This window comes from Felis catus, chromosome F1 (assembly GCF_018350175.1).
Source record: "Felis catus isolate Fca126 chromosome F1, F.catus_Fca126_mat1.0, whole genome shotgun sequence".
NCBI classification, from domain to species: domain Eukaryota; kingdom Metazoa; phylum Chordata; class Mammalia; order Carnivora; family Felidae; genus Felis; species Felis catus.
Genome location: NC_058384.1, coordinates 21,956,708 through 22,208,631, shown reverse-complemented (window position 1 = coordinate 22,208,631; position 251,924 = coordinate 21,956,708). Strand labels below are relative to the sequence as shown.

At 37.2% G+C, this 251,924-nt stretch overlaps 4 protein-coding genes across 8 annotated transcripts in view; 2 read left to right on the top strand and 2 right to left on the bottom strand.

Moving 5' to 3' along the window:
* The first annotated feature begins 110,559 nt into the window (after positions 1-110,559).
* On the top strand, positions 110,560-128,051 carry PRG4 (proteoglycan 4). The gene is made up of 14 exons (XM_045049138.1): positions 110,560-110,699; positions 111,276-111,374; positions 113,933-114,055; positions 115,311-115,430; positions 117,997-118,143; positions 118,656-118,778; positions 120,261-122,302; positions 122,599-123,676; positions 124,356-124,433; positions 125,267-125,403; positions 125,682-125,838; positions 126,311-126,508; positions 126,969-127,094; positions 127,851-128,051. The coding sequence occupies exons 2-14, from the start codon at positions 111,302-111,304 to the stop codon at positions 127,946-127,948; spliced, it is 4,500 nt and encodes a 1,499-aa protein (XP_044905073.1). The 5' UTR covers positions 110,560-110,699; positions 111,276-111,301; the 3' UTR covers positions 127,949-128,051.
* Positions 128,052-128,055: 4 nt separating this feature from the next.
* On the bottom strand, positions 128,056-193,568 carry TPR (translocated promoter region, nuclear basket protein). 2 transcript variants are annotated; one of them, XM_011291010.4, is made up of 52 exons: positions 193,409-193,568; positions 192,728-193,036; positions 190,870-190,974; positions 188,488-188,561; positions 186,892-186,988; positions 185,267-185,370; positions 184,740-184,904; positions 184,171-184,263; positions 183,454-183,534; positions 183,287-183,374; positions 182,447-182,587; positions 181,924-182,015; positions 181,454-181,651; positions 179,260-179,367; positions 177,895-178,121; positions 177,048-177,211; positions 176,263-176,396; positions 176,028-176,176; positions 174,617-174,779; positions 172,850-172,984; positions 172,235-172,375; positions 171,149-171,314; positions 170,005-170,171; positions 169,087-169,239; positions 168,514-168,630; positions 163,119-163,322; positions 162,615-162,799; positions 161,792-161,939; positions 157,797-157,934; positions 157,568-157,699; positions 156,401-156,531; positions 155,246-155,456; positions 153,980-154,123; positions 153,446-153,644; positions 152,341-152,546; positions 152,073-152,134; positions 148,972-149,180; positions 147,917-148,189; positions 146,905-147,053; positions 146,188-146,271; positions 143,015-143,212; positions 141,806-141,937; positions 141,524-141,614; positions 139,009-139,193; positions 137,512-137,580; positions 137,304-137,398; positions 135,344-135,450; positions 134,075-134,170; positions 133,792-133,948; positions 131,468-131,586; positions 128,815-128,910; positions 128,056-128,203 (listed from the first exon to the last, which is right to left on the bottom strand). In XM_011291010.4, exons 1-52 carry the CDS (start codon positions 193,476-193,478, stop codon positions 128,148-128,150), a joined length of 7,317 nt encoding a protein of 2,438 aa, XP_011289312.2. In that variant the 5' UTR covers positions 193,479-193,568; the 3' UTR covers positions 128,056-128,147. The 2 variants fall into 2 exon arrangements, with proteins under 2 accessions (XP_011289312.2, XP_019677279.1); XM_019821720.3 differs by lacking the exon at positions 193,409-193,568 and having other exon boundaries at positions 137,304-137,395; positions 192,728-193,133.
* Positions 193,569-193,661: 93 nt separating this feature from the next.
* On the top strand, positions 193,662-238,394 carry ODR4 (odr-4 GPCR localization factor homolog). 2 transcript variants are annotated; one of them, XR_006591994.1, is made up of 15 exons: positions 193,662-193,826; positions 196,507-196,627; positions 199,472-199,609; positions 203,087-203,182; positions 205,254-205,360; positions 206,429-206,465; positions 207,274-207,414; positions 208,407-208,502; positions 209,608-209,676; positions 212,271-212,399; positions 213,288-213,378; positions 216,621-216,806; positions 223,409-223,519; positions 226,275-226,471; positions 238,332-238,394. XR_006591994.1 is itself a non-coding variant. In XM_045049136.1 (14 exons), exons 2-14 carry the CDS (start codon positions 196,529-196,531, stop codon positions 226,340-226,342), a joined length of 1,368 nt encoding a protein of 455 aa, XP_044905071.1. In that variant the 5' UTR covers positions 193,662-193,826; positions 196,507-196,528; the 3' UTR covers positions 226,343-228,293. The 2 variants fall into 2 exon arrangements, 1 of the variants encoding a protein (XP_044905071.1); XM_045049136.1 differs by lacking the exon at positions 238,332-238,394 and having other exon boundaries at positions 226,275-228,293.
* A 5,071-nt stretch (positions 238,395-243,465) lies between these two features.
* PDC (phosducin) overlaps positions 243,466-251,924 on the bottom strand; it is a 17,414-nt gene continuing 8,955 nt past the window's right edge. For 2 of the 3 annotated variants that reach the window (XM_019821330.2, XM_019821331.2), the window contains exons 2-4: positions 250,552-250,636; positions 245,806-245,957; positions 243,466-244,370 (exon numbers count right to left, since the gene is read on the bottom strand). In XM_019821330.2, the coding sequence (XP_019676889.1) occupies positions 243,846-244,370; positions 245,806-245,957; positions 250,552-250,612 (738 nt within the window). In that variant the 5' untranslated portion in view covers positions 250,613-250,636 and the 3' untranslated portion in view covers positions 243,466-243,845. 3 annotated transcript variants of the gene reach the window in all.

Below are 251,924 nucleotides of genomic sequence, written 5' to 3'. Positions count from 1 at the left end.
GCCGGCTTGGTTTATGGACTAAAGAGCTACAAAGACTGACTTCTAGGGGAAAACGAAGCAATTTCAGTCCTATTTCAATCTGTTAGTAGGTTCATCTATTCAATTTTCTTTCTATCTTATTTTCTTTTTTCTTCTTTTGGTCTTTTACATTCTTTTCTTTTTCTTGAATACAGAAAAAGAAAAAATTCATTTTCATTTTCAATTTTTATTAAAAATATTTTTCTTTAATTTTTATGACTATTTTTTTTACTTTTGTGTAAATGTTTTCTAATTCTATTTTACTTCCATCATTTTATTTTAGACTACTACAGTGTATTCACCTTTTCAAATTTTCAAACAATTTCCTTTTTTTCTTTTTCTTCTTTTTTGTTTCTTTTCTTTTTCTTGAATGCAGAAAGAGAAAATTTTCATTTTTACTTTCAATTTCTATTAAAAATATTTTTATTTAATATTTATTACTATATTTTTTGCTTTTATGTAAATGTTTTCAAATTCTATTTTATTTCCATCATTTTATCATAGTCTACTAAAGTTTATTCACTTTTTCAAATTTTCAAATGATGTCCTTTCTTTTTCTTTTTTCCTTATTTTTCCTTTTATCTTTTTTCTTTTTTCATTTCTTTTCTTTTTTCTTGAATACATAAAAAGACAAATTTATATTTATTTTTAATTTTTATTAAAAATATTTTTCTTTAAATTATTTCTACTATATTCTTGACTTTTGTGTATATTTTTTCAAATTCTATTTTACCCCCATCATCTCATTTTAGTCTACTTCAGTGTATTCATTTCTTCAAATTCTCAAATGATTTTTTTTTCTTTTTCTTTCTTTTTTTTCCTCTCCCCCTTTTTTTCTCTAATCTGTCAAACCACTTTCAACACCCAGACCAAAACACACCTAGGATCTAGCATCATCTATTCAATTTGTGTGTGTGTGTGTTATTAATTTTTAATTTTAATATTTTTTAATTTTAATTTTTTTAATTTCAATTTTCTACCTCATTAATTCCTTTTCTCCCTTCAAACTGACAAAATGAAGGAATTCACCCCAAAAGAGCACGGAGAAACGACAGCCAGGGATTTAACCAACACAGATACAAGCAAGATGTCTGAACCAGAATTTAGAATCACGATAATAAGAATACTACCTGGAGTCGAAAATAGGCTAGAATCCCTTTCTGCACAGATAAAAGAAGTAAATATAGCCTGAATGAAATGAAAAATGCTATAACTGAGCTGCAATCACGGATGGATGCAGCGGCGGCAAGGATGGACGAGGCAGAACAGAGAATCAGCGATATAGAGGACAAACTTATAGAGAATAACGAAGCAGAGAAAAAGAGGGAGATTAAGGCAAAAGAGCTCAATTTAAGAATTAGAGAAAGCAGTGACTCATTAAAAGGGAACATCAGAATCATAGGGGTCGCAGAAGAGGAAGACAGAAAAATAGGGGTGGAAGGGTTATGCGAGCAAATCATAGGGGAAAACTTTCCTAACCTGGAGGAAGACACAGACATCAAAATCCAGGAAGCACAGAGGACCCCCATTGGATTCAACAAAAACTGACCATCAGCAAGGCATATCATAGTCAAATTCACAAAATACTCAGGCCAGGAGAGAATCATGAAAGCAGCAAGGGAGAAAAAGTCCCTAACATACAAGGGAAGACAGATCAGATTTGCAGCAGACCTATCCACAGAAACTTGGCAGGCCAGAAGGGAGTGGCGGGATATAGTCAGTGTGCTGAATCAGAAAAATATGCAGCCAAGAATTCTTTACCCAGCAAGGCCGTCATTCAAAATAGAAGGAGAAATAAAAAGTTTCCCAGACAAACAAACATTAAAGGAGTTTGGGACCACTAAACCAGCCCTGCAAGAAATTTGAAGGGGCACTCTGAGGGCAGAAAAGATGAAAATATACACATATAAATAAATAAATGCCAAAAGCAACAAAGATTAGAAAGGACCAGAGAACATCAACAGAAACTCCAACTCTACAAGCATCATAATGACAATAAATTCGTATCTTTCAGTACTCACTCTAAACATCAATGGACTCAATGCTCCAATCAAAAGACATAGGGTCACAGAATGGATAAGAAAACCAGATCCATCTATATGCTGTTTACAAGAGACCCACTTTAGACCTAAAGCCACCTTCAGATTGAAAGTAAGGGGATGGAGAACCACCTATCATGCTAATGGTCAACAAAAGAAAGCCGGAGTAGCCATACTTATATCAGACAATCTAGACTTTAAAATAAAGACAGTATCAAGAGATGCAGAAGGGCATTATATCATAATCAAGAGGTCTAGCCACCAAGAAGACCTAACAGTTGTAAACATTTACACGCCAAATGTGCCAGCACCCAAATATATAAATCAACTAATCGCAAACATAAAGAAACTCATCGATAGTAATACCATAATAGTAGGAGACTTCAACACCCCACTCACAGCAATGGCCTGATCATCTAATCAAAAAATCAACAAGGATTGGGGCTCCTGGGTGGCTCAGTCAGGTAAGTATCTGACTTCAGCTCATTCATGATCTCACGGTTCGTGAGTTCAAGCCCCATGTCGGGCGTGTGCTGACAGTGTGGAACCTGGAGCCTACTTTGGATTCTGCATCTCCTTCTCTCTCTGACCCTACCCCATTCCTTCTGTCTCTCAAAAATAAAGTAAACGTGAAAGAAAATTAAACAAAAAATCAACAAGGAAACAATGGCTTTGAACTGAACCAGATGGCCTTAACAGATATATTCAGAACATTTCATCCTAAAGCAGCAGAATATACATTCTTCTCCAGTGCACATGGAACATTCTCCAGAATAGACCATATACTGGGACACAAAGCAGCCCTAAATAAGTACAAAAAGATCAAGATTATACCGTGCATATTTTCAGACCACAATGCTTTGAAACTCGAAATCAACCACAAGAAAAAATTTGGAAAGGTCACAAAAACTCAGAAAGTGAAGAACATCCTACTAAAGAATGAATGGGGTAACCAAGCAGTTAAAGAGGAAATTAAAAAGTATATGGAAGTCAGTGAAAATGATAATACCACAACCCAAAATCTCTGTGATACAGCAAAGGTGGTCATAAGAGGAAAGTTTATAGAAATCCAGGCTTTCCTAAAGAAGGAAGAAAGATCTCAGATCTTTCAGGTTGTGTAACCTAACCTTCTGCCTTAAGGATCTGGAAAAAGAACAGCAAATAAAACCCAAAGCCAGCAGAAGACAGGAAATAACAAAGATTAGAACAGATATGAATGCTATTAAAACCAAAAAAACAGTAGTACAAATCAACAAAACCAGGAGCTTGTTCTTCGAAAGAATTAACAAAATTGATAAACCACTAGCCAGTTTGGTCAAAAAGAAAAAGGAAAGACCCAAATAAATAAAATCAAGAATGAAAGAGGAGAGATCACAACCAACACAACAGAAATAAAAACAATAATAAGACAATATTATGAGCAATTATATGCCAATAAAATGTGTAATCTGGAAGAAATGGACAAATTCCTAGAAACATATACACTACCAAAACTGAAACAGGAAGAAATAGAAAATTTGAGCAGACCCATTACCAGCAAGGAAATCGAATTAGTAATCAAAAATCTGCCAGAAAACAAGAATCCAGGGCCAGATGGATTTCCAGGGGAATTCTATCAAACATTTAAGGAAGAGTTAACACCTATTCTCTTGAAACTCTTCCAAAAAATAGAAATGGAAGGAAAACTTCCAAACTCTTTCAATGAAGCCAGCATTACCTTGATTCCAAAACCAGACAGAGACCCCACTAAAAAGGAGAACTATAGACCAATTTCCCTGATGGACATGGATGCAAAAATCCTCAACAAGATATTACCCAACCAGATCCAACAATACATTAAAAACATTATTCACCACGACCAAGCGGGATTATACCTGGGATGCAGGGCATCCGCAAAACAATCAATGTGATTCATCATATCAATAAAAGAAAGGACAAGAACCATATGATTCTCTCAATAGATGCAGAGAAAGCATTTGACAAAATACAGCATCATTTCGTGATAAAAACCCTCAAAATAGTAGGGATAGAAGGAGCATACCTCGAAATCATAAAAACCATATGTGAATGACCCAACGCTAATATCATTCTCAAGGGGGGAAAAACTGAGAGCTTTACCCCTAAGGTCAGGAACAAGACAGGGATGTCCACTCTCGCCACTGTTATTCAACATAGTATTGGAAATCTTAGCCTCTGCAATCAGGCAACACAAAGAAATAAAAGGCATCCAAATCGGCCAGGAGGAGGTCAAACTTTCACTCTTTGCAGATGACATGATACTCTATATGGAAAACCCAAAAGATTCCACCAAAAAACTTCTAGAATTGATTCATGAATTCAGCAAAATTGCAGGATATAAAATCAATGCACAAAAATCGGTTGCATTCCTATACACCAACAATGAAGCAACAGACATCAAGGAATCAATCCCATTTACAGTTGCACAAAAGACCATAAAATACCTAGGAGTAAATCTAACCAAAGAGGTGAAAAATCTATACACTGAAAACTATAGAAAGCTTTTAAAGACATTGAAGACAACACCAAAAAATGGAAAAAAGATTCCAAGCTCCTGGATAGGAAGAACAAATACTGTTAAAATGTCGATACTACCAAAAGCAATCTACATATTCTATGCAATCCCTATAAAAATAACACGAGCATTCTTCACAGAGCTAGAACAAATAATCCTAAAATTGGTATGGAACCAGAAAAGACCCCAAATAGCCAAAGCAAACTTGAAAAAGAAAACCAAAGCATGAGGCATCACAATCCCAGACTTCAAGCTGTACTACAAAGCTGCAATCATCAAGACATTATGGTACTGGCACAAGAACAGACACTCAGATCAATGGAAAAGAATAGAGAACCCAAAAATGGACCCACAAATGTATGGCCAGCTAATCTTTGACAAAGCAGAAAAGAATATCCAATGGAATAAAGACAATCTCTTCAGCAAGTGGTGCTGGGAAAACTGGACAGTGACATGCAGAAGAATGAACGTGGACCACTTTCTTACACCAGACACAAAAAATAAACTCAAAATGGATGAAAGACCTCAATGTAAGACAGGAAGCCATTAAAATCCTCGAGGAGAAAGCAGGCAAAAACCTCTTTGATCTTGGCCACAGCAACTTCTTATTCAACACGTCTCTGGAGCCAAGGGAAACAAAAGCAAAACGAACTACTGGGGCCTCATCAAAATAAAAAGCTTCTGCACAGCGAAGGAAACAATCAGCAAAACTGAAAGGCAACCGATTTGCAAACAACATATCAGATAAAGGGTTAGTAGCCAAAATGTATAAAGACCTTATCAAACTCAACACCCAAAAAACAAATAATCCAGTGAAGATATGGGCAAAAGACATGAATAGACACTTCCTCAAGGAAGACATCCAGATGGCCAACTGGAAAAAATGCTCCACATCACTCATCATCAGGGAAACACAAATCAAAACCATGATGAGATATCACCTTACACCTGTCAGAATGGCTAACATTAACAACTCAGGCAACAACAGATGTTGGCGAGGATGCGGAAATAGAGGATCTCTTTTGCATTGTTGGTGGCAATGCAAGCTGGTGCAGCCAGTCTGGAAAACAGTATGGAGGTTCCTCAAAAAACTAAAGATGGAACTACCCTACAACCCAACAAATGCACTACGAGGCATTTATCCAAGGGATACCGGTGTGCTTTTTTGAAGAGGCACATGCACCCCAATGTTTATAGCAGCACTATCAACAATAGCCAAAGTGTGGAAAGAGCCCAAATGTCCATTGATGGATGAATGGATAAAGAAGATGTGATATATATATATATATATACACACACATACATACACACACACAATGGAGTATTACTCGGCAATCGAAAAGAATGAAATCTTGCCATTTGCAACTATGTGGATGGACCTGGAGGGTATTATGCTGAGTGAAATTAGTCAGAGAAAGACAAAAAATCATATGACTTCACTCATATGAGGACTTTAAGAGACAAAACAGAGGAACATAAGGGAAGGGAAACAAAAATAATATAAAAACAGGAAGGGGGAGAAAACAGAAGAGACTAATAAATGTGGAGAACAAACTGAGGGTTACATGAGGGGGTATGGGAAGGGGGATGGGCTAAATGTGTAAGGGGCACTAAGGAATCTACTCCTGAAATCACTGTTGCACTATATGCTAACTAATTTGGATGTAAATTTTAAAAAATAAAAATAAAATTAAAAAAATACCAAAAAAATAAAGTAATAAAAACTTTAAAAAAAATTTTTTTAATGTTTATTTAGTTTTGAGAGAGACAGAGACAAAGCATGAGTGGAAGAGGGGCAGAGAGAGAGAGGGGAGACACAGAATCTGAAACAGGCTCCAGGCTCTGAGCTGTCAGCATACATGGGCTCAAACTCACAAACCGTGAGATCATGACCTGAGCTGAAGTTGGATGCCCAAACGACTGAGCCACCCAGGCTCCCCTAAAAAAAACTTTTTTAAAATAGAAGACAGCAGTAGCTTTGGATCTGAGTCATCTCTTCTCCTGTACTGCTCTTAGCATGGCATTATAACTAATATATGTCCCACACACCAATATTGTATTTTAAAGTTATCCATAGAAATCATTCATATATTTATTCATTCAATAAGTTATATATCAGTAAGCATTTGATATATAACTGGGATTACTGATAAACATGAGGAATACAAAAAACTAACTGATACATACAGCCCAGTGAAAATTCATATGTAAAAATGAACTATAATTCATTATTAAATTATAAGTCTGTTCAAAGAGCAATGGGCCCTAGACAACCAGTCATTTATTTTCTGTCTCTATATATTTGCCCTTTCCAGACCTTTATATAAATGGAGTTATATAATATGTGTATACATTATATAATGTACGTAATCTTCTTGAGTTTGATCCATATTATGGGTATTTCATTCCTTTTTATTGCTGAATAGTATTCCTTTGTGTGACTAAACCACTTTTATTTATTCCTCAGTTTCCAGTTTGGGGCTATTATGAACCATAACGGCCTTAAAATTTATGTGTACATCTCTGTGTGGACACAGGTTTTCATTTTCCTTGCTTTTAGGTACCTTGGATTCCCCAAAACCTAGCAATTTTACCCCTAGGTATCTATCTATTCAAGAGATGTTCATATAAAGACTTGGATGTAGGGGCACCTGAGTGGCCCAGTTGGTTAACTTCCCATCTCTTGATTTCAGCTCAGGTCATGATCTTGCCATTGTGAGATCAGTATGGAGTCCTGCATTGGGTTCCATGCTGGGCGTGGATCCTGCCTGGGATTATCTCTCTGCCTCTCGCTCTGCCTCTCCCCTGACTCTCTCTCTCAAATTAACTAAGAGTTAGTTAAATAAACTTAAAAAAAAGAATTCAACATAAATTTATGTTTAAATTTGAAAGAAATTGCCAGACTATTCTTCAAAACAGTTGTACCATTTATATTCTCATTAGTGATATGTGAGGATTCTAGTTTCTTCGTACCTTCAACACGTTATTATCTATTCTAGAGAGTGTTCTAATTTACATTTCTCTACTAATAATGTTGAGCATTTTTTTCTCATGGGTTAAGTGGCCATTTGGATATCTTCTTTGGCAAGATATCTATTCAAATATGTTACCCCCTTTGAATTGGGTTATTTGCCTTTTTATTATTGTGTTGTAAGAGTTTTTTAATATGTTCTAAATATAAGTTCTTTACCAGATATCTGATTTGCAAATATTTTTCCTAGTCTGTGGCTTATCCTTTCTTTTTTTACTAGTTTATTTTGAAATGCAAAAATTTTGATTTTTATTAAGTCCAATTTATCATTTTTAAATGGATTATGCATTTCGTGTTGTAGCTAAGAAGGCTTTGTCTACCTTAAGGTCACAAAGATTTTCTCCCATATTTTTCTAAAAGCTTTAGAGTTCTAGCTCCTCTATTTAGATTTATGATACATTGATTTAATTTTTGTGTACAAGAGAAGATAAAGGTCTAAATTTGTTGTGTTGCCTATGGATATAAAGTTGTCATAGCACCATTTTTGAAAAGGCTAACCTTTTGCATTGAATTGTCTTGCCATCATTGTCAAAAATCAATTGACTAAAAAATAATAACTGTAGTTTTATAGTGAGTTTTGTGAACAAAGACTAGAAGTCCTCTAATTTTTTTTTTCCTTTTTAAGAATATTTTGGCAATATTGGGTCCCTTACATTTCCACATAAATTTCAAGATCTGCTTGTCAATTCCTGCACAAGAGTCTGGAGATTTTGATAGAGATTATATTGAATCTGTAGATCAATTTGGGGACATAAAAAGTATTCCTGAATCATAGTAAAATGGTTGCAAACATAGATTCTGGACTCAGATGAACAACCCATTCCATTTCCTACAGCATTATATTGGGCAAATTAATCTCTCTCTCAACCTGTTTCCTCACCTTTAAAATGGGGGTGTTAACAATACCTGTTTCCATATATTCAGAATCAAAAGATGCATTCTCTATTAAGCCCTTAGCACAGTGCTTCTTGTTAGCTATTATTACCATATTGTCATTTCTTATTCTGTGAGGAACTGTGTAGGCACTAGAGATAAAAATAGTTACAAGTTGAAGAAATCTCTGAGACAGTGAGATTGCCCTAGGTTCTGTATTTTTGTTGCTTTGGGTGGGTAGGGGATAAGAAGGTAGATTTGGTGTTGATGGGGTGCAAGAAGGATTAATCTTAATAGGAAGACATGTGAAAGGGAAAAAATGTTAGCTCTACCAGCAGCATTTAAAAAATAAAAAATAAAAACTTCCCATTATTTTCCCATGATTCATTCAATCAGCACACATACCCCTTCTCACTATCCACTAGGAAAAATTGGTAAAGAAAGCCTTATTCTTTTCTCTTACTCTCCTGTTGGGACCTATTTTTCTCTTCCAAGCCTATGTCCATTTTTAATTGAATTCAAAAAGTCATGTGTCCAGTGTGTGTGTGTGTGTGTGTGTGTGTGTGTGTGTGTTTATGTGTATGTGTTAGAGGCACAAGTATTACATGACTCAAGCCCAAGGAGAAGACCTGCATTCTAGCTACCCTAAGAACATTCCTAATGACAATAATACACTTCGACCCAATGGGAAAAACAGAAAGTCTTTAGCTGCTACATGATTTTTCTGGTGCTAAGAGGCTGCCCTTGTGCACTGAGCCAGATTGTTGTCCTACTAGTTTTCAGGTTCCCAGCATGTCTGATTGTCAGTTTTGTAATCCACATCGTCCTGATGTTTCCAGTTTCCTCCACCTCCGAGTCAGACAGCAGGATAGAGACGAGCTCATCGTGCTCTGGCCCAGGCTCCCGAATAAAGTGATTCCATGTGTGGATGCAGTGCCTGACACATCCATCCCATTGGCCACAGGTTGTTCCAGCTCCATAGGGACACTGAAAGAATGTATCAAAAGACTTGCCCAGGTATCTAAAACACATTTTCAAAATATCAAGTGACCCTTGATGACCAGTCTGCTGATTAACTGCAGCGTCCCAGGGGTCCTTGGAGGGGACGAGCTGAGGCCAAGTTTTCAGTATGTAATCACTTCTCTCTGCACTGAGTCAGAAAGCTCACCGCCAAGCTGGAGCTGCAGTAGAACATGTAACTGGTCACAATGATTGTAGTTTCCCAATCATCATGTGCTGCCAACATTCTGTTTCAAATTCCCTATTCTCAGAGGAACTGCCTGGGAATTTGGAAGTTCTTCACAGTGGTTTCTGGATGAGCTCCTCCCTCCCCATTTGCACCACCTCAACCCTCACGCTGTCCATGTTACATCTTCTATCTTTGTCACTTCTCCCTCATTTCACGTCAGCCTGCACTTAGTGGCAGAATTATGTTCTATTAGGATTTGTCTGTATCTTGGGACCTGCAATAATATTGGGAGTGATCTAGACATGATATTAAGCTAGCAACCAAGATCCTCAACCAACTGTTTGCATCCAATCACAGTTGGTTTACAGAGAGATGAACGAAGTTAAGACAGCAAGATGGGCTGCTCTTGAGCTTGGACACCTTCTGTTTTCACTATGAGTAGGGCCAAGGACCTGACCAAAATCAGACTAAGGGATATGGTTGGCTTCTTTTTCCTGGGGCATCCATAGTTGCATGAGAGATGGATTATAGAATTCAAGAGAGGTTGTGAAACTCAAGGGAGAAAGCTCAAAGAAAGAAAGAGAACACACTAAATAGATTCCCAAGCTTCTAACCTTTCTGTTCATTCCATTAAGTGCTCTGCTCCTTAGCACCAACATGGAGGTTCAGAATAATCACTGGCAGTAAGACTGCTGTTTGCCATCAGACAGAAGAATCATCTTGACAATAAAGAACTTCCACAATGACAAATGAGATATTGTACGTTAAACAACTTTAATAAACATTCTGTAAAAAAAAAAAGAAATATTTACATGGACACCTGTGCCTCTTAATGTAGGTATCTTGGCCAGCTTCTCCACAAGCTTACCTAATTGTTTATACACTTTATACTTAATAAAGTACACATTTTTTAATGTTAAAAAAATTAACACCCTAGCTTCTCCATATGGTCCCCCTTCTGTGCACACATGCCCCTGGTATCTCTTCGTGTGTCCAAAATTCCTCTTCCTTTTTTTTTTAATGTTTATTTTTGAGAGAACATGGGAGGGGCAGAGAGAGTGAGACACAGAATCTGAAGCAGGCTCCAGGCTCCACGCTGTCTGCACAGGGCTCCATGTGGGGCTCTCGCCCATGAACCGCAAGATTATGACCTGAGCTGAAGTCAGACACTTAACCAACGGAGTTACCCAGGCGCCCTCAAGATTCCTCTTCTTACAAGAATACCAGTCATATTAGATTCAGGCCTGCCCTGATGATCTCATTTTAACTTAAACACCTTTTTAAAGGCCCTTTCTCCAAACACAGTCATGTTCTGAGGTATTGGGGTATTAGTGCTTCAATGGATGGGCTACAGGAGAGGACACAATTTATCCATAATAGTATGTGGTAATGATCTGTTTACATGAGTCTTCTTTTAGGTCCATACCAATGCATTTGTCAATATACTGCACTTAGCACAGAGCCTGGCATACGTTAGCATTGAATGAATGTTTGCGCATACACATATGTGTAACATAGTTGTGTTGGTGGGGAGAGTTATATTGCTGTGCCTTGCTTTAGGTGGAAGGAAAAAGCCTTCTATATTGAGTATTAACTCAAAGACACTTGCAAGTTTCTCAGAAGTTCTTCCTGATGGCATCTTTGTCTCCAAAATAAAGATCCCTGAAGTTATGAGTAATGGGAGTAAAACTGCCAATTTTCTGCCATGCTGTGTGATCTTCAGGCAATGCTTCATGCTCACTTGCTCGTGGACTGCAGTGTCAGAACTGTTAAAAGGGTTAACAGTTAAGTAGAACAAGGCAAAAGCTTGGGAGTGCAGAGTAAGACCACATGAAAAATTTAGTGAGAAGCAGAGAAGAGTGGTTACTAAATGGATCATCTGTTTTGATGTCAAGGAGACAAAATGAGATTAAAGAAATTGGGGACAATACATAGAAGCATCTGGATGGCAAATGAAAAATTCAATTTTCCCAGATGTTTGGTCTATACAAAACTTCATTCCCTGGTATCTGAAAGCATTCAGAAGACTGGCTAGATGCTTCATCTTTCTCCTGGGTTTCTCTTATGTGTTCAGGTGGTCAAGCTTCTCATATTCTTGACTCCCAGTAAGTTCAGGGCCTCAAACACAGTGACTTGCTAGTGCCAAATGATCATAGATGGGCAAGATTTTGTGTGTATCCTATGGCATTTCCAGGATGTAGACAATAGTATTAGAAGCAGTAGTAAAAGATGTGTGATGAGACATGTGTGCCTGTCTGTGCACTGCATACATCTGAATATTTATCACCACGTGTGAGGCAGAACTGGAAACAGACCTGCGACAGGGGCAGAACTCCATCATAATGGACTCCACAAGGCATCCTCCTTCAGTAGAGAGGGTACATGGTAGAAAGAATGTGTGATGTGCCAAAGGAAGGAAACAGCTCCCCGGACTCACCATCCTGAATTAGCTTGTGAAAAGAAGTTCTGTGGGCCCAGTAGGGAGAGAAGGGGTAGTTCACAGACATGGTTTTCATCTTATCTTCATTTGAAAACTGAACTTTTTAATGTGGTATCCTTGAGGGTTAGTGGCTTGGGAATTTAAGGGTCTTTCTTTGAGTGACTTGAATATTCAATATAGGAGAGAGTGAAAAGAGAAGAAGTCTAATGACTCTGTGGTGACACCATGAAATACCTATAAACAGGACTGTGGTGGCTCATCTCGGCATAGACTCATTTCCCATGTTACAACACTGCATTGTAAGTTTTGTGATAAAAGCAAGCACAAGGTACAACTAAGGCACAGACAGGGTCCCTAAACCAGGACCAAGAGATCCCCAAGGAATGTCACAGCTAAACTAAAATCTGAATCAGGGGCACCTGGGTGGCTCAGTTGGTTAAGCAACTCTTGACTTCCATTCAGGTCATGATCTCATGGTTTGTGAGATCGAGCCCCACGTCAGGATCCACGCTGATAGTGCAGGATTCTTTCTCTCTCCCTCTCTCACTGTCCTTCCCCTACTCACTCCCTCAAAAAAAAAAAAAATCTGAGTAACACTATTAGCTAACCCTTATTGAGCCAGACACAGTTTTACATGCTCTGTATATATTACCTACATTAGTTAACAATTCCCTGAGGGAGGCACTGTAATTTATCTCTAGCTTATAGTGAAGAAACAGAGGCATAAAAAGTGAGGTAACCTGCCCAGACCAAATAATAGTTAGTAAGTGGCAGAGCCAGGATGTAAAACCAGGTTACCTTTAGCTTCTCTGTGCTTCACTGTGCAATGGATGACCAAGAGTTACCCAGACAGCAATAAGGGAAAAGGACAGGGACAAAGAATCAGTAGGTACAGGCCATTCTCTACAGAGATCATCGGTTTTGTAGAAGCTTGGGGTGAGTTAGTAGTTCAGTGTGGCTAAGAGGCTGGAGAAATAAGCAGATGCCAAAATATGAACGGTCCTATAAATCTTTTTAAGGAGTTTTGACTTTATGTCCAGAGTAATGGGAAATAATTTGTTTTGAGGGACCCAGAAGAGCTAGACTTCATGAAAACAACCCTGGGAAGTTGGCCCTCATCCCAAACGGAGGAATGTGATAGGAAATTTAGGAATGGATTGCTTTGTAGTTGGCTAAAGTTCATTTATTTTTTTATAAAGCAAAATGAGTAAATGCTCTTATCTTAGGTGGCGAAGTTGAATGAGTTTTAGTCTCACCCCTTGTAAATAAGATCGTACCAGGGGGCACCTGGGTGGCTCAGTCAGTTAAACGACAGACTCTTGATTTCAGCTCAGGTCATGATCTCACAGTTCATGGGTTGTAGCCCCGCATTGAGCTCTGCATTCATAGCATGGAGCCGGCTTTGGAATCTCTGTCTCTCTCTCTTTGCCCCTCCCCCCATCTCTCAAAAATAAATAAAGCTAAAAATTCAGAAGAAAAGAAAAAAAAGAATGTACCAGACACTTGACAGAGTCTGGGAATTTAGAGGTGGACTTACTGGCATCAGAAAACCAGGACTGATTTTTCTGTCTCAGAAATGTGATTGCCTCAAAAATTTGAGGTTGCCAACCATTGCTTCCCTGGCAAAGCCTGAATCTTGCCACTAAAAGGCAAGCATCGCCCTTGTTTGCCACTCATACATGGGGTATTTTGTCTTCATGCTAATTTCCATTCCAGGTGTGAGGTCAAAGTTACCAGCTGTAGAAGAATTACAGAAGGGAAATAGAGGACATAGCAGCATTTGGAAAGCCATTACAATAGGTGACAAAACTTTCACAATAGGTGACAAAACTTGTTATCAAGCAAGATTAAATGCAAGGATAAAATTTACTAAACTGACATCATCAAGCCATCTTGTTTGCAATTTTTTATTTCACTTTGAAATAAACCCCACAATTCAAGTTATCTGATTGCACTCTAGGAAAATGTTTCTTTAAAAAAGAAATATATATATTAATATGTGATATGTAAAGGAAATACACACACACACACACACACACACACAGAACAAGCATGTGCTTTTCCCTAGGTAGCAGAAAAACTTGCTTTCTTTCATTCAAAGTAGATGAGAATGAATAAGAAGTAATGCTTCCTGTCTTCAGAGTATTATTCCACAGACTAAAGGTAAAAAAAAAAATTCAGACACTTCACTCGTCCTCACATCTCAGGAGCTTCATTCCCATAAACTGAATTTAGAGTACCAGTTGCTACATCTGGATTCTGAGCAAATGAAACGAAGCTCCCTCAGTCTCCAGTTAGAACAGACATATGCATCTGTCCTCAATTGACACACACCCAGCTAAAATGTTGCAGCATTGGCTGGCCTTTTGTCATTGCTCTCTTGACAGTAAAATAACTATCATCTGGTTCAGCTGGATCAAAGAAGGACACGCGTTTGATGTAGGGCTGTTCCTTCACAGCATAACACTTCGTCATGATTACCTCTTTGGCAACATGGTATGGAGATGAAAAATAGGCATCCTTTGATATGCAGTAGAAACAATGATCAGACCTACAGATTGCACTTGACCGTTTGCCTGGTAGCCTCTTTCAAACTGCCGCTTCCACTGTTCCTCTGTTCTTTAGAGGTTGCTTCAGCTGTTGGGTTTGAGGAAGCCTTGAAGTGTGAGCCAAAAGCAATGAGAGAGAGAGAGAGAGAGAGAGAGAGAGAGAGAGAGAGAGAGAGAGAAATTGTTGATATGTCTGCTCCAATAGAGAACTGACGATGCACCACAGTTTATTTGGAGACCCCTGTGTGCCAAACAGTAGGGTTGTTTTAGGCTGTCTTAATCTCCACCCCTAATCAAAGACCTCTGTTTCAGAAGTGTTGGCTACCCTAGTTTGTTCACATACATATTACTACTTTTCAAGCTGAGAAGTTTAAGGTCATTTTGCACATGAGGAAGCTGAGGTCCAGAAAGGATGAATGTTATGGGTAAGGTCAAACCAGGTGTTTAGGTCCCACCTTCGGTTGGATGCCACTCAACAGAGCATTTCACAATCTTTTGATTTCTGGTTACACTTAAAAATTTCAAATTTTACCTTGGTCACCTGTGTATGGATAATGTAAATAATCCTAATGAAAATAAATAAGAAAGAGTTTGGAGGTGGTGAGGGTTGTGGGTATGAACATATGGTGCAGAGTAGAATAAGGAACAGATTATAGAATATGGAACAGAATAAGATAATGACAGGATAAAGAAAAAGAAGAGGGTATTTGTTACAGGTTGAACTTTGTCTCCCAAAAGATGTGTTGAAGTCCTAGTCCCTAGTCTTTGTGAAAAAGACCTTATTTGAAAATAGGATCTTTGCAGACGCAACGAAGTTAAGATGAGGTCTTACAGTGGGTCAGTTTTTTGCCTGATATACACGAACTCTCTCCCTATATGGTGGGGTATCGGGGTATACTGTGTGTAGTATTGCTGGTCCACATAGTGCCTTACCTAGTCATCCCACATACACAGGTCAGAGTAAAGAGCACTCACCTTTTACCATCCTCCTGTCTGTGACACTGCATACGGCACAAGTGATACAAAGCAACCCGAAGGGCAAATGAGGGTTGAATTACTCTAAGTAACTGTATGCTCTGTCAATGGCTATACCCTGGCCACATTGTTCTGCTAAGGGTGCTTACTTTATTCTTTCTTACCTTATTTTTCTTCAAGGTAAGTAGTTGTTTCTTGTACATACTTTTACAATACATCTCTGTCACTTAAGAATGATTTCTAGAGGGCGCCTGGATGGCTCAGTTGGTTAAGCGCCCAACTTTGGCTCAGGTCATGATCTCACCGTTTATGGGCTTGAGCCCCGCATCAGGCTCTGTGCTGACAGCTCAAAACCTGGAGCCTGCTTCAGATTCTGTGTCTCCTCCTCTCTCTGCCCCTCCCCTGCTCGCACTCTGTCTCTCTTTCTCTCTCTCTCTCAAAAATAAATAAACATTAAAAAATTCTAAAAAAATAAAAGAATGATTTACAGAAGTGGAATTCCTGGATCAAAAATTGTAATAACTCCTGAGGTTTCTCAGATGTATCTCCAATTTGCTCTGAGAACAGGTTATATCAATTTGCACTCCCATGTACATAACATTGGATTTTTTTCAACTTCATACTACATTGTACTCATAAAATTACAAAATATGCACATTTTATTTTTAGCTCACCTATTTGTAAATCTATCTATAAACTATAAGCCAATCAAGGATCATTTTGAAGGTGCCATATTTCTTTAGTCTTTAAATGTGTTTATTTTGAGAGAGAGAGAGAGAGAGAGAGAGAGAGAGAGAGAGAGAGAGAGCGCGAGCAGGAGGGGCAGAGAGAGAGAGGGAGAGAGAGAATCCCAAGCAGGCTCCAAACTGTCAGCCCAGAGCCCAACACAGGGCTCAAACCCACAAACCACAAGATCATGACTTGAGCAGAAACCAAAAGTTAGATGCTTAAACCGACTGAGCCACCCAGGCACTCCTGTTTCTTTAATCTTATTAAAATTCTCTTCTAAAAACTTACAGGTTTTTTTTTATTTACCAGTGCACCTCAGCACCTATGTAACAAGTATGCACATAGGTGTGTGCATAATAAAATTTTAAATAAATGAATATGAATTAATGTCTGAATAAAAGATCAATTTGAATGAAAATCAATAACGTTGCAGAGAACATTATCAGTGTTTTTTTTTTTCAAAATAGAAATTTCCTTAGTCAGTAATAGGACAATTTAAACAAGAAAGAGTACAGTACCAAGATTTTGCCAAATATTATATTATTATTCTTTAATCTTTATTAACAAAGTACAACAAAATCACTACCATCAGATACAAAAGTGAAAAATTTCTTTCCCATTTCTGTGCCTGACTTGCCTACTTTCCTTCCAAGAGGCAACTACATTACAGCCAAACAACATTCTTAAATGATATTAATTCACTAAGAGGCAATTCCCCAAATCCCATCAATCAATGAACACCATTCCTATAGATAAAAGCATGCTTTGCAGAACATTCCACAATTCCTCTTTCTACCCTTGGATGAAGATACAGCATGGAGGGCTCCATGATGATGGGTGACATCTGGAGACCAGCATCACTTCCCACAGCCTGGAGAAAGAAACAAACATCTGTGGAGCGTCTGCCTTGCCTTTCCAAAGAGCTTCTGAGAGCACATTTGTGTGTTTGAAGAGTGACATCCACTGGTGTACAATCAAAACTGCATGTTTCAGGCCTTCTAAGATCCGCAAAGGAAAAATCCTTAACTTAAGCATTATACCAGGCATAGTGATTGTCAGACTTTCACCCATGCACTACTCCTGAATTGCTAAACATAATGGCCAGTCTTACCTACTTGGAATCTCAGAAAAGAAGATGTGATAAACACCGGGTCTGGATATGCAACATGCACAAAAAGCTGTGCCTCTGGACACATTCATTTGTAGCACAAATAAGACTGAGCATGAACTACATGCCAGTTACTGAGTGCCTCACACAGTACTAGGAACAATGATGAAAAAGACACAGCCATGCCTCCGGGGCATTTTCAAATAAAGAGATGAGGCATGTGCACTGACAACAATAGGACACTGAGCACTTGTTTGGTATTGATACATTGTTTCACTTAGCCCTCAGCCACAATTCCAGAAGAAGCAGAATCTTACATATAGCAAACCCAAGGCTCTGAGAGGTTAAGTGACCAGCCCAGTAACACAACAATGGATGCCTGCATACAATTTGGCTTGATTCCAAAGTCCAAGCTTCCAGCACCACCTAATGCACTCCATCAGCTTCACTCATAATATCAGAGGTGATGTATATTGTTTTCTAGCCTCCACTTCAAAAGGATATACCTATCACGGATTCAGGAAAGAATTTCCATCCCTGTAGAATTATTCCTCCATGCAACTACTATCAGACATAGTAAGATTATGAATATATAGGAGAAGAGATCTTGAAAGGCATCAAAATTGGTAAACCATTTTCTTCTTTACATTCAGATTCTTATTAAATTTCCTGCCAGCTCACCTATTAGTAGACTTGTTGCAACAATGTAGTTTCTTAGTTTGTAACTCCTTGGGACCTCAACTCTCCTAGGAAAAGAAATTCTGGCTTGCACACTCTTGGTCACCATAACAAACCCAAACGTATGGTGGTTTGATGACAGAAGCAAAACCACTAGGCAATTACATATGTAATAGGAAATTATTGTAGAGATTTGACCTCACACAACTGTGGGCGCTGATTCTGCTGTTATTCCACAGTTCTTCCTGGGCCTGTGGTCAGCAGGGCAGACAGACAGGAAGGAAAGATAGTAGTCAAGTGAAAAAATCAGAACCCATAGGAAAAGCTGGAGCCTGTGTAGGTCTTTTACAGATGCTTAGCTCCACAGTGAGGAGTGCCAGCTCCTCCTTTATGTTACCTGCACTTGGTCCAGAACTAGAAGCTGAAGGATGAGCCTAAGAATGAGACTGGCAGGAGCTGGAGATGTCCAGCTGTGGTCCCGTGTAGAGAAGATGAGCCAGAAGATCCAGAAACATAGGTGGAAGCTGCACCAATCATCTCAGTATAAAAACAACATGGCTGTTGCTTATTTCGATCTCCCAAATCATGTGCACAATGTCTCTGTGACCCACACTAGCCTGGAATATGCAGTGAAGGAAATTCTGGGAAGCACAATGCCAGCTTAGATAAGTTGGCATAAGATAAAGCAAAACATAATACATGAGCAGAATTATTTTGCTTAATATTTTATTTAAATATGAATTATTTCTTATTTTTTATTTGAGAGAGAGAGAGCATAGCATGCACACATGTGAGGGAGACAAACAAGGGGAGAGAGAGAGAGAGCAAGAGAGAGACAGAGAGAGAGAGAAACTTAGGTAGGCTCTATGCTCAGCATGAAGCTCAATGTGGCGCTAAATCCCACAACCCTGGGATCATGACCTGAGTCGCAATCATCAAGAGCTGGATGCTCAGCCAACTGAGCCACCAAGGTACCCCCAAATATTGGTTATTTCTATCTCTAAATCATTGCTAAGGCCAATCTTTGGCTCATTTAGCTAAATTAATATGTTAATTCCAATCTAATGCCAGATAATAACTAAGAAAATAGGCTCCCAGTCATGAGGAATTACAGAATGAACACTTTGTTTTACCTAGTGAAGGTATCTTGTAGGGAATAAGGGAAATGGGAAGTGAACACAAAGCCCTATATCTTCTGAGAAAACCCAGATCTCTCCAATAATCTCAAATCTACCTGACTTCCTTCTATGTTATTGTCCCAGGAAGCATGTGTCATTTAAGTTAGACCTGCTGGAGGCCTAGACTTTTTGTTTTTTTTTTTAAATGTTTATTTATTTTTTTGAGAGAGAGAGAGCGCATGGGGAAGGGGGGGGGGGGGAGGCGGACAGAGGATGTGAAGCAAGTTCCACGCTGACAGTAGAGAGCCCAATGCAATGCTTGAACCCACGAACAGAGAGATCATGATCTGAGCCAAAGTCGGATGCTCACCTGACTGAGCCACCCAGGCGCCCTGGCCTAGGCTTTTTGAATACAACCGTTTGCATATTGAGATTTCATCTGCTCCTGACTTTATGAAACTGGAATCTGAGGCCACACTGTCCAATTCTGCATAGCATGGCTCTGCACACACAATGGCCACCCACAGGGTTTTCCACCCCCCCTCTTTGGCATTACTGAGGTAACAACCAGAGCAAGTGATCCTGAAAACTTCAGAGGTTCTTCGAGGCGACGCTCCTCCAGAGTTTCATTTAGGACAGGACTCCAACAGCAATGGAATGTGTCTCTGGTTGTTACAATGCATTCTTTCACCTTCAACGGTTTCCAAAATCTCTTCGCAGATTTCATGGATCGAACAGCAATACTTGATTGATTAATCAAAAGCAGCTTAATTCTTATAAAAATAATCCCTGTACAACTTGAATGCAGTGCTAGCATAGAGTTAAGTACCGATTATAGTTTTCTGGTCTTTCAATAGACTTTTAAAATCTGAGTTTACCTCATTCTATTCTATGCTTTCAATTCTATTCCATTTGTAATGTCACCTTTCAGAATAAAGCACATGACAGAACAAAAAATACTGCCTCCATGTGACTATTTAAGGTAGCCAGATATCATACTTTTCAGTAGTCTATACTTTAGTGGATAGGAGACCTATGGGTAGCCAAGGAAAAACTCTACTAAATCTCATCATATACATTGAAACTTGCTATAAATACAAATCAAAACTGCATTGAGATACTGCCTCATGTTGGTCAGAGTGGCTAAAATGAACAAATCAGGAGACTATAGATGCCGGTGAGGATGTGGAGAAATGGGAACCCTCTTGTACTGTTAGTGGGAATGCAAACTGGAATGCCACCCTGGAAAACAGTATGGAGGTTCCTCAAAAATTAAAAATAGAACTACCATATGACCCAGCAATAGCACTGCTAGGAATTTACCCAAGGGATACAGGAATGCTGATGCATAGGGGCACTTGTACACCAATGTTTATAGCACCACTATCAACAATAGCCAAATTATGGGAAGAGCCTAAATGTCATCAACTAATGAATGGATAAAGAAGATGTGGTTTATATATACAATGGAATACTACTTGGCAATGAAAAAGAATGAAATCCTGCCATTTGCAGCAGCATGGATGGAAGTGGAAGGTATTATGCTGAGTGAAATAAGTCATACAGAGAAAGACAGATACCATATGTTTTCACTCATATGTGGATCCTGAGAAACTTAACAGAAGACCATGGGGGAGGGGAAGGAAAAAAAAAAAAGAAGGAGGGAGCCAAACCATAAGAGACTCTTAAAAACTGAGAATAAACTGAGGGTTGATGGGGGGTGGGAGGGAGGGGAAAGTGGGTGATGGGCATTGAGAAGGGCACCTGTTGTGATGAGCACTGGGTGTTGTATGGAAACCAATTTGACAATAAATTATATTCAATAAACAAAATAAAATAGAAATAAGTACAAAAAAAAAAAAAGAAACTTGCCATATGTTGGTGAATCACCATGATTTAATTAGGCTGAGGGCATAGTTGCTTTTTGCATACTCCAAGTTGAGACACTCTGGACATTCACTACTTATGAGCTAATTATGATTATTTTGGGATCTGATCCGAGTATTGAGTTTAAATTAATTTTAGACTACAAGTATAGGACGTATATACAATATAGGAGACTAAATAAATCAATATTTGCATTTCATAGTGAAAACCACTACTGGCAGAAAATGAATTCTTAAAAGTAAAATCATTATATAGCATAAGAAGTTGAGTATGAAGGGATTATTAAATACCAAAATGCTGATCATGAAACTAAAAGGCCTTGCTGCATTTGGCCAACAGAAATTTCTGTGCAGCAAGTCCGTGCTTGCGTGACAAACAAATAGAGCAGCCTTCCAACTGAAGTTAAGATAAAAAGAAACCATATTGCATGAATAATGCTAAAGCACCACTCAAAACTTATGTTTCCATGTCTAAAAGACATTAAAAATTCAGGGACTCAAAGAATCATAAAGGCCTAACACAAATGGGCATATAATCCCAAACACTGGGGGATTAGAGAAAGAAGCTGTGAGAGATTCCACATCAAGAAGTGTCGATGCATGTATGTTGCAGGTTCCTTGTGGATTCATTTGACTGGTGGGTACCTTAGTCTCCATGTGGGAGATTGAGTGCAAAATTGTTCACGAATGGCACAGATCTAAGAGGACCTTATTGCTTATCTCTGCTGAAAAAGATTTGCACCAACAGGACTTTCCTCTGACATGCTTAGTGGAACACAGCCATGTTCACATTTATTTAAACCATATTTCATATTCTTGAGAGAGGAAGGGAAATTCATATGTATTATGTGCCTAGTGTATGCCACACACTACATTGTGTATTTTTGTCACAAATCTCTTCAAACAGAGTTACTTTCTCAATTTTAACCATTATTTCTATTTACTTGTAAGCAAGTTGAAGTTTGTAGAGGTAAAATAGTATCTTAGAGGGATGAGTGGAAAAGCTGCCCTGGAATCCACCTCATTCAGACTCCAGATCCACACACTCCAGGCAGGGCGCCATTTTGTTGAATACTGTACTGCCCACTGGCCTCGACTTTGCTCAGGGGATTTTGGAATCCCTGGACCTCTGTCACCTTTTCCAGAGTCTTCTATTATTTTTTACTTTGTCCAAGGTGAGAGTGGGAGGGAACTTCTCACCAGCTTTTCCTCATAGACATTCCCTCAGTCCTCAAAGATGCCAGAATATGTCACAGAATCTCTTCTATGGGAGTTTGGAAAATGGAACTACATCGAGCCATGCCACAAACCTCTCCTGAAGCAAAGCAACCCAGAGCTACCTCCTCATCCAAATGGAGAAAAGGAAAAATACTAAAAATTTAAATATACTCCCAAAAAGTATACTACCACAAAAGTACTGAACATAGTGCAGTGACCCGCTTGGATTTGCTGTTTGGGACAGTTGCCCCAGGTGCTGTATGGAGAACAGAGTAGGGCAAAAATAAGTCTGAGGAGATCAGCGAGCAGGTCAGTGCATAATCCAGGCACTGGATAACGCCAGCACGTAGATGGCAATCAGTTATAAGGAGCAGTGGAGATGAAGAATAGCAAATATAACCAAAAAGTAAAATCAAGGACTAATTATGGCTCAGAGAAGGAAAGTGTCAGTAATACTCCTCTATATATGTGTGCCTAGATCTTGAGTTGTCACGGCAACCCTATTAAAGTAACTAAAGAATCTAGAGCATGTATCAGAGCGGTGTCCTAACAAGGCACCACATTGTGTGAGCTAATTCGTGTTTGACCAAAGCCCTTCCCCCCTTTTATTCTTTATTAAATAATGACACATCCAGACTCAGTAAGAAGAGACTTTAGACTCAGTCAGGAGAGAATTTATTTGAAAAGGATTATTGCAAGGGGGAGGGAGGACGGACCACTGCAAGGGGAAAGGAAGAATATTGCGAGAAGGAGCAAGCTGTGGCCACGAGGTCTGTAGACGTCTCAGGAGCCAGGCAGAGGGGGGCTTTCTTTTAGAGAGAGTCATAAACAGGGCTGGAAAGAACCAAGCGTGGGAACGTGGGGTGAAAGGGTGGCATGACCCAAGAGCAGATCGGAGAAAGGTTTCCCCAGAGCCCAGCTTATTCTTGGGAGGATACCAGGAGGGGCAAAGTGCAGGCACTTCGGGGAAGGAGAGGAGCGCAAAATCAGTTAGGCTAACAAGCATTTTGTTTCTGTTGATCAGTGGGAACAAGTGACCCAGCTAATTATTTATGAGGCAAAGAATGGGAATTTGGAGGTACTGTGACTGGCCTTATCACAGGTGAATAGGGGACATCCATGAGTCTTATCTAAGTCATATGAGAGAGGCTGGTTTTTGCCCTAAGCTGTTTTCCAGAACACAAAGGATAGGGGGCATTTCTCAACCTTCACTGTTTTCCAGGATCAGTTGAAATTCAACATTGTCATCTTGTGTGTGTTTAGTGTTGACACATCTGAGCCATTAGCCAGTGTGTAAAGACAAGGGTTAATATCCCTGCTCAAAAAACATCTGTTAGACACAGGCTCTGAACTGCTGGCCTTTGACAGTCATTCTACCGGGTTATGACATTTGCATTGCCTCTTAACGCCCCCTTTCAAGTGCACACATGCTTGGAAAACTATTGAATTAAAAACTCTTGGTACTCTTTAATGGGACAGCAGAAAGGAAAGAGCTAATATTTTCACAAGATCTCCTTGGAGCTAAGCACATTCATTGTATTCATTCATTTGTTCATTCATGCAACAATTTTTAATGACATCCCCCGTGTGCCAGGTGCTGTCCTCTGCCAGGGGGATTCAGCCATGAAAAACAACAGCAGCAATAAAAAAAACACCCTACCCTTGGAGATTCCAGCTAATGGGAGAGCTAGTCAAGTAATTATATGAATATATAAACTATGTAATTTATTTTCATGATGACAGTTATGAAGAAAATGAAATTAGGCTAAAGGAAGAGGCAGAGGTGAGTGAATGATCCCTATTTTATATAGTAAAGTCCAAGCAGGCAATTCCAAGGGGAAATTTTAACAAGAACTGCATGGTGGGGAAAAGGAAGCCATGCAAAGATGTGGAGAAGAATGCTCCAAAGTAGCAGGCATGTGTAAAGGCCCTGTGGCATCGATGGGTTGAGCAGTTTGAGGAAGAGCAGGAAGATCAGTGTGGGCCAGAGCAGAGAGAGAGAGGGAAATGGGGAAAGAGGGGGTAGATAAAACAAAAGTGTTTCTCTTTTCTTTTATTTCTGCTTTATTTTTATGTTAATCCTCATAATTATCCACTGTATGTTTGGGGAGAAACCTGAACAGAACTGATCCTTACCCTCTGGGTATCCAAACGTCCAATTCCCACATGTTAATTCTCTATTCAGCTATTACAGAGGTTTTATCATACTTACTTGTCAACTCAAGTGTTTGCTAAATTGTGAAAGAAAATTTAAGATATACCATCCTGGCGGGGCACCTGGATGGCTCAGTAGATTAAGCCTCTGACTCTTGATTTTGGTTCAGGTCATGATCCCAGGGTTGTGAGATCAAGCCCCGCATCTGGCTCGTTGCTGGGCATGGAGCCTGCTTAAGACCCTCTCCTTCTCCCTCTGCCCCTCCCTCACTCATTCTCTTTGTCTAAGATAAACAAACAAACAAAGCAAATACATAAATTAATAAAATAAACATTTCTAATTAAAAAAACATTTTTTTAAAGAAAAAAAATACCATACTGGCACTGACCTTCCAAAAGGGAACTCATAAAGACAGAAAATCCAAAATAGTGTTTCACTATCCTGTCTCTAAAATAAAGTCCTTTAGGAATAATTGACTGCAATCTGACCAATTTCTCCACCAAGAAGATTTATATAGAATACATGTTAGTAGTAACCACTCTTGCACCATTATTTCCCACTACTCACTACCTGTTCTGGTACAAACCTGGGCATGAGTCCCAGATTTGCCACTTTCTTGCTGTGTAACTTATGGGTAAGTTGCTCGATGTGTTAGCCCAGGTCCCCTGAGAAGATGATGTTAACATAGGACTAAATAATCAAAGATTATATCAGGAAAACATCTGTGAAAGAAACTGGGGGAGGGGAAGGCGCCTGGGTGTTTCAGTCAGTTAAACATCCAACTTAGCTCAGGTCATGATCTCACAGTTTGTGGGTTTGAGCCTCGCATCGGGCTCTGTGCTGACAGCTCTGAGCCTGGAGCCTGCTTCAGACTCTATGTCTCCCACTCTCTCTCCCTCCCCTGCTTTCTCTCTCTCTCTCTCTCTCTCTCTCTCTCTCTCTCTCTCAAACATGAATAAACATTTAAAAAAATTTTAAGAGAAAGAAAATGGAGAAGACTGGAAGAGCCATTAAGACCATGAGGCAAATCTGACCCTCACCAAACCTGACCAACAGAGGGAAGGGAGTGCAGAGAGTCTAAGGAAAGTTCAGCAAGGCCACCAAGCATCCTCAAGCCAAAGCTGCTGTCAGCAGAGCCCTGTGTCTTCCAGGAATGGGTGCATCTGTCTGAATATCCCTGCTGCACTCAGTGACAGCTGGGAGCAGCCGCTGACAAGCTCAGCCTCAGGGCAAGCAAGCACAGAAGCGGGTTTTAAAGCAAAGATGGAATTGGTTGGAGTTCTACAGCCACATCCTGATGACTTCCACACTGAACCTCACTTGATCTCAGTTTCCTCATCCTTAATGGGGGCAATGTAATACTGAAGTCACAGGCCAGTGAAATGCCAAGATATCTGCATTGCCTGTTAAAGATCATTCTACTATAATCACCATTTAGTTTTTACTTGTATAATGCTGCAAGAAAAAACATATTCTTCCTAAACCCAAGAGAATATGACAGACTTTTACACAGTTTAAGTACAAGACAATCAGTTGTTATTACAAAATTCAATAAGTAAATTCAGTGTTCTCTAACAAACAAACGATGAATGTAATTTCTTAATTAAAACAAGTATCATAGGGGCATCTGGGTGACTCAGTCAGTTAAGCATATGGTTCTTGATTTCGGCTCAGGTCATGATCTCACGGTTCGTGGGATTGAGCCCCACATTGGGCTCTGTGTGCTGACAGCATGGAGACTGCTTGGGATTCTGTCTCCCTCTGTCTCTCTGCCCCTCCCCCACTCATGCTGTGCACGCTCTCTCTCTCAAAATAAATATAAGAAACTTAAAAACAAAAGTATCATAGACTCAAAGGTGAGGGTTATTATAATAAGAGATGATTCCCACATGGAGCTTCTTATAAACAAACCACCCAATTTTATGTCAAACACAGAATTAGCATAGATTTGATAAGAAATTTTCTTCAGGCCCTGTGTTTACATATTTAAACTACCTGACTGGTCAATATTCTTGTCTTCTTTTTTAATAGTTATTATATGAAAATAAAAGAAGGTAAGATTACTTAGTGCTCTGTAATCTCCAAGCACCGTGTTAATAGCCCCAACATTCTAACACACTGGCCCCAGGTTCCTTCTGTTGCAGCCTGTGCCCTCTGGGTGCGTACTAATTTCAAACATGACTGAAACAAAGATATTTTGAGCCTATAAAAATGTATTGCCACAGTTTGTTTTCCTAATTACATGAAGTCATATATGTAATGTGCTTAGGGTAGTGCTCTATCTGACATAATACATGCTAGGTTGCTAGTTCTTATGTTATTGTGAATATATGGGTTGCCCTTTTCATCCAGCATTTTGCTTTTTTGCTGGTTCCTTTCCTGGACGCCATTAGGCTTCTTTTCTGCAAGTTCAAGTCCCACTTAAGACCAGCACAAACATGGCGGGCCACACGAAGCCCCTCCCTCTCTCTCCCACTGCACTTTAGCAGATTCTTATATTACATGGCTTTTTTCCTCCCTTACATTACAGCCCAGTCTTATATCTTTTCTTGAGCAGTAAGCAGTAAATGATTTGAGAGGAAGAACTTCACTTTGCTTGTTTTTAAATGTTTGTTTATTTTTGAGAGAGAGAGACATCACGCACGATCAGGGAGAGGCAGAGAGAAAGGGAGAGAGAAGGAATCCCAAGCAGGCTCTACACTGTCAGAGTGGAGCCCAATCAGGGCTTGAACCCACAAACTGTGAGATTATGACCTTAGCTGAAATCGAGAGCCAGATGCTTAACTGACTGAGCCTCCCAAGCTCATCTTATTTATTTTTATATTCTCCACAACACCTAGCTGAATGGTGGGGACAAAGGAGGACAATGAATGTTTGTTAATTCCTTATGATTGAAAGGCAAACAATCTGGAGGATAGCAAACAGGATCAGCATGTGAAAAGCAAGGAAGAGCAAGTGAATAGTTCAGTGATCGCTCACAAGGGAGAAGGCACTTTGAGAAAAAGAAAGAAGGTTCTGAGGAGCACCCGGGTGGCTCAGTCAGTTGGCGTCCAGCTCAGGTCATGATCTCACGGTTTGCAGTTTCAAATCCCACCAAGCCCCACATCTGGCTCTGCACTGACAGCGTGGGACCTGCTTGGGATTCTCTCTCTCTCCCTCTCTCTCTGCCCCTCCCCCACTCTTGCTCTCTTTCTCAAACTAAATAAATAAGCTTAAAAAAAAAGGAACTTCTGTGACTTTAGACATCGTCCTCCTTCTTCCCTTCCTTCTCTCCAAAAAAAAAAAAAAAAAAAAATCTGATTTAAGGAGGCTTCCTGCCCAATGCAGGGCTTGAACTCACAACCCTGAAATCAAGACCTGAGCTGAGATCTAGAGTTGGATGCTTAACTAAGTGAGCCACCCGGGAGCCCCCCAAATTGACTGAAAGCCTACTACATCCAAGGTGCTAAAGAGGAAAAAAGAAAAAAGTAACAATAGTAGCTACTGTTTATTGGGGTATGTTGTGCATACCAGGCACCTTATGCATCCTCATATTAGCATCCCAAGAAGAGTATTATTAAGCCGCAATTAAGAAATTGGAAGAGGGGCGCCTGGGTGGCTCAGTCAGTTAAGCATCCGACTTCAGCTTAGGTCATGATCTCACAGTTCGTTGAGTTCAAGCCCCACGTCGGGCTCTGTGCTGACAGCTCAGAGCCTGGAGCCTGCTTCGGATTCTGTGTCTCCCTCTCTCTCTGACCCTCCCCTGCTCATGTTCTGTCTCTGTCTCAAAAATAAATAAAACATTTAAAAAATTAAAAAAAAAAGAAATTGGAAGATTTGTGAAGGCCAATCATTTATCTGGGCTGACACTGCTAGGGAGGGACAGAGCTGGGACTGAATCCCAGCGTGCCTGGCCTCCGCCTGGTGCTATTTTCATGGTGACAGGATGCTGAAGTTCAACCTGCAGTCCCTCCCTGCCCCCAGATGATGCAGCTACTTAGAAAAGAAAACTGAAAGGCAAAAATGGAAAAGAAATCACTGAGTTTGTTTAAAAAACTCCATGCTGTTTCTGTTAAGTCATTTACATCTAAAGGATCCTCGCGTGTGCCAAGCTAGGAAATCAGTGCGCCTGGTTCTCTTTCTCTGGATTCTTCAACAGAAACCAGTGATTTTGAAACCTTCAACAAATAAAATATCCAACAATGATTTTGACACCCGTTGCCTCTTGATATTCTGTTATGAGGAGAAACATTGTCCCCAGGAGTCGTCTCTGGGAATCTAGACTGGGTTCATTTCTCTATAATAGCTTGTTTTTTTGTTTGTTTTTTTTTGTTTTTTTTTTTGTTGTTGGGTTTTTTTTTTTTTTTGACAAAGCAGATGTTAGGGAGCCCAGAGAAGATGAAAATCTTTGGGAGTTGGGTGTGTTCAGAAAAACATATTTGCAGCAGAGCGAGATTGTCTCAGTTTATGTCATTGGGTTGGGTCTGACCAAGAGCCAACGCCTCTCATGGCTCACTAGCATTTGGGATTTCCAATCCCTGAATGCCTCAGGACAGTGAAATCCTGGTGGAAAAAAAAAAAAAAAAAAAAGAAAAGAAAAGAAAAAAAAAGCCTCCTTGGAGCTTCCTATACAAAGAACAAAAGAAGAACATTAAGGAGAGCCAGAAATTCATGTCTCCTCCAGAGAAAACCAACATATGCCTCAACATTCAGAATGTTATTACCTCAGTACAATCTTCTGCTGAAACAGGTATTAAGCTACGTGGGGAAGGAGAGGATAGGCCACAAAGAGAATGGAAGACAAGGTGCTGTACTCTTCTAGAAAGGGACATAATGATCCTTGTTAAGTAAACACTATGTGGCTGTTTTCATGCAGCTGAAAGAAATTTGTAAGTGACCACCGGGACTTTCTCCCACGGAGGAGCAAAGAACAATTAAAACACCTCTAACTGGTGTTTCTTCGCTCCTTTTTATAGCTCTTAACACAACGTGTGACAACATACCAGAAGCATGGCACAGTGGATAAAAGTGGCTTGGGGTAAGAAGAAACCAGCAGCTAAATCTGACTCTAAGTTTGTCGCAGCCTGGAGAAGCAGGCTAATCTCTCTGCTGCTCAATTTCTGCTCCTGTAAACTGGTGAATGTAATACCTTCCTTGAAAAATAGGAGGACTAAAGAAAATAATGTCGGTAAGATTATCTAGCATAATACCTATGATATAGCAACTATCTAATAGAACTATATGTGGTCGTAATCAACGATAAAGCAAAAGCAAAGAACTATGTTTTTCTTTTTCTGACATCAAATGATATTTGACGCGTTTTCAACCAGCTGGGGAAATCGGTCCAGTTGACTCAAGTGATCAGATTGCTCAGTTGCTTTGGCACCATTCTGCCCCAGCTGCTATGGTCTGGACGTCTGGGTCCCACCCCAACCCCCAAATTCTTACATTGAAATCTTAGTCCCCAGTGTGATGCTATTAGGAAGAGGGGCCTGTGGGCCGTTGTGAGGGTGGAGCCCTCGTGAAGAGGAAGGGCCCTGGCCCCTTACACCGTGTGAGGACACAGTGAGAAGTCTGAGACCCAGAAGAGGGCCCTCACTCAGTCATGGTGACACCCTGATCTTGGGCTTGCAGACTCCTGAACGGTGAGAAATAAATAAATGTCTGTTGATTAGAAGCCACTCAGTCTGTGGTACTTTGTTACAGAAGCCCATATGGACTAAGTCACCAGCTAGTTTTAGTCACTTTATCCACATTCTTCTTTAAAGAAAAGGTTAAGCAAAAATAGGAGACTCACTCCTCAAATTTCCTTCCAGTCACATCCCTCTGCCTTCTAATGTCATAGCTTTGGCAACATCCAAAAGGGAGCTTCAGGGCATCTTTAAAATTATGTGTTCTCTATCATTCCTTCTCCCATCTCATCCCATCCATTGCCCCCATTAGAACTCAAGACACCCCTGTACCCTAGGAGACTTGGATTTCCTCACACTCAGCCCATGAGAATATGTTACTGCTGTACTAATACAGCTACTTCATAGAATCCTATCCTAGGGCTGACAGACACAACTAAGGGAAAATCTTGGAAAACTGGACATGACATATCACACAGGATACAAAAAGCTAGCCTGCGGTTGCCTGGGTGGCTCAGTCAGTTAAGCATCCAACTCTTGATGTCATGATCTCACAGTTTGTGGATTCGAGTCCTATGTCTGGTTCTGCACTGGCAGTGTGGGGCCTGCTTGGGATTCTTTCTCCCTTTCTCTCTGTCCCTCACCTACTTGTGCTCTTTCTCTCAAAATAAATAAATAAACTTAAAAAAAAAAAGCCTATTGTAGCCTTGACATCCATGAGTCTAGCATTATTGGAAAGCTGCTGTGGTAGGCAGGATAGTGGCCACAAACATGCCTATATCCTAAGCCCTAGAATTTGTGAATATATTGCCTAATATGGCAAAAGGAACTTCGCATCTGTGATTAATTTAAGGATCACAAAATGGGGAGATTATCCTGTATTATCCAGGTGAGTTCACTATAAATACAGAGTCTTCATAAGAGGAAGGCAGAAGAGTCAGAACTGGTTAGAGATGGGAACCTTGGTGACTTTGAAGGTGGAGCGAGTGCCTGAAAGCAAAGGAAAATAGGAAGCTTCTAGAAGCTGGAAAAGACAAGGGAATGAATTCTCCCATAGCCTCCAGAATCAGCATAGGCCTGAGAACACCTTGATTTTAGCCCAGTGAAACCCATTTCATAATTCTGACCTCCAGAACTATAAGATAATAAATCCATGTTTTTTTTTAATGTTTATTTGTTCTTGAGAGAGAGAGAGAGAGAGAGAGAGAGAGAGAGACAGAGCATGAGTGGGGGAGGGGCAAAGAGAGAGGGAGACATGGAATCTGAAGCAGGCTCCAGGCTTTGAACTGTCAGCACCGAGCCTGACATGGGGCTCGAACTTACAAACTGTAAGATCATGACCTGAGCTGAAGTTGGATGTTCAACCAACCGAGCCACTCAGGTGCCCTAAATCTGTGTTGTTTTAAGCACAACATTTGTGGTAATTTGTTACAGCACCGATAGGAAACTAATACAACTACTAGATTTTGTATTTTCATCACAAAATGAATACCTCTATAGGGCTGTCAAATGTAGCAAATAAAAATATAGAGCACACAGTTAAATTTAAATTTCAGTTGAAAAACATGTAATTTTTTAGTGTAAGTATGTCCCATGCAATATTTGGGACATACTAAAAACTTTCATTTTTTTAAATCTGAAATTCAAGTAACATCCTGCATTTTACCTATGCAACCCTAGGTCTATAAACTGACTATCTTTGAGGGCAAGATACTTTATTCTTTTCATCTAAAGCCTACTTTTTGCAATTTTTGAGATCTCAGCTCCCTAGAATTATAATATGGAATTTTGATTAAAAAAGTCAAAAGTCACCTTATCTAGTTTCATTAAAATATTATAGGTTTGGGCTGTTTTTCCACATTCTCATGATAAAGCTCCAATTGTATTCCCGTGGGAGATTCCAGGTACTTAACACCTGATCTTGACCTCCTCAAAAAAATCACATTTTTTGGTGTGAGGTGCATATGCGAGAAGACAACTAGAATTGAACTATGCCAAGTATGGCTGTAGTTTTGTAACAGATGGGAATATATGCTCTCTTAGGTTTTTGTTACAGGGGCTGTCTCCCCTTAGAAGTCTCCCAGACACCTCAAATATGTCTACACGTGAGTTCATCATCTCTGCTTCCTACCTCTCGCAGATCTACCTCCTTTTCTCTCTATTTTGGGTGAACAGCATCACCACCCGCTTACCCGAACTATTCTGGAGCCTTCCCTATCTCACCATTTCATCAGCACATGTTGGTCACACTGTCTCCTTCATATTCTTCAAATAAGTACCTTCCATTCCATTCCCATCACTGCCCTGGGCTAGGCCCTCGTGCATCATTTCCCAAATGGGCCTTTTACCTATAGTCCCCCTCTAGAGGGAGAGGTCTAGCCTGACCCAATAGCCACAGTCTTTCTTGAGTGACCTTTCTGAAACCAGATCTGATCACTTCACTCTCTGCCATAAAGCTTTAAATGGCTCCGCAGTACTTTCATTATAAGTTCATTATAAATTCCAAACCCTAAGCATGGAAGGGAAGATATTTCTTGCTCTGACCCCTTCCCTCTCTCCTCCTGCTCTCTCCCCCATCTTATTTGCACATGTTTGAGTTAAACAGAACTACCTTACTGAAGCCCACAGGCTCCCTTCACCACATCTCCATTTCTTCACATATTCTATTGCCCCTGCGGAGAATGACTTTGCTCTAGGTACATATTTAGCTAACTGCTGTTCATCCTTAACATTCAATTTGGATTTCATTCCTTCCTAGTAGACTTTTTGGACTGCCTCTCAAATTTGAGTTTAAAGCTTCTAAAGAAGCTCAAAAATCATTATTTCTAAATCACCCTTGATAATCCCTAGTTTGTGTTCATGATCTCTAGGAAGGGAAGGAGAAGTTAACTTCCTGAATTGTAGCAGCTGCTACACTATATCCTAAAACAGCAAGGTTTGCTTTCTTGGGAGAGAGGGTGAGGGGAACACTATCAAGAAAAAGGAACAGACAAAAAAAAAAAAATGTTCAGTGAATTCTCCTCCCTCACTGACATAAACCTCATCATCCAGATTAACCCTGTCATATCTTTTCCTTCAAACCTAATTAAAACAGAGACTTGGCAGTTTTCCTTTAAAATATAATGCAGGGCAGGGGTGCCTGGGTGGCTCAATCAGTTAGGCGTCCAACTTCAGCTCAGGTTATGATCTTGCAGTTCATGAGTTCAAGCCCTGTGTCAGGCTCTGTGCTGACAGCTCAGAGCCCGGAGCCTGCTTTGGATTCTTTGTCTCCCTCTCTCTCTGCCCCTCCCCTGCGTGCTCTCTCTCTCTCTCTCAAAAATAAATAAAAACATTAAAAAATTTTAAATATAATGCAGGGCAAACCCCGAATCCCTTCCCTGAATCGAGTAACTTAATTTCACTAATCTGAAATAGACATCTTCATTTTTCTCTTACTGCATCATTTTGAGTTTTGTCCACAATAATTCCATTTTCTACTTTTTATTTAATTATCTGTCTGTAGCATCTTCCTACAGCTGTCTCTACCAACTCAGTACTTAGGAATGTGCAAAAAAAAAAAGAGAGAAACACCTTGGTTTAGCTAAGAATCTGACTGCGAAAAATCTGTTCTAAGATGGCCAACAGTATTCATAGGAGAATTCCAGTCCCTGCCCAAGACTCCCCTTCCGGGTTTTTCTTCCCACCCCGGCTGCCCTGCCGAACTTATGCTGGGGCCTCAGACCTCTGGAGAGCTATCTCCTCTGAGCCCACCAGTGTAAAATAAACCTCCTGCCTTCCAAGATCTCTGAGTGACGCTTGGTTCTTCCGCTGGGTGATCCAGACCAGGTTCTGTAACAAATCTATAGATTTCACATTACGCATACTGATTTGCAATATATACAAATCTCATATAAGCCACAGTACTGTGCAACCTAATCTACCTACTCTGTGCAACCTCCAGAAATGTTCTTGTTTACCTGGACATTTTGTCTCATTTCATTTCTATGTTCAAAGAACAGCTATGTCTAATATCATGGCAACTCAATGACGTTTTCTATCCTTCGGCATGACACTTACAAGAATCCACAAGGTTGCATATATTGTATAAGTGCCTCACAACAAGCTTTTGGATTAGAGTTGTAAATGCCTGACATTTAAGTTTTGGATTGTAATATAAGTGCCTGACATTAAGCTTTTGATTGCCAAGGCGCCCATTTCAAAGACATCCGTCTGGAATAAACATATGACCAGCTGTTTGACATAGCTGTTAGGAAAATAATGAAATAAAGAGCCAGGCTGCTCCCAACCATGAAGTCCCCCTGTTGGAAAGGGTGACCTAGGTAATTGACCACTTCAGTGACCCTGCTCTTCCCTTCCCACACCCTAATTCCTGCTCTTATGCTTTAAATTCCCCCCAGAAGGGTGAACCCGTGAGACCCTACGCATCCCACCCTCAACTCTAGTAAAGGCAGAGCCTCAAATCAATATTCCCTCTTCTTTCTATCCTTTGATGTGTTCTGTACCCTCCAGGATTTGTGAGTAATAAATCCTGTTCTTCAAAGTTCCCTGATGATTTTGCTGAGGTACATCCTGCAACCATAATTAAGAACCCCAAAGACCAGTCCATGGGGCGCCTGAGTGGCTCAGTCAGTTGAGCGTCAGACCTCAGCTCAAGTCATGATCTCACCATTCGTGGGTTGGAGCCCCACGTTGGACTCTGTGCTGACAGCTCAGAGGCTGGAGCCTGCTTCGGATTCTGTGTCTCCCTCTCTCTCTGCCCCTCCCCCCTCTCACACTATTTTTTCCTCTCTCTTTCAAAATAAATAAACATTAAAAAAATTAAAAAAAAAAAAAAGAAAGAAAGAAAGAACCACAGGAACCAGTCCAGCCACAACGCTGGCCCGGGTGAGTACCTCAGTCATTCTCAGCTGAGGACATCATTAACAGTGGGCTGATACCCATATAACAATCCACTGTTTTTTAAAAAATAAATATTTGTTTTCACAATGCTATACACATATATAGGTTTTTTAAAGCATCAAAAGGATTATAATAAGAAACAGTTGTCCCCATTCCCACCTTCCCTATACCCTTGTACATCTCCCATTTGAAATACTTTTAACTTTTTTTTTAAAAAATATTTATTTATTTATTTATTTTGAGAGAAAGAGCATGTGCATGTGCAAGTGGAGGAGGGGCAGAGAGAGAGAGGGAGAGAGAGAATCCCAAGCAGGCTCCACACTGTCAGTACAAAGCCTAATGTGAGACTTGATCTCATGAACCATGAGATCATGAGTTGAGCTGAAATCAAGAGTTGGACACTTAACCAACTGAGCCACCCAGGTGCTCCTGCAATACTTTTAACTCTTGACTAAGTTGCATAGTAACTAATTCTATAACTAACTAATATGCCTATACTGATTTATCTTGATTAATCAATTTTAGGTGTTATCTATATACCTTCTGTTATGATAAGATGAGGATATGACCCTTTTTACATCAAGCCCAACCTTCTTTTGCCACTTGTTACTAATGTAATTTCATCATTGGTATTTATATTAGTATAGTTATATATGTGTGGTTCACCTAAGAACGAAGAAGCATGTTATGATTACATTTACTTTTTATACAGTCTTTTTTTTTTTTGAGATTTTCATTGTCTTATTTTTCTTATAATATGTTCCAAATAGTAATCCTCAATTTTTTCAAAAGTTCCATCATGTTTGATATTTTATTCTGATCCCTTTTCTGAGACACATCTCCCCAGGAGCATTCCATCTTCCTGTTCTGGTCTGGGTTGAAGGACTAAAGTGTGCCCAACTGCTGAAAACTGCCACACACATCCCCAGAAAAGGCTCCTAAACAGGCTCCCTGACCTTCCTGATGCGGAACCCTGGACAAGTGGAAAGCAACATTACTCTGGACTTTCTCCCTGCCAAGCACTGGATCAGAACTCTACTTCTGCCTCATACAGACTGAGTGCTCCCTGATTTTTTAAAAAAGTCGTTTCTTGAGGCACCTGGGTAGCTCAGTTGGTTAAGTGTCCAACTCTTGATTTTGGCTCAGGTCATGATCTCACAGTTTGGTTCCTGAGATCAAGTTCCACCTTGGGCTCTGCACTAATAGTGTGGAGACTGCTTGGGATTCTCTCTCCCCCTCCCCTCTCTGCCCCTCCACCCCTCTCAAAATAAATAAACTTAAAAAAAATTATTTCTGATGGGGCAGATTCAAGAAAAGAAACAAAAATAAACAGTTAGGGGTGCCTGGGTGGCTCAGTTGGTTAAGCCTCTGACTCTAGATTTCAGCTCAGGTCATGATCTCATGGTTCTTCAGATCAAGCCCACATCAGGCTCTGTGCTGACAAGTGGGAACCTACTTGGGATTCTCTCTCTCTCTCCCTCTCTCTCTGTCCCTCACCTATTTGTGTGTTCTCTCTCTCTCTCTCTCTCTCTCTCTCTCTCTCTCTCTCTCAAAAATAAATAAATAAATAGGCAAACTTAAAAAAAAAGAAATAAAAATAAACAGTTAAATGGCAATAAAGAGAATTCTTAAGATCATCCCAGCAAATATTTAAAGGAATGGTCAGAGAAAAAATTCTTTGGTGGAAATATATTGTACATTACCAAATCACTGGCTGGGATCTATACATAGACTTACATATTCACCACAACACTACGTGTGTGCTGACATCCCAGACACTCCAGCTGATCACTCAATAAGGTCTTTCTAGAAACACAGATAGACTACATTTCCCAGTTGCCCTTGTAGTTAAGTATTGGCCCATGACTGACTCTTGCCAATGGGAGGAGAGCAGAAAATAGGTATGTCACTTCTAGAACTGGCTCACAAAACCTCCCACGATATCTTTCATGCCCTTTTTTATTCTGGCTGGATGGGAATGGACACAGCTCTCAGGGAAACCTTGGAAGTCAGGTCATAAAGATGTGGAAGCCACAAAGTAGAAGAAGCCCAGGTACCCTGATCACCTCTTTCAAGAAGAGCTATTTTATCCATAGGGTGACCAACCTGTTCTGGTTTGTCCAGAGCTTTTTCAGTTTTAAGGCTGAAGATCTCGCATTTCTGGGTCCTTCTCCATTCCAGGCAAATCATGACAGCAGGTCACTGTTTTCAATCAGGAGCATCTGTATTAGTATGTTATGTAAGCAAGATATAAGCTTTTATTATGATAAGCCGCTGAAATTTGGGGATTTGTTAAAGCAGCCTAAGTGTTACTCTGACTGGTACCAACATGTCAGTATGGTTGGTGGTGTTCCATATTTAGTAATTTGGGAGAAAGTCAGGGCAGAGACATATAAAATCCTTATAACTGCCTGGTATGTCTGAAATTTTGCTCCATTTGTTTTGTTTCTGTTTTCTTACTAAATGATGATACTGATGCTGTGTGTATACAGGATGATTTATGAATTATAGTTTGACTAATAGTTTGAATTTATCTGTAGGACTAATAGCCATTCTGTTCTAGAAAAGAAATCATATATACACTTTTTAATTTCAGCCTAGTATTTATTTTTCCAGTGATATATATTATTAGTTGAGGTACCCTTTCTCCTTTCCTCCCCCACCTCTTGCATACAACATTGTGACTGTAAACATATGATATCTGAGGTATCTGTTCACACTAGCTGCTCCCTATATATTTCCAAAATGCAAACACCAGGGCCTGTACCTGAAGCAATAACAAGCTATCTAGAAATCAAGACCATAATCCTCCAGGAAAGTGTCTGGAAGACAGAGAGATCATTCCATCTTAGTCCTCTCTTGATACATGCAGTTATGGCAGATAGTCACTGCTTCTGATTAGAAATTAGCCCTGATGAATCATGTCTTGAAGTTTAGAAAATTATACACAAGCTCCAATCCTGATAAAAGCCACAGCCAGCCAAATCCCATAGTTCTCTACAAAAGCCAATCTATTTATGGTAAGCTACCCACACCCCAGTGCTTTGCTCAGTGGAGGACCTCCCAGCCGCAACAGCCCAGGTCCTACTGATGGAAGTTCTTTTAATTCCCAGTTTCCCTGCAGGTGTGATGCTATGGAAATTTGGGCTGTGGTAGAACCAGGCCATATGACAGTAGAGAGGTCACTTTGGCAGAAGACACAAAGTAATCCGAAATGAGTCTCAGGATGGAAGATGCTGGGGAAAAAAAAACATTATACATGCCCTGAAGGCCATTCACACATGTTGGATCTAGATCTTAGGGCTAAGGACAGAATCCTCTGCTCTAGCTGCTCCTATGGCTACCAACAATACTTTGGGAAAATACAATCTCTAGTATCATAGACTATCTCTCTATACTGGATCTGAATACTAACTATTTTTTTAATGTTTATTTATTTTTGAGAGAGAAAGAGAGAGAGAGAACACGAGTAGGGAAGGGGCAGAGAGAGAGAGGGAGACAGAGGATCCGAAGTAGGCACTATACTGACAGTAGAGAGCCTGATGTGGGGATTGATCTCACAAATGTGAGATCATGACCTGAGCCAAAGTCAGTTGCTTAACCGAGTCACCCAGATGCCCCTGAATACTAACTATCAATATAGCTCTTTTCGATAAGTTCACTTATCGAACTATAGACAGTTCACCTACACAGCCATCTTCCCGAACACTTCACCTGAAGAGAACTACTGGGCATTACATCTACTGTTTGCTACCTCCAGTGTTGAACTACAAAATTTTTAAGCCCTCACAATACAACAGGTTTAATTCCTCTACTCAGAATGAAGAGGGCTATCCTCAGCTATTCCAAGGTGAGTTCTGCCCTGCCCTATTCTAGTGGTGGAGAACTCTCTGGTGCCTAACACCTGCCCCACACTTAGAGAAATAGAAACAGGGACACAGATCTGTGTGGCCGAAAGTGTGTGGTAAGTACATGGATAATCCATGACGATTATAAGGAAAGGCATTGTTTTGCTGTATATGTGTGTTATTGGTTTGTATGAAGTACCTCAGCACTTTATGGAAGGAAATTAAAGAAAATCCAAGGCAGCCAAATGGCTCCATTGGGACAAGACAGTCACCCATTTTTGAGTCGGGTTGAAAGGACAACAGAGCTGAGTCACTCCTCGTGGAGAAACAGGGTTGACGATGTGGGGGCAGAAGCAGGACAAGAGGAGCCCAGGGGGAGAGGAGTGTGTGACTCACTGGGGAGGTGTCACATCTCTGATCTCTGACACACGCTCACTTCAGGGCCATTCCTAATGAGGAGATACACAGGCAACTCATAGAAGGAGCCTCAGTGAAACCACCCCTTAGGCCAAAGGTGCACGCAAGAGCATCAGAACATGTGGGTGGTTATTGACGACAGGAAGCAAGGCCCTCATTAAGGGACCCTGGTGACCTGCAAATGGTCTTGAGGATTTCCCAAGAAGGGCAGACAGAAAAGGCAGAAATGGAAGTTGCCAGAAATAGTCGGTAACTTTTGATATTGAAATACTGTAGTTATTTAAGCAAAGTACCTGTAAGTGAAAGTCAAGGAATTCAAAGGAATTCAAAGGAATTCAAAGGACCCACATAGCCTTGCTTACCTCCAGTGTGGTGCAGGGCAAGTGACTCAATTCTCTAATGTGTAAAATAAGAATAATCGTAGTTCCTAAGGTTATAAGACCAATAGTGAGATTTAAACATTAGTATATCTAAATCACTTCACAGAATGCCTGACACAAAGTCCTCATCAGCTATCAGTTAGTTATTATTATTATCATCCTCATTATTGAGCACCTATGTGCAATGATAATCTGTTTCCCAGGTCTGGGTCAGGGAGCCCACATGGCTTAAGAAGAAATGAGAGGAACGGATTAACCCCCGGAAGGCAGCTCACACACTCAGGCCTCTTTAGCAAAGACTGTACAATCACAGCCTTCCAAGGATGCGGACACTCGATGAATGACCAGCAACAATGCAACACTGATCACATTGAAAGGCTCAGGTGGTTAAAATATGTGTGATGGATCTGAACAATAAGTTGCCATCCACATGGAGAAGGAGAAAAGGAGGCAGGCAAGAAGTAGAGAAGAAGACACATAGAAAATCGGTCGGGCTCTTGACTGAACTATGACATCCCACTTACATTTTTAATGCCTCCTCCTTTGAATCCTGCACCTGCCCTCTCCACATCCCTTCCTACGGTCCTATGTTCATAATTACTTGGGTGCACACTTATCCTAAATACAGTTTAATAACTCTGCTCACTCCTTGTGCAGTATATGCATTTTAACAGGGAATTCTGTTAAAGGAATGAATTCCTCCAGGAGCCAGGCACTTCCCTATCACCCCTTAATTACACCACATTCTGTGGGCTCCTGTAGGTGCCCTGCTGTTTGGCAAAAGACATCACAGCATACAAGTTCATGTGTAATTTTTAAATCATCTTCCTCCTCAGTAATAAAGTACAGGATGTTCCTCGGTGTGCTAAAATCTGCTCAATGACTCTAGAGATTAGGGAGGGAGTAGAAGGCGGGAGCCTGAATTTTCACAAAACAAGTCTGAAATTCAAATCCTTAAACTAAGAAACCATACATGAAAAAGAAAAGCCTTGGTGATCAAAGTCCCCATCCCAAATCATCAATAAAATCCTGAATTTATATTCCCTATGCTTCATAAAAGAAAACGAAGAAGAAGAAGAAGAAGAAGAAGAAGAAGAAGAAGAAGAAGAAGAAGAAGAAGAAAAGAGAAGAAGGAAAAGAATCATACATTTTCAAGAATGGGTCAGTAAGGGGCACCTGGGTGGCTCAGTCGGTTGAGCGTCCCATTTAGGCTTAGGTGTGCTCTCACAGTTCCTGACTTCAAGCCTGGCATCAGGGTCTCTGCTGTCAGCGCAGAGCCCACTTTGGATCCTCTGTCCCCCTCCCTCTCTGCCCCTCCCCGACTCATGATCTCTTCTTCCCCCCTCCCCCAGCAAAAAAACATTCAAAGAAAAAAGAATCGGTCAGTAAAGCAACCAAGTATGGACCAAGGGAATGGCCCTTTCCTTCATGTTCACTTCACCTCCACAAGTAGGTGGCTACACGTCTTTTTATCGTCATCCTTTAACAAATTAATTATACACGTCTCTGAGATGTTGCCCTAAAAGAAAAGCAACCTGTAAATGTAAGACCAAAGACACTATCTATTTTCACTACTATCACCAATCCAGCCACTAATTTATTTAATATAGTAAAGGCTTCAATTATCCCAGAAGAACCAGAAAATATTTGCTTTCCTCTAAAAGGTTTCCCTGTGACCTCAAAAGGTCCACTGGGCCCCTCAGAAATATGTCTCCTCTCCATTTCAAATATTTCAGCACGTGTTTTTGTTATGATTAGCTGAGGATGTGGTGACCACTATTTAATTAGGGCAAGATTTAATCTCCTAAAGATGTGGCTCATGTTTTCAAAATCTGGCCACCAGAGAATACCCTTCCAAACATGAACTAGTGAAGCCATGGTTCTTCAAGTGAAACAGATTTCCATTTGTGTAGGGAAAGAATGATTTTAATATTCTCAAGTGATACACGGCACAAAGAAGTTTCAAAACCTCAGGACATCGTTTTTAAAGTAAAGAAAAATGCACATGTCTCTATAATATATTTCTGTGTGTTTGTAGCTGACAAGATTTCCTCATGAGTATATTTAGCTGTGACTTCTAATTCAGGACATTTGATTAAAATATGTCAAATTAAATTACTCACCATAATTTTCAAACTAATGTGAATTCCCTCTAGGCACATTTTTATAATTGCCTACATTTGGTTCACTTTTCCCGTCAGAATTATTTGCTCTGCACTTTCTCTTTATTTTATATTTCTTCATAAGTGAGGAAAGTATAGTTTAGTCCCCCTCTATAATTTTGTGTCCTATGTAGCAGAATTATGACATCAAGACTATCATCTCCAGGAATGTGAGTCTCATCAAGACTGGCACTAAAGTTCAAGTTTTTTTTAAAAAATTTTTTAATGTTTATTCAATTTTGAGTGAGAGAGAGAGAGAGAGACAGAGCACGAGTGGGGGAAGGACAGAGAGAGAGGAAGACACAGAATCCAAAGCAGGCTCCAGGCTCTGAGCTGTCAGCACAGAGCCTGACACGGGGCTCGAACCCATGGACTGTGAGATCATGACCTGAGCTGAAGTTAGACACTTAACCGACTGAGCCACCCAGGCACCCCCAAAGTTCAAGTATTTTTATGCCACAAAGTAAGTGAATAATCAGAGTAAATTATTATATTTTATATAAAATATAGTGCTTACCTTAGTATCCAGCATTACACGGTGTTGACTCTGAAATAGGCACTATGAGAGCTTTACATTTATTAGCTCATTTAATCCTGAAAACGGCCCTGTGAAAATGGTACTATAATAATCTCCACTTTACAGATGAGGGATGTGAGGCAGAGAGAGGTTGAATAACCTGCCCCTTCACCAGCTCATGAGCAGCCAAGCTGGTCCCCAAGTGCAAAAATTGTTCAGCCTTCAGAGATCCCTTTTCTTCACCACCATGCCAGGCTGCCTCTCTAAACTTGTATCATTTTTTTTTAATGTTTCTTTATTTATTTTAGGGAGAGAGAGAAACAGTGGAAGCAGGTAAGGGGCAGAGATGGGAGGAGAGAGAGAGAATCCCAAGCAGTCTCCAGCACAGAGCCTGATGCGGGGCTCAATCTCACAACTCTGGGGTCATGACCTGAGCTGAAATCAAGAGTCAGATACTTAACTGGCTGAGCCACACAGGCGCCCCAGGCTAGTATCACTTTATACCACTATCACAAAGATATTTCAAACATACAGGGATGGTTTCGTCATTTCCCTATTGACAAACCTCAGATGCCTTCCCACTGACCCAAATGTCTGTGCTTTATACATTTTACACATTCAACTTACAAGCATTTATGCTTGTATAACTCTCCCTTAAGAATCACAAATTCTCAGGGTGCCTGGGTGGCTCAGTCGGTTGAGCGTCCAGTTTCGGCTCAGGTCATGATCTCACAGCTCGTGAGCTCAAGCCCCATGTCAGGCTCTGTGCTGACAGCTCGGAGCCCTGGAGCCTGCTTCAGATTCTGTGCCTCCCTCTCTCTCTGGCCCAACCCACGTGCATTCTGTCTCTATCTCTCTCAAAAATAAATAAACATTAAAAAAAATTAAAAAAAAAAAGAATCACAAATTCTCAAGGACAAAAACCACAGTTTATTACTGTTTGTTAAATTTCTTGCCTCCTTTCCTGAACTATGATAGGACTCGTGAAATGTACGTGCAGTGGAAGAAGAGGAGGCCCTGGAGAGCCAGTCAGATGTGCCCGCTGAGCCCCATGGTGCGGTGAGCAGCTCAGTGTGAACGACCTTAAGAGCGTAGGGAGTTCAGTTAGGTTCCAATGAGAAGCAAGTACATTTGTTCCAACAGCCAAAGGGATTATATGGTTGGAAAGAAAAACCATTAAGAAAATGCAATAATGGTATGAGACTGGGCCTATCAATATGCTCGACCTCACTCCACAAAAGCTGGAAGGAATGTCAGAAATTAAATAACCTAAGCTCTCCTTTTACAGAGGTAGAAACCTTGGCCCATAGAAATGACTGATCTAGTTTTGCCCAACTGGCTAGTGATAAAACCAGGTCTAGAAACCAACTCCTCTGACCTCCCCCCAGATGCCTCCTGTTATATCACACCTTTCAATCTGCCCTACTTACCAGTTCCTGGTTTCCTGTTTAGATTGAAGATTCTATTTTGTCCCTGATATACTGCCACCCAGACCGTTGAAATTGGAATCTGGAGTGGGACCAAGGCATCAGTATTTGTTTTTATACATGTTTAAAGAGCATGTCAAGCATATACAAAAATGGAGTACTGTTCAATAGAAGAAAATCACCAAGTTTCATTAATTATCCATCTTGCTTCATCAATATATGAGCTCATTTCTTCCATCACCTCCAACTGGTTTTAAGGCAAATTTCAAGCATCATGTTATTTCATTGGTAAATATTTCAGGATTTATCTAAGGACTCTTAAAAAACTAAACCACAATATCATTATTGTATCTAAAAATACTAACCCTAATTCCTCAATACTGGCAGATAGCCAGTCAGTGTTCAAATTTCCCTGATTATGTCACTAATGTTTTAAATAGGATCCAGATAAAATCTATACCTTGCAATCAGTGGACATAATTTCTTAGTGAATCCTAATTTACCGGTTGTTACTCCATCAATATCTTTTCTTTTAATTCTTTATTTGAAGAATAAAGGTTGTTTTTCTGTAGATTTTCCCATAGTCCATATTTTGCTGACTTTATCCCTGTAACAGCCTTTAACATGTCTCTCTGTCCTCTGTATTTCCTATTCATCAGAAATTAGGTAAATAACTTTATATAACTCTGGCTTCAATTTTTTGCAAGGATACGTCATAGATAGTGGTGCATATGTTAATGTTTGGATGTCTCTTATTATGATGCTAGCTACTAACAACCATCGCTCAGACCCACTGATTCAGTTGGGGTTGCAAAATGGTGGTCTGCTAATCTTATCATTCCTTTCATGATCATAGCAGGAGTACTTGAATAAAGAGAAGTTTCCCTTCATTAGCTCTTAAGTTACTTTGAGGAATGTTTCATACAGGGAAAGCAAGAAAAATGCTTCTTTCCCTTTATTTACCTCCTTCAAAATAAAGAGTTGTGTCACTAACAACTTCCAAAGGCGACCGTTATGAGTTTTGTTTTGGGGTGCCTGGGTAGCTCAGTCTGACTCTTGATTTCTGCTCATGTCATGATCTCACAGTTCATGAGATCAAGCCCCACATCAGGCTTTGTGCCAACAGCTCAGATCCTGGAGTCTGCTTCGGATTCTGTTTCCCTCTCTCTCTGCCCCTCTCCAACTCGTGCATGCCCGCACACGCACTCTCTCTCTCTCTCTTTTTCAAAAATAAATATTCAAAAAAAATTTTAAAGAGTTTTGTTTTGTCTTTTGGCGTCATTATTAGCCTGTGGTGCCAACATATTTCATGTGCTTGAATACATTGCAGCTATTATTGACTGCACCATCTGTAGGTTAGCTCATGCTTTTTTTTTGATATGGCCCTAGTAGTATTTGTTAGTAGTGCTACCTTGCTTTTCACAGTAAGAATAGGACAGTCTCATTTTGTACATTTTCTGCCCAGGATTTAGAACCAGCCATTTTTTTTCTTCCCCCCAAGAAGTCCAGTAACTTTTCAAGAGACAGGGTATTGAGAACACTTGTGTCACTATGTGTGTTAGATATTATTGGGTTTGCCTTTGTTTCAGGACCTTTCAGTGAACAAAACCAGATAACACTTCTTTTTAAGATAAAATACATGATGAATTCATACTTCTAATTTCAGTTCAAATTAGAACTATATGATGTTTATTTAACCTCATCAATCTTAATGTAGATCTTCTTTCACTTATGAACAAAATTCTTATTCTAAGCAACACCAGCACAAATAACCCATTAAATTTACCCCATAATTACATGCAACTGCATCTATGGCAATACCAACACAGCCAATAACAGTATGATTATTGAATACATTTTTAAATGTATATTTATTTTTGAGAGAGAGAAAGCAGAAAAGGGGCAGAGGAAGAGAGAGAATTCCAAGCAAAATCCAAAGATTTCAATTCTTTTTTACTGGTGAATAATACTCCATTGTGTATATATTTCTTTATCTATTCATCCATTAATGGACACTTAGGTAGTTTCCATGCCTAAGCTATTATAAATAATGCTGCAATGAACATAGGGGCGCATATATCTTTTTGAGTTAATGTTTTCATTTTCTTTGGATAAATACCCAGAAGTGGAATTGTTGGATCATATTGTAGTTCTAGTTTTAATTTTTTGAAGAACCGACATAGTGTTTCCCATAGTGTCTACACCATTACATTCCCACCAACAGTGCACAAGTGTTCCCTTTTCTCCACACCCTCACCAATACTTGTTATTTCTAGTCTTTTTGATAATAGCCATTCTCACAGGTTTGAATTGATATCTCTATATGGTTTTGATTTGCATTTCCCTGATGATTAATGATGTAGAGGATCTTTTAATGTATCTATTGGCCATCTTTATGTCTTCTTTGGAAAAATGTATTCAGATCTGTGAATTTTTTAACTAGAATTTTGGGGGGCTTTCCTTTTGAATTGTATGAATTCTTTATATGTTTTGGATATTAGCCCCTTATCAGATATATGATTCACAGATATTTTCTCTCATTCAGTAGGTTGCCTTTTCATTTTGTTGATGATTTTCTTTGCTGTCCAGAAGCTTTTTAGTTTGTTGTACTCCCAGACTTATTTTTACTTCTGTTGCTTTAGCTTTTAGTGTCAGATTAAAAAAATCATTGCCAAGACCTAATACTTTCCTCTGATCTTTTTTTAAAGAAAGGAGTATTTTATTTTATTTTTTGAGAGAGAGAGAGAGAGAGTGCAAGCAAGGGTGAGGGGCAAAGAGAGAGAGAGAGAGAGAGAGAGAGAGAGAGAGAATCTTTTTTTTTTTTTAATTTTTTTTTTCAACGTTTATTTATTTTGGGGACAGAGAGAGACAGAGCATGAATGGGGGAGGGGGCAGAGAGAGAGGGAGACACAGAATCTGAAACAGGCTCCAGGCTCTGAGCCATCAGCCCAGAGCCTGATGCAGGGCTCGAACTCACAGACCGCGAGATCGTGACCTGGCTGAAGTCGGACGCTTAACCGACTGCGCCACCCAGGCGCCCCAAGAGAGAGAGAGAATCTTAAGCAGGTTCCACACTCAGTGCAGAGGCAAGGTGGGGCTTGATCCCATGACCCTGGGATATGACCTGAGCTAAAATCAAGAGTCAGACACTCGAGTGACTACGCCACCCAGGTTCCTCACTTTTCTCTGGTGTTTTAGTTCATCTTTTAGGCATCTATTGTAAAGTGACTGAAAATATTTACTTAGATTTTTGGAGGGAATATGTTTGAATATTAATACTGATTATCTCTGGATACAAAATTACAAGGGCTCCTATTTTATTCTTTACACTCTTCTGTACCTTTCAAAAAAATCTTACCCAAGAGAATATATATCTTTACCAAAAATGTTATTAATGTTTTTATTAATTCACCCAATAAATATGCATTTAATATCTGCTCTGTCTAGACACTGACGCTTTGTTTATGAATAGGACTGACACTACCCCTACTGCCTCAGAGCTTACATTCAAGGAGAGGAGACAGAAAATAAACACGAGTAAAAGCTCTGCTGGTTTGGATGTGGGGTGGGACTGAAAGAGAGAGGTCAAGATGGTCTGAGCAACTGAGACCACAGTGTCATTTGCTGAGAAAGGAAGAAAGTGTTTCAAGTGTGTCAAATCATTGAGGGATTATTGATGAAAAATACATGTAAAATACACACAAGAAAGACAAGTGTTAAAAACAATAAAGAGAAGGGTCATTGGGATTGACACTTAACTGAGCACATTAAAATATTATTTAATTTCCTATTTCTCTCCACATCATGAAAAAAAATATTTTTATTGTAAAAATGTCAGTCTAATGTGTTAAACACTATTTATCAGAGGAAAAAAAATGAAAAGCAGAGGATTTCTAAGTTCTATAGTTCTTTGTAGCTTCTGATTTACATTTTTTTAATGTTTATTTATTTTTTAATTTTTTTTTAACGTTTATTTATTTTTGAGACAGGGAGAGACAGAGCATGAACGGGGGAGGGTCAGAGAGAGGGAGACACAGAATCTGAAACAGGCTCCAGGCTCTGAGCTGTCAGCACAGAGCCCGACGCGGGGCTCGAACTCACGGACCGTGAGATCATGACCTGAGCCGAAGTCAGCCGCCCAACCGACTGAGCCACCCAGGCGCCCCAATGTTTATTTGTTTTTGAAGGAAAGAGACAGAGTGTGAGTGGGAAAGGGGCAGAGAGGCTCCAGAATCCAAAGCAGGCTCCAGGCTCTGAGCTGTCAGTGCAGCCCGACGTGGGGCTTGAACCTAAAACCTCAAGATCATGACCTGAGCCAAAGTCAGTTGCTTAACCAACTGAGCCACACACACACACACCGGGATTTAAACTTTTTAACTTGCCTGAGATGCTGAGAGAATTGGGTGTGGAATATTTAGAAGGCATTTTATAGGGACGCTTAATCAAACTCATTTTACTCTCTACCTAAATGTTTACAAAAGTTCAAGCTTCCTCTAGTGTCAATTATTCTCTGCACCTCAGTGATGCAGATTAATCAATCTCCTTTTTATTTCCAAGGCAAAAAAGTACTTCAACTTAAGAATTATGAGGATTCATCTCTAAATGTTTTAATATCACACACACACCTCATACTTTTCTTTGTCAATTCCTAGTAGATTCATATGACATTATAAAATGGTAACATAAGTGTCTGTGGCTTAGCAAGCATCAAATAATCAAATTATTTTTACACACTGTCATACCTGAGGAAATAACCTGCACTTCTTAAATTTGAATAGAGAAAAACTTCAACATCATTTGATGTCATAACCAAAGTCACAGGAGTATCTACAATTTCATCTGCATCATGGTTTCCCTTGTAATGCCCTTTCTCCATCCCTCTTTGGTCCACGGTTGTTATTCTTTCTATTATTATTCTACTTTCACACATGTCTTAGGGGATCCCTTCACCTAATGGCCCTCATTGACCCCTGTCCTCCCTGATTGAGTTAGGTACTGCCATATCCATAGGCGCTCTCCTTGTGCTTAATCTCTCCTAGCTACATTGAACTTGTTTACCTAACTGCCTCAATTACTGATTGCCAAAGTCCAAGCCACTGCTAGGGGCTGGAGATACTGTGGTAAAGAAAACAGTCCCTATCTGAAAACTTCTTAAGGAAGTAGAGCTTTTATAGTTCATACTCACTTTTTAAAAATGTTTACTTATTTATTCTGAGAGACAGAGAGAGAGAGAGTGCATGTGTGCACATACAAACGAGTCAGGGAGGAACAGAAAAAGAGAGAGAATCCCAACCAGGCTCCATGAGGTCAGTGCAGACCCAACATGGAGCTCAATCTCGTGAACCCTGAGATATACCCTGAGCCAAAATCAAGAGTCAGACACTTAACCGAGCCAGTACTCACTGTTTTTAAATTATGTGAATAAATAAATTTGGAAACCAGATAGGATCATTGTTATCACAGAGGTGGTCATAAAAAATTAACTTTGGTGAGTGTAATTATCCTCCATGATTAATTCAGCAAAGCATAAAGAAGCCTCCAAAAGTTGAGAAAAGTTCCATGTATCCATTGACCTAGAATCCTGAAGAAATTAAAACAGTACTTTTTATTAAAAGAAACAAAAAGCAATCAAAATATGAGAATATGAACTTTTCATAAAAATTGAACATCCTTTTCAAAGCAGTGAAGCAGATCATAAATGTTTTGTTTTCACCTTTTTAAAATGTTTTTAAAGTTTTATTTATTTATTTTCAGAGAAAGAGAGAGAGAGCATGAACAGAGGAGGGGTAGAGAGAGGGAGAGAGAATCCCAAGCAGGCTCTGTACCACCAGCACAGACCCCAATGTGGGGCTTGAACCCACGAACTGTGAGATCATGACTCAAGCTGAAATCAAGAGTTGGGCACTCAACTGACTGAGCCACCCAGGCACCTCTGTTTTCACCTTTTCATGTTTATGCATGTGTGCAATGCTTTATTTATTTTATTTATTTTGTGTGTGTGTGCAATGCTTTTAAAGTCAGTGCCATTTAGTATAAAAAAACTTGTAACTAAGAAATCAAAAATAGGTTTTAGTGCAGCCACTATCATTTCAGACCTTTGGGTGACGTTTTTAATGTCTCATGGCTTAAGTGCCCTTATGTAGCAAATGGGTTGAAGATATTTGTCCTTCTGTCTCAAAAGAATGTGATGAAGTTTGGTTGACCAACCATAGATGTAGAAGTCCATCAACACTTAAAACTGACTAGAGAAACATACTTTGCTGGAGATAGAGTTCTATCATTGTGATCTGTGGTGGGCAATAATGGGCCCCCAAAGATGTTACAAATCCTAATTTCCAGAACCTGTGAATATGTTATCTTATATGGCAAAAGGACTTTTTGCAGATTTGATTAAGTTAAGAATCTAGATAGAGAGGGGTGCCTAGGGGGCTCAGTCAGTTGGGTGTCTGACTTCGGCTCAGGTCATGATTTGCGGTGGGTGGGTTCAAGCCCCAGGTCAGGCATTGTGCTGATAGCTCAGAACCTGGAGCCTGTTTCGGATTCTGTGTCTCCCTCTCTCTCTTCCCCTCTCCTGTTTGTGCTCTATCTCTCTCTGTCTCTCAAAAAGAAATTAAAATTAAAAAAAAAAAATAAGAACAATCTTGAGATAGAAAGATTATCCAGGTGGTTACAAGGATCTTCTCCTTGTTCAAACTCTAGCTAGCTTCTCTGCGCCCTCTTCTTATAGACCTCAACCATGACCTATAAAAACTTGAACAAGGGCACCTGGGTGGCTCAGTCAGTTAAGAGTCTGACTCTTGGTTTCGGCTCAGGTCATGGTCTCACAGTGTGTGGGTTTGAACCCCACATGGGCTCTGTGCTGACAGTGCGGAGCCTGCTTGGGATTCTCTCTCTCTCCCTCTCTCTCTGCCCCTCCCCCACTCCTCTCTCTGTCTCTCTCTCAAAAATAAAACTTAAAAAAAAAACAAAACTTGAACAAATGCTAGCATAGTTTCTAACAGCTTGAGGGCACATTCCTAGGATGATTCTAGCCCCATTTAAAGTGCCTCCCTGAGAAAACTCAAGTCTGCCCAAAGAATTTATGGTTTGTTCCAGCCAACTCCTGAAGGTGGGGCCCCCTACCCCGGATCTCTGTGAGAGGGGAGGAGCCTAACTTTGCTGAGCGCCAGTTAACAAATCCAGATGGATTCATATGGACCACCCCCACTTCCTGCTGCTTATAATTCTCCTTTCTCTGACTGTGCTATCAGCATTCCCTCTCTTTCCTCCTTCATTCTCCCTTTAAAACCCCCGTCACCTCTGCACAGATTGGAATGGAACTCACTCAGCTCTTTCTCCTACCATCAGTAGTCATGGAATAAGATCTGTTTTCACTGCTTCAACTAATGTCTGACTGCATATATCTTTGACAATGGGCCCAATATAAAATCACAAGGGTCCTCATAAGAGGCAGGTGGGAAGATCAGAGAGCAGAAGATGCGCCAACCTGAGCAGAGGTGGTGATGCAGCCATGAACCAAGGAGTACAGTCAGCCTCTACAAACTGGAAAAGGCAGGAAAGATCCTTCCTTAGGCTTTGAGAAGGAATGCAACCCTGCTGATGCCTCGATTTTAGCCCCCTAAGACCCTTCTCAGATCTCTGACCTCCAAAACTGTAAGATAACAAATTTATATTATTGTAAGACACTAAGTTTGTGGGGATTTGTTACATAACAGAAATAGGAAACTAAACCATCCATACTATAAGATCAGCCCAATGAAAGTGTGCTAATATCATCTAACCACCTGAGATAGTATTAAATCAGTCATCTGGATGGATTTTTGTGACCGTGGAAGATCATGAACTTGTAGCAGGCTGGCATCAACACATTTCTAAAGAATGTATCTTCAAGTAGGTCCATGATTCAAAATTAAATATCTTCCTTTGGGAACATGCAATACATACTGAATACCAGAGCCCTTGCATAAGACTGAGTAGAACTTCTCACCAAACACTTACGTGTCAAATCATGATCATTTTCCTCAGCACTTTTAACAAGCTGATTCATCTTGACTGAAATTGATTCACTTCACAACTTCTAAGGAAAATTCTAACATGCTATAAAGCTCTTAGTTATCTCTGCTCATGGGCACTATAAGGCAATGATATACCGTAGTCCCAACACCAGACTTCTTATAAAACCTTTAAAGAATTGCTTGTGTTTGCTTGGTGTGCTTGCCTATAGAAGAGAGAGAACAATGGACTCTTCTCCCAGAAACAGCATAGACAGACCAGGCAGGTGACAACCAGCAACTCATGTCACCTCTGTGCTGGAGGCCAGATGTGATATCTATCGGATAATTCATTTTCCTTCTCTGGAGTTTAAAGTGACTAAAGATACTTGTATTTTGAGGTGTTTTGGGTTGTGGCTAACCCTGAGAGGCATATTATCAAATGCCAATATCAGTTCCTTTCCTGTTTTCCACCCACTGATCTGATGCATTTCCATAGTTGATAGTATTCAGAATAAGCTTCTGGCCCAAGTTTGCCCAGTCATTAAGATGTTCGTTAACATTCCCATTGATCCCATATTTCTCTAATACTCTTAAATGTACACCTTACAATCTCTAATACTTCTAGCAATTTTCCCAAGATTCACTTAATACAGATTGTGCCTATTTCTATCCAGCCCTACTCTTGCCTGCCACATCTGGGGGAAAATAACTGGAAAATCATTTATTTTCAGGACTCTGCCTGATGTTAGTTTAAGTTCAGGGATATTAACAATTCAAACTGGAAGAACACTTGCAGCAAGGGAAATGGAAATTATATTTTTTCTGGGAACTTCTATGTTGTCACCATTAAATCATACCATGACATGGTTTCAGATCGGAAAGATTCCATTTCTGCTACATTGGCCCTGTGTCTCCAGCTGGGCATTTTCCTTCAAACTATAAACTTTCTTTAGCTTGTTTTAAATTTAAATTAACTTCACCAGGAAAGAGGGTAAAGAAAAATATTATGTTTCAGCTGTAAGTTTGGAAAGGATTCTGTTGTTGTGTCCCTTTGAGGATTTTGTAATGGCAAAATTGCATTGACTGCAAACAACCGTTCTTTTGACAGATGTGCATGATACACATGGTTTGGGAAAAGGAAACCAATTATGGTCTGCAATCCATTTGTAATGAAGTAATGTCTCTAAAATTACCATTAGCATCCTACCTTCTTTGGTGGCAAGTTTTGCAAAAGCAACAGTTAAATGCATAAATTGGTTACTTCAACTTGTACAAGGTTTATTACAGGTACTTTCCCTAATGAGGGCCTTAATGTTTCATTACTAATCAATAATTAATTACTGCATTCTAAATTAATTAAAGAGGACCCAGTAGGAGAAACATAGAGCTGGCTAACTTAATTATGAAGCCTTAGGATGTAACAAGTCTCTAAAAGTTAAATTTTGTAAGACTGGCTCTGCCTTTAAATAAATGCATACTACTCTTCTAGAAAGTCCAATTAATTTGGTTACCCACCATTTGGGGAGAGTGAAGCACTGGATAACAACTTATTCTTGCTAAGAATGAGTTTGTAAATATGTCAGAGGTAGTTTGCTAATTTTATGAAATAACTTTAAGGATAATAAAATTAATTTAAAAAAATATATGCTATGGACTCAGGCTTCTAGAAGTGGCAGACCAAGCCCTCCACTGAAGACAATTAGAAAATCTGGGGGCTCCTGGGTGGCTCAGTTGGTCAAGCTTCCGACTTCAGCTTAGGTCATGATCTCACATTTTGTGAGTTGGAGCCCTGCATCGGGCTTTGTGCTGACAGCTCAGAGCCCGGAGCCTGCTTCAGATTCTGTGTCTTTGTCTCTCTCTGCCCCTTCCCTACTCGTGCTCTGTCTCTCCCTGTCTCTCAAAAAATAAATAGACATTAAAAAAAAAAAAAGACAGAAAGAAAGAAAATCCATACAGAATCTTTTTAGTAAAAGTTGTTTGATGGAATCTCAGTTAATAAAATAGTGAAGACATACTGAGCCAGAAACCAGTAAAGGACAGGCCTGGGAACGGAGCTGGAGATTGGGGTCATTTTTCCCCTTAAGATGTTTGTCATTCTTGGAGAGGAGCTGAGGTTGAATGGTACCTTTCACAGCCTCACAGGGCTAGGGAAACAGAGAATGTGTTCCAGGATCTACCAAAAGTGTGTTCCATGAACTTCTTTCTTCATTTTCAGGATGAGAAAGTTGCACCCTAGGGTCAGGGTGAACCACAAGTGGCCCTCACAGAAACTGAAGTTCAGCTTCAAGTTATTTCAATGCACAAAACTGGAATAATATGAAGGAACCAGCCAGAAGCAAATGTAAACCCATCCTGGAGGAAAATCACATCTTCCCGGGACTCTTATTACTTCAAGAACTTTGCAGATGCAAAGTCTGGCATAATTGAAAATAACCAGGCACATGAAGGAACTTCATGACCTGAATAAAACTAGATGCAAAAAACAAACCAATTGGACCTCCACATAGTGGAATTATCAGATGTGGACTCCTAAATGCTGAAAAAAAAAAAAAAAAAAAAAAAAGAAAGAAAGAAAGAAAGAAAGAAAGAAAGAAAGAAAGAAAGAAAGAAAGAAAGAAAGAAAGAAAAAAGAAAGAAAGATTTTGATCTCCGGGATATTCAGGTGAGAAAGGGAAAGGATTTCTGAAATACCAAATTTTGAAGCACCTCTGCTTCCAGATTAGCCAATCCAGAATGTGTCCCCTAAACCCTCATCCCTCCTCAGAACCATTCAACACAAGCCCAAACCTTTGGGAAGCCCCTCTCTACCCCTCCCTGCTGACGTACCCCATGATTTCTTCTAAGTAGTTCTCCTTGCTGCAGTGAACTAAATAAATAAATCTAACTTTCAAAGTGTATTTCTTGACATCTTTGGTTGGTGGCTTTGACCCAATTCAACGGAAGCGTTAGGGTCACTTCCCTCCATATATGATGAGAAAGCTGATAGGCTTTCCAGCAACTGTAGACACAACAACTTAAAAGTAAGAACATGACATCTGATTTTTTTTTTTTTTGAGAAGTGTGGCTCATCTGAATGAAGCAGGAAAGTCCTGGAAATTTAGTGCCTACTTATATATCTGAATAAGCTAATAATAACAGCTATATAATTCAGGGATTCTTGGAGCTATATATAGCAATCAGATCCTGGGAAGAAAAAAAAATAATATGAAATACACATCATGATCTTAGTACACCTAATGCAGATCATGAGGTCCTTCAAATTGTATATAAATCTTTTTACCTTCATCTTTTTTAAGCTGTAATTTATAAACTGTAGGTTAACATAAGCTTTGTCTTGGTCACCAGGTTATATTTATTTACTTATATGAATGCTGAAAGGTAATATTATTTGATTTCCATTTATTTTACTTTTTGAAGTTTATTTATTTTGAGAGAGACAGAGAGAGTGTGAGTGGGGGAGGGGCAAAGAGAAAGGAAGAGAGAGAATCCCAAGCAGGCTCTGTGCATGGTCAGAGTGCAGAGCCCAATGTGGGGCTTGAACTCACAAAACCATGAGATCACCACCTAAAACAAAATCAAGAGTCAGTTGCTTAACCTAATGAGCCACCCAAAAACCCTTCCATTTATTTTACTTTTGGGGCCTTGTGCAGTTGAATGCCAGAGATAACATTCTCATCCATGCCTGTACCAATGAAATCAAAATCTCTGGGGAGGGGTCTCAGACACTGAAATATTTTAAAGCTCCAGGTGATTTTAAGAGGATTCATCTAGGATCAAGAATCACTAGTTAGATGTCTATATCTTAAAACAAAAATAGACAGAAAACCTTGTTTAGGAAATGAAGAACATTTTTTCAGGTTAACTTATCCTGTTGGGTGAATTAACCAAGTGTTAAGTTACAATGACAATAAAAGTCCTTTTCGTAACCAAGAGAAAGGTGCCATGTATATCAGACTTTCCACTCTATTTTTTTCATTCTACAAAGACTTATTGTGTGCCTACTGTAAGCCGGGCCTTGTACCCTGGAAATAAGAGCAAACAAAACAGACATGTTCTCTCAAGGACCTTATGGTCTAGAGGAAGAGCCAGACATTACCCAAATAGTCATACCCATAAGCATTTAAGAATGATCTGTGACAAATGCTGTGAAGAAACAGTACAGAGTGCTTTGAGAAAACACATGGTCGGGCGGGTGGGGGGAGCAGTTCCAGGCTGAAATGTCAGAGAAGCTTGAGTTTGAGTTGAAAATTTTGAGTTGTAAAATTAATAAGGTGGGCAAGAGTGTCCCAGAAAAAAGAAAAAGCATGTGCAATGTCCCTAAGAAGAGTGTAGGGTAATGCTTCTCAAACTTTACTATAGGAGTTGTCTGGGGTTCTTGTTAAAAGGCAATAGGTCTGAAGGGGAACCTAGCAATTGGTTTGTTTGTTTGTTTGTTTATTGGAGAGAGAGAGAGACAGAGAGCACACACGAGCAGGAGAGAGGCAGAGACAGAGGGAGAGAGAATCCCAGGCAGGCTCTGCACTGTCAGTGTAGAGCCCAATGTGGGGCTCTATCCCAGGAACCAGGAGATCATGACCGGAACCAAAATCAAGAGTCCCATGTTTAACTGTCTGAGCCACCCAGGCACCCTGGAACCTGGCATTTTTATTCTTAAAAGGCTCACAGGTGATGATACTGATCTACTGGTCTACAGTCCACACTTTGAGTATCAAGAGATGGGCATTTAAGAATGTGAATAACTTTTGGGGTGCCTGGGTGGCTCAGTCGGTTAAGCGTCCGACTTCGGCTCAGGTCACGATCTCGCGGTACGTGAGTTCGAGCCCCGCGTCGGGCACTGTGCTGACTGCTCAGAGCCTGGAGCCTGTTTCAGATTCTGTGTCTCCCTCTCTCTCTGACCCTCCCCCATTCATGCTCTGTCTCTCTCTGTCTCAAAAATAAATAAATGTTAAAAAAAATTTTTTTTTTAATTAAAAAAAAAAAAAAAAGAATGTGAATAACTTTTGGTGTGACTGGACCACAGAGAGTCCGGGAGAGAAGAGGCAAATGCCACATCATACTGTAAGGCCACAAATCTCATTGAGTTCTAACAGTTTGCCACTCGATTCCCTTTGTTTTTCTATTGATGATCACTGTCATCTAGAATTAACAGGCGTTTTTCTCTTCTTTTCCAATCTTTGTAATTCACTTTATTGTATTTCTTAGAATCTCCAGTACAATGTTAAATAATTGAAGAAAGAGTGCTATTCTTTTCTTCTCCTGATTTTAATGGGGATGCTTCTAAAATGTCACCAATATATTTGCTTCAGGACTTATTTTTTTTAATGTTTGTTTATTTTTGAGAGAAAGAGACAGAGTGCAAGCAGGGAGGGGCAGAGAGAGACACACAGAATCCAAAGCAGGCTGTCAGCACAGAGCCTTATGCAGGGCTTGAACTCATGAACCATGAGATGACCTGAGCTGAAGTTGGACATTTAACTGACTGAACCACCCAGGCATCCCGCTTCATTCCTTATTATATACATGTTTTCAAGGTAAAGCAAATTCCTCCTTTTCCTTGTCTGTTAAGAGTGTGTGTGTTTACTTGTGAATAGGTGTTGGATTTTATCAAATGATTTTCAACATCTATTAAGATATCAAATGGCCTTCCGGTCTTGGTCTAATTTAAAAAATTAGAATGATAACTTTTCTAGAACCATCCTTACATTTCTGAGAAAAACATAGGCCATAAAGTATTATTCTTTTAACTCACTGCAGTATGAAGTTATTCATGTTTTACTTGCAATCGTGTTTATAAATAAAATTGGCTTAAAGTTTTCTTGTGCCATTCTTGTTCAGTTTGGGACTAAATTTATCTTAGCTTCATGAAATGAATTGAGTAGTTTCCTGTCTTTATCTAGATTCTGGTGCATTCATATAAATGGGAATTATTTATTTCTTGAAGATGGGAAAAACTTGCCTATAGTACTGTAGGGATCAGGGCCTTTTAGAGTTATATCTTTTACTACCCTAGAAATTTCTTACATAAATCTTGGTCTATTCTGGGTTTGGGTTTTGTTTTTTTTTTTGTTTTTTTTTTTTTTTACTACTTAATGAGCTGATGTTAGTAATTTATATTTTGTAAAATTGTTGGCATAATGTTATTTATAGTATTCTCATATTTTTATAAACTGTTTGGTATCCAAGGTAAGTCCCATTTGTCTTTCTTGATGTTACTTATTTGTGGCTTTATTTGATTTTATTATCTTGACATTATTTTCAACTTTCCTGGTCTTAACATTAGGTTTGATTTTATTGAGCAACTTTTCTTTTTTTTTTTTTTAAACATTTATTTATTTTTGAGACAGAGAGAGACAGAGCATGAACGGGGGAGGGGCAGAGAGAGAGGGAGACACAGAATCTGAAACAGGCTCCAGGCTCTGAGCAGTCAGCACAGAGCCCGACGCGGGGCTCGAACTCACGGACCGCGAAATCATGACCTGAGCTGAAGTCGGCCGCCTAACCGACTGAGCCACCCAGGTGCCCCTTGAGCAACTTTTCTTATTTCTTTAGGTTTTTTTCTGCTTTCTTTGGATTTGATTGTTTTACTTTAGTTTCTTGAATTGAGATATTTTGGTCTTCACTGTTTTCAAATAAATGCTTTATATTAAATATTTCTTCTAAACACTACTTTAGCCACGTTCTACAGGTGTTATTATGTAATGCTTTCTTTTGCTTATTTATTTAACAGATATTTATTGAGCACCTAGAGTGTCCCAAGGACTGTTCTAACTGCTAGGAATACGACGATGAAAGAAGTGGATAGATACTTCTCTCTCTCCGGGAACTTACATTCAACTCTTTTTTGAGATGAGCTGAATGGCCAACACCTCCTTCTCGGGAGGAAAAGTTGAACAAGAGTGCTATATTTTTGTTTTTAATCTGGAAGTAAATCACCGAAAGCAAAGAGAGCAGTAAGTACAAAGGCCTTGAGGTAAAATCTTGCTTGCCTCGCTTGCAGCAAAGAGGCTAGTGCTGAATCAGCACAGTGAGCAAAAAGAAAGAGGTAGGAGAGAAAATAGCTAGATGAGACCTGGAAGGCCATGGTTAACATTTTTATGTTGTATTCTAATTGTGCCATGAAGCCAGTGGCAGATTTGAACAGAGAAGTGACATGATCTGACTCATATTTTTAAAGTTTCTCTCTGGTTACTCTATCGATAATGGACTACAGTAAACGAGAGTCTTTTAGTCCTGAATATACCTCATATCTGAACCAGTTTCTTTATGTTATGGAGGTTGAGACCCAATTCATGTTCAAACTGTTTAATCAGATTGCATAACCTTTTTACTCAAATCAACAGTATCTTTTTTTTTTTCAGCTTTTTTTTTTTTTTTTTTTTTTAATTTTTGGGACAGAGAGAGACAGAGCATGAACGGGGGAGGGTCAGAGAGAGAGGGAGACACAGAATCGGAAACAGGCTCCAGGCTCCGAGCCATCAGCCCAGAGCCTGACGCGGGGCTCGAACTCACGGACCGCGAGATCGTGACCTGGCTGAAGTCAGATGCTTAACCGACTGCGCCATCCAGGCGCCCCAAATCAACAGTATCTTTTGTATGCTTTGTCTACTTGACTTGTCGATTTCGGTGAAAAGTGTGCAAAATTCTCTGTGTGACTTGTCAATATTTTGTTGTATTTCTCTTAGTTATTATTGAACATATTTTGAGGTGATGTTGTGATATAGAACAATTTGTGGCCTTCCTTTTGGTAGATTATTCCATTTCCCATTAAGATTTCCTCCCCTAATTCTTTCTTTGCTGTACGTGTTTTGTTTCCACTGTTAATCTGCCATCTTGTGGCTATTATTTTCCTTGTATGCTCTCACTCATTCTCCCTCACCCTTGCTCTCTCTTCTCTTTTTTCAACCTTCTGTCATTTTTCTTAAGGAGGCAGACTACATACAGAACATTTATTTCTTTACTTCTGATTGCCACACTTTAGCACACTGGATATTTGAAGAATGCCAAGGGAAAGACAATAAGGATTGCAAAGCAACAAATACTCCATCCTGGCCAAATGTGAAAGTCCCACTACTATTTTGTTTTAGGACCATCTTTATTTAGCAAATAAAGGGATTTGGTTTCTTTTTGTTTTTGTTTTTTGACAATCATCTGAGAATCTGTTTTATAATGGGTGAATGAATCTAATCCATTTATAGCCACTGTTTTTATTGAAGAATTTGGATTTAGTCTTGACATTTTCATTTTTGGCTCTCTATTCACTATATTTTTCCCATTTATTTCTCTATTTTTATATTTTCTGTCATGTGTTGAATTGTTCAAACTTTCCTTGTTCTATTTTTTTCTCAAATAGTTTAGAAATTATACATTCTATTCTGATTCTTCCATGAGTCACCACTAAATTCTAACACAACACAAATATTTAAAGCTCTTGTATTAATTTCATATTGTAACCAATTACCAAAAAAAAAGCTTACTTGCTTAAAACAACACAAAATTATTATCTCACAGTTCTGTAAGTCAGAACTCCAAAATGGGTTGGCAGAGACATCCTACTTACAGAGGCTTTGGGGAAGAATGTGTTTCGTCACATTTTCCAACTTCCTAGAGGCTTCCCATGGTTCTTGGTTCATGGCCCAGATCACTCTAAACTCTGCTTTTGTTGGCACATCTCCTCTCTTCCTGATCCTCCTCAGTCCCTCTTAAGTGGACCCTTGTGATTACATTGTGCCCACCTGGATAATCTGAAATAATCTCTCTATGTTAAGATTCTCAATTTAATCACATCCGCAAAATTCTTTTTGCCATGGAAGGTAACATATTCACAGATCTGGGGGATTTAGATGTGGACATATTTGATGGGCCATTATTCAGCTGAAAGTTAATTTCTAAAGTTAACTATATTCACACCTTGCCCTTAAGCAATATAAAGAACCTTAATAGTTTCCTTCATTCACTCCCACTTCAAAGCCACAAGCATCCCATATTGATATTTCCATTTCCCCCATATTCTCATTTAAATTTTTACTTAGGGATGCCCTGGTGGCTCAGTTGGTTAAACATCCTACTACTGATTTTGGCTCAGGTTGTGATCTCAGGGTTGGGTTCTTGAGATCCAATTGAGCCTCATGCAGGGCTCTGAGCTGATAGTGCAGAGCCTGCTTGGGATTCTCCCTCTCCCTCGCTCTCTGCCCCTCTCTCAAATGCGCTCGCTCTTTCTCTCTCTCTCTCTCTCTCTCTCTTAAAATAAATATACATTTAAAAACATAATTTTTTACTTACATAATTTGTTTAGAACTAATATTATGCTTACTGATTTCTTTGCTTACATTGTTCTTAATATCTAACATATTCTTCTGGGATTGGAATTTTTTTGTTACTGCATATCCAGTATAATTGATTAAGAGAGAGTCTCTGAGATATAAAATTTCTGAGTTTTAGCTTAAATGAAAACTTCTTTTATTTTGCACTCACAGTTGATGGATAATTGGCTGAGGTATAGAATCTTATGTTCAAGGTATTTTTCTACAAAATTTTGAGATTACCTATTGTGATCTTAGATATTGCTAATTTAATCTTCTCCATTTTTTTAATTGATGATGCAGGTTGGCTGGGTCCAAGGACCCAGGGGGGTCCTGCAGGACCAGCCAAGAGGGTCCTTGGCTTAATGCTGGATAGAAATCAAATGTGAGCCAAGAGGAAATGAGAGCACAATTAAAGACAAAGAGAGTGTAGACACCGAGCATCCAGAAGACTCAGAAAGGAGAGTGAGTCTTGTCTTTGCTTGGGGCCTGGGGTCTTTATTGAGGACGGTGTTCTGGTTGCCCTGTCTTCTCAGTAATCCAGGAACAAAGATAAGGTTTAGGTGTCCTCCATAAATCACTTCTGCCCTGGAGCCAGGAGTCTTGATAAATCAGTGGTCTTGGAAAACCAGTGCCCAGCCACTCCTTAGGTATTATTTATTATGCTGGAAGACTCCAAAGAAATCATTAATTCCTTGACCTTTGCGAGGAGGACATGTATTATCTGTTCTATAAGGCCCGTGTAAGGCAGGGGTGTGGATCCTGGCAAGAACAAAGGCAGGAAAAGGAGGGGGGGGGGGGAGAAAAAGGTTTTTCATGGGATCCCTTTAGTTTCCCTGTCTCATTGGGAAACTCAAAAACTTTTAGTAAACTTTTTTTCCCATGTTGTTATGTAAGGGGTTTAATTAATGGATTCTGCTTAGCAATTGGTGGGTCCTTTTGATGAGATAAATCATGTTTTCCTTAAATTCTGGTAATGTTTTTTCAATTATCTAAGAATTACGTCTACTTCATTGTATCTTTTATTCCCTGTATATCTTTTCTGCCTGTATAGCCCATGGAAATTTTGTCTTCTATGGCCTTTTTTTCATATTATCTATATACTGTCCTGTAGTTTAGAGAAATCCTTGATATGAATTATAAACATGACATTTTTTTTTCTCTACTGGGTCCAAAAGTGCCACCAAATTGACTTTTAGTTTCATCAATCAGATCTTTTATTTTTATAAACTCAGACTGATTCTTTTTTAGAAATATCTTACATAACTCTAAAGACAATATTAATTGTATTTGTTCTAAGTTCCACCTAATTGCCCTATTAACTTATGTATTCAAGTATACTCTCTGCCATTTTTTTCATAGTGTGGTTTTTTCTAAGCAGAAAGAGTTAGGGGTCCCCTGATTAGGCCCCCAGTTGTTTTCGTAATCTATGCCCAAGCACACTACTTGCTGAACTTCCTAAGTGGTGTTGGAATTACAAAGAAATGCAAAAACCTCAGCACATAAGGATTTTAAGGAAACAAAATGTAAAAACTACCAGTCTATAGGCCGGGAGATAGCCTCACTGCATTAGACTTTAAGTTGGTGGTAAAATTTCCAGTGTTTTTTCAAAAGTGAAGTTGACCTAACACAGTCTGGAATCATTTTTATAGGATTTGAATCCCTGTGAGTATTTAAACACTGGACTAACTGGAGCCAGAGAATTGATGATACTGACCTTTGCTGGCCCTTGTGACTTCCATCAACTAGGACCTGGACTCTATCAATTTAGAATAACTTTTGCCCCAATTCTATACTGAGGTCTCTTTGTTAAGACCCTTTGTGAATATGCATGAACGCTTAGTTTAAAACCTCCCCAATTTTTTGCTTGTGGAGTCACAACTTTGGAAATTACTCCCTGTGATCTCCATATTTGCTGCAAATAAAAACTACATTGTGTGGGGTGCCTGGGTAGCTCAGTCGGTTGAGCAGCTGACTTCAGCTGTCATGATCTCATGGTTCATGAGTTCAAGCCCCCACATTGGGCTCTTGGCTGTCAGCCTGGAGCCCACTTAGGATCCTCTGTCCATCCCCTCTCTCTCCCTCTCTCTCTCTCTGCCCCTCCCCAGTTGCTCTTGCTCTCAAAAATAAATAAAGATTTAAAAAAATTATTTTGTGTGACAACTCCCCTTGAATAGTCTACCTGTAACTCATGAAGTAGCAAACTCACATTAGTTTGGTTACATTTTCTCAGCTATTTAATAATATGCTTTGGTGTGCACTTAGCATTTGAGAATCTCTCCTAGACGATTTGTTGTATCTTCATGGGCAGCTTGCTTAGGAAGAAGGGTGGTTTGTGCTCTTTCCTGACAGTCCCAATAGTCCTACGACCACAGAGGGGTGGATTTATAATGAAATTCCAGATTTTTCCTTTTTTGGTCATTTTTCACAGTTCCTGAATCACCATATTTCTGATTCCCCTTTTCATTTTTGAGTTTAGTTATCTATTAATAATTAATCTCTCATTTTCAGAGATTTTGGTACAGGGATAAGGATAGATGTACAGACCAATGGAATGGAATTGAGGATCCAGAAATAAACATAAACATTTATGAACAATTTATTTTTGACAAGGTTTCAAAGATCATTTAATAGGGAAAGAATAGTGCAACATATAGTGCTAGGCAACTGGTTAACCACATGAAAAAAAAATGAAGTTAAGGCCCTACTTTACACAATATATAAAAATGAACTCAAAGTAGATCAGTGACCTAAATATAAGAGATAAAATCATAAAACTCTTGGGAAAAAATAGGAGTAAATCTTAATTAACTTGGATTTAACTACAGATTTGTAGATTATGACACCTAAAGCCTGATCAACAAAATAAGAAACAGATAAATTAGACTTCACCAAAATGGAAGACTTTTGTGCACCAGAAGTCATCATCAAGAAAGTGAAAAGACAATCTTGCACAATGGGAATAATATTTGCAAATCATTTATCTGGTAAGAATCTGTTATTCAGACGTTACAAAGAATTCCCATAACTCAACAACAAAAAGATAAATAACTCAATTTAAAAATGGGCAAAGGACTTCACTAGATATTTCTCCATAGAAGATGTACAAATTGTGGGGCAACCTGGTCAGGTGGGGTTGAAGGCACAGGTGGTGAAACAATTCACTCAAGGCACAACAAAGGAAATAGAAGTTTACTGAATATGTTGCAAAGAATCAGCAGGCAAGACAGCAAATGAGAGACTGTCTACCACAAAGCAGTCAGTGGTGAAGGGGATACTGTTAAGGAGGGATTGAGGAGGTATGGAAACATATGGAATTTTATTTTTTGATGCCTGCGCCCAGTTGTAAGTAGCCCATTGGTCAGCTAAGGCCTATGGATATTTTGAGGTGGGTCACCTAATAAGCCTGTTTGCATTCAGCCCAATGGTCCCTTTTATCCTAGTCAGGTTTCCACTGCTCAAGCCTGTTGACCTCTATACAAATGGCCAACAATCACAAAAAAAGATGCTCAATGTCTTTAGTCATTAGGAAAATGCAAATCAAAACCACAATGAGATGCCACTTCACGTCCACTAGGATGACTATAATTTAAAAATGGGGGGCACCTGGGTGGCTCAGTCAGTTAAGCATCCGACTTCAGCCCAGGTCATGATCTCACCATTCCTGAGTTCGAGCCCTGCATCAGGTTCTGTGCTGACAGCTCAGAGCCTGGACCTTGCCTCAAGTTCTGTTTCTCTCTCTCTCTGGTCCTCCCTTGCTCATGCTCGGTCTCTCTGTCTCTCAAAAATAAGTGAACATTAAAAAAATAATAATGGAAGGGCACATGGATGACTCAGTTGGTTGAGGATGTGACTCTTGGTTTTGGCTCAGGTCATAATCTTACAGTTCATGAGATCAAGCCCCTCGTCTGGCTCTGCAGTGACCACATGGAGTTTGCTTGGGATTCTCTCTCTCCCCCTCTCTCTGCCCCTCCTTTCCCCCAAATAAATAAACTTAAATAATGGAAAATCCCAGGTGTTGGTGAAGGAATGGAGAAATTGGAACTTTTATATTTTGCTGCTAGGAATGTAAAATAATTTAGCCTCTGTGGAAGACAGTCAGTTCTTCAAAAGGTAAACATACAATTACCACATGTACCCTTCAATTCTACTCCTAGGTACATATCCAAAAGAACTGAAAACAAGTACTTGAACAAGTGCATCCATATGCATGTTCATAACAGCACTATTCATAATAGCTAAAAGGTGAAATCTTGCCCAAAGTTCTCTCAACAGATAAATGTATAAACAAATCATGATATATACACACAGTGGAAGATTATTCAAGAATGAAGTAATGATACATGCTACAACATGAATGAACCTCAAAAACATTATGCTAAGTGAAAGAAGCCAGACACAAAAGGTCACATATTGTATCATTTCTTTTATGTGAAATGTATATAGAATCGATAAATCCATAGAAAGAATGCAGGTTGATAGGAGTCAGAGGCTGGGGACAGTGGGGAGTAAGGAGGAACTGCTTAATAGATATGAGGGGTGTTTTTTTTGACTAATGGGAATATTTTCAAACTATATAAAAGTGGTAGTTAGAGAACATTGTGACTATATTAAATGTCATTGAGTTGTTTACTTTAAAATGGTTGATTTAAGTGAAATTCACCTCAATAAATAACTTTTTTAAAGTGGTGACTAGTTTCCACTTCCATTTCTGGACTAGATGGAGTAGATATACATTCTCCATTCCTTCCACTAAATGCAGTTAAAATATATAAAACAAATACAATGAGACTCTGAAAGGTAGAGAGAAAAATGCCAAACCATCTAGTGACCTCTAGATTTCAGAAGCAACATGGCAGTATGGTCTTTGAGTTTTCTTTTTGCTTTGTATCTCAAACTAGGTAATGGAGAAGCCAGAAACCTGGAAACCCCAAAGGTACAGACCAAAAAAAAACAAAACAAAACGAAAGAGCTCTCTCTTTCCAGCCAAAGAACCAGGAAAGGGGAGGTTAAATTTCCACCTCCAGCAGCAGTTGAGACAAATCCCTTCTCTCTCTCTTAAGGTGGTGCCAGGGGAAGTCTAGTGAAGGGTCAAGCCTTTCACTACTGTGTGGTCATAACAAAATCACCTCCTACAATGTCAGCAGGCCACGTGGGCAACAGGAATTAGACACTTCTGCCCTTCCCAGGAAGTCTAGAGTAGCAAGAACACCCATCCACACCCAGCTGTAAAGAGGAGCCCTTTCTCACCCTGTATATCAGTGAAACCTCAACTTCCACCTCCACTTAGCAGTAATGAAGCAGCGCCCTCTCCCCACACCAGTGCAGTGTCAAAGAAAAACCTGCTGAAACAGAAGACTTATTAAGATTCAGAGTCTCATGACAGAATATCAAAATGTCCAGGTTTAAACAAAAATCCCTAGCCATACTAACAACCAGAAAAATCTCTACTTGAATCAGCAGACACTAAAACCAAGATGACAGAGATGTTAGACTTATCTGACAAGGCTATTAAGGGAGCCAAATGAAACGAATTAAAATTTTAGGACTGAAAAATACAGAAATTTCAATAAAAATCTTAATGGATAAGCTCAACAACAGAATGGAAGGGGCAGAGGAAAGAATCAGCAAATGTGAAGATAGAACAATAGAAATGATCCAATATGACAAGAGAGAAAATAGACCAACAAAAAGGGAACAGAGCGTTAAGGACCTGTGGGGATATATAACAAAAGATCTATTCATGTCATCACAGTCCCAGAAGGAAATGACAAAAAGAAAAATCTAAAAAGGTATTCAAAGAAATAATGGCTGAAAATTCCCCAAATTTGGCAAAAAACATAAACCTACAGGTTCAAGAAACTGAGTGGACCCCAGACAAGATCAAAGAAAACATAGTAGAATATCTTCAAGGTACAGGGCTTCGTAAAGAGTTATTAGACATAATGCTAAAAGCATGATTTATAAAAGAAATCATTGGTAAATTAGATTTAATCAAAATTTAAAATATTTGCTCAGTGATAGATCCTGTTAAGAGGATAAAAAGACAAGCTAAAGACTGGAAGAAGATATTTGCAAACCACATACACCACAAAAGACTTATATCTAGAATGCACAAAAAACTCTCAAAATACAACAGCAAAAAAAACAAAAACAAAATTAAAAAACCAATCCATTAGAAAATGGACAAACGATGTGATATAGGAGTGCTGACAATATTGACTCCATCTTTGACCCCTGCTCACGCTCTCTCTCTCTCTCTCTCTCTCAAAAATAAACATTATGGCACAAAAACAGACACAAAGACCAATGGAATAGAATAGAAACCCCATAACTAGACCCACAAACGTATGGCCAACTAATCTTTGACAAAGCAGGAAAGAACATCCGATGGAAAAAAGACAATCTCTTTAACAAATGGTGCTGGGAGAACTGGACAGCAACATGCAGAAGATTGAAACTAGACCACTTTCTCACACCATTCACAAAAATAAACTCAAAATGGATAAAGGATCTGAATGTGAGACAGGAAACCATCAAAACCCTAGAGGAGAAAGCAGGAAAAGACCTCTCTGACCTCAGCTGTAGCAATCTCTTACTCGACACATCCCCAAAGGCAAGGGAATTAAAAGAAAAAATGAACTACTGGGACCTTATGAAGATAAAAAGCTTCTGCACAGCAAAGGAAACAACCAACAAAACTAAAAGGCAACCAACAGAATGGGAAAAGATATTTGCAAATGATATATCAGACAAAGGGCTAGTATCCAAAATCTATAAAGAGCTCACCAATCTCCACACCCGAAAAACAAATAATCCAGTGAAGAAATGGGAAGAAAACATGAATAGACACTTCTCTAAAGAAGACATCCAGATGGCCAACATGAAAAGATGCTCAACATCGCTCCTCATCAGGGAAATACAAATCAGAACCACACTCAGATATCACCTCACGCCAGTCAGAGTGGCCAAAATGAACAAATCCGGAGACTATAGATGCTGGAGAGGATGTGGAGAAACAGGAACCCTCTTGCACTGTTGGTGGGAATTAAACTGGTGCAGCTGCTCTGGAAAACAGTGTGGAGGTTCCTCAAAAAATTAAAAATAGACCTAGCCTATGACCCAGCAATAGCACTGCTAGGAATTTACCCAAGGGATACAGGAGTACTGATGCACAGGGGCACTTGTACCCCAATGTTTATAGCAGCACTCTCAACAATAGCCAAATTATGGAAAGAGCCTAAATGTCTATCAACTGATGAATGGATAAAGAAATTGTGGTTTATGTACACAATGGAATACTACGTGGCAATGAGAAAGAATGAAATATGGCCCTTTGTAGCAACGTGGATGGAACTGGAGAGTGTGATGCTAAGTGAAATAAGCCATACAGAGAAAGACAGATACCATATGGTTTCACTCTTATGTGGATCCTGAGAAACTTAACAGAAACCCATGGGGGAGGGGAAGGAAAAAAAAAAAAGAGGTTAGAGTGGGAGAGAGCCAAAGCATAAGAGACTCTTAAAAACTGAGAACAAACTGAGGGTTGATGGGGGGTGGGAGGGAGGGGAGGGTGGGTGATGGGTATTGAGGAGGGCAGCTTTTGGGATGAGCACTGGGTGTTGTATGGAAACCAATTTGACAATAAACTTCATATATTGAAAAAAAATAAAATAAAAATAAACATTAAAATTTTTTTAATAGTTTGGCAGTTTCTTAAAAAACTGGACATACACCCACCATATGACCCAGCAATCATGCTTCTGGATATTTTTCCAGATAAATGGTAAAAAAATCACAAAAAACCTTCACATTTATTTGTAATAGCCAAAAACTGAAACAACTCAGTTGTACTTCAACAGATGAATCATCAAATAAAATGTGGTACATCCATACCATGGATCTACTCAACCATGAAAAAGAATGAACTATTGATATGTACAACTTTTGTGAATCTCCAGAGAATTATGGAAAAAAGTCAATCTCAAAGAATCACATATTATATGATTTCATTTATATAATATTCTTGAATTGACAAAAGTATAGAAATAGAAAACAGATTAGTGGTTTGCAGAGATTAGGGATGGTAGGGAAGAGAGGACGGAGTATGACTATAAAAGAGAAGTGTGGGATGGGGTGCCTGGGTGGTTCAGTCAGTTAAGTGTCTGATGCTGGCTCAGGTCATGATATCATCGCTCTTGAGTTTGAGCCCCACGTTGAGCTGTCTGCTGTCAGCACAGAGCCCGTTTCAGATCCTCTGTCTCCCTCTCTCTCTGCCCCTCCCCTGCTCACGCTCTCTCTTGCTTGCTCTCTCACAAAAATAAATAAACTTAAAAAAGAGAAGCATGGGGAAGATATTTAGGATGATGATGATCTTGACTGTGTTGGGGGTTACACAAATCTACACATGTGATAAAATGACATAGAATACACATTGTGCCAATGTCAATTTCCTAGTTTTGCTATTGTACCATATATACAATATGATATGCCGCAATATAAGATAATTTATAAAAGTAGCTTTGTACTATAGTTGTATAAAATGTAACCATGAGGTAACTAGAGGTGGGGTACAACTAATCTTTGCAATTTCCTCTGAATCTATAATTATTTTTTAAAAATTGTTATAATTTGACGGCCATTTAATTTAGGGGAGCTTAGCACACATAAATTGCTGTGCTAACAATTTAGCACAGCCCTCTGGGACATTTGGTTGAAATGTCAATGAATTACCACTAGATGACAGCATAGATTGCATAACCAAAACATCAGAATATTCCCTAAGGAACTGACATTTAGTTAAGACTATTGTCTTTAAATACATGATGTTTTTTAAAATTTAAAAGATGGGATTTATTTATTTTTTTAATGTTTATTTATTTTGAGAAAGAAAGAGAGAGTGGGGAGAGGGGCAAAGAGAGATTGGGGGAGACAGAAAGAGAGAGAATCTTGAGCAGGTTCCATGCTGCCAGCACAGAGCCCAACACGGGGCTCAATCTCACAAACCATAAGATCCTGACCTGAGCCAAAATCAAGAGTTGGATGCTTAATGGACTGAGCCATCTAAGTGCCCCAAAAGACGGAATTTATAATCAGATAAAATTTTACTCTTCACTGATCTTATGTATTAAATTATGTATTAAACCTTACAGATGTTTTTTTGTTTTTAAATTTTTGGTCCAACTATAAAACATTTTTAGCAATAATGATAAAACTTAGCAATAATAATAAAACTTTAGCAATAATAATAAAACCTCTGTGTACCTCCTTGGAGATGCTAAAGTTACTCTGTGGCTATAACTGAAGATGAAAGTTGGCAAAAATATCACTGAAGAACTCTGACCGATGTGAATCCTGTGAGTTAAATACCAAACCTGTGAGTTAAGTTACAAACCAACTTTATTTTTTATTTTTATATTTAGCTTTTTCTTGAGAAAGAGAGAGAGCAGAGGAGGGACAGAGGGAGACAGAGGATCTTATGCAGCTTCCATGCCCAGCGAAGAGCCCAACACAGGGCTCGATCTCACTACTGTGAAATCATGACCTAAGCCGAAATGAAGAATCTGACGCTTAACTGACTGAGCCACTCAGGCGCCCCCAAATAACTTTAGATCAAAAGGTATCTGCATGGGCCTTTTCTATTTGCTGTAAGAGTCTAGAAGTGCTGTCAGGCCAAGTAACCCCACACTCACTTTTTTCTTGAAGGCACATCTGTTTTCCCTGAGGTTGGAGTACATGATGTGTTATATAAGGTGACAAATACATTCCAACCTCAGAACTTTGTTCTTGTTACCTCTTTTCCAGAATAATCTCTTATCAGATGCCCATTTAGCTCCTTCACTGTACACAAGTCCCCAAGATGTTACTTACTTAGAGATGTCTTCAGGGAGGCACCCTATCATATATAGCACCCCCCCACACCAAACACACACACACACACACACACACACACCATATTTCTCCATCCATGCTATCTGATTTTTTTAGTTCCTAGTATTGACATTTTGGCACAATTTTTTCCCAGGGTAGGAATTTGGTCTATTTTATTCACTACTCCCATCTACCTAGATCAGTATAAGTACACATTAAGGAGATAAAAGATCAATTAAGGGAGATGTATATGATACGTGTATATAGTACATACCAAACAAATACTAGTTAATAGGGGTCCTGACTCTTCTATGTTGCCAACAAGCCTGTTCTGGCATCTTCTTTTGGCATCTAAAAATATCAGCAAGACATGGCTTTTGCAATTCTTAACAGCTTAGTATTTAAAACCTGATGGCTTTTCAGTGAATATAATTGAGCCATATTTTTAAAAATCTTATTTTTTAAAGGGCACAGAGTATCCAAACAGAGTAATTAGGTGTCAGTGAAACTTGTAAATTTATAGAAGAGTTACAACTTTAATTAAATTTTTATATTGGCTTTACTTTCTGCCAGCAAAAACCAAAACAGCTGGGTTTGGCTTGTTCTTATGAAAAACTAACAAGTCTTCCTTAATATCAAATAAGTATAAATCAGCACCAAAATTATTTTTTCTTCTCAGGCAGGTAATCTTATAGCAATGGCCCTCCATAATATCAACATAAAAATTTAATACTCATGGTTAATCACCACCTCTTCATCAATACTTTCTTACTATATGTTAAGAAAATTATATTTTCAGTCCAATAACTTTGTTATCTCTTAGTCAAGTCATATGTATACCAAAAAAGTGAATTAGCTAAAAAAGAGGAGTATGATTTATAGTCTTAGGCAATTCTTCTCAAGTCTTCACAATTCTACAATTCAAGAAAGCTCTGAGGAATGACTTTTTAGAGAGAGAGGGAATCTGCAAGCAGGGGGGGAGCAGAGAGAGAGGGAGAGACAGAATTGGAAACAGGCTCCAGGCTCTGAGCTGTCAGCACACAGCCTGATGTGGGGCTCAAACTCACAAACTTTGAGATCATGACCTGAGCCGAAGTCGGATGCTTAACAGACTGAGCCACCCAGGTGCCTCAAAATGAAGTTTTCTATAGCCTTTAAAATATGACCTGAGAAGTACTTCTGGAATGCAGAATAAGAAGCTCTGAAAATTAGCTCCTTCAGAAAAACAATGAGAATATTGGCAAAAATAGTCAAATCAACTTTTTCAGAACTCTGAAAATTAACTAAAAGCTTGCAGTAATTATAAGGAGAATTTATGAAGAGCTATTAAAACTCAACAATAAAAAGACAAATAACCTAATTTAAAAATGAACAAAGGATTTGAATAAATATTTCTCCAAAGAAGATATATAAATGACCCATAAGTACACTGCTGTTTGACATTATCAGCTGTCAGAGAAATAAAAATCAAGACCATAATGAAATACCACTTCATAGCCACTGGGATGGCTATAAATCAAAAATACTGACAAGAACAAGTATTGGTAAGGCTGAGAAAGAATTGGAACCATCATTCATTGCAGGTGAGAATTTAAAATGGTGCTGCCATTTTGGAAAAAAAATTTTCAGTTTCTCCAAACAGTTACAAAGAGATATCATATGACCCAGCAATTCCACTCCTATGTATGTAAATATGTTCACACAAAAACTTGTTTATGATTGTTCATATCAGCCTTATTCATAACAACCAAAAGGTAGAGAACCCAAATATCCACCAACTAATGATTGGATAAGCAAAATGTGACATAATCATACAGTGGAATAATATTCAGCAATGAAAAGGAATGAAGCACTGTTATATGCTACATGGATAAACCTTGAAACTACAATTGAAGAAAGCAGACACAAAAAGGTCACATGTTGTATAATTGCAATTACATAAAATGTCCAGAAAAGACAAATCCATAGAGATAGAAAGTAGATTTATGGTTGCCTGGGGCAGGGGAAGGGAGAATAAAGGGGAATAAAGAATAAATTCTAAAATCAGATAGTGGTGATAGTTGTACAATACAGTTGACCCTTGAACAACACAGGTCCGAACAGCATGGTCCACTTACATGCAGATATTTTGCAGTGAATACAGTACAGTAAATATATTTTCTCTTCCTTCTGACTTCAATAACATTTTCTCTTCTCTGGCTTACTTTATTATAAGAATACAGTATATAATGCATATGCAAAGTATGTGTTAATTGTTTACGTTATCAGTATGTCTTCCAGGCAATAGTAGGCTATTCATAGTTAAGTTTTGGGGGAGTCAAAAGTTATGTGCAGATTTTCAACTGTGTGGGGTCATGTTGTTCAAGGGCTAACTATAAATTGTACACTTTATTTTTTTTTTCAACGTTTATTTTTGGGACAGAGAGAGATAGAGCATGAACGGGGGAGGGGCAGAGAGAGAGGGAGACACAGAATCGAAAACAGGCTCCAGGCTCTGAGCCAGCAGCCCAGAGCCCGACGCGGGGCTCGAACTCACGGACGGCGAGATTGTGACCTGGCTGAAGTCGGACGCTTAACCGACTGCGCCACCCAGGCGCCCCTAAATTGTACACTTTAAAATGGTGGATTTTATGGTATTTGAATTATTATCTTGATAAGGCTGTTTTTAAATGTAAAAGAAAAAATAGGACTTGAACTCACAGTAAACTGAGTCGCTGTTATAAAATTTTTCATCTTTATTTTTGCCACTGAGCACAACTATTCACATATTTTCCCGCAGAAATATTAATGCATTTCTTCAGCGGGTGCTGTCCTGGACCCTGCTACAGGTGTTACAAATTACAAAATGTGTTCACTGTTTATCATTCTAAAGTGCTAGAAATTCCAAATTCTTAATTCTGAAATGCATCAGTTTCCAGGGGGTTTTGAATAACAACATGAACCTGGATTATTACTGACAATCGTTCATACAATAATAAATACTGAACCTCAACTTTGGTTCCTTTCTTGCAGCTCAGGACGGGGGCAAAGTGATGCATGTTTAATAAGGGGCTAAGTATGGTGTTACCTGGCCTGAGAGCATTGCTAGACAGCTAAGAGCAAAAAGGGACTAATCTGTGATTAACACAGGTACCTTTATCTCAAGCTGGTTTGTAAAACTAGGTTTGGTACTTTGAATCACAGCTCTGAGTTCTTGGTCGACACATCCAATCTTTAATCATGACCACAGAGAAACCTTAGCACCTCCAACAAGTGCTTAGAGGTGCTTCCCCCCGCCCAACCACTTTTTTAATGGGACAAAATTTAAAAGAAAAACAAAAATAAACAAACCCAAGCAAACACGCACACACTTGTGCAATGAATACTTCCTGATGCAAAGATCTCCAACATCTCATGTAAAAAGACTAAAGTTTCTCTTAATGAGAAACTGGTAGGATGAAACCTCAAACCATGGGATATCATCATTAAGTCCGTGTTTTCTTCCTGTTAGAAACCAGACATTGTCATATTATTCACATCAATGCTGTCCATAAAACAACCTGTGGGTCTCTGGAGACTCTTGATAGGTTATTATTAGTAGTTCTTGGTCTTCACTTTTGAAAATACTAGATTGAGGTGTAATGACAATAACAAAAATTTCCACTAGGTAAGAGCTATGTTTTAGTTTGCCTCTTATTGGGAGTTGAAAGATATAAAGGACCCCTGAAAATATATTTAAGCCAAAATGGTCTGAGGCCAGTGGTCCCCCAAATGGTCCCTAGACCAGAAGCACCAGCACCACCTGCATACTTGTTAGAAATGCAACTTCTTGGGCCCCACCACAGACTTACTGAATCAGAAACTCCACTCAGGGTGGGAGAGCATTATGTTTAAACTAGCCTTTTAGGCAACTCCACTTTTTAAAGAAGTTTTTAGTTTATTTATTTTGAAAGAGAGAGCGCAAACTTGAGCAGGGGAGGGATAGAGAGAGAAAGAGAGAAAGAATCCCAAGCAGGCTCCGTGTTGTCAGCACAAAGCCTTATGTGGGGCTCGAATTCATGAACAATGAGATCATGACCTGAGCCAAAATCAAGAGTTGGACACTTAACCTACTGAGCCACCCAGGCACCCCCAGGCAATTTTGAGATGTGCTGAATGAAGTTTGAAAACTATTGGCCTATGCAAATGTCCCCACATATTCCAAGATACATTGGGAAAATGCTTTTTATAACATTCCCGTTTAGGAAATCATGCTGCACATTACCTGCATATTAAAGGTACTACTCAGAAGTAGGCCTGCAGTAAAGGAAACAGGAGAGCATAGGCACCTGGGAGGACTAAAGCAAGGCATTACAGTGCCCTCGAGGGTAGTTCGTTGCTTTCCTGATAGAACTTCAGTGTGCGGAGACCAAATCTGTTTTTCCTTTAAGCATTGCAGTAAAAATTATTTTTAATGATAATTTGTGTTCTGTTATTGTCTTGCTAGGCAGCTATTGGTCTTTATGTAGGGCACATCTGCCTGCCCGTAATGGGGTATGGTAAACTGCTCTGGTCCCCGGAGCGACCCCACGTGGCTTGGCAACCTCTCCCTATGGAAGGCTTGGTTTTAGACTGCTATTTTCCATAAAAGAAAAGCAGGGACATGAGTCCAAGCAAAGACAAGTTGCAAAGACTCAGAAGCTGGTACAGATGGGGTTCATTAGCGATATTCTAAAAAGACCAAAGAAAGCCAGAGTGGAATATTCTCCCTCTTGTTCTCTCTCATTCTTTGTATGATATTCTTTTTTTGTGTGTGTGGCATATCAAATTCACCCATTGCCCTTTAAACATCTGTTTACAATTAAGGAAGCAATTTATTATTTTATTTTGTTCTATTTTTTTTTTTTATTTTAGAGTGAGAGCGCACACAGGGAAGATGGGCAGAAGGAGAGAGAATATTTCAAGCAGACTCCACACTCAGCATGAAGCCGGATATGGGGCTCGATCCTATGACCCTGGGATTATGGCCTGAGCCAAAATCAAGAGTCAGATGCTCAACTGACTGAGCCACTCAGGCGTGCCAGAAGCAATTTATTATTGAAGGATCTCATAATCATACTGCTGTCTTTAAACAAACACAACCCCAAACAACTTCATGCTTAGGCTTGAAACCTCAGTCTCAAACTGATCTTAAAGAAGTAAACTATGCTGGTTTCAAAAATGTAACCGTAATTGTGCTCTATGAAGCAAAAAATTTACTTTCTATTCTTAGCAAGGGTAGAGATCAAGTTACACATTGTATCTTAGCCTCGCTCTTATCTATAGTGTTTACTCCTACCTTCAGCTGTTTCTTTGCACCAATATTGTCTCTTACTTCTAATTTACATTATACTTATGGGTTTTTACCATGCCATGTGTTTTAAATTTCTAGAAATAATCCACAAACAAAGGTGAATGTGTATTCTCTTCTTCATTCTTATAAAGAATAACCACGTTCTGTTTTTTCTTTTAGCGTCCTTTATACCTTAGCAAATATGTTTTTAAAGTTTATTTTAATTATTTTGAGAGAGAGAGAGAGCATGGGGGCGGGGGAGAGAGAGCAAGAATCTGAGGCGGGCCCCACACTGCCAGCATGGAGCCTAATCCAGGTCTTGAACCCACGAACCGTGAGATCATGACCTGAGCCAAAATCAAGAGTCAGATGCTGCACTGACTGAGCCACACAGGTGCCCCTTCCTTAGCAAATATTTCTGATAATTCACTGCATCTGTCTTGTGGCAGGCATCAGAGATATACAAAATTATATCACTTTTATCCAAAGTACTAATAGAATGATTAGGCAAATAAACTATGCAGTTATGGAACAATTGAAGTAACTAAGACCATGGTGGTGTGAGGAAAGGAATGTGATGACCAATCTCATCAAAATGATCTGCAATCAGATTTCATAGACAAAGACAAAGCTTTCATAGAAATCTGCCTATATTGTTTCTTCTAGACTTAAGATGTAAACTGGAAGATGAATGATGGAGTAGAGCACCTGGGTGGATCAGTCGGTTGAGCATCCAACTCTTAATCTCAAATCAGGTCTTGATCTCACAACTCAGGGTTGTGAGATCAAGCCCTGTGTTGGGCTCTGTCCTGGGTATGAAACCCACTTAAAAAAAAAAAAAAAAAAAAAAAAAGGATGGAGAGATGCCATGTTTAAATTTAATTATTTTAGTGGTTCAAAATTAGTGCCATCCATATGAATATGTAATATCTATAATTATAAATAGCATTTTAAAAATCAAGGAGAAAAGAAAAAAAATCTTATGAAAAAAATTTTAAAGGGCACCTGGGTGGCTCAGGGGGGTTAAACGTTTGACTCTTGATTTTGGCTCAGGTCATGATCCCACAGTGGTGAGATTGAGCCCTGCATCCGGCTCTGTGCTGGGTATAGGGCCTGCTTAAGATTCTCTCTCTCCCTCTGACCCTTCTCTGCACACACGTGTACTCACATGCTCTGTCTCTCTCTCAAAAAAAAAAAATTGTTTTAAATACATGAACAAAGGGGGGAGCCAAAGGTGGCAGAACAGCATGGAAGTTTTTTGTGTGTCTCGCGTCCTTGAAATACAGCCAGACCAACACTAAACCATCCTACACACCTAGAAAACTGATTGGAGGATTAACACAACAATCTGCACAACCTGAACCACAGAATTCAGCAGATATGCGGTGAGGAGAAGTGAATTTGGGGAGCGAGAAACCGCAGAGGGTAGGCAACCACTTTTGCGGGCAGAGAGAGGGCAGAGACTGGGAAGAGGGGCAAAATACGGGAAAAGCACCCCTCCCCAAAAGCAGCTGGTGAGAAAGTGGAAAACTGGAAACAGGCGCAGGGACTAAACTAAAAGGGAGAAAGGAGACGGTTTAAATCCCATTAAGACTGTAAACAAGGGGAGCTCAAAGGCTGCAACTCTGCAGCTCCGTACCTGGCGATGCTCTGGTGGGAAGGGCGAATCCCCAGGAACAGAGTGGGGTCCGGGAGGGTCTCAGGCCACATGGGGGAAAAGTGGTTCCACTGCTGGAAGGACATTTGGTAGAGACTGTTGAAGCCCCCTGGTCCCAGCAGACCCCGGAAGGCGGCCACATTTGCTGGTGCTGGGGCAGGGTCCTTAAGGGTGAAGCCTGGTGCCAGATGTGTGTTGTGATTTTCCAGAATCCCTGAAACGCTGCTGCTCACTGTCTCGCAAACTTTTTCAGGGGGGGCTGGCACGTGGCCGCAGTCTCAGGGCGCCGGCAGCAGCAGGGTCCAGCAAGCGTTCCTGGGTGCCGCAGACATTCGGCCATTGCTCATTCAGCCATTGCTCGGTGAGACCCTCCCGCAGAGGGGCAGAACAGGTCAAGGCCATAGTCCGTCAGAAGTAAGGGGCCGGGGAAAACAACAGCCGCGTCTGAGACACAACTCAGGAGAGAGGTGCTGCCTGGGGCCTGTCACGGAGACTGAAGAAGTGGGGAGTGGACGAGAGCTGAAAACAGACGACGGGTGCTCGACAGCTAATCCAGGAGAACAGACTGGGTGACTGGGTGACTGGGGGGCACCATTTTCACTGTTCCTGCGCATGCCCATACGCACCTACCAGCACGGCAACAATCCACCCAGTAGGCTAGCAGCACCATCTAGTGGAGAGCGGAGCTGTTACACTGAGCCACGCCCAGCTGGGCCAACTTCGCTCTTCAAGAACACAAGGCCTACCGCTGGCTTGGTTTGCGGACTATAAAGAGCTACATAGACTGATTCTAGGGGAAAACGAAGCAATTTCAGTCCTACTTAAATCTGTTAGTAGGTTCATCTATTCAATTTTCTTTATTTTTTTTCTTTTTTTCTTTTTCTCTTATTACAATTCTTTTCTATTTCTTGAATACAGAAAGAGAAAAAATTTTTACTTTCAAATTTTATTAAAAATATTTTTCTTTCATTTTTATTACTATATGTTTTACTTTTGAGTAAATGTTTTCAAATTCTATTTTACTTCCATCATTTTATTTTAGACTACTACAGTGTATTCACCTTTTCAAATTTTCAAACAATTTCCTTTTTTCTTTTTTTCTTTTTTCTATTTTTCATTTCTTTTATTTTTCTTGAATGCAGAAAGACAAAAACTTCATTTTTACTTTCAATTTCTATTAAAATATTTTTATTTAATATTTATTACTATATTTTTTGCTTTTATGTAAATTTTTTCAAATTCTATTTTACTTCCACCATTTTATCATAGTCTACTACAGTGTATTCACTTTTTCAAATTTTCAAATGATGTCCTTTCTTTTTCTTTTTTTTCTTTTTTGTTTCTTTTCTTTTTTCTTGAAAACACAAAAAGAAAAATTCATATTTATTTTTATTAAAAATATTTTTCTTTAATTTTTTTCTACTATATTCTTTACTTTTGCATATATTTTATCAAATTCTCATTTACCTCATCATCTCATTTTAGTCTACTTCAGTGTATTCATTTTCTCAAATTCTCAATTTCCTTTTTTTTCTCCCCCCCCCACCTTTTTTTTTCTCTAATCTGTCAAACCACTTTCAACACCCAGACCAAAACACACCTAGGATCTAGCATCATCTATTCAATTTGTGTGTGTGTGTGTGTGTGTGTGTTAATTTTTAATTTTAATTTTTTTTTAATTTCAATTTTCTACCTCATTAATTCCTTTTCTCCCTTCAAACTGACAAAATTAAGGAATTCACCCCAAAAGAGCATGAAGAAATGACAGCCAGGGATTTAACCAACACAGATACAAGCAAGATGTCTGAACCAGAAGTTAGAATCACGATAATAAGAATACTACCTGGAGTCGAAAATAGGCTAGAATCCCTTTCTGCACAGATAAAAGAAGTAAATATAGCCTGAATGAAATGAAAAATGCTATAACTGAGCTGCAATCACAGATGGATGCAGCGGCAGCAAGGATGGACGAGGCAGAACAGAGAATCAGCGATATAGAGGACAAACTTATAGAGAATAACGAAGCAGAGAAAAAGAGGGAGATTAAGGCAAAAGAGCTCGATTTAAGAATTAGAGAAAGCAGTGACTCATTAAAAGGGAACATCAGAATCATAGGGGTCCCAGAAGAGGAAGACAGAAAAATAGGGGTGGAACGGTTATGCGAGCAAATCATAGGGGAAAACTTTCCTAACCTGGAGGAAGACACAGACATCAAAATCCAGGAAGCACAGAGGACCCCCATTGGATTCAACAAAAACTGACCATCAGCAAGGCATATCATAGTCAAATTCACAAAATACTCAGGCCAGGAGAGAATCATGAAAGCAGCAAGGGAGAAAAAGTCCCTAACATACAAGGGAAGACAGATCAGATTTGCAGCAGACCTATCCACAGAAACTTGGCAGGCCAGAAGGGAGTGGCGGGATATAGTCAGTGTGCTGAATCAGAAAAATATGCAGCCAAGAATTCTTTACCCAGCAAGGCCGTCATTCAAAATAGAAGGAGAAATAAAAAGTTTCCCAGACAAACAAACATTAAAGGAGTTTGGGACCACTAAACCAGCCCTGCAAGAAATTTGAAGGGGCACTCTGAGGGCAGAAAAGATGAAAATATACACATATAAATAAATAAATGCCAAAAGCAACAAAGATTAGAAAGGACCAGAGAACATCACCAGAAACTCCAACTCTACAAGCATCATAATGACAATAAATTCATATCTTTCAGTACTCACTCTAAACATCAATGGACTCAATGCTCCAATCAAAAGACATAGGGTCACAGAATGGATAAGAAAACCAGATCCATCTATATGCTGTTTATAAGAGACCCACTTTAGACCTAAAGCCACCTTCAGATTGAAAGTAAGGGGATGGAGAACCATCTATCATGCTAATGGTCAACAAAAGAAAGCCGGAGTAGCCATACTTATATCAGACAATCTAGACTTTAAAATAAAGACTGTATCAAGAGATGCAGAAGGGCATTATATCATAATCAAGGGGTCTAGCCACCAAGAAGACCTAACAGTTGTAAACATTTACGTGCCAAATGAGGCAGCACCCAAATATATAAATCAACTAATCACAAACATAAAGAAACTCATCGATAGTGATACCATAAGTGTAGGAGACTTCAACACCTCACTCACAACAATGGACAGATCATCTAATCAAAAAATCAACAAGGAAACAATGGCTTTGAATGACACACTGGATCAGATGGCCTTAACAGACATATTCAGAACATTTCATCCTAAAGCAGCAGAATATACATTCTTCTCCAGTGCACATGGAACATTCTCCAGAATAGATCATACACTGGGACACAAAGCAGCCCTAAATAAGTACAAAAAGATCAAGATCATACCATGCATATTTTCAGACCATAACGCTATGAAACTCGAAATCAACCACAAGAAAAAATTTGAAAGGTAACAAAAACTTGGAGTGAAGAACATCCTACTAAAGAATGAATGGGGTAACCAAGCAGTTAAAGAGGAAATTAAAAAGTATATGGAAGTCAGTGAAAACGATAATACCACAACCCAAAATCTCTGTGATACAGCAAAGGTGGTCATAAGAGGAAAGTTTATAGCAATCCAGGCCTTCCTAAAGAAGGAAGAAAGATCTCAGATCTTTCAGGTTGTGTAACCTAACCTTCTGCCTTAAGGATCTGGAAAAAGAACAGCAAATAAAACCCAAAGCCAGCAGAAGACGGGAAATAACAAAGATTAGAACAGATATGAATGCTATTGAAACCAAAAAAAAACAGTAGTACAGATCAACAAAACCAGAAGCTTGTTCTTTGAAAGAATTAACAAAATTGATAAACCACTAGCCAGTTTGGTCAAAAAGAAAAAGGAAAGACCCAAATAAATAAAATCAAGAATGAAAGAGGAGAGATCACAACCAACACAACAGAAATAAAAACAATAATAAGAGAATATTATGAGCAATTTATATGCCAATAAAATGTGTAATCTGGAAGAAATGGACAAATTCCTAGAAACATATACACTACCAAAACTGAAACAGGAAGAAATAGAAAATTTGAGCAGACCCATTACCAGCAAGGAAATCGAATTAGTAATCAAAAATCTGCCAAAAAACAAGAATCCAGGGCCAGATGGCTTTCCAGGGGAGTTCTATCAAACATTTAAGGAAGAGTTAACACCTATTCTCTTGAAACTCTTCCAAAAAATAGAAATGGAAGGAAAACTTCCAAACTCTTTCAATGAAGCCAGCATTACCTTGATTCCAAAACCAGACAGAGACCTCACTAAAAAGGAGAACTATAGACCAATTTTCCTGATGGACATGGATGCAAAAATCCTCAACAAGATATTAGCCAACCAGATCCAACAATACATTAAAAACATTATTCAGGGGCGCCTGGGTGGCGCAGTCGGTTAAGGGTCCGACTTCAGCCAGGTCACGATCTCGCGGTCCGGGAGTTCGAGCCCCGCGTCAGGCTCTGGGCTGATGGCTCGGAGCCTGTTTCCGATTCTGTGTCTCCCTCTCTCTCTGCCCCTCACCCGTTCAAGCTCTGTCTCTCTCTGTCCCAAAAATAAATAAACTTTGAAAAAAAAATTAAAAAAAAAAAAAAAACATTATTCACCATGACCAAGTGGGATTTATACCTGGGATGCAGGGCTGGTTCAATATGCGCAAAACAATCAATGTGATTCATCACATCAATAAAAGAAAGGACAAGAACCATATGATCCTCTCAATAGATGCAGAGAAAGCATTTGACAAAGTACAGCATTGTTTCTTGATAAAAACCCTCAAGAAAGTAGGGATAGAAGGAGTATACCTTGAGATCATAAAAGCCATATATGAACGACCCAACGCTAATATCATCCTCAATGGGGAAAAACTGAGAGCTTTACCCCTAAGGTCAGGAATAAGACAGGGATGCCCACTTTCACCACTGTTATTCAACATAGTATTGGAAATCTTAGCCTCTGCAATCAGGCAACACAAAGAAATAAAAGGCATCCAAATCGGCCAGGACGAGGTCAAACTTTCACTCCTTGCTGATGACATGATACTCTATATGGAAAACCCAAAAGATTCCACCAAAAAACTTCTAGAATTGATTCATGAATTCAGCAAAATTGCAGGATATAAAATCAACGCACAGAAATCAGTTGCATTCCTATACACCAACAATAAAACAACAGAAAGAGAAATCAAGGAATTGGTCCCATTTACAGTTGCACAAAAAACCATAAAATACCTAGGAATAAATCTAACCAAAGAGGTGAAAAATCTATACATTGAAAACTATAAAAAGCTTATGAAAGAAATTGAAGATGACACCAAAAAATGGAAAAAAGATTCCAAGCTCCTGGATAGGAAGAACAAATACTGTTAAAATGTCAATACTACCCAAAGCAATCTACATATTCAATGCAATCCCTATCAAAGTAACATGAGCATTCTTCACAGAGCTAGAACAAATAATCCTAAAATTGGTATGGAACCAGAAAAGACCCCGAATAGCCAAAGCAATCTTGAAAAAGAATACCAAAGCAGGAAGCATCACAATCCCAGACTTCAAGCTATACTACAAAGCTGCAATCATCAAGACAGTATGGTACTGGCACAAGAACAGACACTCAGATCAATGGAACAGAATAGAGAACCCAGAAATGGACCCACAAACGTATGGCCAGCTAATCTTTGACAAAGCAGGAAAGAATATCCAATGGAATAAAGACAGTCTCTTCAGAAGTGGTGCTGGGAGAATTGGACAGTGACATGCAGAAGAATGAACCTGGACCACTTTCTTACACCATACCCAAAAATAAACTCAGAATGGATGAAAGACCTCAATGTAAGACAGGAAGCCATCAAAATCCTCGAGGAGAAAGCAGGCAAAAACCTCTTTGATCTTGGCCACAGCAACTTCTTACTCAACACATCTCTGGAGGCAAGGGAAACAAAAGCAAAAATGAGCTACTGTGACCTCATCAAAGTAAAAAGGAAACAATCTTCTGCACAGCAAAGGAAACAATCAGCAACACTAAAAGGCAACCGACAGAATGGGAGAAGATATTTGGAAACAACACATCAGATAAAGGGTTAGTATCCAAAATCTATAAAGAACTTATCAAACTTAACACCCAAAAAACAAATAATCCAGTGAAGAAATGGGCAAAAGACATGAATAGACACTTCCTCAAGGAAGACATCCAGATGGCCAACTGACACATGAAAAAATGCTCCACATCACTCATCATCAGGGAAATACAAATCAAAACCACAATGAGATATCACCTTACACCTGTCAGAATGGCTAATATTAACAACTCAGGCAACAACAGATGTTGGCGAGGATGCAGAGAAAGAGGATCTCTTTTGCGTTGTTGGTGGCAATGTAAGCTGGTGCAGCCAGTCTGGAAAACAGTATGGAGGTTCCTCAAAAAACTAAAGATAGAACTACCCTACGCCCCTGCAACTGCACTACGAGGCATTTATCCAAGGGATACAGGTGTGCTTTTTTGAAGAGGCACATGCACCCCAATGTTTATAGCAGCACTATCAACAATAGCCAAAGTGTGGAAAGAGCCCAAATGTCCACTGATGGATGAGCAGATAAAGAAGAAGTGGTATATATACACAATGGAGTATTACTTCGCAATCCAAAAGAATGAAATCTTGCCATTTGCAACTACGTGGATGGAACTGAAGGGTATTATGCTAAGTGAAATTAGTCAGAGAAAGACGAAAATCATATGACTTCATATGAGGACTTTAAGAGACAAAACAGATGAACATAAGGGAAGGGAAATAAAAATAATATAAAAACAGGGAGAGGGACAAAACAGAAGAGACTAATAAATGTGGAGAACAAACTGAGGGCTACTGGAGGGGTTGTGGGAGGGGGGATGGGCTAAATGGGTAAGGGGCATCAAGAAATCTACTCCTGAAATCATTGTTGCACTATATGCTATCTAATTTGGATGTAATTTAAAAAAAAAAAAAATAATGTTAGAACAAAAGAAGAATAAAAGTGAGATTACAAAAAAATAAATAAATAACTCCCGGCTTTGAAAAAAAAATAAATACATGAACAGATAATTCACACACACACACATACACACACAGATATAATAATGGCTTTATACATAGGGAATTAGAGAAATGCAAATTAAAACTTCTATGTCTTCTATGTAATGGCAAAAAATTCAAAAGAACGGCAATGTATTCTGGTAGCGGGCTGTGAGAGAATAAGTTTTCATATATTGTTAATGGAATGTTTTGAGGGAAATTTAGCATATTCTAACAAAACAACATAAGCACTTAATTTACTAATTTTTTAATTAATAAATTTATTTATTTATTTATTTATTTTAAGTAGGCTCCACACCCAACATGTGGCTTGCACTCATAATCCTGAGATCAAGATTCACATACTCTACCATTGAGCCAGCCAGGTGCTCCAAGCACTTAATTTTTTATCTAGTAATTTATCTAGTAATCCTAATTCTGGCAATTTATTCTGAAGATACACCTCCAACAATACCAAAGTATTATGCACAAGGTTATTCACTGTGGTATTGCGCATAATTGAAAAATATTTGAGACACTCTAAATGCTTATATAGAGAAAAGTGGCTGGATAAGTGATGGTACATCCACACAATGTAGCATTTTTACACAACTAAAAATAACAAGATGTCTATGAACTTTCTAGAATACTTTCCAAAATAATTGTTACATAAAAAATAAAGGTGCAAACAAGTGTTTGTAATATGAAGGGAGGAGAAATAAGAAAATACACGTTTCTGCTGCATTGTGTAAATAAACAAACAAAAACATAGGAGGGATAACTCCAAAGCTCCTAATATTGGTTACCTAGAAGGAACAGGGATAAACGTGGTGGGGAAATGGGGAAAAGGGTAAGGGATGAGGGAAATGACATGAGGAAAAGCATAGCCCCCCTGAAGCGGGATGGGGAACAAACCAAACTAATCTAAGTAACTGGATAATAGTATATTTAAAGTATATACCCCAAAGTTAAGGACAAAAAGAACTACACAGACACACAGCATTCAGTTAGGAGATTTTGTTTTTTTACAGGGATATGGAGTAGCTTTTGAAACTGTATGTATTGTAGCACTAAGCAAATAAGCAAATATGTTGTGGAATATGAGAGCCAGGTTTCTCACTATTGGAGTAAGGGGTTACAAATAAAGAAAGGGTAAAGAATAGAATGAACACTGGTGTTGGATGGAAGTTGGAGGTCTCAGCATGATCCCATGGTTTTAATATCATGCAGATGGACAGAGCTAGAAACAGGTAGAGTGTGTGAGTGTGAACGTGCTTTTTTTCTGGCTCTGTCCTAGAAGCAAGGGCATCCCAGCACCAAGGGGCACACCTAGTGCTCAGATTTTGTTTTCTAAACAACATTCTCAAAAAACAAACAAACAAAGAAAAAACAGGAGGAAAAAAGAAAAGGAAAGAAGAAAGAAAAGAAACTAAATGAAATCAAGGCTCCTTGAAGAAGTGGTTGATTCCAGGGCTGTAGGAAAAAATACAATATTGAAATATCATGTAATGCCAGAAAGTAGGACGTGCTCAAAGAAATGAATATGTCTAAAGGACATGGGAATCAACTTGGAAGGACCCAAATTTGGAACAATTTAAATAATTAAATAATGATGTAATGGATTTTAACCCATTTAATAAAATAAGAATCCATTCTGAATAAATAGGAAAATTCTTCCTTTCAGTAGAGTTCCAATTCATAAATATAGAAGGAATGAAGAAATTGAACATTACTATTTGCCAAGCACCACTATAATAATTGTTTTAGGCAGAGATCACCCATGGATGCAAATATAGGTGAATGCAAGTCTAATCAGAAATAGAATATGTGGTGTTATATTATTTCCTCACAAGATATTTATCAATTACAAAGGCTAAAAAAGAAAAGTAACCTTACACTGGAGAAGTCTGGCCTTAACCAAATACATACCACTTAGTGTGATGTATAGAGAAAAATATATTACTTCTGTTGTATTCTTGACAAAAATGCATAATCTGGACATAACCATGAGGAAAAATCAAACTAACCAAATCTAGAGGAATTCAACAAGATAACTGACCAGTACTCTTCAAAACTGTCAGTGTCACTAAAGAAATACAAATTGAGGGACTTTTCCAAAGTAAAGAAGACTATGGATACATGACATCTAAATGCAATGTATGACTCTGGATTGGATCCTGGGCCAGAAAAAGGACACTAGTGGGAACAATGAAATAAACAGAAATAAAGTCTCTAAGTTAGATAACAGTATTATAATAGTAATATTTCTTAATTTTGAAATTGTGATGTGTAAGATGTTTACATTTAAGAAATCTGGGCATTGGGGCACCTAGGGGGCTCAGTCGGCTAAGTGTCTGGCTCCTGGTTATGCTCAGGTCATGATCTCATGGTTCATGGGATCGAGCCCCACATCAGGCTCTGTGTTGACAGCTGGGAGTCTGCTTGGGATTCTCTCTCCCTTTCGCTCTGCTCCTCCCCTTGCTCTCATGCACACGTGTGCCTGCTCTCTCTCTCTCCTTCAAAATAAATAAATAAACTTAAAAAAGAAAAGAAAAATAAATCTGAGTGAAAGATATGTGGGAACTATTTGCATCATTTTGTACTTTTTTATAAGTCTGAAATTATTTCAAATGAGAAGTTAAAAATATTTTTAAAGTAGTGCTTTTTATTGATAATTCTCTTTCAGTAATATGTTGGAGTTATATGAATACATATTTTTTCTTCAACAAAGCTTTTTTTTCTAATTCAAAAGTGCAAATTGGGGCACCTGGATGGCTCAGTCAAATGTCAGACTCTTGATTTCGGCTCAGGTCATGATTTCACAGTTCGTGGGTTCCAGCCCCACATCAGGCTCTGAGCTGACAGCTTGGAGCTTGCTTGTGATTCTGTCTCCCTGTCTGTCGGCCCCTCTACTGCTTGCTCTCTCTGTCTCAAAATAAATAAATAAACACTTAAAAATGCAATTCATAACCAGTTTAATTTTTTTTTCTGAATTGCCCACATTAAAAAACATAGAGAAAGAAAAGAAAGAAAAAAAGTTTGCATTGTTAAAGTCAATTAAGTGCAGTGTCCCACAGGTCAGAGCAGAACTCTGTGGATAAAATACAGTATATATTTCTTTTTCCTCATGCAATTTAATACAGAAGATAGAAATTTTAAGTGACTGTCAATGACAGCTTCAAAGAGAAAAGAAGTCACAAAAATAGTGACGAACATGTAGCCTGGTGCAGCAAAAGTAGAAGGGTGGGACCATTTCACCTATTTATTTCGGTGACAGTGGTAGGTGCATTCACTTAATCATTCAACACATTTCTAGGTACTGAGGCCTGAGGCCTAAGAGAAAACCCAGAGAGACAAGATGTGAGCACTGTTTTCAAGAAGCTCACATTTTTGTGCGCACGGGTGTGCTGGGGTGCTGGGTCCACTGAGGAGTAAAGTGCAGACACTAAAAGATGTCGGCATACACAGGGTTATTGGAGGACACAGATGAAGCAACTCACCGAATGTCTTCCATCTGGAAAGGACATGCGCAGTAGAAACTGTGTCAGAATTACTAACCCTATTTGGAGCCTCTCAGCTTGCCATTTCCTTCATGGCAACCACTTGCCTCCCTGAATCTCTGTGGAACTTACCAGTCATGGTGAAAGTAGGGGAAAATCTTTACCCGCCCTGAGAAAGGAAACAACATATCCAAGGAAAAGTGGAATTGAGTGAGAACGCGGACAATCGCAGAAACCAGAAAAGGCTCAGTATGGCCAGCGCAGACTGAGAGGAGTGAGTGGAAAGAGATGAAGTTGTAAAGGTAAACAAATGCCAGAGCACGAAGGACCTTATACTCCATCCTGAGTTCTTGGACATTATTCTGAGGACAAAGGAGCATATGGCTCTTTACAGAGAATTGTTTTGTTTCAGCGTACAAATCTGCAGTAGTTTGCAGTTTTGTGTTGGGACCCTATGTCAGAGCAACTTCCTTCTGACTAATGCTGCCCCCAAAATAACAACAATCCTCCCAATTTGCTGGGCCTATGGAACATTCTGACAATTAGATGATATATTTAAACTTGAAGACCAAAGGAGATTGTCTTAGGGAAGATTCTTCTGTGTAGAACATCAGCACTCAGAGACTGTCCCCAAGCTTTTTCCCTTTTGTGTTGGAAACTGGCTTTGCCAGGGTGCCTGGGTGGCTCAGTCAGTTGAGCCTCTGACTCTTGATTTCAGCTCAGGTCATGATCCCACAGTGTGAGATAGAGCCTTTCCTTGGGCTCTGCACTGCCAGCACAGAGCCTGCTTGGGATTCTCCCTCTCCCTCTCTCTCTCTGTGCCTCCCCTGCTCAAACACACATTCTCTCTTTCTCAAAATAAATCAATAAACATTTTTAAAAATGAAGAAAAAGAAGGAGGAGCAGGAGGAGCAGGAGAAGGAGAAGAAGAAACTGGCTTTGCCTCTGAATCCAGGGATTTATGGTAGGTAAATATCCTTCACATCCTCACAAACATAATGGTGATTAATAATAATAATAATAATAATAATAATAATAATAATAAAAGTAACATAATAGGATTTCCAGTTTCTACTTCTAAATGTTAGGGACTTAGAAATCACTCCATCCTAACAATAGGTAAAAAGCTAAATAGACTAAAAAATCAACAACTCTTACTGAATTTGTAAGAGAAGTGAGGTCACAGGGCAAACCACTACCCTCCAAAATGGAAAAATCTATAAATGAACACAGAATTTCAATTTACCGGAGAAGAAACCCTTAGCTGAAACCTTGTAGCAGGATTCTCACACAGAGTCGTGAGGGAGAAGAAACCCTTAGCTGAAACCTTGTAGCAGGATTCTCACACAGAGTCGTGACACCAAGGCTTTTTTTTTTTTCTTCCAGGAAGCAACTTTATTCATGCGGGCACAACTCAGTTGGGTTAGTACCCGAAGAACTGAGCCCCGAATGCCACGTGGCATCGTTTTTTATACATTTTTTTACTTCTGTGTCTCCCATATATGTAACACACAAACGTGCAATCTGATTAAGTGGTCTCATGTTACAAGGTCGTGAGGGATGTTGTCACATATGTGTATAGCCTGGTTTCCTTGAGGTTTTTGTTTTGGTTTTTTTTTTTTTTCTTTCCTTAGGGAGGGGACCCTACCACAACCTCTGTGGGAAATAATACCAGCGCAGAAAAACAAGAACAGTGATTGACAAATCCTGGAGGCTCAGATTGGACGGTCTGGCAATCACAAACTCGAGGGGGACCAAATCATGGGGGAGGGGTCACCATCCTGTGAGTTTTACTTTAAGGACCTTGACCAGGTTCTCACAGGAAATATCAGAGAAAAGTCTTGTGCTAGCACCAGTGCAGGGAAAAAGAAACCATTCTGAAATACACTAGAACACTCTGTTCTTAACAACACCTGCTCTCTGGAGAAACTATTTTAACCAGAGGGGTTTTTATCAGAGGCTTACTGACACAGGGGAAGGGAAATACCATCTCCAGCCCACTCCCACCATCTTGTTCCACATAACTGTGTGAGTTTTGGGGGGTTGGGGGAGCATCAGAGAATCCCGTGTGAAGTTCACAGTCCAGAAGCAAAGGTTCACCAAAAGACTGAGACCTAATCATAAGACTATACAGCCCCTCCCCTTCCCTGACACCTCATCATCATATTACTAAAAACTTATTTATAGCAGTTTCTTTAACCAAGTACATGATTTCTTGCCGTAAGTAAAATTACAAGATATAACAAAAAGCAAAAATACAGGCTAAAGATACAGAGCAAGGAGAACCAGATATAGCAGGGATGTTGGAATCATCAGACAAGGAGTTTAAAACAACTATGATTAAGTGGTGCCTGGGTAGCGCAGTTGGTTAGGTATCCAACTCTTGATTTCTACTCAGGTCCTGATCTTGCAGATGGTGGGTTCGACCCTGTTTGGAATTCTCTCTCCCTCTCTGCCCCTCCCCCCTCAAAATAAATAAATAAACATTAAAAAACAACTATGAGTAATATGCTAAGGGCTCTAATGGATAACGTAGATAACGAAGTAAGCAGAGAAATGGAAATCTAAGAAAGAACCAGAAAGAAATACCAGAGATCAAAAAACAACGTAACAGGCATGAAGAATGTTTTTGATGGGCTTATTAGCAGAGTGGACATGGCTAAGGAAAGAATCTTTGAGCTTGATATATCAATATATCTGTTTATCTATATCTCTATATTAGATATATCAATAGAAACCTTCAAAATTGAAAAGCAAAGAGAAGAAAGACTGAAAAAAAAAAAACCCCAGAAAATCCAGAAGTGTGGAGCAACTACAAAAGATAGAATGTCCCCATAATAGGAACAGAAGGAGAAGAGAGAGAGAGATAGGAACAGAAAAAATATTTGAAATTATAATGTTTGAGAATTACCCCCCCCCCCCAAATTAATGCCAGACACCAAATTGTAGATTCAGGAAGTTCAGAGAATACCAAGGAGGATAAATGCCAAAACAAAACAAAACAAACAAACAAAAACACTACACCTGAGCCTACTGTATTTTAAAAAATCCTAAAAGAAGCCAGAGAGGGAGAAAACCTTACCTAGAGAGGAACAAAGACTTAAATCTGACTTCTCAGAAGCCATGCAAAGGAGAGAGTGGAGTGTGGGTGTTTTCAGGAGTTGAGAGAATACAATGTAACCCATAGTGGAATGTTGTCATTTAAACTGCTCATCATAATATTTTGAGGTTTCCAAAATGGTGAAGTTCAGAGTCAATGCTGAGTGGCCAAACTGAAAAGGCATAACACTTCTCACAGTTCGCTGCAAGGGGATTTTCCATTCTGTCTCTTTTTACCAGTTGCCACAGACACTTCATAAAATTACTCACCAGAGGTGGGAGTGTTTTTCAATTTTATCTCAAGGGTGTGCTCTACTTCACTGGAAGAAAAATCCGTTTACATTTTACCTACCAGTTGTGTAAGATTAGTCTGGCTATGCTAACCTGCTGTTAAGACAACAACAACCACCTCCCCAAACTCTATAACAGAAAGTTTTTTTTCTTTGGTAGACAAGAAAATGAGTGGTGTCTATTAAAATATTTTGAAAAACTAAAAATAAAACCTTTCAAAGATATCTTCTATGTCTTCTTTATTTATTTCCTTATTATTTATTTTAAATTTTTTAATATTTTATTTATTTTTGAGAGAGAGAGAGAGAGAGAGAGTGCTAGTGGGGAGAGGGGAAGAAAGAGAAGGAGACACAGAATCCGAACCAGGTTCCAGGCTCTGAGCTGTCAGCATAGAGCCCACGATATGGGGCTTGAATTCACGAACCATGAGATCATGACCTGAGCTGAAGTCGGATGCTTATAGACTGAGCCACCCAGGCACCCTTGCCTTTTTTGTTTCTTAAAAAAGAATTGATTGTATTGATTTATTGAAGTGTTTGAGTTATGTGTACTTTATAGAAATACTTATGTGACTCAAAAGACCATTGATATACTTAAGCCATAAATTTAGCCTTAAACTTTCTAGCAACCGATATGAATAGTTAAGTGTTATTTGATCATATATAGATCCTAATTATTTATATTCTTTCTATTTGTGAGAGAGACAGAAAGAGAGAACGGGAGAGAGGGGTAGAGGGAGAGAGAGAATCTTAAGCAGGCTCCAAGCTCAGCAGGAGCCTGATGCAAGGCTCAATCCCACAACCCTGAAATCATGACATGAGGCAAAATCAAGAGTTGGACGCTCAACTGACTGAGCCACCCAGCTGCCCCTATAGATCCTAATTATTTATCATCAAAATCATTTTGTCAAATATTTCAGAAGGCTATGGAGAATGGAGGAGAGAACTAGTGAGCTGGCAGGAGTCACTGAACACAAAATAATCTCTTTTCTACTTCTTGTGTAATTGTCACAAAAGTTCACAAACTTAATACAAATGCTGTATGTACAGATTAAATTTTTTTTAGGAAAAAACCAAACAAACAAACAAACCTGAAGGAGAAGAGCTTCATATTAAAGTTTGACCCAGGTGAATGATAGGGGTTGGGATGAATGGGGCTCAGGAGTCAGGAGAATCCAGGTGAGATTCTGTGACAGAGCTGTACAAAGTACCAGTAAACCCTTCTGATTCTGAACTGCATTTTCCTTCTCTACTTTAAACCCATTTTCTATTGGAAAATGCCATTCTCTTTCATACGATCATCTGTTAAATCTCTGAAGATAGACTTTTTATTATGGAATTTGGTGTCACATCAAGTAACTCTTAAAATTCGTGCAGGGAAAAAACAGTGATAACGGAAGGTAACTTTCATCAAATGTTCACCATGTGCCTGGTGTTATTCTAATGATCCACATGCATTAACCCATGTGGATCACTACGACATCTTTTTAAAATAGGTACTATCGCCACAGAGAGGTTAAATAATTTACCCAAGTTCACACAGTGAGTGATTGGCAGAGCCTAGATTTGAGTTACTTTATTACAGGAATTTTCATACGATTTTCTTCCTATCCACAGGGGAAGTTTTCATCAGCTTTTCAAAAGTTTGCTATAGAGCACCAAATAGATCACAAATTCAGATTTCCCTGTTAGTTCACAGTATAACAGAGTACGAAGCTTATGTGGAATAAAACAAGCACCTTATCTGTTTTACCTTATCGATGTGTTAACATTTTGTTTACTCAATTTCCACCAAATATGCCTACATATTAGGTACAATGTAGTATATTTAAATTAATTTAAATTTACAAGGTGTTCTATTATATCTGGATTTGCCTGCAAACTTGCATTCCTGTGCCCTATTTTATGATTATACAAGTTAACATTCCTAATAGAAACTTTATTCATGTCTGCTCCTAATTTCCTGCTTGATGTTGAATTGGTCGTAAACTAGCCAATGGTTCCTAGTCCCAAAGTGTAAAATCGAGGTGTGACGCCTGGCTTATTAAATCACACAGGCAAAGACTGATGTTGTAACTTAACTTTTTAAAAATATGGGTTTCTCTTCTTGAATTGGACATTTCTTAAGGTCTGAAAAAGCATGTCAAGGAAAACTACAAAAAATATATATATATCCAGATTAAAATATGAGAAAGAAAATAGTCCTAGTCCTGAGCTGGGCAGAAGTTTATGATCTAATGTGATTAGCTACTCCTTTGGAGAAAAAAATTAGAATTGTACTTGATAAATCTTAACGAGTTTAAGAGCCACTTCTGTGAACCCCACCCCTTGTCTCTCAGTCCTGGGAGAAACCTAAGAACCTGTGATCTTTGAGCTCCTCAAAGAGTCTAATGAGCTTGGACCACAGTCCTTTATTTTCTCTTCTAATCTATGAGTTGAAGCTCTTTGCTTTCCTATTAAATATCTCTAGCAGGAGATGCATCATTCAATTGTTCTCTCAGGGAAGATTTTGCTGGCAGCAGGTTTGAAATAAAATTTTGACTCCTTAAAATGTTTTTGCCTGAGAAATTGCTTTGGAGATATTTTAATGGGACTTTGTGACTTTTATTAAAATTCAAGTTGAACTGAGGGAGGTGACACTTAGATCTTTATTAGCGGCACTGTTGAATTTACTCATTTCCTTTTCAAAGTCGAGCTTTTGATAGGATGGCTTTGATAGGAGACCAGAACCTCAGGACATTGATACCTGAGGGGGAGGAGAGAGGAGAGGAGCCTAAGGGAAGATAGTATTTGATTCAAAAGTCAGCACTGTTGGAGAACAAGAGGCCAGAGGCACGGAGGCACCGTGTCACTGTGAGAATGTCCTGAAGGAAAGGGACGGAGCAGCAAGGAACTGAAAGCTGTTTCATTCCCAGGACGCCGGAAGGACGCCGGGACTGCTCGCTCTCTCCAGAAGGACATCGTACGGGCGCCAGGCCTGGGAAAAGAATGTTTCGTCCGGCGCCAGATGTACTCATGACCCGGCATGGAATACACTGCAGGTGGATGGCCTGTCCAGATGTCAAATACCGTGTTGTATGTGCTTGCTGCTGTCAGACAGTTTGCAAAAATGAAAGAGGCTTGGGGCGCCTGGGTGGCGCAGTCGGTTAAGCGTCCGACTTCAGCCAGGTCACGATCTCGCCGTCCGGGAGTTCGAGCCCCGCGTCAGGCTCTGGGCTGATGGCTCAGAGCCTGGAGCCTGTTTCCGATTCTGTGTCTCCCTCTCTCTCTGCCCCTCCCCGGTTCGTGCTTTGTCTCTCTCTGTCCCAAAAATAAATAAACGTTGAAAAAAAAATTTTTTTAAATAAATAAATAAAAATTAAAAAAAAAAATGAAAGAGGCTTGAGCCAGGGGACCGATGCTTGCGCTCCGGGAGAGTCTCAGCCCCTGCTTTGTAGTTCTCTCGTCACCGCACCTTTAGGACCCGTCTCTCTACGAGTGTAATTAGAAAACCTAGAGAGAGACAGGGAACAACACTTTGATATGAAGTAGCTCTCCAACTCTTTGACTGCAAACCCTAAAGTCAAGGGTGAGTTATGGAAGGTTCCAGTTTATGAAAGATTACTTATTTAACTCAACTTTTTATTTTATTTTTAAAAGTTTTGACTTATTTTGACAGAGAAAGAGAGGGTGGGGGAGGGGCAGAGAGAGAGAGAGAGAGAGAGAGAGAGAGAATCCCAAGTAGGCTTCCCACTGTCAGCACAGAGCCCCAGGCGGGGCTCAAACCCACGAACGGGAGATTGTGACCTGAGAGAAAACCAAGTGTCGGATGCCTAACTGACTAAGCCACCCAGGCGCCCCTTGATGCAACTTAACTTTTTAAAAAAAATTCTAGATTTTCCTGTGCATCATTTATTTCAGGATATTATTTGCTAACTCCCTATGATCATACAAGAACTGACTCAGAAGAATAATTTAACTCTAACATCTGCTCTCTGAATGATCAAAATAGCCCTAGTCTATCTTGACATGAACTATAAAATTTGTATTTTTGAAAATACATAGATGTTTTTTAAAATATAAGAAAACTCATTAATGTCACAAAAATCTATTAATTATAAATTATAATTATTTTATAAATAGGTTCAAGACCAATAATTTATATTTTTAATTTTTTACTTATTGAATTAACAGACATGTTTATATTTCTTCAAAGTTGTCATGTTAATTCTTATATAATATTCCATGTACTTGAGGGGCCATAATTTAATTTCATTCAGGTATATATTTTTTTAATTATTATAATTACAATTATACACTATAATTAAATTATTAATTATAACATGATCCTTTGAGGCACTGTTCAGTCAAATAGCCTTGCCTCAAAAAGTAGAAATAAAAAAAGACACCTCTTCTGACTTCCTGGTTTTCCAAACACAACCATTTTGTCTGTTGAAAAGGCTGTGATAGGTATTTCCAGAGGGGTGTGGTCAAATGTCCACCAGATGGCACTCCACCCAGTCAAGGCTACAAGCGTCCTTACCTCCTTCCCTTGCTCAGCTCTGTCCCAACGCTGCTACCAGATCTAAAATGTTCACTCGCTACTCTTGTTCATGGACTATCCAAGGGGCTGGGTTGCCCCCCACCTCCAACCTGCCACCATGGAGAGATCCAAGTCTCAGAGTGGTGACTCATTCTTTCCTTCCTTATCCCCCAGCCTTGATCATTACTTTCTATTGCAGTCTGCAATTCCCTGCTGGCACTTTCTCACTTACTCTGGCAGTTCTGGAGTTGGCTGCTCTTAGGCAATATATAGTTTCTGTTGAGATATTTTTTTGAGATTTCTCTTAGGATTCCCCCATATAAATTTTATATTCCGCCTGCCTTTGGGTTTCATGAGATTCAGTCAATAACTCCATATGTGCTGCTCTGTCTTGTTGGACTGTTAGGGTGAGCCCATCAGTTGTCACAGAAAGTTCAGCAACAGCTGCAAATAATTAACTCTAGCAGCTTCTAAAATGAAATCTGAAGGAGTGAATGATTTGGTGCGTTGCCAATGGCAGGAAGCCTGTATTAGTGATTAAGTCACTCCATTGAGCCTTTGATTCACAGGCTTGCTTTCTGTTAGAGCCTTTAAAAAATTAGAGTTATATTTTATGAGGCCAACACTACCCTATACTAAAACCAAAGAATCCCCTCAAAAAGAACGTTACATGAACATTAATGGGAAAAAAAAAACCTCAACAAAATATTAGCAAAGTAAATTCACCAATACATTAAAAGGATCATATATCATGATCAAGTGGAACTTACTCCAGGGATGCAAGGATGGTTCAACATTGGCAAATCAATTAACATGATATACCACATTAACAAAATAAAGAATAAAAATCATATGATTATCTCAATAAATACAGAAGAAGCATTGGACACAATTTAACATCCATTTATGATAAAAACTGTCAAAAAGTGGGTATAAAGGGAATGTACCTAACCAAATAAAGTCTGCATATGACAAACCCATAGTTAGTATCATTCTTGATGTTAAAAAGCTTGAAGCTTTTCCTCTAAGACCAGGAACAAGACAAGGATGCTCACTTTTACCACTTATATTCACATACCACCGGAAGTTCTAGTCAGAGCAATTAAGCAGCAAACAAACAAACAAACAAACAGGACATCTAAATAGGAAAGGAAGAAGTAAACTGTCCCTATTGGCAGATGACATGATACTATATACAGAAAACCCACAAACTCCACTAAAAAACACTGTTGCAACTAATACGTGAAATCAGTCAGCAAAGTAGTAGGATACAAAATCAATATATAGAAATCCATGGAATTTCTTTACACTAATAATGAACTATCAGAAAGAGAAATTAAGAAAACAACCCCATTTATAATTGAATCAAAAAGAATAAAATATCTAGGAATAAATTTAACCAAGGAGGTGAAAGACCTGGGTATTGAAATCTAAGACACAGATGAAAGAAATTGAAGGAGACATAAATAAATGGAAAGATATTCCATACTCATGAATTGAAAGAATTAATATTATTAAAATGTTCATACCACCCCAAGTAATCTACAGATTCAATGCAATCCTTATCAAAATTCTACTGGCATTTTTGATACAACTAGAACAAATAGTTCTAAAGTTTGTATGGAACCACAAAAGATCCTGAATAGTCAGAGCAATTGTGAGAAAGAACAAAACTGGAAGTGTCACACTCCCTGATTTCAAATTATACTACAAACCTATGATAATCAAACCAGTATGGTATTGGCATAAAAAACAGATGCACAGATCGATCGAACAGAATTGAGAGCCCAGAATTAAACCCACATATATATGGACAGTAAATTTACAACAAAACAGCAAAGAACATACAATGTGAAAAAGACAATCTCTTCAATAAGTGCTGTAGGGAAAACTGGACAACGACATGCAAAAGAATGAAACTAGATTACTATCTTACACCCTACACAAAAATTAACTCAAAATGGATTAAAGACTTGAATATAAGACCTGAAACCATAAAATTCCTAGAAGAAAACATAGGTAGTAAGCTCCCTGATATTAGTCTTAGGGATATTTTTGTCAATCCAACTCCAAGGGCAAGGGAAACAAAAGCAAAAATAAATAAAAAGCTCTTGCTTTTTACCAAACTAAAAAGCTCTTACACAGTGAAAAAAAAAAAAAAACATTATCAAAACAAAAAGGCAACCTACTGAATGGGAGAAGATTTTCACAAATCATAACTCCAACAAAGGATTAATATCCAAAAAATATAATGAACTCCTACAATTCAACAATAAAAACAACCCAATAAGAAAATGGGCAGAAGATCTGAATTGATAATTTTCCAAAGAAGACATACAAATGAGCAACAGGCACATGAAAAGTTGTTCAACATCACAAAAAATTAGGGAAATGTAAATTAAACCACAGTGAGATATCACCCCAAATAAATTAGAATGGCTATTATCAAAAAGACAAGAAATAGCAAGTGTTGGAGAGAACGTGGAGAAAAGGGAACTCTTGTGTAGTATTGGTGAGAATGTAAATTAGTACAGCTGCTATGGAAAGCGGCATGGAGATTCCTCAAAAAACTAAGACTAGAACAACAATATGATTCAGCAATTCCACTTCTGGCTATTTATCTGAAGAATACAAAAACACTGATTTATAAAGAATATGCAGCCCTGTGTACATTGTAGCAATATGTATAATAGCCAAAAAATGAAACAACTTAAATGGCCATCAGTGGATGAGTAGATAAAAAAAGATGTGGTATATATAATGGAATACTACTCAGCCATACAAAGGAATGAAATCTTACCATTTGCAACAAAATAGATGGACCTTAAAGGTGTTATGCTAAGTGAAAAGTCAGATAGAGACAAATACTAAATGACTTCACTCATAAAAAACAAAACAATTTAAAAACACAACAAAACAATCAAATAAAACAAAACACATAGATACAGAGAACAGATTGGTGGTTACCAAGCAGGAGGAGGACAACATGGGTGAAGGGGTTCAATTGTATGGTGATAGGCAGTAACTAGACTTTTAGTGGTGATCACTTTGTAGTGCATACAGATGCTAAATTATATAATGCTATACACCTGAAAGTTATATAATGTCATATATCAATTGTACCATAATAAAAAATATTACAGTTGAACCCAACTTTCCTTGATGGAATAAAACAGAAAAGGGATGTTCAGGTGAAATTCCAAGAGTGAAAGAAGGGGAAGAGTAATTTAAGCCAGATGATATAAGCCAGATGACCTATTACCCAAAAGTTGCTGTAGTTTGCTGACCAATTTCCCATTATCCCTTCAGTGAGTCACTCAGACTGTCCGACTTCATTCCGGTTTATAACAGTGCATCACTTAGAAGAATCACCATCAAGGAAGAAGGAACTGGCCATAATCCATGAACAACAAACACCCATTCTTACATTTTCCCTTTTATTATTTCAAATTTTTCACTTGTTAGAGTTGTTTTCTTTATATCATGATTACCTATTATTTGTTCAATGATAAAATAAAGTATAAACAAACAAAGCAACAAAACCCACACAGTTATCTCTCCACCCACGCTGTTATGTCTCCAGTCCTTAGATACCTCAACCCAGAGTCTAGGACTCTAGAATTGCCACATGGGACAGACCAACAATCAACCCAGCCAGGACTCTGACAGGACCTGACTGAAGCTCCAAGGGAGGTGGCAGGGACCTGCGCTTCCATGTCTCTAGAGCAGAGATGTTTTCTCAAACATCTCTTTGATTACCTCTAACTATTCCTTAATTTATTGGAGTTATTCGTGCTATCAGTCCGTGCTCAATCTATAAGACTCTGAAGCTCCTGAAAACAGCTGTGATGAGGATGTGTCTTCTTCTAACATATAACCTATTAAATACCATCTCATTATTCAGTTTCCTTAGAAGTAAAGTATTAGAGTAGTCCACATGTACCTTCTGGTTTTGCCCAGGGCCAACCATGACAACATATATACACAGCTGACCTTCGAATAACATGAGGGTTTAGGATACTGATGCCTGTGCAGTCGAAATCAATGCATAAATATGTATACTTAATATATATTATTGTTTAAGAACTTTATATGTAAATTTTTAAATATATATTATATATTTATATATATATTTAAAATATGTCATTGTTTAAAAACTTTATATATATATACATATATATACATATATATGTATATATATATACACATATATATATATGTATATACATATATATATATGAACAATTACTTAACAAATTCATTGATGTCAAAAGTTTTTGTGGGGGCATCTGAGTGGCTCAATTGGTTGAGCGTCACACTCTTGATTTTGACTCAGGTCATGATCCCAGGGTCGTGGTATAGAGCTCCACACCAGACTCTGCACTGAGTGTGGAGCCTGCTTGGGATTCTTTCTTTCTCCTTCTCTCTGCCCCCTCCCCCATCACGCTCTCTTTCTCTCAAAATAAATAAATAAACATTTAAAAAAAAGCTTTTTTGGACATAGCGGGATTTATTACAGTTTACACAAGGGGCAGGAAAAGGAGGAGTTGCATTGCACACGCAGAGCACCTGACTTAATAAATCTCCATTAGCCATTTGCTGTTTATCTAATTCCTCCTTCAACCCCCTTGTCATCCCACCAGAGATCACTTCTCACTCCCTCTTCCCTCCAAAACAGCACTCACTCCCTCTGCTTCCTTCTACCTTTTTTTTTTATTATGCAGGGTATCTGAGAGCTGGCCAGCTTTTACTTGGCCAAGGGCCTATGAAATCTTATTTCAACAAACCAGTCTCTCTCAGGAAGGCAAGATGGGGGATGCAAAATGAGTCGTTGCCTAAAAATTAGTAATTTTTCTAGATCATTACATTGCACACAAGTTTGTCTACTTTCCCATGTGAAGCTAATTTTGTAGATCCCCAAACAGAACCATAAAAGAGTTCAATTAGCTTTGCAAAGCTTTACACAACTCCGATTTTAGTTTTACTGGCATTCATATAAATTACTGGGCTCTTTTCCCCTCTGGTGTGCCTACCTGCCTTCCACCAAATGTCAGATAAACGATTCTGTGCAAGGCTATGTCATCTATTTACATCAAGACTTATCTTTTGGCTTTCACTTCTTTTCTCTGTAAGTCTCCCACATTCCTCTTCTACAAGAAGCATGGAAGAGATAAAGGGTGGCGGGAAAGAAATTAGTTTTGGGCTACTTGCCTCAACTTGACTTTCTGTGTTCACCTGCTAACTTATACTCTGCGATAAGAAAAAAAAAAGCGAAGAAGAAGAACGAAAGCTGACAGCAGTGTCGTTTTCAATACCAGGAAGAGCTGACTGTAAGTTTTTTGAGTTCTGGGATCATTCAGTGAAAGTTTCCCTCAGAAGTCACCTGTTTCCCAGCACTGTTCCTTACCTTACTGGGTTTTTACAACTGTTTTCCAAGGCCAGGGATCACATCCATCAGTTAAGTCTCATCTCTACAAATACATACTGTCAGATGGGAGAATAAACAAGGGGTGTGTATCTAAGCACTAACTCATTTCCAATGTTGGGACGGGAAAAAAAAAAAAAAGAACTTTAAAAATTCTTGCCCATCATATCAAGGACAATTTTACATTTAAGTTCAGCTTGATATTTTATCAAACACTTCTTGTGTGGAAGTTCTTTGCTAGGTCTGGGGCTACCAATGCATATAAGACCATTTCTTTACCTTTGATGAATCTGTGATATAGACAGCAAGATAATTTGACAATTGTTATCAAGAGTCATAAAGATATTCTCACTGCCATTTATTTTAAACGTACAGATCAATATAAACTACATGAAAAAAAGACTTTATTGTAGCATTAATCATAAGGAAAAGAACTGGATACAACTTGTGTAGAGGTCATAGTAGAGGATAATTAAGATTGAAATGAAATATTATCATTTAAAATAATAATTGTGAAGACAAAATAGAAATATTAACTCTAAGGATATTAAAACGATATTTACTAAATTCAATTTTATTATGAAGATATGCTCAATCTCATTTGTATAGTTAACCAGACAGATTTAAGGACAAATACATTCTAAGAAGTATAGTATATAGGGTCAGGGAATGTATAGAAATTAGGACAAGGAGAAACTATTTCTTTTAAATAGACTGGACTTGTATGCTGGCCACTGGAAGAGGAGACTCCCTAATATATTACACAAAGTTTTGGGGGAATAGTTAATTACAGGCTGCATGATATAAAAAATTTCTTTGGAACCCAAAGTTTAAGTTTATATACCTGAAGCTCAGACTGTTTCTGTGACTGCCTCTTCTAACCTCCAAAAATACACAAAAAGTACAAGTTACTTGTATTTTCTGCAGAGAGCTCCCGAGTTTTCTTTAATAGAGAAAAAAAGCTAAATGCATTTTTTTTGTTAAACAATAGCTAAAAAATAGTCTTACAATACACCTGAATGAAATTAAATTATGGTCCCTCAAGTACATGGAATATTATATAAGAATTAACATGACAACTTTGAAGAAATATAAACATGTCTGTTAATTCAATAAGTAAAAAATTAAAAATATAAATTATTGGTCTTGAACCTATTTATAAAATTTTAATTTCATAGGGACAAGTTCTAGAAGAGCATATATAGGAATGTAAATAGTTGTGTTAGGGTAGTAAAATTTTAGAGGAAGTCTTTTCTTCGATCAATTAAACTATTTTTATATTTAAATAAAAAGAGAAAACTAGAGGCTTAGAGTTACTTGACATATTCTGCTGAATTCAGCCCATCTATGAAGGTGGAAGGCACATTTATCTTATAGAGTAATTTCAGTGTTAGAACTTGGAATGTAGTGTAAAAGAAATTTACTTCTGTAATTTTTAGACAACAAAAGGCCAGAATCCTGCTCCTGCCATTTTCACAGGAAAAGCTAGTGAACTGTCCTTATTTGTAAAGAGAATAATCATAAAACCTACTTTGCTATTTTGTCTTGTTTTGTTTTTGTTTATGTTTGTTTAGCTTTAATGAGAATAAGTGCCTGGTACCTAGTTGGTACTCAGTAAATGTGCACGGTTGGTGGGAGTGTTGTCCAAAGCCTGATAAGAGTCTGCGGGGCACAACCGTGACCTTCAGTTCACCTTCATAAATGGCACAGCTCTTTGCTACTCTACTTCAGTGAGGACTTGGGGAAACAGAAGACCTGGCCTCCATCAATGCCCCTGCCATAAATGTTTCCTCTGGGGATAGAGCAGAGTACAAATGAAAGGTAAATAAATAACCATTTGTTTCATCTCCTTTACTCTTTTTTTTTTTTTGTGAAGAGTTTATTTTGGGGGCACTTGGGTGGCTCAGTCAGTTAAGCATCCAACTTTGACTCAGGTCATGATTTCACGGTGTGTGAGTTCGAGCCCCACGTCAGGCTCTGTGCTGACAGCTCGGAGCCTGGAGCCTGCTTGGGGTTCTGTGTCTCCCTCTCTGTCTGCTGTTCCCCCATTCACACTCTGTTTCCCTCTCCTTTGAAAATAAATAAACACTTTAAAAATAATTTAAAAACCGTTAAAAAATTAAAAATAAAAAAAAAGATTTTATTTGTAAGTAATCTCCACACCCAACATGGAACTCAAACTCACAACCCTGAGATCAAGAGCTGTACCTTGCACTGACTGAGCCAGCCAAATGCCCCTCCACCCCTTTACTCTTGGGATCCAATTGATACACAAAGAACCCACGGGTTTGTAAACACCAAAGCCCTCTTTCCTAGTCCATGGGAAACCTAGAGCAAGGATTAACATTAGCAATAACATGTATTCATTAATTCATTCAACCAACATCTTTGGAGCCCCCAGAGATGAAAAAAATCCTCTGGTGTCAAATTTCATGAGACATCAGCAAAAAGGATGGAGAGAAGGGAGAAATGTTGAGTTTTATTTTAAGCTTCTGATTGGGTTTTCCGTATCAGGCTTAATAAAAGCTTCATAGGAGCAAGTCATTGCAAATATCTTGCTTCTTAATCCTTTTGACAGAAATTGGCTACCATTGCAGGGAAAGGGGTTTACAAGGATGATTATGCAATGTCGTACAATCAGCCAAAACGACATGATATTCAAAACCTTTGAAGAGCCTGGCGTTCCTGCTTTGGAATGACTCAATGAAATGTCTTCCACACTGTCTCTTGGGAGACTTCCCTCCTGTCCCACCTATCTGTGGTTCTTCAACCACACCCAGGCTTTGCTCCCACTCTCCGAATTTCCCATTTCCCAAGTATTTGTCACCCTGAGTTATTGTAGCACCCCAATTCACTTTCATACACTTAGTTATGTGGAAGTTAGTCATGTTTTTAGCTACTGGAAAATAAATTTGTAATGATTTTGTCTGAACTGTCACACAGTACGCTTTCTTGGCATCTGGAATCCAGGTAAGGTAGACTGGAATGAGCACAATGCTACAGCGAGAAGTGCCAGAAAACAGAGATATGACGGCAAAGGGGCCATTAGGAGAGGGACAGTAAACTTAACGTTGATTCGAATGCACAGAATATCAATACCGTTGATGTACAAAAAGAAACTATGCCAGATATTAAAAAAAAAGGAGGAGGCTACAAAATGAATAAGATATAAACATTCTGGAACCTTAAGAAGTTTCTGACCTAGTGAGAAAGATGGATATTAAATGTGAAATCCCATTGAGAAATACAAATATAGTTACGTAGGAGCACAAAGAAAATACTTATTAACCCTGCATATTATAGCACATGGGTCATGGAACTGGTTAAAATCATGGGCTTTGTAGACAAGCCTGGGTTAAAATACTTACTTTAGCATCTACTGGCTGTCTAGTTTTGTGTTCTTAAGCAAGTTACCGTCCCAAAGGTAAAATGGGTTTAATACTAATAATTGTCTCATAAGATCACGTGTGAGGCTCAATGAACTTCATACACATGTGCCATGTAAGTGGTCAACACATTCCCTATTATTATTAGGTCACTAAAATGGTCTGCTAGAAAAAGCCTGTATTAGAATGATTATAAGGTCATTTTCTATCTTCTACACTTCAGTTCCATGCAAAAAGAAGTCAGATTTTCCAGGGCTAAAAAACAAAATAGGCAAGAAGAATGAAAAGGAGGAGCGATATCGTTTTGCCAACTATCACGGTCTTTGTCTTATTGCCCCTGTTCCTGGCTGTAGGAGACTTCAGATCCCAGATTACATGCCATCAACCTTCTGTGAAGAATTCCTTGAGTGCAGCTGGCACTTCCTCATCCAGGGTTCCATAGCAGTTTGTCTACAGTTCTTGAATGGTAACCATACCATAATCATAATACCCACAATTTATTGAGCACATGTCACTATTATTCAACATAATTCGCTCTCATCTCCGATGCATCTCTGCAATGCCAAATAATAATGGGAATTACTGCTCCCACTCTGCAGGCAAGGAAACTGAGGACTAGATAAGTCAAGAGAATTGGATAAGGTAGCAAATCTTGAGGCTAAGATTTGAACAGTGGTCTGACTGATGCCAAAGCCCAATTTCAGTGGTTCACCACGTTGCTTCCTCTTTTCCACATATGATTTGAACTATTGATTTAAATGTCTGACTCCCAGAGCAAAAACTCTGAGAGACCAGAGGCTCTTTCTTGCACATACATGTATCTCCAGCAACTCATACTAGAGCTGGCATATAGTGAGCACTTTTTGCTCACCAAAAGAATTGTATGACAAAATCAATAAATTAACTCTTATTCTTAGACATTCAAAAGAGGCAGCACATCTCAGTTCATGGATTAAAGGCCTCGACATGGATTTTGTTATTGATCTTGTGATTTTGCTCAATTCATTAGTTTTTACAGTTTTTTGCAGATTCCTTAGGATTTTCTACATACACAATTATGTCATCTACGAGTGAAAATAGTTTACTTCTCCCTTTCCAATGTCAATAGTTTATTACCAAGAGTTCATTCGTTACATTGCTGTACAGAATACAAATCAAATTTTAGAATACAGCCCTTTAAATAGTTGGGAATTTCAGGGGCGCCTGGTGGCTCAGTTGGTTGAGCATCTGACTTCGGCTAAGGTCATGATTTCGTGGTTGACAAGTTCGAGTTAGAGCCCCACGTCGGGCTCTGTGCTGACAGCCTGGAGCCTGCTTTGGATTCTGTGTCTCCCTCACTCTCTACCCCTCCCCTGCTCATTTTCTGTCTCTGTCTCAAAAATAAATAAACATTAAAAAATTTTTTAAATAGTTGGGAATTTCCTAAGATTTCTATGTTAAGGTAATATCTAAGTTGCTGTAATGAAAAGACCCCAAATTAGAGCTGTCCAAATAAAATGCAGTTTTATTTGCTTTTATACAACTCTCTTGACTTGTCCAGAGAAAGGGAGTGCCTGTGAGTTCCATAAACGGTGCTATTCCCAGGCTGCCATCCTTGTCTGCACGATGAAGGCTGGTCTCTGAAGCCTGCCCTCCCTTTTGCAAGAACAGAGGAAAACAGGAAGTCCAGATGAAGTGATTTTCTGTTGGGAAAGTAGAGTGGAAGCTGTGCATATCTCTTCTATTCACATTTTGTAGGAGGAAATGCTGTCATCTGACCACACATTACTGAAGAGGAAGCTGGGCAATATAATGTCTCGCTGGGCAGCTAGAAAAAGGTACAAAAGATGGGGAGCAGTTATGCGACTGCCACACCCTTCCAAAGCAAATGCAATAATACTTTTCTTACCTAATGGTCAGACTTTGGATCAACATTCAGAGAAAAAGCCACAGCCCTTTCCAGTATGTGAAAATGCCATAAACAGAGCATACAGAGGTAGTCCCCAGATCCTGGTCACTGTTCCCCGTGAGAGGAGAGGAGCCATTCCACTTCTAGAGTGCTCTAACAGCATTGTGAGCAAAACGAGGGCAATCAAGAGCAAGACTGCATCTGTGGTTTTCCCCTGGCATGCTTCAAATTTTCCTAGGCTGCTGCTGGAAGAAAATGAAACACATCAAAGATGTGGAAAGATGGAGAGAAGCCACTAGGTACAGACACAGTGGTTACAGGGCAAAGTGACGACTAATGGCAGGGATGGAGACAGCACACCAAGGAGAAAGCACAGTCTGGGATAATTTAATGCAGAGCAAATATCCCTAAGCACATTTGAGTGTTCTCTGAAGGCATCACTGTGTTGCTGCCAACCACAGAAATTGACACTTGTGAGGAGGAACTGTGTGAAGGTCGTCTCTAGAAGATGAATATCGGCCCCAGTATTATTTACATCCTCCCCATCTCTCTTCACTTTCCTCTCCCCATCTCCCCCTACCAAAAACCAATCCTAGGATAATTTTCATCCCAATTAAATGAGATTTAGGTGACCATTAAAAAAATACCTTTAATGAGAAAAGAGATCTCAACGAGGGTACCTATCACTTAATGGAATGATTGCTGTGTGATCAATAAGGAAGGTTAAATGGTCCAATAGTCACAAAACGATGCATTTAGTCTACATGATAAAGCTATATTTAGTAGACAAAATTAAAATGCTTCCGTGGCTTAAAGGCAAACTTTACTTACCCAAATAGTCTCACTACCCATAGAATTATGCAAATCAGGTATTTATAAGCTGAACTTCATGAACTTGACATTTAATGAAGGATTTCATTCTTTTCCATACTTCATTATGCGGACAAAATATATTTGATGAAAATGAGAATGCATTAATGGATATGTTTAAAGTTATTATTGGTCACAATTGTGTGTGTGTGTGTGTGTATGTGTGTGTGCGTGTGTGTGTGTGTTTTGCTTTGTCAGTTTTCCAACTTTAGAATAGAACCTGGACTTCAGAGCAAGTGTTACGAGAGCAGATTTTTTAATCATTTTAAGAATGTCATTTGCATCATTGTAAGATTTGTCCAAAGAAGAAAAGTGGTAGAATAGATAACTCTAAAATGCAATAATCAGAAAGCAATCTATATTTGTTTTAAGAATATGTGTCTGTGTGTATATGTATGTCTAATATTCTTGGTATTCCCAGAATTTTGAACAACTAACAAGGGAACTGACTTGGTCTGACTTGAAACTAACAAGGTCTGACTTGAAAAAGTTACAAAGCTTCTAGCTCCTTTACCCCTCTTGACCTCAGTAAAGCTAAGCAGAGAATTTGGTTCAGTTCCAGCCAACAGGATCTTTTATACATCCACTCTGTAACGATTAGTGATTTTAAGGAACAGAAAGTATCTTTAGCCAGCTTCAGCCCCAGAGGGGGAGTCTGCCATAAAGATACAAACAAGGAGGCATGTGGGAGTCAGGAACAAGGAATGACCAAGACTAGAAGGCTATCAGAGCTCTCTCATTTGCACCTCTTGATTCATAAGGATTTTTTCTGCTTCTTTAGCCCATGGACAGAAGTTTACATATTACAGGCCTACATGGACAGACTTGTCATCTCCGAATTACAGTTCCAAATTTCCAGGATAGGAAACCATGTTGGCCCAATTTATTTCAGGTTTCTTCCCCTCATCCTACCAGCTATAGTTGTTGTGGCAAAATCACATGTGTGAAAGTGGCTAAAAGGGAAATATCCCTACAGATGGAGAGGTAATTCCCAGAGGAAGGAGATTACTTAGAGGTGAACTGATAGTCTCTAAATTATCTTTTTATATTGTGTATTTAGCCCAGAATAAGCATTGTGGGAACCAAAGGGATGCTTATATTATAACCCCTGTCTTAATAAAGGTCACAATCTCATAAACCCACCTCTACAAATGAAGGAGTAAATGTTAGTGCTATGATTAAGTACTGAGTGATGGCGTTGATCCAAAGGGGCTGATTACAGTAGAAGCAAGAGGGAATTTAAATGAAGAGACACGGGTTCAGATCTTGGCTCTGGCTTCTACTCCTTATGTATCCTCCATGGGTCACAGATTTTTCTTTGTGGTCTTCATTTTATTCGTAAAATGTGGAGGATTATATTTAACTCAAAGGCATCTTGTGATGCTTCAATGCAGTCCCCAGCTAGTTTACATGTATCTAGCACACAGCAGAATACAACAGTTTGGTTCCATGAGCTCGTGTTAAACACACAACCTCAGTGAAGCACTGGACTACGTGTTGGCAACAGAGGTAAGGCACGGGCGTTGGTTGTGCTTCGGGAAACCGCAGTCTGTGGGAGTGAGATTGTAGGGGATGGGGTGGTTGGGAAGGAGACAAATGAACAGATTATTGCAGTGAAAGGTAGTACATTTGTTGACTATGATTCTTGATGTGGTTGGGGTTAATCTGGGCCTGTTTCGGGGAGGTACGAAGACACAAGCTCAGCCTTATGTAGCTAGATAGGATTTTAACAGGAACATTTCATATCAAACTGAGGTAAGACCTTGAGTGGAGCTGACTTAGCTCCACAAGATGATAGTTCACATTTTCTGTGGTAAGGAATCTAAATTAATAATTTAAAAGACCTTTTCCCAAATGCTGCTGTGCTTAAATAAAGGGGCGAAGGGAGATAGCTACGGTGTTTTTGTTTTGTTTTGTTTGTTTTTAATATAATTTATTGTCAAGTTAGCTAACATACAGTGTATATAGCGTGCTCTTGGTTTGGGGGGTAGATTCCCGTGATTCATCGCTTACATTCCATACCCAGTGCTCACCCCAACAAATGCCCTCCTCGATGCCCATCACCCATTTTCCCCTATCCCCCCCCACCCCACCCACCAACCCTCAGTTTGTTCTCTGTATTTAAGAGTCTGTTATGCTACAGTTTTGAAGAAGGTTTTTACATGGTAGGGGAAGCTAGAAAATCCACCCTTGCAGACCATCCACCTTCAGGCAATTAAGAGCCTATTTTCTGTGCTCGGTGAAAATGAAAATACTCAAGAAAGGAAATGTACATTTGATTTAATAGCATAAGTTAAGAAAAGTTGGACCACAATCTAACAGTAGACAAATTTCAAAATCACTCTTTGCTGGACTTAACTGGGGGGGCGGGGGGGGGGGGCGGGGAGGAAGAAGTGATACCCACACTTGACTATTTTGAAGCTGCTGCTTTGATACACTAGTCAGAAGTTGCCAGAGCTATTTACCATCTCAGAACAATTTGTTCACTTCACTCAGAAATTAGAAGTGTGTTTTGGCCAATAATCCTAAATTTATTTTGTAGTAGTCATTTTTCTTAATGGAAGTGTTTTCCAGATGTTGCCTAAGTCTAGTTGTCTGGGCCCTCTTCCAACAAATGAGGAAAGTTTGATTTCATAGCGTTGTCACTGTTGATTCTGTCTAACCTTTGGACTAATTGGTTCATCCCAATATATTTGCACTGATATATAAGACTTCCAGAACATTGGAAAAACTCACTATTGCTTTTACGGGTAAGTGTCAAAGTTAACTCGCTTCGTGGAATTAAATGTGTTTTCAATTCAATAGGGCTATGCTTTATTAAAGAAGTTTGAGAACAGTTTTTAAGGACAGGAGTAGGAAAGTTTTGAAAAGGATCACAGCTACACAATACACCTGTTGGAAGCTTACAAATTTATATGGAGAGTTAAGAGAAAGTTGGAATGATCACTCCTGTGTTTGTTAAATTAAATTTTACTGAAGCTGGTTATTTTTTCCCTGTAAGCTGGGATTTCAACCTTGCACTGTAAGTATATACTACACTTTAAATGGAGTTTGAGATAGGGCTGTTTTTCCTTTGGGAGAATTCTAAGGTATTAACATGGACCATAACATGATTGAGATGGTGACTCACGATTTCTTCTGCATAAGATGGTGAAATATTTACAGTAGAATTAAAGCTCGTTATCTTTAAAAGTCATGTTTCAAGAGTGGGATGGTTTTATCATTAAACCGCATTTTAAAAGTTACCGAAACACCGTAAGTAACATGGGCATAAATTAGTGGTGAGATTAAAGAGCAGTTTTCTGATGCTTTTCTTTTCTTTTCAGTGAGGTCTCGGTACCTGGAAACAGACATGGAGTGGAGAATACTTCCCATGTACTTGCTGCTGCTTTCTGTTTTCTTGATTCAGCAAGTTTCTTCTCAAGGTAGCTTAACCACCAAAAAGACTTATTTAACAACTGTTGCTAATCATTCTGTTTTGACTATTATGACAACAAAAGAAACAGATTTCTGAAAACGTACATTTGTTTGAATTTAATGTATAGTATAGTTTTAAAATTATGTAAAAGCATATGCAACATTTCTAAGCATTTTGGAATTCTTACTTTTTCTCATGTCTTATGAAACCTTTCAAGTTTGGAGCTTTTCTATAGACTAATTTTTGTACTCATTTTTGTGGTGACTCCAAAAGCTAAAAAAGAAACCACGGACACATGATAAAACTGTGCTATTGTGATACAGTATCATCAGATGAACTGAAAAGAATGACGTTTAAATGGCATGTAATTTTTGCTCACATGTTTCCAGTAAATTTAATGAGTATTTTACATCAAATAAATTATTGCTAGCTTCTTTCAGGATCTGTAGAACTAGGCACCATGGTACAGTGAGCATTGACAATGTTTCAAATGGCCTTGGATTAATCTTGAAAGTGCTCTGTTTCTTACAAGAACTATTCATCCAGGAATGGGCTCTACTTGTGTGAATGTCATCTTATATTATAATATTGAACTATTCACAGTACTCTAAAAACTGTCCTGGATGAACAGTTCTTGTCATTGACATTTAGAGAATGTTAAGATATATCCAGTACAATCACCTTAGCAAATGTCTCTAGCATGCGATCAAAGTTGAATAATGGCAATAATACTGAACATCGGATTTTCATATCCCTGTTTTTCTTTGATAAGCAAAACCTGAGAGAAGAAAAATCAAGGTGCATGCTTGTTATGGTGAAATTGCATTTATAAAATAGGCATTTCCAGGAAAATAGTTAAAATTCCCATAAACCTAAGCATGAGAGATAATCTCCTGACGTGGACATAGTTTCCGAATCACTAAGATAAGATGGAAAAACACATGGAAGCACATGTGAACGTTTAATAAGGAATCATGGCCTCTACACTATCTTTAGACTCCTCTGCTGTCTTACGATAGCATTACAAGGCTCACAACACTGAGAGCATTTCCTAATCTACCTTTCCTCTGGAATAAGATCAGTTGTGCTCCAAGATGGTTTTACTCTCCTTTAAATGAATGAATGTAAAATTATCTTTAAAATTAACAGTGGTAAAAGTAGGACAATCAGTCTATGAAAATAAACTTTTCCTATAAAGATAATTGATTTCCTCATTCAGAAATCTGCTAATTAGGAAAGAATAGACTTTAATGTTGTGTTGTCTGCTTTTCTCGCCTTCTCAATTTCTCATTCTCTTTTTCCTTATATATAATATATGTATTTATATACATACACTATATATGCGTTTTTGTATGTATTGTGCACATATGTACGCAAAAGTTGAAAGTTGTCCTAATATCTACTATTTTCTTTGCATGTGAAGACTTTCAGTTTCCCAGACTCATTATTTTGAGATTTTTTCAGTGTGTTTCAACGTCCCTCTATGGATTTAGGACATTGCACCTGCCAATTTCTATTCCAGAGACGGATTCGATTGTTACGTTTCTGTGGTTTTCTCTCTCAGGAAGGTGTTTTCCAAATGACTTTCAGAAATATATTTGAGGATAGCTATGCTTTTGTTCATATTGTTGTTTTTTTCACCCAGAATAACTCTGACCTTTATATTCATGCCCAGATGCTATTTGAACAGTTATTTATTTTGCCTTCTCTGTATCTGTGGTTGTAAACATCTCACTTCCTCAACATTTAAAGAACCGGTTATCCTCACCAGTAAAAGGAGGAAGCCTAGGGAAGTTTTTGCTGGCCTAACCAGCTTGTTTTAAACTCAACATGAGGGATGAGAGGCAATGTGATTGGGTGGGAATAGTGTTGGCTTTAGAATCAGATATATCAGAGTTCAAGTTCTAGGTGACCATGTTACTTATTATCCAAATCAGGACACTTCGGAGAGTGAAAGAGGTCAGTATGAATAATTTATAGGTAACACATATTTATTATAGGTATTATAGGTAACACAATTTATCTGTAATACATATATCCTGGAACCATTAACTAACTAGGTATTCTTGAGCTAGTTATTAAAATCTCTGTGTTTCAGCTGCCTTATCTCTCAAAAGGGGCTACTAATACCCTCCTGGTAACATTTTCATAAACATTAGAGATAACATATGACTGAGTGTCCAGCACAGAGATACAGAGATGCTCAATAAATGTCAACTAGCCATCATTTTAGCTGCAGCCTCAGTTGAGCTGTGGCCGCTCTCCGCACCACAACTCCCCAACCCCACTACTGCCCGAATATCACCCTCTTTATGCAAAGCCATTACCTTTGCCTCATTTTCAAAAGTGTATTTATCTTCTCAGTCTGGTGAAGAATGAAGTGGCATGATCAAGGTCACATCAGAGATCAGGCAAAGATCACCTGGACCCATTGCTAACCATCATCCCCAACCTTTTCCAATTGATAAAATTCTCCCTGACCAAATGGCTTTGTCCTCCTCATTAGACCCCTCCCTTTCTGTAAAGTGGTTTGGCCATGTTTACCCTAGTATTGTATAATTGTAGATTTACCAAGCTGTGCAGGGAGATGTGGGGAAGGGTATTCTAGAGATGCCACCTGCAACTGTGATTATAACTGTCAACACTACATGGAGTGCTGCCCTGATTTCAAGAGAGTCTGCACTGTGGGTAAGTCCTGACAGCTAGTGTCTCCCCTGCCAAGCAGCACTGTTCTGTGAGTCCCCTTGCAGCCCCTTCCAGTGCTGTTTCCACACTACTGCGCTTCTTTTTGCTTAAATGCCTTTCCCTTCCTTGCATAAATGTTGCAGCGTGCTGTACCTAAGGATGGTGTCAAAGCTCGTGACTCTTGGGGGAGGGATGAGGAGGGGAGCCTGGAACTCTGACAGGTGCACAAGGTTATTGACTAGTCCAAGTAAAATATCTTGTTGTAAATAGAGAATGCTGTGACTCAGGAGTCATCAAGTAAATAGTAAGGAGTACTATTCACTTACCAATCAGAGATATAACTGCTTAGTGATGGGGTTCTTCCATAGCTTCATCAAAAGAATCCATGGATATAAAATAATCTTATCTACTGTTTGACTGTTTGATATAAACATGTTTCTAAATTGTCTGAAAAAAGTCACTTAAAGTACGAAGCATTAGTGTCTTATGAGGAATTTCAGTTAGAACCCAAAGGGTCGGAATTTTAAGTGATGGGTGGTATTTCACCTGAACGCATTTTTAGATCATTTTGTTAACACGGGCATTTCATATCCAATTTATGAAAATTATCATTAAAAGTGGTTCAAACTTATGTTTAGTTTAGAATTTGTATGTGAAGTTGATAAATATACTGCTGTACAATTATGTGTTGTTGAAGGTGATAATTTCAAACAGGCTTTGGTAAAGTTATTGTGTCTCTAACCAAGGCTTATTTTGAAATGAGCAAGTATAATCCATGCCACGGGATTAGGCTGAAATCTTTGAACGCCACATGTTGCCCAGTTCATCATAATAAAAGTCTCTGCATTATAAATGATTTCTGAGCCTAAACAGTGACCCATCTATATTATGCCAGCTCTTTGGAATATTGCAGGATCTGAACATTCACTTAATAAGCATCTATTACAAAGCAGTGGTGTGACATGGAGAGGATGGGGGGATTACAGATGAAGGGTTCCCACTTTTCCATTGTCCGTATGTGAAATGACTCAGCACTGGGGTGTCTCTTAGAGTCTTGAAAGGCAAGAGAAGCTTCCCTGAGGCACCATATTTCCTTCCTGACTCCTCCACTTAGAAAACCGTGTATTTTCCAAATTTCAAATAAAAGACTCAGAAATGCACTTTTGGAAGTCTAGGCAGCTGTAAGGTGGGAAATGGCTATCAGTACATGGGTGTGGCTGCATAATCAGTAATCTATGTTTTGTTTTGCTCTGGATAGAGCTTTCCTGTAAAGGCCGCTGCTTTGAGTCCTTTGCAAGAGGGAGGGAGTGCGACTGCGACTCGGAATGTAAGAAGTATGGCAAGTGCTGTTCCGATTATGAGAATTTTTGTGGAAAAGGTAAGCATCGTGGTATCAGTCAGCGCCTCTCAGTACAGCCCAAGCTATGCACCTACCTTAGCTTTGCTGATAATGTCCAATATGCACTCCACCCAAGGACTTGATTTTACTAGCACAAACCATTTCATATTAATTTTGCTTCACCAAGATGAATTGACGAAGGAAAGCCTCTTCCAACAGCACTGCCTGGTTCTGCCAGTCTCCAGGAGCTCCAGAGATCGCTGGTTGAGGAATAGAGAGGATAGGGGCTGAGTGCACATACTTTTTCCTCAGGTGTGGTTCAATTTCAGGTGCAATTAACAGTAACCAGCTCATTTCAGGATTTCTTGTTTCACCCTAACAGTGCTGACCCCACAAAGTCAGCAGTCCTTTGAGTTAGCTGTGCTTTTGGCTTCAGAGTTTTTGAGTGTATATTGAAGGACAGAATGACACAGCTTCTCTAAACTAGTAAATTTAGGAGTTTGATTAAAGACACTAAAGTTAGCGAGAAGTTGTCAACCGTCTGTTGTATGTCCCTTCTCATCTCTGGAGCCCATGGTCATCTCTGTCTAAATCCCTGTGTGTGACAGAGTCAATAAATAGGGATATTGCTCCATTTTTAAATCCTCCTCTCTGGTTATAGGTCCTGGAGAACTGATCTGAGAGTATAATAAAACTTCAGATTTTCCAAAACAGTTTAAAAAGACTTAAATAATGAATTCCTTTCTTTACCAAATGTTTATTCTTAAATTATACTTTGTTGAAACAATGATATTTGTGAAGGTAAAAGTGAAAATAAGCATTGCTTGCATAATCTTATTCTATTTAAACAAGACTGTACGTCCTGCTTCTTTTGAACAGTGGAGAAATAGGGTAAAAAAACTGTTTATCAGCATAGTTGAGGGATATTTCTTAACTGTTCAATGTTTTCATTGGAAAGCAGTCCAAAAATGATGGAGACAACACCCTCATAATCAAAAACTGAGTGTGGAGTTCCTGCAGCTTTCAGAAGGACCCATGATGGAGGATACATATTTATTCATTGCCCTGATAATGGTTTTGGCTGTGAAACAAAAAAGAATTTATTTTGGATGGAAGATGAGTGGGAAGGAAGGTTGGGTAGAGAGTGATGAAGCATTGAAAGAACGTGCTAAAGACCATACTACTGGGTGCTGGGTCAGATTACTTGAGGTTTAAGTAGGACTCAACAACAAATTTGATGAAGGTCATGCTTCGTTTACAGAATTCACAAAGATAGTCAGGGTCTCAAGTGAAAATAATGGAACCACCCAGAGCTTCAATACTTCATTTTTTACAAATAACAACTGAACCATCTTAGGACACACCTCTTAGTTGTTTTGGGATTGCTATAGACATGGCTGGTAGGCATCTATACATTTCAAAATCATAGCGTTCCAAGCACTGAAAAAATGTGGGTGAGAAAACAGTCCAAGAGGTTGTTTGGCTCAAGATTATGAGCTAGTACATGGCAGAACTGAGCTGTTTGGGGGAAGACAGAGGAAGGTGTGGGGTGGTCAGCTCACGGAGACTGCACGGGCAGGAGTTTCTGGGATGTTTAGTCAGAGCAGCAGGATTTATCACAACTCCCTCTACCCAGAGCATCTCATTGTCCTCCGCTTTCTTATCCTCTAGAAGTCCCTTTCCTTTTCTTCTGGTTCCTAATGATCAAAACACGTCCCTTGTCTTCTCTTCTAGACACAGAAAGGGTAGGAGGACGGGTGAGAAAAGGTTTCAAAGATACACACCAAACCATTAACAGTTGTTTAACTTGGGGAAGGGCAACACATTTTGAGAAAAGCATAATGTGAAGGTGTGAATTGTTTACAAGACTAAATATTCATGTACAGCTTTTGTAATTAGAAAGAAGAAAGGTGGATTGGCATCATTTTATTTAAATGAATATGAAAACAGGACAAATGTACTTATTATATTTCTCTTTGTGAGAGCACAAATACCTGTCATTCACATGCAGTAATTATTTTTACCATCCTAGAAGATTGGCATAAGGTATGGAGTTGAGTTGAGGGGTTTTTTTTTGTTGTTGTTGTTGTTGTTTTGTTTTTGTTTTAGGAGAGAGAGAGAGAGAAAGATTGGGAGAATCTTAAGCAGGCTCTATGCTTAGTGTGGAGCCTGATGCAGGGCTCGATCCTATGACCCTGGGATCATGCCCTGAGCTGAAATCAAGAGTCGGATGCTCAACTGACTGAGTCACCCAGGTGCCCCTAGAGTCAGGTATTTTTTAGGCAGAGAAACACCTTCAGAAATCATCTAGAATAAATATCTCAATATGCAGATCTGAAAACAAAATTCAAGAAGGGTTAGTTCATTTGCCCAAGGTCACAAGGGTAGAGACTTGCAGGGCTAGGGCTGGAATTCAGGTTTATATTTTATAGCAATGCTCCTCAGATTAATCACTTTGCGGTAATTAGTGTTAGGCTAAGGGCCTGCCTACACTGGTTTTCACCAGCCTCTATTCTTGAAGCCAGATGCGTCCATGCCTTTCACAGTTAAGAGTTGCTGATGAATGTCAACAAGATGTTAACTGACTTGTCTCGCTTGGCCTCAGTGCATAATCCCCCATCACCATCTTCAAAGACTGTACCTCCAGCTCCAGGAGCATCTCAAACCATCAAATCAACAACCAAACGTTCACCCAAATCACCAAACAAGAAGAAGACTAAGAAAGTTATAGAATCAGAGGAAATAACAGAAGGTAGGAAGATAACAGATGTAATAAAAGGTTTTGAGATGGACTAAGCTGTAGGTGAACTACTTTTAAAAGACTCTTCATAGAAAAAGGGAATCATATGAGTCATGAAAGGCTTATTACACTTTTTAAAAAAGTGTGTTTTAAGTCAAAGTTTAGGCCAAATTATAAACCCTCAGATACTTTTCTTACAACTGAACCCAGCATGGGTGTAGGTTACAGTAATCAGAAGACAAATCTCACTGGGAAAAAAAAGCCCAGATCTTCTGCAGAATAGATTCTGTGAGACATGGGGAATTTGAGAGAAAGTAATATATATTGCTAGTATCTGTGATAAGCTTAGCTACCTGGCTTTTAACTGACAAATTTAAAGAGCAGTTGATCATATTACTGATAAATTAAAAAAGCAGAACACGGACATTTGCAGAGCAGTCAACAACATTTCTCATTGTATTTGGACTGGCGTTTTTTGCTTTCAATTGCAGTTGGTGTGATCAACCTTTTTATTTGATTTATAGAACATTCTGTTTCTGAAAATCAAGAGTCTTCTTCCTCCTCTTCCTCTTCCTCTTCAACTATTCGGAAAGTCAAGTCTTCCAAAAATTCAGCTGCTAATAAAGAATTAAAGAAGAAACCCAAAGGTTTGAGCATTGATAAAGATCAAAGACTATATCAATGCCATATTAAAAATAATTCTCTAAAAGCAATGCGTGTTGGTAGAATGGTTTGAGGACATTTCAATACTTGGGGCATGTATAGATTTGTAAAAATAATTTGTAAAAATTATTTTAGAAGATACTAATGAGAACTTCCTATAGGAAACTAGTGCAGAGCAGCTAAGAAAGCACTCTTAAAACCAAGGATAAGAAGATGGCTATAGCAGCAGCTCTGGAAACACAGGATGGCACCGGAGATGATTATTTATGGTTTTTGATTTTCATTCCTGTCTACCTGATATCATTTTTCTTTCTTCTCCTTCCTCTGTGTTCCTTGTGGTTTTTGCTTTCCCTTTTATTTTTCCTTATTTTATTTTGCACACATTTATATGCTGCTTTAAGTGTTTTAAAACGTTAATCCATTAAAGTCTCATACACATCTCTGGGAAAGGCAATATTATCCACGTTTTACAGATGCTTTTTATTATTTTTCTAATAAATTATGTCATATCTGGCTGATTTTTTTTTTTTTTTGTAGTAGAGACTGTCCCACAGAGTAGGCTATTACCTCCTAAAAAAAGATTCCTTTTGTTCTTTTTTTTTTTTTTAATTTCCTGAAATTCTAAAATACATTCTCTTTCTCCAGGAAATACTGAATATTGGATACTGGAGTTTCAAAGAACTCTATTTCCTGGGTGGTTGTTATTTCCCCTGAAGCCTTTACTCTGGCAGAATAGCCAAAGAGTCTTTGAACCATCCAGAGTCTTGCATACAATGCAAGTGCAATACATGTTTGTTAAATGGAACTCCTCTCAGGGATGAGCTCTTGATGTGCTCTTTGGGTAGCTGCTAGGAGAAATCCTGTTCAACAAGGTCTTTGGCTGCCATGGCATCCTAATCCCCTCTCTGTATCCCCTGGGCTGCTGAGTTTAGGTGGGCAGAGGAAAGGGAAGAGCTAACAGCTGCGTGTATGGAAACAGATTAGTAGGGACCGCTGGAGTGACTGGAACAGATTCCTGGGGTGTAGTTGTAGAGGCTTCCGAGGCCAATTGGTACAGTTAATCTTGAAGATGTTGGAACTAGGTTTCCAGAAGGAAGAGTGCAGCACTCAACAGTGTGAAGTAAAAGGAGTGGAGGAAGTGAGAGGCAAAGAACATTAATATAAAGAGATGAATTCGTGTAGTTGATCATGTTGGTAATTTCAAAGTTGCCACTTGTTTCTATACATTAATAGTATAGACTTTTACTTGTGCTTTTTCATCCCTTCTTATCAATTCCCTAAAATAGCCCAATCAGATAAGTTAATCATTTCCCATTTTACAACAAATTAATGAATTACAGGTTAGCAATTTGCCTACAGATAAAGCAGTTTGATCAGCTATCAACACAGCTAGCTGGTAAGGACGAGCTCTTTAGGTCACTATGGAAAACTATTCAAAAGTAAAAAATGTGCATTTTTTTTTCTAGTAAAAGATAACAAGAAGGAAAAAACTCCTAAAAAGAAACCTAACCCTGAACCACCAGTTGTAGATGAAGATGGAAGTGGACTGGACAATGGTGATGTCAAGCTCACCCCGACTCCTGACATTCCTACCACCCAACGCAATAAAGTTACCACACCTCCCAAGATTACAACAGTCAAACCGACAAATCCAAAACCCAGTCTTCCACCTAATTCTGATACACCCAAAGAGACATCTTCAACAACGAGTGAGGAGACAGCAGTTAAAACTAAAGAGACTCCTATAACGAATAAACAGACTTCAAATAGAGAAAAAGAGAAGACTACTTCACCTAAAGAGAAACAAAGTGCAGAGAAAATACCTGTTAAAGATTTTATACCCACATCCAAAGCTCCTAGTACATCTACACCAAAAGCTGAAACTACAACCAAATCTCCTGCTCCCACCACCACCAAGAAACCTGTTCCCACTACCCCCAAGAAGCCTGCACCCACCACCAAAGAGCCTGCACCCACCACCCCCAAGAAGCCTGTACCCACCACCAAAGAGCCTGCACCCACCACCCCCAAGAAGCCTGCACCCACCACCAAAGAGCCTGCACCCTCCACCCCCAAGAAGCCTGCACCCACCACCAAAGAGCCTGCACCCTCCACCCCCAAGAAGCCTGCACCCACCACCAAAGAGCCTGCACCCACCACCCCCAAGAAGCCTGCACCCACGACCAAAGAGCCTGCACCCACCACCCCCAAGAAGCCTGCACCCACGACCAAAGAGCCTGCACCCACCACCCCCAAGAAGCCTGCACCCACGACCAAAGAGCCTGCACCCACCACCCCCAAGAAGCCTGCACCCACGACCAAAGAGCCTGCACCCACCACCCCCAAGAAGCCTGCACCCACGACCAAAGAGCCTGCACCCACCACCCCCAAGAAGCTTGCACCCACGACCAAAGAGCCTGCACCCACCACCCCCAAGAAGTCTGCTCCCACCACTCCCAAGGAGCCTGCATCCACTACCACCAAAGAACCTCCACCCACAGCCCCCACGGAGCCTGCACTCACCACTCCAAAGGAGCCTACACCCACTGCCCCCAAGGAGGCTGCACCCACCACCCCCAACAAGCCTGCTTCTATTACCACCAAGGAACCTGCACCCACAGCCCCCAAGGAGCCTGCACCTACCACCCCCAATAAGCCTGCTCCTACTACCACCAAGGAACCTGCACCCACGGCCCTCAAGGAGCCTGCACCTACCACCCCCAAGGAACCTGCACCCATGGCCCCCACGGAGCCTGCACCCACCACTCCCAAGGAGCCTGCATCCACAGCCCCCAAGGAACCTGCTCCCAGCATTCCCAAGGAGCCTGCACCCACCACTCCCAAGGAGCCTGCACCCACAGCCCCCAAGGAACCTGCTCCCAGCATTCCCAAAGAACCTGCACCCACAGCCCCCAAGGAACCTGCTCCCAGCATTCCCAAGGAGCCTGCACCCACCACTCCCAAGGAGCCTGCACCCACAGCCCCCAAGGAACCTGCTCCCAGCATTCCCAAGGAGCCTGCACCCATGGCCCCCACAGAGCCTGCACCCACCACTCCCAAGGAGCCTGCACCCACCACTCCCAAGGAGCCTGCACCCACAGCCCCCAAGGAAACTGCTCCCAGCATTCCCAAGGAGCCTGCACCCACAGCCCCCAAGGAACCTGCTCCCAGCATTCCCAAGGAGCCTGCACCCACAGCCCCCAAGGAAACTGCTCCCAGCATTCCCAAGGAGCCTGCACCCACAGCCCCCAAGGAACCTGCTCCCAGCATTCCCAAGGAGCCTGCACCCACAGCCCCCAAGGAACCTGCTCCCAGCATTCCCAAAGAACCTGCACCCACAGCCCCCAAGGAACCTGCTCCCAGCATTCCCAAGGAGCCTGCACCCATGGCCCCCACAGAGCCTGCACCCACCACTCCCAAGGAGCCTGCACCCACCACTCCCAAGGAGCCTGCACCCACAGCCCCCAAGGAACCTGCTCCGAGCATTCCCAAGGAGCCTGCACCCATGGCCCCCAACAAGCCTGCTCCTATTACTACCAAGGAACCTGCACCCATGGCCCCCACAGAGCCTACACCTACCACCCCCAAGGAGCCTGCACCCACCGTCCCCAAGGAGCCTGCACCCACCGCTCCCAAGGAGCCTGCACCCACCGCTCCCAAGGAGCCTGCACCCACAGCCCCCAAAGAACCTGCTCCGAGCATTCCCAAGGAGCCTGCACCCATCGTCCCCAAGGAGACTGCTCCCACCACCCCCAAGGAGCCTGCACCCACCGCCCCCAAGGAGCCTGCACCCACCCCCCCAAGGAGCCTGCACCCACCACCCCCAAGGAGCCTGCACCCACCGTCCCCAAGGAGCCTGCACCCACCGCTCCCAAGGAGCCTGCACCCACCGCTCCCAAGGAGCCTGCACCCACAGCCCCCAAAGAACCTGCTCCGAGCATTCCCAAGGAGCCTGCACCCATGGTCCCCAAGGAGACTGCTCCCACCACCACCAAGGAGCCCATCCCCAAACTTCTCAGGGAGCCCACTCCAGCTTCTCTTGAGACACCTGCTCCAACCAACTCAGAGGGCTCTACTACAACCACCATGGAGCCTCCCACTACTCCCGAAAACCCTGCTGAATCAACTCCTGAGTTTCCCAAAGAACCCACACCAAAGGCTCTTGAAAACAGTCCCAAAGAACCTGTTATACCTGTAACTAAGGCTCCTGGAGTGACCACACCTGAAATCACTACAACAGCTAAAGACAAAACAACAGAAAAAGACATACACATGACACCTGGAATTATAGCCGCTGTACCTACATCAACTCCGACAAAAGAAAAGACCACTGATTCCAAAACAAGAACAACCACACAAGTAACATCAGCCACATCGTCCAAAAATACTCCTCAAGCCACAACTCTTGCACCCAAAGTAATGACTACAACAAAAAAGGCAACTACATCTGAAGAGACTATGAATAAACCCGAAGAAACCACAGCTGCGCCAAAAGACAGAGCTAATCCTAAAGTGTCAACTCCTAAATCCCAAAAGCCAACCAAAGCACCAAAAAAGCCCACTTCTACCAAAAAGCCAAACACGAGACCTAAAGGGAGAAAACCAAAGACTACACCAACTCCCCCAAGGATGACTACATCGACAGTGCCCAAATTACACCCCACCTCTTCCACAAAAGCCATTCTCCAAACTACCACCAGCCCCAACCAAACACCTAACTCAGAAATAGTTGAAGTAAATCCAAATAAGGATGGAGATGCTGCAGGAGAAAAACCTCACATGATCCCCAGGCCCCCTGTGTTAACTCCTATATTTATCCCAGGCACGGATATCTTAGTGAGAGGATCCAATCAAGACATTGCCATCAACTCCATGCTTTCAGGTAACAAGCATCAGTTACTTTGTTTCAAAATTGGTAATGTTAACTTAAATTTATTTGGACCAGAATGCCAAGTTAGTATCACTCTATTGAAGTACATCATCTAGAATCCTGAACTTGTTAACTTGTGGAGTTTTACAGCTTCTCCATAGGTAAGCAGAGGAGTAATTGTAGTAAGGTTATTTGGTCTTTGGAAAATCATGTAATAACCTAGTGTGCTAGGAACTTAGTGCATCTGTGTCTATATGCAGACACAGTGTATAGAATGTCAAAAATACTTAAGTGGAAGTCTATCCTTAAAAGAGTATAACGCAAAGCAAAAACCTGCAATATTATTCTTTACCAAACCAAGTCTCAAAGGCAATCCGAACTGAAAAATGGAATTTTGTGTTGGGATCAAACATCCTATAATTATCTAATACATGTAGATAATGGGTAACCTGGCCTATTCCAATTCGTAACTTATTTTTATATATTACTTTTTGAATAATGATCACTTTTAAGTAAACCAATTATGAAATCTCTCTCTTCTTTTTCATTTTTGAAATACACACACCTCCCACTAGTCCCTTCAAAGGCTGAGGAAAAGGTGAACAGAGGAAAACAACACTGTGGGAGGATTTGAAAAGAATGTGAACACTTTTCGCATTTTCTTTTATCTTGGCTTAATTTTTTGTTTTAGATGAGACTAATTTATGCAACGGTAAGCCAGTAGATGGGCTGACTGCTTTGCGCAATGGAACGTTAGTTGCATTTCGAGGTGAGCTATGCCCGTATTTCTTTTTCTGCTCTTCATTTTGTTCTTGGCATTTGGGAGAACCAAAGAAAAGTGGAAGTTTGGGTTAAGCTTTCTGGAGGGAAACTGATTGATGAACGTACCTCACACAGTATTACGAGAACCTGAGAGTAATAACCAAAATATAAGATTAACAAAATTGGACATATTGGGAGAGACAAACAAAACAAAGAACTTGAAGAGATACTACTAAGATTTTTTTGTTCCATTAGAATGAAAAGGTAGTTCATAGTTTGATTTCGTATCAAATGAAATGACATCAGGATTTGTATTACCTGCTCTATTTTACTTGAAAATAACATCTTGATTGTGATGTTTTCTACAGTGCTACATTGTGTGTGAGTGTAACAGAGCAGCAGTTACTTCCTGTTAATTCTCTGCTGTGCCTTCTGCTGGTCCAGTCCTCTTATATTTTGATTAAATCTGACCGGAAACAAATCATAGACTAGCACAGTAGAGGCTAAAGAGATTTTGGCAGTCATTGAATTATAACTTCTTGGTTCTAAAAGGTAAAGAAATGGAGAGAGAAGTGACTTTCTGTTAAGTCACAAAGCCAGAAGTTTCTAGGGAAACTGGAAAATTAAAATATTTCAAAGGCTTGAACTTCAGACTTGAGAAATCTCTACTCTCAGAAATGTTCAAATACTAACTATACTAGTCCTCATGGTATTGACTAAACTTGTCATGTAATGCTTGTTTATTCAATCTGTTCTTACGATAGACTAAATTTTTTTTATTTTGGTTTCTTTATTGGGATTCATTCAGCTTATAGGCTGATAGATCACTTTCAATTTTAGGTCATTATTTCTGGATGCTAAGTCCATTCAGTCCACCATCTCCAGCTCGTAAAATTACTGAAGTTTGGGGTATTCCCTCCCCCATTGATACTGTTTTTACTAGGTGCAACTGTGAAGGAAAAACTTTCTTCTTTAAGGTAAGAAAAATATCTTTTTTCAGAGAAATCAGCAACAAGCTATTCTTTATTATAACAGCATAAATCAGCTTAACCTCTACTTCAGAAGGGTCTCCATATTTTATTAAGCTATTCTATCATCAAAATTTAATCTGAAAAGTTAACAACTTGGTAACATTACAGGCTAATTTATTCACTTAATGAAGTTAAAACTTTCTCCCTATATTTAAGTCTAAGAATGAATCCCTAACCTTTTTATTCCGAAGCTGTTAACATCATTTCCTCTGTTGAATTATCAGGATTCTCAGTACTGGCGTTTCACCAATGACATAAAAGATGCAGGGTATCCCAAACAAATTGTAAAAGGATTTGGAGGACTAAATGGAAAAATAGTGGCAGCTCTCTCCATAGCTAAATACAAGGAAAGACCTGAATCTGTGTATTTTTTCAAGAGAGGTATGTGTTACATAATTGACAAGATTACAAAACTTTTAAGAGTTGATTTGTCTGGGAAATTTTATTCAATATTTTCATTTATTACTGGGTTTACTGTCAAAAGATCTTTAATGGATGGCTGGAATCAGATATTTTCAATGAAAAAAATGAGGACAGGAAAGAGTATTTAGAGCTCTCAGCATACAAATTACAATTTCATTTGAATGTTCAGGTCCTTAATGTAAGTGTCATCATTTACTTTCAAACAAAGTTAAATATACAAATATACAATTTGTTGGTTTTGTTCATTCAGGAAGGATTTCAGGACTCAGTAATTATTTTATAATACCCTTGGGCTAATGGTCATTAATGTCTGGATATACTTTATGAAAGACCTTGATCATTTCCTCTATCTTGTAAAAGCTCTTTTCCACCTTTTTGGAGGATTAAGCTTAATTTTCATTATTATATGTGATTTTCTAATACATAATAGGTGGCGGCATTCAGCAGTATATTTATAAACAGGAACCCGTCAGAAAGTGCACTGGTAGAAGGCCTGCTATCAATTATTCAGTGTATGGAGAAACAACACAGGTTAGGAGACGTCGCTTTGAACGCGCCATAGGACCTTCTCAAACACACACCATCAGAATTCGCTATTCACCCATCAGAGTCTCTTATCAAGACAAAGGTAATGTTTCTCACTGTGTTAAAAATTCTTGCACATGAAATAGATGTAATACAGTTTCTTACAGAATGAAGCTTATTGAATGCAGTGACTAAATAGCTCTAATAATTTAAAGCGTATTGATGTACAACATCAATCCAACTCAGTGGAGGACCAGATCAATACTTTCTTTGTGTGTGTGAGTAAAGAAATGTTTATTCAGGTTTGTTCATTGTAATTAATACCACTTATCAGGTACCTCTTACCAAGAACATTACATACAAATCTGTAAACCTCAGAAGAGTCCTGTAAGGTAGGTATTTGTACCATGTCAGAGAGAGCAAAAACTAAGGCACTTAAGTTAAATAACTCACCCAAAGTAGTGCTACTAAGTCACCAAACTGCGATTCAAACCCAGGTCTGCCTAATGGCTGCTCTTTCCTATAGTACACTGCTTTTCAGTCTGATATCTTTAAATCTACAGGTTTCCTCCATAATGAAGTTAAAATGAGTTTATACTGGAGAGGATTTCCAAATGTGGTTACTTCAGCTATAGCACTGCCCAACACCAGAAAACCTGATGGCTATGATTATTATGCCTTTTCTAAAGGTAAGCTATTAAGTAAAATCTTCATAGGTTCTTACAGATGTGCTCTAATCTCTGAAATAATATAATTAAAGCAAAACCACGAGTGTTCAATGGTGACTAAAGATGAGAAGTTAAACTATACTTATTCTAATTGCTCTGAAAAAGAGAAAGTTTAGATTTTCACTTTATTTTCAATTGAACTGAATGTGCTACAATTCAATTCTGTACTATCCTTCATGAGATTAAAGCCTAGTATAATAAAACATATTACTTGAGTAAAACTGCTACTAAAAACAGTATTTTACTTCTACTGCCTGTGGCATTTATAGGAGGTCTTGTGCCACAAAATATTACCGATTTGCATCACTACACAGTCATGAAGATCACAAAGAAGTTGAGAAACTAACTTTATTAATTCAATTATATTACCTGGGGCACTTTTTCTTAGAAAAATTCAGAAATCTAAGTTATTCTACCTATATAAATGTCAAAAATATTTTTAAAGGATAAAACAAGTGAATAATTTTTTAGACTTAGTTTTTCTCAAATTCTTACCGTGAAAAAGGAGAGATGAACCTAATTTTATGGAAAGATGGTGAAAGGTCAGTATGGGAAAGCAATTTTCTTTTTGTAAATTCAAATTAATTAATCTAAACATTTCTGATATTAAATTGACAAACACTGTCTTTGAGTGTATTAATAAAAAAAAAAAACCCTATTTTTAGTTCAGGTGTTTTGTTTTCTTTTTAATTAAAAAAGGATTTCTCTTTTATTTAGATCAATACTATAACATCGATGAACCAAGTAGAACAGCAAGAGTCATTACTACTCGTTCTGGGCGGACCTTGTCCAATGTCTGGTACAACTGTCCTTAGACCCACGGGCAAAGGAAGAATCGACTAATTACAATGAAGAAAAAAATGAAAAATTTTGACACTGAAACACATTTTATTAATAAAGAATGTTGAGAGAAGCATACCGATTTAAATACAAAAAGGTTTTTAATCTTGACAACCATTACACTAAAACAGGCTTGGACAATCTTATTCACAATTATTACAGTTTACAGGATATTTAATTAATATTTCCTCTATTTATTCCTCCTCTCCCTCCCATTGCATGGCTCACACCTATAAGAGAAAAAAATAACCAAACTGAATGCATCTTTTAAGAAGTTAGCTCAAAACTGGAGTATTCACTTACCCTAAGTCATTATAAAAATTGTTTTCAATATCAAATATCTAGGTATATAAATATAAAACTGTGTTAGACATTTGACATCTTCAGTGAAAATTAGTACAATTAGATTATTATTTTCATGACATGAATACAATCTTTAATGTTTACCTTAGAAGACATATTAAAAATTTTAATTTTTTTAACTAAACAAAGTCACAAAGCTTTATTCTGTAGTGTAAGAAGTATAACAATAGGCAGAGATGTAACAAATGACTATCTAGTATTATAACACTTCAGCTTCTCAAAATCTTTACTTTTAATTCAAGGAAGAAATGAATAAATATGAATTCTAAGTACATATTCATTATATACCTATAGTTTACAAATCTTTCTGCAAGAAGCTTACAGGTTAGTAAACATCACATGCTCAATGTGTAATAATTTAATCAATCCTTGAACATTAAAAAAACCTAGATACAGTTGGAAGTTTAAGGATTAGAAAACTTGTTCCGTGTATTACTATCATACATCCTATCATGTAATCAATATGTCAGAAATTTACCTCTCTGTCTGTTAAACTGACGACCACGGACACCTTGTCTCAATGTTGTCTGAAGTCTTACTCGTCTGAAAGGCTTTGGTTGACTACTGCTAGTATCTAAGGAAAAAAAAAAAACGCATTAAAATATAAGAAAGCAGGTTAAAAAATAAGAAAAGCATTTACAATGACAAAATCTAGTTACTAAATGCATGGATAAATGCAGAGGTGTCCATTTGTTTCAGTATTTAAAAGTTGTTTCATTTTTAACAAGGGACATTTAACAAACAAAAGAGTAAAATGTAACAAAAAATTTCCTTATTAAAAAGAGTGCTTGAGGTTTTTCATTCATTCACTCCACTCATTTGATAAATATTCACTTGGTGCCTATCCAGGTATCACTGTGCTAGAAGGTGAGGACTACAATAAAATACCACGTATCAGCTCCCTCAGGAAATAACAGTCCCCTACACTATAATGTGATCATTCTCTGAATCCTCTCGTTTCCAGACACCCCAAATCCAATCATTAGCAAATCTTGCCAGCTCAAATTTATCCCCAAATCTGACCTCTTCTCACGAATTAAACTCTACCAGCCTGTCTCAACATCACTGTCTTAACCCTGAATCAGTACGATATCCTCCAAACTTTCTCCTTCTTTCTGCCCATTACACATTTTCAAATCTCTTATTTACACAGCAGCGAAACTGATACTGTTAAGTCCTTATTACTACTCTGTTTGAAGCCCTCTAAAAAAGCTTCCTAAATCCAGGGCACCCGGGTGGCTCAGACAGGTTAAGCATCTGACTCTTGATCTCACCTCAGGTCATCTCACGATTCGTGAGACTGAGCCCCATGTTGGGCTGCACACTGACAGCACAGAGCCTGCTTGGGATTCTCCCTCTCCCTCTCTCTTTGCCCCTCCCCCACTTATGTGCGTACACACACACACACACACACACTCTCTCAGATCTCTCTCTCAAAATAAATAAATGAACTTAAAAAAAATAAAAGCTTCCTAAATCCATGAAAGCCAAAGCAATTATGATGATCTATTGGGCCTCTCCCCCGGTGCCTCTCTGGTCTTCCTGTGCTCTAACCACATTGGCCTCCTGGCTGACCTTGAATTTACCACACTGCTGTCTTAGGGACTCTGCATCTGCTAGATCTCTCACCTGGAACACTCTTTTTCCTCAAAACTGCACAGCTTTGCTACCTTACCCTTTCCAGGTCTTTACTGAAATGTCATTTTCCTAGTAATGCTTTCTTTTGCCTGGCACATGGTGGGCACTGAAATATTTACTGACCAAATGAACAATTGCTCAGATGAGGCGGCTTAGTGTTTTATATTACCAAAAAATGTAGACATCCTAATTTCATAGCATACTATATAAGGGAACAAAAACCCTATCTTCTTATGCAAGCCCTGGTAAGATATAACTAGTGCCCATTCTACAGTTGAAAAGAATTCTCATGGGACATTAGAATATAATTGGAGAAAGAGCACTTCAGTAATTCTATTATTAATAATTCTGATAATTATGATACTTGAGCCCTGTGGACTGTAATGCATTGAGTTATATAGTTTATATACATTTCTAATTTGACTACAAGATTAATTATGACCATCCATACTTCATAATAAAATAAATGTGCAGGCATTTAAAGTTACTAGCTGTTAAAAGGGATCTGAGCCTTGGGATGTTGGCTCATCGGTTGATGTGTCAGAGGAAAGCAGCTGATAGGCAGAAAAGATCTTGAGATAGTAAAGTCCCATAACTGAAAAAAGCAATAACTGAGCAGATCTTCCACAGAACATGAAGGTTCCATGGCAGAATTTGAGAATTACTGCTATAAACAAGTCAAAATAAAAATAATCAGAGTGGATGATGGGTACTATATTTCTTCAATAATAAAAGTAATTCCGTACCTAAAAACTGTAAGACAGACAAGTTAGTACAGTGTATTATTTTAAAAGTGGAGTCCCTGAAGCCAAACTTCTTGAGTTTGCATCCTGGCTTGCCCATTATTTATTAGCTATGTACTATGGCAAAGTTATTCAACATTTCTGTGCCTCAGTTTCCGTATGAGTGATTACCATGTTGGTTTCATGTGAGAATTAAATAAATATATGTAAAGGGCTTAAACATGGTCTGATACACATAAGCGCTCAATAAATGTTAATTACTTTTTTAAGGATACCAGATAAATAGTTTTTATTGTAGGAAAGATACATAAAATAGCCTTTTTCAAAGTTAATGTCATGTACTTGAAAAGAAAGCCAAACTTTGAAATTATTTACATCAGTAAATTTCAAATATTTTTTGAGCAACAGACCTCCTACCCTTCAACTCTTCAAATCCAATCTCATGTCAGAACTCCCAAATGTAGAACAAATAACATGAAGCTGCTTTGTTTTCAAGAGGCAGGAGATGTGAAGTATTGCTCCCTAGCTTCCTTCCCAGTAACCAATCCCTCACAGCCCTGCTGCACCTCCAGGACAACCAGGTCTTTAATGTACCTGATGTCTCCTTTAATGAAATACAATCTCCATTTTAAATAAGGCATTTTAAACTCAGGGAAAAAAGAGAATTATCAATTTGTTACCGATAAAATTGTCTTTTGCAAACAAGTTTGATGTATCGAAGTTGTGCTGTATTCAAGAGCAGGAACTTACCTACAGAAGAACTGGAAGGAGGATCCTGACTGGTGGAAGGAAGATCTGACTCATCAGATGCCTGAACAGGTTCTTCTTCCTGCTGGCTATCAATTTCTAGGCCTGCTTCTGAACTAATACTAAGAAAGGAAAATAAAAATTGATTGGTAGAAAATACAAGCTGATCTTTGAGGTATCCAAAATTGTTCCCAACCTCTTTTTGATATAGTTTATCACTTAAATAACCCCAAGTTCCCCCTAACTCAAGATTGTAGACTCTGACATTGATAATGGTTTATTTTTTTTTTTTAAGGGGGCAGGGGAAAAGAGAGCTCAAGTTGCTTTTTCCTTATTCCTCTCTCACCAGGACATGTTCCAATTTTAGTTTCTGCTTCCTTTCTTTGTCGTTTTTTTCTTTGACAAAGGATGTGCACATTCTTGACATTCATAAGAGATATTACCGAGATCGTGAAATCTCAAAACAACTTTCTAGGAAAGCAGAGCACTAAAATAATTTACAAGTCACAACTATAAACAACTAATTCACCAGGGGCTCTAGCCCAGATGAGACATGCTGTGGGTATGTGATTTCCTGTCTCAATGGCTATAACTTCACCACTCTCTCTCCCACTCAAAAAAGCACATCAAAACGCAAGGAAGGGAGGTAACAATACAAAAGCACTTTGAATCTGCTCCAGTATTATCATCTGCAAATTTTAGTACAGTCATTAGTAATAATGTATGATGTAATGAATGTATGATGTATGAAAGATGTCTTTCATAACTATGTGTTGAAGTTGAGAAGTGCTAATGAAGTGTAAAGTGCATGGGGCTGAAGTCAAGGGTCAAATCCAGTCTAAGCCAGTTACCAGTGGCCTAAGCAAGTTATTTTAACATGCTCTGAGTCTGGGCTTCCTCATTGTAAATTGGAGATAATACTTTGTAGAGATTTTGTGTGAGTCAGAAACGACATATATAAAGCAACTTGTATACATGGTATGAAATTAATGACAGCTAGTATTCCCAGCAGGGTGTATAACCTCAAAATTAGCAGCACTGTGTTACAGCATATTAATAAGCCTGCTTTTTCTCTCATATGCTAGAAGTGGCCTATAATTATGCTAAGAAAATACTGCTAAATAAAACAAAATCTTTGAGCTCTACCTAGGAAATCTGGGTGCTAGTTCTAGCTATGCTTCTATGAAGTAGTTCAACTTTTTTATTTTATAAAGAATTAGGTCCTGCCTTGAAAGTTAAAACTTTTCCAAGACCATGGTCTAGTGCTTCTTTGCATTAAATTACTGTACTCCCTCTGGGGTGCTGGGTGGTTCAGTTGATTAAGTGTCCAATTTCAGCTCAGCTCATGATCTCATGGTTCTTGAGTTCAGCCCCGCATTGAGTTGACAGCTCAGAGCCTAGAGCCTGCTTTGGATTCTATGTCTCCATCTCTTCTCTCTCTGCCCATCTCCCACTCACACTCTCTCCCTCAAATAAACGTTAAAAATTTTTTTTTAAATAAATTACTCTACTCCCTTGACTTAAAAAATACAGATGATGTGTCATGAAATACTTTTGTTAAACTTTGTTTATAACTGATGTATTAAAAAAACTGTTGTCAGGTCTTAAAAACTACTAGAAGTTTCTCATTTTTAAGAAGTCAGTATTTCAGACATCAAGTTCTAAATGCACATAAAGAATGAATAAATGAGGTTCACTCAAGAGCCCACTACAAAATGGAAAGTGAGCCATTTCCAAATTTTCGCAGAAAGACTTCTTACTTAGAGAAAAGTTCAAGCAGCTACATTAATGCAAGGGTACCAGGGACTTTAAAGAAAAGACTGTTCTAGAATACATCACGTAATTTTCAGAGAGATAAACATTTTATTTTTTTTTTTTATTATTTTTTTTTTTTTAATTTTTTTTTCAACGTTTATTTATTTTTGGGACAGAGAGAGACAGAGCATGAACGGGGGAGGGGCAGAGAGAGAAGGAGACACAGAATCGGAAACAGGCTCCAGGCTCTGAGCCATCAGCCCAGAGCCCGACGCGGGGCTCGAACTCATGGACCGCGAGATCGTGACCTGGCTGAAGTCGGACACTTAACCGACTGCGCCACCCAGGGGCCCCAGGGAGATAAACATTTTAAAAATTACTTGTCTGCTGCAGTAACATCCAAGTCCTAAAATATATTACTATATGAAAAAATCAGTCTTCCAAAATGTATAGCTTGGTTTATTTTTGTAATGGGATGCTACTGAAAATACAGCGAAACCCACTGTCTCCTGGCTAAAGGAAAACAAGTGTAAAAGTCTAAAGCAAGCAAAAATTATAAAGTAAACCCTTACCCTTCAGATTCTGCCTCCACAAATACTTCATCTCCATCATCACCTGTTGCTGTTTCATTTGTTGTGGATAAAGTGCCAGTGGACGTTGTCACCATTGGAACCGACTGAGAGGCGTGCTCTGAAGCATCAGAGGTGGTACTCTCAGTAAATACGGTCACTTTAAAATGAAAAGAAACGACAACTTTAACTTGGTGGCTTACCAAATCTTTAGCCAGAAGATGTCTCACAGGTTCCCATTTTACCAAGAATGCACATAATCTACCAGTCTGCCTGTGATACTTACCAGGGGCTGCCACTTGTAGAGGTGTGGTGGGAACACTTCGGCCACCTGACTCTTCTTCATGAGCTAGGAAGAGGGGTGTTTCATACATTCCTAAACCTAAAGACAATTCTAAATATTAATGAATGATTGAAAAAACATAAAACTGTCAATATGCTAGGTATCTGAAAGAAAAAAAATGAATCAGTGGAGACACACAAGTTTGCTGTAGCCCACTTATTTCGCACATCAGGCAAAAATCAGTCTCTCAAAATGTAAATGTAACTGAAACACATCCTTTAAGTTCACAGACACTCAGAAGCCTTTAAAAAAGTACCTAAGATGCTAGTCCTGTGATTTCATATAAGCTAACTTTATGGAATACCCAACTAAATCAGGTCCTATGTTAGAATCTACTCACCAAAACTACAAGATATGACTCTTCCCCTTTTTGTTAAAGAAACTGAATTTCAAGGAGGCTAATCAACTTTCCCCAAGTTGCAAAACTAGTAGGTGGTAGCATTCCAATTTAAGCCTAGACCTGACTTCCAAGCCTAGGAATTGTCCTACAAAATAAAAAATCATATAAGATTTGAATTTATATAAAAGATACAGTATATGGCTTATATGAGGGTTGTAGATTAATCCTTTATTTTGGGCTTATAAAAGTAGTATGCTTTCCTTATTCACTTACAAAATGCCATACAGCTTACCACAAATATAGTTGGTTATATGGATGCCGACTGAGGAATAAAAGGTAATTAATTCCACAAAAAGCATAATTCATGTTTAACAGCCAACTAGTATTACTTAACTTAGGGGTCATTTTATGCCACATATTTTACACATTTTATCTTTCTTACTTTCAATGTCAGTAGACAATATCTAATTAATTTTATATCTTTAACTAGAAATGTAAAGTACCAAACTAAACATAAAACAGGCTGCATTCCCTCCAACAACTTTAAAATGGCTCATTGTACCTATGTTCAACAAATATTCCTAAATAGTTAGTACATGTATGACACATAGGAGCCAGAAGAAATAAAAATGTAAAATCTAGTCCTTATACTCAAAGATCTGAGAACTTTGTTGGAAAGGTAAGATTTATATGTAAGGCAACATTTAACAAGTAGTAAATACAGCTTTTCCCAAAAATCTGCAGAGGAATTACTTAGATATCAATTTTTTAAAAAAGTTTATATTTGCTCACTTAAAAAAAATCACATCAGAATAGCTTATTACTTGAATACGTGCAAATCCGGAGATCTAAGCATTTATTTATCTATTTACCTCCTTGAGAAGCAAGCTGGCCAAGATCAGAGTGACTTGAACTTGTCTGTGGCATATCTTCAGGTGGCCCAAACCGGAATCTAGGAACACCAGCAACCTGTGGGGAGCTAAATAGACAAAAATGAATTTAAGATAAAATTTAAAGTTACTTTGTTTAAATCACAATGATGGGAAACAATATAGAAGGAAGAATAAGCACAAAGTAGGAAGAAAACAGATTAGAAATAAAGTTGATTACAGAAATCCTTACAAAAATATTTTCAAAATATCAGTTGTCAATGAATTTAGTAGTAAGATTACATGTGATTTATATATATTTAATTTATCAGTAACTTTCAGCTCTCCTGAACTATGCCTCACATTTCCTGAATCTACTGGATCTCTATCTCCACGTAGATACACTGAAAACAACACAAATCTAAAATGAGAAGTACCAAAAAAAAGAGAATGAAGTCATGAGACAAAGTCTTGTCTTGGTTTTTCACTGTTGAGTCATAGATAAGTCACCTCTAGCCCACTTCCTCTCCGAAAGAGCTCATCACACGCCTCCCAAGGTCTAGAAAAAGTCTAGACCCTGTTAGATGGCTAGAAACTTGTCTTCCCCTTGTGCCCACGCCTCACCCTACCCTTCCACCTTGTTTCACTAGCCAGCCACTAATGTTTATGGATTATTCCTCTGTGTTACTCTTAAATCTATTTTCTTTTCCATGTCAACACTATTGCTTTAGTTAAGGATGTTCTCTTTCAGGTGGATTGTTAAACTTATCTTCATAAAATTATTAGAAGCTTGCATTCTGACCTATGCAAGAATCTGCTAACTGGCTGTCACTCAGAACCAGCTTACTGGAGGAGTCTCTTTCTGATAGGCTGACTTCCAGAAGGGAAGGGCAGACACTGATCAGTTGGCTTGGAAAAGTGTGTTAACCAAGATGAGTTATGGTTAATTGAGCAAGTTTAAAATAGGTTTTGATGGGCATATATTATATGGGCATATATTTTCCCAAGTCTCTGGAACTTTTTCATTCTGGTATTCAAGTACATCCTATTATGCACCTAATACTTTAGCTACAATTAAACGAGTACTTTCACATGGAAAGCTTTTTTATCCTTTAAGAGAAGTGGTTGGGCTCAAGTTAACACAGGTCCTAGAGCCAGAATGACTGGTTCGAAATAATAAATTGCCATTTTCTTGCTGTCTGTTAATATCTCTGTGCTTCCTTATAATGTAAAACAGCAACAATAATGGTGTCTAGGCTCATAGCTATAAAGATTAAATAAACAGATTCATGGAAATGCTCAAAAGTGGTAGGTAATTCTTTTCCAAGACTCAATTCAGTCTTGTCCCCATTAAGTCTCATATTCATTTCCCCTAACTTCTTTGTATTAAAAAGCCTATTGCTTATCCTTTTATTCTCCTAGACTGAATAGGCGACAATTAGTTTCCTCATATGCTTGGCTTTTGAAATAATGCCATCCTTCACGATCACTGCCATTACCAACACCTTCATCAACATCTGCAAGGCATTTACTACATACCAGGTAATATTCTAACCATGTTAGTATAAATCAGTTCATTTAATTCCCACTTCTATGGTACTAACTACCGTATTATGCCCATTAGTAAAATGAGAATAGAGAATAGAATAGAGAACCTAAATAACCTGACACAGCTGGCAAGCAGTACAGCTAAGTTTCAAACCCAGGCATTCTGACTCCAGAGGCTGTGTTCTTAACCACTGTTATAATGCCTTTAAATTTCAAATTCCTAATGGAAGCAACTATATTTCATTCACCTTTATATCATTTTCCCCAACACTACATCCTCAGCCCTCCTACCCCAGTGCTCAGGACACAATTAGAAGACTCAATAAGTAATGAATCACTCAAATATAAACAAACTGACAGGGAAAAAGGAAGAATATGATTAGTTACAAAATATGTTTCTCGTTCATTAACTTACTGAATTGCTTCAGCAAATCCATCAGTGCGATGTGGTACCACAAGAGTTGGAGTACTGGGAACCGTTCTGTCCTCATCATCAAAAAAGTGCTGCTGCTGAAATGAAGGCAGAAAATGGGAATCAACAGGCACGACAGAAACACATGTATGGACTACGTAAGTATGTGCTGAACAAATGAGTCACTTTCGCATAATGGGTAGATAGTTACCATGCCACCTATTCCCGGAGTCAACTGAAGCCCACGTCCTACAGACTGCCTCCGAGTCATCTGAATTCTCTGTGTCAAGAAGGGAATTACATTTGTTTTAAGGAATCAGGCAATGAAACAAGAACCAAATACCAATAGATACAGCTTATTACACTGATCATAACAGCACTGAAATGTTAGTATATAATGTAACCACCAGGGTATCTTTTCAGGAAAAATTGCTTATATTTGCACTAAAGAAATCAGTTTTAAATAGCGATAAATTTTTAAATGTACAGACTGTAATACTGACCAACAAATACTTTATTAACCAAAAGACAAAATATTAACCAATATTTAAAACCAATCTCTGGGGGCGCCTGGGTAGCGCAGTCGGTCAAGCGTCCGACTTCAGCCAGGTCACGATCTCGCGGTCCGTGAGTTCGAGCCCCGCGTCAGGCTCTGGGCTGATGGCTCAGAGCCTGGAGCCTGTTTCCGATTCTGTGTCTCCCTCTCTCTCTGCCCCTCCCCCGTTCATGCTCTGTCTCTCTCTGTCCCAAAAATAAATAAACGTTGGAAAAAAAAAAAAGTTAAAACCAATCTCTGATCCTATTTTATTTGTATGTAGCTAATTTACTATTTCCTTAATTTAAGACATTAGGGAATGTGCCTTTGGATCTTAAAGCTTAATTATTCTTTGTAGCTCAAACAGCAATATGGTCTTCACATAAACTGTTGCCCAATTTAGGCAATTCTGAATTGGTAGATTTGGTATATATTGCAGGATCCATACACAATCCATTAAGGCTATATTTTTACCTAATGAGGTTATCTTCATCTGTGGTATTTTAGAAGAATCTACACCTGACAGTTTTCAGTACACCATAATGTAGCGTAAGAGTCAAGTTAGATTAGTAAGAGCCTTTGTAGTTTTCCTGCTGTTTCTGTAAGAGTTTCTGATTAAGAGATGTTCAACCCTATTACAAAGAGTGCTACATGCTAAGGGTCATGAACACTATCATTAATTAGGAAAATGGAAATTAATATGTATGAATGAAACAAAAGAAGAGAAAAAAATGTTCTGTTAAGCAGAATAGCAATTTCCTTTTGAAGAAAAAACATGCGCACCATAGAAAAAGAAACCTTCAAAATACATGGTGGTCTGCTGCTAAAATAAAATTTACTTTAATTAAAATCCCAGAAACCCTTTTCCTTTTTTTAACCTTTAGAAAAAGTGACCAGACCTTTATTTGTTATGACTGTAACCATTTCAATTTATACACAACTTTTAGTAAGCCTTGCCTTTCTAAAACTTGCTTCACTTATGAAGTAAATTACTGCCATATTTTAAGGAAAAGAAGTAAGAGATTAGTTTCAGTTCAAAAAACTTTATAAAAATATGCTAAAACGTTAAAAAGTTCATTTAACTTCTGGAAAAAATTGTATCTAACAGAAAGGAGGAGAGATAAAGCCAAGATTTTTTAGTTTATTTTTCAGATTGACCAGTACTTTTAATACCTGAACTGGTGGTCCCAATTCTTGAGGTGGAGCATGAATGGTCAGGCGTGGGGGCAGAGGGTGTGGAGGGCGTCTCGGAGACTGAGGTGCTCGAGGAGTCTGTCTTTCAGATGCTGATGATGGCTGTTGTTCTCTAGAAACGTCCTGGGAAAAAGATGGCTCCGCAGTACCTGCATTGCCTTCACCTAGAGGAAAAGAGAAGCTTATTTTGAACTATTAAATTTATCACAGAATAACTTGGACAATCCCTTAGAAGTATAAATTTTGCCACTAGGAATGTTCACCTCACTAATACTTTCAGAAGGAAAGCAGTGAGGTGTGGACAATGGGAGTGCAATTATCAGCTGTGCAGCCTTAGGCAAGTCCCTTAACCCCTCTGAGTCTATTTCTCTGGTTGGTTAATGGAACCAGCTAAAAAATACTTCTGTATTTTCGGTTTCTTAAACTTGTAATTTCAATGTCTTGATCTTCAGATGTCTAGGTCTTCTACATACGTGGTAAAAACAACAGAAGCTGTTTCCCACTGGGAAAGTAAATAGGCTATCACAGAATTTAGCAGTTTTAAAAGTCTGAGGTCTGGAATCAGATTCAAGCTATAACATTTAATAGCTATGTGATCTTTTTTTTTTCCTCTTCTTTTTTAAGTAATCTCTATGCCCAATGTGGGGCTCAAACTCACAACCCCGAGATCAAGAGCTGCATGTTCTACCGACTGCATGTCCTGAGCCAGCCAGGTGCCCCTCTCAGATTCTTAATTGGTACCTAAACTGATAAGCTCATTCTAAGAATATAGTTGACTCTTGAACAACACGGGTTTGAACTGCACAGGTCCATATATGCAGATTTTTTACAGTGCAGTACAATAATTATATTTTCTCATGATTGTCTTAATAATGTTTTCTCTAGCTTACTTTATTAAAAGAATACAGTATATGATACAATATATAAAAACATGTTAATTGTTTTATGATATCACTAAGGCTTCTAGGTCAACAGTTAGCCATTAGTAGTCAAATTTTGGGGGGGTCAGAAGTTATACTTGAATATACAGGAGGTTTGGCATCCTTAACCCTGGCATTGTTCAATTTAATGTTAAGTACAGTTGCTCAGGAAAAGCATTCTTTTTGTAACTTTTTGGCAACATACCAAATACATCCACTAACTTAATTTTATCCAGATCACTAGGCCTATTTTTGTTTGACTGTAAAAAAGAAAGTCTCCAGTAAGTATTCAATGAACATCTATTATATGTTTTGTATCTGGAAAAAAAATGGCTACCAACATTGGCCCTGAAAAGACTTAACTTTCAGTGATAATACTTAAAAGGGAAAAACATATTTCTTCCTGTATCCCAACTATGTGACACATGTTTCTTAAATCTACAAAATGTTTTATAAAATGTAAATTATGACCCCAAATTATCATTAATCTCTCTCCTTATGTCCCTTAAAAAGTAATATGTTTTAGTATATGGTTTAATATTCATTAGTTTATTTTTTTTCCTAAAAAATTTAAAAGCTGAAAGGTTGCCTATGCCCTTGCTTTATCTTAATTCACATGAGCACATACCATGCATTTATTTTTTAAGTTCATTTATTCATTTTGAAAGAGAGAGAGAAAGTAAGGGAGAGAGAGGTAGGGAAGGGCAGAAAGAGAGGGAAAGAGTGAATCCCAAGCAGGCTCCGCACTATCGGCACAGAGACAATGTGGGGCTTGAACTCACAAACTGCAAGATCATGACCTGGGCCAAAGTCAAGAGTTGGACATTTAACCCACCAAGCCACCCACAAGCCCCATACCTTGCATTTTTAAATGTGCAGGTTTATACAGAAATTCAGACACAGTTTTCCCAATAGTCCACATATATAAGGCTTTATTACATTACCCTTTATGATTTTGGCTCAGTATTATTTATAAAACCAGGATATTAGACCAGATGATCACCAATTCTTTAAAACACATTTAAAAATGTTCTAAAATAAATTTTTCTATGATTTCCAGAATCCTTTAATACCTACAACATTTCAGTGAGGTCTGGACTCATCCTCTCAAACATTTAACAAAAAGCATGTTACGATGACCACAGTATCTTTTATTCAAGGGAAAACCAGTAAACATTGCAAAGCTCCAACACCCACAAATCCTAAATGTGCAACTTGATTTAGATGACCTCTTCTGGCTGTGAACTGCTATTACCACTGTTAGAGGCCCCTGACTGAACTTTTTCCACTTAATAAAAACAGCAGCAACACGTTACATTTACAATACTTTACAGACTTCGGAATGTTTGAATCTTACAAAAGTCTGATGTGGCAGCAAAGACAGTATAATGACTTTAGTGATAAATATAGTAGACTTTACATGAGAGAATAACAAACCTAGAATAAGCTAATCTCTTGCTTGCTAACTTACTAACCAAGTTTTATTCCTTACATGATAATCAAATGCTATCCTAGTTTAGAAGATATTACCAGAAATATTCAATTAAAAAAGGTCTCCTTAAAAAAAGTCTCACCACTGTTCTGGGAATCAGCAGCTCTCTGATTACTTTCACCTCCACCCATACTTTCTTCTGTTTCTGTACCTGGATCAGTTCCATCACCACCCTAAAAACAAAATATGAGGAATAAGTGCAAATATATTAGTTACCTTAAAAACATCATAACCAAACTAAACCACAATAACAACAAACAAACAAATCCAAAGGTCTAAGAAGTGTCAGTGTTCTGACAACACAGGCCTCTGTATACCCTTGGAAAACAGTTTTTCTAGCAAGTTCTTAATTCTAGCCACTTACCTCAGCATCATCAGCTTCATATCCATCATTGCCATCTGCGCTACCAGTGCCTTCGTTACTATCTTCACCCTCATCTCCCATCCCTGTGTCATCCTCATCATCATCCTCATCTTCCTCATCTTCTTCATAATCCTAGCAGAAAAATTCCCAAGGAAAAACAAAGATCTTTGATGTAGCACACATATTCTGCACATCCTAACGGCGTGTTTAAAAATTTCAATAGGGGCGCCTGGGTGGCTCAGTCGGTTGAGCGACCGACTTCGGCTCAGGTCACGATCTCACAGCTCATGAATTTGAGCCCCGCGTCGGGCTCTATGCCGACAGCTCAGAGCCTGGTGCCTGCTTCCGATTCTGTGTCTCCCTCTCTCTCTTCCCCTAACCCCCTTGTATTCTGTCTCTGTCTCTCTCAAAAATAAATACACATTAAAAAAAAAAAAATTTCAGTGACACACCGTTGATCAGGATACAGGAGTTGTCCTGAGAGTTATATGGAATTATGTCAGTGGCAGCAAATAGCAAAACTGTGAGGTTTACTGGAATGAGTACTGTAATAATCAGTTCTGTATTCTAACTGTTGACATGAGACCAGTTCAAAGATCAAAGCTCTGAGGTGTCCAAAGTGTTAGGTGGTCCACTTGATTCTCAATTTAAAAAGTGGCACTGAAGAAAAAGCATGATGGAATTATACTACACTATGAGCCTTTAAAAACCACTGTTTGATTAATGAAAGAATCTCAAATGAATGGTTATCAATAAGGATTAATTCCCAAAATAAAAAATAAAGTTTCACTTAAATTATGCTTCAATTAGCAAAAAAACAAAAACACACAAAAGACACAAAAAAACCTTCCATTATTTTTGAAAAAAATTATGTAACAAGAAAAAAAAAACCCTTTTTTTATCTCCAGAAATGATAGAGCTTACAACTGAATCCAGTTAGTTGTCAGTAATATTTAAAACTAAGTTCAATTAATTTAACAAATTTAGCAAATCCTAAAAGGGCTTAGCAATTAAAAAAAAAGATGGACTTTTCATCACTTGTTCTATGCTCAATTCCATTATAAAATGTTAATTTCAGAACTATTGGGATAAAAAAAGCAAAATAACCTATTTAAACTGACAGGGAAGCAGATGTTACTGGTTGATGAATTAGCAGTTTTAAGGATCGGAGCATTTCACCCAGCAGTTTAAAAATAATGGATGATTTACCTCATGTTCTCCATCATTTTCATCATCATCCTCTTCTTCATCGTCACTGTCAATTACAATGACATCATCTCCTTTGCCTTGACCATCTTGGGATGAAGTTGTTTGCTGATCTGACTGAAGGGGTCCAAGGTCTATTTGTAGAGACTGAGAGGTTTCTTCACTGTCTTCCATTGGAGTATAATCTCCCTGGGTAACTCCCTTATAAGAGTGAAAAAAAAAAAATACAAAGAAAAACAATTTTTTTTAAAGTAAAATATACTTAAAACTATCAGTGAGATACTGTATACCTAAGACAAAAAAACACGTGTGGACTAGTAGCATTTTGTTTTTAAAACGTGATTTTTAGGGGCGCCTGGGTGGCTCAGTCAGTTAAGTGTCCGACTTCGGCTCAAGTCATGATCTCACGGTCCGTGAGTTCAAGCCCCGCGTCAGGCTCTGGGCTGACAGCTCAGAGCCTGAAGACTGCTTCAGATTCTGTGTCTCCCTCTTTCTCTGATCCTCCCCCGTTCATGCTCTGTCACTGTCTCAAAAATAAATAAACATTAAAAAAATAAGTAAATAAAAATAAAATAAAATGTGATTTTTATTAAAAGAAGAATTAATTTGAAACACACGCTAAAGAAAATAAATTGGGTTTCTTTACCGTCTTCTTGTAGAGGAAGCATTATAAATCCATTGAGTAATACTCCAATACAAAAAAATGCATATATACAGATATATGTGTATGAAAACCGGCATGATAGTATAGATCAGTGTTGTCCAACAGAAACACAATGTGATCCACGATGTGATTCACACATGTAATTTTCAATTTTCCAGTAGTCATTTAAAAAATGAAAACAAGTGAAATCAGTTTATATTCTTAATATATACAAAATATTATTTCAATATGTAATCAAACTAAGAATTTTTAAGTAGATATTCCACCTTTTAAAATTTATAATTAAGTCCTTTATTATCCAATGTAGATTTTTATACTCACAGTCTATCTCAATTCAGACTAGTTCTATTTCAAGTGTTCAACAGCCAATGTGGTTAGTTGACAGTGTAGTTGCAGACCAAAGTCAGAAAAAAAGAATATTCACAGGCTTGCAACTTATTATTATCAAAAAAAAAATTTACTCCCCAAACCAGAAATAGCCTGGAAAACACACTAAACAAAATAAGCTATTATTATTGTCTTTTTTTTTAATAACAGCTGCCTTTTTAAGACACTGTTTACTTATTTTTGAGAGAGAGAGAGAGAGAGACAGAGGGAGAGAATGAGTGGGGGAGGGGCAGAGAGAGAGGGAGGCACAGAATCCGAAGCAGGCTCCAGGCTCTGAGCTGTCAGCACAGAGCCTGATGCAGGGCGTGAACTCATGATCCACAAGATCATGATGGGAGCCAAAGTCGGATGCTTAACTGAATGAGGCACCCAGGTACCTCTATTATTATGGTCTTTTTACAAAGGTGCTTCTATCCCTAATAACTCAGTATACTGTTCTCAAACCATGTTAAAGACATTAGACGTGAATATAATTCTTTGCTTAATTCACCCTCACAATTCTATTTTGTTAGCCTCTGAAATCAACTGTAATTTAAGCTTTATTTTTGTTATTTACTATAAAAAATTAAATGACTACTTTTTGGTTAAGCATTCAGCAAAATCTATTTTTTATACAAGCCCAAAGCAATGTCTTGTGAATTCCTTCACAAAGATTATATTTGTTGTAATGGGAAAAAATGAGTAATTTATGGTATAATTAAAAATGTGCTTCAAAGTTACAGGCTTATTTCAAGAAAAGCAATGCTTACAAAGAACATCTGCTTCAATGTCAGGAAACCAGAAAAATGAACTGTTACACATCAGTAGATAATGCTAAAAGTGGAATGGAATGCCAAATGGTACTTCTGAGTCACAGGCAATTTTGCCAATCTCAAGAAAAAACTTTGTACAGAAGACTTTAGTATAATTTGACCAAGTCTGGCAAGAAATTAGAAATTCAAGTATTATTTCAAAAATATTATTATGCTTTTCAGATATGACACTCTGAAAGACACGTGAAATGGAGGTCATTTAGAGTACTATGCACTCATTTTTAAGGTTTAGTTTTCTGCTTTAATTAAGGAAAATAGGGAAAATTAACTTAAAAATTAATACATCTAAGAAATCAAAATTCACTTCCAATCTATGGTTGCTTATGATCTGCTTGAAACAATCCCTTAATTTTATATAGATAATTTTAGAATAAATGATCCTAAAAATTTATCCAGACAGAACATACTATTTCAAGCTGAGGAGTATAACTAGAAACTAGACAGCCTAAGTTTAAGTCCCAGCTCCAGTGCTATCAGAAGTTGAGTATGTTACTTACCTGAGCATCATATAATAGGGCTGTTGAGGATTAAATTGGCTAATAACTGCTAATTTCTTAGAACACTTGGGATGCACAGTAAGGAACTGTATTAATTATCAGTTGTTAAACTATTAATATTACTATATTACGAATTCTCAATTATTGTGGCAGAGGGATGAAAGAAAAGCAATAGTACCTAAAACAGTATCTGCCACGTATTTTTAATACTTATGATACTAAAAATCATGTTATATTATTCCAACAGATGAAAAGGCTTAAGGCCTTAAGGCTTACAATCAATGACTTGCCACAGTCACACAACTTCTCAGTGGTAGTCAGGAATGGAACATAATGGTTTATAGCTTCAGAGTCTAAGAACTAGTGAGCCTGCCTCTGGAGAAGCCTCATTTACAGCTCAAAAAATGAAAAAAAATACAAATGCATTTCCTTTCATCGGTTGTTTTAATCCCATAAGAGAAGCAATAGAGGGGAGAGCAATAAAGGACCACCAAATGGGCACTATGGATTAACCCAAGACTCAACCAGCACTCATCTTTCCAAATAGTTAAGAGTGTATAATCTTTACTCATGACAACTCTTAGCCTGCAAAAATTGTGTGTTAAGTATAATAAAAACATCTCTTTAACAAAGTTTATAAGGCAGTATACTAACCAGGAGTAAAACAAAACAGAAATTGCAATGGTAATTCTAATGTTATTTCATTAAATATAAAAGCATCAAGTTAAAAAAAAAAGTCCAAGTAATGTTACAATTTGTCAAAGCTGATTTCATTCATGAAATGCAACAATTTATTACTTTAAATGTTTTACTTACTTCTCCAATGGAATCTTGAGAATCTTGGTTGTATACTTGAGTCTCTACCTCTCCATCAGTACTTTCTTCTGCCATCACTTCTTCCTGAATAATAATACAAAGTGTGTTAACCAGATCAATTTACTAGATGAAGAGTCACCTGCTCAGCTAGTTTTCCCAAAATAAAAACTTAAATCTATAATTTTATGAAACTGCTCTTACATTACATACATACAACAGAAATGCTCTTACATTTATATGATATAACCAACCACAGTTCTCTTCAGTATAAACAAGTTTATAAACACTAGTTAAATACATGCTAATGAAATTAATTTAGTAGTTTTAACGTTTCATGGTAAAACTTAATTCATTAGAATTTTAGCTTCAACAAAAGAAAATAAAGGAACACAGTTTTGGTTAATCTGAGAAAAAGATGGCAGGTAACAGTTTAAAATGTCCATGAGACGATAAACTCCTTATTCTTTGATTAGAAAAAATAACCATTCATTCCATTGAAATGGAATACAACTTAAGTTTTTATAACTGTCTTTTTTTAATTGAAATGGGAAATAATTCAGTCAAAACATATGCCAAGAATTATAAACAAGTGTTGGCAAAGCAACAATACCTGAGCTGTCAGTTGAAGCTTTGCAGTAAGTTCAACGAGAGTTTTCCAAGTAATGGATTTTGGCTCCAACAGGTCCATGCACCTAATAATGTGACTGAAAGACTTACCTCAGTTCCTACAGGGGTAACACTTTTCAACTTCTTTGGAAGAGGCATTTCCACGGTATCATCAGAGACTTGGTCTGATGCTTCTATGGTGCTATCCTCTTCCTCTTCACGTGTCCGTTTAGGCAAAGAAGAACTTGGGGTAGCCGAAACTTTGAAATTACAGAATTAAAATCTTGAATTAGAGGATAACAAACTCAATGAAACAAAGTTAGTTTTTGAAACATTTTGGTCGTTTAACTGAAGAAAGATATAGTAAACACGTAACTGAACAGTTCAACGTAATTCATTCCTACTAATATATGTGTAAGCAAAGAGTAACTTGGGGTGCCTGTGTGGCTCAGTTGGCTAAGCGTCTGACTCTTGATTTCAGTTCAGGTCATGATCTCATGGTTGTGAGATGAGCCCAGAGTTGCACTCCAAACTCTGTTTAAGATTCTCTCTCCCTCTCCCTCTTACTCTCCTCCACACACCTGCTCTCAATCAATGGTCTTATACTATCAATCTTAAATGTGGTTAATAAACCCCATCAATTTTTACAGCAATGCATGTGATTCACGGTGTACTGATGTATAACTGCTATTCACAAAGTTTACATAGGGCCTTCTATCGCTATAAAATCCAAGACTCCTTGGATAAAAAAATTTACACTGTTTGTTTAGATTTGAAAATCCTTACATGGTCTCCTACATGTTTTTTTCCTCTCAGGACCTGTATTAAATTACATATAATGTTATGGGGTTGTATCACCTTTAAAACCAGTCAAAATAACTGGAAGAGAAGAAAGATCTTAATGACAAAAATGAGTGATCTAGTAGTAAACATGAAATGAAGTGTTAGGAATCCATTCATCCTTCCTAACCCCATTTAGAAAACAAGTACGTACAAAGAATACTCAAGATGTGTATCATATCCAAGAAAATACAATGCACAGGTCTACTTTAACTTGCTTTTAAAATTAACCTTATCAAAAAAAAATTAAAAATTAAAACAAAATAAATGAAATTAAGCTTACCAGTGCCAAATACTGCTGTGGAAGTAGAAGGCCGCTCAACTGGAGAACTCTGTACAACTTCTACTATGTTGGGGGACAGCTCTTGATTTGCAGGCTCTATCTGAGGATGACTCTGCTGGGTGGGTTGCACAAAAGCTGTAGCCTGCGTTTGTTGCTGAACGGTTAAAATGGGTTGAGGGATCGAAGGCTGGACATTAGGACTAGTAGAACGAACAGAACCACTTGCACTTCCAAACACTGGAACATGTTCCACAGGCCCTTCTGACTGCATCGCTGAAAAATAATTATAATATTTAATATATGAAGTTTCCTATTCTTAGCAAACTTAGATTTTTCCCTCCCTACTATGTTACAGGTAACATTTTACAGTTATTTGTGTATGTATCTCTCACCACTCACTAGGCAAAAACAGTGTGAGTAAAGGTAATTAATGTATTCTGCATTTTTGTGTTGCCTATGTGACTGACATGGTAGTGTGCAGTTTGGTGGTTGAATTAAATAAGTCTCTGAAACTCTTTGCATCTATGATTTTATTTAAATCATAACCAAATAAGATAAATTAAGAAGCTCAAAAACAAATTACACAGTTTTATTATTAGTAATGAGTAAGAAACTAGCCATGGGAACACAGTGAAAATACTGAAATGGTCAGACAGTTTCAGTGAAAGAGTGGTGTCTGCGTTGAACCAGTGGTTTAGTATGCTTTCCAAGGTGGCTTTCATATCATCTTCCTAAGCCATTAGAAGTAAATATGTTGGCCTTAGAAAAACATGCTATGTACTTATAGGTGTGTTATTTTCCTCCTCCTTCAGCTTAAAAACAATAACAACAACCAAAAAAACAAAGCAGAAAGAAAGGGAAGGAAGGAGGAAGGAAATTCACTGCATTAACAAGTATCCTGGGAGGCACACACTTGAAAATATTAACTGCCCACTTTTACTATATGTTTGTCTTTAGCTTTAGTGGAAGCCTTATTTATCCTTGAACTTACTATTATCTTCTCATAATAAATCTAAATGAGTAGTCAGTCTGATCAGATTTATTATTTTACTTACCTTCCTGTGATTCCACTTGTGTAGTGGGCATCACTGTAGCTGTTGGGGTTGTAGTAGGATTTGTAACAGTTGCAGGTGTGACCATTGGGCGGATACTAGCCCTGGGTGTTGACTTATTCCCAGCCATAGCTGCAGCTGTCACTTTACTTGGAGTAGACACAACAGGAGTTGGCTTGATATTGGCTGTTGGTGGGTCTGATGTGCTGGCACTTACAGAGGGGAAAATGCAAGAATAATGATTCATATAAAGTTACTATAAATACTTCTTATAAAGTACATATATTCTATCAAAACAAAAAGTGCCACATAAAGTAATCTGGATAAAGAACAAAACTGGAGGTACTGCAATCCCAGATTTCAAGATACAATGGGGTGGCTTAGCTGGTTAGGCATCCGACTCTTGACTTTGGTTCAGGTCATGATCCCAGGGATGTGGGATCAAGGCCTGAGTCAGGCTCTATGGGGCTGACAGGATGCAGCCTGCTTGGGATTCTCTCTCCCTCTCTTTGCCCCTCCCTGCTCACATGCACATGCTCTCTCTCATATAACTCTTAAAAAAAAAAAAAGGATATACTGCAGTACTCAAAACAGTATGGTACTAGAACATGAACAGACACAAGATCAATGGAACAGAATAGAGAGCCCAGAAATAAACTCATGATTATATGATCAATTAATCCATAACAAAGGAAGCATGAATACACACAGAGAAAAAGACAGTCTCTTTAACAAATGGTTGAGAAAACTGGACAGCTATATGCAAAATAATGAATTTCTTATACCACACACAAAAATAAACTCAAAATGGAATAAAGACCTAAATATGAGACTTGAAACCGTAAAAATCCTGGAAGAGAGCACAGGTAGTAATTTCTCTGACATTGGACATAGCAGCATTTTTCTAGGTATGTCTCCTGAAGCAAGAAAAGCAAAAGCAAAAAAGTTAAACTATCAGGACTACATAGAAATTAAAAAAAAAAACCCTCTACACAGCAAAGGAAACAATCGACAAAACCAAGACACTGTACTGAATGGAGACGATATTAGTAAATGATACATCTGATAATGAGTTAATCTCCAAATCACATAAACAAATAATTCAATTAAAAAATGGGCAGAAGACAAGAACAGACATTTCTCCAAAGAAAACATACAAATGGCAACAGACACATGAAAAACTGCTTAACACGACTAATCATCAGGGAAATAGAAATCAAAATCAAAATGAGATATCACCTCATACAAATCTGGTGCTAGTATTTTTTTTTTTTTAATTTTTTTTTTCAACATTTATTTATTTTTGGGACAGAGAGAGACAGAGCATGAACGGGGGAGGGGCAGAGAGAGAGGGAGACACAGAATCGGAAACAGGCTCCAGGCTCCGAGCCATCAGCCCAGAGCCTGACGCAGTGCTCGAACTCACGGACCGCGAGATCGTGACCTGGCTGAAGTCGGACGCTTAACCGACTGTGCCACCCAGGCGCCCCTGAGTGCTAGTATTAAAAAGACAAAAAATAACAAGAGTTGGCAAGGATGTGGAGAAAAGAGAGCACTCATGCACTGCCAATAGGACTGTGAACTGGGGCGCCTGGGTGGGTCAGTCAGTTAAGTGTCCGACAATGGCTCAGGTCATGAACTCGCAGTTTGTGAGTTTGAGCCCCATGTCGGGCTCTGTGCTGACAGTTTGGAGCCTGGAGCCTGGAGCCTGCTTTGGATTCTGTGTCTCCCTTTCTCTCTGCCCCTCCCCTGACTATGCTCTGTCTGTCTCTCAAAAATAAAAAAATGTTAAAAAAAAAAAAAAAAAAGAATGTAAATTGGTGTAGCCACTCTGGAAAACAATATGGAGGGCCCTCAAAAAATTAAAAATAGAATTACCATATGATCCAGTAATTCCACTAGTGGGTATTTACACCCACTGAATATGAAAACACTAATTGGAAAAGATATATGCACCCTTGTGTTTATGCATTATTTACATTAGCCAAACTATGAAAGCACCCCAAGTATCCATCAACAGATGAATGAATAAAGGAAATACGGTATATATACACAGTGGAATATTACTCAGCCATAAAGAAGACTGAAATCTTGCCATTTGTAACAACATGGATGGATTTAGAGTGAAATAAGTCAGCTAGAGAGAGATAAATACCATATAATTTCACTCATATGTGGAATTTAAGAAATAAAATAAATGAACAAAGGAAAATAGAGACAAACAAAAAACAGACTCTTAAATATAGAGAACCAGAGGGGAGATGGCAGGGTGGGAGGGTGAAACAGATGAAGGGGATGAAGAGTACACTTATGTAGTGATGAATAACTAAGGTAGAGAATTGTTGAATCACTATATTGTATCCCTGAAACTAATACAATACTGTATATTAATTACACTGAAATTAAAAAGAATAAAAACAAAAAACACCAAGTTGTACACTGAAGTAGGTGAATTATGGGGTTTAATTTTATCTCAATAAAGCTGTTATTAAAAAAAAATAATAATAATAATAATAATAATAAAGAGCACTATGTGTTTCCTCAAGTGCGTGTTTAGTAGGTACAATTGTGTATGAGCTCAGACCCTGTATTCAGGTTTTCCTAACACTGCTTTGGGTACTTTTGGCAACCTTGAAAAAAAAAAAGTTATAGAGTGCAATTCTGTATTTTTTGTTCACTAAATGTTTCAAAAGTCTTAGTGAAAAAGTTTTGAATTTAAGCATTAAAAACTACAGTAAATGCTCTACGATCGTGCATCCTGATAATGTTCTGTTTGTCACTGAACTCAGGTCTTAGCTTAGCCTCTGAAATTTGTTATCACAGAACATCACAGAGAATATCAGTAGCCTTGCAGAAGTCTAAAAGATAAAAGATAATCTTGTTTCTTTTGCCACAAAGGTCTACCTGAGAGGACTGAAAGGATGCTGAAAACAAGAGTCCTGGAAAAAAGAGTTGCAACTACACGATGCAGTTTTGTACAGATAAACAGCTCTTTAGTACATAATTTTATAATATAGATTTGTTTTCTCCTCCAAGATCACTCACTCTTGCCTGAACTTTAAAATAAATAAAAACAGATAAACTGTGACAGAACTAAAACTCACATTCCTCTTTCACCAGAAGCTGGAGTTGTTTTCAATGTGATCTGCCTCTGCTGTTCTGGGACCTATAAAAAGAAAATTATGGATTATTTTGTCTACGCTACAAGAGTTCACTAAACAATGCCATCAAAATATTTTACTTTTATTAATTCTCTCTGTATACTTTGTTTAGCCAAAATTTACTGATAAAGGCCTCTAAATCATCAGACACCTTCAAGCACAATGTACAAAGACAAAATGATTTATCATTTACACAGAATTAGCTAACTACCTTAGTAGTAGGTTCTTGAGGCTCATCTCTCTGCTCAAGGTGTCTCTCTTGATGCTCCCGGAGTTCTCTTTCCAAGCGACTAATTCGACCTTCATACTGGGACTTAAGAGCAGTCATTCGAACATCCAATTCATCTTTCTGCTGATCTAAGGCTCCATTCCTTTGTTTAAGCTCCTCATTTTCTTTAGTTAGCTGATCTTTTACACCTAAAGAAGAAATCAAGTGATTCTATTATAATCAAGCAATGGAAGTAAAGTACCTTTATGCATTTCATAGGTACACAAAGGTTGTATCAGATTCTATTCCTTAGCTTTAACATCTACAATTAATTCTAATACACAATACATCTGAATAAATAAATATCTACATAGATCTATATTTACTACTCCAATATAAAAAATACTGTACCATAAAAATGTGTAACTATCTCTAAGATCTCATAAAGATAAAGGATACAGCATAAACTGTAGTCAGTGTAAGTCCTTTTATAAATATAGCTTTTAATATTTCAATACATTACTAAAATACAAGGTTATAAATTCCAAAATTTTCATTTCATACAACCTATAACATACTTAAAAATAATCAGGTAACTTTACTTTTTTTTAATGAAATAAGTTGCTGGGACACTATATTACAGATCATTAAAAAAATTGCTTACAATAAAACCCAGATGATTGGGCATTTTATTTACCCACTAAGCAGAACAGCAAGCAAAGTGCAATTAGTTCCCAAGCATTCCAGCACTGGGTCCTTCACAAATCAGACATGATATTCTCCACAAAGGGCTGGAGGAGCCCCCAGAAAAGTAAGGCACAGAAAAATCATTGGGCTAGTAAGAGCCAATGCTATGTAGGAATTTACAGAAGGCCTCTTGACAAAGCACACAGCGGACCCAAAGGATCTCTCAACAGATGGCAGAAACAGACACACAATAAAGGAGAAGGACCACAGTACTTCCTATTACCAGCCAAAAATTAGGAAAAACTTCATAAATAGATCAGGGACATCCTCATCATTTGAAAATTAAGACTGTTCTAATTTTGTGTCTAAGAGAAATCAACCTAATATTTAAGTTCAAACTCTAGCATATACAGAAATTTACCAGCTAAATGCGCAATTTTTGATTTTGCTGCTACAATGGCCTTTCTTGTTTTTTCTTCCTTTTCAGTTATCTGCTGTCGGAGTTGCTCCTCTTGTGTGGTTCTATCTTGAAGATCCTGGCGGAGTCGTGAAAGCTCAGACTGAAGCTGCACAGTCTGTTCCTGCAGATTTCTTGCTTCTGTCTCTTTTTCAGATAATGTCTTTTAAAGGAAAGCAAAGTATTCATGTAATTCAATTATACCAATATAAACTGTACACCCTGCACACTTAACATGTAAAACTTATTAATTTGCTTATTTAGATTAAATGGAAATATAAATGTAAAATGTGGTCAAACCATTCAAGTGGATACCTGAAGATGATTAGATACTATTTACACACACATCATTCATGTATAAAAGATAAATATCCATAAAAAAGATAATAAAAATGCTTCCATATGATAAGAGAAACTGTCAGTGTTTAACACATATTTCAAGTATTTAACAAGAAAACAATTAGGGACACATACACTCTTCACTACTCTCAGTCATACCTTCTGCAGATTCTCTACTTGACTCTCCAGTGATTTTGACTTTGTTTCAGCTTGATTGAGGGTTTCTTTGAGCTCCTGCATTTCCTGGACTGAGACATGCTGTTCCTGGTGGTCTCCAGAAGATTGAGCCGAAGTCTCCATGGCCTAAGATGACAAACAGTAATAATATACTTCCACATTTATACTCAATAATTCCACTTACAGAAGTTCATCTAAGGTAATAATCACAACTATGCAAAGAAATTTATCTTAAAAGGTATTCATAAGTGAATTTTCTATGGAATAACTCTAATGTCTGAAAGTAAGATGTATTAGTTAAGCAAGTTAGAGTCTTCTATACAACTGGATAATAGCCATCTAATCAAAATGATGCTGCACTATCGATGGATCTCTGACATACAAATATATTTTCACAATAACGCATTAAGTGAAAAAGCACTCAAGTGCTAATGCAGTCAATACTAAGGGGTAATAATTTTGGATATTTTTACATTTTATTTATTTTTTTATTTGAGAGAGAGAAAGAGTAGACATGTGCAAGTCTAGGTCAGGGAGAGGGATAGAGGGACAGGGAAGGGGTTGAGAGAGAGAGAGAGAGAGAATGAATGAATGAGTGAATGAATGAATATCTTAAGCATGGAGCATGACATGGGGCTCAATCCCATGACCCTAGAATCATGACCTGAGACGAAATCGAGAGAGGGACGCTCAATGACTGGGCCACCCAGGCATCCTGCATTTTGGATTTTCAAAATACATTTTCTAATCTAACAGGTGCTAAATATATAATTAAGTTAACATACGTTTGTTTTTACTTCTGGGAATTAATTCAGATTCAAAATGTTACAAGAACTAAACAATTCCTTTTGATAGGTGGCTAATATACATTACTTATGTAAAACTGTAATAAAGTCTGATTAATTATAAAGAACTATCATTTTTTATATACACAATTTTAGTCAGCAATAAGTTACAAGAACAGGTCTGAAAAAGGAAAATATTTGAAGTTGGAACACTGAACTAAAATAACAAAGCATTTACTAAAATTTCTTCATGAATTTATAGTGTAACTTGAGGCAAATTAAAGAGATATCTTAAACCAAATAATCATATATAAACTTATAGTTATGTTCAGAATCTAAAAACCAATAAATAAAAATTATAAAGAAAACTTATTACATGAGTAAAAGCGTATAAAACAAAGTTGTGTATGTCAAAAATTATATATACAAACATACAAACATAATGAAAATTACTTCAAAATACCTTATCCTGTTGTGCTTTAAGTTCTTCATACTGAGTCTTGTATCTACGCCCAATCTTCTTGACTTGAGTAATAGTTTTGACTTTTTCCTGGATGTCAATTATTTTGGCATCTAAGTCCTTTTGGATGGTTTCCTTTTCAGTTCTTACTTTATTTAAGTCTTCCTTTAGACTCTGGATTAAGTTCTGGTTGTTCGTCAAAGATGCATTTGATCTAAACAAACAAAAAAATAAAGGAGAAAATAATCAAATGTTAGTACACAGATTTTAATTCACTTCTGCCTGATACTAAAATACGTAATTTCTACTATATTGGGTGTTGAGTAAATACGTTAGGCTTTGTAGTCCACATGTAGTCTTTGTCACATGTCCTTCCTTTTTTACAGTGCTTTAAAAATGTGAAAATCTCTCAGTTTACAGGCTGTGCAAATACAGGCATGTAGGTTATAGTCTGCAAACCCCTGTACTTTATCAAACTGAATCTGAAATCACATGACCTGAATTAAGAGTATGGGTTTAACAACTACTACCTGTGATCTTGGGTACCTTTCTGAAACTCAGTTTCCTCATTAAGTACTAATTATTATCTCTCCTACTTAAAATGCCAGACTGCTATAAAACAAAAGAATATACATGAGAAAAATCTGTAAGCTGTCAAGTATTACAGAAGTAGGAGCTAACGTAAATAAATAACACTAAAATTTAAACTTAAAAAAGGTGTCAGAAACATTAATTTTAATTTTAAATTTCTTAACTTTAAAAAGGCACCAGTTCATTGTAAGTTCATTTTAAAAAATTTCTTATTTAAAAACTTTCTTTATTAAACACTTTCAAAATACTCATAAATAAATGCTAACCAAAAGAAGAAAAACCTGCTTGCAAAAGTTATCAACTGTTAAGAAAATAAATACGTTTAGGTTTAGACTCATACCAAAAATGTAGATTTTTAAAAAGTAATAATCATATACATAAAGGCATAAAATTAAATTACTGCTTGCTTGGCTCCATAAAGTAATAAAGGGAAAACCACATGTAAAGGCTGCAGCACTTTTCATTCTTTCTCACTCAGGAAGCACTTGGGCAGTCAATATATAAAGAGTAGAAATAAACTCAAGATTTCATATATTAATATACAATTTAAGATTTCTTTCCATATACCTTGCAATTTCTGCTTTAAGTCTCCCAATTTCTTCAGTCAACTGCTGAATACGCTTAGTATGAACTTCCTTTTCAGAAAGGAGCTTCCGATATTCTTCTGTATCTGGATCTTTCTGTTGACTTACTAGATGCTAGAATAGCAAAAACGCATAATATGGTTATATAGGTTTTATGAAACTAATGTACTATAATAAAATAGCAGCATATCTAATTATGTTTGCTGTCTTATACATGGTGATCAAGTACCAAACTATAAAATAAGATTGAAGGTTTATTTACCTAAAATCCCTAGCCAAAATGGGAAAGGGAAATAAACGTCATTATGCATTATTTTTTTATAACTGCAAACAAATACTTCAAAATAGTTACAAACAAGTCAAATAAATGAATCTAAAGAAATTATAAGCTTTTAATATTAAATATCCACTTTCATTAAAGTGACATTTACAAGAAAAAGATGTCTATAAATCATTACAACTTAAAAATATGAAATTATAAGCTTTTAATATTAAATATCCACTTTCATTAAAATGACATTTACAAGGAAAAATGTCTATAAATCATTACAACTGCATAAAAATAAACTAAATTTAACTGATTCCACTGAGTCAGGAAAGAGTGCAGTGAAGTTTACCAGGAACATATCTAGATTTGGGAAGATCACCCTCCTTTCTTATTTTTCAGATTGCTTGTGTGATAAAAACAGGAAAAAATGGGCTCTAAAATTCTATAACCCTATTCAGATCATAACAATTACTATTCTAGACCATTTTCTAGGAGCCAGGTGCTAAGTGAACTGCTTTACATTTATTAAACTTTTTGTAAAATGAAAAGTGGCTCGGAAATATTAAGGAACTCTCACAAATTGCATAACTACTATCGGGCAAGGCAGATTTCCAATCTTTTGTTTAAATATGGAGCTGGAGTTTCTAACCCTCTAATCAAAATTATATAGTTTTGTCCCCCCAAAAAGTTTTCAGTGAACAAGTCTTTTTAAAGTGCTTCAATCAGCTAGATAAATTCATTTTTTTCATGTACAAAAATATTTTAGAGATACAGGAAAAGCGTAAATTTGGAATTTAAAGAAATAAATTAGCCATTTCTCATCCTCTTAAATGTTGTCCTATTATTTAAAAAATCAACACCTCCATGTTTAATTGCATTTACCTGGTTACGTGCTTTCCAACGTTTGACATCTTCTTCTAGTAACTTCTTCTCTGCTTGCAACATACCGCTTTTCTCACTCAGCTCAGCATTTGCTTCTTGTAAGGGTAAAATATCTAACTCCAGTTTCCTTACCTGAAAACAGTGCCAGTATTTTTTTGAACATCTGATGTAAAAACTCTAACATAATTAAAAATGACATGTGTTTACTCTTGATTAGGAAGTTCCAAACCTTTGCTTGCATCTGCTGTAAATCCTGTTCTAGCCTCTCTTTTTCTTCTCTTAGCATCTTATTGGTCTCCATCACTACATTCATTGTTTCGGTTTTCTTCATCAGTTCTTCATGCTGAGCCATTGTTTTTGCAGTTACCTAAAGATTTCAAACACACGTGTATAGCAACATCCAACGGTAGGTGAAGACTTATCTTTTCCTACCAGTTCTAATCTTTCCTACAAAAAGTAAAAAGGATTTAAATGTCAGCTTTTAAATGGAAATTTTTGAAAGTTGTACATGTTTATTTTTCTGTGATGCAGGCTAACTACAAGTTTAAAATTATAGGGATGAAAACAAAAAGATAAAAATCCCACTAATAAATAATCAGTTCTAACACTGGGTAAAAACATTAATCCAGATCTCTATTATCTATTAATCTTTCTCTATTCTTTTTCTTGGTATACTGAATTTATTAATAGTTCTAAAATGATATTATTCCCCCTCCACCATGTTCCCCACTGTTTAGAAATTCTTCATTTCATTCAGTTGTTTCATCACTTTGGTTTTGAGCAATTCTACTGAATATTTCTTCAACGGTGACGAACTTCTCTGTTCTGTTCTCATTGGGTGTAATTATCCATCTTTTACATGTTACTTTATATCCTCACCATTTTTAAAGCTATGGCTCGGGTCAAAGGATAGTGTTATAGCAGCCAATCAAAAAGAAAAACCATAGGCCTTCCTCCTCCTCGCCCTGCCGCCTTGATTTAAGCAGTCTTCGTTTTTCACAGTAGTTAATTTTCTAGATATGTCTTGTAGATCTCAAAGTACTAAAAGGGAAACTCCCATTCAAAAGCAATTTATCTTAAGATACTGTAAGCAATTCTTATTTTTTTGTCCATTTGAAATATATGTTATGCTCTAACAAATCCTGTCAAACATAACCACTGTCCACATAGTTGAACTTCTGGGATCAAGAAGGTATACTTTGATTCCAGTCCTAACCGGTGGGGCCCATCTAACTCAACTGTGAAAAGACTTATCACACAATCACCTTCTGCTGATTACAATGCCTGCAACAGCCCTCCAGCTTGGGGTGACCTGCTAGAGGAGTGGGGGTTTCAGGTCGGAGCCTGTGGGACTACTGCTATGTGTGGTGGGGGGGGAGGGGGCTCTAGCTGCATCTCTGGTTTCTTTTTTAAAATCTTAGATGATGCCCCCCCCCCCCCCCCCCCACTTCCAAGCCATTGTCCTTTCTTCACTTTCTACTACCACCTCTGACTGAAGCATAGACAGCACCCCCTCTAATTCCCTCTGAAAATGGCCTTTGGGGACAAATTCAGGGTTTTCCCCATATCTTCTCCCCAATCTTAACTGAGGACTGTGTTTTCCTTCCTCTTCCTCAAGTGCATTTTTACACTATCACCACTGAACACCTTCCATGACACTTCCTTGCTTTGGCTAGAAGCCATCAGGTAAGGTTGGAGAGAATTTCAGACTTCCCTTGTGTAGTACTGGAACCACATTTACTCTCTCTCCACCAGCTTGATAATGAATATTGGATCCTCAGCCCTGCCGTACTTGGCTTTCATTATTAAATGATGTGGGATTTTTTTTTTTAATATTTATTTTTGGGAGAGCGCAAGTGGGTGAGGGGCAGAGAGAGGGGGACAGAGGATCTGAAGTGGGCTCTGCTCTGACAGGCTGACAGTAGCAAGCCCAATGCAGGGCTCGAACTCATGACCATGAGATCATGACCTCAGCTGAAGTCAGATGTTCAACCGACTAAGCCACCCAGGTGCCCCAAATGATGTGGATTTTTTTTAGTTCAGGTTTTGACAGTGAAAGTAACAGTCACCAGGGGTACTCAAACCTGCCAGCCCTCAATCTTGCTGGTGGTTAAACTTGGAGAAAGGCCACAGAAGACACTTACAAGCACACACAATCCCCCTGAATGAGTTGTTTTCTTTTCCTAGAATTGCATTAGCTTTTAAAAATTGATCCTTGCCATCCATCTGGGTCTCATTTGCAATCTGACAAATGGAACAAAAAGAACCCTGAATTCGGTGCATACTTTGTTTTTGGTGCTGCTGCTTCTCATGGTTCTCAGCAGAGATTAAGAAAGAACGTGCACACTGCAGATCCCTGATATTGGTGGGCCTGATTTCCTGGCAAATTGCTGTCGTTTTCCACTTTTCTGTTCAGGACCACTGATTGCTGAGATGTGGATGCATACTGAAATCAAAGCAATTCATTGTGTTCTAAAGTTTTTTTGTTTCTTTTAATTCAGTGTTCGTGTAAAACCATCTTTTGAAGCAGCAACTCTCAAATCTGAAGAGCAATTGATGTTTCCATTAATTTAATTAAATCTTTACTTCTAAGGATTTAACATCCTGTAAGTAAAGTTTAATATAACAGTATTTCATAAGCAGCCTTCTTATTGTCAGACTATTGCCTTTTAATATGGTCAAAAAAAAAGTGTGCATAAAAAAAAAAGCTATGATACAGGGTTACCATCCTACACTGTTCATGTTTGGGTATTATTTTTTATATAATGTGTGATATTTCTTGACTCTTTCGATTGTATGTAAAAGCTGGTTCTCCCATCTAACTTTGTTGGTTGGGCATTTTCTAGTATTATTTGCCGGAAGGAACACTGAGAGAATATGCCATCTTTTAAAAAATCCTGATTCTGCTTTTTTTTCCCTCCAAATGTTAATGCCACTGATTGGAGGGTTTTATATATTACGAGATATATTTGAATGGGTTTTTGTCAAGATATAATTCTGAAACTTTTCATTTCTGTATGAAAATATAAACCCCATAAATCTACTCACTTTCCCCTGGGGTTGGATGGCTTTTGTCTAACAGCCATTCCAACTATCATTTAAAAGAAGATAAATGAGTAAAGGTCATAATTTCCTTCCTTCCAAATGTGAAGTTCTATTATTGAATCTCCTTAGAATGAGCACATGCAATTGTAAGCTTCTGGGTGGTAGCGTGGGTTAAGGAGTTGAGCTTTTGCTGTGACCATCCATTCACCTCAGCAACTTCTTTTCCTTTCTTGGTTGACAGTTTTGACTATTTTTTGCTCCTTGCTGAGGAAAAAAATGTTCTGCAGCAGTTTCTACCCACAATTTTATCCCAGAATAATTACTGACATACATATGACAACTATAATAATAAAAAAGAGAACTGAAATTTACTTAAGCACTCACCATGCACCAGACATGTTTCTAAATGCTTCCCGTACTTGAACTCACTTAATCCTTATTATTATCATCCCAATATTACAGATGAGAAAATTTAAGAGCAGGGAAAATAATATACCCAAGACACACATCTAACGGTATGAAGCTAGAATTTAAAACCAGGCAGTCTAGGGGTGCCTGGGTGGCTCAGTCGGTTGAGCGACTGACTTCGGCTCAGGTCATGATCTCATGGTTTACGAGTTCGAGCGCCGCTTCAGGCTCTGTACCGACAGCTCGGAGCCTGGAGCCTGCTTCGGGTTCTGTGTCTCCCTCGCTCTCTGCCCCTCCCCCACTCATGCTCTGTCTCTCTGTGTCTCAGAAATAAACATTAAAAAATTTTTTTTTAAACTAGGCAGTCTGATTGCCACTAGTCTTTTACCATTACACTGTATCACTATTTAATAACGTTTAATAATCTGAGAGTATAGGAAAAACGCTTATTTCAGATTAAATTTTATGTCTCAAGAAACTGAAATGTGCTCTCTTGATTTAATAACTGCTTTCTTGGGGCGCCTGGGTGGCTCAGTCGGTTGAGCGGCCGACTTCGGCTCAGGTCATGATCTCATGGTCCGTGGGTTCGAGCCCCGCGTCGGGCTCTGTGCTGACAGCTCAGAGCCTGGAGCCTGTTTCGGATTCTGTGTCTCCCTCTCTCTGACCCTCCCCCGTTCATGCTCTGTCTCTGTCTCAAAAATAAATAAATGTTAAAAAAAAAATTAAAAAAAGTAAATAAATAACTGCTTTCTTAAAGCTTGGGATACATACCTGGACTTTCTCTCTTTCAGCATTGAGACTATCCTGCAGTTCCTGCAGCTCTCTTTCTAAAAGTTCAACTCTTTGACGATAACGCAGACTCTCAACCTGAGCCACCTCAAACCTGGTTTCAGCAATTTCTTTTTCTCGTCGTATAAATCTACAGGAATATATAAAATTTTATTTGAGTAAAAAAAATGCCACCAACACAACATTTTAAAACTTGGATAATCTTTAAGATGACAAATCTATTCACTTTAGTAACTATTTTTACATGTTTTCATTAATAAGTAACGAGAGATGCTTTTTATTATAGACAATGGCTTCAGAAATGTGTATCTTTAAAAAAATAATTGAGGGGCATCTGCTGGCTCAGTTGGTTAAGCAGCCGACTTCAGCTCAGGTCATGATCTCACAAGTTGTGAGTTTGAGCCCCGGGTTGGGCTCTGTGCTGACAGCTAGAACCTGGAGCCTGCTTTGGATTCTGTGTCTTTCTCTCTGACCCTCCCCCACTCGCATTCTGTGTCCGTCTCTCTCTCAAAAATAAACATCAAAAAAAAAAAAAAAATTGAAAGGCATTTAGTTTTTCAAAGAACTCGCTCAAGTTCTTACTATCAGATTCAACTGAAAGTCGTATCTTTAGCGTGGCCTATGTCTAAATGTCAAAAGTGACTGCTGATAGGGTAGAAGTGGGTTTGTTGGCCAATAGGAATGGAACGAGCTTTATAAATAAATAGCAGATAACCCCCACTTCCCTAATTTATGCATTTATAGTTACATTACACAGTGCTTGGTATACCACAAAATAAAGCAATAAGAATATTATTGGATTTACCTGAGAATTTCTAAAATTTGTTCTTGAGATTTTCCTTCTTCACTTAGAGAGACATTTAAGGGACCCTGTACACCTTCCTTCACAGAGGCAACAACCTTGTCACTTAATTTTTCAATCTGATCATGAAGTAATCGGTTTTGTTTCTCTAGATCTTCACAGCGAGACACACACTTGGAAACTTCATCCTGTAAACAAGAGTCTATCATAATAGCAGATTTTCTGGAGTACCTGGGTGGCTCAGTCGATTAAATATCCGACTTCAGCTCAGGTCATCATCTCATGGTTCATGACTTTGAGCCCCACATCAGGCTTTCTGCTGTCAGCAAGTAGTCTGCTTTGGACCCTCTGTCCCCTTTTCTCTCTGCCCCTCCCCAGCTTATTCTCTTTCTCTCTCAAAATAAATAAATAAAAAACAATAACAGCAGATTTTCCAATCAATGTATATTTAAAAACCCCCATACCTTTAAATTCTCCAGAATACTCTATCATGATGTATAATAATACCTTTAACATTCTCTCTCTTTCTTCCCAAGATGCTTTGCACTCCAATAACTGTGATTCTGCTTTCTGGGTTGTTTCTTCCAAATGCTGACGAACTGATGCCATTTTGGAAACCTGTTCCTTGGCAGCTTGTAGAGCTTCAACATCAGCAGCATGGAGCATCAATTCTCTCTCATACTTATTCTGAGCTTCCACAGCTATTTTAGCCTGTAAGAAATTATTTCCCCATTGACACAAGATTAAAAACTCATAAGGCTAGTCAGTATTTTCTGAAAAGATGCACATTACATTCTTTAAAAATCTAAATGTACCAAAATAAAATACTTAGAAGTTATGCTGTATCTATTTAATGAAATATGCTGCCTATAAGAAATTCATGTTAGACCTAAAGACACTTGCAGATTGAAAGGTAAGGGGATGGAGAAACATTTATCATGAAAATGGAAGTCAAAAGAAAGTCAGAATAGCAATACTTCTATCAGTATCAGTTAAAACCAAACTTTAAACCAAAGACTGTAACAAGAAATGAAGAAGGGCACTATATCAAAATAAAGGAGACTATCCAACAAGAAAATCTAACAATTGTAAATATTTATGCCCCCAACATGGAAGCATACAAATATATAAAACAATTAATAAAAAACATAAGCAAACTCATTGATAATAATATAGTAACAATAGAGAACTTTAACTACTTACATCAATGGACAGGTCATCTAAGCAAAAAGCAACATGCAAACAATGACTTAAATGACACACTGGACCAGATGGACTTAACAGATATATTCAGAACATTTTATCCTAAAGCAGCAGAATACACATTCTTTTCTAGTGCACATGGAGCATTCTCCAGAACAGATCACACAGTGGATCACAAATCAGGGTTCAACAAGTATAAAACGACTGAGATCACACCACCACACACCATGCATATTTTCCAACCACAACACCATGCAACTTGAAGTCAACCATAAGAAAAAATTGTGGAAAGGCCACAAATACATGGAATTTAAAGAACATCCTACTAAACAATGAATGGGTCCACCAGGAAATTAAAGAAGAAATAAAAAAATACATGGATGCAAATGAAAATGAAAACATGATGATCCAAAATCTTTGGGATGCAGCAAAAGCAATCACAAAAGTGAAGTACACAGCAATATAGACCTATCTTAAGAAGAAAGAAAAATCCCAAAAATGCAACCTAACCTTATCCCTAAAGGAGCCAGAAGAAGAACAAATGAAGCCCAAAGCCAGAAGGGAAATTAATAAAGAGCAGAAATAAATGACAGAGAAACAAACAAAAAAATATCAGAGCAGATCAATGAAACTAGGAGCTAGTTCTCTGAAAAAATTAGTAAAATTGATAAACCCTTAGCCAGACTTATCAAAAAGAGGACCCAAATAAAATCATGAATGAAAGAAATCACAACCAACACAACAGAAATACAAACAATTTTAAGAGATTATGAAAAATTATATGCCAACAAAATGGGCAACCTGGAAGAAATGGATAATTCCTAGAAAGATTAAATTCCCAAAAGTGAAACAGAAAGAAACAGAAAACCTGAACAGATTGATAACCAGCAAAGAAATTCAATCAGTAATAAAAAATCTCCCAATACAGAAAAGTCCAGGGCCAGATGGCTTCCTAGGGGAATTCTACCAAACATTTAAAGAGTTAACAACAGGGTGCCTGGGTGGCTCAGTTAGTTAAGTGTCCGACTTCGGCTTAGGTCACGATCTCATGTTTTGTAGGTTTGGGCCTGCGATGGGCTCTGTGCTGACACCTTGCTCGGAGCCTGGAGACTGCTTTGGATTCTGTGACTCCTTCTCTCTCTGCCCTTCCCCTGCTCACACTGTCTCTCTGACTCTCAAAAATAAATAAATGTAAAAAAAAAATTTTTTTTAAAGAAGAGTTAATAATACCTATTCTTCTCAAACTGTCCCCAAAAATAGAAATGGAAGGAAAACTTCAAATCTCATTCTATGATGGCAGCATTACCCTCTGATTCCAAAACCAGACAAAGACTTCACTAAAAAAGGCAAATACCCCTGATGAACATGGATGCAAAATTCTCAACAAAATACTAGCAAATCAAATCCAACAGTACATTAAAAGAATCATTCACTGTGATCAAGTAGGATTTATTCCTGGGCTGCAGGGGTGGCTCAGTGTTCGCAAATCAATCAATGTGATACACCACATTAATAAAAGGGTAAAAACCATATGCTCCTTTCAACAGATGCAGAAAAAGCATATGATGAAGTATAACATCCATTCATGATAAAAACCCTCCACAAAGTAAGGACAGAGAGAACATACTTCAACGTAACAAAGGCCATATACGAAAACCACAGCTAATATCATCCTCAATGGGGAAAAACAGAGCTTTTCCTCTATGGTCAGGAACAAGACACGGATGTCCATTCTCACCACTGTTACTTAACATATAGTATTGGAAGTCCCAGCCACAGCAATCAGACAACAAAAAGAAATAAAAAGCATCCAAATTGGCAAGGAGTAAGTCAAACTTTCACTATTTGCAGATGACATGATACTTTATATAGAAAACCCAAAAGACTCCACCCAAAAATTGCTAGAACTGGTACACAAATTCAGTAAAGTTTCAGGATACAAAATCAATGTACAGAAATCTGTTGTATTTTTATACACCAATAATGAAGCAACAGAAAGAGCAATCAAGGAATCATTCTCATTTACAACTATACCAAAAACCTTGAGATATCTAGTAATAAGCCTAACCAAAGAGGTAAAAGATCTGTACTGTGAAAACAAGAAAACCACACAACACTGATGAAAGAAACAGAAGACAGCAAAAAGAAAAAACATTCCACACTCACGGACTAGAAAACCAAATATTGTTAAAATGTCTATACTATCCAAAGTAACCTATACATTTAATGCAATCCCTATCAAAATACCAGCAGCATTTTTCACAGATCTAGAACAAATAACCCCAAAATTTGTATGGAACTAAAAAAGACCCCAAACAGCCAAGGCAATCTTGAAAAAGAAAAGCAAAGCTGGAGGTATCACGTTTCTGGATTTCAAGCTATAGTCATCAAGACATAATGGTACTGGCACAAAAACAGACACATAGGTCAACAGAACTGAATAAAACCCAGATGTAGGTAAGACAGAATATCCTAAGGAAAAAAGTCTCTTCAACAAATGGTGTTGGGAAAACTGGACAGCAACTCGCAAAACAATGAAACTAGACCATTTTCTTAATGCCAAACACAAAAATAAACTGGATAAAAGGCCTAAATGTGAGACCAGAAACCATCAAAATCCTAAAGGAACAGGCAGTAACCTCTTCTGACATTGGCTGTAACAATTTCTTACTAGATATGTCTCCTGAGGCAAAGGAGACAGAAACAAAAATAAACTTTTCAGATTTCATCAAAATACAAAGTTTCTGCACGATGAAGTAAACAATAAACAAAACTAAAAGGTAATCTACAAAATGAGAGAAGATACTTGCAAAGAACGTATCTGATAAAGCGTTAGTATCCAAAATATATAAAGAACAAACTCAACATCCAAAAAAAAACAAATAATCCAGTGAAGAAATGGGCATGAAGTGACACTTTCCAAAGAAGACAGCCAGGTGGCTAACAGACATATGAAAAGATGCTCAATGTCACCTGTCATCAAGGAAATACAAATCAAAACTACAGTGATGGGGAGCCTGGGTCGCTCAGTAGGTTAAGTGCTTGATTTCGGCTCTGGTCCAGATCTCACAGTCCTGAGACTGACCCCTGCTGTCCAGCTCTGTCCTGGGTGTGGAGCCTGCTTAGGATTCTCTCTCTTCCCCAATGCCCCTCTCCCTGGCTTGCGTGCTCTCTCTCGGTCTCAAAAACAAAACAAAACAAAACAAAACACCCCAATCTACAATGAGCTATCACCTCACACCAGTCAGAATGGCTAGAATTAACACCATAGGAAACAACAGGGTTGGCGAGGATGAGGAGAAAGGAACCCTTTTACACTGCTGATGGAAAAGTACAACCATTCTGCCATTCTGGAAAAATGTACAGGTTCCTTAAAAGTTAAAAAAGAACAACCCTATGACCTAGTAATTACACCACTACAAGATATTTATAAATACCTTTTGTATCTACAGATATAAAAATAATGATCTGAAGGGACACATGCACCCCAATATTTATAGCAGCATTTTCAATGATAGCCAAATTACAGAAAGGGCCCAAATGTCCATTGACTGATAAATGGATAAAGAAAAGGTGGGGGGTGTGTGTGTGTGTGTCCGCGTGCGCATGATGGAATATTAACCACAAAAAAGAATGAAGTCTTGCCATTTGCAATGATGTGGGTGGAGCTAGAAATTATCATGCGAAGTGAAAGAGTCAGAAGAAGACAGATACCATATGATTTCACTCATATGTGGAATTCAAGAAACAAAACAAATGAACACAGGAGGCAAAAAAGGAGGAAAACCAAGAAACAGACTCTTAACTATAGGGAATAAACTGAGGGTTGATGGAAGGAGGTAGGGGTGGGGGATGGGCTAGATGGGTAATGCTCTAAAGAGAGCACTTGTTGGGATGAGCACTGGGTGTTGTATGGAAGTGACGAATCACTAAATTCTACACCTGAAATTAATATTACACTATATGTTAATAATTGGAATTTAAATAAAAATTTGGAGAAAAAACAACCACCATAACAAAAAAAAAACTCAAAACAAGGAAGAAATATGAAAGAACTGTTCAAAATGAAACTTATGAAGATGATACAAAAATTTGCAACAGGCTTTATAAAATAAAAGCTAAGAACAACTCCGATATGTAAAATACATGTGCATACACATACATAAACACAAACTTAAAGTAAACAAAAGGAAATAAGAATAATTTATTTGAATATTGAATTATTGATACATTCTTTTATTTTAATTTGCAATGTTACACTGTTTGGCAATAAGCCAAGGATAATTTTTGTCTAATTTACCTTTGAAGTATTTTCCCCTGTATTCCACTTCTGATGTAATCTTCATACATGTACGTACCATATATATAAGCGATAAAGAACTATAATCAAATGACTATTCATATACCACTCAAAGATGAGAACATTACATGTCTTCCCGTTCTATTTCAGTTTTACTATTACTGGTACTTTTATATTTTTCCCCATTTGTCAAGGTTGCTTTGTTAATGGTTACTGCACTATTTGCTTTTAGTCTTCACATACACTTTTCAGCTGATCTTAGTGCAAGTTCCACAATTGTGAAAATAACTGTATTTCTGTACGGTTTATCAATCCTCAAGATGCAGTAAGATACTCCAAGAACTGCTCCCTAGGATCAAACCTCATTTCTCAATAACTGGCTACATGATCAACACTTACTTGTTCCTGACAGTCACGTCTGGCTTGCTGTTCATTACTCAAAGCTGTGCTTGCTCTCTGAAGAGCTTCTTGTACTTCATTCTGAACGCTGTTAAGTGTTTTCTTTAACTCAGATAACTAAATCAGAAGAACATTAATTAAAACCGGGGTTAACTGCAAGACAATTATTGTAATAATTAATAAAATAACCAGGGTTATTTTAAAGACAAATTTTTAAAATCCTACTGGCCCAAACAGACTTACTAAGTTTAAAAGATAACTTGAGGTAATACTGGACAAATTTCACAGGCTTATGTTCACTCCTTAGTAACATCTGCAAAAGTTAATGCTCAGGCAGAGAGGCTTATAAAAAACAGCACTGATATCTACTACCATAAAGTAGTCTAAAATACTCAAAAGGAAACACATACGGACCTACAAAGCAGTGTAAAGCATACAACTAAAATTGTTAAATATGTGTCCATTCAGTATCAGTTGAAATGAACTGGATGGTAACTAATAAGCTACTTAATACAAATCCTTACACACACACACACACACACAAAGATTGATATGGCTAATAATCTAATTTACCTGTTGTTCCATACTTTCTATGGCTTTTCTCTTATCATCCTGAAGTTCCTGTTTTTCCTTCTCTACTTCCATCAACTTCTTTTCCAACTGTGTCTGAAACTCAGCTGACTCTTTTAAACGAACTTCAATATTCTTACGTACTTCTTCTGTCACCTTTACCACCATCCAGGTAATAGAATACAAAAATTATACACATCAAATTATACAATTAGTTTCTCTAAGTCTAAACTTCACAAGTACTAAAATTAACATTTGCTTTGTATTAAAAAAAAAAAAAATCTATCAGGGTGCCTGGTGGCTCAGTCAGTTAAGCATCCGACTTCAGCTCAGGTCATGATCTCACAGTTCATGGGTTCGAGCCCCATGTCAGGCTCTGTGCTGACAGCTTGGAGCCTGGAGCCTGCTTCTGATTCTGTGTCTCCCTCTCTCTCTGCCCCTCCTTGCTCTCTCTCTCTCTTTCTTCTCTCTCAAAAATAAATAAAGATTAAAAAAAAACTTAAAAAAAATATCAATGCTAATCAGTTTTGAATTTTGTGTGTTTTGTTTTATCTGGCTTATTAGACTGAAGTATTTTTCAGATTTAAAAGGTAAACACAATGATATCCGTCAAACTCATATTTACTATAGTACTTACACACAGCAGGCTTTTATTTAAAAAAAAAAAAGTTAAGAGGCATCTGGGTGGCTCAGTTGGTTAAGCGTCCAACTTGGGCTGAGGTCATGATCTCATGGTTTGTGAGTTCGAGCTCCATGTTGGGCTCTGTGCTGACAGCTCAGGGCCTGGAGCCTGCTTCAGATTCTGTGTCTCCCCTCCGCCTCTCTCTCCTTTCCCTGCTCATACTCTTATCTCCCTCTCAAAAATAAATAAACATTAAAAAAAAAAAAGTGCATTTAAATTAAATTTAAAATTGAATATACCTGTTTCTCCTTGTTAAGAGATTCTTCTAAACTAGTAACCATTGCTCGATACTGTTCCACATTACTAGTACTTGTTTTGAGTCTCTCCTTCAAATCATTCACCTGCTCTTCTGCTTGCCTTAGCTGACTCAGAAGATCATCCACATCTTCTTTGTTGCTAGGCTGACCTAAAAGATTTAAGAGCTCTCTTAAAACTAACATTTTAAATGGCTGTTATCAGAGAGTTTGTGAAATTAGGATTAAGGCTCAAATGTAAAAGTACTTATCTTGAAAGTATATTTGAACACACACTAAATACCAAAATAAAAACAGGTATTTCTCCAGAATATTATTTCTTCAAAAAATCAAATATTTGAAATCTGCCATTACAAATATTACAATGAAGATATTTAAAAGAGAAGAATAAACATTTGAGCTAAATTGAGGAAGCTACTTGAAGGTATTACCAGGTTACTAATTTACTTTTTTAACATTGTTTACTCTAAAACACTAAATCTTAAATTATTTAGTCCAATTTTCATTCTAAAATCCATGGAAAAGGAAGAAACTACAGATTAAAAAGGATGTTTTCTTACCATGTGATGTATCAATATGGACTATTATTGGATAATTACACATCCACTTATGTATCATATATTTACACATGTACATATATTATGTTCTTCTTAAGATTACCTGGACCAAAGGCTTTGCATTTGAAATGGTACATTCACAAAAAGAAGCAAAATCTAATGAAACAAATCTTTTACCTAAGGTTATCAATGAGCAATGATTATGAATAGTACTCTAAAAGAGACCAAACAAATGAATTATTTCTGCAAGTGACCCTTACTACAGATTCAACAAGGGAGAGTTAAAGATTTAAGTATTAATCCTCCTCAAAAGAAACATTTTACAAGTATCAATAAATGGTTTCAACAACTGGAAAACTGGTGAGGTGCCATGCAGAACTATTTCCAGTCTTCTGAGTCTGCAAATTTATTAATTTAAGCCTAAAACAGCTTTTCTATATGAAGAGTAAAAGGTTTTTTTTTTTCCTCTTTTGCTATTATCCAAAAAGAACATAGGTTATTTATTTACAGCGTATGTTATGAGCCTCAAAAAGTACTTTGTTATCACTTTACTTATTTATTAGTGTATTTACCTTTGCCAGTTCTCTGTGAGGACTGAGAAGCAAGCTGAACTTCCATATTACTGAGGTGCTGTTTTAATGTAGCAATTTCCTTTTGAGCATTTTTTAATAGTTCTTTTGTGTTATGATGAAGATTTGTCTCAGTATCCAGTTGTCTTTTTGTATCCAAAAGTTGAACCTAAGAAGAAAAGATACATTAACCCCACAAACACTATCTTTCAGGTAAGCAACTAGAGGTTCACTTTATCATTTTAAAACACTTTAAACTCTGGCCAAGATAGAGTAACAGAAATCAGATACATCCTCCCATCTGAAATAACTGAAAAAAAGAACTATGATACCTGAGACAGGAAACAAAAGAAGGAAGCCCTGTAATTTCCCTAGCTTCCTGTGTGTTTAGGCTTTGACAGAGGGAAAGGGAAATAAGGCAGAAGCAAGCAGACTCCTTGAACTGAGAACACATAAATGAGAGTACAGAAAGACTAAATTAGTTCCTAATTCCTAAGATAGACTATCACAGAGAGCTGCACTGATAGAGTACCCAAGAGATTTGCAGAGGATCCCTGTTGAATATTCAACAAAATAGTCATCAGTACATACATGTGAAATTACCCCAGACAGGCTTAAGAATCATCCAAAGAGACTGAGTGAAGAGTGTCTGGTGTTCACAGAGAGTCAGGAATAATGCCAATTACCAGCAGCCAGAATCAAAAAACTCATAATTCACTGGACACTGGGACTAGTATACAGGAAAGTCTTGCCTCAATAGTGGGGAATAATTAGTTACAGACTGAGCACTGCTTTGGACCTGCCTAAAAAATCATAAAAAGCAACCCTCAAGAGAAGCAAATTATTTTCAATTGCTGCATCCCAGAAAAAAACACGGGATTTATAGGAATATAAAAATATCCAGCACCCAATAGGATAAAACTCAAAATATATAGCACCCAACCAAAAATTATTAGGCACACAGGAGGCAAGGAAAACTAACAGCTTCTTCAAAACCATGCTTCAACAGGAAATGGCAGTTTACCTACATACCAGCTTCATTTCCAGAAATAAACAATCTATAGAAATTCATAACACTAACAGACTCACATCTAGATTTCTAGTAAGTGTATGCCTTTGTTCCACCTCATTTTCCAACTTCTTCTTTAGATGAGATATCTCATGTTCCAGTTTTTCTATCTGGCCACTAAGCCTTTGTTTGGTTTCCGTTTCAGATCGCTCTAATATTCCCTAAGGTAAAAAAAGATTTTTTGGTTATGCTTAAGAAATTAAAAAAGTAATACAGAGAAAATGAAAGGCTATAGAGCATTACAACCCATTTCTACATGAAGAAATTAAAATCTAGAACATTTACCAAAAAAGTCTTCTGACATTTTTTGTATTAAAATATCTACTTAATAAAGGAAAAGAGACATATTGCAATAGTCATTCAGACCTCCTGAAGTTTTAAAATAAAAAATAAAAACAAAAATTTAATCTTGTAAACAACTCAACTGCACAGGACTCTGTAAATATAGATTTGAGGGTGAAAACTGCTAAATGCATGGTTTCAATCAGTTCTCTTTCAAGGTTTTATTTATATAATACATGACAAAAGTGACAGAAAAATGTTCTAATTAAGAACCTGAGAGGATGCAATGTTAAAACTACTTATTTAACTAGAACATTTTTTTCTACAGGTGGTTTTTTTTTTTTTTTGGTTACCTGAATCGTTTGCAGATTAGTCAGCAGCAAGTTTTGCCCTCTTTGTTCGGCTAACAAAGACTCTCTTTGTTGAGAAAGGCGGACTTCGGACAATTTAAGCATCTCCTTTTCCTTTTTCAAGTTTTCTGCTCTTACCTTGAGGCAAATACAAGTAAAAGAAAAAATTTAAAAGATCCCTCATTGTTATTTCTTTTTTAAAAAAAAAATTTTTTTTAAAACGTTTATTTATTTTTGAGACAGAGAGAGACAGTGCATGAACAGGGGAGGGTCAGAGACAGGGAGACAGAATCTGAAACAGGCTCCAGGCTCTGAGCTGTCAGCACACAGTACGACACGGGGCTCGAACCCACGGACCGTGAGATCATGACCCGAGCCGAAGTCGGCTGCTCAACCGACTGAGCCACTCAGGCACCCCCCTCATTGTTATTTCTTAATGCTAATTAGAGACGAGGACATTTCTTCATTACATAAGAATTTATAACTCTTAATTTTCAGGTGTTAAAATATGAAACAAAAATTATGGGAATATCAATAGACCAAAGGAAAAAATCTTGCAATTACCACAAATACTTAATGATTTCTCTTAACAAATCAGACTTTGAAACAGCCAACAAAAAAATCTAAAACATCAGAGTAAAACAAAATTGCAAAATTTTGCTACCTTCATACCTATATATTATTAAATTATGCAAGTTTTAGAATCAAAGCTTGGTTTCTAAGTATCTGGTTTGAGAATGATGACGGATTTATTTCCATTTTTTCTGCCTCATAAAGAGTACACTCTGAGTCTCAGGAGATTTGGAAGGGTGCTCTGAAAACAAATATCCTCAAAGTATTCATAACTACACCATAAATCATAAATGAGCAATCATAAAACTTACTCTCCCAGTTTGAAAAAGTGATGCTGTCCATTCCCCACAAATGAGTGGAAACATAAAAATGAAGGGATGTAGCCAACAGAATTAGAAAACCTAGGTATAAGTCCCAACCAACCCATCTCTTACGACTATCTCAAACAGGAAATCATTTAAGTTTTGAGTCTGTTTCTCAACCAGTAAAATGGGGGACAAGTGCACCTAGCTCACAATGATCAGAAAGTTGTGAGACAACTTTACAGAACAGTAAAACATTAAATAGAAATTCATCATCAAGAATCCAGTATAGTTGAAAGTACTGCCAATTTCTAGTAGATATTTGTATTCATGTTGAAATTCAGAAATATAATTTAATGCTAATAAGATTTTTATATTTTTGTCACAAATGAGCAAGAATGAATGAAATATTCATTTGTCTGTTAGAGAAACAGTGATTTACAAATTTAGTATGAAATGGAAGACCTGTAAAGAAAACTTAGTCCAGAAAAACAAATTTCTTTCCCCATTTAGTTTTGATAGAAATAATCACTAAACTGATGCACAACTAGGTATTTAGAAACTATGCTAATAAGGATTTGAAATCAGGGAGCCGGGTGTCAGTCAGTTGGGCGTGTGACTCTTGGTTTCAGCTTGAGTCATAATCTCAGTTTGTGGGTTCGAGCCCCATACGGGGCTCTATGCTGGCAGCATTGAGCCTGCTCGGGATTCTCTTTCTCCCTCTCTCTGCCCCTCCCCTGAGCGCACGTACACTCTCTAATAAATAAGTAGACTTGAAATCCATAAACCTCTCAAACACCTGTATCATATCAACCAGTGGAATCAAAGTAATAACTAAAGAACACATGCCAAATGCAATTTACAATGCAAATCAGATGAGGGAAATTGGTCTCACTTCTGCAACAGCCAGCTTTTCATTTGCTCCTCTCAAATCTTGCGTCATTGTATTGATAATCTGTTCCTGCTTTTGAGTTGTTGCAGTAAGTTTCTGATTTCTCTCATGTAGGGATGTTATTTCTCGACGATATCCTTCAACATTATCTTGTAACATTTCATAGCTTATGTGAGAGAAAAGAATTCCATTAGCAACTGAAATACTGAATCCTAGCTTATTCCTTGAAGAACTTTACAACAGACTAATTTCACACGATTAACAATATGAAAAAAAGTACCTTGTGTAATAATGTAAAACCTTCAACTCCAAATTTAACAGTTAAATTCAAATTCTAAGTAAACTTTAAGTTCTCATTTCATGCAGAAAAACTTTTTAAGCTAGATTTTGATTCTTTTTAAGCTAAGAATTTTGATCACATTCAAAATAGCACCAATATAATGTTGATACATGAAACACCCACCACGATACAGAACACAATTTATTTATGCATGGTTGGAGTTTTGCAGATCCTTTTTTCCTCTATAATTCTATTATGTGCTTGAAAGCCTACAAATGGCTGGCTACAGTTATCAACATAGGGGAAAAAAGGTGCTTATATCTGGGGTATCAAACTGTTGGGACTGTATGGAGGAAACAACCTGCCATATGCTTACAAAAACCTAGTTTTATCATGTAGTATACAGAAATACATTTCATCCTAACTTACTAAACTAACAAGTATTTGACAGACCTACTAAAACTATAAAATGAGGTTTACTATTACTTTTATAAATGACCAAGAAAGTGAATTTTCTCAAAATTAACTGTCTAGTGCTTGCTTCTCTTCTACCTAGAAAAGGCTGAATAAAATTTGCTCACATTCTTCTCATCCTCTTATGCATTTATGAAATAATTAAGTCCTATAGAAACAGTAGATTGTTCAATCTCAGGAAGGAAAACCAGCAACATTCTTCACATCAATTTCAACTTTTTTTTTTTAATTTTTTTTTTTCAACGTTTTTTATTTATTTTTGGGACAGAGAGAGACAGAGCATGAATGGGGGAGGGGCAGAGAGAGAGGGAGACACAGAATCGGAAACAGGCTCCAGGCTCTGAGCCATCAGCCCAGAGCCCGACGCGGGGCTCAAACTCACGGACCGCGAGATCGTGACCTGGCTGAAGTCGGACGCTTAACCGACTGCGCCACCCAGGCGCCCCTCAATTTCAACTTATTAAAAAACTACCTGGCCTACTTAGGAAATGCCCAAGAGAATCATTAATCAATATTCAAAAATGAACCCCTACAGCCCTGGATTATAGTCCACAAATGAGTAAACTTTTGCAAACTAATCCTTGAACTGGATTCAACTGAATATTGAAGTTCAGACTATTTTTACTAAGACTATTAACTTATGAATAAAAGAACACTTACCGTTTAGAAGCAAAATCTAGTTGTGTAGATATTTTGGTGTTTTGTGATCGCAAATCTGTAATTTGATCCTGAAGTTTCTCAAGCTGCTCATTTTGTATTTTTTCATTATCTGCCTTTTCTTTTTTGTAATTCTCAAAAATTTCCTGCAACTGAATATTGATGAAATTATTAAAAGATGAGCACCTGTGTTCTCAAAGATTCTAACCAAGATAAAAGTGTCATGGTGTGTTCTTACCTGTTTAAGAGCAGCCTTTGCTTCTATAGCCTCTGCTGACTCAATTACAGGTACCGGAGCAGGAGTGGAAGCAGTCTGTGATGTACTTGAACGTTTCGGAGTTGATGCAAGAGAAATATCATCTAAACTTGAAGCTTCAGAAATGTAAAAGTAATAATGTAACATCTCTTTGTACATATGGCATTGCCAAAATAAACAAGCTCGACTTATTTAAATGAAACAGTAAGATTACAGAGATTATGAAAGAAAGAATCTAATGAACAATCTACCATGATCACTTTCAGTTTCTGGTTAGAGACAATATTTGCAAATGAAATGGTGAAACAAGACATAACTAAAAGGTCATGGAGATGTAAAGTATAGTATGGGAATATGGTCAGTGATAGTGAGTTAACTCTGTATGGTGACAGAAGGTAACTAGACTTATAGAATGTGGGAGTCATTTCATGTTGTATGGCAATGTCAAATCATTATGAGGTACACCTGAAATTAATAGTATATTGTGTGTCAACTATACTTAAAAATAGACAAATATAGTAATTCATGGATTCTAAGATGCACACTTGTCAACAATGGTCAGAATTTCTTCTTTCTTAGTCATACCTAAAACGATTATATGTTTTAGGATTGGTGATGTCATGATCGATCAATCACATATAGTAGATAAATTTGAAGCTACCATCAGTAAACACTGCTTATGTTGCAAAATCTATTCTATAATATACATTTAAAAAATACTTCCCAAAATTACTTGGAATTTTTTAGGATAATATGTAAAAACCTACCTTGTAAAGGAATGGCAACTCCTGTTGTTTGTGACAACAAAATACGGTACATATCACGCTGACGAACTATAGAATCAACAAGCTGCATTTGATGTTGTCGTGACTCCCGGAGTTGTTCTAATTCAGTGAGGGCATTCTCAAGTTTTAGCTGCAGCTCAGTGATTCTGTAGGAAAAGAAATCAGTCTATTTCACATGACTGAGATTGAGTTATAATATCTACTATAAATTCTACTGTATTTCAATAAACTATAAATTAATAAGCATTTTACCATCTATCATTAAGCATAATGTTTTGTCTCTCTTATCCTTTCCTTCTTCTGCTGGTATTTTAAGAACCACTTTAAAAACCTCCACCATACAGTACTCAGGTACTCACCAATGTCACCTGAAAAATCTGTTTGCAAAAATCAAACCAATTCCACTCAGTCCAAATCTCAGTCTTCTTAGCCACTGCTCTTTCTCTGGCACCAAACACATTTTTGTAAAAAATTCATTACTCTGCTTGAGTAATTCCTACATTACCTTCTCCATGAAGCCTGGTCTGTTTCCTTAAACCTAGGCTAGGTCCTCCACCTCTACACTCTCAAAGACAGACTTCTAGCCATTACAGCACTGAACACATGGTACTAAAATTATCCTACTTATTTATATACCTTATTCTATCTTACCATCAATCTCATCCACAAATTGAGATCCCTAAGAGTAAAAAAAAATTTTTTTTGTATTGTTGCTCAATTCTTTTTTCTGTTAAGTCATCATATTCCCAGTTTACAACACTATTAGGGACACGTAAGAACTTTTTAATAAATATTTTTGCTAAACAAACTGAGGTAATCAGTTGCTTACTTGGATGAAGTTGTTTCTTGTTCCTCTCTTTCTCTGGTTTCCCCAAGTTCCCTAAGGGCCACTAAGAGACGTTGATTTTGCTGTTGAAGTTCTTCAATATTTCTATAAGACACTAGATGCTGTGATATTACTTCAGATGAACTACTTATATCAGCAGAGCTCACTTCCTCATCACGAATTACATGATTACCCCTTGCTTCCTCAAGTTCCATCAAAAGCACTCTAATCTAAAAACAAAATTTTAATATATTATCAAATAGCATTGACTTTGATTCTGGAAGTGTTTAGAATAAAAATTTTCAAATGAAAATATTACTTTATGAAAGCCATCAATATTAAATTATCTTAATATCAAGATTGTTTTGGATATTAAAACTTAAATTTTAATGGGAAAAACTATTTTTCATTTCTATAAAAGTGTCAATGAAAGCTGTTGTTTTTTTTAAATCACCAATTCACAATTCTAGAAGGATGGTCCCATTTTTGTAAAACAGTGGCCAAATAAAACACAAAGAAATATATACCTGTGTGTGTGTATGCTTGCACTTGCATGTTTATATATATATTGTATGGTGCGGAAGAAGGACAGCATGAAAAATAGATTTTAATTCCATTCATATGAGGTTTTCATGTATGTGCATAAACCTACACATAAAATTGAGGATAAAATATATGAACAAGATAGATCTACATTCTTGACTTACTCAGTTGGAAAAAAAAAGTCCCAGAGTAATGCATATAGCATGGTTTTATTTCAATAAAAACAAGAGGTGGGGGGGGACGCACCTGGGTGGCTCAGTCAGTTAAGCATCCAACTTCTGATTCTGACTCAGACTCAGGTCCTAGGCTTACAGTTCACCGAGTTCAAGCCCCGCACTGACAATGCGGAGCCTGCTTGGGATTCTCTCTCTCCCTCTCTCTCTACCCCTCCCATGCTCATACTTGTGCTCTCTCAAAATAAATTAAAAAAACAAAAAACAAAAAACAAGGAATGCTTATACATGTTCATGAATGTTCACATGTGTCTGCATATATATGAAAAAAGACGTGAAAGAACTAGTCTGTTAGCACTGGTTATATTCTGGGACTTGAGTAGGAGGCAGAAACTTTTACTTACCCTTGAATTATTTCATTTATTACAATCGGTACTTGCAATTTGAAAATTTATCAAGTACTTAAAATATAAATGGGAAGGGTGATGAAAAAACAAAAAAACAATGACTAGCCTATAAATTCTGTTAGAGTAGTATCCCTAACTGATGAGAACTTCAGATGCAGTAGTTCTATCTTAGATACCTGCAGATTCGATCACTACTGGGCAGTCTATACAGAAAAAAAAAGAGAAAAAAAACAAAAAATTCTAACCTGTTGTGAAAGATCTTTTATTTGTATTTCCATTCTTTGATTGTCTCTTTCAAGCACAGATGAATGTTTGTTAGCTTTATCAGTGTCCTCCTGCAATCGTTGAATCTCCTTTAAAACATAAATTCTAATGAAAATTCTGTATTCCCTTCTAAGATCTATACCAATAAAGTAGTTATATGAACAATAAAAATACACAGTGCTCAACTACTTCTGTATAAAATAGTAGTTTCTAAACAGTTACTTCTCTACAAATATGAACACATACACTTCTTAATATCTCAAGTACTGCGTATCATTATGCTAATGCAAACAATGAAGAATTTGCCACTCCGAATTAACCGTAAATTACAATTATACAGCCACATGAAATTAATAGTGTATATCAAATAACATCACACAAATACTCTCAAAAGCTGTGTTACCGAGATGAAAACAAAGGACTGTATTATAATGCTAAGCATTAATACGTTACTTATCTGCGAATACATATCAAAAGTAAATGTTGGGTAAGGGATGCATAAGACTTGTATAAAAAAGGCACCAGGAATTAATTCTAAAGAAGCAACAGCCTATGTTTCAAGGCTGTTAAAAAAAAATAGTATAAGCAGTGTCTTGCTAAGTTTCGCATCACAATATCACTAGGGATTTAGGGGCATACTTTTAACGAGCCTGAAAAAAGCACAAAATTTGTTGAAATCTTATGCTTTATCTCAAATCCATACAAATTTTGCCTCTTGATGAGTTTTTTTTTACATAATAATGTTTTAAATACTATCCAAGTGAAAGATGGCTCATATTTATCCTGTGGTTTCAAGTACCTGAATGCACTGCCCTAAAGGTACGCATAAACCATTTTCTGTAGAAACAAGTATGTGACAAAATGAAGAAGGCAAATACTCATGAGATGGAAATGATACAAATCTGCTGAGTTTAAAATGGGATTAACTACGATGCCAAGGAAGAAGCAATTTGGTTATAAAACTCTTAAGTATCTAACAAATGAACGTCACAGAATCTAGACTTGAGGACACATGATATTGGTTATGGACAAAAGATTCTACTATAAAGAAGATACAGAAATTATCTATAAATTCTTTAACTAGTTTTAAAAAAGTATGTAAAGGATTTTTATTGTTATACCTGCACATTAGTGAAAAACAAATAGGTTTTTTCCACAATGAACATCTGCCCCTCTACTTCACTATCCTCTTCAGACAATAAGCTCCAGGCAAAACACTCTCAACAGTGAGAAACTCAAGATGATGTAATTATATCCAAGGGACTTCTTTTCAAACAATGGGGTTGGGGGTGTGTGTGTGTGCAGATTTTAAATGCCAATATTCTGTCAAGGCAAGACTGACAGATGTCATATAACGCAGGAGAAAGAGACCATTAAATATAATATACCCTGATTTAAACTGACAACTAAACTGTAATAGCAACAGCAACAAAATTTTAAGTTTGAATTAAGGACCCTATTTATTTATACTAATCTCCAGGAAAAAAAAAAAAAAAAGAAACTGATCAGTTTAGAACAGCAGATACAAATGGATTTAACTGAATTTTCTCAATAAAATTTGTTTAATAAACTCTGACTACTTCTCAGTAATATTAATAGTTGCACCCTAAAAGCAAAATTATCAGAAAGTTTTTTAATCATTATCTAATAAAAAGGAACCTTAAAAGGGAAGATATTTGTGAATTTCCTTGGTACTTCCAATTGGCAAAGAACAGTTAACAAAATAATGTACATAAATATTTGCCAAATTATGAAATGTTATAAAAAAGGAGTTCTTCTCTATGGTCAAACAATGTTACCATTTCTAGACAGAATATCAGAACCTGACTGACAAGGAATGACTGTGACAAATTTAAAAGAGTTCTATTACAAAGAGACTGTTATTTTAATTTGAAGAGAAGCCCAGCGGGATTTGGCTATTCATCATCCACTAGAGAATCCTACAGAAAACATCTCTAATGTCTTAAAAAATATAAAAGGCTTCCATAATTTTAGCAGAGTAAGAATAGAACATTTCATTATTACAGGTGTTTAATAAAGTAGAATTACTCTGTTGTTGAAAAAGCACGATTAGCCTTTCCCAACTCAAACACTTTAATTCTAGGAAAGAATTACCTAGTAAATCATGTGTCATCTATATTTTTCCCACAGCTAAAATTTAAGAATGGAACCAACCTTCATAGCTTGTTCAAGCTTAACAGATAAACTTGCCACAGCTTTCTGTGCACGCTCATACTCCTCACGCTGGCGTTTCAAAATTGGTGCTTTAGCTTCAACTTCTTTCACTATTTCATCTAGATATTTATTAATTCTTTTATTCTCTAGTTTCTCCAAAAGCAACTGATCTTGAGTTTCCACATAAGCATTATACAGCTGAAAGGAGAAGAGGGATTGTTTCAAATCTGAGCATAACAACAGAAGTATATACCTGTAATTGATACAGCCTCATAATAAACATGTGTTAGCACTTACATAAGACGTTAATGTTTATTTACTATGTTATAAGAACCAGAAACCAAGAAAGCTTTTCTTGGAATGTTCCAAGAAATCATCAGATGATTTTAAGAATAATTTTTCTCAGCATTAAATTTCAGCAAATTTCCTTTTGCTGAAGGAAAACAGTAAGATTTAAATACCATTCTTACCTCAGTTAATTTCATGCCAGGCTTCACTATCTTAGCTACAGCTGCTGCAGTAGGAGACATGGCTGCAAGTTCTTCTTCAGATAATATGGCTCCTGTGCCAAGACATAGGAATCTAGTGTATTTCTGTAATATTTCAAACTAAAGCCACTAACAGTTTTTTCAAGACGAGTAAAATGTGACACCTATGAAGCATTACATACAAATTCCTATGTGGATTTTACAATGGGGTATCAAATTGTCAGGTAACATAATCCAAGTCTAAAAATCATGCAGTTAAGTATAGTTAAAGATATTCTGGAAGTTGACACATAAATTATGTGTGATCAAATGATAATTATACTTGACAATATAGTAAAAATTAATAGATATTAATTTTAAACTAAAAAATTCTAATTCTATAAATTAATGGAGTTTCCTTTATCACAACATGATAAAGAAATACTATTAGCGGAAATTAGTAAGAACTATGTAGGAAGTTCTAGTACTTCATTCAAGCCGTTATTAAGTACCTATTAATCCATACCTTTACGTTTTGTGGCAGAAAGCAGGTCATTTGCATTCTCTAATTCCTTCTCCAACTTTCCTATTTTCTCAAGCATTTCTTTTTCCATTTGATCTTTAGATTCCTCCACTTCTAGAAGATGATCTTGAATTGCTTTATTGGCTAAAAACGTTTTTAAAGACAATATCCAAACACAATTAAAATCTTGGAAGTTTATAAAATGTAACAGAATAGTCATTATTTTTTCCTTCAGTAGACAACATTAAATTGTAGACAGGCTATGGTTGACAGCCACCCTCTGAAAGCTCTTGCTCTACATTCCTTAAATGTCCTAGCCTGGTGAATCTACTTCTCCTTTGGATGTCTCCAATCTAAGTGGAAAATAAGGGAATTCAGATTGTAAAGAAGTGGCTCTACGTATCTCTTTGATTTTATTCTGATCTTTAGAACACAGAAAATGACTGGAAAAAGATCATACGAAAATAACTTACATTACAAATAAGAATATAAGAAAATCAAAGACCCTAAAAGACACAATTTACAAACTGAAATGTAAGAGAATACCCAAACTACTCATCAAGTAAGTGTCTCATAAATGGAAGAAAAATTTCCTTTAGAAATCAGACCATATATAGGATTATAAGATGAAAAAAACAGAAAACTAGTAGCTAACTCTATTTTCAAAATAGAAAATATCTGCTGAAAATAGAATTCAAAGTTTCTTACTCCAAGAATCTTTCTTCTATACCAAATTTTGTCTCTAATAAGATTGCCTTCCAAATCCAACAACCTACACAAATGTAAAGAAAAAAAACACCTTTTATCTAAAACCAAAAATAATCCCCATAATTTAAATCTTACCTTCTCCAGCTTCTTTCAAAAGTTTGTGCAGTTCATCTACTGCTCGGGTCAGTTCATTGCTCTTTGCCTCGGAGTCATCAGCAGCACTCTAAAATTTAATCTTACAAAGTTATTTGACATCCAAAAATGCAACAGTAGGACACTAAAATGTGAGGCTGGGCATTTACCTTGTATAGATTAGAGAGTTTTATGTGAGCATTTAATTCATTGTGGAATTTCTCTTCCATACTGGCCTGCTGTTCCTTGGCCTGCAAAAAAGACCCAATTACAGCAGTCTCATCTGAACTGAATTTAGAATGCTTATCAAAGACTAAGATAAAAAACACAATTTGCAAAGAGATAAAAATTAACATCAATTTTCATGATAAAGGTGAATTACCTTAAAAACAAAAATATGTTTTTATCTTAAAGTGTAATACATAAATACTAAAACTAACCATACTCATTTTCAAACAATATATTGGATATTGGATAAACTACGTGATTGCCTTTTCTGGGTCTAGCTATTTTAACCTAGCTACATCATATCAGTATCCTGGCCATTTTATGGTGCCAGAAATAGTTCACAACATGAGATCATTTTAAAAATAATAGTCTCATAAATGCTTTTTTTTTTTTAATTTTTTTTTAATGTTTTTTTTTTATTTTATTTTTGAGACAGAGAGAGACAGAGCATGAGTGGGGGAGGATTAGAGAGAGAGGGAGACACAGAATCCGAAGCAGGCTGTCAGCACAGAGCCCGATGCGGGGCTCGAACTCACAGACGGTGAGATCGTGACCTGGGCCGAAGTTGGAAGCTCAATGGACTGAGTCACCCAGGCGCCCCGCCTCATAAATGCTTTGACGATTTTATAAAAGAGAAATTTTAAAGTGGTCTTCTATACCTCTTTTAGTTTGGTCAACAGCTCTTCTACATGTTTTTGAAGATTCTCATTTGACATCTTCAAGCCATTCATCTGTTCTTCCATTCTGGAAACCTAGGAACAAGAGAGTTGGGTAGAGGGAAGTTGTATTAGCTGAAATTAATTTTCAATTACATAACATAAACGTATGTTTCGATAAACATAAAGTTTAGCTGCCAAGTGAAAGCAAAATAATCCCCAAACCCAAAAAAGGATTTCATATAAAATATGTATATGTAAGAGAATGAAAAATAACAGCTCACAGAACAACACACTTGGATTTAGTTGACAAAATTTATCACCACTTCTTAAACATGTCTTAAAGATATATAAAAAAATAGTAGAGAGTATCAAAATTCATCAAAGAAGATCTTAAAATATTTAATTATATGCCACTGGTTCATTTCCTAGGCCAAATGTTTGAGTTATGTCCTCCACATTTCTAACATTATAATACATTTCATTTGGTATACCCATGGAATATTTTTGTAATAACCTGGCACATAAATGTAAGTTTTAACCAAAATGAAAAAAAAGTTTTACTAACTTACCTCTTCTTTTTTGTTTTCAAGATTACATTTAAGCTCTAGAATCTCATTTCCTTTTTCTCTGCCAAGAGCCAGAAGTTCATCAGTTTTAGTTTTCAACTCTGTATTCAGCCATGTATTCTGATTATGTAATAACTCCTTTTCTTGCTCCAAACGTTTTTCTCGATACTAAAAATATCCAAGAAAATCATGTTTACAGTTAAAGACAATATAGGGCTAATAAAAGATTTTGTCTGTAGCTAAAGAACACAAGCAGAATCTTATTTTAACAGAAATAAGTATTTGCATGCATTCTTAACAGAAAATAGGTAATCAGGTAAGATAATCATATCAAGAACTATAAGAAACAAACATCACATAAACACTTCAATTAAAATGGCCATAATATTTAATTAATTCCCTGATATTAAACAAAAACAAAAACACAGATTTTAATCACTTCATAGATAACCTGCCCACATTTAAAATTTAATTTAGGGAGTTTAAAGCAAACATTGTATTTTGTGCATTAGAAATTATTTGTTACTTGCTTTAACAGAAACATCAGAAGCTTGAAGTTCATCCAGTTTTAACTGAAGATCACCCTTTGTGGCATTGCTTTCTTTAAGCTTTTCATTTAGACGTTTAAAATCCTCTAGAAAGGTCAGAAGAGAATTTGAAAATAATGACTAATTAATGCTCAGAGAAACCAAACATCAGATACATCTCTAGAAATACAAGCAATTAATACAAAGTAGTTCTCGACTTCTTTGTTTCTGTCATACTTAGTTATAAATTTAATTTAAACATGCAGATGATAAACCAAATTTGTGCACCCAAGCCAACATATAACTTACACTGGTTATTTTAAATGCAGTATCTTAAGCTAAATATGCAAATTAGCATTAATTTTCCTGATATATACTTACAGATCTATTAAAATTTCATAAATAGCCATTTAAGTTAAAAAGCAGTGATAACAAAAACCTACTCAACAGAGCCAGAACATGTACATGCTTAGTTTTCTATATACTCCTTACAGCAAAGTTTTATTAAATTTTTTTTTTAATGTTTATTTTTGAGAGAAAGTGAGCATGAGTGGGGGAGGGGAAGAGAGGGGGACAGAGGATCCAAAGCAGGCTCTGCAGTGACAGCAGTAAACCCTATGTGGGGCTCAAAGTCACAAACTGTGAGATAAGGACCTGAGCCATAGTTGGATGCTCAACTGACTGATCCAACCAGGTTCCCCTACATGAAAGTTTTTATTAAAAAAAATTCCGGGGCACCTGCGTGGCTCAGTTGGTTAGTGTCCAACTGGTTCCTGGGTTCAAGTCCTGCATCAGGCTCTGCACTGATGATTGAGATTCTTTCTTCTTCTCTGCCACTCCCCTGCTTGTGTGTATACCCTCTCTCTCTCTCTCTCTCTCTCAAAATAAACAAACAAAAAAAAAAGTTTCAATTTTATCTACCTATTAGTTGATCAACTTCATCAACAAATACTCTGAAGTAACTTTTCTGAGACTGGAAAAGTATAGTTACCTAACTGAATAGTACTGTATAGCAACTTAAATAATTGAAAATTCTTCCATTAATAAAACCTCAAAAATTTTTAAAAAGTAACCAAAGGGAATTTGATACATTAAACTGCTTAAGAGTCATGTTTACCTTAAAACATCAACTGTTTCACATACTATCTACTATCTATCTTACGTACGTGTATTACTTAGCTTATGATCCTGCCTCATAACTCCTTCAGTCTGTAGTTTTAAATATGAGCTCTCCTTTCAGGTTCTTCTACATATTGAATGTTTATGGACAGTTTATTCCAGCAAGTGTGTCTGTATAAAATGAAGGAGTTTAGCCTCTACAACTAAACACTTAAACTGCTTCCAATCTGATGTGATAAATAACGCTGTAGTGTTAGCATGTAAATCTTGGTTCAAATTACAACTTCTTAGAGATGTTTTTCATTTATGCATACTTATTTAGACACTGCTTTAAAACCTTGGTAATGATCTAAAGACAAACAAGTGGCAGACACAATAGGATATTACATTGAACTATATTCTGTGCTATGACAAAGAAACACCAGCAGAAATGGACTGAGGATTAATTCCTAGCACTGTAAGAAGAGACAGGAAAGAGTGAAGTTAGAGCCTAAAGTATTTTCTCATACCTGTTAAATATTCAAGTTCTTGAGATAGTCTCTCATTGGTTCTAACTAAGTCTCTTTTCTCAGCTTCTAATTCTTCTTTTGTCCTTGTAAACTGGCTCTATCATGTAAAGGAGAAGCATAATACATTTAAATTAAAAAAATAAAGTTGATTAATCATTATAGGAACTTGAACACAGAACTTTAACATTAGCTGTGGTTTAAGAATGGTTGGTTTTTTCTTATAACTTAATACATTTAAAAGTTTAAAAATTACCCATAATCTCAACACTTCTATTTATATTTTGCAGTTTTAAAAATTATTTTTCATAGCTTATGAAAAAAATTTCCCATATCATTATTTATCACTTGGAAATGTCCTAGTTACTTAAACATGACTTTGTAGACAGGACATTTTATTTCTAATTTTTTGCTGCCATAAAATACAATTATGATGACTGTCACTGTATTTACACCTTGGTTCAAATTATTTTTTTAAGAAAGAGCCCTAGAAATGGAATGTCTTAAAACCTTTAATATCTTTTGTCAACTGTTTTACAGCAAGATAATGGCAATTAATATGCTTTGATTTATAAGCACCAATCTCAAGCCACTCATGCCAGAACTGAAGATTAAAAAAAAAAAAAAAAAAAAAAGAAATCAATGTTCACAGGAGGAGGTAAAAAATAATTACCTGATTGTTTTATCTGCATTTTCCTTAAGAAAATTTTTTTTATTTTTTTGCATTTTTCTGATTACAAGTAAAGTAGAGCAACCTTTCACATTGCCATAGACCATTTGTGCAGCTTCCTGATTTTTTTTTTTAATACCTTTGCCCATTTCCCCCTTGAATGATTTTTCTTTAAGGATGAAAGCAGTCATGTATTAAGGATCCAAACAGTCATATTTTAAGTGAAAAATACTTAATAGCTTCCTTGTGTTTTAGTTCTATGCAGAAAATTTTAAATTTCTATTGGATTAAGTCTAGCACTCTTTCCCATTGTAAGTACCTTTAATATACCAAGTACATTTTAATTTCAAATCAAACACAAGTTTTAAAAAAGCAATAGCAAGAGGCTGACATTCCATCTAGTTTCTCACGGACTATGACCACTTTATTAAACCAATGGGTGACCAATCCTCATGATCATATTCCATCTGTTATTCTTCTTACTACTCTAAAATGATTATGATATGGATTCACCCATATCCCCAACCAGCTCACAATAGTTGAAATACTGCCTGAGCAATAGTAAACATTAGAGAATTTCTAGGTAGGTTAAGTAGGTGGACAGATAAATCTGTGAATGTCTATCCTACTTACAGTTCTATGGCACTTTATTTACAATGTGAATTTCTGGAAAAAAAATCACAACCTTAAGAACTACAGAGTTAAAAGCAAGTTCCCTTTTATATTAAGCACTAATACATTCTGATGAGTAAAAAAATGCTCAATCAATAAAACACATAAAGGACCAATTAAGGAATATATATTTATGCATTTTTGTTTAGTGATAGAACATGCTTCATTTTCCCATTAATGAGTAAACACAACCAGAATAGAATACTTCCTCAAGTATCATGTTTATAGTTAGCTTTATTCACAAAAATAACTTTTACCTGAATGGCAATATTGCGATCCTGAGCAACTTCAAGTTCTTTATTTTTCTCAGTTAGTGCCTTCAGTTGATTGTCTGAATAAAAGGAATTTTATGAACTTAAAAAGTGCAATGACGGTTTTCATCCAATTGCCACCCATATGTATTTCAAAATGAAGAAACTGAGACTCAAAAAGACCGAGTTGTACATTCCAAATTCATGAATATTCCAAGTTTATTTGTAGACCAAATGTTTAAATGTGCTATCCTGTCTCCAAAATCACATTTTTGATCATTCTAACCAACATTTACAGGAAAACGCATATGCAGTTCTCACGTTTATCATTTTTCAAGGACATCTCTGAGTCAATCATAAAGAGTAAATTATATTTACAAATAAGAAAATTGAGTAAAAAAAGACAAAACCAAGAAAGTAAATAACAACATTTAAAGTATAGAAAATGTATACAGAGCAAATAACAATAATGGATAATTTTAATTCAGCTTGTTTATCACTTTAAAAAGAGCCTTTACCATGGAGGGAAAAAGTTATGCTTGATACTGAATTATCAAACCCACAATCTCCACTCATAATGGTCTATCTTTCCTTGTACAGTCTCTCCCTTAAATGCACACAAGTAACTAGGAAAAATATACTTCCTCAAACTTTCCTCCATTAAAATACATCTACATTATTTACATGCTAGCAATTTAATGACTAAATACATTGTCACTATTTCCGATATTAAGTTCTATTTAAACAGTTGGCTTATTATACAGAAAAATCTTGTTAAATTAGTGTAAATTTTCTATTTTGCACTTGTATCATTTGCTGCTTTCCAAAAGCACAGATTAAGAATGATAAACTAAAAAAACACAAACATAATTGTATACTCCTAGAAGGCATACTAGAAGCTTATTATACAGAAAAATCTTGTTGAATTAGTCTAAATTTTCTATTTCACACTTGTATCATTTGCTGCCTTCCAAAAGCGCAGATTTAGAATGACAAACTAAAAAAACACAAATATAATTGTATACTCCTAGAAGCCATACTAGATGCCTTGTGTAAATAGACTCATACACCTGTAAGTATAAAATAACCAAACTTACGCAAAACTGTGCTAACTTCACACAGGAAGGACTGCATGTGTACTGTTCAGCACAGTATCAAGTACATAGAAGACAAATGATAGGTTACCCTCATCTTTTCCAGATCTCATAAAAGGAGCAATAATCCAGTAATTTTCCTGAAATTCTTAAGTATCACAGCCCTACAGACCTAGTTATCATGCCAAAACAGAATACAGATGGATGAACCAGATGTAGCTACTTGAGAAATTACTTATACCTTCACTACATGTGTATATATTCCATCGTACATATATGTCATATTTTTTAAAAAAATTAAGTGCTTCAAAATGAGCTGAAAAAAACTATGACCTAAATACTCGATGGCCACAGACCTGGTTAAATAAAAAGGTTGAAGTGTTAACCATTCTCTTGATTATTAGCTTCTGTGTTCCCAATCAAATTAAAAATCCAGCTATCCCTAATAATACCATGTCCCTACTCTAGAAAGCTCTTTCCTGACATTTGCTTTCTTCTATCATAAGCAAAACATATAATACACATCATTTTCCTAAGAAATGCCACGACCTTTAAGATCTTGTGTACCTTCTAGAACTTAATTGATAGAAGGAAACTAATTAAAAAGGAAATTACTCATCTTTCACAAGAAATGGGCCTTAAAGAGGAAATATCCTGGGATTCATACACATTTGTAAAAATTGTGACAGTTAAAATTATAATAATAGAACTAATAGGCTTTAATCTTCAACATGCAAATAATAAAGTCACTCTCCTTAATCACACTTTCTGTTGCATAATGCTTTATGACTTTTTAAAATGCTTTCAAACATCTCTCATTTGATCTGTACAGTTGTGTAAGCAGATGGACAGGCGGTTCTAACCATTTTATATGTTATGATTTACATGTGGCAAAAGAACTTTTATTTTTTTTTATTTTTTTTTCAACGTTTTTTATTTATTTTTGGGACAGAGAGAGACAGAGCATGAACGGGGGAGGGGCAGAGGGAGAGGGAGACACAGAATCGGAAACAGGCTCCAGGCTCCGAGCCATCAGCCCAGAGCCTGACGCGGGGCTCGAACTCACGGACCGCGAGATCGTGACCTGGCTGAAGTCGGATGCTTAACCGACTGTGCCACCCAGGCGCCCCGCAAAAGAACTTTTTAACAGCAGATTTGGAACTCAGATCTCCTGACCATTAAGCCCTATGACAATCAGTATCTTCATAAATAGTAATGTTTCCGGGGCACACAAAAAGGTATCTAAAAATCTCCATTCTCCAAGAATAAAATAAGGACACAATTAGATACTTACTGAGCTTCTCGAGCTCAAGCCTCAAGCTTTGGCACTCTCGGGTTTCATTCACAAGCCTCTCCTGACTGTGGGACAGCCTCTTCTCTATCTCAAAGTATTGTTGTTCTTCAGAAGAGCAGAGAAAAAAATCAAACACACATGTGCACATACTGTCAATACTGCTACTTATTTTTAATAACATTGATTTTAATAGTTAAGACACAGTATTTGAATCGCACTCCAAATAAGAAAATTTAAGTAAAGATACACAGGGCACTGAAAGGACTTTAACGTTTCCTTATATACTTATCTATATATGTATATATGAACATATACACGTATATAAAAGAAAACAAGAACTAAAAAGAGTTTTACAAATTACTTCCCTATTCACAAGACTGAAATTCTTCAAGGTAGGCAAAATCTCTTATCTTAGTATTTTCCCCACACATTACTTTTTAGCATAAAGCTGACACACGTACAAAAAACCTTATTAAATGGAGAAAGAATACTTAATTAAAAACTGCTTTGTTTTAAAAGGTTGTGTAAATAGACCCATACACCTGAAATTATAAAATAACCAAATTTACGCAAAACTGTGCTAACTTCACACAGGAAGGACTGCATGTGTACTGTTCAGCACATAGAAGTACACAGAAGACAAATGATAGTTACGTATAAATTAATGAAAAGAATGCCGTATACAACCTTCAGTGTTGGGATTCAGGGAATTATTTAAAAAAAAATGTTTTTAACGTTTATTCATTTTTTGGGAGAGAGAGAGAGAGAGAGAGAGAGAGAGAGAGACAGCATGAGCGGGGGAGGGGCAGAGAGAGAAGGAGACACAGAATCCGAAGCGGGCTCCAGGCTCCGAGCTGACAGCACAGAGCCCTGCACGGGGCTCGAACTGATAAACCTGATAAACCACAGCACAGAGCCCTGCACGGGGCTCGAACTGATAAACCTGATAAACCGTGAGATCACGACCTGAGCCTAAGACGCTTAACCGACTGGGCCACCCAGGCGCCCCCAGGGAATTACTTTGTAACACCAATTCTGCTTGATAATTACATTTTTTGGAAGTGATAATGTATTCAGAATTTTCAATCAATTTAGCAAAAACAGCACCATAACATCCCCCCCCCACCAAGAAACTTACAGAGTTTGTATTTCTAACGGTAATCACGGTGGTCTTAATCTCTCTTCAAGGATGTAACTTTACTTGAGGGTCTGCTATACGTATCTATAAGCAGGTCTTGATATACTTTCTAGTAAACTCCAGCTTTTACAGAGAAATCCAATGTATCAAACTTACTTAACCTATTTACGATCGCTGCGTTTCCAGCGCTGTGTTATGCACCTACTCATTTTTGTGAATATCTACATCGTTACTGGATCCGCTCGAAGGGCTAAAAAAACAGAACTAGGTGCACGAAGTGGTCAGTTCGACAAAGGCCTTTGAAGGCAGGTGACCGGAAAACTGAGCGGCAATCGCTAGCATTTTACGTGCAACAGTAGACACGGTACTCTAAGCTTAGAGGGAGAGGGGTCGCGCGGACTCCGGCCAGTCCGGAGTAAAGAAACCCAGATCTTCACAATCTGTGTGCCGAACAACGTTAAGTGTCCCTATGGGAGACTACTCTAACTACAAAGAAAACGGAGCCAAATGTAAATTCAGTTTAAAACAAACAAAAGGGCTCCTTCATTTCAAACTGTGAGGGAAGCAGGTAAGAGAAGGCCTACAGGAGGGCGAGGCAGCACAGGGAAGCGATGCCATCCGCGAAGTCGTACGCAGAAAGCGAGCTTGCAAGGGGAGAAGACCAGCCATGGCTACGGGGTCGGGCCCAGAACCAAGGGCGGGAAGAGCGTCGCCACTTACCACTCTCCACCTTAAATTTCTCATGCCGCCCCTTCAGGCCATCGATCTCGGATTGCTGGTCGGCAAGGAACTTTTCAAGTTTGTTCTGGACGGACTTAGGCAGCTTGTTCAGTTCCGTGCGCTCCAGGACCTGCTGCAGCACCGCCGCCATGTCGATGTGGCCGGGGGCCGCGGGGCCAGCGGCCGGCGGAGCAGAACCGGAGAAGAAAGGCGAAGACCAAGAGGACCCAGAAGCCTGGGCGCCCGCGTCGACCACCTCGCTCCGGGGCTCGCGCGCGCCTGCCCGCCGGAGACTCCCGCGGCGGGACCCTGGGAAATCGAGTCCTGCGTTAGGCGCCGCCGAACGCGCCACAGCGCCCGCGCCCGAAGTGCGCGCGCAGCCGCCGGAAGGTGGGCACCCTGGGTATCCGAGTTCAGAGGCGGCCTCTGACCCGGCCGGGCACTCCGATTTCCGGCTCCCCAGTCCACCCGCTTCAAGCCCCACAGACCTGTGGGAAACGTAGTGTTTTGGGTTTTTTTTCCTCAATCCCTTCGGTGAGCCTGATTGCGCACCGCCCATTCCGCTTCCTCTTTTCTCCCCGCCCCCCGGCTCTCCTCAGGCCGTACGACTACTGTCCGCGAGATGGCGCCACGGAGTATTCGTCAACTCACGTCCCTCCCTGAAGAGCCAGGCGACCTTACCGTCAAAGCTCCGGGATGCCATGGGTCGTCCTCTTTGGCGGCTTCTAGACACTGAGCCACTAGAGGGCATCGGTCCGAACACAGTTGAACGGCAGGCGCCGGGCTACCGCCACGCTCTCAATGGCGCCCGGAAGGGGGCGGGGTGGCGACCGCAGTCCCTTTGGCTGAGGTGCTGCGATGAAGGAAGGGGGGCAGCGTGCGTCATCAGTATGAGCCACTTGACTCCCGAGACCCTGGGTTTGGAGTGGGAAGTGAGGTGTGGGAAGTCTGTCGCTTTCTGATGAATTCATTGGCTGTGGAATTTGGACCCGAGGGGAATCTGGCCCCAAGAGGCTGGTTCTTGCACCTTAAACCCCTTTCTCGGGAGGACGGACGGTTCGACAGGTTTGCCTGTCATGCGTGCAGAATCTGACTGCAGGTGAGTCGGCCTACGGGTGTAATACGTGAGTGTGAGGGTTGAGTGTGTGCACCCGGGCTCAGAGAACCTCCTTTTGAAGGAAGGAAGTAAGGAAGACACCGAGTGTAAGAAACATATGGGCAGACACTCCGGCACGACATTCAAGTCCAGCTTTGACAAAACTTAACTTTGTTTAAAACGGCATACTTAGAGCGTGTGTGTGTGTGTGTGTGTGTGTGTGTGTGTGTGTAGCGGAGTAACAGTGAGCCAACAGGAATTTAAGGCGCTTGTTTCATTTTTCTTTGTTTTAAGGTGATACTGCAGAAAGTGTTACCATATGTTTCTACTTCTTGAATGGAGAAACTATATACAAAAGTTTTGTGTTGTAACAAAAGTTTTAAAACACAGTGTTAAAAACCGCTTATCACCCTGCCTCTATAACAGAACTACTTGTTTCCAGATCGTAATTCTGTGACTTTTAAGCCGAACCTGTAGATTATTTCATATTTAAATATGCCTCTGAAAGAATTTATTAGGTCCTTTATTGCAAATAAAGTATTCCTAATGTCATTCTCCTGCAGTTCCCACAGTAGCAGCCCTTTTGTGAATATCAGTAAGGAAAGATTGATTTTTCTCCAAAGTATTTTATGTAAGCATGTTAACTAAGGTTGCTGGTATGGGTAGCACTGTCTTGGGTCCTTAGCCCACTATTCGTGATTTGGAAAATGCAGATATTCTGTGTTTGGACTCACAGAGTCCTAAAATTAGATGGGTTTTCAGACTTGCCTGATCCAAATTCTTTATTTTGTAGACTAGGAAATCTCTCTTTTGTAGAGATTGAGCTGTCTCAAGTCACAGTGCTTGGACAATTTGCATAGCTTATGCTGTCACACAATATTTCAGGATAAATTGAACTGTATTAGGCAAGATGTACATTTTTAGTAGGGTCTTTTGTAAAGTATGGTCAGCTATAAAAAGTTTTGAAGAAGCACTAAAGTAATATGGTTACTAGGTGATAGTTTGGAAAAAATAGGATTGCAAAGTTACATTTCATTACTTTGGAGTCATTGTGACTGCTTTTTCTTGAAGAATTAAGGATTATTAAGACAGAAGGAAAAGTAGAATAGCACAATGAAGAAGAGGAAAGTTTAATATGTTGAGGCACTATTAAAAATGGAAAGACTTTAAACTTATAGCGTTACTGATTTAGATAGGCAGTTCTAGACTTAGTCTAAAGAGAAATTTTGTGCAAACCCGATTTACTTGCACAGTTGTTGGAAAAGAGCTAGGAAGAAATGTAATGCATTTTGAGACAAAACTGAACAGGCTTTTTGAAAAAACAACACCCCGTAGACAGTTTCAAACTGGAACCAATTTGCTGGGCTTTACTTTTGGAGTAATGCAAAAATCATTGTGACTGGTGATTTTCTTTACGGGTTTCAGATATGCCACTGCAGCATATTTATAGTTGCCTTGGCTTTATTGTGCCAAAAGTTTGAAATCTTTTCCAGAACTCAAACGACTCTTATTCCTATTCAAAATGCTGCAGCTGTCATCCATAAACTGGAAAGAGAGAGCAGAACAGAAGTTACCCTTAGTAAAGGGTTAATTGAAACACCAACTATGATTCCTCAGTATGAACATAGCATTTAAGGACATGGATTCTAGAGCTAGACTGCCTAAGTTGAAATTCCACTTTTGCCACTTCCCAGCTTTGCTGCTTGAGCAAGTTCCTTTTTTTTTCTTCATCTATAAAACAAGGGTTATTCAACGTTTTTATTTATTTTTGGGACAGAGAGAGACAGAGCATGAACGGGGGAGGGGCAGAGAGAGAGGGAGACACAGAATCGGAAACAGGCTCCAGGCTCTGAGCCATCAGTCCAGAGCCCGACGCGGGGCTCGAACTCCCGGACCGCGAGATCGTGACCTGGCTGAAGTCGGACGCTTAACCGACTGTGCCACCCAGGCGCCCCAAAACAAGGGTTATTAAAAGGGGGGGGCGGTATAGTAATAGTACCTACCTCATGGAGTTTTTGTGAATATTAGATATTACCACATGTACAGTACTTAGAACAAGGCTTTATGCAAAGTAGAAACCACGTAAATGTTCATTATTCTTGCATTGCTATTTATCAAATTTCATAATTCTAATTAGACTGTGAGTTACTCAAGGGTAGAGGTCAAGTATTATTCATCTTTGTGCCATCCGACCTGGCTCAATTTCTAGCACATAGTAGTTCTTCATAGTATGCTTATTGAGTAAATGAATTTGATTCTATCTCCCAATGAGCAGCTCAGAAATTGTCTTCTTTCCTGTTTTTGAAATGAGTACAATGAGGCTCAGCTTAGACTATCAAAGATGTTACAACTAAGGAGTAGCAAATTAAATAAAAAAAAAAAAAAATAGGTGTGTTGACTGCTAGGTTGGTTTCCTCTCCCTTATCTTAGCTATAGAAGTGGGTTTTATCTTTTATGTCAACTCTAGTTGATTGGTAATCATTTCCAGCAACACTGTATTGAGGACTCTGAAGCTACATTTAAACTTTGCAGGAAAGAATTCCCTATTTAATAAGCAGTCTCTGCAAGGCATGGGATAGAATGAGGGTAGTACCACTTCTGTCTGTATACAACCTCCATGACAAAAACATTGCAAGTTATACTTTTACTTAAGAATGCTGTATATTTTTTTCTCATAATTTAGGAGATAGAATTAGTTCTCAGTAATGGGAAGAACCTACATCGTAGAAGAGGCTGTTGGCCAGTATCTTTCAAACATAAATCTTCAAGGAAAGGCTTTTGTCTCTGGTCTTTTAATTGGACAGGTATGTATCTTTTAGTGCATTTATTGATAAAACAAATTACTTGTTTATTTAAAATTAAAATATGCTGTTTAACAATAAGCATAAGGTTAGGGAATGGAAGAATGGAATGTAAAAGAAGAACTTAACATGGATCTTTGAGGAAAAATATAGAGAAGCAGGACAGACCCCAAGTTTGCTTAAGTGAGAACACATTTCCTTTTGATAATGTAAAAGTAAATTATAATGTAAAAGAAACCCAAAAATTAGAATTTTACTGACCAGATTATACGTATCTTAAAGTCTTTCCAAGTGTTTTATACTCTCATCTAATCTTTATTAATTCCTGGTTGTCTAATTCTTTGCAAAAGTAGCTTTTGACAACTTTATTTCCCATTGTTTATCTTATCTCAACCTTGGTGGCCATAGTGGGCATGTCTTTGTTACATGCTATGGTATCCATTTTACTGATTTTTTTTTTTTTTTAATGTTGATTCAGCGGAAAGGGAGGAAAAGGGAATAGGAGAAATTTGAAAATTAGACAAATTTTATTTCCCTTTTAGAGTTAAGCCTTAAAAATCAACACAAAATGGATCAGAGATTTGGACAGTTATGTCAAAAAGCATATGCACCTGCTGATTTATCATATAATCAGCAGGTAGGACTGGTCAGCAGTATAAAGCGACAACAAAAGGAGAGTCACAGACACACTGGCCTACCTGCATCTAAACACTAGTTAGAGAAGAGTGCACTGTGGCCCAAGGGCTTGATTTTGATGCCTAGGAGCAAAAAGTTCTATTGTAATAATTTTCTTTCTGAGTATTTTATCATGATGCTTTAGAATCTTCGAATTGTGTAATTAATTTTTTTGTTCTGATTCTATCCAGATTTTCAAGCTGTTTCCTTTTATAATTTGGTTATAATTATAACCCTCTGTTACCTACTTACAAAGAATGTACTGTCCAGAAGAGTCATGTGTTCACACCCCTTCATGATATTCTTGTTTTCAACATCATTCTGAATGAGCCTAGTTAATGTCAGTCTAGCCCTGAGACACCGGTTCATTTTCAGGGTTTTCATACAGCTGATTTCCTAACTTGTAACGCAGAGGGTAGACCCTGTACTGTTCACACAGATAATACCACCCTATGAGGCCTCACATTAGGTAGCCAAAGTACCTCTTGGCAATAATCTGAACTACTTTGTGATTCAGGTTACTTGCATCCAATATGGGGCTCTTTTTGCTAGGAGCTTTTTTTTCTTTTTTAATTTATGTGTTTATTTTGAGAGAGAGAGAGAGAGAGAGAGCGAGCGCCCACCTGGGGAAGGAACAGAGGGTGAGAGAGAATCCCAGGCAGGCTGTGCACTGTGTCAGCACAGAGCCCAATGCGGGGCTCGAACTCAAGAATCATGAAATCATGACCTGAGCTAAAGTCAGATGCTTAACTACCTGAGCCACCCAGGTACCTTAGGAACTTTTCATTTAAGGTTTTCGACTACCCTTTATTTAAGAAAGTTTAAGGGAATGAGAGTCTCAGAAAAAGACGTAGTCAGTAAAGATAAAAGGTCAGGGAGAAGTACCCTTTTCCAAACTTGCCTTACTCGTATAGGCTTCTAGAGCTTGGCAAAACCACCATCTTACAAATAAGCCTCTCACGTTTTAAGATCTTCCTTCTAGTCTTTCCTTCTATTGCCTTTTCATCCCTTCCGGTATGTTTCTACTTAAACTCATCACTTTCTCCTTCTTCAAGCTTGCCTGTTTCCTACTCTCTGGGTCAGTTTTTTCTTTTCTTTTTTTTTTTTTTAAAGTTCTGCTTTCTTAATCAGCATCTACCTTTTCCTGTGTGTATATGAATATAACTTTCTGGAAAAATTACTTTTGTAGAAATAATTTCTCTTCCTTTGTATTCTATTCCAGGATGACACTCATAATAGGAGTTTCAGGTCATGTATGGGAATGACACCATGCTAACTGGTTTTATCTGCCTTGTTTTTACTTTTTCTTTATAGTGTACTTTCACTGTAAGGAGGTTGAGCTATTAAAAGTTCCCTAAATTTATCTTTTTTTTTTTAACGTTTATTTATTTTTGAGACAGAGAGAGACAGAGCATGAACGGGGGAGGGTCAGAGAGAGGGAGACACAGAATCTGAAACAGGCTCCAGGCTCTGAGCTGTCGGCACAGAGCCCGACGCGGGGCTCGAACTCACGGACCGTGAGATCATGACCTGAGCCGAAGCTGGCCGCTTAACCGACTGAGCCACCCAGGCGCCCCCCCTAAATTTATCTTTAGATAGCTCACCTTTGGTTACCATTTAACAGTTATTAAAACTGAGGAACATAAATCTGATATCACTTCAATTATGTGTCCCAAATCCCGTTTGTTTTTCTGTGGACAAACATGTACAAATTCGCTCTATCATTGTTTCAATGAAACTAAGACACACAAGATAATTTGTTGCTTTATTTTACTGAGTTTTTATATTTGCTGAGCCATCCAATCTGTTCAGATTATTTAGAAAATAAATATGATAACTAGAAAATTGACAAAGCGTTTTATCTTTTAGTTAAAATGTAGTACATTCACTCATTCAGTAAACTGTTTTTAAGAACCACTAAAGGACCACTATATGATTCACATTCAGGATGTCCAAGCAAATGAGGATCTGATATTAAGTATATCATGTATATAAATGACACGCAAGGGAAACATTGCAAAGTTATCCATGATAATTGGTTTCCCTGTTAATTCCGTTGTAATGCAAGTATTAGCAATTTATGCTGTACATATATTATTTTTGCATGTCGTAAGAGCTTTATGTTCTTCGATCAGATAACACTCTAATAAGCTTTTCTAATTTGTTTTTAAGTGTTCTTCACAAAAGGATTATGTCATTCTTGCCACTAGAACGCCACCCAAAGAGGAACAAAATGAGAACCTCAAACATCAACAAAAAGCTAAGTTGGATAACTTGGATGAAGAATGGGCCACAGAACATGCCAACCAGGTCATCATATTTGTTTTTTATAGAGTTAAGTTGTGCTTATTGACTGACAAAATAAAAGCACTTCAGCCTCAGACTACTAGACTAGGATTTCAGAGTACTCGTTTTTAAGTTTTCAAAACTTGCATAGTACATCAAAGATAGAAATATCTTGTGTCTAATTTAAAAATGCATTTTCTTACTTGAGGTTAAGTCACCCAATATTACCTAATAAGTGATGGAACAGGGATTTGAACCCAGGCTGATTTGATATATGTGCTGCCGAAGCCAGCACCAGGCAGTCTCATTTGAAAGCCTTTGATTTTATATGCTCTCATTTTCTATTGCTAATCTTTATCCATTGTAGGGTTTTTTTTAATGCTTATTTATTTATTTTTGAGAGAGAGAGTGTGCACACAAGTGGGGGAGGGACAGAAAGAGAGAGATACAGAATGTGAAGGAGGCTCCAGGGCTCTGAGTTGTCAGTGCAGAGCCCAATGTGGGGCTTGAACCTGTGAACCATGAGATCATGACCTGAGCCGAAGTTCAATGTTCAACCAACTGAGCCACCCAGGCACCCCTATCCATTGTAGTTTTTAACCTGTCTTTGTTATTTGTCCTTTAGCTTATTTCTGAGTTTTCTTTAAAATAATATAATACTACTAATAAAACAATAATAATATAATACTAAAATAATACTAGTTATTGATAATATAGTTGCTGGTCAGATTGTTTTAAAGACTTCATGTAGAATAAAATGATAGGTTTTTTTTTTATGTCCTTAGAATGTATGTTGTAATCAAAGTTACCACAAACCAATTGTAAGAGAAATGAGATAAAAGTAGAAAAGTACAGTAAGAATATGGAATGGTGAATGATTAAATATCTGCCAATGGCTAGATTCAAACAGGTTCACAAAAGGTTCTAAACTTGCAATATGAATAGTACTGCCAGCAGAAGTCAGAGAACACACTGAAGACACAAAGGATAGTATGAATAAATGACCCAAAGGCATGAATGTTAAAGGCATGTTAGGGGAAGAGCAAGCAATTGGTTACAATCGAAACACCGGATATGTAAAAGAATGTAGTTTTAGACATAAGGCTGTAAGGATGTTTATGGATGGTTTTGGAGCGCTATCCTAAGAAGTGAGGAGTTTGTTTGGTAGATAGTAGCTCTGTGGTAGACTTTCAGAGCTTCCTTTAGAGAAGGAGTTAATATGATTGATCAATAATTGAGGAGATAATTTCAATACCTTGGTACAGTGTAAATGGAGGGTAGAGAGACTGAATATCAGTTACTGTAATAGTTCAAAAAAAGATGATGTGAGCCCGTCCTAGACTCTAAGCTTTGTGAGGACACGGGTCATGTCTGTTTTGTTTATGGGTATATCCTCAGTGCCAAGTGTAGTATTTCCATGGTTTACAAGAAGAACTCCAAAATGTTGGATAATGAATGCATGAGTTAACTAATGCAGTGAGCTAAAACTTCACTGCCAAAACACTTCAGTCACAGAGCCAATCCAACTAATAGGAAATGTTAGAGTAATGTAAAATAATGATTTCCATCTCCCATCCATCAACTTTAAATTTTTCAGAGTTGCACGTGTTTATCTGTATGTTTGTATGTGTAATAGGAGTGGTGTATAGCAAAAAAAATACAAGAAATTTTTAATATCTTCTAATGAAAATAATAAATATTTCAAACTTAAATTCACAATGGTTTCTAAGTAACTTTGGACTCTAATTTTTCTTCTGGTTTCTTATGCAGTGTATACTATATATGCATGTATATATATATATATACGCATAGAGAGATATATATTGTATATGTTTACACATACACACATACACACACACACACACGAACATAAAATTTTTATAGCAAAATAAGTTAACCGTTTTGCCTCTAGAAAGAAATCGCTAATTTTATGTGTTATGGTGCTTTTGAAAACATACAGATTTTCTGTGCTAAATATGAAAACTTTGTTCTTTATTTATATGTCAAGCATATGTTACTATAGTGAATAGAATTTATGAAATCTGAGGGAACCACCAGCAGACACAATGTAAATATATTAAGGAATAGACTGGTATGTAAGAAGACTTAACTTTGTGATCAGTTTTCTTGTGCACTGAGCACACACAAAAAAATAACCAAAGCATTTTGATCTCTGAATTTAGATGATAGAAAGAAATCCATATGGTATTAAGAACTAGCCACAGTCATGTGAAGGGAAATAACATATTGTGGAGGACAAACTAGTAGTTTGGATCAAAAATATGCATAACTTCTTAATCTACAAGTCCACCTCGGGAAATTTATTCTAAGCAAATAATGCCATGAACATAGAAAGCCTTGCCAGAAGTTTTACAATATTATTTTAGAGTAAAGGGGTGCCTGGGTAACTTGGTTAAGTGTCTGACTTCGGCTCAGGTCACAATCTCACAGTTCATGAGTTATAGCCCTGCATCGGGCTCTGTGCTGATAGCTTGGAGCCTGGAGCCTGTTTCAGATTCTGTGTCTAAAATAAAAAACATTTATTTTAGAGTAAAGAAAAATTGGAAATAACATTCATACCCAATGTAATAAATAGGTACAAAAATTGAAGTAAACATAAAAAATAGGAAACAATGGATTTTCAAGTCAGACGCCCTCTTCAAATCCTAGGCTTTTAACATTCTTCTGAATATTATAGGAATAGAGAGTTAGTTGAGAATCACTTCTTCTCTTAAAGAACTTCCAGACTATCGCATACCAATGATTATAGCACGGGCTCATGCGATAAGCTCCATGGGAAAACAACACCAGAGTCTTGTAGAGTTGGGAGATCAAAGTATCAGGGAAGGCAGCTTCCTCAAGCTGACTTTGACGTACAGTAGAGTTCAGTCATGTAGAAGGATAAAGGAAAACCAGTTCAGGCTGAGGGAGCAGCTGGAGTGAAGGTTTAGAATTAGAAAGCTGGATACATGTATGGGAAACAGAACTTTTTGAATGATACTTGAATATTTCAGGGAAAAGTAGCATCAAGTGAGGCTCTGACTATCTGGTTAGCTAGATTTTGGAGACTCTGAAATACTAGTAGTAGATAAAATTTATGTATTATTTAGGTGACCGACAGTGGAAGCCATTGAAAAATTTTAGAAGGTATCTCACAAGATACTTTGATCTTGTGAGAAAGGGGTTTTGTTTATTGATGTAACTAAAGGGTATCATTATTAAATGGTTTAAGTTATAAAGTATTTTTAAGACAAAAATTAAGGACACTTTAGAAAGATTGTGTACATACTGACACCCCATTCATCATGGTTATCAACTGTTTCTTAGTATTTTAACCAGTTTTTCAAAGCTCCTGTATACCTGTATATGTATACCTGTAGGGTATACATATAGTTAGTACTCAGTAAGTATTTGTGGATTTAGTATTTAGCTTCTCAAACACCAAACATTGCATATAATGCCAAATGCTTATGTTAGCTAATACTATATTTCTATTTTTAGGTGTCCAGAATGCTACCAGGGGGACTTTTAGTTCTTGGAGTATTTATCATTACAACTTTAGAAATGGGAAATGATTTTCAAAATGCCCTGCGTAGAGTAAGTCTGAAATATCAAAAATTCTTAAGATGATCAAGGTTTACATCTTATTTGAATTGATTATACATATATGCAATGATCCTAGGCATATTTTAGATTAGCATTTCATAATCCTTTATGCTGGAATTATGTTAAAACAGCTTTTTTCATCTGATTGCATAGTATTTTGAGTGTAACAAAAGGTCAATATTTCTATTTTCAATCAAAGCTATTTTAAAATAGCTTTAACTTAATTTTATTTTTTTAAACATAATTTATTAGCTAACATACAGTGTATACAGTGTGCTCTTGGCTTTGGGAGTAGAGTCCCATGATTCATCGCTTACCTGTAACACCCAGTGCTCATCCCAACAAGCGCCCTCCTCAATCACTTGGAACTAAATGGAAGTTCTAGCAGAGTACTACTATTGGACAGTACTTGTTAAACCACTATGACTTGTCTTATGATAGTAAAAAATTATCTTTAAAATTAAACCTATTAGCTTAACTTCCTTTTAGTTCCAAGTGATTGCTGTAATGTGAAATTAATAGGTTTTGTGATTCTTCATGTGTTAATTTTCTCAAGATTCTGAGAGTAAAACATAATCAGATACTTATTCTGGACTATCAGATACTTAATCAGGACTATCATTAGTCCCCTCCTTTTTGTTTTATTCCTATATCAGTGAATTGGGAAACATAGTCCATAATTAATTATGAAGGTCCACAAGCTGTTTTCCCTTAAGCCCAAATCTAAAGCAAACTCTGTACAGGCACCTTTCGTCTCTTTTAGCACTCAGGATCCAAATGAGTCTTCATAAAGTTCTTTCCCACCCCAAGAGAGAAGGAGACCCTATAATCTTGATAAATGCAAAACCCCACAGAATCTCCAAAAAACATTTCCTAGTAAAAAAGTGTGCAGCCAATAAGAATCACAGATGCTACAGACTCTTCAGTTTTGTAATCTTCTCTCCTCTCAAATGTCCCGTATTAAATCTTTGTACCTAAAGGAAAAAGGGAAGAAAATGAAGATATTCCCCTCCCCTGGCAAGTTACTCAACTTTCTGCTGTTTTTTCCATTTAAAATTACCTTTCACAGTTGTTTATCCTTTTTGACATTTTGAAGTATAAGTCTAGACATTTTTAATTGCATTTGTTGTGCATCCTTTTGTGGTTGGCACTGGATTGAATAAGGTGAACTTGGGCTCAGAGCTAGAGAGATAGTGGTGGTCCTCTTTCCTTTTACTTTTGTATGATTTTTGTTCCTAAGAAGGAAGTAAGACTTTAGAAATGCTGTATTTCAGAAATGATGGAGTATCAGTTTCCTAACTTTGTTTCTATTGCCCTTATTGAGGCAATTTGTAAGAAATAACCTTATAAAACTTGTGTCTTCCATAAGGTCTTTGTTGAGATCTTTGTTATATTACATACTATCATCTTTGAAGAAATTTCTTCATTATCAAGAAAGTTGTGCCTCTTCTCAACAGTTGTGTTCAGTTTATGGACCATGTGAATTAGGTAACAGATTAGGTTGGTCTGTGCACATTACTGTTAGGAGGCTTTGAGTCACATTTATGACCCCTCTCATATCAAGTATGTATTTTTAAAATTCTTATTTTGGCATAAATACATGTCACTGTTTCTAATTTTTTTTTTTTACTTTTATGTTATTAGTATATTTTATGTGTACTTATGTAGTGTCTTACATCTTTTGTGACATTTAAATAAGAAATCCCAAATGGGTGACATGCTTCATTTTTATAGGTTAAAAATCACTTGTCATTTCTGATTCTAATTAAAATAAAGTATTCTATACTTAAATGTTAATTGCCCCAAATTAATTTCTCATGTCCAGTTGATTAATGACAGTGAATTGTATGTTTATATTTAAAACCCAAATTTTATACATCCCTAAAAATGGAATCCAAAAGGTTAATATTCAGTCATTTTTTTGAAGACAAAAAAACTTAACGATAGAATCATGGAATTTTAAAGTTAATTGGGAGCCTAGGGACATTATAATTATCTTTTTCTGCACTCATTTTTGTTCTCTTATTTTGCATTCAGTTGATGTTGTTTTCCTCTCTTTCAGCTAGTATTTGCTATGGAAAAATCTATGAATAAAAGGAGACTGTGGAATTTCACAGAAGAGGAAGTCTCAGAACGAGTGACACTTCACGTTTGCTCTTCTACAAAAAAGTATCTTTTGTATAGGTGTTTGTATTTTAAAATATATGAGACCAAAATAATGTTCCTGCAAGTAGTTTCCCATTGATTTAAATCATCATTTTAAAAAACAGGCATAACTTGTAAGTTTTTCCTGTATATAACACATAATTAGGACTGCCAATAGTAATTATGGTAGTAATTGTTGTTAATCATGTCTTGGATTATCAAAGACTTTGAGAAAGGTGGAAAGAACTGGGGATTCTGAGCTCATTAACTGCTAACTACCCCTGTACATTGAAGCTCAGTAGGTCCGGGACAGAGAGGTAGAAGCCCAACTTACAGCTGAGGCAAAGTAATTCTTTTATCATGGTAAATTTTCACCCCCAGTTCAGAATGGTCAGTTCAAAGCACAGATACACTGATTTGGACAGTGTAGAACATCCAAGTAATTATTATGTCTTTAGCCAACATCAAGTGACACTAAAAGCCACTTTAGGGGCTCCTTAGCTTCTTTTTCTCTACATCTTGTCAGAGCAAGGGTACCTCCCAAGCAAGAGGCAGCCACACCAAGGGAGCTAAGCAGCGCAAGGGCCTAGTGAATTAGGACGTGGAAAAAGCAAAATTCAAAAAGTGATCATTCCTGCCGAAGCTGAGCTTACAATGCCTTTGGTAATTAAAAGTTTCATGCACAGGACCTTTGACTCAGTAAACATTTTCAGACTGGCCTCCATTTAAAGCAGCACTCCTATTATAGAGGGTGTGTATTTGAGGAAAATTCTGCAAGTGCTTGCATTCTATTCATTGTGATTGGCAGGATTTTAAGCAATAGGAAATAGTTTACAGCATCATAGGTATCATAATCAGAACAATTTTGTGTTTATATAAATTTATACAAAATACGGATATTTTTATATGTTTAGTTACAAGATGTATATGTGCAAACATATATGTGTATATATTTCAGTATATAAAGTAGTCTGATTTTGTTAAAAACTCTTGGATGCATGTACTTTATTTTTATTTTTTGATGGTTTGTTTTCTTTTGATTAATAAGAATGAATTATCTTTTTTGGTCATTTCTACCCTTAACCAGTAAAGAATATTTTGTCGAACTTATGATATCCATGACCCAAAGGTAAGAAAAATACCTCTTTAAAGATTTTTGTATTGCAAATTATTTTAAAAATAAAACTAAATATTTAGTTTTAATAATTTTCCATAATTTCACTTCCTATTGATGTTCACAGCCAACTACAGTTGTTTATTTTGAAATGTGATTAATTTCATTACAAATAAGGAAAATTTAGTGGTTTTTTTTCATTATTAAAATATTTTTCTTAAGCTTCCCCTACCTACTTATATATTTAGTATTCTATTTGAGTGGCTGGTAGTAAAAGTATCTGGGCTTTTGGTAGCTAGCTATATTGCCTAGTAAGCAAGCTACCTACTAGCAGAATCCAGACTAACATTTTGCTAAGATGTCTAAAAGCAGTGTGAAAAAGTAACTTTGCAGTTTTCTGTTAGCAAGGTATAGGACAGAAAGGAGAACATCTGACACCTAATAGTCAGTTGCTCAGTGATTATTTGCTCTGCATCATAAGCTTCAGAATTGACAATATTGAAGCTACAGGTGAGAAGAACCAGAGGACTTGTCAGAATTCTACCCATGAACCATCTGATTCTTTTTCAACCCACCACTGAGGGATGGAGCTGCCAAGCTGTCTGGAATGTGCTGAAGAATAGTGAACTTAATGCATGCTTCATTTCTGTTTAGTTTAACCTATTGCCCTTTGATGAAAGAAGTTGGCCAATATGTTAGATAGCAGTTTGTGTGAGTTACTATGTTGTACGTTTTATGATGTTTTATTGTTTGATATATTTTACCTAAATCACATATTTTATGTTTTGTTTTGTTTTGTTTTTTACTTTCCCCACTGCTAAAGAGTTCAGCAAAACCAGCAGATTGGAAGTATCAAAATGGACTATCAACTTCATGGCTTTCTTTAGAGTGTACAGTTCATATTAATATTCACATCCCGCTGTCTACTACTTCAGTCAGCTATACTTTGGAGAAAAATACAAAGGTATTAAGGCAAAATGAATTTTCTTTAGTGATTGCTGAATAGATAATCTGCTGTTTTTCTGGTTGTCTGAGCCATTCATTTTATGATCCTCATAAATTGCATACTAATTATAATGATATTATGAGTGACTAATTTATTACCCCAGCCAGATTAGAAATTTAGAGATAGGACAGCGTCATAATGGTAACACATTTAGCATAATAGGTGCTCCGTAAATATTTGTTAATTAATATGTAGTTAAGTACATTGTAAAATACAGTTACATAAAATACAATTATTTAAAAGGTATACTGTTTGGTCTTTAGTTTTGTTTTCTCCTTTCCAGTCCTTTTTTGTATTTCTGTACCATTCTTTTGTTCATGTCTCATTTCTCTTCTTTTTTTTCTGTTGAAGGAAGCAGATGGACCTTGCTTATTTTTTCCCCTTTTATACTCCCTTATATATTTGTTCTTGAGGTTCTTTCTCTTTTTTCACTTTTTTAAGATAATGAGCATCACTGAATTTTATTTGACTGTGTTCATGTAATTATTAAGCCTTCTAAGTCTGTGATATGAATGTTAGTTTGGGATAAAGTTTAGAAAAACTATTTTTAAATAGGAGTAAGGTGCTAAAAATTGGGGGATATACTTTTTTTGTTGTTTATGAGACTGAATAAAGACACAGCACAGGGATATAGTCAGTGATACTGTAATAGTGTTGTATGGTGACAGATGGTAGCTACACTTGTAGGCATAGCATAACATATAAAGAAGTTGGGTCACTATGTTGTATGCCTGAAACTAATGTAATGTTTTGTGTCAGCTATACTGAAAAACAATTTTTTTAATATACAAAGCAAAAATGGCAAAATGTTAACTCAAGAAATAAATAAATACCACACTACTGATTACCACATTAACATTTCAGTGTATCAGGTGGGAAAAAAAGTAGACTCTAGGGAGTTTGAGATGGCATTATATCTGAAAGATATCCATGTTATATTTGTTTTTAAGAATGGACTTGTACGCTGGGCCAAGCAAATAGAAAATGGTGTTTATTTGATTAATGGACAAGTTAAAGATGAAGATTGTGACCTGTTAGAAGGGCAGGTGAGTTGAGAGAAAATCATCTTATGAAATTATTTGTACTTAAGGAAAAACTAAAACTGACATCTTTAGTTCTTGCCTTCATGAAAACAGTTTCCATCTACTTCTTATTTCTAAGGTCTTTTTTTTTTTCATTTTTTTTAATGTTTGTTTATTTTTGAGAGCAAGAGAGACAGAGCACGAGCAGGGGAGGGGCAGAGAGAGAAAGGGAGACACAGAATTGGAAGTAGGCTCCAGGTTCTGAGCTGTCGGCACAGAGCCCGATGCAGGGTTCGAACTCACAAACTGAGATTATGACCTGAGCCGAAGTTGGACAGGCAACCAACTGAGCCACCCAGGTGCCCCCTAAGGTTTTTTAAAGTAAAGCAAATAAATGTTTTTTCAGAAAATTATGGGAGATTATTCCTGAATTAATTGGATCCTGAAATCCAAAGAAGTACATGTCATCTAAATTCTGACTTCCAAATTGTAAACTGCTTGCTTAAAACTAAAAGTACATAAAAAAAAAAAAAAAAAAAAAAAAAAAAGACAAGAAACTAAAGGTACATGTTCTACTTTGATAGCAGTTTAAAGACTAAGTTTGGCCATTTTGTAGAAGGAATCTATACAAACTTCTAAAATAGCTTTGATCTGAGGAGAAACTTTGGTAATTTCCCCCTTTAGTGCAAGGGTCAGTGAACTTTTTGTAAAAAACCAAATAGTAGATATATTAGACATTGTCGGCGACATGGTCTCTGGCAGCTATTCACCTCTGCTGTTGTAGCATGAAAGCAGCCACGGATAACATGTAAATGAATGATCTTGATTGTATTCTGTAAAACTTTATTTACAAAGACGAGAGGGAGTCTAGACTTGACCCATAGGCAATAGTTTGCCAATTGTTGCTTTAGAGAAACAAAAGTAGGGAATTAGTGGTTTTTAAGAATGTACGTCGATTGACAGAGAATACACAAAGTAACATATCTATAGAAAAAGCTAATATGAAACAAATAATAAGACTTTCTTTTCCTCTAAATTACTTAGAATATGTAGGATGGCTCCTAAATTATCTTTTATATTCCACTCAGATCTCAATAATCAAGTTTTTTTAACTTTTGTGTTTTTTCAGAAAAAATCTTCTAGAGGAAATGTTCAAGCGACTAGTCATTGTTTTGATGTCAAAGTGCTAACACATTTGGTAAATATTTTAAAATACTACTTATCTAATCAAAATACATTATTTCTTAGAATAATCATAATGAAATTGTTCTGGTTTTTATAATTAGAGAATTAAAGAACTTTAGAAACATAAGGTGTACAAAATGTCCAGTTCTAGGAAATTTATTTACCAGAAACATTATTTTAATGAAACCTATTTTGGTGTTTTGCCTCAAGGCTGTTAAAATTTTAGCATCAAGTAGATAGCAATTTATGTACGTATTTTATATATATATATATATATATATATGCAAGTATAGTATATATACATGTATAGCATATATGTACATATACATACATGTGTGTGATATTTTGGGTTATAGGTTTTATAAGCAAAGTTGTAGTTCTTAACTACTTAAAATGATGTGTGCAGAGATGTGCTAAGACTTGTCATATACTTCATTTTGAAGTATATTTATACTGCCTTTGATTTGTTAAAAATCACACAGCATTAGCAATTTTTATATTTTTATATGGTTGTTTTAAATTACACACCTCTTCTTTTCAGAAGTTGAGAATTGGATATCTTGAAGAATAAAAAATTAAAGCCATTAATTATTCCTAAAAGTATGCATGTAGAACAGGATATTTTTTTTATTGTATGTTATTTTACCTAAGTAAAATAGGCTTAAAAGCAATTTTCATAGGAGGCTGTTTTCCTTTCTTTTCCTTCTCTGTGTTTAGCAACAGAGCATTTACTAGATTGTCATTGGACTTAATGCCAATCAACATAGTTCTCAATTTCTCTTGTTAGTACCTTTGAGGTTAGAAGTGTCCCTTGTTTTAAAGCTGTTCCTGTACCTGTATGCTTTTTACTAGATATGTAAAACATATACATTAGATATTAAATATATAAAATAAGGCATTGTGTTCCTAAATGGAATAGTTGTATCTAAAGTCTTACTTGTTAGGTTTTTTTTTCACAAAATATTTGTTGAGTGTATATAAGGGTTAGGCACTGATTGTGTTAATAATCTCCCTGTTTTAAATTCCTTCATTGCTCTATACTGACTAGTTAGAAAAGTTTCAGAGGTTTGCTTTCTGTGCCTTTAAAATTCTGTTTATTTTCTGAGCCATGTGTCTTGGCCAGTACAGTCGTTTCTCTGTCATTCAGGCAGCCAGAATCCTATCCATACTTCAAGATCTACCCCCAATTCTACCACCACTTCTGTAAAGTTCTTGGTCACCATACCCAGATGGATCTTTTTCTTTTCCAAAATACCATATCAGTGTCACAAAAATTCCTCCAGTTATGACCAAGTTAGGTTCCCAGAGTCTCTTTTTAAGCTAGTTTGTTCCTGAGTCCAAAGAAACCAAAAGGAGTTGATCTTTGTAGTATACAGGTACATTTCCACCAAAAAGAAGTAAGTTAGTCCTTATATCTTTTGAAAACTCTCCTCCATCTGTGTGTGTGTGTGTGTGTGTGTGTGTGTGTGTGTGTGTGTGTGTAGTCTTTTATATATAGTCTAGTACTTTGTGGAAAACAGTGCTCTAATTTATACATGTATATGTTAAGAATGTGTTGTATAGGGGCGCCTGGGTGGCTCAGTCGGTTGGGCGGTCGACTTTGGCCCAGGTCATGATCTCTCAGTCCTTGAGTTCGAGCCCCACGTCGGGCTCTGTGCTGACAGCTCAGAGCCTGGAGCCTGTTTCAGATTCTGTGTCTCCTTCTCTCTGACCCTCCCCTGTTCATACTCTGTCTCTCTCTGTCTCAAAAATAAATAAACGTTAAAAAAATTTTTTTTAATAAAAATGTGTTGTATATTGTAAGACATATAAATTAGATATTAAATACATTAAAAAGGGCATTATGTTCCATAATGGAAGTAGTAAAGTTCTTTGTAGTGGATAAAGGAAGCCCAGTATTCCTCCTCCACCCTCACCTTATTGATATATCAATGATCTCTACAAGTATCATAGGCTTATTCCAGGTACAATATGAGCATTATCACCCTGCTGCTTGGTTTGAGGATAAACTTTGTTTTAACCAGTCCTGGAACATTTTGAATTTTTTGGTTTATGACAGATTTTTTACCAATAAGACCTTGACTGTATTAACTTTAAATTCTTTAAAAAACACACGCAAAAAAACCCCAAACTAACTTTGCCTGAATTACATTAGACATTAACTATTCATGTGCTCTCAGTAGCTACATAGTCATGTCTTTCAGTTTCTTCACCATTTTTCCTCCTTTTTTCCCGATTATTATTATTATTATTATTATTATTATTATTATTGCAGAGGCGCATAGCACTATTCACAAGTTACATGACTTGTGTTTGTTCTTCAGAATTGACCCTATTTATGCCAGGTATACTTAGAATTTTCATTTTTACTGTGTCCCATTTTGGGGGTTGTGTTTTACTTCAGAGTACTTTTAAAATACTCAGAAAATAATATATAATTTAATAAGGAATGTGAAGGCCTTTTAGTAATTTATGGAAGGTATTTTCAAACAGTTTGTTCAGTCAGAAATTCTATCTCACTTCATGAAATGGCTTATATAATGTTTAAATGTTTCATATAGTTAATAATTATTGGCTCTTAGAACTCAAACAGATTTTGTCTTTCAGCTTCTGAATTCAGACCGCAGATCCACAGCCACAGTCCAGATCTGCAGTGGCTCGGTAAACCTTAAGGGTGCCGTGAAATGCAGAGCTTATATTCATAGCAGTAAACCCAAGGTTAAAGATGCTGTGCAGGTACAGAAGGAATAACTGCTGTATGAAAAACAGAAGCATGTTAACATAACTATTCAAAAATCCTAAAATCTTATTTCAATCTCCGATTTCATAATTATTAATTTGATTTTAACTGATAAAGGTCAAATCTCTTAGCTAATCCAAATGTACCATGTCGTTGGTCCCAAGATTTTCATCTGTAGGATACCTGGTCTATGCCTTTTTTTAAAGTGATGATTATACATATTTATTCAGTGATCCACAGTTTTGATATAGTAGTACATTTGAAATTATCTCTTCAGAAGGAAGTTAAACTTTATGAATAACAAGAAAAGTATTCATTGGAAATATTATTACCTAGTATTCTATAATCTGGATAATTCAGAAATTTAAAAAATGATGACTGGCACTTTTGTTATAATTATACATTTCCTAATTTGGAACACTAGCTTTATTTGTTTAGACACAAAATTTCATTCATTTATTTGGTTTTAATTAATTATTTAAATGAAGCCTAGGCAAATGTGCTGTTAAACTGTTAATGTGTTAATCATGCTAAAAAAATGGATATTAAAAAAATGGAATGATGTGGGGTGCCTGGGTGACTCAGTCACTTAAGTGACTTGATTTGGGCTCAGGTCATGATTTCATGGTTTGTGGCATGGAGCCCCACATCAGACTCCACACTATCAGTGATTGGGATTCTCTCTCTGCCCCTCCCCTGAGCTTGCTCTCTATCTCTCTCTCACTCAAATACATAAACTTTAACAAAAATGAGATGATGTACCACCAATTATTGTAGTGAACATGATTATACAGGGAGGTCAACTATGTTGGGGGGGAGTGGTAATAAAATAATGCAAATCTAAAGTCATGGATTTCATTTCTTATTGTGATTTTTTTTTATAGGCAATGAAGAGAGATATATTGAATACAGTTGCAGATCGTTGTGAAATACTATTTGAGGATCTGCTTTTGAATGAAGTTCCAGAAAAAAAAGTTATGAGTATAAAATTAAGAACTTTTTATGTGTGTGTTATCAATACAGTAATAGGATGTCAAAATGTAATAGATATGTTATCTTTTGTAACTACCTATATCTGTCTTTTATAACGATATGACATCTTTTACTTTTTTTAGCAAATGACAATTTTTCAGTTGCCACCCCCCAAAAAAATGTTTGAAACACCTTATAATAGCAAATCTGTCAACATTTTTAAAATCTGAGGGAGGATTTTTTTGTTAACTCTGCATGAATTTCTGCCAGAATGGGTAAACTGTATTAACATTTTAAAGCTAATATTATTAAATTAATATCTGGTGTTTAAAAAAAATTTATCCAAAACAAAATATTTATTAGTGTTAAGTATTATATAATAAATTTTTAGTAGGTATTAATTTGTAGTATATATGCAGTTGATCTTTCCTAAGTTTTTTTGTATACTAATTTATATACTTCTCATTATTACTATAACAAACTTTATTAGATTTGAAAAAGACTGGGTCATTCTGTCTTAACCTTTTATAATTATTCCATCTTTTGAGAAATATAAACTATACCATTTATGTAATTTGTGTTAATAATATTTTTTTTTTACTCCAAAGGAGAATTATAATATTGAGTATGCTTTTTGAAGTTACACACTTTTCTCTACCTTCCAACCATTCAGGTGTGAGTGCATTTGCAATTCACAGTTGAATATGTATCTAAATGAAACATGTACATTAGCTTGTTAAGGGAATATTTTTATGTTTATAGGAAAATCTTCTCTGTATAACTAACTTCTTTTAGGACTACTGATAGCTAGTATATTAGGTTTGGTGGACTAATTATCTCTTTTATATCTGTAGTATGATAGATTGGTGGAATTGCCAGATTTAACATTTGTCCTTTCTGTACTTCACAAGTAACCCTGAAGCTCCATTTAGTAATAATGTATAGTTTGCTGAGACATGAATTTGAATTTTATATGCAGCAGTTGGATTGAGATTTTTGTTTTGTGAAGTATGTAAAACCTGGTCAATTAGTCACCCAGCCTACCAGCCTATCAGCCTCATGTCAGTGTGGCCTTGTGTGTGTGTGTGTGTGTGTGTGTGTGTGTGTGTGTGTGTGTGTTTTAATTCATTTACTGTTTTTGAGAGAGAGAGAGAGAGAGAGCAAAGGAGGGGCAGAGAGGGAGAGAGAATCCCAAGCAGGCTCTGCACTGTCAGTGCAGAACCCACTGCAGGGCTCAATCTCATGAACTGCTGAGATTATGACCTGAGCCAAAATCTAGAGTCAAATGCAGGGTGCCTGGGTGGCTCAGTCAGTTAAGTATCCAACTCTTGGTTTTGGCTCAGGTCATGATCTCATGATTCATGAGATCGAACCTCCCATTGGGCTCTGACCTAACAGCGTGGAGGCTGCTTGGATCCTCTCTCTCTCTCTCTCTCTCTCTCTCTCTCTCTCTCTCTCTCTTTCTCTCTCTCTCCCCACTTCTCCCTCCCCGGCTCATGCACTCTGTCTGGCTCAGACAGAAATAAACTTTAAACTTAAAAAAAAGAGAGAGAGACTTTTAATAACCTACTGAGCCACCCAGGTGCCCCAGTGTGACCTTGTTTTTACTACTTAACTTTGTGTATGTAATAACTCTCCTGGTGCTAAACATTACTTCACTTTCTAAGCAACAGATTGTACTATAATTGAACTGTGAATTTTAGGATTTTGGGGGATGTAGGGATACATTCACCATTAATGCCAAAGACCTACCCTATCACACACTTTAGTTAAATACTCTATTTAAAGCATTTAAAAATGCATTGATACTGTTTTATATTAAGTGAGCTAGTGTATTGAAGTTTTTGGTGATGTTCAAGTAGTAAAATTACTTCTCATAGCAGTTGTGATATGTATACGTTAAGTTTGATGTATTAGAAGTTAATGTTACAATCTAATATTATTCCTAAATTTTCAATAAAAATAAAAGTTTTCACTGGTAATTGAGTGGCCTTTGAGGCCTTAGCTAATTACATTAGCCTGTTATAAGAAACTGCAGCCCAGAATAAAATAATACATTCCTAATTTCAATGTGTGGACAATATACATGCTACAGTAAAAATTGCAGTAATATAATATTACAGCTAGGAGGCAGCCTGGTCAAATAGTAAAATTTTTCTCCCAGTTCTCATATGAAAACAAGATAATAAGCAGAATCTGGTAAGAACACATAATTTTTAAGTCATAGCATTTCCTGTGACACTTAAGGCCGCCTTCATCATCTTCTGTTTATAGTTTTATAAAGCTACTACTAGTTTCCTGACAAGGAAATGTAGATTGCTACTAAAGTGAGCCCTAGTTTTCTATTTGATCTGTATATTGGTAGCTTATTTAATCACATCCATTGCTGAAAGAGGTCATTCTTTACACAATATCTCTATCTTTGTTAATAGTTCATTAGAATCATGGTGTTGAACTAAACAATTATTATGTGTTTATGTAGACCAGTGACTATGTTAAAAATTAGGGGAAGTATTATATTTTACTTTGTGAGTATTCAAAGAATGAAATGCTGTTTATTTATATCCAGATTATTTTTTCTATTGATAATTTAAGGCTGTTTGCAAAAAGGTATTACAGTTAACAAGATAACAAGATAAATACTAGCGGTAAGAATGAGGTAAAGGGAAAATGAAAAAGAAAGCAGGATGAAGTTACAGTAAGATTCGTATATAAAACATGTAATCAGCCTAGATCTAGTAAGATGAAGTCAGTGGTAAGATTAGTGTGAAATGTACTATCATGTCCTATACACTTGGTGTAAGTGGGCCACTAATTTGGCTCCAAACTTACATGAAGAAGAGAAATACTATTTTTATAAAATCCATTGCTTGTAAGAAGTACATTAAGAAAGTAAGAAATAAGAAAAACAACTATTTCTGAGACCAGGGACAAAATTCTCTATTGGGTATTCTTTCATAGGACGGTGGATATTACAAGAATATATAAGTAACAGTATCTTCATACTGAAGGCAGTGGGTAAGTTTACATTTCATAGGAGCATCATGGAGTCCCTTGCAGAGGCCAGGGGTGTTAAGGTAAAGCAGAATTCAGTAAGAGCAATTTTGTGTAAGATCAATTAGAAAATGAAAAGACCTTTTAGGTTTTGTTTTTATTAGTGTATATTTTCATATACTTATCAAAATATATCACTGATCCTAGTGACAGACCTATCTAAATATTGATAATGTTCCTTCTCCATTTAGATTCTGAAAAAGAGTTTCACATCCTCCCTCACCGAGTTTTTGTCCCCATTCCGGGATCCACTATAATGTTATGTGATTATAAATTTGGTGATGAGTCAGCTGAAGAAATGAGAGACCATTTTATAGAGATGTTAGATCATATGATTCAAATAGAAGATTTGGAAATTGCAGAGGAAATAAACACAGGTAATTATATAATGTTACTTAAGAACCTCATTAAACTTTTCTTAAGATTACCTATGAGGCATCTAGTTTAAATATATCTTTAGATTTCTTTGACACTAGTTCTGTTTGATATTTTCAAGACATTTAAAAATGTGTCTGTTTAATTTCTACATATGATGAACATGTAGTCAGTGTTTTCTTGGAAAATTCTACCAAAATTTAAGATACTTAAAATTTTTCTAAGCCTAGCAAGTAGATCTTCATTAAAAAAATTCATCCTTAAATAAGTGGAAATATATAGCTCTTAAGGTATTTGTTTTATTATATGGAAATTTTTCTTAAAATTCATTATCTTAATATTTGGTTAAGCATAATGTCGCAGTGTTTTTTAAACACTTTATTAAACATCTTTTTCATATATTGGCCTCTATTTTCTTGTCTCTTTCATATAATTGGGATACTAAGCTGAAAAAGGAAGTTCCAAACATTAGATCAACTTTATTTTTATAGAGCACAGATTTGCCATAGCATCTAATTATGTAACATAATTTCTTCCCCTGTCACTTTCACATTTGACCTTACATTTTAGAAGGCTGTTTTTGTTTTGTTTTGCTTTGCTTTGTTTTTGTTTTGTTTCTAGTGAAGGCAGGATATGAAAACATATCTATAAATAAGTGTACAAGAGTGTATAGCAGGCTTTCTGAAACATTTAAAAATATGTGATGAAACATATTAAACATATTTAAACATGTTATTTAAACATATTAAACATGTTTAAACATGTTAAACAGACGAACATTTAAAAATATGTGATTTTTTTTTTATGCTGGTAATCTAGTATAGAAATGGATTAACTTGAGTAGGAAGAGTTTAACATTACAAACACAAAGGAACAAAACAGCAACTTGGAAAGTTTAGCTGTGTATACTTAAATGTATCCTGTGTCAAACTCATGATTTCTAGATTATATGTTTTTCTAGTATTATATGATGTATTGAAGATACTACTTCATTATGGGATATGTGCTTCTTTACGGAGTCTGCACTGTTTTTGAAATGTACATAAATCCCAAATTAGTGTTTGAATGATTACTTAAAAAAATTTTCTTTTAATTTATTTATCTTGAGAGAGAAAGAGAGAACATGATCAGGGAAGGGGCAGAGGGAGAGGGAGATAATTCCAAGCAGGCTCTGCACTGTGAAGCCTGATGCTGGGCTCAGTCTCACAAACTGTGGGATCGTGACCTGAGCCAAAATCAAAAGTCGGACACTCAACCGTCTGAGCCACCCAAGCACCCCTGATTGATTATTTTTGATTGCCTATTCTGTATTAAGCATGAGGGTTCTAGAGATCAAATATATAGTCCTGACTATTAGAAGCTCATGGTATAGTGGGAAATAGAGAAAAATGAGTTATTCTAAAACAAGGTGATTAGTTCTATAATAGAGGGATGAACAGAATTATCAGAACATTCAGCACAGGCATTATCCTTGTCTGGGATTAGAAAAAATCTGAGAGCATTTGTGTTCATTCTGTGACATTTGAGTTCATTTTGAATGATGAATGCACTAAAAGTAAATCTAGGTTTTTTTTAGGAATTGAACACTAGCATCAGATGTATTGTGGCCAAGAATATGACTTGTCTAGAATTATATTAGTTTTGCTTCATCAAGTTTGCATTGAATTAGAAGGAATGATTTGGTAATTAGCATATTTAATAACAAAATAACATATTCCCAAATTATGGGACAGGGTAAAAACAAACATTTTAGTAGAAAAATCAAGTGCTTTTTCATTAGTATCCTATTGGTTTAGAACTATATTCACTTACTCACTTCTTTATTTCTCAATTTATTTGTCACTCATTTATTCATTTATTAGTTTACTCAAAAATATTAGATGCATAATTTTATGGAGAAAATATTTTAACTGAGTCCAGGTGTGCCACTTACATCTGTGTGACTTTAAACAATTCACCTCTGAACCCCAGATACTCTTGGGGTTGATATGAGAATTTAATATAAATGTTAGGGAAAATACTTTCTAAACAAAAAGAGATACATAACTGTAAGATGATATTAACTAGCATTATTATAAAACTTTTAAAAAATGAACCTTCTGAATTATAATGAAAAATGTTAACATAAAGTATAAAAGTAGTAATTTATGGTATACATAGATTTTCCTAAATATTTGAAATTAGGGTTTTTGTGTAAAATCATAAAAAGTGGAGTTCAGTTGCTCAAATTCAAAAATTAAAATCAATTACTGTACATTTAGGGGTGTTAAACTTGTTATAAGTATCTAGCTTAATTTTCTAAGTATTTGGTGTTATTATTTGCTGATTATTATTATTTCTATACTATACTTGCCAAGTAGTTGCTATGTTTGAAATACATATTTTGCCAGGTAAGTACCTTAAAATAACATACTTTTAAATGACTTAAGGGATGAAGAACAATTTGTTTGTAAAAATGACTCACTTAAGGTGAAGGATAACTGTGGCTTTAGAATTTCTTAGGTGTGTTAGTCATCTCCTACTAGATATTAACTTAATAACTCAGATGTATTTTATCTACAGTATCAGCTAAAAATTTGGAGACCTACCTTTAAAATCTGGTGAAACTCATCTTTGCCAATTGTGTCTTTTTATTAGAGCTAATTAATTGTTGTTTGGTTAAACATTGATAATTATGAAGGAAAGAGAAGTACTAATGAACATGTATTTTTACAACTACATCACTGGTTATAGTGAAACCTCATTACTTTAGTATTCAGGGATGGGGAAGAAGACCACTAAGGAGTTCAAGTCCTAACATTTTATTTAAAGCATCTAAACAGTCCTAACTATCAATAGCTTGGAATAAAATTGATCACGTTGATAACTTAGCATGCATTCATTATGGCTCTTGTTTTTTCTCGTTTGTTGACAGTTGCTCTACTTTCTCACATGATTAATTTGGGGCTTGTCTGAAGTTAAAATTACCTGGTTGTAAGGAATGATTAAGATCTAACTTCCTATCGAATCATGTTATTTGCATTTAAATTTCAGATACTAGGAAAATGACATAATGTCTGAGATTTGAATTAAAGTCCTAAAAGTCCCCACCAAAAACAAGCACAAATAAGTTGTTATGGCTCTGCTTCAGTAAATGATCTCAGATTTGTATCAAAGCAATATGATTTTGTATGACAGATTCAAAATGGAAATAGAGCAATGAAATATCTTTTTTTAGAGAAGTAAATTATTTGTGCAGAGGATTTGACATTACTAGAGCATGACTTTTGCAGGTAACAATTCAATGTTAAATGTGTAAGCAACATCATGACAAAACCATTTTTGTGCTCTTTAAATACAAGTACTCAAGTAAAAAAAAAATCCTTTAGCAAATAAGTTTAATTTCTGCTTCATCCATTATTTTTATTTGTTATCAGATACAAGGATTTTAGTGGCCCCCCAAAAAAAGTTTTTTTATTTTATTTACTAATAGAAATTATTTATTTTATTTACTGACGGAAAAGCCAGAGTTGTGTGTGTGTGCTGCCATGAATAAAAGTGTGCTGTTGCATTCAACCTTTTGATCTATAGGTGAAGTTAGGGGAAATATAACGTTAGGGGTGGGCTAATGTAATCTAGAACTAAAGTGTTAGAACCCTTGAGAAAACTAGAAAACTGGAAATATAGAAGACTGAATGGTTCTAGAGATAATTCATGATAAGAGTTTGTTAGCCTTTGCAACCAATGTGATATGGGAGAAAAAAAAAGGGAAGGGGGTTTTGTGTTTGTCTTTAAAGTACTTTCATCATATGCTTGAAGAGGGAAAAAGAAACAGTGATAGCCTAGATTGTAATGAAATAGTTGCTAAAGATGATTTCTGAAAATGACAGTAAACTTATCTTCATGGGAAATCGGTAAAAATAGGCATTTTTTTCTTTCTCTTTCATTCATTATGGTACCACAAATAACTGTTTCCATAAGTTTATGTATCATACTTGTGAGCCTGTGCTGTTATATTGAGATATAAAGATGTCTGTAAAGACATTTTAAATCCAGGAAATTATGTATTTTACCTTGAATTTATTTTTTTTCAGTATATGAAGTTTATTGTCAAATTGGTTTCCATACAACACCCAGTGCTCATCCCAAAAGGTGCCCTCCTCACTACCCATCACCCACCCTTCCTCCCTCCCACCCCCATCAACCCTCAGTTTGTTCTCAGTTTTTCAACGTTTATTTATTTTTCAGAGAGAGAGAGACAGAGCACGAACGGGGGAGGGGCAGAGAGAGAGGGAGACACAGAATCGGAAACAGGCTCCAGGCTCTGAGCCATCAGCCCAGAGCCCGACGCGGGGCTCAAACTCACGGACCGCGAGATCGTGACCTGGCTGAAGTCGGACGCTTAACCGACTGCGCCACCCAGGCGCCCCTGTTCTCAGTTTTTAAGAGTCTCTTATGCTTTGGCTCTCTTCCACTCTAACCTCTTTTTTTTTTTCCTTCCCCTCCCCCATGGGTTTCTGTTAAGTTTCTCAGGATCCACATAAGAGTGAAAACATATGGTATCTGTCTTTCTCTGTATGGCTTATTTCACTTAGCATCACACTCTCCAGTTCCATCCATGTTGCTACAAAGGGCCATATTTCATTCTTTCTCATTGCCACGTAGTACTCCATTGTTATTTTACCTTGAATTTAAACAGTAGTTATTGTCTCTCTGTGTTCTCTTTGTAAACAAAGGTATCAACATGGAGCAGATGCTTTCAGATAGTTCCCTAGAGCTCTATAGAAGAGCATTTGATTACCACCTCTGAGGGAAGGAAGGGAGTCTGGCTTCAGGATCTCTCCATTCTTGTTTTAGCTGCGTAATTCTATTTTCATCTATTTTACATGCTGGGATTTTCTGTCAGATTCTTTAGCACTAGGAAAAAACATGAAAACCACTAGTCTATGTGATCTCTAAGGATGTTCTTAGTTCAAACACTTGTTTTTTTTTTTAAGTTTATTTACTTTGAGAGATAGAGTATATGCACTCTGGTTAGAGGTGGGAGGAGGGGCAGAGAGGAGAAAGAGAGTCCTAGGCAGACTCTGTGCCAACACGGGGCTCAATGCCACAAACTGTGAGATCATGACCTGAGCTGGAGTCAGGATTCGGATGCTTAACCGATTGAACCACCCAGGCAGCCCTTTAGTTGAAACACTTTTTTTTAATCAATGTTAAATAAATTCAGCTAAACCAACCTACATAAATTATTGCTAGTATAATGAAATAGAGAACTTGTATTTGAGTCCTCAGTCTGCTATCCATTACCCTCAAATATGCACTTAACTTCCCAGGTCCTATTTTCCATCTGTAAAATGGGATAAAGAGTTGCCTTGCTTAACACTGAGTTGTTTTAAGGTCAAATTTATGATCATATTTTGCTTGAATACAGTAGTCCCTTCTTATTTGCAGAGGATAAGTTCCAAGACCCCCAATAGAAGCCTGAAACTGCAGATACTACCGAACTCTCTATACTGTGTTTTTTCCTATGTATATGTACTTGTGATAAAGTTTAGTTTATAAATTAAGCACAGTAAGAGTTTACAATGATAACTAACAATAAAATATAACAGTCATAACAGTATACTATTAAAGAAGTTATGTGCATGTGCTCTTTCTTTTTCTCCAAATATCTTCTTGTATTTATACTCCCCCTTGTGATGATATGAGATGATAAAATGTCTCATGAGATAAAGTGAGGTGAATGACGCAGGCATTGTGACCAAGGTTTTGATGCTGTGTCAGAAGATCATCTGCTGTTGGACTGTAGTTGACTGCAAGTATCTGAAAGATACTTATCTGCAGATAAGAGGGTACTACTGTATGTCAGGGCACCCCGGTGGCTCAGCCAGTTAAGCATCCAACTCTGGATTTCAGCTCAGGTCATAATCTCATGGTTTGTGAGTTCAAGCCCCTTTCGGGCTCTGCGCTGACAGTGTGGAAGCCTGTTTGGAGTTCTCTTTCTCCCTCACTCTCTGCTCCTTTCGCAAAATAAACGTGAAAAAATTTAAAGGGTACAACTACATATCAAATTTCAGGTTAGATCCAGTCAGCAAACTTTTTCTTTATAGGTCCAAATAGTAAATATTTTAGGCTTTGTGGGGCACATAAAGTCTGGCCATGGGCTGCAATTTGCAAATCCCTGCTTTTATTATTAATATCTAATTATTTGAAGTTATTAATTGTCAAACCATCAATAAGAACGATAGAAATTAATCCCAATTAAGAGTGAAGGTTACCCTGCTCCTATCTGGTTTGATTTTTGGTATCGGTTTATTTCTACTACCATATAGTAAATCAATTATAATTTGTGGGAGTCACTCAGAACTAGCTCTATGGCTGTTAGATTTCAGTCAGTTATAAAATTACATACAGGATTTTAAAAATTGTCATCTAAACATACATTCCATGAGATTGAATTGGCCTGCATTTGATAATGAGCAAATACATTGTGTTATTAAAAAAAGTCAAGTTGAAGGAAAATGGAGCTTGTTGTATATGCTTTTTATAATATTCTTTAAAATTAATTTTAAAATGGTAATTCTCATTTAGGAATTATTATTAAATTATTATTATCCTCTTGCAGCTTGTATGAGGTACTCTGTGAATACTGAAGCTTCATTGGACAGCACAGATGATGAACATCCTGAAAAACCAATTAAAACTAGAATAATACTGAAAATTCAGCAAAACATAGGTATTTAATTTCTTTTATAACATTGAAAAGATATTTTGAATTTTGAGTTTTCTTATTATTTTAAAATTATTTCCATTCCATTTTTGCTTTCTTAGAAGTACTGGTTTAAGGAGTATTTGAGTATTATGGAAAGTGCTAGATCCTGGAGATGGAAAGATTTATAAATAATGCATTATCTCAAGTGCCCTCGAACATGATACTTTCTGTTAATTTTTTTGGTGTTTTTAGAAGAAAAACATGTTGAGTTTTGGGACTCAGTTAGTATAGTTGGGCCAGTGCTTCGCAAACTGGTGTTCTTTGCAAAACTGTTAATGTAGAAGATTTTGGTATGTGTTCTATGAAAAAAGTCAAATGCAAGTCTGGAAATTCATAATGAATTTCAAAATTTTATTTATTTATTTATTTATTTATTTATTTATTTATTTTTAAATATATGAAATTTATTGTCAAATTGGTTTCTGTACAACACCCAGTGCTCATCCCAACAGGTGCCCTCCTCAGTACCCATCACCCACCCTCCCCTCCCTCCCACCCCCCATCAACCCTCAGTTCTCAGTTTTTAAGAGTCTCTTATGCTTTGGCTCTCTCCCACTCTAACCTCTTTTTTTTTTTTTTTTCTTCCCCTCCCCCATGGGTTTCTGTTAAGTTTCTCAGGATCCACATAAGAGTGAACATGTATAGTATCTGTCTTTCTCTGTATGGCTTATTTCACTTAGCATAATACTCTCCAGTTCCATCCACGTTGCTACAAAGGGCCATATTTCATTCTTTCTCATTGCCACATAGTACTCCATTGTGTATATAAACCACAATTTCTTTATCCATTCATCAGTTGATGGACATTTAGGCTCTTTCCACAATTTGGCTATTGTTGAGAGTGCTACTATAAACATTGGGGTACAAGTGCCCCTATGCATCAGTACTCCTGTATTCCTTGGGTGAATTCCTAGCAGTGCTACTGCTGGGTCATAGGGTAGGTCTATTTTTAATTTTTTGAGGAACCTCCACACTGTTTTCCAGAGTGGCTGCACCAGTTTGCATTCCCACCAACAGTGCAAGAGGGTTCCCATTTCTCCACATCCTCTCCAGCATCTGTAGTCTCCTGATTTGTTCATTTTGGCCACTCTGACTGGCGTGAGGTGATATCTGAGTGTGGTTTTGATTTGTATTTCCCTGATGAGGAGCGACGTTGAGCATCTTTTCATGTGCCTGTTGGCCATCTGGATATCTTCTTTAGAGAAGTGTCTATTCATGTTTTCTGCCCATTTCTTCACTGGATTATTTGTTTTCGGGTGTGGAGTTTGGTGAGCTTTTTATAGATTTTGGATACTAGCCCTTTGTCCGATATGTCATTTGAATTTCAAAATTTTAAAGGCTCCAAGAAGTGTGGCAGTCACTTTAACATTGTTCAGACTTACTAATGGAAGAACATGTAGACTGTTGTTAAGTGGAATGCCAATTTGAAAAATGCTTTGTAAGCATTAAGACTTTTGACTGAGAGAAGTTAGGAAATTTAGTTGTTTTTGTCACTTACTCATTAGCTGATTACCCAAATTCTTTGTACCAAAGTGTGTGTATATGTGTGGGTCTGTGTCTGGACTTCTCTGGTCAGTTTTGTTTTGGTTAACTTACAATTATCAGAAAAAAAATGAATAAAAATAAAAGTTACCAGCACAGGCTTACTAATTCTTAGATTTTATAATGGTGGAATCTGAGTTTTTGTAGTTTTAATAGCTACACAATTGACTTTGCCTTGTAACGTTTGAGACACACTGCTCATTGGAGCTCTCTTATGGTTTAAGCTAGTTACCATGAGATGGCTTGGATGTCATTGTACATATTTATTTTATTTAATTAATTTATTTTTTAAAACTGTATTTAAATCCAACCAATTAATATATAGTGTAATAATGGTTTCAGGAATAAAATTCAGTGATTCATCACTTACATATAAGACCCAGTACTCATCCCAACAAGTACCCTCTTTAGTACGCATCACCCATTTAGCCCACCCCCTCTACCACCCCTCCAGCAACCCTCAGTTTGTTCTCTGTATTTAAGAATCTCTTATGGTTTGTCTCCTGCTCTGTTTTTATCTTATTTTTCTTTTCCTTCCCCTATGTTCATCTGTTGTGTTTCTTAAATTCCACATATGAGTGAAATCATATGGTATTTGTCTTTTCTCTGACTGACTTATTCAGTGTACATATTTATAGAAGGCTTTTTGGGGCACATGGGTGGCTCAGTCAGTTAAGCATCTGATTTCAGCTCAGGTCATGATCTGATGGTTCGTGGGTCAAGCCCCACATCAGGCTCTGTGCTGACAGCATAGATTCTGTCTCTCTCTGCTCCTCTCCCACTCATACTATGTTTCCCTTTCTCTCAAAAATAAATAAACATTAAAAAATTAAAAATAAAAAAAAGAAACCTTTTCAAGTATGTGTGAGTCTTTCTCTTAGGTGAGTACACATGTGTTAAAGAGACATGCTTTTTTTTTTTTTAGGGTTTTGTTTGCTAAGTGGTGAAGTACATGGTTACCAGTTCAACCTTGGCAAACTGTTCAACTTACAGCTGTATTTTCCTCCTCAGACTTTGCTGGCTTTTAGTACATATATGTGTGTGTGGAAGTATATGTGTTTGTGCATGTGTGTCTCGTTTAGGCGCATCAGTCACCTGCATTTCAGAGCTGAGGATCAGTTAAGCCTTTCTTTTGCTCATCCCATTTCCACGTGTTTTGTGTTTGTTTTACTTGTAGGTGTGATTGCAGCGGTTGCAGTTGCAGTCCTTGCTGCGGGGATCTCCTTTCACTACTTCAGTGATTAGGGTGAGACACAAAGAGCTTCCTGATCATCCAGAGAACACTGACCAACAATTATGAATCATAAAGATGCAGACCATCCATCTACATTTCAGACAGTAGCAGCCAGATCTGCTGCCAATAATGCCTACTAGGTGTGTTTCTGACTAAATGGAAATCACTAGCTGCCTCATTTAGCCCTGCTTATATTATAGATGGCTCAGGCTTGCAAAAATAAAGTTGTGCATATAGATGGAAGTTGCATGTCACAAATCCTTATTATCTATTTTCAAAAATGTTCAAAATGATGGCTTACTTTCATAGATTTTAGTCCTCTTGATCTGGATTGCATATTGATCAGGATATTGAAAACGTGAATAGTCAGGGTTGACTGTATATCTTAGTAATAGAATAACTGGAGAAATTTCTAAGAAGTGGGGCAACTACCTATTAGGTGAACTCATACTCTAGGACCTTTCTAAGGCATACTCAGTTACAAAATACTGATTGAGTTCTGGTCAAGGAGTAAGGCAACCTTTTCAGAGAGGTTTGAGTTGGTAAGGATTGCCATAAATCATGTGCTTTCTCAGGTTAGCATATCATACATGTTTTAATATATTAGACATTTACTTCTAGTGGTACATTAGACTAGGTACTACAAAACTAAATCCTGAATAAAACCTACTTTTGAATGCATTAATCGGCTCAAAGACAGTAGGGAAGTTTCTGAGAATCATACCTCTATTTTGACTCCCCCACAAAAATGAACACATTTTGAGTTGGGAATTGTGAATACTCTATTAAACATGCAAGTGGGCAGTGGTTACTCAGATGGCAAATACTAGTTGCAACACTGCCAATATGCAATTTGCCTTGGACTAGAAACAAGGAGATGAATCTGAATCTAACATGCTGTCCTAGCCAGTACAGTTGAAATTGCTACCCAGTTTATAGTATCCTATAAATACTTCTGGCAGAAGCAAGATACAGCCTCAAGATTTCCATAGATTATGATAAAGCAGTATAGATTACCAGTGCAAATCGAAACCAGCTAGCATGAGAAAGTTCCCATAGAAATAATAAGCTTTGGATTCAGTTCTCCAAGGTCTCATCACCAACTTCTATGAAAGATGGAACCACAGGCACAAATGAGAACTAAAGAACTGCTAAAAATGAAAAAAATGTTACTTGAAATTAAAAAAAAAACCAAAACCTCAAGCATGTTGAATATCATGTTAGACTCAACTGAAGACACAATAAATAAACTGTAAGTGAGTTCTAAAGAAATTATCCAGTGCTCAGCAAGGAGAAACAAGGAACAAGAAAATAAAAATATTAAAGAGAAGTTAAGAGATATGGAGAGAAGAATTACAAAGACTAGAAGTATTACGAGGAAAGAATAGAGAGGGGTGGAGGAGTGGCAATATTTGAAGATAACTATTTTCCAGATTTGTTGGAAAAATATGACTTCATGATTTCAGGAAACGTATTATATCCCAGGAATATATGGATCAAATCCATGCCTAACCCAAAGTATTAGAACAAAAAGGTAACCAAATACAAGATTTTAAAAGCAATCAAAGGGACAAAAAGATCACCAATGAAGGCAAGACAGTCACATACTTAGTAGGCTTCTCAATAGCAACAATGTACCCAAAAGATGATGGATTCAAAATTATGAGAAAAACTAATTATCAACTTAGAATTTATATGAAGCAAAACTGAAATGTTCTGATGAAAAACAGATTTTTGCCATCAACAGACTTTCGCTAAAGAAACTGCAAAAGGATGATCTTCAAGAAGGAAAATGATTCCATAAGGATGATCTGAAATTGAAGGACTAGTGAACAAATAAAGTGATAAACATGTAAATCAAGTGTTGTTAATATAAAACAAGTGTAATGAAAAAAGTGTTTTTAAGAAGTAAAACTGTAAAAAAAAAATGTAAAACTAAATAAACATTTTATGCAACATGAATGTGGACTTCTAAAATAGGATATAATTAAAAAACTGGATAGTAGCTTATAAGATGGAAGGAGGGTGGTTAGAATTAAAGTGTTCTGAGGTGCCTTTATTGTTCAGAAAGTGGTTGAAGATACTGTTTAAAGTATGTTGAATATATATGGTAAAATTTCAAGTGTAACTGCTAAAAATAGTAGATAGGGAATGAATCATTGCAAAGGATAAGAAGTTTAAAATAATGGAAAAGGAATACAGTAACAGTACAAAAGGAAGAAATTAGGGGTGGAGAGGGGCAAACTAGATAAAATCATAGTAACAAGTTAAGTAATACTATTAAACTTGAATAGACTAAACCCAGTTCAACAACAGACTGATTAAGTTTTCGAAATCCAGCTGTAGGCTAGGTTTTTTAAAAGATGAAAACACAGACAAATAAAATTTGTGTAGCTTTGGTGATATTAAATCCAAATTAGATTTTATGGTAGTATTATTAAAGATGGAGAAAGCCACCAAATGATAAAAGGATCAATTCACTAGAAATAAATAACAATTTTAAATTTGTATATACTTTGTAAAATGACCTCAAAATACATAAATTATAGGGCTAGACCAACAAATTGAACAATAGAGTCGGAAATTTCACCAGCTCTCAATTATTGGTAAATAAACCAAGTCAAAAATGAATGGAAAACCAAACTTGAATAATACAATCAACATACTGATTCAACAGATTTAAAATAATCAGCAATTAGAGAATATTCTTAGGCATTTTATGTTAGCGAAAGTTGACCATGTATTGGGCATGAAATAAATTACAGTAGTTTTAAAAATCAGTATTAAATGGATAATCAGAAATAAGTTTGAGATCAGTAAGAAATGTTAAGTTTTTTAAAAAGCATACATTTACATGTTTTAAAAACAAATACTTAGAACTTAATTATAAGTACCACGTTTGGAGAAATTGGGTGGTACAGCAGAAACTGCACTGAAGGAAATGACTTTAAATGCTTACATTTTTTAAAAAGCTTGAGTATGTAACTTAAGAAAAGAACAACAGAATAAACAATGTTGAAGCAAGGAGATACAGGCAAGGGAAGAAATCAATGAATTAGAAAATAAAATAATCACAAAGTCAAAGTTGTCTTCATGACAATAAAATTGGCATAATTGAACAAGAAGAAAACAGGGCCCAAGTAGACAACATAAAGATTGAAAAGGATTCTTGGGGCACCTGGGTGGTTCAGTCAGTTGAACTTCAGACTTCAGTGCAGGTCATGATCTCACAGTTGGTGAGTTTGAGCCCTGCATCGGGCTTGCTGCTCAGTGCAGAGCTTGCTTCAGATCCTCTGTCCCCTTCTTTCTCTGCCCTTCCCCTACTTGTGCACTCTCTCAAAAAACATTTTAAAAAAAGGATTCCATAGATATAGCAGAGATGAAAATGCTGAGACTGACAGAAGTATCAATATATTTGAAAACTTAGACAAAATTAAGGTCTAGAAAAATACAATTTCTTTAAATTGTCTAAAGAAGAAATAGACAAGCTAGATAGACTTATTCAATAGTGTTGAAAAGTAAGTAATGAAAATTTTTTTGACAGACTAGCCCACATCTACAGATGTTTCTTTTTCAAGGACAATACTATTTAAACATCTCATGCAAACTCTTCCAAAGACTCTTCAGCTCATTTTGTGGATCCAGTATAACTACTCATAGTAGAACCAGATGACTCCTACATTCAGTAGGAGAAAAGAAAATTCCAGACTCATCCCACACATTAACAGATATTAAAACCAAAAGCGCTATTGATCAGCTGAATTCAACATTATATAAGAAAGGATGGTGCAGTATGACTAAGTTGTATTTATACATTTAAAATCAGGAACTCAGTAAGGATGCTTTTATCACCACTTCTATTCATCACTGTACTGTAGACATAATGAGCAAAGAACAAATCAGACATTTTAAGAGGTTGTGACTGAGCACATGAAAAGATGTTTAATTTCATAAGTCATCAACTAAGACCATGGTGAATATCATTTTACATCCAGTAAAATGAAAAGTTAAGAAATACGACAATATTAATGAAGAAGATTTGCATCAAGAAGACATTTACAGGTAGGGTTGTAAATCAACACACAGTTTGCCCTGGAAAGCAATTTGGCAATATCTTTTAAAGTAAACCATATACATACTCTAATACCTGACCATTCTACTTCTACATATATACCTTAGAGAAATTCTTTCCATATGTATACAAGAGTACATCTGTGAGAATGTTCAAGGCAGCCTTATTTGTAATCACCCAAATGTTTATTGACAAGAAATGAAAAATAAATTATGGGTTTTGTAATTTAATTTAATAGGGAGAATGACCTAAGAAAGCAAGTCTCAGAAGCCTGCAGTATGATAGATAGCTTTTATAAAGTTTAAAAACAAGCAAATCTCATCTATATTACACAGGAACACATGATAATTTTTTTTTAATGTGGCAGAGTGATACAAAAAATTCAGGATGTTGATTACCATTTCAAGGTGGGACTAATGGCAGAGCAGGAAGACAAGAAGGAACAAATGAATAGATGAAACATTATTGGTGATTTTTTAGTTCTTGAGTTGAAATGGGTTACTTGATACTCACTTTATGTACCTAATGGTATTAACATATATATATATATATTTTCTTGGTTGTCTACTACTAACAAATGACCCCCAAACTTAATTGGCTTAAAACAATGACTGTTTCATTTTTTTTTTCCCCACAATTTTGAATTGACAGGAATCAGGTTGCTCTTCACGTGGTGTAGGCTAGAACTACAATTTTCTAGGAGCTTGATTAGGTTTGAAACATCCAAAATAGCTCATTCATATGGTTGGCAGTTGATACTGGCCATCAGCTGGGAACTCACCTATCACACCTCAGTTTTCTTCTGTGTGGCCTGTGTGGCTTGGGGTTTTTCCATCATGGTGACTGGGCTTCTTCCTATCGTAATGACTGGGATTCAAGAAGTAACATCCCAATTGTGAGCATTCCAAGAGGAAAGAAGTAGGACCTGTGCGTCTTTTTGAGGCCCTGGCTTAGAAATCTCAGAACATCACTACATTGTGTTGGTCAAAGTAATCTACAGGACCAGCCTAGATTAAAGATGAAGGAGAAAAAACCTTTACCTCTCAATGGGTATGCATATATGAGAAGGAAAGGATTTGATGGCAACCATCTTTGGAGATTATTATCATAATATACCCTGTGGACTCTGGACATAGCAGTTCATGTTCCTGATGTGGAAAATGAATTCACCACCTCTCAAGACACCTTAAAAGTTTCATCTTTAGATTCAGACTCAAGGCCCATAATCCCATCATTTGAATCAGTTTCAGGTACATGATGAGCCACCTTTACTTCAGCTCTTCTCAATATGAAGATGCATGAACTAAGAAACAAGTTTTCTTCCCCATATATCCATATGGTAAGACCGGCAATAGATTCTTGTCTGAAAGGAGGGAAAATGAGAGGTACAAAGCAGAAAATGGTTCATAGCAATTCTGAACTCCCAACTGGGCACATGTCTCTAAAATCATCATGATTCTAGGCACAGGGAGTGTATGTTAATTAGGGCCTAATTCTTAGCTCTGGCCCTTCCCTGTGAGATTTTGACTCTAATCTGAGTTGTCCTTTTCCATGACAGTGCCTTGTTTGAAGTTGAATAGCTTTCTCAACTTGCTTCCTTGTCTTTGAAGGTTGAAGGCCCAGAAGCCTCTTTTTATTTTGAACTGCCTCTTCCTTTTGGACCAAACTGATGTAATTCCTTTAAAAATATTGTGTATTTTCTATGAATCAAATTATAATCCACTCTATTCAGCAAAAGGCACACCCACAAATCTGTTCAAGATAGGCCTCTCCCTCTACTTTGAGCTAAGTGCCAGGATGCTGAAAGACAACATCCTTAAGAATCAGGTACCAATTGCCTTGCTGAGTGGACTAAAATAAAATACATGCTTATAAGATTCTTAGAAGTCTTTTTGTCTAGCTAAGAGATCTATGAGGCACTGGATTAAATATTTCTGAAGTCTTAAAGGTTATTCTAGCTGTACTCTCAATCCTAACTTAACTTGTGCTTTGTTTTACTTGCAATTCCCTAGAGTTGAGCATTGCCCAGAGGTCATTTCCTCCTCTAGAATTTCTTGCTGGCTGGAAAATGGTGTTCAGGGCCTTTATATTTCCTATAAAGTTTGCTCCAAAACTGAACAGTTTCTTACTTAGTTCATCTCTCTTTCCATCTCTGATCAAAGCCAGTAAAAGTCAGTTGGAATTTTCAGTATTCTGTCTGGAAATCTCCTTGGCCAGATCCACAAGATTATTCAGTTATTTCTTCCAGTTTGTGATTTCCACAAGTTCATTAGTTCTACCTTTCACATTACTGCAGGTGAAAGTGCCTTTCATAACAAGGGTTGCCTTTCAGTAACAATTTTTTCATTGTTCTTGCCATCATTGTTTCCTGAAGGCCTTAAAGCTTTTGTCTCCTTCTAAGTTCCCATGTTAAGGCTACATGTTTTGGCTTTGGCCCAGTGCTACTTTATTTCTAGGCACCAGTTTCTGTTTTGGTTATCTCTTCATAATCATCTCAAAACTTACTGGTACTAGCCATTTTATTAATGGTTTTATTAATCATTTATTTATGATTCTATAGATTGACTGGGTTCAGCTGGCTCAGCTGAAAGGTTCTGCTCCACATGATGTTAGCTTGGGCTTCAGTTATCTAAGGGCTGTGACATCCAAGATAGCTCATCCACATATTTGGCAATTTATCTGCTGCTTTTCCATATAACCTCTCCACATGGCTTAGGCTTCTCAAATCATGGTGGTTGGATTCCAAAAGGAAGAGCCCCAAACATCAGTGTTCAAAAAGCAAGGAAGTGGGAATTGTTACCTCTTAAAGGACTGGGCTTAGAAATCCCAGAATGTCATTCCTCTATATTCTATTGGTCAAAGCAAACAGGGGCAGTATAGTTCCTAGAGGAGAGGGAAAAGAAGTTCACCTCTCAATGGAAGAGTAGCACATGCATACGGGGTGGGAAAGAATTAATGACATTCATCACAGGAGACTTATTATACATATATTCTTTAGTATATGTAAAATATTAAAAATGATAAAAAATACAAGAGAAAGGAGAGAATTCAAGAAGTTACCTAGGGAAATAATTACTATTAATACTCTAAATACATAATCCATATATTATCCTTACCACAAATTTTCTATTTCTTCCTGTTTCAGTTTTGGTAGTGTATATGTTTCTAGGAATTTGTCCATTTCTTCCAGATTACCCATTTTATTGCCATATAATTGCTCATAATATTCTCTTATTATTGTTTTTATTTCTGTTGTGTTGGTTGTGATCTCTCCTCTTTCATTCTTTATTTTATTTATTTGGGTCCTTTTTCTTTTCAATCAAACTGGCTAGTGGTTTATCAATTTTGTTAATTCTTTCGAAGAACCAGCTTCTAAGTCAGCCAGGAGGAGGTCAAACTTTCACTCTTCGCAGATGATATGATACTTTATATGGAAGACCCAAAAGATTCCTCAGTGGGGAAAACTGAGAGCTTTCCCCCAAGGTCAGGAACAAGACCGGGATGTTCACTCTTGCCACCCAAGCTTCCCAAACAAATAATTTTTTTAAAGCAAGTATAACTAAATTAATATCAGGCAAACAAATTTATAGTCATTTGTAAGTGGTCATTACATAATGATAAAATGGAATCCTTTTGCCAGGAATATCTATCAATTTTAAACATATATACCTAACAAAATGTCATAAAATATCACGGCACAAATTGATAGAATACAGGGAGAAAGTGACTAATGTACCATCAGAGATTTTAGTACAGTGCTTGCAATCCTTAATATATCAAGATATCAACAAAAAATTAATATCAATGTAGATATTAACCACATGATCAACAAGCTTGATCTAAGGGAAATATATGAAATACTGCAATCAGTAATTAGCCAACTGATCATTCTTCCCCCTCTAGCACACAAAGATTTTCAAAAGTTAATAAATTAGGATATTGTAAGACAGATTACATTTAGGAACACAATGCAATTAAGTAGAAATTAATAACAAATATATATTTGTTACCAAAACGTGTGTGTGTGTGTGTGTGTGTGTGTGTGTGTATACAACTCCCGTGTCAAGTAATAGAATTATACTGTAAATTTCAAATTATTAAACTTTCACTCTTTGCAGATGACATGATACTTTATATGGAAGACCCAAAAGATTCCATGAGAGAAGGGAAGGGGAAAAAGTAGTTTCAAACAGAGAGGGAGGAAAACCATAAGAGAATCTTAAATACAGAGAACAAACTGAGGGTTGATGGAGAGGCAGGGAGAGGGGAAAATGGGTACTAAGGAGGGCATTTGTTGGGATGAGCACTAGGTGTTGCATGTAAGTGATGAATCATGGGAATCTACTCCTGAAGCCAAGAGCACACTATATACACTGTATGTTAGCTAACTTGGCAATAAATTAAAAATAAAAGTTCTCTCCAGTCCCCCACCAAAATGAAAACAACAACAAAATAAATTTTTAAAATCTCTTAGGGGCGCCTGGGTGGCTCAGTCGGTTGAGCATCCAACTTCGGCTCAGGTCATGATCTCATAGTTCGTGGGTTTGAGCCCCGCATCAGGCTCTGTGCTGACTGCTTGCTCAGAGCCTGGGGCCTGCTTCAGATTCTCTCTCCTTCTCTCTCTCCTCCTCCCTCGCTCACGCTTTGTCTCACTCTATCTCTCAATAAAATAAAAATAAATAAATAAATAAATAAATAAATAAATAAATAATAAAATCTCTTAAATGTGCAAAGTAGTCTGATTGCAGAGGCTAAGACTTCCAATACTATGTTGAATAACAGTGGAAAAGGCAGATTGAGGATGATATTAGCATTGGGTTGTTCATATATGGCTTTTATGATCTTGAGGTATACTCCTTCGATCCCTACTTTCCTGAGGGTTTTTATCAAGAAATGATGCTGTATTTTGTCAAATGCTTTCTCTGCATCTATTGAGAGGATCATATGGTTCTTGTCCTTTCTTTTATTGATGTGATGAATCACATTAATTGTTTTGCGGATATTGAACCAGCCCTGCATCCCAGGTATAAATCCCACTTGGTCGTGGTGAATAATGTTTTTAATGTATTGTTGGATCCGGTTGGCTAATATCTTCTTGAGGATTTTTGCATCCATGTTCATCAGGGAAATTTGTCTATAGTTCTCCTTTTTAGTGTGATCTCTGTCTGGTTTTGGAATCAAGGTAATGCTGGCTGCATAGAAAAAGTTTGGAAGTTTTCCTTCCATTTCTATTTTTTGAAACAGTTTCAAGAGAATAGGTGTTAACTCTTCCTTAAATGTTTGGTAGAATTCCCCTGGAAAGCCATCTGACCCTGGACTCTTGTTTTTTGGCAGATTTTTGATTACTAATTCAATTTCCACCAAAAAACTGCTAGAATTGATTCATGAATTCAGCAAAGTTGCAGGATATAAAATCAATGCACAGAAATTGGTTGAATTCCTATACACCACCAATGAAGCGACAGAAAGAAATCAAGGAATTGATTCCATTTACAGTTGCACAAAAAATCATAAAATACCTAGGAATAAATCTAACCAAAGAGGTGAAAAATCTATACACTGAAAACTGTAAAAAGCTTATGAAAGAAATTGAAGAAGACACCAAAAAATGGAAAAAAGATTCCATGCTCCTGGATAGGAAGAACAAATATTGTTAAAATGTCGATACTACCCAAAGCAATCTACATATTCAATGCAATCCCTATCAAAGTAACATCAGCATTCTTCACAGAGCTAGAACAAATAATCTAAAATTTGTATGGAACCAGAAAAGACCCCCAACTGGCCAAAGTGATCTTGAAAAAGAAAACCAAAGCAGGAGGCATCACAATACCAGACTTCAAGCTATACTACAAAGCTGTAACCATCGAAACAGTATGGTACTGGCACAAGAAGAGACACTCAGATCAATGGAACAGAACAGAGAACCCAGAAATGGACTCACAAATGTATGGCCAACTAATCTTTGATGAAGCAGGAAAGAATATCCAATGGCATAAAGACAGTCTCTTCAGCAAGTGGTGCTGGGAAAACTGGACAGCGACATGAAGAAGAATGAACCTGGGCTACTTTCTTACACCAGACACAAAAATAAACTCAGAATGGATGAAAGACCTCAATGTAAGACAGGAAGCCATCAAAATCATCAAGGAGAAAGCAGGCAAAACCTCTTTGATCTTGGCCACAGCAACTTCTTACTCAACTCGTCTCCAGAGGCAAGGGAAACAAAAGCAAAAATGAGCTACTGTGACCTCATCAAAGTAAAAAGGAAACAATCTTCTGCACAGCAAAGGAAACAATCAGCAACACTATAAGGCAACCGACAGAATGGGAGAAGATATTTGCAAACAACATATCAGATAAAGGGTTAGTATCCAAAATCTATAAAGAACTTATCAAACTCAACACCCCCCAAAAAAATAATCCAGTGAAAAAATGGGCAAAAGACATGAATAGACACTTCTCCAAAGAAGACATCCAGATGGCCAACTGACACATGAAAAAATGCTCCACATCGCTCATCATCAGGGAAATACAAATCAAAACCACAATGAGATACCACACTGCACCTGTCAGAATGGCTAACATTAACAACTCAGGCAACAACAGATGTTGGTGAGGATGTGGGGAAAGAGGATCTCTTTTGCATTGTTGGTGGCAGTGCAAGCTGGTGCAGCCACTCTGGAAAACAGTATGGAGGTTCCTCAAAAAATTAAAAATAGAACTACCCTACAACCGAGCAATTGCCCTACTAGGCATTTATCCAAGGGATACAGGTGTGCTGTTTTGAAGGGACACATGCGCCCTCAAGTTTATAGCAGCACTATCAACAATGGTCAAAGTATGGAAAGAGCCCAAATGTCCACTGATGGATGAACGGATAAAGAAGATGTGGTATATGTATACAATGGAGTATTACTCAGCAATCCAAAAGAATGAAATCTTGCCATTTGCAACTACGTGGATGGAACTGGAGGGTATTACGCTAAGTCAAATTAGTCAGTCAGAAAAAGACAAAAATCATATGATTTCACTGATTTGAGGACTTTAAGAGATAAAACAGATGAACATAAGGGAAGGGAAACAAAAATAATATAAAAACAGGGAGGGGGACAAAACAGAAGAGACTCATAAATATGGAGAACAAACTGAGGGTTGCTGGAGGAGTTGTGGGAGGGGGGATGGGCTAAATGGGTAAGGGGCATTAAGGAATGTACTCCTGAAATCATTGTTGCACTATATGCTAACTAATTTGGATGTAAATTTTAAAAAATAAAAAATAAAATTAAAAAAAGTATTACAAAAAAAATAAAAAAATAAATGTGCAAAGTGGAAAAAATGATGGGAAAATCACATCTGTATTTTTTTTTAATGAATGTGAATGTAATGTACAGCCGTGGTCTTATGCTTCTAAACTTCTGTGGGACTAACACACTTTATTAGTACTAAGTCTCTGAAATTCAAGTCAATTTCATGTGTGATAATCATTGTGTGTTGAAAGTGCATTAATTTGTTAGAACAGGAACCCTGTAGAGGAGATAATCATACCATGTCAGCAATGAATAAATGTCAGCCTTAAAAATGAATTACTGTTTTTGAGATAACATGATTAAATCAAGCTAGTATGTGCTCAGGGATTGGGAGTGGGGAGTGGACATTTTGAAAAATAAAATAGCCTAGGGTGAAACACCTGGTTTTATGAAAGTGGTTTTTTAGAAGCATTATCTTTATACTATGAAAAAAAAAGCTCTGAAAGATAAAAAAGACTTTGATACTTGTTATAGATGAGAGCCTCAAGTAAAGATATTTATTTTATGTTTATGATATCAATTTATGTTTCCTTTGAATGCTATTGCCCAAAAAAGGAAAATCCATAATTGAAAACTGAGATTATGTGCTATATACCTAAGACTTGTTTTGTCTACCAGGGCCATGGCCACCACGGTAATTTTGGAGTTGTGCGGCCTACCGAAGCTTTATCTGGATTCCAGGTAACTTTCCTTTTTCCCCGAAGAATTGACACGGACATGAAATGTATTAAGACAGACTTTCTAATCTTAGGGAATCCCAAATTTTGTTGATAATGTATGCTTTGTATTGGTGACTGGTAAACAAAGAGTATAATGTATCCTAGAGCATAGGCACTAGGATTGGGAGACCAAGGTTAGGTTTAGACTCTACATCTTACTAGGTGTATAAACCTGGACAAGTAAACTAACCATAAACTTCAATTTCTCCATCATCTGTATTAATTAACTCATTTAGTGTATGTGTGTGTGGGAAGACCCTTTCTCAATGTATATGTATACCAAGTCATGGTGTTGTATCCTTTAGACAACTTACAATGTCAGTTACACCTCAATAAAGCTGAAAAATTTTTGTCTCCGTCCTTGAACAGGACATATTAAAACCTTTGCTGTGCCCTCCTCTTAGGGCAGTTGTGAGAATCAAATGAGATAATATATGTTATGTATAACATTATATTATATATAACATAAACCCTGAAATGGAGAAAGTGTTAAAGAGGTAGGGTTGAAAAATTGGAGGTCTTGAAGAACATATACTTTGAGAGTGAAAGTAAGAGGAAGAACAGAATAGAGATGACTGTATTTAGCTAATCAGAGGGGCATGAATGTATACTAATTTCTTCACTGAAATCCAATATCAGCTGGGTTCCAGAATATAGGATCTCAAACAGTAATACATAAACAAAATAAAAATAAATCCCCATGTCTTTTAATTTTAGGAATGTGTGCTCTCCTAGATTGCAAATCTTTGAGAAGAAAGAATGACTATATCTTACCCATTTTTATCACCTACTTCCTATATCTAACATAATTACTTGTATGTATTAGACACTCAAAACTTGTGGAAAACCAGTGTAGATAAAGAAAACAAAGAAAATCAAAATTTTATCGTGAGGTAATAGTTTACAAGATATATTTGAACAACTAAGTATATGATCATGATTATATTGTACAAAAAAAAATTCAGTATAATAGTCCTCAAAACTCTGTAGATTTCTTTCTAATGTGTGTGTTAATATTTATTTCACACTTTTGTTTTTAGAAATAATTTAACTTATATTTATCATGGTATCCTCAGTCAACTTGAAATGACAATTTTTGGGGAGATCTCTCATTCAATTCAAATATTTAGAATTTTTAATAAGGTCCTTATATGCAGGAATGTGTGTGAGGTGTTTGGGATAGATGAATTGCATCCCACCATCTTCTTAAATTAGCTTCTATTTACATGAGCATATCTTTCAGAGGTTGTATCTATGTACTGTATGTACCATTATACTTCATAAGTATCTGTTAGTAATAGTAATAATGATAATAATAATAATAATAATAATAATAATAATAACACTTGAGTAATACCTATGTAACAGGCACTGTTCTAAGTAGTTTGTTTACATGATTTATTCACTTTTTCCTCACAGTCCAGTGAGGATGTGCTATGATTATCCTTATTTGACAGATGAGGAAACAGGTACAGAGAGGTTAACTAACTTACTCAAGGTCACTGAATTAACCCAGGTAGTCTGGCACCAGTGCTCAGGCTATTAACCACCATTACTAATATATACATGGATATAGATGCAGGCATTACCTATTGCTTGTTTAAATTTCTCCTTTCTCTACTGTAAGCTCCTTAAGGTCAGGAACACTACATGGCACATTGCAGCTCATCCATAAATATTTCATGAACGAATGAATGAATAAGCTTCTCACTTACTAAGATAATTTTGCTGTTCCCTAAAATATTTCTCTTATTTTAATATTACTTTGCAACTGACACTCTTGGTTCTTCCAAGGCTATTCCCCTTATTATTTGGGTGGTTTGTTATGAGGCATGTTACAGCATTTTAGACCTTTACATTTAAACTTCATTCTTTTGCTGAGACAAAAATGATCTCTTCTCCTGCCAAACATAATAGCGGAATGAGTGTTTACATGAGGGGAGTTTGTAATCCAGGATTTCTGCAGCAGCGGGTTTCAGATATTCTAGTCAAATCCTGCCTTTTGTCCGACTCTTTCTGATGAGTGTTACCATCAAAGCTGCATTCTGGCATCCATTAGTCACCAAGTGCTTATTTTGAGAATGGTTGCTATCATCACTTACTCCCTACAAAGGTGCCACCTAGTTACTTTTGTTTTGGCAATTATGGGTTAAATACATTCCTGGGTTCAGTCCTGCTTAAGCTTGCTAGTTCTCTATTTTAAATGCACAGTTGATACAAGAGTAAAGCTTTCACTGAAGGAATCTTTCAAAGCACTCCTTTTTATTCTTCTTTTTAATAGATGAAACTTTTTTCACTGCTTAGCTATGCTTTTCTACCCCTGCCCTACAAAGCTGTATCACATTGTAGTTAAAGACTAGCGATTGAGAACTTACATCCTTAAAATATTGTTCTCTTTAAAGATATCCATTTGACTATCATTCCTTACTGCCTTGTCATCATCTTTTTAAGTATTTACTTCCAGCTCATGGAATTAATGTCAATCTAAAGAGACATTCCACTAAGGAGTTTTTTCATTATTAATATCTCATATGAAGATCCTGTTTGTTTGTTTGTTTCTATGGCTTTTTGAGTCCATTAATTCCTTAGCAGAGAACTCCATAAAGGATTAACAAATTTGTTAGCAATTGTCTGATCGGAGAAAACAGTTGGACTATTTTTTTTGTTTCTTATTTTATATGTAATTGCCCTGCATGTATCTCTCCTAGAACTTTTCCTCCTTGTGATATGTCTAGAATTCACCAACTTAGAAACAGGCCAGAGGATATTTAAAATGCCTTTCCCAATTTACAAAGAGGAATAGAAGATGGAATTTTAGGTTCATTAAAAGAAACTACCTATTGCAATGACTATATGTTAAGGACTTGTCAATGTATGCTGGCCATAGTTAGGAATTCTATATTACCCATATTTGTATCACCAATATCTACAACAATTACAGGCCTTCTTTTTCTTTCCCATTCTTTTTCTCCTTTATTCTCTTTCTCCAGTTGAGACACAGGGTTTCATAGTCTAGGAGAGAGGTGAAAGTAGAAATGTGAATTTGAAAGTGATCTGAATGTAAGGTGATATTTAAGACTATGGACAGAAGGGGGCTACCTTGGATGAGTGTTTGGCAAAGAAGACTATTCATACTTAAATGAAATAGTCAGTAGGATAGAAAGCAAACAAACAGTGTATTTTGAAAGAAGCCGAAAGAAGTGACTCAAAAAGAGGGGAGGTGGGCAGCTCTGACATATGCTTATTAAGAGATAGAATAAAATAGGGAATAAGAATTGTCCCCTAAGTTTGACAATATGACTTCAACTGTAATTAGAGTGTTTGAGACAAAGGCTGGATGGGAGTGGGATGAAAAAAAATGGAAATGAAGACAAAGATAGTGGCTGTAGATAGTTCTTTTGAGAGATATGACTGTATAGGAAAGCAGGGAACTGAGGAATAGCTGGAAATTTTAAATTATAGTTAGGTATATTTTACATAGTGGGCAATTTTAAAATTCATTTACAAGCCAATATGAATAGTATGACAAAGAGAAAGGGTGAAACATGATGAAATGAGAGGGAAAACACTTGCAGGAGAAAAATGGGTGAGAAGGTTGGCTCTACTGCTCAGTTTGGTCATGAGTCTTAGCTGCATGGACACTTGCGTTATAACGTCAGTGGAAACAGTGTTTACATGCAGGTGCACATTGTAGATTGGTGATGGAAAGGTGAAGTAGGGCTCGTCTGATAAATTCTATTTTCTCAGTGAAATATGAGGAAGGTGAAGTGCTTGAAGTAGGAAGAAAATCTATAAAAGGCTTAAGGAATGAGAATCTATAAAGTCTTCATTTAGGAAACTGGAGACTAGAACTGTGACAAAGTCTGATTTGAACATTGGTCCACCAGGGGAAAATAGGCAAAACTGTTTTAAGCACACTTTCTACAGGGAGCCAATTTTTGATGATTTATCAAGCACTATGTCTTCATATACGGGCCTTAGTGCTTCAGCTCTCACTCACCATTATTTCCTACAGTGATTCAGACCCCTAGAAGTTTCTTTTATCTTCTTGCTCAGTTCATTCATGTGTTTAAAAACATTTTTCAAATTATATTTTATTTTGCATTTCCATTTGTTTGTGTAGGAGGAGAGTTTTGCAAGTGTTTTCAAGAGAAATAGATCTCTGAACTTCAGTTTCATCATTTTTAAAGTCGAATAATACTATCTACTTGTGGAATTGTGGTTAAGAATTAGACATTATAGGGGCTCCTAGGTGGCTCAGTTGGATAAGCATCTGACTCGTGATTTCGATTCAGGTCATAATTTCCCGGTTTATGGGATCAAGCCCGCCTGCAATGGGCTCCTCGCTGACAGCATGGAGACTGCTTGGGATTCTTTCTCTCTATCTTTCTCTCTCTCCTCCCCTCCCCTGCTCACGCACATGCACGTGTTCTCTCTCTCAAAATAAATGAACAAATAAACGTTTAAAAAAAGAAATTAGGGGATGCCTAGGTGGCTCATTCAGTTAAACTCAGGTCATGATCTCACAGTTCGTGGGTTTGGGCTTCGCAACTGGCTCTGTGCTGACAGCTTAGAGCCTGGAGCGGGCTTGGGATTCTGTCCCTCTCTCTTTGCCCCTCCTCCACTCATGCTCTGTCTCTCTCAAAGTTAAATAAACATTAAAAAATTAAAAAAGGATTAGATATTATATGTATAAAATGCTGGCCCATAAAAATAAAAATTAAAAAATGATATCTGTATAGTTGTAATTATTATCACTACTAGATAATTTTTTGTCTGTAGAATAAAAAGACTTTGCTACTACTCTGCCTTTTTTCCTAAATAAGGTTAGCTTCTGAAATTGTATTTAAAAGAAATACTACTTTTTTTTGCAACTTTAATGTGGCACAGTGTTTCTAAGTTTATGTGTGTGTGTGTGTGTGTGTGTGTGTGTGTGTATCTTAATGATTTTTTTTTTTGTATTTTGGGTTATATAATGTTTTTAGGACCTTGATAATGTAATACTCAAGAAAGAAAAGACTTCAAAAAGAAAATTTATTTCTTTGTGAGACTTTATTCTTATCACACTAGAAAAATTATAAATTTGAAAACCCAAATAATAACACTGAGGAAAAAACAAGGAGTAAAAAAGCCAACACATAATTTGAAAGGGATTTTGAAAACTGTCACATTATTCATATTCTCTTTGTCTACAAACATGTGGCTGAACACTACAATATTTTATAGTAAAGACTTCTATGCATTTAAGTTACTAAGAAATGCTAAGTAAATACTTTTAGTGTACATGTTTTTTTTTTCCCACAAATTAAAATAGCCATGGCCATACTTGGTGTTCTCTAAAGGAATATAGATACTATGAAAATCAATGCTCAACTTGTAAAGGAGAAATATGAGATGTTGACATAGTGACTCTTTATTCAATATCTTCCTCCATGTTGGTCTGATCTAGGGCATGTGTCTCTCTTTCAGGTAGTAACCCATATTCATTTAGGAAAGACTCCACATCCCCAGCAAAAAATTCTTCTGCAAACTGTTCAGAAACACTAATAAAATTGCTTATGAGTTCCCCACCTTTGTAGACAAGCAGTGTGGGGAGTACATCTGAGGAAAAGCGGTCCCTAGCACCTGTATTAGAAGCTTTTATTTTACAAAACTTGACCATAGGGTATTCAACTGCAAGGCATGTAAAGCTACTGTTTAGAGCATCACAGCCCTTAATGCCATCTTCATAAATGTGAACAACAATTGTGGTGATTTTCTGCTCCTTTTCAATAGTTTCCAGGAACTGCTCCCCAGTTTCCAGCTCATACACAAACCCATATCTAGGCCCAAAACTCAGCTTCTGGTGCATATCCTGCATACACTGTCTCCGGTATTTACGAAGGCAATTTTCATCTTCTTTGTCCCGGTGGATTAGTTCATATTCTTGAATGCTCATCTAGGAATAAACACAAGAAATGACAGAGATCATTCAGTCAGAATTTATATGCTTTAGACACAAAAGCATATAGACTCAAAGTTTGCATGTGCTATTTTCTCCCCCTCATCCTAGCTCACTCGTGGTGTGAAGGCCTTCTCCTTGACCACTTTTAGTCTTTGTTCAAATGTCACCTTCTTTGACTACACCACCTAACAGAATGCCCACCCTATGCTCTCTACTCATTATATTGGTTTATTTTTCTTCATAGCAATAAACACTACCTGAGATTGTGTTGTTTATTTATTTATTTAATAATAGTTTTTATAACTGATAGGTCCCATGGGGCAGGAATTATTCATCACTCTTCACTATCTGCTGTAGTGTCTGGAATATAATAGGAGCTCATAACTATTTCATGATTAGAGCATGCCTAAATATTGCTGTGGAGCCACAAGATGATCACCAGTAAGAAATGTGCCGCTGAACTACCCATCACTTTGGGTAAAAAAATCCCAGCAAGTTCTACCCTGGGGTGGCTTTCATAAAAAATAAAAAGGTATAGACACACAATCTGAATGTGTCACTCAAAAATGCCTTTATGTTTCTGATGCAGTCTGTTGAGAATTAATATATAATGAATGATATACACTGGTTTAGAGATAATAATCCATAAGGTGATATATTCCACAATGGAAATCACTTTATGGGTTTTTAATTAATATGATTATTGTTATTGTTATATAGATAATGCATGCTAATTATAAGGATTCAAAAATGGCCTAAAAGCTAAAGGAAGGAAGGAAGAAATAGTGAAATTTCCTCACTCTAATATTCTGAGTTTATCTCCATTAACATTTTAGAGATCATCTTTTAACATATCACATGGAAATACACATTATATGACAAGTAAATTACTGTGATTTTTTTGTTAATGCTGCTTTAAAAAAATCATGATACCTTAAAAAAAAAGTGGTTTATTCTGCTTATCTTCTTTCTCCTACTTGGAAAAAGGAAGTTGAGATCTCTCAACCAATCCCATCCTTCCAACTAATCAATATTGTCAAGTTGGTGAGTATCTTTCCCTAATTTTTTACACACATGTTCATATAATCATATAAGCATAAAAATATATGCAGTGATGTGGTTTTTTTCCCCATTGCTCTAGAGAATGGGATTGTATAATTTACCATACTCTGTATCTTGCTTTCTCATATTATAGAACTGCCTGTAAGTCAGCTCATGTATTTGTAACTAATTCTTTTAATAGCTGCTATACATTTTTTAATATGGAATATCTTCACAGGCATTCACTTCATTTCCTGTTTTTTTGCCAATATAAATACTATAATATATATTTTTGAAATATATCTATTTTATAATATCTCTAAAGTGATTCTTTCAAGTAATTTTGACTAAAAACATTGTAAGTTATTTATTATTGATTTCTCCTTACCTTTCTGCTGAATCTTTCTTTTGAGTCTTTGTTATCTCTACTCTGAGGAGAAGACATTTGTCTGAGAATCTCCTTCTTGCTTGGTGGAACTGAATCACTGTCTTCACTCTCTAATTTAAACTTTCTCCAATCATTTATTACTCCTTTGGGTCCTGAAATAAAATAAAAAACAAATTGTTTTCCTTTTTATTTTCAAAACGACTATTTATACAACTTAAATTTGTATTAAATATTGCCATGGGAATAGACTTGTCATCTTCTGCATCGGAAATGAACATCTTGTTTTGGCTAGAAATTTTTGACTGCCCTGCTCATAAAAATGTTTTCCCAAATTAATCTTGTTAAGTGGGTTATGGCTAAGAATTTTTCTGAAACATCTACATCAATGAGAATACAAATTATACACTTTGAACTATTGGCAAAATTTGAGGGTAAATTTGTTAGAAATTAGAATGTAGAGAGAAACTAGAAAAATGGCATGTTTATTAATAAGAAGGAAGCTTCAGCAATAAACTAAAATTGGCACCCACTATTAACAAAGGATACTAGGATTATTAGGGAAATAAATTGAAATGACATAAAGATCCAGAAAACAACAATAATAATAGCACATACAAGACAACCAGTGAGAGTAGAGCTGATCTCAATTAACATAACCAAAATGGCTTTAAGAAAATTATTACATAATCATCCAGTTCCTTTTAAGATTTTAAGAACCTTTTACAAATGTAGAAAAGCTGGGATTTGAAGATTTAGGAAAAATTAATAAAATCAAGGATGACCCAACTGGAATTCAGATGTTTAGTAGCCGTGATAAATAATAACAGTCTTTGGAAGGTCTAAATTCTTGAAAATATGGAGTTTTAAATATCCTTCACTAAAGATTAGCCCTATCTATACTTTTAATATTGTATTATATATGTGGATATACTCGCTCTCTCCCCCATATTTCTAATAATTTTTAAATTTATATAATATATTGGGATGTCTGGGTGGCTCAGTCAGTTGAGTGTCTGTCTCTTGATTTCAGTTCAGGTCTCTCTCTACCTCCCCCTCTGCGCCTCCCCTGCTTTCTCTCTCTCTCTCTCTCTCTTGCTCTCCCCCTTTCTCTCTCTCTCTCAAAAAATAATAAATAAATATACATATACATAATATACAATATGTACTTTTAATATAAAGTTACTTATATTAAAAATTATATTCAGTCAATCACTGTGTTCTGTTTACTTGTATAGTCTTCATCTTCTAGATATGTTTTCTGTCTATGCAAAATATGCATGGGTATAGCATGTGTTTATATGTGCAGAAAAGGGCATCTTTTTCTCTCGTTATTTTTACAGGTGGTAGTATATTATACATACTTTTTCTCACCTTGCTTTTTTAAATTCATAATATATCTCAGAAATTTTTTCATATACATACATAAAGAGGATCTTCTCTTTTTTAAAAAAATGGGGGCATGGCATTCCATTGTGAAGATGTTAAGTTGCTTAAGTAGTTTCTTATTGATGTATATTGTTGCTTCCACATTTTTTCTATGATATATGATTCTGAATGAAGAACCTTGCACATACATTTTTTTTTTCTATCCATGCAATTCTGTCTATAGGTTATTGTAGTAAAATTGCTTGGTCAAAAGGCATATACATTTCTTTTTTTTTTAATGTTTTTAAATGTTTTTATTTATTTTTGAAGGAGACAGAGAGACAGAGCATGAGTGGGGGAGGAGCAGAGAGAGAGGGAGACACAGAATTGGAAGCAGGCTCCAGGCTCTAAGCTGTCAGCACAGAGCCCGATGTGGGGCTCGAACTCACAAACTGTGAGATCATAACCTGAGCTGAAGCCAGATGCTCAACCAACTGAGCCACCCAGGCGCCCCTAAAAGTATATACATTTCTAATTTTGATACTGCTATACTACTTTTAAGGAAGTTGTGCCAATTTACACTCCTACCAGTAATATATGAGTGTGCCTCTATATTTCATACAAACTGTATGAAAAAAATTTATCTCACAACAGTACTAATTTCATAAGTGCTATTTAAAATTTTTTTAAACATTTATTTATTTTTGACAGACAGAGAGAGACAGAGTGTGAGCAGGGAAGGGACAGAGAGAGAAGGAGACACAGAATCTGAAGCAGATTCTGACGAGCCTGATGCAGGCTCGAACCCACGAACCGTGAGATCATGACCTGAGTGGAAACCAAGAGCTTAATGAACTGCACCACCCAGGTGCCCCATAAGTGCTATTTTTAAAATGTTTACTTTTTAAGTTTTGAGACAGAGAGGTAGAGAGCAATTAGGGGAGGGGCAAGGGACAAGGACATAGAATCCCAAGCAGGCTCTATGCTGTTAGCACAAACCCCATGTGGGGCTTGAACTCACAAACTGTGAGATCATGACCTGAGCGGAAACCAAGAGACAGGTGTTTAACCAACTGAGCCACCCAGGTGCCCCAGTGCTGTTGTTGTTGTTGTTGTTTTAATTGACCTATCTTTTGCTCATTTCTCCATTTGATTGTTGCTTTTTTTCTTACTGATTTGTAAGAGCTTTCAGTATATATTAGGAAATTAACTCTTTGTCAATTGAATTACAGCTGGTTTCCCCCAATTTGTTAAATGCTTTTTGGAATTTGCTACTAATGACTTATCAGACAGCAGACATTCTTTCTTCCCTTTCTCCCTTCCTCTCCTCCCTCCCTGTTTGTTCATTGGTGCCTTCTTTCCTTCCTCCCTCCCTTCTTTCCTTCCTTCCTTCCTTCCTTCCTTCCTTCCTTCCTTCCTTCCTTCCTTCCTTCCTTCCATCTTTCCTCTCTCCCTCTCTCCGTTCTCATTTTTATAGCTGAATTTATCAATCTTCTTTTATGGTTTCTTGGTTCTGTGCCATAATTAGACAGGTATTCTTCACAGTGTCATTATAAAATGAATTCCCATGCATTTTGTTCAGTACTCATGTGAATTTGGGGCTCCTGGGTGGCTAAGTCGGTTAAACATCCGACTCTCGATTTCGGCTCAGATCATGATCTCACTGTTAGTAAGTTGGAGCGCTGCATCAGGCGCTGATGGTGTGGAGCCTGCTTGGGATTCTGTCTCCCCTTTTCTCTGCCCCTCCCCACTTGTGCTCTCTCTCTCTCTCTCTCTCTCTTTCTCTCTCTCAAAATAAATAAAAAAATTTTTTAAAGTACTCATGTGGGGGCGCCTGGGTGGCTCAGTTGGTTAAGCAGCCAACTTCGGCTCAGGTCATGATCTCTCGGTCCGTGAGTTCGAGCCCCACATCGGGCTCTGTGCTGACAGCTCAGAGCCTGGAGCCTGTTTCGGATTCTGTGTCTCCCTCTTTCTGACCCTCCCTCATTCATGCTTTGTCTTTCTCTGTCTCAAAAATAAAACGTTAAAAAAAAAATTTAAAAAAAAAATAAAGCACTCATGTGAATTCATTCAACCTTCTTTCTAAATTTAAAGGCTCCATTTCATATTATTAAAAGACAGAGGAAAGTATTAATTTAATAAGATTCAATAGAGTTTTTAAAAAACCCTAAACTGTTATTTTTACATATTTTTAAGATGTTATTTATTTTATTTATTTATTTTTATTTAAAAAAAAATTTTTTTTTCAACGTTTATTTATTTTTGGGACAGAGAGAGACAGAGCATGAACGGGGAGGGGCAGAGAGAGAGGGAGACACAGAATCGGAAACAGGCTCCAGGCTCTGAGCCATCAGCCCAGAGCCTGACGCGGGGCTCGAACTCACGGACTGCGAGATCGTGACCTAGCTGAAGTCGGACGCTTAACCGACTGCGCCACCCGGGCGCCCCTGTTATTTATTTTTTTAATTGAAGTATAGTTGACAGTATATTTATACTATATTTAATATAATTTATAATTTGTTATATATATTTATATAATATATGTACATATATTAATATAATTTATAACATAATTTAATATTATATTTAACTGAAGTGTAGTTGACAATAATATTATATTACTTTAGGGTTTACAAAATAAGTGAAGAGGCTTAAGAGGTACAAACAACTTTTTTTTTCTGAGAGGGAGAGAGAAAATCCTAAACAGGCCACACACTCAACGCAGAGCCCGACACAGGGCATGACCATGAGATCATGACCTGACCAGAAATCAAGAGTTGGATACTTAACTGACTGAACCACCCAGATGCCCCTACAAACCGAACTTTTAAACTTGAACCATGCTATTTGACTTTTAAACTCTTAGTAGAGGCATATACACAGTCGTGTACAATTTAACAGATTAGGAAAACAGGCTCTGGGTGAAATGAATTGAAGTCTTAATGTTTTCTGGAGGAATACTGAAATGCATTTAATTTAAGAATGTTTTATCATTTCTTTATATTTTCAGATTCAAAAAATTAAAATTAAAAACTCTACCTTTTGGTCTACTATTGTTTACAATTGCAAAGAAAGTTCATAGTGGGAGAAATTAGAGAGGAAGGAGCTTAATTATACTGTACATAGAAAGGTCTTATAATAGTTGGGCAGTAAGAAATTCTCAATAATAAATGTTTTTCTCCTTCTTTGACATCTAAATAAAACTGCTTAAGAGTATTTGACTTCACATTCATTTTTCCACTCAAGTATTTTTAGATGATTCCATGAAACCATTCAAATATATTACTTAAATTTCATACTGAATAGTGGCAGTAAGAACATTAGAGATCTCCAGATTTAACTTTAATTTAATAATTATTATTTTCTTCTAGATTTGCTTACCTGTATGGGTAGCCTGTCCTTCAAAGTCTTCCTCCAAACTTTGGCTTTTGGCTTCTTCCATTTTAGGGATTAGATTTGATATAATCTATAGTATGAACAAAGAAGTAATGATTATATATGTATACATATACCTTTCTATGTACAGTATAATTAAGCTCCTTCCTAACTTCTCCCACTATGAACTTTCTTTGCAATTGTGAACAGTAGTAGACCAAAGGTAGAGTTTTTAATTTTAATTTTTTGAATCTGAAAAAAAAAAAAAAAATATATATATATATATATATATATATATATATATATATATATATATGAGATTCTATTATTCTCCTGCTGCCAAGTTCCACAGTAGGCTAAGAGTTATCACTAAGTGATAAAGTGTTCAGTATGTTTCTGTCTGCCTTGTAAAAGGACATCAATGTAATGTTTGTTATTAAAGATATTTTGACCTAAATATTTTACATAATTCATAGTTTGTTTTTACTTAAAGAGCCTTCAGTTTAAATCTATGTACTTAGTGAACATTATTTATTACATAGTTTTTTATTTTGTTACCAAATATCATACAATTATATCCCAATATTTTATATAACAACACTTTTAAAATTAATAATAATTATAAACTTACTATGAATACTATGTGCAGACATTGTTCCAATTACTTTATGTGTCAAAAGTCATTTAATTCTCACATAGCCATATGTGGCGGAGATAATTGTTAATGTCATTTTACAACTGAGGAAGCTGAAGGACAGGGAGTTTAAGTTACTTGTCCATGATTGCATAGTAAGTGGTAGAGCAAAAATTTGAACCTAGATTTAATTGTAGAGTTAAATTTTAAGTCATTACACTCTTATGGAAGTTAACATACGGAAGTAGAGTCATTTTGTCAATATGGTTTGACAAATCCAACTTCTGAACTGGCATTAACGAATAATGATCTAAGAAACAGTGCTGTTCAAAAACTAATTCCATAACATCTCTCCAGACCATCAAGCAAGTTTTGGTGAAATCACCCAACAAGCAGATAACAATTAGTCACTATGCCTATAGAATTTTGACTAAATAAAATATGTCACAATATCTACCAAAAGTACATGAAGTTTTATTCATGGAAACTCTTTGATGTCATTATATAGAACCTATTTATTCTTTGTTCACATCATATCCAACTTATGTACTTAGTTATCTTTCCAACATCTGGAAAACTCTATTATACATACTAACACATTCCCTGCGGGGTCCGTATAGATGTGACTTTTTTGAAATTTTAACGTTTATTTATTTTTGAGAAGAGAGAGACAGAGCATGAGCTGGGGAGGAGAGAGAAAGAGGGAGACACAGAATCCGAAACAGGCTCCAGGCTCCAAGCTGTC

Coding starts and splice junctions, on each gene's coding strand:
- PRG4 (XM_045049138.1), top strand. CDS start 111,302: ATGGAGTGGAGAATACTTCCCATGTACTTGCTGCTGCTTTCTGTTTTC. Junction 118,779..120,260: donor ATTAAAGAAGAAACCCAAAG/GTTTGAGCATTG, acceptor TTTTTTTTCTAG/TAAAAGATAACAAGAAGGAA. Junction 127,095..127,850: donor TTATTATGCCTTTTCTAAAG/GTAAGCTATTAA, acceptor TCTTTTATTTAG/ATCAATACTATAACATCGAT.
- TPR (XM_011291010.4), bottom strand. CDS start 193,478: ATGCCCTCTAGTGGCTCAGTGTCTAGAAGCCGCCAAAGAGGACGACCC. Junction 154,124..155,245: donor TTAAAGCACAACAGGATAAG/GTATTTTGAAGT, acceptor TTGTCATCTTAG/GCCATGGAGACTTCGGCTCA. Junction 143,213..146,187: donor CTCAAGATTCCATTGGAGAA/GTAAGTAAAACA, acceptor CACTCTTATAAG/GGAGTTACCCAGGGAGATTA.
- ODR4 (XM_045049136.1), top strand. CDS start 196,529: ATGGGAAGAACCTACATCGTAGAAGAGGCTGTTGGCCAGTATCTTTCA. Junction 206,466..207,273: donor ATGATATCCATGACCCAAAG/GTAAGAAAAATA, acceptor CCACTGCTAAAG/AGTTCAGCAAAACCAGCAGA. Junction 207,415..208,406: donor CTTTGGAGAAAAATACAAAG/GTATTAAGGCAA, acceptor TTTGTTTTTAAG/AATGGACTTGTACGCTGGGC.